The sequence below is a fragment of the Sturnus vulgaris genome, chromosome 1, assembly GCF_052056855.1.
Source record: "Sturnus vulgaris isolate bStuVul1 chromosome 1, bStuVul1.hap1, whole genome shotgun sequence".
Classification (NCBI taxonomy): domain Eukaryota; kingdom Metazoa; phylum Chordata; class Aves; order Passeriformes; family Sturnidae; genus Sturnus; species Sturnus vulgaris.
Window position 1 is genome coordinate 40706802 of NC_142243.1, and position 288358 is coordinate 40995159.

At 38.3% G+C, this 288358-nt stretch overlaps 2 protein-coding genes and 1 long non-coding RNA gene across 10 annotated transcripts; 1 reads left to right on the plus strand and 2 right to left on the minus strand.

Moving 5' to 3' along the window:
- Positions 1 to 747: 747 nt before the first annotated feature.
- On the minus strand, positions 748 to 160908 carry LOC148225168 (uncharacterized). 5 transcript variants are annotated; one of them, XR_015803534.1, is made up of 9 exons: positions 160827 to 160908; positions 158886 to 159059; positions 116493 to 116538; positions 115433 to 115598; positions 104459 to 104556; positions 102636 to 102727; positions 10720 to 10985; positions 9700 to 9778; positions 748 to 1515 (listed from the first exon to the last, which is right to left on the minus strand). It is a non-coding gene; the product is annotated as an uncharacterized LOC148225168 (long non-coding RNA). The 5 variants fall into 5 exon arrangements; XR_015803539.1 differs by lacking the exon at positions 10720 to 10985; XR_015803541.1 differs by lacking the exons at positions 10720 to 10985; positions 102636 to 102727.
- On the plus strand, positions 160882 to 215992 carry CMC1 (C-X9-C motif containing 1). Of its 3 annotated transcripts, XR_015803530.1 has the most exons (5): positions 161035 to 161164; positions 173986 to 174078; positions 202010 to 202100; positions 203355 to 204222; positions 215663 to 215992. XR_015803530.1 is itself a non-coding variant. In XM_014888566.2 (4 exons), the coding sequence occupies exons 1-4, from the start codon at positions 161140 to 161142 to the stop codon at positions 203467 to 203469; spliced, it is 324 nt and encodes a 107-aa protein (XP_014744052.1). In that variant the 5' UTR covers positions 160882 to 161139; the 3' UTR covers positions 203470 to 206466. The 3 variants fall into 3 exon arrangements, 2 of the variants coding, with proteins under 2 accessions (XP_014744052.1, XP_088020532.1); XM_014888566.2 differs by lacking the exon at positions 215663 to 215992 and having other exon boundaries at positions 160882 to 161164; positions 203355 to 206466; XM_088164406.1 differs by lacking the exon at positions 215663 to 215992 and having other exon boundaries at positions 202295 to 203431.
- AZI2 (5-azacytidine induced 2) lies at positions 208764 to 231857 on the minus strand. 2 transcript variants are annotated; one of them, XM_014888565.2, is made up of 8 exons: positions 231605 to 231857; positions 223071 to 223300; positions 220681 to 220806; positions 220258 to 220357; positions 218454 to 218602; positions 215986 to 216047; positions 213227 to 213342; positions 208764 to 210453 (listed from the first exon to the last, which is right to left on the minus strand). In XM_014888565.2, the coding sequence occupies exons 2-8, from the start codon at positions 223293 to 223295 to the stop codon at positions 210065 to 210067; spliced, it is 1167 nt and encodes a 388-aa protein (XP_014744051.1). In that variant the 5' UTR covers positions 223296 to 223300; positions 231605 to 231857; the 3' UTR covers positions 208764 to 210064. The 2 variants fall into 2 exon arrangements, with proteins under 2 accessions (XP_014744051.1, XP_088020525.1); XM_088164399.1 differs by lacking the exon at positions 231605 to 231857 and adding an exon at positions 231131 to 231544.
- Positions 231858 to 288358: the final 56501 nt, after the last annotated feature.

Consider the following 288358-nt stretch of genomic DNA (forward strand, 5'->3'; position numbering starts at 1 on the left):
TGCAGTGTGTCCTTCATTCAGCCCCACTGTACCTGCATTTCCCAGCACACAAACACTCCGTAAAAACTCCTGCTGGTGACCCAGCTGCAGTGGAGCTGTGTATGGACGGGGTGTCTGTCCATTTGCCACTGCTGCTTTGTCCCCCACATTTACTGTAAAGGGTCTGAAGAGTTTTCCATGCTGAATGCAAAGTGGAGAGAAATGAAATTAGGGCAAATATTAAGACACTAGTGTGATTGCATGAATATTTAAGAGAGTGTGTGTGAATTTCATGGCCAAGTGGCCTCCAAAGGAAGAGAGAAAATAAACCCTGACTACACTGCATCACAGGCTGTAATACCTACAGATGAGAGACTGCTTTGTATTCCATGTTTTCAGAGGGTAATGAGGAGTCACCTGTTTGAAAAGAGATAAACAGGCTGGATCTTCAACCCTCCCATTTGGGAACATTGATGTTTAAAGTGAAATGTTTATTGGCTCTAATGAGGTTGATGCAAAAGGGGGTTGGGTATTTGCATACCAATTTCTAAACCTCCAAAGGAAAGGTGGTGATGTCTGAAAGCATAGAATGACACCCACAAGCAGGTCTCTGGTTTCAAAGTAGCACTGTTTAGAAAAAATGACATCTCAGATTTTTTTTTTTTTAAATGCAAGAGCAAAGAAATTTGCAAAGTAATTAAGAAGCAAATAGCCTAAAACCATCAAGGAGATTAGATTTTTAAGAGTTAAAATGTTGCTGTAGGATTCTCTGGTACAACCTACCATTAGCATTAAAAAGAAGAATTGGACACTTACATGGTGGCAGGCAGAACAGTTCGTTCTTTCCTAGACAGTGAGACATACCAGGATAGAAACACTTTGACATTAGAACATTAACAAATCTGCAAATGATTAGCCAAGAAAAGAAATCTGGCTGTTTGTCAGTTCATTTACCATCCACTGCAAAGTATTGTCTCCTGAAGTCAGAATAGGATGATACAATAAAAGTAATAAAGATAACAGCCAGAAGAGCTATTTCACTATGTGGATTGTGCACTTGGTCTTGTAAATCAATTTTTGTGTACCTTGTCTCGTTTGCAAGTGATATGTGCAAGGTGAAGAGACAAAGTAACACACATCTAAAATAAATAGAATTAATCTGGAAAATAGGCTCACTACCGTTTTTTGATCCAGTGCTTATGTAAGAAAAATACTAGCTTTGTGTCTCAATACAAATCTCAGTGGTTTACCTTTTCTGTGCAAAAGTGAAATGAATTTGATTCAGCTAAAGACCTGTGCCTAAGTCCCGTTTTTAACAACTAAACACTTTACAGTACTTTGCTGAGTCAGGGGCTGGATTCAGTTGTCCCATGGACAGGCAGCCATATGCCAGGCACATTGTGGTATACAGTGCTTAATTTCCCAGGGGAAAACAAACCTTACAGAATTTTTTCTTCATCAGGCCTTTTATTAGACTCTGCTACATCTGAGTCCCAGGAGAACAGGTTTTCCTTGGCTCCAATGGCATGTACCCTCCTAGAAAATATAGAAATTGGTTTGGCACACTAGCACCAGAACTGGTCTCAATGCCAACAGCCAACTAGACCCTTGCTTGCATGTTTATTAGCAAATTATCAAGAAAATATGTGATCATCACCTATTCCCACTTAAGGAAAAATCAAAGCCACTCCTGAAAGGACACTGCCTATGATCTTCTTGCCTTGCAATGCCTCACTCTCCCAGGGGCACTCTCCCCTTCCCACTGGTGAACAGGCAATTGTTGCTGGTATAGGATGATATACTTGATGGAAACTTGCTAACTGGTGAGACATAGGTGACTGCCCTCTCTCAAGATCACCCTTCTCTTTTCTTTGATCTTCCATCATACATGTGTGGTAAGATGTTTTTAAGCCAGAATTTTTCTTGCCATCTTCATGAGTAGCACCTACTACCTACTACCCATGGTGACAGATGGGCACCAGAGACAAAATCCATACCAGTTTAGTTCCTGATGATTTATTTCTTACTCTAATGTTGAGAAAATTATTTGTCTTCCTGCTTTTCCACCTTCCCTTATCTTGAGAAGAACTTATATCCTGAGATACACTTGCATTCAACAGGCCAAGGGAAGAGATCTCCATCATAGACCACTTTTAACACAAATTCACTTTGATACCCCATAATTGTAACTGTAATTTTAAAGTCAGTCAACTGCCTGGCTTTTTAATCTACAGATCATCTCGCTATGCCTTTCCTGCCTGTCAGAAAGTGATACAGATGGCCAGAGTTTTCAAGTTTCTTACTGATTTTCCAGTAAAAAGGTATTTACACAACAGCAGAGTTTGCTTATCACCTATACATAATCTATACGTAATTAGCTTTCTTATGGTTAGTAGATACAAGGTAGAAGAAATCTGCCAGCTGAAGACAAATGGAATGCAGCAATAACCCCATGATCAACTCAATGCCTCAAAAAATGGCTTTGGAAAGAAGGATCTGCTTGTGGATGGAGAAACAATTCAGCTTAAATATAGCAAAGTAAAAGCAAGGTAAAGATTACCCTTAGGGGCAATGGACTCCTGGGTGATAAAAGCCCTGCTCAGTCATAACTAGGAGCTGTTGCAGGGCAGGACCAGGCAGCCAGAGGGGAAGAAAGTGCTGCTTCAGTTCATTTTGCTATTAGGAGAAAAAAAACCACCCATGGAATCACTCATCCCCAACTGCTTCAGTACCTTTTCAGTCTGAGACAATTCTTCCATTGCCGTCTAAGTTACCTTTTAAAATACAGAATAAATCCTGTCCTCTAGAGTTCCTTAGGGAGAAAGTCAGTCTTGCTAGCACAAAAGCTTTCAGTGTCTTTTAGGTGACCTCCATCCATCTGAGAAGAGAGGACATCCACACAGGATCGATCATAGACCAAACAGACTCTATGTCTGTGCAGAATCCTGTTTTAATACACACCCAGGCATGAAGGAACTAAGGCCTGATCTGGAACACAAAGTTAATCACCTATTAAGTCATCTTCAAAGTGTGGAATTTTTCTTGTGTGCTCCAGGGTTAGCATAGTCCAAATCAAATAATTGATAAAATTTAGTACTAGTCCTGAAAACACGGAGCATATCCTGTTGTTTCCGTACTCCACGGGGCTGTGATTTCATGATACAAAATATCTGGCCACAAAACAGGCTTGTGGTATTGCTGGAGTCCCATCCATGGCTCTGCCCTCCTCTTCCCTCCAGCTGTGGCTGCTGATTTCTGCCCTTACACGGGGAAGAAATAATCAGGCTGGCATGCCAGAGTATACATCAAGCCATGTTAATATGACTAGTATCTTCATGCCTAGATGTTGCTTACTGAACCAAATTATTTATGAGGAAGAAAGAAGCAAGATGCATAAGCAAATAATATCAACACACAAAAACAATGGCACGCAGGGTGCAAAGAAGGTCAATGTATCAGAACAAATGGAGTTCTTGTCTCCATATCTCAAATATTTCTAAACTAAGACCCTATAAAAGATAAGCCTGCTTCATCTCTACCAAAAAAGCTTCGACATCTTTGTCTAACATGCTATGGTGAGAGAATTGTCATTGTCTTTGGATTCTTTTATAAATAAAATAAATATAAAAAGACAAGTAATTTTCTCACCTAATTTTCCTGTAGAACTGATAATTAAGTGTTGTTGGCTGCATCACCAGCACACATTTGTGATAGTTGATTTAGTGTCTCTGCACATTTAGAAGCTAAAAATTTTCTCTTTTGCTGAGTAAAAATACCTGTTTCATGGCCTTTTCTCTCCTTCAAGTAATAAGTCAGCTTTAATTTTTCTTAAAACTTGCCACCAGTGAAAAGTGTTGCTTTTTCAAAAATCTTTCATGCATCTATCACCTCGCTGAAAAGTAACTCCTGTGTATGTTGTAGAATGACTCTACATTTATCAATATATTAATAAATATGCAAGATGCTAGTCCATATAGTTTTAAAATATATATTACAAAGACACTGGCTTAGAACACAAGGTCAAAGTTTAGAGGGACAAACCTCTGACTGGGTGGAAGCCTTTAACTCACTGTGTGATATTTTGCACAATCTTTAATTTATCGTTTTAAGTGGGAAGTGCTGAAACTACAGCTAACTGGACATGGGACTAAATCATCACCTACATGGGAAGCACTTGAGGCTTTCCTCACAAGTGTGTCCATCCTTTCAGTGTGGTTCATTCTTCCCACAGCAGCAGCAGCAGCCTGGCAATATTGTATTGCCAAGTCAAAGTTTCATGGCTGAGAGCTATGCAAAAGGAACACAAATGGTTTGGACACAAAAAGGAGAAGGCTTAATTTAAGGTGCCTGAGTTGGAAATAGACAGTCAGAGTCTTTGACTAAGAGCTTTTGCACATCCTCAAATTTAGGTGCAGCTAAGAGAATTCCTCTGTTCTTGGCTCTTTCTTTCTCAGTGGCCTCAGCTCTGGCTCCCAAAGACAAATCCTTCACACTGTGATGTTAGAATGTGTCTGGATGTGTCTGGCACTCCTCTCTGACCACACTGACTGACAGGCTTTCAAGAAAAACAATGTCTCCATGCAAATCGAGGTCCCCAACACCTGTGCCAGGGCATCCAGTGCTTTGCTTGTAGGCACACACCTTTCATTTCATTCCACTTATTTTGGTACAAAAAGAAGAAAAACCTTCCCCCAAGAGATGACATTAAAATCAATTGTGTTTAAACTGAAACCAAGTACTTGTACAGTTTTCCCCAGTGTGAAACTTGTTTTAAGTTAAACCATTGAAACTTTCCTGAGTACACGAGGCTTTGAAGAATGCCTACATACTACCCATGACACCGCAAATTTCAGCAATAACCCACAGTAACTCCCACGTCATGTACACGGTAGCACAGTGCTTGCAAAATTGCTGTCATTTACCAGTCTCTGTATCTAATCAAAACCTGCACACACACACACCAAGCTATGACCAGAGTTAATGACATGCCACGGAGTCATTTTTGCCACCCTGAGTTAGCAAGAGAAATTAAAGCAGACATTAGAAGAGCCTCCCTCAAAATGGCCATGCGAGAATAGCCACAAAGGTAGAAAAATTACAAAATGTGTGCAAGTTTTCTTATGAAAGTAAACAAAGAGATAGGACCAAAGTCCTAATTTAACTCTCCTAGCAGGATCAATGTTGTTTCTGCAAACTCTATTGCCTGAATATTGCACTGTAAATCCTTGAGGACTTGTTAGCTCCTGCAAGTCGCCCTCTGGGGCGATTTAGGAGGTTTATTGCTGTATGTCTGTACGTGGAGGCATTAGGAGAGATGGGAATTGTATGCAAGCCTTTGCCGCCACAATTTGCAACCTGGAAAATTAAACTGCTATCAATCCCACCTTATGTTAGTATTTCGGCCTCTTGGCAATGGTATTCTGGGCAATCCAGTATTTACATACATACATGGTTTTCACTTTGGCAATTAAACGTCAGGGACTCTGAACTGAAGCCCACAGCTGCCTGCAAGGACAGAAAGCCATTCTGACAGCAACAACTGGCATGGGCTGAATATGGGAACACTTGCTCATCTGCCCTGCTTTTACCTGTTCTTTTGCTTGTCTGCCACTGAGCCTGAGTGTCAGTGTGTGCAAAGCCCTGGCAGCAACATAATATTCACCAGTGATGCTTCAAAACTCAGTCTTTTCAAGACTAACCTTAATCTTATAAATTCCAGATCACATTTTGAAAGGCATTTCTAATGAAGGGCTTGTTATTTCCCAAGTAGAGACAGGCAGCCTCACCTTTCTCCTTTTTGTGTTTTGCCTTTTTCCTTATCACCGTTGTGTAACAGCCCAAAAGATACATGACATTTATCACAACAGTTCTCATCCATTCACCTGACAATTAGAAATGCCCAGTGGATGGGCTGGAGGCCTGGTATTTATGTTTGTATTTTTGAGTTTCAGTATTTCTGTAACCCTTTGTTACCACTAGTATAGCCAAAAGTCAGCACTCACCTCGTACAGCAGGCATATCCACATCACTAAAACACAGGATTGAGAAGGAGCTTGGGCATGAACTCTGGTTTGTGTAAAGAAGCACTTTCACCTGTACTTTCTGCCAGCTGTCACATCACAACCAGTTGCACTTAAGACCAGGAAAGGTTTGTCACAACCTCTACTCCCTCTTGGAAGACACATGAGTTTGGGGCAACAATGGAACCTGCTGTTTCTTTGCCCATGGACAGCTAAAGCCAGATTCTGGTCTCAGCAAAACTAGCTGCTGTTTAAGAAAACATATCCTGGCTACACTTCTAATCAAATGATAATACTCTACATTTTTTTTCATACCTTAAAAATTTTATTGGTCACCACATTTCCGCACTGGTGACACAACTCCATTGCAACCCATGGCTCATGACCATCCTATATTTTCAGGTGCATCACACAGGCATACCGTGTTCAAGTAAATCAGGATGACTAGATTTTAAATAAGCAGAGTGATTTAGGGCAGAATTTAAATGAAATGATGCTAATTATGATGTGTTTAGAGCTAGATCTAGGGCCAACCGAGCTAGTAAGATCATTACTCCTGAATTTATTTGCAGAATAGGTAATTTTAAGAAAGGCAGGTTCTTGCTTAGACATGTCTGCAAATAATGGAACAACATTAACACACAAGACACTTGTTACATTTTGGTGGATTCGATTTTCGAATACCAGGCTCAGTTTCTTGCTTCCCAATCTCTTCAGCCCTGCCATCACCACTAGTTGCAGGAGAGGTGGTTTCACAGGCAGTGGCATTCCCCTGCAGAGGCTGTAACACCACACTGCCCACAGGCACAGCGTGTTGATTGAAGCATGGTCTCTATGTGTCATGTGTCAAGGATGATATGTCACCAAATCAGCCTTGCATCTCTACACAAGGTGTTGAGATAACACTATCAAATCATGGCCTCGTGACTGTTTTTTAGTGTCTAATATAACAAATGACTATAAGCTCACTCTGGATTAATGTCGGTGTCATGAATGTTTACTAATGCATATCAAAGCCGGGATCAATGCCAGGAAAGGATTTTAAGTGCAAGTTTACAATGAAACACAGACAGAGAGCTGACTTCCCCCCTCCAGCACAAATTACAAGCAAGTTTACACTGCATTGTGCAAGGGCAGAGGGCAATATTCCTGACACATTATTGAGAAAACAAAGCTTCCCTTCCTTCTTTCTGTGAAGGAACAACTTAATTTTGGTTATGTTGGTTTACTGCTTGAAACTGTAAGATAAATCACATTGTGGGCAAGAAGTAAGCTCTGGCTTGTCAGTAGACTGATTATACATGTGCTTGTAACTCTCACTGAATGACCAACACCATCCAATTGGACACTGTCATGCTTTTTCACTTCTCTTTTTATCATGTTCCTCAGCTGGACATGTCTCCCCAGACCCTTTAAAATTGTCCATGACTATGTCCAGTGCTAGTGTAGTAGATGCAGCAGTGTGCCACCATTGGTGCTCACAGAAATTCCCACCCTGTCCCACCAGGTTCCCCCTAAGCAGCTGGTGTTTCACAGCGTCCCATAGCTCAGAAGTCAATGCCAAATGATGCAATTTGAGGACAATATGCTGTTGCTTTCAGTTTTGATTTTTACCATTGCTGCTTTGAAGGGCTTTGCAAGCTTGTCTTAATGGATTGCTTTTCTTTGTCAAATGTACAGGCAATTCCTGACCTGTTGGACATCACAGTATGCTACACAGGGCCTTCAGCCCACTCCTCAGCAGGCAGCAGCTCTGTGGGGTGTTTCATGTGGCCAAGGCATATGAGAGACAAAGGATAGACTCAGTGCTTTCCTCTTTCATACAGCCTCTCTGCAGCCAGATAATACATGCTTTTGCATGTGCCGAAGCTGGCCCAAAGCAACTGAGACCCCTTGCCCAGAAGCATTTGGTGGGCAGTGCTGCCATCCACCATTCCAGGCTGCACACAGGTAAGGCAGTGTCTGAGCCTCACACACATCTCTAGGAACTTGAGCACTGATATCTCACTTCAGCCTCATCCCAGATATGTGTTTGTGCACATATGTATTTTCACAGCCTTACCAATGAACAAAAAGTATGATTCTTTCAAGCAGCGATAGTGTCACAAGGAAGTGGCAGACTTGGGACATCAACACTGCAGCTCTAGTCTATCAGCCTGGGGAGCCCCTGCCTTGTGCATCACTACTTGCAGCTGATCTCAACAGGCACATCCCGCTCTCCTCTTGGGTCGTCACTATTGCAGCAAGTCCAAGAAAACATATGTAAGCTGGACCTCTGGGAATTACAGACATCTGAGGCACACTGGGTGTTGTAAGTGTTACTGCCCCTGCCTTTCTGCTCTCACCCCAAAAGCAGGCAGCAGCTGCTGACTCACACCTCACCAGCTCCCATGTTACAGCCACTGAGGAAGGAGAAAATCAGCTTGCAGATAGGGGATGGCGTGTGAAGTGTGGCTGCAGACACAAGTCAAAACCTAGTGCTGCTGCAGCCAAGGAGTCAAGCAGAGCAGTGGAGCAGGACAGCAGCAGCCTGTGCAACCCCACACACTGCTGTGGGCAGTTCTCAGGCTGTGTCAGAGCTTGGGCTGAAGCAAGTTTCAGGTGGGTTTAAGGCAAGATGGTGTAGTGATGACTGAAGGTCCTGGCTGCAGTGTAGCTGCATACTGCTCTGAGCCATCATCCAGCCTGACCAAGCTTTGTTGCCTGTTGCTGAATAATGATGCAGCCTGCCACAGCCCCATGCCTTGGTGCTCCCATCTGCAGCCCAGGGTCCATAAAGCTTCCCTTCCTTCATGGAACATTGCAAAATGTTTGGACCCAAACCTCTAGCTAAGAGCCAGCATTACTGGTCTTCAGCTGATGATGCTGAAGGTAAAATTGCAACAACCTTGAACCTGGGGGAAGAAGGGAAGGAAAGAAAACCTCTTCATTTGGACTCATGCCAGCATCACAGCTGAATGCATAAATGAAAAAGATCTTCATTTTGGAAAGGGTGGGCACACTGAGACCATTGTAGCACAAAGCAAAATAGCTGAGCTGTGACCAGCTAGCAGCCGCAACTGGCAGCCACAACTTCCCCACTCACAGCAAAGCATCGTTCCCTGAGAAGCAGCGGTGGTTAAATGGCCCTGAAAGAATCCAAGAAACAAATTTTGAGCTGATAGCCAATCTCCTTTGCTGTCAGCGAGGCAGTGGCACAGGAGAGGCCAGCATCTGATGGGATGGGCACATGGGCTGGGTGCCTCCACACAGCGGCAAGGGGAGGGCGGCAGAACCCTGCTCTGGGAATTGCCACTATTAGAAATGCCCCTGAGTAAACCAAGCGCAGGGAGTAACAGAGGCTGCATGATGTTTTTATCTATTAATCTGTCTCTGCAGCACCCCTGGGTTTAGAGCAACTAAACTTTTGATTTCTAACAAAACCAGCAGCTTATAATCCAAACTGCCTGAATCAGAAGAGTACAAAACTTGAGCTTCAACCCCCCCGCTTTAATTTCCTTCAGCAATTTATCACCTCTTTGCAGCTCACACATACAGAACAACCAGAAAAATTTCTTAACACCCCTTTGGCAAGCCACACGGAAGCAACTGCCACAGTATTTTTTGTTATTGTTTTCAGGGCCTATGGCAAAGAAGACCTAAAAAAAATCCAAAAAACACCCAACCTAAACTAAGAAAGAAAAAACAATTAAGTACTTACCTTCCACAGGAAAGACACATGCAAAGAATTTGAGAATCCACATGAAAGGGCAAAATACTTCTTTTCAAATAGAATTTCCCTGGAAAACATATTGAGAATAGTGTCATCTCCAAATACGTATTTGCACTACCTACATATATGTGTTTGTCCTTGGATCTACTATTTATACAAATTATTTTAAATGCAGTAGAGAAAGTGTTGCTTGAAGTTTCACATAAAAGCAGGAAAATGGGAAGTAAAATTCAGACCCTGCTCCAAATCCACTAGCACTGCATATTAATTTCATATTTTTTCTATTCTATTGCTCTGGTCTTTCATTAAAATCTCAGACCAAACTTAGGCAGCCTGGTAATTTCAGGACAGATGGAATTGCCCTTGTTATTTCCCATTCACACAGCAAAGGATTCTCTAATGAGGTGCATACTTGGGGCTCAGGTTTTTGCTGCTTCATAGCCTAGATTCTCATTTTACAGGGCTGTGAAGTGCTGGTAAAATGATGCCTTACTAAATGGTAGTATTTTACACCCACTAACCCAACTCTTCAAAGTGGTGTTAATGACTTTGCAGAGTGCAGAGCCTGAAAAATCAGATCTTAGGTGTTCAGGGCCAGGAAAAGTGAGAGCAAGCGCAGCTCGCTGTACTTGCAGCGCGGCAGCATGCAGAGGCTTGTGCAGCTTGTTCAGTTCTCTGCATGACCTGCTTGTAGCCATGCAGCCTTCTCTGGACTAGGGTGGTAGCTACACCTTCTCTAATTTGCTGTTTCATTGACAGATTTTGTGGCCAGGACTTGATGGCAAAGGCGATGGCACTAATCCAAGAGCCATTTTCCCCTCACCAAGCTCAGCTTAAGGATACATTTAAGCCACATTAAATGCTAGAAACAAATTCAGCCCAGCTTTGAGACTGCCACGCAACAGACATGTCATCACCTGCCCTGGGGCTTGTAACTCTTTAATCACTGAGACTCGTCCCTTGCATCTCACACAAGTGTGACCAGGTTAATTAATTCCCTTCACTCACCCTTATCATTCTTAATTCTGTGCTTCGGTGAGATGCATTTCCACAAAACTACATCAAAAAGCAAAAATGTTATTCCCAAGCCATTCTTCTTCATTAGGTCTGCTGCTAGAGCACCAAGCAGAAAAGCTCCACTGTTTCTGACTGTTTGACAGACTTATGTCTTTGTTCAGAGCTTCTTGTCTGGCTTTCAGATCACAGATTTCAAGTTCTCCAAGGTATCTTTCTGTTGGGAATCTGCCAGTCTGCTGGTATAGTGGCATCCTGGCCTGAGAGCAAACACAGAACAATCGTTCATCTCTTATACAGAGAGTGTGTAGAAAAAAAGAATTCTGCCTAAATAATTTCAACTAGTCTTCTCTGAAAAGCTTTGTTACACTACAGGGCAAACATTTTACATGGGACAGGTAATGGTTCCTATTACCCTTTGTTCTTGAGACTCTTTCCAAACACCATGTCTATTGCAGAGGAAAAAAGAAGTCATGTAGCTGCATTTTGCTCCCACAGCCTCTCAGTAAGTGACAAATCCCCTCTCTTCTATCTGTGCCCTTGATGGACTTGCAGAGCCCACTGAGAGAAGCCTGACATGCAATCCACTAAGTGCCAGCATTACAGTTCCCTGCTGTGCCCTATCTCCTGCACATGCAGAGACATTTGCCAGCTTGGGACAGTGGTGTGTTGGCACTGGGATATCAGTTCCTCCTTCCAAAACCAGGAAATATAATGCACGTGTTATTTTCCTTCCTGGGACCATCCACTTACTGATGGCCCTACAGCACTGTTAATGTGCAATCCAAACACTGCCCAATTTGCTTATAGACAAGTTTTCCTCTTAAGACCTGTGTGCTTTGTAGTAGAAATACGTGTGTGCATGTGAATTTCTACTGCAAATAGCAGAGGCACAAGGGAGCGTACATATGTGCAGGTGGATGACGCTTGTACAGTAAACGCTATGCAATCCATAATAGAATATGGTACCAGTCAGTCATTGTGTCACATCAGATCTGCCTTTTTCTTTTCTTATACTACATATAGTGCATTTCCAGAAATTCTTCCACAGCACACAGGATTTCCTTGGAGAAGGAGAGGGATTCGTATACTTGATGTTAGGCATCTTATTCAGACTTCTAAGCCACCTGAGTGAAATTGTCTTTATGAAGTGGTCTAAACTTGATTTACTTCTATCTTCACTCCAGGCTGATTTCAGAATAATTATTATTCCTGAGTTTAGAATGAAAAATTGAGCAATGTAATTTTGCTGCAATGCAAACTCAGAGTAACTGACCCCCTGGGGCAGGCTTAGTGAGGGATTTGATCCTGCCCACCAGGGAAGAGTGATAGCACCATGTGGCCAAGTGGCAACGGTCATGAGATAAGGTATGAAGAGGCAGGAGGCAGTCCTCAGCACCTCTATGTGCTCAGACCATACCCATCACTGCTGTTGGCAGGAAGGGTCACTGTCCAGCTTGGGAACGGACAACTCTTTACAACTACCCATGGGAATTGATGCAAAAATGCCTTATAACTAAAAATTCATTAGTGCTGCAAAGAGTGGATAAATTTGCACTAGAAGAAGAAGACCAGGTAACACTGGCTGTGCCCTCTATCTGAGGAACTGCTTCTGCCTACAGCACCAGGCTTCTGACAGTACAGCTCACAGGGACACCTCAAACTAAAGAAGCTGTACTGGTCATTGCTTTTACTTTTTCATCAGTGTAACTGAATCCACAAAAGGCTTTTAGTAGTATAGAACTGCTGTTTAAAAAAATCACACTTCAAATCAAGAGTATTTTTCTGGTAAGAGTTGCTGGAGTGTGATCTTTAAAGCACTTTACACTTGTGACTCTCCTCTGTCGTGCTCATCCTGCACCACAGCACTGCAGGAATCAGGAGCACTCACACAACATCAGTAGGCAATCTTCCCCGGTCACAGCATGTGCCCAAAGTGTATATTAAACACCCATCAATATTTGGCACGAGGACACTATTTGCCATCCCACTGTCACCCAAAGACATTTCAGCTTTACAGCCGTACCTGTACAGATTTAAATAAAACTTGCACCTATACAGCTTTAAATTCAAGCTGCCAGGGACTGCTTTTGGCCACCGAGGCCAGCCAGCACAGTATGGCCTGTGTCTATGCTACCGGCTGCTCTCCTTTTCCAAAACCTGCCTCCGGTCTGGTCACTGGGAATGGCCCATGCTGGCTCCCAAGCACTGCCTGCAACCTGCTGGGAGGGCTGCTGCCTGCTTGGACCAGGTAGCAGCACAGATGACCGAGTTCCCGTCCCAGGGATTTTCCCTGCCGCTGTTTTTTGACTCAGATGGACGCAGACAAGGCGTCTGCACAGACTGCGACTCGTGCTGAAGATCTTCGCTTACGTTATTGCACAGAAGGACTAGGACGCCATAGGTTTGGGTCAGCAAACTGTCTTCACAAAGGGCAGTTCAGCAAAGCATTTACACATATGCTTGACTATGAGTCACGTAAAATCGGGGATAAAGAATCCTCCTTCTGTGCTTTTCCAAAACGAAGTGGAAAACCAGTAGAAAATGCAGGTCCTCTGGATGCCTCTCGCAGATTTGCAGCGTATGTGTGGAAGTCATCATGATGTCCACACAGTATTTAAGCAGAACCTGCCCACTTTGAGCATGAAGATGGTGGCCCTGTAGGTCTGTCATATCCCCCAGGGACTTGACATATCTCTCAGTGACTTGTCAGCTCTTCAGAGATGAGGAAATGGAGAAACCATAGAAGAATACAGCAGCAAGGAAAGATCTACAGGGGTAAATAATGATTTTTTTACTTGAGCAATTAAGACAGCTGGAAAGAATAGACATTAAACAAAATAATTTTTAAAAACTGATGTTTCTGAAAGGTTATCCCTTTTTCCAGCTATCACTTGAGCTAGAAACACAAATTGCTTCCCTTTGCTATTGTCCTTAGACCAGCCTAGCTGTTATTGTTAAAATTATTCTCACTCTCTGCAGAGGAGCAGATCACGTAAAAGAACCATACCTGCTGCTTCTAGATGTGATATAAACACTTCATACCAATGCCAGAGCAATCTGCCTCCCTTTCCATGGCATAATCCCATGAAAGCAGAACTTGAGGACCAATCAGTCCAGCTATTAAAATATCCATGTCTAAAGCAGGGAGTAACTTCCTGATCCATTGTGCGAACATCATGTCTGCAGATAACAAAGTCCTACTGGTTGGACAGACATGAGATTAGATTAGATCAGGTCAAATTAGATTTGATTAGATCAGAATTAATTCAGATGGGTGCTTTATTATCTCTGGACAAGGTTTTTGCTCTGGTGCTGGGTTCTTAAGGAGCCATGAAACGTCTTGAATGTTTAGAAAATATAGATACATTTGTATTCTGCCCAGAATTTGTGATTTTGTTATTGTTAAAGATCTAAGAGGAGACTGAGGTGTAAAATCAAATTTTAATCCCGTTCAAGACAGATGTACTATATTACCAACACCGTTGGAAGTGCTAAATGAAAATGTCACATGGAAAATTTTTAGCAAGGAAGGAGAGATGCACTTGCAGTTTAAGAGATAAATAAACAATGCATGTTTAAAGATTCTCACCGTAAAAAACAAATACCTTCTGAATACAATGCTTCTTCTATCAGAACACGGTTATTTATTTGCACCATACAAAACCTACAGCAGCATAATATTCTCGACCTGAAATAGCTGCTATACTTCTGTTCTGAAGATTATTGGACCAAGTTTTTGCATATCCTCAAAGTCTGAATGCATCAGTGAACTACAGGAAACTTCTCTTATGTTTACTTTTGTGCAGACTAAGCGTTGAGTTCTTATCTACTCAGTGACAGGATTCCTCAGCCTCCCCTTAATCTCCTATTTTTCTGCTGAAGTAAGGGCTCAAGTTCAGACACCTCAGGTTCTCTCAGCAGGCTTGGAGACTCTCACTGCTCTCCATGCACATGAGGGGAAATGCCATGCTTCTGGTTTTTGCTTGGGAGTTTTCAATGAAGAGTCAAAAGAAAAGGCAAAGTGGACATTTCTCCTTAGGGGAAAAAGAAACACTGAACTTTCTGAAGGAAGTTTGCTTCATGTACTTTATATACTTTTTATATACTTTATATACAGTACAGCTAGATTTTTTTAATTGTCACATATACACATGTAATAGCTTCACTCTTGTGTTCTCCATATCTCTTTATCCCACAAAAGATTTTCCAGAATTAAATAGGAACTAGCTTCAAGGTTCATCCACAAACTATCTGTTCTACCATGGGACAAGGCCAGTAGATGCATGTGAAGAAAAGCAGAATGAAGGACAGGGCTGGAAGGTTTTCCAAAGATTCTCAGGCTCCTCACTGTCTACAGAGGGCATCAGAGAAACAACTTAGCTTAAACCACTTAAGTGACTTAAAAGGCTAAAGCAAAATAAATTCTCCAAACACTACTGATGTACAGTGATGGGGCTATTCAATCAAGTCATCAGTGGCCTCAGGTTTATCCTGAAGGCGTATCAGATCCAATCAGCTTCCTAACTAACCCTGGCTTTTACAGATTTCTTACAGGAAACAAAGGAACTAGGCCATATTTGTGCTGAGGCTTCTCATACATTGTTTGAAAAGTTAACTGCATGGGACAAGTTGCTTTTCTGTGTTTTTGGAAACCCATGGTCACAACCACAGATAAATGTAAGTGAATTCTAAATGCAAGGGCACATACACATTTGTGTGCTAAGAAAGGTTCAACTTAATAAGAGGGGGAAAAATTAAGTCAATTTAAAGTATTCTTTAGTTTCCTTCTCTGCTTTATTTTTTTCGCTGGTAGCAGTACTCCTTCACCATTCATTAATTTTGGAGTGGATGAGGCAGACTGCATCATCACTCAGTCACATTTCAGGGAACTCAGGGATGGCACACCTGAAAATATCCCTCCTTGGGCTGTCTCTTCAAACCCACCACAGGACCAGTGGTTTTTGTGCCGTCCAAAACAGTTGATCGTCTCATGAAAAAGTGATGGAAGAGGAATGTGAAGGCAGACACCATTCAGGACACATACCAGGTTTGTGAGAAACATAGAGAGGCTTCCTTTGATTCTCTCCCATGTCCTCCTCCTGCCCTGCACCTGTGGTTCACATCCATCAGACACGACCTGCACACAGCTCTGTCATCCACACCACATTTTGACTGAAGCTAGTAATATTTTTAGGAACTGGGTATTAATCTGCATTTCTATGGATTTACTTTTGTCTGCAATTCTAGCATCCTCTTGGATAAAAGGAGAAATATTTTTTGAGATGTATTTAACTGTTTTCATGTGTCCTTGTGAAATACTGCAGTCAGGTGCTGCCCTTCATATCTTCTTTGCACAGGCACTGACAAACAGCAGCAAAGACAGTAGTGCAGATACAGAGATAATATATGGTCACCTCGAAATTTGGCATCACTATTGTCTATTGAAGTCACTGAGATTGCTTCCAGTGACTGGACAGAGGATTTCAGATATGACATTTAAAAGGCACAAGCGATAAGCTTTAAACTATAATGTGTTACTAACAGAGCTAAAGCAGTCTGACAGCCCCTAGCAGACATTAGGCAGCCTGGGAGCTCTGTCTCAGCTGCTTTCCTCGGTCTCCACATGACAGCAGCAGCTCCTGAGCCTCAATAGGTACAGACATAACTCCTGGCAGACATTACTGGAAATGTGTTTTGCTTTTATTCTTGCTTTAAGTTAAACTCTTTGCCTTAAGCACCCATGGTGGCAGGTGACAGGTTTCCCTTTATTTTGCCTCAGGTGAGGGTACCAACCTCTAGGTTTCAGAGGCAGCATATTTGTAATGTGAATCACCACAACAGAACTGGTTTAAGCTATTTTGTCATAAGTGTAGCTTTTGAACTCTGGTGGCATAACTTAAAGCACAAGAGAGGCAACAGCCTGGCCCTGAGTAGATTAAGTGGCTACAAATGGCAAATACATTGTCTATCAGCAATGGCAAGCTACAATAAGGTCACAGCACTCCCTAAGTCTGGACTAATGGTACTAGTTTGGGTGGTTTGCTTTTACAAAAAGAAAACATCCTGAAACTGACACTGTGCTATGCTGTCACATAGTTTTAATAGAAGTTATTTCACTGTCTTTTGAGGCCATTTTGTTATAAGGATGTGCAATGTAGGGAAAAAGAAAACAAAACCCAATAGCAAAATCACCTAGAGACAGATGGTGACATAGAATTGTAGAATCATCGAATGGCCTGAGTTGGAAGGAACCTTAAAGATCATCCAGTTCCAACCCCCTGCTGTGGACAGGGACACCTTTCATTAGACCAGGTTGCTCAGTGCTCCATCCAACCTGGCCTTGGACACTCCCAGGGATGGAGCATCCACAATCCCTCTGAGCAACCTGTTCCAGTGCCTCACCACCCTCACACTAAATAATTTTTTCTAAGATCTGGTCTGAATCTACCCTCTGTCACTTTAAAGCCAGCACTCCTTGTCCTGTCACTACATATCCTTGTAAAAAGTCCTTCTCCATCTTTCTTGTAGGCTCCCTTCAGGTACTGGAGGGCTGCAGTTTGGTTACCCTGAAGTTTTCTCTTCTCCAGGCTGAACAAACCCAATTCTCTCAGCCTTTCATTAGAGGGATTCTCCATCCCTCTAATCAACTTGGTGTTTCTCCTCTGGACTCAGTCTAACAGGTCAATGTCCTTCAATGTGATGTGTAGAACACACATGCAGACAAGTCTCATCTCCATTCCTGTAAAGCCTGTTTTAAACCTGGAAGTGGCAACTACGCCAGAGAGGAGCCTTGTTTGTCACAGACAGGTGTATCAGGAAGATATCACATGCAAGTGCAGGTATATCAATATAAATGCACCTTATGACATACATGCATTATTTCCCTTCCTCAACCAGAGTTGCTACAAAATCATGACAGCCTTTAATCTGACCTGAGCCTTTGCAGGGAGGACTGTTACTTTAGCTAGACAAATCGACCTTATTATCCTCTTACACTTCGGCAGCTTAAGCACTTTGTCAAGAACATTTTTAGCAGTAGAGGGCTCTTTAATTTAGCTAGTAAAGGCACAATACTATGCTATGGCTAGCAGCTGAGGGAAGGTGCTTTTGGATAAACAGTAACAGGGCTGGATTACCAATGCTCATTTTCATAGTATTCTTCATTTGCTAATTTATCATAGTTTTAGGATTCCTCTGGTCATGTGCTCCCCTCTGTTCCCCATTTAGAGTCAGGGGTAGAGTGTGGTGTCTACCTCAGATTGTTGCCCATTGAAGTTTTGTAGTCCAGCCCCAGATCCTACTGCTGCAGCAGAAGTTTCTGCTCCCTCGGGTGTGCCAAATCTTACTTCAACTGACTGCATGGTAACATGCTATCTGAGGAGGTATAAGCCACTAGGGAAAGACAGGGCGAAGAGGCAACACTTTAGTTAGGTGCTGTGTTGGCCCTTTCTTTTTTCCTCCAGGCAATAGACAAAATGATTCAGGATAGACCTGAATTTAATGATTGCATCTCACAATGGGAAAAGTGATGAACTGAAAATGTGCTTGGTTTTTCTCCTTAAAGCTTTAAATCGAATACACCTGAAAAATATGATCTAATTTAAACAGATATTAAAAAGCTTTAAATCAAATACACCTGAAAAATATGATCTAATTCAAACAGATATTAAAAATCTCCTCAAATTAATGTCCTTATGTTGTCTATCTAATGTCCATCAATTAATCTAAAGGAAACTGGCAGGTATGGGGAAACCTTACTGTTCTTGTGCTAGACCAGTTGCTGCAACAAAGAAAATGTGTTTGTTGAAGTCCATCCTGCTTCCTTGGCAGTGAATGTGCAATGAGCATAATGCTGCTCTAACTTGCCCCTTCAGAGGAAACCGGACAGTTGACATGCAACTTTGCCCATTTTGCATCCCTCTCAACTCTTTCCAGACTAATTTCTGAACTTGACTTCTAACCAAGATCTCAGCAAAAAGCTGAAGTGTTTTTGAAGACTGGACTAAATTACCTGCAGAGAATTCAGAAGTTGGACTACCCCAGCAATGTGTGTGGGGTGGCATGGAGGCACTTGCACACAGCAGGATTTTTCAGAAGTTATGTTATTAGTCGAAAGGTTACGAGTGGGTGTAGAACTTAGATTTAAGTAAACTTAAGAACTTAGATTTAAGTAAAGTTTGTCTTTTTCATTCTTCTTTGTTATTCAGCCTAGCAATAAACAGTTGGAATGCATTGCTTTATAGAAGATTCTGGAACTTGTAATAATTTTAGAGCAGTAAAAGGAGAGTAATGGAAAAAGACCAGCAATGGAGTGGAGGTGAAGCAAAAGAACAGATTTGAGCACTTTCTCTTTAAGATAATTTGCATTGGGCAATGCTCACTTCTCTGGGTAAGTCCCAGCCATTCTCCTTTGCTCATCCCTACCTTCCCCTTGCAAACTCTGAGCTCCATTACAAAATAAAGCTCTTTCTGATATCATGAAGCACAATGATGGGTCTGTACAATAGCAAGCATTTAATAATTTCAAAAGCCATCTTTCCAGGTCCCATGACTTTTCATTGAGCTGCTTAGTAGTAGTTTCCCCAATTATGTCTGAACAGGTTGCTTTTGCACCAAAGTGAAGTTTTTATCAAAAGAAAACAAAGCTTTAATGGCATTACAAAAGCTCTTCAGAGCTCTGTATGTCTTCAATCATCAGCCCCTCCTCAAAGATACAAGGATGTTCAGAAAGCACACCCAGGCAAAATGAAACATGATGACAGACTGCAAGGACACAAGGACTGGCATTAAATTAGAATCTGTATACAAAAAAAATCAGTTATCACAGAATATTCTGATTTGAAAGGGACCCATAAGGATCATTGAGTCCAGCTCTTAAATTAATTCCATACAGGGATTGAACTGCAACCTTGGGGCTAGGAATCAGCTGTTCCCACAAGCTTTCAGACTCAAAAAGCAGTGAAACCAGAAAAGTAGTTGCAGAAATGCAACATCAAAACAATTTCAGTCAAGACAAAGCCAATTTCAGCCAAGATGAAGTCTGTATCTCGAGGAAAATCTGCAAAATTTTTGGTTTGGGGTTTGTTTGATTTTTTTTTTTCTTTTTTTCGTTTTTTTAAATCTACATTTAAACAGAATCAAAACCACAAGGAAAAAAAAAAAGTTGTTTTACAGCATTTTCAGCTCCTGGAAACTTCAAAACATGATCCAGACAGATGTGGAAATAGAATTAAACCAGAAAAAACTCCATTGTCAGTACTGCCAGTCTATCTACAGGACTCTAAACCAAAGTAGATTCTTAATACACCTCATTTTAACATTTTCAAAGTTTCAAAACCAGTTTGCCCCTTTCTTGTAGAGGCAATGCTTCAAAAGCTCAAGAAGTTCAGAGCACTGGTTCTCAGTTTGTCTCTGTCCAGTTTAAATACAGACCATGCCAGAAAGGTGACTTTTTCCACAACAAAATTAGGAACATAAAAATCTCCATAGATATTTAAAGTAATTTTAAAGTAATTAGATTATGTTGTATCAGCTAAAATATAAGATTATAAGTAATATTATCTTTTTTTCCCCAAATGCATTCTGCTTTATCACCACTTATGCATCTTGGAATATGCATAAAATAGTTAAAATCTCACATACACTCTAATTCTTTTAAAACCATGTAATTTAATGTATCACAGCAGTGTTACTATTATTCTTCTTTTACTTTTTTTTTTTACCTAGTCCACTTAAAATAAAGAGTTAAATTACAAACCTAGAGTTAGTTGTGATCAGGTACTTTCTTAATATACTCTATGAAAGATGTGGCTTCTCTATCCATAGAGGGTGCCTGAGGGGTTTTTAAAGTTGAAAAACATACACATAAAGAAAGGCAGTAAGGTTTCTGATTGTTGTTTGCATACAAATTACATTTTTCTAGTTCCTGAGGCTAGAAAATGGCTAAAATTCATACAGAAGACATAGAAGAAAGGAGAGACCTGACTTCTGTGGATAGGACCTCAAATATAAAGTCTGCAATCTAGCATATCTTTATTTTTATACTTATGCAGCTTTAATTCTAGATTAGAACTTCAGAGAAGGGACATTCACAGAAGTGCCCCAGTTTGAATACTTTAAGGTGAGAGAGACACAGTAAAATCTGTTTTTAAGTAAAACCAGAGCATCCTTAGTCTTTCTGTGGAGAGAAAAGGCAATGGGAAAATAAGGAAAACTTCAAGTCATCTCAATGTGTCACACAGCAATGACACAGAAAGACCACAAAGCTCAGATCTTCACATCTGATTTTTATGGGATGGAGATAAGCAGACCAGAAAAAAAAGAAAATAAAACAAAGAAGGAAGAAGAAAAAAAAAAGATAAAAAAGTAGTGAGCCCTATGGCAGGAAAATTAAGTTCAAAACGGAATTCCAAGTGCTGCAGATGATGGGTATGTTACTCCCTGATCTCTCTGAATTAGCTTTGGTTTTTGTGACCAGGTGATGTGAACAGGACCAGACCTGCACAGTCCTTGCATTAACCAAGCAGTGCCCAAGAACTGCCTCAACTGGCAAGTCAGCAATGCTCCTCATGCCTTCCATGAAGAGCAAAAGCCACAAGGGCCATGTGCGTGGCACAAACCTGCACTGTCCTGTGCCAAACAGGCAAGGCAAAATCAAGGTGGGGGAAAGAAAAAAAAGCATTAAATCAAAATGCAAATAATTTATACATCAACATGTTGAAAATCCTATTATTAAAAACAGAAGGCAGCAGACGGAAACCACTTCTCTTTAAAACTGGCAGTATATCAAAATGCTTTTTAAAAATAATCAGAGAGGTGCAAACCACCAACCCTGCTGCTTGCAAGCTGGAAAGTGGCTCGTATTTCTGAGGGCATGACTGATTTCGACCCTGCTGTGGGTCAGCACACTTCCCACATGAGCCTGAGATACAGATCGCTGCCAACTGATACAGGCAGCCCCAGCCCCATGGCCACCCGACTCCAGTGGGCTCTGTCTGCAGGGACACGCAGCAATCCAGCACGAGCTTTCCACTGCACAGTGCCTGACAGGCTGGCAGCTCTCCTCCTTGGCAGCAACCAAGAGACGTTCAGGAGATGGATGTTTTTGGCCGTGGATGGTGACCTTGGGACTCCTCACATTCCAGGGCTGTAGCACTCCAGGGGCATGCAGCAGGATGGTGTGGTCCTGCAGCAGGCTCAGGGTGCCAGTGCACGCTGTTTGGGCTAATAAAAGTGTTGGCTTTTTCCATGGTGCTTTCTTCCCTAAAACTTATTCGCAGCAGGAATGTGTCCTCTGTCTGCTTATAAAGTGAGGCATGGGCAGAGTCACTTCAAAGGCTCAGCCCTGAAAGGTGACCAGAGCTGGGCCTTAGCTTCACCTCCTGCAGCTATGATTTCATGGTATGACATGTTTGGTGGTGACACTGGGGTGGTGACCCGCATCTTCCCTGGGCTGCTGATCCTCTGGTGCTCTGGCAGCTCCCGCAGCCGCTCTGGTTCTTCTGCACCCAGCTGACAGGATCCCCCCCGCCATTCCCAGTGATCACCCAGCAAGGTGGTTTCAGGGGAAGGAGCCAGCTCTGATTGCAGAGCGGTGCTTTGGCAGACATTGGCACAGCCAGGATCAGACATTGCCCAGCTCACCTTGGTCCGGGCCCTCTGCCAGGCTGTGGATGCACTGGACAAAGGGATCCATGCTATCTTGTCCTCCCTCCGCAGGTTCCCACCCGCACAGCTAGTAAGGCCTGACAAACAACAGAGGATGTTCTCCTAGGGCTGTCAGAAACAAACAGCGCAATTACCCTCTGCCGATTGCTTCAAGTTGCAAACAAAAGATGACAAACAAAACACACAACAGATCCCCCTCCAGGCCCGCAGAGCAATCAAGAGGAGGCTGACAATGGCAGGGCCCCTCCAGCTCTGTGCCAAGGACACTCACCCCCGACAACAAGCACACGCTGCTGCCTCGCAGAGCCCCTGGCCACCAGCCATCCCTTTTGTCTAGCACGTATGGAGCCCATCCTTGCTTGCAGACCGCCCTGGCTATGCCAAAGCTGCATCTACCACCGGCTTCCTTGCCAAGAGTTCAGTACCTCTCCCTGCTGCAATCTCAACTCTCCACTGTCAGCTCCTGCCCTTGCAGCACCACCACCATCTCCTCCTTCCCGGGGAGCTGGATGTGACACATGGGTTAACATGAGTAACCCAGAAATGAGTCAGCAAGTTCCCTGCCCCGAAGTCACTGCCTGGTTTCCAGAAATGCTGACTATTTCCAGATCAGCCCAGCATCTGAAGAATAAATGAAAACGTGACTCCGAGCCTCAGAAGTTGATGAACAAATAGCTGATTGCTGTGCTCCCCATGGTGGTATAGAAGAACCTAACATCACTTTTTATTCAGCAGCAATTTGACAACCAAAGCTCTTCAGTTGGGTGCAGTTAGGTCTATGCAATTAACGTAATTCATTTACCACTGCAATACTGAAAAGTGCAATGCAAACTCCTCTGGTTGCACTTGTTTCTGAGGCTTGCAGTCTCCATGCTACCTCTCTTCCCTGCCAGCATTTCCTTTAATAAAAAAAAAGAAGCACAAGGACACAATGTTTTTGACTAAGTAGAAAAACATTTGTTCTCCTCTCACCTAACTATGAAGATATGATGATCAGGGCTGATAGGATTAGGAGTTAAGGCTGGTCTGGCTGAGTACTGGGGCACTAATATGGGCTACCCCAGTCTCTCACAGCTTCTAAGCAACACATGAAGCCCAACGAAGAGAACATGATCTCTGTGAGCTGTAGCTGCAAGAGAGGCAGGAAACACAGTGAGAACACTTTTTCTCAACATGCATCAATGTTTCCACTTCCAGACCAGGAGGAAGTCCTCCACAGAAAGACTTTAAATTGAAATGTTTAGTCAGGACACAAGAGAAGCAATATTTTTAGGACTTCAAAGAACACAACACATTACCCCTCTGGTAATGACTTCAGACAAGGGACACTTTTTTGCTTCATTATGAAGTACTAGGAGCAAATGTTCACATTTCTATGATTTCTCATTTATCTAAGCACTGTTTTAGAGACAAATGCAACGTATTTCAATAATGAGCCTAAATTTGGAAATGAGCAGCTTAGATCATAAGGGTCTATAGATCACAGTCAGTGTCTGCTGACTTTAGCCGTTGTCAGCCTGTACAGATTATTACAAATCTTATGAATGTGTCACCTCCACTTAAGATATGTATCCTAAAATCATGTCATTTGATGACAAGCACAGGTTCTTGGCTGCTTTTTTTAAAATATTTTTGGTTTTTTCCTTTTTTTTTTTTTTTGAGGACAAAAAGCAAAACAAGCAGATCCACATTCACTCATGCTAATTAATTAACCCATACAGATGTTTATAACATGGTCAATGTAGGGATTGAAACTTCTTTTCTGTGATTTATTTTGCCAAATTTATCAATAGCAAAAAGTCAATACGAACTGGGAAAAAAATTGAGATTCAGTGGGGAAGGAGGGGAAGTCAAACAAAAAATCTGAAGCTGTTCAACAATTTCTCTCCATTACATATATATTTTTATACTTTTTTCCCAAGGAATATTGATTATTATTTACATGACAAAAAAAAAGATGACAACATGTAAAAGAAAAAGCATGATGCTTTTACACAAACATAAATGAATAATTCACCTAAAAGCACTGTATATTTCTGTCCATGATTTCATTGATTTTTTAAAACGAGTTCTTTTTGTGGAATTACTTTTTCCCCCAATTTGTCCATTTCTCCCTGCCCACTCTCATTCCAAGAACTAGTCTCCCACATTATATCTGAGTTCTCATTTAACATAACCTACCTTACAGCCATTCAGACTTAAATTCTGCTTATTAAAACTGATTTCAAGTGATCATTTTCATTTTGGCTCACCCATTCACATAAATTTAATTTCTCCAATATTAGGTTCCAACAGTGCCCATTTGAAGATTGTGAGTAATTTTTAATGTACTTTTACCACAAATAAAAAAAGATAAAACCCCACTAGTCTATTCAACCAAGTCTCCATTAGTCATCATGAACTGTATAACTAACAAACACGGTTTTTATTTCATATACCCATTGGGTGTTCAGGGTGAGGGTGGAGGTAGGAGTGGGAGAAAAGAGGTTACTGAGGTTAAAAAGGGGAACGTATGACTGTGTACTTCTGTGAACGCCCCTGGTACTTCTGCTGCTCATTCCCCCTTCGCTTTGTGTTGTATGCTGGTAGGCACAGAGCCAGCACTCTTGATCAGAGATCAGTTGCTTCCGTAGCAATTTCTTCTGCACATTTTAGCTAATGAATGTGGTTGTATATGTGGTTTTATTTCAGCATGTACAAGTCCAAATACACCATTCATTTTGGCATATGTCTCTGTATTTCCCCATAATATTTATCTAGCATGCTTAGTTATAAAATGAAATGTATGTTAATAGAGATTCCCCATAATTTATGTTGATTTATTTATGCCTAATATTTACTCACAAAGGCAACAATACCCAAATATATGCATATACCTGTCTTTAAGGGATGGATTTTCTCCATGTTCTCCTCAAAGTTTTATGAGTAGCTTTGCACAACTGAGAAATCACAGACTCCAGAGACTTAATGCCCTGGCCTGAATGAGCTCTGCACAGTCTGAGAACCAGCAAACAAAAGCAAGACAATTCAGGGCACGCTCAGTCATCCCAGCAGTGCAGTCATCTTCATACAATAAAGTGCTCACTGTTCCCAATCTGCTGCGTGCCTCTGCCACTGTCCAAAGCCCTGGTGTCACTTTTGCCGAAAATCTCTGGCTAAGATATTCTTTGACCTTCTATGACCTCCATGTCACCCGCTGAAGATATTCCACTGAGGAAACTATGATCTGAATGGAGTACTTTCTTCAGTCCCTGCATGCAGGGGACCCATGTGGTGCTGAGTTGCTATTATCTGGAGGCAGATCAGGTGAGGGCTGCAGCTGCACAAGCCAAGGGAGATGCAGGTCAAGGCTCTCCCTTGCAGCCAGGTCAGCCAGCTTGTGTAGGTTTTATTCCAAGATCATCTCACATTCACCCACCACGATCTCTAACCGGCACTGGCAGGTGTCTCCAGGCACTGTTCCACCCCAAGACACAAACCCAGCAGTGTGTACGCAGGATCAGTCTTGGGACAGCTCAGCTCTCCCAGTGAAACCTGTGGGAGGCACTGAGCTGGAAGGGTCACCCTCATGGAAATCTCCACCTCTGCTGGAAAGAGAGGGCCTCTTTTCCTCTTCTCTCCTGCTTCATACTTTTTCTGCTCATCTCTAGTGAATTTTGTTCATTATTTATAATTAGAAAGTGGAAAGCAATTACTGTCTTCCCTGTTGTTCATACTCTAAAGCAACACTTAAAGAATAGAGAAACAGTTGAAATCTAGGCCATTTCTAAAACTAAATTGCATTCCTAGTCACTACACCTGTCCCTGAATCCCCCCAACGTTTGTGGTTTTGCATCACATTTTCCTATGTTAAAAAAAAATATATTAAAATTATCTTTTTTGTTGCCAGTTGAAGAACCCACAAACAAATGGGGAAATCTGACTAAGTACTTAAGCAGAGAAAACAATGGAAATGTGTATGCACCAGAGGCTGTCAACAGTTCCACAGAAAGAATTGGAAAGACAGAAAAAATTCTTTAAGCTCTTGTAACAACAAAATGTCAAAACCAAACAAATAACAGACAGAAGTGGGAGCTAAGTGTTGACTGCGCCTTGTTAAGAGTTTAGTGAGCAAAGCCGTCCCAGCCTTCCCCTGGGGTGCCCCAATCCAGCTCTGAGACTATCTTGCAGCTTCCAGGGATAGCAATTGGGAATGCTTCCTCCTCTCCTCCACCCTTCTTAATTATTGTTAATACAATTTGCCTAAAATTCTGGCCTGACATTGAGATACTGGTATTTGTAGTGCCTGTTTACTTTTCTTACTATTTTTAAAAATATTTTGTTACAATCCCCTTTTTATGCTTAACCTAGAATAGGTTATGAATTTCCTGGCTTCTGTGGGTTAGATAGGAAACTCAATGTTACTATTTTAGTGTAGAATGCAGACATTTTTGTGGTCATACTTATCATAGCTGAGCTAAGCTCAACAGGAAACAGCATTTCTGTTTGCCTGTTGGCTCAGGGTGCGTATCCCACATCTCCATAAACTGATGGGAAAGTGATGAAGGACAATTTAGACAGAAGGAATTGGGAAGTGATATGCCAGTGGTCTAGGTATAAGCCATACCAAGAAAATACAGTGCTCCTTTGCATTCGGGGTTTGTATGAATTCAGGACCAGCTACAAAGCTTTGGTTACCAACTGCCCTTGTTTTTATGCTCGAGTAGGGAAGAAGGCTTCCAAAGGGAGACCTCCAGGAGCAAGCCTAGAGTTTGTCCTCACTTTAAGTATTTTCTTCTCAAGTAATTGTCACAGCTAATATCTCTTTTTTTTGGCATAGTAATTCTAAGACATTGTTGCCAGAAATACATGGGGAGAAGAATCCAACCTAGGGGATCAGAAAATATGTATTTATATATTTGTTCTCAATATGTCCACACTGAGCAAAGTTTGGTACACAGTACCTGTGGGAATGCTGCAGCTTGGAAGACTTCCAATAGCATTACAGGTCCCTTCTGTCCCCAAGATCAGAAACCTGCAGCAAGAATACTGAAAAATATCTGTGGTTTGGGTGGGTATGGAATTAGGTCTCAAACTACATTTTGAGGGGAATCTGTAGCAAATGGTACTGCCCTCCTTGCACTGACCTCAGCAAGGCATTGGCCTTTCCTTGACTTTTAAAAGCAAATGTTTCTTCAAATTAGTCCTCTACAGGTTATAGCATTATGATTAAACTCAAAGACAAACATAATTTCTAGAACAGCCTTGAAGGTTTATCTCATTCTTACTCTATCCAACCACAATTCACTCACTCTTCCTCTGATATACAACAGCTCTGGGACCTCAAGAACTGGCTGTGTCTCCTTGCTTGGGTACGTATGGGGGTGGAAAGGGCTGTGGTGGAGTAATGCTCCTCATTCATCCCTTTTTGAGCTGAAAGTCCCTTCTCTAAATTCGAAAGTCTTGTTCTGTATGAGAATCTTGGGGAAGCTTGGTACAGCCCTTTTTAGGTTTTATCTTGGCTGATACCTTGTGGTATCAAGGTTGAAGGGGGTCACATACTTCCTCTGTGATCTCCACCCAAGCCACTTGAAAAAAAAAAAGCGCTGTGAAAACCCAAAGCTCACTTTCTATCAGGCAAGTCTGTATTCATGGCAATAAAAGGCAGTACTGAATATGAGCCTCAGCAGGGGGGACTGCTAGAAGCAAGGTTTCCATTTGTGCCTGCATCTGGCAGTGCTTTGTGTACTGACAAATTCATGTTCCCCCGCCTCGGCTGCTCCATCGGCTTTGCCCACCATTCGTGTGGCTTCACATAGGGGAGAGAAAAACGTATTAAAAATAGGAAAATGTGACTGTCAAACTCCCAACCTTGACAGGTGAAACTCAGAGTAAAAGCGATCTCCAATATCACATACAATTAAATTTTGCAATGACTGTCTTCTGAATCTTTTTCCATATTCAATTCCCCTGTTAAAGGAAATCTAGGGTATCCCAGGAGTGTTTCATGTCCTAACCAATTAGTGCAATTTAATAGCCAAACCATGACCACAGTTAAAAGGACCTTTGGGGAAAAGATCCCTCTCTGAGAATAATGACAGATACTGGGCAGCTTAGGTAGCCAGGGCTGGTTTTGTTTGCAATAGTCCATTACACATCACTGTTTGCTGAGCCATCTGATCCACGTATAAGCCAGACCCTAAAGCACCACTTTGGCCTATTAAATTAGCTACACATCAGCTTTGGTTGGCCTGAATAGCACTACTGCTAGATTAAAAAAGTCAGATATTCCTGGTTAGATGCAGAAAAATAGAACAGTTCAGGTTGGAAGGGACCTTTACAGGCCACCTATTCCCACAATCTGGCAATGAGATGGAATATCTTCAACTAGATAAGGTTACTAAGAGGCCCATGATACCTGGCCTTGAACACCTCCAGGGATGTGGCACCAACAGGCACCTGTTCCAATGTTTCACTGCCCTGACCATAAAAAACTTCTTCCTAAAATCTAGTCTAAACTGACACTCTTTTAAGTTTAAAACCATTGTGTCTTCTCCTATTACAACAGGCCCAGGTAAAGAGTTCCTCTCCCCATCTTTCTTAAAGGTCCCATTTAAGTACTGGAAGTCTGGAATGAGGTCTCTCTCGAGTCTTCCCTTCTTCAGGCTGAACAGCCCTGACTCTGTCAGCTTGCCTTCACAGCCAAGGTCTTCCAGCCCTCGGATCATCTTTGTGGACTCATTTCAGCAGGTCGATCCCCAGATCTGGATGCAGTTTTCCAGTTGGGAATCTCACTCAAGTGGAGAGGCAGAATCCCCTCCCTTGCCCTGCTGGCCATGCTGCTTTGGAAGCAGCACAGGACATGGTTGGCCTTCTCAGCTGCAAGCACACACTGCTGGATCATGTCCAGCTCTTCATCCACCAGTCCCCCAAGTTCTTCTCAGCAAGGCTACCCTCAATATGTTCATTCTCCAGCCTGTGTTAACACCAGAGCCTGCCTTGACCAATGTGCAGGATCCTGCATTCAGCCCTGAACCTTGTAAGATTCACATAGGCCTTCTCATGCTTTTTCAGGCCCCTCTGGACGGCAGTCTGTCCCTCAGGCATGTCAAAAGCACGACTCACCTTGATGCTGTGGGCTAACTTGTTGAGGGAGCAGTGTCATTGATGAAGATATTAAAGCACACTGGTTCCAATATAAACCCCTGAGGGATACCATGTGGGCCCACCTATCTCCATCTGGACACTGAGATGTTGACTGTTACCCTCTGGATGAGAACATCCAACCAATTCCTTGTGCACAAACCAGTCCACTCACCAGATCCATCTCCCTCCAATTGAGAGAGAAGGATGTTTTAGGGGACCACATCAAAGGCCTTATAACAAATATCCACTAGAAATACAAGGAGGTTGGGAGAAGCAATTGCTTCAGTAAAGACTAGAAACTCAGAAATACTACTCCATAACTTTCCTCTACCACCTGAGCCAACACGCTGTTTGTAAGGCAAGGTCATGGAACAGAGTGGGAAACTGATCCTACAGAAAAAAATATTGTACCGGTTGCACTGGGACCTTATGTAGGCAGCTGCACTTCTGCACACAAAGCCATGCTAATTCCAAGCACAGGGATTTGATGTCTCTGCTGCTGAAGGTGCAGGCTGCCCTTACCAACACCACTAGATGCTGCAGCAACTTCACTGTGACCTGAAGCAATGCAAAGTGATCAGAAAATACAATGGTATTTTAAAATCTAGAAAACAGAGCCAAGCAGGAAGTTTTTAGAAAATGCCTCATCTCAGGACACCAAACTCTTCATGGAGATCCTCTGCTGAGTTAGTGAAACTTTCTACTCTCTCATCGCTCAGAAGTCTTTGTTAATAGCTATTACATACAGGTATGTATCCATTAACTGCATATTAATTAAAGTTAAGAAGATTCTGCTTGCCTTGTTGCGAGGATCAATCTTATTATTAATCTGACTTATCTTTTCCATTTCACTCTAGTGGTGGTGGCCACTGTGGAAAAGTCATTAACTTGTGTGTTAGCAATTTTAAGAGTTTGATGCCATTTTGTGTCTGAAGAATGAAATCCATCTGCTCTTTTTGATCCTGAGCTTACCTTTGTTTCTCACATTTCCTGTCTTTGTAAATCTGCTTATTAACACTTTCACTATATTGCCCTATATTCAACACTGTCTCAGTCACACTTCTGCTGAAAGTCTTATTCACACTTCTGTCTTCTCCAGGCATGATTATTGTAATTTTCCATCTCCATGGCCTTTTCCAGGAGTTTGCTTTGTCAAGGCACAAGAAATATCATAAAATAAGAATAATACTCACTTTGTCTTGTACAGAACAGAAATAATAAGATGATTGAGAAGCAATGAGCACAAGTCTTCAGCTTGCATTAAGGACCTTTACCCTTCAGCTGCTCAAGGCACAGCAGTGGGCAGTGACTCAGCCAAGATAAGCAGCATAGTCCCACTTCTATTTTCAGTTACTCCCTGGAAACAAAATTTGCCCCCTTTTCACTGCTAAGCTCAAACACTTGACTCTTGTTCCTCATTACAACATTTTGTGTTGAACAATACACCAACATCAGTGAATAACACCTTGGTGCTGATGAAGTCAAAATATTTCTGTCTCAGAGAGAAACTATAGGTCCTAATCTGCCTATATGGCTCAGGCCAGAGGTGAGGCACAGTCAGTATCCTGGCCAATACAGTGCCTATGGGGATGCAGCTCCACATAGGCTGTGTACACTAGGAAGACCCGGGTTATAAGGGCATGTTCCTGTCAAAGCAGAAGGCAATTCCAAGGCATCACTGCGAGCAAAATGACCAGGAATAAGCCTGTACACTGTCACAGCAAATTGTGATGCATCTGTCAATCAAACATATTAGACGTTGATTCCCACTTTTACCCTACTATTCACAGGACCTTCAAACAGTCACAGCTACACAAACAGGACCATACTTAATTTCTGTCTTGCCAGCCAGAGTTGATCCAGCAGTTTAAGTTTCCATGCTATAGATAAGAATTTGGATTCAATTGTGGCAGAACTGCAGAGGGGCATGGGTCAAATCCCTTGCTGAAGTAAATGTCATGAGGTCTTTTCACAGCTATGCAACCAAACTGGCTAAAATCCTGTCTGTACACAGCCCCGCACTATGCAAAAGCTAGTATGAGATTATTCATCCAGCTGACAAACTGCTATATAATATTTTTATATATTACTCAGAGTCTCACAGAATTGCACCTTAATTGACCCCAGTAACACTGATGTGATTAAACAAATCTTCTAAAGAAACATCTTGCCATGGTATTAAAACACTAAGAAGTTGAAATTCTATAACTGCTGCCAGTGGTTTCCACCAATCTTTTATTCTCCTTATAATTTAACCAACTAAGCAGCACATCTTATTTCTAGCATGAATTTACTTAGCTTTCTTTTTCAGACACTGAATATTTTTATTTGTTTGCTTGTTAGGTTACATACTTATACGTATACACATGAAAACAAAGTAGCTCTTGATTTTACTAATGTTAAAAAATTGATTTAAAAGTGCTTTCACTGGAAGATGCTTTCTCCAGCCTCCTTTGCATTGTCCTCATGCAGCCAGAACAATGTTGTACAATATTCTAGCGGGGGGTATGCTTGTGACGTATATGGAGACAAATTTGCTTCTCATAAATTTCTACCAACCTAAAATATCCCTTCCTTAAGGTAGGATCTATATAATTCATGTGTTTTTAACTACATCTGTTAAAATTCATATCTTGACTTAAACCAGAGTAGTTCCCACTGAATACAAACCTTTGACATATGGACACATAAATAATACATGGACATGGACAAATGAAATAGTAAATCCATTATATAGTGTGGTCTTAAAAATCACCAGCTAGTCCCTACCAGTTTTACATATCCATATCCTTACTCCATTCCAATTCAAAAGATGCCAGGATAAGTGGTGCATTGCTGTAAGTGCTGGCTGTGATTCCTCAGGACGTGACAGATAGTAACTGATCTAGTGCAGAGCCTGCCAGGATGAAGTTACATTCACCACTTCTTTGATAAAATTGAACCTTGCAGAGTGAGCACAACACTTATACTAGAAACCCTATGACTGGATTTACTATCCTCTGGAATTAGGGTCTAACAAAAACAGATTCATTAATAGCCTTTGATTAACAGTTCTCAAAGAAAAACCCAAAATCAGGTTCATGCTTGTTAGAGAAACTCTATCAGAAACATACTTAAACATAAACTAAAATAAGTCAACTTCAGCAACAGAGGACCCAAAGTATTTGATTACATGATCCAGAGTCCAAAGGTTTTTGTCTCGTCTTTTGTCTCTTAAATTAAGCAAAGCACTGACAAGATACAGTGCTTTCTCTAGAACAATTACGTGGCAGTGCTTGTGGAGTAATTTTTTTCCCCTTTTATCTTTCTCATGTCTTTAGTATAACCATGTGGATTTACTGGTTTTGTTGTGGTAGTGTTCTGGGGGGGCAGAAAATACTTTAAGATCACAGCTCAGGAATTTTGTTGGCCATTATTTACGTGTTTTGGTTGCAGAACTAAACAAGTCTAGTGCTCCACAGTTGTCCCCCATGCAGCCCCATTAACACACAAACGTGATCAGATCTTACCTATGTTTTTGGTGTTTTCAGCTAACAATACCACTGAAGAGCTTAAAGTTTGCATTCATTTTTCTCACTCAAGTTAACAACCTGCTCACTTTGCAGTAAAACTGCCTACCAATCCACTGGAATGCCAACAGTTCTCCAGCACCTGTCCATGACTTTCCCCGTGGGTCAACACCAGGCATGTTTTACACCAGTTTGTTAGCACAGTCTCCCAGAGCAGACCATGTTCTTGCAGGGCCAGGAAACATGGGATAAACCCCACAGGAGCAAACAATACCAAGGAGGAGCAACTTTTTTGTCTTTTTAGTGTGACTATTCCTACATGAGCAGCACTGAGTTCAGTGTCCAGAGCAAGGTCACAGCTGCACATGGCTAGCTGCACTATGAAGCTGCATTTGGGACAACTGGGAGATTGGTTATTGAAAAAAGAAAGGCATGTTGTTTTTTAAACATTATATAGAATGGAGAGAAGGGTTTTCAGTTAGAAGTAGTGGTAAATGCATTGTGTTAGAGATGCACTATCAGAAATGCATTCAAAAAGCTATTTCTTTACAGCCTGTGCTGAAACACAAACATACTGCAGAAAGTGCTGTTGCCTAAAGGGATTAAGAGTAGCAAAAAAGTCATTGAAGCTAAGCTGTTTTAGGCTGCCTCTTGTTTTATGGTATAAATATAGAGAGGAATGTGCTGTTTTACTGGCTACCGCTTTAATCATCAGCATTTATTAGAAAAATCTCTGTTTAATAAAGCATAAAATCCTCTGTATTAAACATAAAATGGAGTTGTGCTATTTTATTAACTCTTATCTTAACTAACACCTAAAGTTACAGTCACTGGAAATATACACATAAGTATATAGAGTGCTGCCCAACTTTCACTGTTCTTCCTCCCCCCAGTTTTTGCTTTGTGCTTTTCCTAACTTTTTTTTTAATATAATCAGTTTGCTGTTCCAAGAAACAAAATATTTCAGGTGCCCCTTATCAGGAATTTTCTCCATTTACAAGAAGCTTTTCTATTTAATACCACTATTTTCACAGTGAGCTTATTTCTTCTTATATTTTGCATAGGGATATCAACAACAGTAAAATCAGTCTGGTGGAAGATGAAAAACTACATCTAGGGATACACCAAGATACAAAATTATAGCACCTTTTTTTTTTCCCTCCTTTTAATGGAGCAGCTACACACTACTGAAAGCAATCCACATGTACCTGCAGTGATTCAGACACTTTAAATGCTTAGCTCAAAATGCCATGAAGTGAAAATGAAAGTAAATGCTTCTGATAGCAGGGACACTGCAGCTTAGATAAAAGAATTGTAAGAAAAACAAATAAATAAACAAACAGAAAATGGGAATTATCAACACTAGACTACCTTAAAACCAAGAGAGCTCTATAGAACACAGTGGATGTGTGAGAAAGTGCACAGCACACAGCTAAATTTCTGGATTTTTTTCCCCTGATGTCGGCAACATCAGGTCAAATCTTCTCTCTCTCACTCTTACGTTTTTTCTGCCACCCTATTTTTGTTAATGATTAATGAATTTTAGAGCAGTTTCACACAATCAGCAATGTGTTTAAAATTTCCAAGTTACATAAGAGAGTATTTTAGGATCCATAGGGGGAAAAAAATCAAGTATGTCAAGGTCTTTTCCTTCACTTTTCTAGCTTCCTGAGTTCAGAATATCTTTTGGCTAGGATTTGACAAATTACCTGATTTTAACATCTATTTCAACTCTCAAAATAGAAGTAATACTATCAATGTCTAAGTAAAAATTGTGGCATTTAACAGCCCTGCTCAGTAGCAAAGATTGTTTCTGAGGAAGAAAGAATTATACAATAAAAAAAAATTAATGGTATAGCAAATTACTTACCTAATTTTAAATATCTCATTGAGGTTCTTTGTATTTTCAGTGGAAAAATAGGTGTTTCTCCAGTGATGGTGATTTAGATGTTAGGGTAAATTACTCCTTCCACCATTCACTGGGATTTTCTACTGCATCTGGTTTTTTTTTCATCTAAAGTTAGGTGAGCTGAAGTAAACGTTTAGGGAGTAAAGTAATGCACAGTCTGAGGAGAGTTAAGCTTATTCTTGGGTTTTTTGCTAAGTTCCTAGGCAATTTGAGTTTGAATTCAGCCTGTGCTTCAGTTCCACCTGTCCACTAATGGAAGGTGTTGCTTTCCTTTTCTACACCTTGACAGGTGTTGTAAGGTTAAGCTGCAGCTCTTGTAATGATAAGACTTGATTGGTATGTCAAAAAACTACTCCAAGTGGTACAGGAGAAGAATAAATGATCCCTACCTTGCAAAAACTAGATATATTTGCTGATGTGTTTGTAATTGCACTTCCTACTATATTTCCTTATCTGCTTCTGTGGAAATTCTCCACTTTCATGAGAGACTTTGTACTGAGGGCTTGTGAAAAATGACACCATCAGGTTGTTACTGGATTACCAAAAGCCAGTTTATAACAAGAATTGTACAAAAGTACATACAAATTCATCAAAACTCTTTAAGGATATTAGGATGTATTATTTGTAATAATAGCCCAGAAGATATTTCAGCCCAACTAAAGTGTTCCACTAATTCACAGAGAGAGAACTGAAGTACAAAGATGTGAATTGCTCAAAGACGAGAAACCTCTGGGAGACCAAGAAAGTGAACCCAGATTTACTGAGCTGGTCCTTTTTGAGTGTTATAACCACAAAGGTCTCCTTCCTCCCCATCTTGTTGCTCACTCCAGTTTCTCTTTTGTTTCTTTGTAAATTTAGTCCTTTCCTCTCTTTTACAAGAAACCATTATTTTAAAAATGTGATATGTAAAGATCTTTCTCTTCCCCTGATTTACTCCTTCCCTTAACAAACCACATCTATACAAGTAACTACTTCTTAAATACATTCTGTACTATAAAAGATGTACCTTAAATCCCTTTTCTATGCTTCATACTGCTCTGTACTTCCTGCTTTGTTTTTAGGTTATAAACTAATGTGGTAGTCTGAATCTTCCTGAAGCAGCTTTTCTTCTCAGATTAGTCTAAGAAAACCATATGTTAGTGCATGGGAAAATGGCAATTCCCCATGAGAGAAGCAATTCTTAAAAATCACCTACACGGTGGAAACTCTTCTTGTTGCAGGACTAGCAATTGGTCATCTTTAATTCAATAATGGTGGTGCGCACAACTGACATGTTAAGAATACTACAGATTCTTTCCTCAGTGTTTGGGGACCTGACTCTAACTCTTAGTCATACTGCTGAATACTGAGTCACCCCAGAACCACTTCTAGTCAAACACGGTATTACTCACACAGATGGTCCCCAACATGAGTGGGGACTAGAAATTTGTACCTAATGTGTTAATGACTAGGAACTAGCCTAAGCATCATTTTACCAGACTTTAGGTCTGTCCTAAAAAAACTCATGATGAAACTTTTACTTCAAAAGGCTCATTCCTTTTTAATTCTCTTTCAAAATCTGTGGCAGCTAAGTGAAAATGTATACAGTCTTAAGAAAAATCCTCCTGTTTGAACTCCAAACCTGTATGACAACAGATGACCAAACAAACCAAATTTCTTGGTTTGTCTGGGCCTTTTTTGAATTTGCTCTATGCTTGCGGTAAGCTGCTCCCACTGAACTCTTTTACTTCTCAAGTCCAGTAGGTAAAAATATATCCCACAGTGCAGAGAAAACTAGAATGTAGATAAGGGGGAGCTCGAAGGAACATTTTCGAGGAGGAAAATAAGATTTCAGCAGAGCTCATTTCATCACTGCAGCTACCACATTACTCATTTCAAAGGACAGTCATGTCAGTGGCACATGCTACAAGCTTTCACAGCCATGTGAAATCAATCATGTGTGCTTCATTGCTTAAACTCCAGCCCAGAGTCTGTCATTGTGAGCCAGAAAAATGGAAAAGATCACTGTTAAGACCATGACAACAGCTAGCTAATTTCTTTTGGGGTTGGTTGACACGGTCCCTGTGGGAAGAGAAGGATGAGATAATCTACTCATGAAGAAGTCTTCTGCTGTAAGAAAGCAGCTACATACAAGATAATTTGTATTTTAAGCTCTGGTTATGCACAGTGTCGGGGGATTACTGGTCCCTGTATAGAACCTCATAAATCTGCTTCGTTCCTCCCCCTTCCACCTCTCTCCCCCAAAAATATTCTTGGTAACTGACACTATTTTGTTTGTTAGCAGAGCCAACAGACAAGCTGACAATTAGATTGAATAGAATTACTTTCTGTTTACGCTAGATAAACCGGCCAGTGCTAACAACAGGTGGCCGCAGAACCTGTAGATGAGGAAAACCTCTTGCTGGAGCACAACCCCAAGAAGATGTGCTAAACCATTGTTTCAAAGCTGCATAGGCAGGAGCTGGCACGGTCAAACTGGGATTAGGCAAACGTGAGTGGACTCAGTCGCAGCAGGAAATGACTGCTCACTGTGACACAGAGTGTAAGAATGGTCTTGCTCAAACATAAGTCCACGGAGCCCACTGTCCCCCTCCAACAGTGGCAGCGAAGCATCTCAAAACATCCATCCTTTCTCCAGCAATAAGTACAGGGACTCTCTGAGCCAGAGGAGCTTTGTTTGAATTTCAGTTAAGTGCCATTTGCAGGTAGAGGTAACATGCTACATATATTTAAATGCAAACGAAACAATTTGGGAATGCGAGGAGCCAAAAGGGCAAGCTATTGTGGTAAAAATATGGAATTATCACATATAGATTCTCTCAGACAGCATCCAGATGCTACCTTAGATGTGCTGTTTTGTAAAAACGCAGATGGTCCGGGTATCCAGAAAGAAAGTGCTTACAGGACAGGCAAATTGTGTGTGGTAAAGATCTTATCTGTCCATCTGCTTATTTAAAGACAACTAATGAATTTCAGTCTCCTAAACTGCCTTAGCCAGGTATTTGTAGCACACTGACACCCATGGCATTTGACTGCAATTTAGGGAATTCACAAACTACAGTGCAGGTGTTTCAGGTCTGGCATTTTCCTTGCTCAGACACATCCCTTCCCCAGCCACCTCACATCCCAGCAGTGCTAGGCACAGTTCAGCACTCACGAAGAGCTGCTTCAGGTTGGTTCGCAGCAAATCCACAGAGCTGGGACCAACTAGGGCTCAGCTGCTGGACCTTTCCTTTGTCACCTCTCCTTTTTCTGATTGATAGCTGTATTTTGATAAGTTTGTATTATTTTGATGATTGTATTACGAAGCACTTGCCATTGCTTCATGCTCAAAGCAGTATGATTCTTTTCTCCCTAACACTTTGATGACGCTTGTGTAGCTTGTCGTGCCAATAAAGCCTCATTTTAACTAAGCTCGAATCGCACTAACAAGATGTGGAGGAGGAAGTTAGCAACGCCTATTACAATGAGTCTTTGGAAGGAAAGATAGAGGAAGAAATTCACTCTTCAAAATTATACATCACACCGAATGAAAACATTAACTACTACCTCTTGCAGTGATACAGCTGTGATCTTAATGATAAGTGTTATGTGGGTACGAATTCAACATGGGCTAAAACAACATTATGTCTATGGAAAAAGAATGACAAAAGTAAAGTAGAAAAAAGAGCAAAACTACAAGCATTGACAAAGCCAGATGTGGACCACCAGCCCTAAGGAGCACTTGACTTGCGATTCCAGTCTTTAGGTAGCTTAAACTTGAAACTTACTCCTCCATGAAGACATGCCAGGGCTTGCAGCTGTACTAATTAAGTGCGTTAGGTCAAGGTTTCTGATATGATAATCAACAAGAAAACGGCAGCTTTAGCATTTAAACCATCTTAATGAGGTGTTAGAACTGAAGCTCTTTGAGGTGAATGGGGAAAGTTTATACACGCTGCTATTGTTCCAGCCCGTCTGGCTTGCCTCTCGAAACAACAGCGCAGTGATTACTTTAACAGCCAGGTGGAAAAGAAGTTGAATTCCTCAGCTGTTTCTTTCTCTACACCCTTGAAGTTTTCAGATGCTAGGAAATGTAAGAACAATGAGAAAAATTAACTAAGATTGAAGGCACCGGGAGAGGGAACAAAACTCCTTGAATCACCAATGTATGTAGATTTGGGTGTGCCTAGAAGTTATTTGAAACTCCAGTCTATTTAGACACTGGGGGAAGTAAATGGATATTGTGTTTTTAATGGCTCATTACCTTGTTTTTTTCTTTTCCCCCCAGAGAACAAAATGCTTTTTTTCCCAACACGATGGCCTATCGGGCGCTCATCAACGTGATTAATCAGCCTGTATTTGCACAGGACTTTGAAGACAGAGAAGGCTGGTAGAAGTCCTGCGGGTTATTACCGGCCAAGTAAAACAACCCGAATTCCACTTCCTTACTAAGCGAGTCTTCCAAATAACTGCCAGCAAACAAACAACTGAAAACCTAAGTATATAACTTCATTCTCCTCAAAGAAATATTATTTTCAAAGCCAAGTTAGGATCGTTTAAATGCAAGTGACTCTCCAAGGAGGCTGCGTAAGGACCAATAGTACAGTCACACACGAAGGCACTGCTGTACACAAGCATCAGCCAAGTCACCCTGCATAACTTATTTTTCCACCAACAGCACTGGAAGCAGGCTTATTTTCTCAAGCAAATCCTAGTGCCAAACACGGGGAAAGGTTTCGAGGAATAAATACTCCCTCTTATTTTTCTATGAGACACCTCATTCTTTTCTGAAAGGCCAATCCCCAACCTGATGTAAGGTAACACACTGGTCTCCAGGTGTTCTATACCACTTTTGCTTGTAGTCAAATGTCAAACTCTCAACCCAAAGATTTTTAACTCTCTAGCAAATTCGAGGCCCCACCTGAAGTCCACAGAAGATTCTGATTAACTTCATTTGCAGACTATAGAGTCTACAGAGTCTATAGAGTTTATTTTAGTTGTGCAATCAATTTTAGGTCTTAAGCTATTTTCTGTAGAATTTGTCATCAATCAAAACACAAAGTACAATTCTGGTATATGGCTAGCCCTTGCAAAGAAATAAATGCTTTGATGTTAGACATCAATTTTTTTCAGCATTAGGAAAAATATTTGCTTGTGTATTTTGTCCAGACAGTGTGTAGATGTCGGACCGTAAAAAATGTTAAAGGTGTCTCTGAGAATAATTGTTCCCTTTAGATATTCTGTTGCTTGTGTAGGTTTGTTTATAATGTGCTTTTTTAATTAATTAATTGATGGACCTAAAGCAAGCAGTTGAGTACCAAAAAAAAAAAAAAAAAAAAACAAACCCGACCAAAAAAACCTCTAAACCAAAAATTAAGTGCTATCCCTAGAAAGGAAGAAAAGGATTTATTTAGACCACTGAAGACCTCAGTGCAAGCAAGAAACATGTCAATTAACAGGCTTCCCTGTGTCCTTCAGAAATTGCTCTTGGAGAAAGTTTTATTGAACCCTTTGGTCCTTATGATTAGTATTGCAAAACCAGACATCTGTACCCATACATGGTGTAACTGAAGTCATCAAAACTACACATAACTCTTTGTCAGATACAGATAATTCCGTGAACCATTTTCATAGTGAACTCTCTTATCCGACCCTAATTTTAGATTGATCTCTTTAGTCATTCATTCTGCAAAACCCAAACCAAAATAGTACTGGGGTTAAATCCTTCAGCAGGGCTTCCAAGAGAGTTGAAGTACTGGCTCATTCCTGAAAGCAGCACAATTAATTTTCAGACTCTGGTGAAAATACTATTACTAATAACCAGAACTGCACAATTATTTGTGTAGATTTGGTACTAATAGAATTGCACTATGCCTGACTTGCTGGACAAAAAGTGGGAGAGATTAGGTTTGTTCTCTATTTGTAAGCAGATATATTTAATAGAAGTGTGAAAAAAATTGAAGAAATAACTGATGTAACATAGACAGTGACTAGTTCTGAAATTGCTAATCACAAATACAAATCTTCAGTTGACATGAGAAAGTATTTCAAAAGCATTTTCCTCCCTAATTTTCATACTTGATAGGAATGTTAATTTGCCAGGCTGCAACCAGAGCCCTGCCAAGAAACAGAGCCCAAATACAAGAGTGCCAGTCAGAGAGTGAACATTTCAAATCCACCTTTCCAAAGGAAAACTTCCAGCGAGAGCTAGTGAAGGCATCTGGGTGAGTAAGCCCTTGAGGGACTTGGAGGGAATGGGAAAATGTGGTGCTGTTGTCTGCTCTTGGTAATGTCTCCTGGGCCCAAAGTGCCATGGCTGCCAAGCAGGTTGTGGGCCACAGTTCCCTCTGCTGTCAGGCACTACCCTCAGGGCTTCAGTCCCAGCTGCTGCTAACAGCAGTGGTTCCAGAAAAATTATTTTCTGGAGAAAGTGTGTGCAGTTAAGGATGTGCTGCATCCCAATTGTGAGGTTTAACAGGCCATTATGAGGACAATATCCATCTTCTTGCACCTAGACTTCCTCCATGTGGTTTGTTTCCTACACCTCTAATACAAAGAAAAACGCATCACAAAGCCAACCCAGGTAATCCAAGAAGACTCCAGAAGCTGAGACTTGAGAAACGAAAAGGAAAGCCATTTCCTTCAACTTCACTGATGACTTTTTCCTCCTAAATTGCAGAGCATGGAAGAAAGATGTTTTTATTGTTTCTTTCAATGTGACAAAATATCCCCTCATTTTCTTCCCTATTACTGGGAGAAAATTAGTAGTTAGCTCATTGCAGTGACACCAGAGACAATATTTTTGGCCTACTGATTTAGAGCTTCCATCTTTTCTTATTTACAACAGACATCTTCTTCTAAAAATGCCCAGCTATGGCTGTAGCTACAGCCCTTTGCATCACACATCTAGCTGGGGGAGTGTGAGACACAACGTGTTCACAGCTATCAGACCTAAGACCTGAAGCAAAACTGCACCTGTTCCTATTCCCACTCACCTGTACATCCACTGGTTGAGGATGTTCTGTCAAGAGGGATTTGCCTATCTGAGGAAGACATGTATTTTAATGCCTTTATGGAAGTCAGTGTGGATGCTGTCAGAAGAGGCAGGGGTAGTGAGTAATTTTTACTCTGACAAAAAGCCCAAAATTGAGTTGTCAACCACTCAGTCACCACCAAAGGGAGTTGCTGGGGGTTGCTGGTGAGGCAAAGAGGGAGAACGTGGGAGTTTGTTCAGTTTTGACAAAGGTGGGCTAGAATTACCCCGGAAATCGTGACTCAGATGTTTTCATGGCCCCAGCTTGCATTACTCCCAGGAAACTCTCTGATGCCAAAGTCACAGTTTAGTTACATCAATGACTCACAAGTGTGAAGATTCATATTTTAGCACTTGACAATCATAGGCAGCATTAAACAATTTAAAAATGAGTGCTGATGAAAATTAAGGACTTGGGCTTTTTTGACCATGGGTGTGCATTAGGATCCTAAATTGAGATTAATGGTTTAATTGCTCTCTGACACTTATTTTGGTTAACAGTTCAGGGATAAAATGAGCTTATTGCTATAAGAAAGATAATGGTTTAAACCTGTCAGGAGAACCTACATTAATTTTCACTTTGCCTTATGTGCAAGGTATAAAATGAGTATAAAATCTAAAAAGAGAAATCTTATCTGTGAACACTTCTATACAGTGGACTGTCTTTCTTGAGCTAATAGAGAGCTCCTTAAATGATGCAAAAAATAACATCTTCTACCTCTTTTAGGGGAATCTTTCAAATTGTCAACAGCCTTCTTTTATATTTTTATAGCATCCAACACAAATGAGGTCTGCCCTGATTGCCTTTCAGAATGAAAACGTAAAAATTATATGTATTATCACTTTTGCCAAACCTTGCAATTTTTATCTCTTGTATTAATCAAAGAGTTTAGAAGTTATCTGTTAGGACTGATTTTTCAAGTCTTGTGATTAAGAGGTGATTTTGGTCCTCTTTTGTTCTTCTCAGTGAAATAATTTTTCTACCTTGTACAAGTATAGCTAGAAAAGGTGAATGTAAAAGGCTTTAAAAATCCAAAGGAAGCGCTCCTCTGAGGTTTTTAAATATGCATGAAACATATCTGTTTATGCATTTGTTTGCATATCTGTTTTGCATTTGCAAAATGTTGTGATTTTTAACTTACTATCCTCCTTTCTTACGCGTTTTGAGGCAGCGGCTGAAGGTATTAAACAGCCATGAAAAATATTGTAACTGTTTCTTCTTTCATGTGAACTAACTTAAAGGAATCGTCATTAATGCAGAACTATCAGTTTACCTGGTGTCTTGAAATAGATAAAGCATGACCCATTAGACTCATCCTTTTGCCCCTAAGCATTAAGATCTAACGCATTTTATTAACAGAGTGTAGCACAAAGTGGCATATGGCCTTTTGGCTGGGATGATTTATGGTGACACACTCTAAAGGAGCTAAGAGAGCTCCAGATTTCTCTGTGACTCTTGTAGCTTTTCTGAATCAGGCACAGGAAGCTGAATGGAATAAACCTGCCTCTAATTTACAGTGACAGAAGTGAGATGAATACTCAATAAAGATGGTGACATCGAATGAGAGCAGCAGTCCCAGTTGTCCCACTGGTGCATACTGCTGCAGTGAGTGATGAAAAAGAACCAAAAATGCCTTTAAACTGGGAGCCATTCACATTAGCCCTTCCTAATGCTGCACATCCCATTAGAGATTAAAATCAGTGTTGAGAGAGATTAAACTCAGCACTGTGTTTTGCTTTAGTTTTGGCAAGATGCACTAAGATCAATGGGGAAGCAAGTTCAACATGCAAGATCCTGCTTTACTACCTTTACTTACTGCACTCAGCTTGCTTTCTAATTTTTACTGTGCTATATGTTGAGTGGTGAGACAAACCACCAATGTTAAAATAAGCTGCAGCCACACTGTCAAGGATGTATAGTGTCTTTTCCTTCTGGAGTTGCCTGCCTGATGCACAGGGAGGTCTGGATGGCCCTTTCTTGGGACACAGGCCAGAGAGAACATGCCTGCTGCCAGGTACTTGACAACCAGGGCAGTAAAGTCACCAAGTGAGCACCCAAGGGTTTGGTGGGTGAGCAAATAAAAGTCCCTTCATCAAAGGGGTTGTAGGGGGGAGCAAGGGCTGAGGCTGTATCATGTGTGTTTGCTCAGTGGCACTGGTGGAGTAGCCTGATCCTGATGTCTCCCTGGCCCCCTGCACTGGCTAGGGCATGTGGGATAAGTGACTGGGACTTGGACAAGCACTTTGCCCAAGAATTGTCACTCCCTCTGGCGTTGCATCACACCAGAGAGATACCCCTCTGCCTCCTGTCCAAACCTCCCTGGAGCACAGGAAGATGATGGGTCATATGCCTCACTGAATGGGGCAGAGATTCTTGTTCTGGTCCCTTGCTTTCCACTGGTCACTACAAGAGACATGAGCCCTGGCCACAAGCCGGTCCACTCCTACATTGCCTGAGTGTATGCCTCAAATCCCACACAGGCCCTCTGTTTCTTTACAGTGTGAGGCTCTGCATGGTAAGTTGGTGCAGGCAATGCCCAAAGCTGGGCCACAACCCTACAAGGCAGTGATGACTGTGCAGTGCCACAGCAGGAGTGCCATTGCTTCCATTGGAGGTGATGCTATGAGCCTGACAGAAGGAGGAACTATATTGGGAAGGGCATGGCAGCCCATAGGTCCTTGAATTCACAGAAAGAGCATAAAAAAATCAATGGATCCAATTTTCTCAGATTGGATAGAATGGGGCTGAGGATGGCCAAGCAGGGCACTCCTATGCAGTGGTTTCCAGGGCTGGGGTTGCAAGCCCTAAAGCCAAGGAGATTATGGTGGGACTTGCAATGACAGACTTTGCCCAGTACTGCACAGTCTCACAAGAGCCTGCTTCCATCACAAAGCTGGTGGAAGGTGATCCCATCCACATTCAATCCCACTCCTCATACATGTTTTAAGGACTTATTGCCCCCTTCATGTCACAGTTTGTCACATATCACTGTGTAGGGGGCTGAGCTGCAAAGTAAATCAGTAAATCAAAGTAAATCAGTAAATCAAAATAATCCAAATAAAAAATAAAAGTGTTTGGTTTGTTTTTCTCCTGGATCCTAAAGCAGTATAGCAACACAAGAGATACCTGTAGCACAAAGACAGGAACAAGTTCTGGGAACGAGAAGGAACCAGAATTTTTAAGATAGTTGTGCCCCCAAAAGTAGTATATCGTGAAACTACAGCCAGGATCTGCACAAAGGGTCTGTATTTGCATCTTTACAAATTTTTCATAAAGCTTTGATGTCAGCTGTTATAGGCAATAATGAGTGCTCTGTGCCAGACCTGCACGTGCCACTTCAGAAATGTATGCCTAAGAAGGGAAGTTCTTAATTTGATTATCCAAGCAGGCTTGAGACTGGTTTGCAGTCTCTTGCATCAAGATTCCAAACATCTCCTGTCAGATTATATATCTTCACTTATGCCCTGTAGCTACTGCCAACAGGATCAGAAATTCTGTTTTTAATTAAAAATGTTATTTCTAAATACAGTTTGCAGTGTATATTTTTGGTGAGAAGTGCTCCTCACCTTGTGAATTTTCAGATTGCTATACTGCAATCAAAATATTGCAAGCCTTACTCTGATGTCTTATCTACACAGGCTAAGAAAATGTGTCTGTTCTCCTCTGAAAGGCTTTCCTTGTGTAGCTGTGCTGGCTCAGAGTTGAAAAACCTATGCTGGTAAAAAGCTAGAAAATAAAGGGCAGAACTTCCAACCTTTTGCTATCATAGCTTATTTAATTTAATGTAGGCATCTACAATCCCACAATCTACAATCCAAAAGAACTCTCTTGAAAACATTATCTACACTTCACCTATCTTCTGTACCAGAAAACTGCCAGTCATACTCTGCACTCCCAACCCCTGAAAAGCTTATAGGAGAAACCTAGTAGCAGATTGATTCATGGCCTCAAATGATTTTACTTGATCGGGATGGGCCATCTCTTCAGGTGCCCAAACCAAACTTATTCTTACTTTTTTACATATAAAACTGAACTCCTGAAAAGAGTGTTTTGTAATGGTATTCTTTTGTTTATATTAGCTGAGTTTCCACTGAGACTTTATTGTACACTTCTAGCCTTTAATGTTTTCAAGGGGAGACAAACTCAGAGCCTTGACATGGGTTGTAGCTTTGAGTTAATAACAACAAGCCTGGTTTTCTCTGGTCCTGCATCTTGTACAGTCACTTTTACCTGTCACACCTGTGACACATGAGAGCAGTCCTGTCTTACACCCTCTTTTATTTACTTGTCAAAGGAGTAAAAAACTGTTTTTGTTTCAGGACAATGGAAGTCCTGAACATGCTCTGGACCAAAACATGTACAGCCAGGTTCAAAGTACTCAAGTCCAACCAACCAAGGTATTTCCCTATGAATTTCTCACCATTCTGCTACTAATACAGTAATTCCCCACCAGAGAAGCCACATAAATAAAGTGTAAAATATGGTCACCACCACTTTTTCACAGGTGCACATATTAGCTGCAGAATTAACTCACACTCTCTAACTTTGCATGTTCCCTTGCCAAGAAAGCCACTACCAGATTTCACCTGGGGTAATTCGGGGTAATTCAGGGTAATTAACTCTCTGGCCTGCCTTAGGGGGTGAACTCCCAACTAAAATCTTCAGTAAGGGGTCTCTTAACTCTCTCGCTTTGCAATGAACACAAAACTGTTCCTTGTAGTCAGCACTCCTTCAACATCTTCTGTAGCATTCTGTGATGAGATGGGAAGGAAAGAGAAACCCTTTCACAACGGACTAGGCAAGGACCACAGAGCACTTCAGCTTACCACACCCATAAATTTCAGGGGACAAATCCTCATACGCCCTCACAGTGCCTGTAACTGGTTTTGCACTGTGACTGCAACAGCTTAAGCTCAGATGTTCATCCACATTAATGCTGCAGTGAATCTATTCCCATATTGACAGGCAGTAAGGCAAGAGAGGCAAGACTAGCTAACGATGCCTGAGAAGTCTAGCTGTTCTCTTTGGGTCACAGAAAAGCTGGTACGATGGGGAAGGCAGGGTTTATACACACAAGGCCTTAGAGAGCAAGCAAAACAGAAGTGCAAAAATGTTCCTATCCATAAGAAGCCAAATCATCATAATAAAAGTTGTTTCACTGTTTGCGACTTTACTGCAACACTTGTCACATTTGATCGTGTTCTGAAAGGCCACACTCTCAATTTTCTTCTTGAAGAAGCTGAAGGAACAGCACTCATCTAAAGAATACAAAAAGTATCCCTGTGGTTGCAGGGCAAACCGTGAGAATACAACCCACAGCAGTTAAAAAACCAGAAAGCATATCAAAACAGCACATAATTGCCTGAAAAAGCCATGCAGTATTATAATACTCTCATGACCCTGTGAGGCAGAATTTAATGTCTTTTTGAGTGTTTGGCACTGGCATTACATCAGTTCCACTGCAATTTTGCTTAATGCTGAGAGTTTGCCCATGAGCCTTAGCCCTGAGTACCGTCCACCAGCAACACAGAATTCCTGACATTGTCAAACACCTTTTCACTTTTCCTTTTTTTTCACAATGCTGCTTTTCTTGGCTTATCCAGTCAGCTGGTAACTTCAAGCAGACAATAGGATGCTCACAACCACTGTAGACCTTTCCCAAGAGCATGCTATCAATTTGCATGAAAGCAAAAAAAGCAGAAGAACTCATCAAATTGTCACTGCATCTGTACAGAGCTTTAAAAAAAAAACCTGGTTTTTTTTTTTTTCTTTTTCTTTCCTTCCCTTTCCTTTTATTTTTCATGGAGGTTTTCCCTGAAGCCTCAGCTCTCAGGCACTGTTCAGCTGTTGCTGTGTTTCTGAGGAGGACCCTGTGGATTCCAGGGCTCCCTTTCTTGCTGAGCCTCTCTGATACTGCTAAAAAGAGAGAAAGGTTCCAAATGTTACTGCATACTGCATTATTTCTCTTTTTCTCATCTCTCATGTGTTTTTAGTTATATGTGCATGTTGTTGATTTTTTTTTTGAGACTGTTCTAAAAGCTTTTAACTTCTCAAGCTTTCAGTCAAGCGCAGAGCTGAACATTGCACAGATGTTCATTCTGACAGATCCTGAAGAAAAGGGACAGAGCCATTTGTAGCAAATGGGAACCCACGTGCATGGGCATAGACATAGACAGACATACACACAGGGCTATGGGAAGCTTTGCAGGAAGAAAGACTGCAGGATGGACCCAAACAGGCCTATTTTTTTTTTTTTTTCAAACACACAATGCCTTTCCTGCAACTTCGGTTTCACAGTTTGCGGCTTCTAATATTAGCAAGTGGCTAGAAGCAAACAGAATGGCAACCAACATTTTTGAGAAGAGAATATTTGGATTTCTATGCACATTTCATGAGGAACTAATCCACATGAATCCCAGCCCTTTTCTATGGGAATCGGCACTGCTGTCCATCAAATGGAATGTGGTGTATGCTTATTGTAGTAGTATTGTACTTTCCTGCCAGTGGTCTGTCATTTCTTTTTCTTCCTGCTTTGCAAACAGCTAGTACAGAAATCTGCAATTCAGAAACTGTCCTAGATTCTTCCACTGCTGCACTGTTAAATCACACATTTGATGGAAAAAGACAGTCTAAACATGCAGTTCAGTTATGAAGACTCAAACATGAGATCCAGCTGTTTTCATGAAGCACGTTTTGATGGATGATATAGATTTCAGACCAAAAACCACTCCAGCTCCCAATGCCACAGTGCATTTGATTAGAAACAATTTTAAAAACATTACTTTTTAATTAATGAAGTGATCCAGAATTTTAAAATATGAAACTTGACTTGTAAGATCTAGAAACTGTTTGCCCCTCTTCTGCAGTCCAAGGATGAACCATGTGTATATGCATCTTCTTTTGCTGCTAGTAGTAGTATATGGTCTCACCCAAACACCAGCTTTAATGGAGCACTCACACTCCCCACCATCTCAGGGAGATTTGGGTCACACTGCCTATCTCTTGGAAAATAAAGAAACTCCATGAAAATTAGCAGTTCTGTAATCTTTCATAGAACTTTTTTCCCCCAAGTCACTAATGCCTGTTTATGCTTTTCTCCTATTGTAATCAGCCACTATTCCTCCTAAGTTACAGAAATATCCCAGTTGTAGGAGAAAAAAAGGCTATGCCACTGCAACTCTTCTTTCACTGGAACAAAAGGCAGCACAACAAATTTCCAAATTAGAGCCTTAGTTGACCAGATACATGTTTGATGTGAATGATGAATATGAGTGATTCAGAGGGGGCATCCAATTAGCAGTTTAGAAATAGCAAAAAATCTTTAATACTAAATATCTTTTTCCCCCCTCTGAGCCAGTTTGGTAAGCCTCTGGATGGAAAAAGTTGCTGAAACTTTTTTACAAGCCCAAACTGGCAAGAAAGGTCCAAATGGATGACACTGATTTGATCAACTCAGTCATTAAGTGTGTTACTGCCAGCAGGGATATTGCAACCTTGCCTGCCCTGAAAGAACTGATAGCCAAAACAGCTCTGAGGGAGACACCAATTAATCTACTTATCTTCCTGCAGAGTCAGAAATCCCAGGTCCTTACTTCTTCTTTGATTCCCAGTTTCCTCTGAGTTTCTCTACTGAGTAGCTTTTAAGTTCCCATTTGCAGCACCAGCTGCAAGACTAGTGTGTTCAATAAACTGGCTGGTGCATCAGTCTTCCAACACTGCAGCAACAGAGGTGAGCCCAAAGGAGTCTGACCCTGCCTGACAGTGAACCCCAGGAGCACTCAGTGCCTTAATAAATAATGCAGGGCAAGTATAGAGAAGGCATGAGACGTGGGAAATGTGATATCTCAGTTCTGAAACCCAGGTGGACCAAGTCGGCAGCCTTGGATAGAAACAGAATAAGTGTGAGAAATCACTCATCCTTAATAAATACTAGTTCCATAGGCCTTACTGGTTGTGAGAAGCATTCAGCTTCAGCAAGTCATTGAAAACAAAATGTGCATTTTTTCACTTCAGAGGATTTAGGATTTGATTAAGTACAAAAAGAGGGAGCTCAGTGAGTAAAAGGACGAGACTCTCACTTCAGGGAATTCAGGTCGAGCCCTCTGTGAAATGAGTTCACATCTCAGCTCAGCATCTCCAGCAGATACCAACTCACATCACAAAATCATTGTAAAGGATTTGGCACAGTATGGCACATCTGAGAATTTCTGCTCAGAAAGGGTGGAGGAAGGGATGAGGCTTAGCCTGCACTAGTGCAGGATTATCATTCCTTAGCTGCAGAAAGCAAGCCTGGAGAGGACTGGACAGGAAGGTTTGGATTATCTTTAACCTGGAATCAGATCTGTCAAGTGGAGACTATTGGAGTTTTATTTTAGAGCTGAAATAAAATTATTTTCCCTTCTCTCTGGAGATGGTGGTATTGAAGAGAAGGACTGAGGTACCTTGTGCTGAGACATCTTTGAGAGAGGAGGACAAAAAGTCTACACACAAAGGAAAACAACTGACCATGAGTGAATCAATAGCCACACGGATGTGTTGTGGGCTGTGTCTGACCAACCCCCAGCCAGCTGTGTGCAGGTCTTCCTGCTGCAGAGTGGCTCAGAGACTGCTTTGCAGCTACCACATGAGTTCCCCAGGGTTCATAAAACCTAGTGCACCATGGTGAAGTCACAGCCATATGCAGTATTTTGAAAAGCAAAGCAATCAACCAAACCCATGAAGCGAGCACACCTATATTAAAATTTATAAATAAATGTAATTCTTTAGTTCTCAGGAAGAATTAAAGCATAGCAAAAAAGGCCGTTGTATTAGATAGTGAGAACATTCTCCTGACTTCCTTCAGCATCCCTACGAGAATTAATTCCAATTAATCCAGTGTATTCATAGGGGCACTAGTCAAACTGAGTTTCTTCCTCTTTCTCTCAAAGCCTCTTTGCTCTCTCTGAACCTGCAGAAAAATAAGCAAATTTCCATTTCTGTTCATTCAGGATGGTCATTGTCAAAATTTGGTTACCTGCAGACCTTGATATACCATCTTAAACTTTGCTTATTAAGGCATTTCAGTGTATTCTTCTTTTGAGGACACAAAGTACAAGGATGTGTTCATTAAAGAAAAAAAAATTATATGCGGGAGGCTCTGAGCTCCAGGACCTTATACCTTTAGCTGTAAATACTGCGCTGACATTCTGCAGTTGTGAACAGGATCCCATTCCAGCTGCGAGAACGAGCAGATGCCCTCTAGTGGTGCATTTATTTTAAATTTCTGCTGCTGTGCCCCGAAGGACGTGGAACTCCATGTGCCTTCCTCCACAGTGCTCTGCAGAAGGGAGCCAAAGCACAGAGCAGCCAGAAAGAGAGAAGATAGCATGCATAACCTCAATTCTGTGTAAAGCCAGGTTGTGCCACGACATTGAATAAGACAGCCTTGTTCCAGATTTGCTGACCTTTCCAATCAGCAGATCTCCTGTTAAAAAAAAGCTCCTCCAACTTGACCAAATGTGATATCACCTCCAGGTTTCAGAAAATAATGCATTTTCCTGTCAATCTCTGTCTTCCTTGACAAGCATTCGCCTTCTTTGTCTACCCATTCCCTTCCAACATTGACCTCCATGCCCAGAGAGGGGAGTTCCATAAGAAGCATTTTTCAACAATTAACTGGCAACATGTGCTGACTTCGCCAAGAATTGTGAACAAGCCTTTCTGCTCTGTGAAAAAGGCAGGTTTTGAAAGATCTTCAGACAATACCAACCAGCCAAAACACCTTTAAGAAAAAGTTGGGAACTTGATGGAAAATTTGCAACAGGTCCTTGTTACAGGTCAGCCCTGGGGGGGGGGGGGATTGTCTGTCCCTCTTTTTCTGTAGATCAGCTGGAAAATGGTACAGCCAAAGCAATGCATTTATCCACTCCAAGCAGTATACAGAGCAGACTGCAGTTTAAAGTATTTACAGTTCTAGCTGAAGAGGTGGATATAGTGCAGTCTGACACATTCATCTGGTGTTTAAGTTGCTACCACCTCATGATAGTGGACAAAATGTCAAAAATTCCACCTTTGATCACCTACTGTAGGCAGGTGCCATTCACCAGGACATGTCCAGCAAGCAGCTCTTCCCTCCCTTACAGGGAAACTGCTTTAGATTCTTGGAACATCTTAATTACTAGTTTTAGAAACCAATATCCTATTTACTAGGTTTTGAGAGCCATGGTCAAAAGCCAAGAAAAAACTACCAGTCATTTTGTGGCTGTTTCTGATCCTGTCCTGTCTAGCCTAGCCATAGCGAGATGTTGTCTTGCAAACATAGCTGTAGGAATTCAAGAAGTTACTGAGGACAGAGGCTCTTCAAATGAACCTGGTTCTGCTGGCACTGTAAAACAGGAGTGCTGGTGCAGATGCTTGTTCAAATTCAGTGTTTCAATGAAGAGATGGGGTGGTGATGCTTAAACTACTTTAAGTAGTCTTGTAAGAGGACCTTTCACTTAGAACTATAAACCTTATCAGGCTTTGGAAGAGACAGCCAGGTTGGCTGTTTAGATTACATTTTTAGCTGAGACTGTTGTTCCCAATATATTTGAAAGAGGTAGACACTGCACTTTTTTTTTTCCCTAGAGCACAAACATTTCTGGAGCATTTACAGTAAATGTAAAGAGAGACAATAACATTTGAGTCCTGGAATGAGGATTAATGGTCTGTCCAGCCTAGTATATTGTTACACTATCAGTCAATCAGCCAAGCCATTTAAACTAGGAATGTAAAATATTTTCTAGATAAACCTTAAGGATTTGTGCAGCACCTTGCACAATGATTAGGGCCACTAGAGTTACCAAACTATGAATAAGAATTATGGCAGAAGGGAGCAGTCACTAGACTGTGAGTGAGGTAATATCAATGCCTAGAGTGCACCTCTGAGGAGCTTTTTGGCAGGATGGGAAAAAACATTGCAAATACATTGCTAATGATGTTTCCATTGAAAACAGCATCTGAGTTGTAGGGAGATCTGAAGAAATGTTGTGCTCCTGATACTCTCAAGTCTTAAATTCCATGTCCTTAGCAGTTTGCTTGGAGCATGCCAAAAGAAGATGGACAACATGGGGAGGGAGGGAAACATACATGGATTTAAGAGTTGCTACATGCTTTTCAAGGAATGAATCATTATTGGTGACCAACACATGGAGGGGGGTGGCCAAGGGTCCCTGAGGTCGTCTGACACTCAAGGAACAGCGTTATGAAAGCAGACATCTTATAAATAATTATAAAAAAAATCTGTTCCATTCTTTTGCACTGACCCCAGATGGGCAATCCTTAAAGATGGTCTTTCTCTGCTCAGTCAAAAATTGTATGAAAATTAAGCATTTGACAAAGAAGCTGTGAGTTTTTGCAAAATACATTTTTTAAGCCTACCCCAGAGTAGCTGTCTGAAAAAGTCTTTGTGTAGCTAAGCTTCAAGCCACTTGTCAGCAATTATTATCATACAGAAAGACCATTAGCTCTTCTTTTATATTTTGACCTTTATGACTATTTCTGAAATAACTGATTTTTTGGAAAGGAACAAAAGGGAAAATCGCACAGTGCTAATTAGAGCAGGCCAAGAAGCTTTGCTATTAACAGACTTTTAATGTTAGTTGTGACTTCTACCAAACAGGCTGTGCTGATCTACACCTAATTGGAAGATCCAGCTTTTAGTGTTTTGAGTATAATTTCTAAAAAATGTTCAGTACATCTCTGTTGCACTACCAAAAAGAGACATCAAGGCTAAACATTTTGAAAAGATAGGTATTCTGTCAAGGAAAATGGGTGCCCTCTTAGTTTATGTACTTCTTCTTTAAAGTTCTTACTATGCTGTTTTATTTTGGTACTTTGCTTATTTTTATGAAGGTGCTTTTGCCTTTAAACCCTTTTTCTCTTCTGCATCCCTAGCCTTTCTCCAGCTGCCTCTTGCACACCTTTTGTACCCTCTGCAAGTACCAGTCTCACTGCATAGAATTGAATCCAGGCCAAGAAATTCTTGCCTCTTCCTGAGTCCCATGCTACTACTCACGGGGCAGTGCTGCATGGCCTCTAGCAATTAAAAACACAAGATTTGCAACCACAGCATGCCCGTCTCAAAGCACAAATGCAGCACCCTTTGGCTCTAGCTCCAGGGAATTAGCCTGCAGAAAAGTGGCCTTGGGGACACAAGGCAGGGCTGGTTAATTACACACAGGATTTTCACCTGCTTCAGAATGCTCTCTTGAGATTTGACATGAGAGAAGACGCTAAACTTGCAGAAAGGCAGACCTTAAAAAGGTATTTTAAGCAATTCCTATTCTTTGGTCCCCACTGGATTTAGCTACAAGCAAAATGCAGCAATATGTAGAGATAGCTGTGCTGCATTTAGACATGTTAACTCACTAGCTGTGTAAGCACAGCAGCATGCAGCTCAGTGCAGGGCTAATTTGCCCTGCTGCTTGTTTAATGCCAGCTTGTATAATTCCACAGTGATTTGCAGTATCCATACTCAATTTCCACATCAGCTGCAGCTGGGTATAGTCTTCTCTCCTGTAATTGAGTTACAGACCCTCCTTGTGCACTTGCCGCTTTAATGGCTCTGTTCTAGGAAAATGGCTCAGGCTGGATTTGGATGTGGATTAAAATTTCTGCTCTTAGACCTGTTCTTGTGTCTAGGACTTGTCTATAAGTGAAAGACAGGTCATGACATGAATCTAATTAGCATGTAAAACAGTTGTACATCAGTTACTAAAGGGAAGGATTGTGTTTAATTCTGTGCCAGTGTGGATGTATGTGCAGAGACCAGAGGGGCTCAGTTCTGCACAGTCCTGTGTACCACTCCCATACCAGATCAGCAGAAGTCATGGCACACAGGGCACACCAAGAGTTTTCTTCCTCTGGCCTTGCAAGCAATTAAAGCCTCTTCAGGAATCAAATCCTTAAATCCTCCTTGCATTATTTGTACAAAAACCCCCCATCGTCATGCCTTCGACATCCATGTCCTTACTCCTGTGTGTAGTTTCTCAAAATTCCTCAGACAAGAAGGAGCCATAAGTATTGTGCTTTAAGTTGCAAAGAGAAGGCAAAACAAAGTAATTCTATCAGATGTAGCACTGGGAAAGGCTGTGCCCCTCAGCAGGCTGAGGATGCTGTTTACAGCATTGCTTGCTGCACCCAGCTGTAGGAATAGAAAAGGCTGGGAGGGAAGGGCAATACCTCCTAAAGGGAATGGTCACTACAAAAATAATTAAGAAGTGCAAACTGACTCAGATGAGAAAGTCAAAACAAGGCAGCATTCAGCAGGGCAGAGCCACCACTGAGCCCCATCAAGCGACTCACACAACCACATGTCAGAGCCAGAGGCAAGTCCATGGCCCCCAACACAACCGACTGCCTCAGGACTCATACAAGGAGCCAGATGCTCTGTCTGGGAATCACTCTTCCACAGGTCGACATCAAGATCCCAGAACTGTCATTTTGAGAAGAGGAAGAGCAAGTACAACATAGTGACATAAAACAAAGCTTGAACTGGACTATATTTGGGGTTGGTTGGTTGGTTTTTAGTACACTGACTTATAAATAAAATACTTATTTCTGACTTTTGTTTTGCTGCATGACTGGTTTTGGTTATAAAAAAAAAAAAAGTTCTGTGTCCTCTTTATAAATATTAAGGATGGGCCCCAATTACATTTTTCCCAGCACTACTGCCTCAGGCCTGGGAACCCAAGGACACCAGCCCCACATGCTCCTTTGCAAAACAAACCCTCAGATCACAGCCTGATTAGGCAAACAAACCCCTCCCTGTCCCACCATGGAGATAGGCCAAGGGAAGAAACATTTACCTAGCTCTCCACCCTGCTCTTCTTAGATAAGAGTCTGAGCCATTCTTAATTTCAGTAATCAAGGATGTGGCCAATGACAATTGCGAAATGTAATTCAAAGGCAATGTCCATCCTTGGAGGCACATCCAGCTGGGAAAAACAAACTTTGAACAGTTAAGTCACACATACCAACTTGTTTACCACCAAACAAAACGGTAACAGAATGATCAAATCCAATTCCCTTGCCCTGATATTTTAACAGGATCACAATTTAAAGGAGAATGCCTAAAGTTTAACCTTACAAATTACTAATTTTTGAAGTGGCATGTTCCCACATTTTTTTCTGCTGTTGTAAAATGCACAACAACTAATGTAGTCCCAGGGATGAAGTCTGCATCAAAAATCAGGAAACTTAGACAACTGTCAATTTAATCCATAGATACCTACGTTTTGATATTGGGCAGCAGCTGCGGCATGTTAGCTTCACCTTTGTTGGGTCATTTTTGCCTTGCTAGCTTCATGCTGCTGCTGTTGCTCCACATTCCAGTACAGTGGGAAAAAATGCAGGATATCTTGCAAGAATGTAGGAAGCATAATGCGTCTGGCATTTGGGCAAAATTTATTCATGTGTTCCACCTGAGTTAAAAAGACTGCTTCCTCAGTAATGGAATGACCTGGCCAACCTTCTTTGCATGAAGTAAAGTGCTGCTTTTTTGTAACTAGGTCTAGTATTTTGTTGTTCTGTGAGAATACATCTGGTGTGTATATATATATATTATACTAGACTGTAGAACTGCACAAAAGGGGATTTGTGCAGCAGCTCCATCCAGCAGGTGGTACAACTGCCAGTGGTCTTTGCTCCAAATCCCACAAGAGGAAAAGAGTGATCCTTGTGTCCAAAATAGAAATATTCATCCTAGAAGCAAAAAATGTTTTTGCTTTGGTATCCCCACAAGGATCCCCTCAAGTGACTCCATAGCAGCAGGCTGAATCAGACTAGATCAGAGCTGATGTGGCAGCAGTGACAGCACTGCCTGCTCAGGGCCAGCTGCAGCGGGATGTGTGCTGCCAAGCTGGACTGTGTGGCTGCCCACTGAAATGGGGGCTGGCATCATTCAGTGTTTTGCACCATAGCAGACAGAGGGGAAACATCCCTGACCAGCGCTAAATTAAACTGGATCTGTGTGTGTGTGTGATGGGAGTGGGGACTGGAGGCTTTTATGCATCATTGCAATGACTGGACCTACAGACTGATCTATATGGGAGAAAACTCAAAGCAGCTACAGCAATAAAGCTGGAAAATGGTGAAATAGAAGCAATTAATGGCAAATATTATGTGTCAATCCATCCTAACATGGAATAAATGTTATGACTACAATCACAATAAGAATGACCAGTGTAATGATTATGTCTTCTGTTTATACCCCTTGTAATGCCCTTTAAACTAATAGATCATCCATAATTCTTGGTATTGCAAAACCACACAATTTACATTTCAATACAAAGGAAAAGCAGGATAGTTGTGAAGCTGATCTTAATGTGAACGTCCAATGAACCACCTACACAAACTTCTTCTAACATTCTGTGTCCTTGTTCTTAAAAATGAAACTCCAGCACCAATTCTGGTTTAAATGTCAAATACAGCTTCAGAAACTCCAGACAGCTGCTGTGACATTTTAGGGTTTTTTCATCATTTCACTCAACACTTTGCTACACTAAACCTCCATGAAAACTGCATCTTTCATTGCAATCACATCCCACTCATTTATGTGAGTGATGCCTTCAGAATATTCATATATGCTGTCAAATGCACAGGAAACACCACAGGACCTAAATAGATCTTCTAGACGTACTTTTAACTTAAAGATATTTTAAGAAGGTACTTCTCTCTCATCCTGAATTTACCTATCAGGCATACATAAGAATAAATGTTTGTGTGTTTCAAACCCATGATAATTTCCATACTGTTATATGCAGCACAAATCAGGTTTAAAAGGGTCATTTCAGAACACCAAGACTGAGAAGAAATCACAGTAATAAAACATCGATCCTGGAGTGTGGGAAGTGTCAACACACAGACAGGGGAGGGTTGATACTAGAAAATAACTGCTTTATCTGTTCTATGTTCACTGTGTTAAATAGTCATATCTGTTGACTCAAATCAGCTTGAACTTGTCTGTGTGTGTGTCACACACAGGACTATTTGAATACACCAATCCATAGATGCAAAGAGCTTGCCTGCAACAACAGCATCTTGCCTTGTTATAGACGTGTTGGATGATCTGTGTTTGCTGAGTATATGGGGAGAGAGTGTGCTCCAACTGAAAGGCAAAGGCCCAAAGGGTTTCGTCTCCATCTCTGTGCAATCAGCTACAGCAGTTACTGCACCCTATTGCCCACACGCCCCTACTGCCAGAGGTGACAGCCCCTTTTCCATGGGTGTCAGTGATTTGAACCTTAAGAATAGTAATTTGTAATCACTTGTCAGTGATTACAGCACCTTAGGAACAGATGCTGCAGTATTTATGTAATGCAGCCTTAGTTTTGCTTTAGGTTAACTACCAGGCTCTGAATTTGGCTGAGAAACAAGCCCTGTTGTGCTATTCCTGCTCTAGGCCATCTCTCCAGCAGATAGGAAGGGAAAGGTAACAACACTTTCACCCAGGACAACTGACTCAGGGCCTTTAGCACTATATAAAGGACCATTTATACTACAAGAGTTTTACTGAAAATGACAGTATAATCGGGTAAGTATTTTGCCTGTAGTAGCAGGAGTTCACAAACTGCTTCTTCTGGCCTTGGTTATTTCCTGTGTACAAAGATCAACTTACTGCTAGTGATCCCCTTGCCTCTACACAGTCCAAGTGAGGGGCCAAAAAGCAATACATGGGATTTTTGAGCACCCAGTATTAAGTCCTGCATGTCCATGAAGAGCTTGAAGTCCATATCTTGCACTCCAGTTAATTCAGCCCAAGAGTAAGAATGCCTGGTTCAGCACTGTAAGATGATTGCTCAGTGTTGATGAACACAGAACTAAACCCCTTGTACCAATTCTGGTATTTTGCAAAATTTAATTCCACTGTTTCAACAATGTTAATTTTTGCTACCTGTAATGGTTTTAATAAAAATCTCACTGTACCTGGTGTTCTGTCTAAGTACTGAATTACTAGTGTCAAATGATCATCCTGGAACCTCAATATTCCTTAATCTAGGGGAAAAAATAAAAGGAAGAGAAAATTTCCATCCTTTGACACTGTGATGAAAAACTTGGGAAATGAAACCAAATTTTATCATTGCCCTAAAAAGTAGGCAAGATTTACTGTTTAAGTCTAGTTATTTGGGGACCTTCAGTCATTCTTTTTTGAATGATAGGAACCATAAAAATATACTTTACTGTTTTCAACTTTTTAGATAGCCTGGAATAACTGATCCATCTCAAGCAGTGATGTGGATTTTCTTCTGCCTCTAGCATCACTCATGTAAGATTCACAACTCCCTTCTTGTGTTTTCTATACAGTTATTATGTCCCTATTCTTGTTTCCAAGGTCAAGAAGATTACTAGGGCTCCCAGTTAGCCTAATGAAGTTGGTGAAGCTAGCCTTTGGAGGAAGAAGTCTTTAGAGAGTTCCTTTTTTTATACAGATGGTTAATTTTAAGAAAAAATATTTGTTAAAGTCTTTTAGATATATTGAAAGCTAAATTAGATTCAAAGCCGATAGAACTGTATAAATGAAGTGTTCTAAGGTAGGCTACATGCTTTTCTTCTCCTCTAAAAATTTATTCGAACAATGATGTGGTTTGTACCTAGACTTGCACAGGGTATGAAACCAGCCTGATTAAAATCAGTAGGAGCCTATAGACTTCAACGGAGCCAGAATTAAATCCAGAAAGTTTTACTTCTCCAACTTTACATTAGAGCATTCAATTAGAACACATCCTGTATGCAGAAGGATGCAAGTATCATAAAACCAGAGGAGGCCATCCTAAAGGACTGCACTAGGCCATGTTTAATATCCACTGAATTTGCTCTAGCCCCCAATGACTGATACGTTTTCATTGACTTCTTCTGATCAGAATCACACTGAAAGAAGTCTAATTAATTCCTTTAAAGGCTCACCACTGAATGAGTATGGTACACATTCATTATCTGAGCTATTGCTCCTAATTGTCTCCCATTCCCATCTTTTTAAAAGGATGCTGAAGCCACATCACTTCAGTGTTCAAACACTGAAAACATACTTGAATATTCTTAACTTTTAACAATGAAAATTGGAAAATTTACCTGTAATCACTGGGCTTAATTATGTCATTGATGGGCTGCATCTCTGACTTGTGCCAGAATGCAGCATTGCTCTCAAATCCAGGCAAAGAGAATTCAATTACATGTTGGTGGTGAGCAAACTGGAGTTTAGAAAACAGGTTGTGGTAATAAACAGCATCATAAAGGACAAAGAGGAGACAAGTATTTTGTGCAGGAGATGAATTGCCTGCAGACCACAGATTGGTGTTAAATCTTGAACTTTAGTGAGTGGGTGATGAGCTGGGTTCATCTAACACCAACAAACATGATATAGCTACAGGGTATTTCACCCTGGTTAAATACCAGATGAATTAAAGGCTGTTGCCAGCAGCTGTGATGAATGTCACTGGGATGCTGTCTGATTGCTCTCTGGGTCTTATGAGTGAAGTATGTCGGCTCTTTCTTTGTTAAGGTCAGCATGTATTTCTAATGGTTCATCTGCAGGGCTTTGCTGAAGGCATCAGTGAGAACACAGGTGCTGGAAAATGTCTCTTTCATGCAGCACAGACTGAAACAAGTGGGACTGAATAGTGTCAGGAGGAACTTTTGCATCAACATGTTTGCAGTGTAGAAACAAGACTCATAGATCAGGACATAAAGTGACAGGCATTTGCGGACAGGATGAAGTTACTGCCAAAGAAGAGGGTATTTTATTTAACTTATTTAAATAATTTGCTTTGAGTTACCTGCTCAGAGAGACTTGCACAATTTTTATATAAAGGTGTCATCTCTATGACATCCTTATCAAAGGACCAGAAGGAAAACTGAAGGAGCCCAAGGCAAAGATGCCTGAGTTACATATCACAGCTCCAAAGGTCTCCATGCACGCATTGATCTGAATCTAAGTGGCATCAAAGGTGCCAAAGGGTGATATGAATGTTTCTGTTCCCACCATATAAACTGATTTGAAGGGTTTTGAACTGAACCTCAAAGGTTTTTTATTTCTCTTTATAAAAATCCTACTATTTTAAGAAAAATCCTACTATTTTAAGGAAAAAAAAATTGCCACACCTCAAATTCTGTGTTCAGTTTTGGGCCCCTCACTAAAAAAAAGGACATTAAGGGTTTGGAGTGGGTCCAGAGAAGGGCAACAAAACTGGTAAAGGGTCTGGACAACAAATCTGAGGAACAGTTGAGGGAGCTGGGGGTGTTTAGGCCAGAGGAAAGGGGGCTCAGGGCCTTATCACTCTCTAGAGCTGCCTGAAAGGAGGGTGTAGCCAGGTGAAGGTCAGACTCTTCTCACGTAGCAAGTGATAGGACAAGACGAAATGCCCTTAAATTGTGGCAGGGGAAGTTTAGATTGGATATTAGGAAAAATTTCTCCACTGAAAGGTTTGCCAAGCATTGGAACAGGCTGCCCAGGAAATGGTGGAGTTGCCATCCCTGGGGGTATTTAAAAGATGTGGTACTTGGGGACATGGTTTAGTGGTGGACTTGGCAGTGCTGAGTTGGCAGTTGAACTTCATAATCTTTTCCAACCTAAATAATTCTAAGCCTTTATGAGTCTCATTCTTTCCAAAAAACTGCCTACGTCTAAGAAAGAAAACATTAACAGAAAAAAGTAGTGTTAGCCCTGTAACCCACTTAAGTTTGAACAAGTTAAAGAGAAGAAGTTGGACTTGATCTTAGATGCCTTTTCTAACCTTATAATTCTTTGATTCTATGCTTTAAAAAAATATCAAAATGAGAAAGGACCAATGTTTGCCTGTTTTCAAGGCTTGCAAGGTCTCAAGTACTGGGTTTTGAGACAGATTCAGAGAACAGGTTATGAGCTTTTTAACACTCCTCATCCTCTCTGGATGATTACCTAAATTAACTTAAGTGCTCCTATTCCTCTGGTCTCCTTTTGCACAGAATAAAGTGAAGGCTGACTTTCACAGTAATGTGAAATTTCAGGTCACTCACTTTCCCACCCATTCTCAGCTCTTCCTCCTTCAGTCTGTCTCTACATAATACTGTCAGGAAAAATTCCTGAATTTTTGTCATGATCAACAGTTGCATAACAAAATAGGCACTCTACTGCATCTTATTGTTTCTCAATGAACAAATAGCTAGATGTGCTCCTGCCCTGGGAACCTCCATGCATTTCTTTAAAAAAAAAAATTAAAAGAATATTTGGTCATTGCTACCAACAAGCCAAATTATCCAGCTGTTCTAATGGCAGGAAAATATGTACTAGTTAATTCCCACCTTGCTCGCTAGCAATTTCTTGAAGTAAGGGAATAACTAAGGCTTTGTCTACACCCCAGAGTAACCCTAATCCTGAATGTTGATAACGGGTACAGATAAATATAGTCAAGCTGGAGTTCAGTCAGTCATTGACTGAATGAACTCACCCAACATCTCTCATAAACAGAGTGATGAGAATCTGACCACATCCAGCAGAGGCGTACTAGGCAAGCTCTGTTCACTAGCTCAGTAGGACTAAGACACTTCTGGATTTACTTGTCTTTCCATTAATCTGCTTTGCTGCATGCATGCAAAGACTCACTCTCAGACATGCTCTCCATGCTTGATCCCACTGTTCCACATGTGCCATGAACCCCCAGTGTCTGAGACATATTGAAAAGCCACAGATGCTTCTCTGCATGTATGCAGTGATCACTTGTCTGGCCAACTGGCAATTGATTACTGCCAAAAGTGGGCACCAGACTCTCTACAAGATGGTTAATGTTGCCATTTGGGCAACAGTATAAGTCCCTTTGCCTTCCTTTTTTCTTAGCCCAAAGTCTCTCTAATGTCAGGAGATCTCAGGAGGACAGAATGAGTGTTTATTTGGAGCCTCTTGAGATGTGTGTAGCAAGGCTGACATGATATAATTAGGGATAACCCTAAGATACTTGGAAAAAAACACCCCATTTAAAATAATGCACAAATTTTCATTAATATCTGTAGGAGGCACACTCTTAGAAGCTTGATTTGCAACAACAGGTATGGCTTTGTACCAGCTATTCCACACATCAGATCCAGTCTGATATGTGCCAGTCTAATGCATTAAAAAAGGGGAAAAAAATAGGAAAACCCATGACAGTTTTCTATTGTTACAGTGAATTAAATTGGCTCATGGGAGAGCCCAATGACTGCTATACCTGAAATAAGGGAAGAGGCATGGAAGTAGTGAGGGAAGAGCAGAGGAGGATAGTTACTCTATCATGGCAGTTATCTGTCACTTCAGTATCATACTGAAAGTTAAACTAAAAGCATATGTAGCCAGTTCACAAACAATCCACATATTTTGAGGTAACAACACAGAAGGTTGTGGCAAAACCTGTATTTTAATCCTTCTATCAAAGATTTACTGGTAAAAAAAAAAGCAAATACATAACTTAGTACAAGTACTTTCTCCAACACAATGTCCCTTGCCAAAGGTGCCCTCTTTGTCCCCTTCTCTGTTAATCCCTCCCACCATGAAATCAAGATGAAAGCTTCAACAGCCCTGCCACTTCATCATGGCTTGCATTGCAGTAAAAACAGAACTCCAAGTAAAGATAGACAAGTCTTAGTTTAAAAAAATTACTGTCATTAATTCTGCAAGTTTCCCATGTGACAGATATCATCAGGGTCAATTAAAGCATACTGGTATTTTTCTGATGGTGTGAAGTTCCCCAAACCACAAGAAGCCATTTTCCACCATCCAGCTCCAGTAAAACTTTCACCAAAACTCAGTGAACATAGAGTGAACCATATGCCTTAGGAAGAAATAAAGCTCATGACACTTGACTTGGTTTTGGGTGCTGCTCGTGCAAAACGTTTCTTGAGAGAATTTACAGTCCTGATGAGATTCCTGCTGGGCTTCTACAGCCATACGGGCCAGAACTGGGGCTGGCAGTCACTGCAGCAACTGCCCTGACTCCCAATCACACCAGTTTCTCCTTGCTGTAAGGCTGGCAGTGACTGAATGCAACAGAAACCACCAAGCTGGTTCCTTACCAGTAAAGGTTGGTACGAGTCCAGTAGATCTGTGTCAAACGGACTCAGCTACATTTAAAACCAGGTTGTAGAGAAGTGAAAGAATAATGCTGTTTTATAGGACTTGGCCTTTCATTTAATTCTCTCCATTAAATTGCTCATTTACACTTTGAAGCATATTGACCATGAATGCTGAAAGAAAATTACCAAGTGCACATTTTTCTTCATCTTCACAGCACATAATTGTTCTATTTCTTATAGACAGATGTAGAGCAGTACTGACTTCAATTATTTTCCTTCATACCTCTCACCTATTTCTCAATTATCCCCTATTATTTCCCGTTTACTCTCTTACCAGAAGCAATAGGTTCACACTCATAAGCTGAAATGAGATCCACAGAAGCTGAGGTACAAGGAAGGACTTCTGTCACTTACAAACAAAGATATAAATTCCAGCCAAAGAGTAGAATAGTGGTTTGGCTCAATAGTATCTTAAAACACTGTAAAGAAATCCATTAGAACCTACCTCTCAAAAGGTCTCAAACTTTTGCCATATCTTCTCTTTTCTTAACAGCTTCATTGCCTTCAAGTTATGCTAGTTTCAATTTTTGTTTCGTACACTAACAGAAAATGCAACCAATTTTTACTTTAAATGCTTGTCTTTAGTAGTTTCTGTGAGTTTGGAAACACCTGATTTCTTTTTCAGTATGTAAAATGTGTTTTTCTAGTGGGCTCTTATAGCACACTGTAAACCACAGCATTGACAAGGTTCATGATTTCACAAGTAAGCACTAATTTTTGATGATTAGATTTTTGCATGGAAATGGAGATTGGTTTCTCAAAGCTGTTCATGCACTGTAGCTCCATGAAGAACCATGAGCTACACAAATCCTGTAGTCTGCCATGTCCCACTTTCAGCCCAGAAATCCACCCAGAATGGACCCCTCAGCCTACTCATATATAGCAAGTATGTTATTAACACACATGATTGAAGGCCACTAGGGTCAGGGGCAGCATTCACTGCTTTGCAGAATCAAACTCGTGCTGTGCCAAGTTAAGCACATGCACACACATTTTGCACTGTAGTGTGTTCTCAAAGCAACACTGTGAAGTGTCTGCTTTTTTGGTGCCTAAGCTGATGGGACACTCTGAGTTGAACAAACCAATGAACAGCTCACGAGGCTAACTACGGGGCACTAACAAATACCTGAAATGATTTGGAAAGAGGGTATATATGGGGTTAGTGAGCTACCAGAGATTTATCATAAAATGAGAAATAGAAGATATTCCAGGCTTGTCCTCCTCCTGTTAAGGTTTATTTTGTGCAAAAGTATTCTTGCATGAAAAGCAAGCCAAGTTGCAGTGTAAAACTTGCAACTGATTTCCATCGTGATAGCTTTTCATGAAAAGGAATTATGGAAGGAAAAAGAGAAAGAGAAATGAGAGAAAAAATTAATTCCTGTACTATGTAAATATCTACAAGTATAAAAGCTTTGAATTGGATGACACCACAGAGGAATCTAAAGTTAAACTATGTCAAAAACTTCTAAGTAAGCAACAGAGACTTTCGTTTTCACACAAGATTACTCACTGGACACTTTGGAACCAAAAAGTAGAAGATTAAGCTTTTCTGAGTCAGGAGCCTACAGGAGCTATTTTGCCAAGTGTTCCATTATGCCATGCCATAGATAGAAGCTAAAGCACAAACATGAAAGAGAAATTAAAAAATACTGGCACTGCAAAGCACCATAGTGCTGACACAAAAGGCTCTAAAACCTTTGAACTGGTGAAAGCAAAGAGAGGGAAATTTCTTTCTGACTTGAACACTCATATTTTAATATGACTTAACTGTCTGATGATTGTCTCTTCCTGAAAGCAGCCTGCAAAAATGGGAATGGGATGTGAGACACATGAAAACAATAGTGAAAATGCAGAAGAGATAGGACTGGATTTTGCACTGTATCCATTGTTGGTTTGATTTTATCCCACTGAAGCTATTATAAAACCTTCAATAATTCAGCAGAGCAAAGCTGTAACAGGACTGTGCCCTTCCAAAAATTTGATTCTTAAATGAAATGTATCTTAAAGACTTCCAGGACAGCAGAAGTTCCCAATCAAAAAGCAAGGAAAACCAGCCTCTTTTCTTATTTCCAGTGAGGAATTTTAATTTTCTTACTCTAAAGAGGAACTAGCTCTCTGAAGTAAATCAGCACACTTGCCAGACAAGGCAAAAAAAAGAGGACCTTTGCCTTTGCTGTCTGACTCTCTAAATTCTTGAGACAATTACTGCAGTTTGCTGTTTGTATAGAGAAAGTGTGGCCAGGAAGGAAAAAGACTTCCTCTCCTGAGGACACCTGTTCTAAGAAGCTCTGATAAATTGAATATGCATAGCACAGAACAGGCACTTGCAAAGTGTTAAGTAAATCACCTAACAAGTAACAAGGGAGGTGGGAAGAGGAAGAACGGAAGGATACAAGACAGACAGACTATAGGATAAATTAAAGCATACACAGAATGCCACAATGAATATCTATAGCAATATTTAAGAAATTTGATTTTTTCCCATCAGAAGAATGCATTTCTTTCACAGTTTTCACAGGCAAGAAATGATTTTCATTAATTTTTCCACCTTTCCAACTCAGTAGATTGAAATGAGAAAATGCTCCATGTTAGCCTCACAATTAATTTTTTAACATGAGATAACATTTCAAATCCAAAATTTTTACATTTCCCACTTATTCAAATTTGTGGCTTTTCAGAATTTGTTCCTTAACACTATCTCTTTCTGATTATCTTAGGTCCACGCAGAAATCATTCTAGAATGGCAAGATTTTTAGCTAGATAAAAATTCAGCTTGCTGAACACCTCAAGTATCTTTCCTCTGACAGCTGCATTTGGTGACCAAGACCTATGAAAAACATAACATAGCCTAGATTTATTGCATTATCATAAAATTTTAAGCATATCTTCCAGAGCTTGTGGCTGATAAGATTTCATGCTGAAATAAGAATTGAGCAGAATTAAATACAAGATTGCTGAAAATATGGGTAAATCTCATGTCTGAGATGCTCTAATAACTTGCCATCAGCTGAAAGGAGAGACCTGCTTCCCTCTTGCTCTACTCCTACCAGTACATTCCAATGCAATATCACTTCTTCCAGCCTTACACTTCTACTCTATGGCAGCAGCTCTGAAGCAAATTCAGCACTAAACTGTTCACACTTTTGCTACATAATCATTTATTGGTTCAGCAAGTTCAACCACTACAGTATGGGATTAGGAGAGAACCAGAGGTGGTGCAGGGTGGAAAGGGTACCAATAGAACTTAAAAATTGGGTATCCTTTTCAGACTCTTACTATCCTTAATATGTGTCTTCAACATATTTTTGCTGTCTTTAATTGCTAAGAAAGAACTCAGCCCTAGAGCTATTTTTCTTTTGTCCAATTTACTCAACACCATCTCCCACTAGTTTCAGTGGGAGCAGAGGGAAGTCAGTCCTGATGAGTTCCATGTACAAAATGTCTGTCCTGATAGTTAACAAGGAAGCCACTGACAGAAGTTCACTGTTCAGTGCCTTCTAAGTCCATCTACATGCTATTTGCCCCACACTTCTGCATGTGTCACATTTGCTTGTTTAAAAAAATAATACCTGTGGTCATCTCGAGCATAGATATGATGGCTTTTTGTTGGCAACATGTTTACACTTTGCTAGAGGAATATGGCCAATGGAGGCTTATTGTTAACTTCTCTTAAGAACAGCAGGTAGGCCAAGTTTTTCACACATAACACCTATATTTAGCACCAAATTGACATGGAGGGCTACATGACAGCAGGATGGCATTAGAAACTTTTGCTGGTAAAGCAGTGTGTAGCACAGAGTTGGTTAGAGGTGTGATTTTCGTGCAGCATCGCTGAAGTAAGCAAGAGTGCTAGCACAGACACAGTTAAAAAAACTACTTCTTGCATGTAAAAGCTTACTTCATTCAGGGAACTGACACAAGATGTAGCAAAAATATGTGTTTTGCTGATAGAAGTTGGGGTGAACATCAATAATGACCTAAACTAAGTGGGTGCACAGCTGTGATCACATTGTATCACAGAAGTACCTCTTCACTGGTACTTACCACAGGGAAAAGGAGCAGAGGGACCAAGCATCCTTAGCTAGCAAAGCTGCTCCTGGTCAAAGCTGCATTTTCCACAGGGGAAGGCAACAGTAAAACTACACCAGAACCAGCTTTATGCAGGAAAGTGTGCATCAGGTTTGGTGTCTTGCCTTTACCATGACTGCACATAGCTCAGGCAGTGGAGTATTTGTGAAAATTTTTAATGCTAAAGTTGGAATATTTTATGGCAAGTTTTAGGCACCCGTTCTTAATACATATGTTCTGAATAGCTGGATTCCTAAATCAGTCCACACAAAGTCTGAGACACTTCCAGTATCTTCATGACACATTAAGAAATAGGATGAATAGGGTGAAGGCTGAACCCTACTCTGTCTGTGTGTGTGTGTGTGTGTGTGTGTGTGTGTCAGAGAGAGAGGGGGCAGGGAGGGAGAGAGAGAGAGAAGGGAGGAGAGAGAGATCCTTTTTCTCTTAAGTGTGAAGGAAAGCTACCAGCATACCACTTCACATAAACATCACGTTAAGCTCTACTGCTGTCAGGGCTAATTGAAATTTACAGGATTGGTACTTGCAGTATTAACCCAGGAACTGTCAAACTTCGTTATTTCCAGTGGAGTTTGACAGACTTGTCTTAACATTATGAAGTGTCAGTCTATTTTCTCTTGATGACAGAGAAATAACATCTGCATTTCCCTACCCATAAAGGCTAAAAGGGTATGAAAAATAGTGTTATGGTCAGTATTTCAGTGCTCTCAAGATCATGATGGTCCAGTCACATCTGTTGTCACAAACACAAAAGAAAAAAAATGTAATTCTGTTTACTTTGTATTTTTACCTTTATCATTCCCTGTTGAGTCAAATAAATATTACAATCTCCCCTCAGCAGAAAGAGTGCTATAGTTAATTAAATTACTATCTGGAAAAGTTCCTTCTTCCTTTATTTACAACTGACTGAAAGGATTGAGTATAGGAAAAAGCAGACAGAGAAAAGCAGCTTTTTGTCTTCAAAGATCTGTGTTCAGCTAAAACCTTGGGCATGATGTGGAAGCTGTATCCAGTACAAGCCTTTTTTATTGTATCAGGTTCTAAAGTGCAGTCCACAGGGATGATTTTAATGTCTTTTAAAAAAGGATAAACCCCCTACATTAACATGAGCTGAAGCCTATTACAATGTTTCACACACAGATCTTTAACCAGGCTGTATTAAAGCCACTACTGATCTTTTCACCAGAATCATTGAGACCCCTGCCTTGCTGAGATATTTATAAAGACAGATGTTCCTTGGTAAAAAAGAGTGAATATTTATAAAAGCAAAAACCAAAATAAAACAAATATACACACAGAACAAAACAAAATAACTCCCCCTACCAAAAAACCACAAACAGTCCCTCTGAAAAAAAAACAAACCATCACCCCTTACCACCCCCCTGCCTTCAACTACTCAAATTCAAGGACTTGCAAACTAACTTTCTGACAGTCATTTAAAATTACACTGGCAGTGAGCAGCTCCAGGAGGACTGAGTATCTGGGGCCAGCATGGATAGACAAATCCATATACCCTAGAAATAAATAACTGGAGAAAGCATTATATATACAACTACCTATGTAATAATTACCCCAACATCTTGCTACAGGAGTGAAGAAAATTTATCTACAATGAAAGAAGAAGTAGCAACTGTACTTTTTCAGTTCAAATCCAAGTGCTAAGCTATTGCTTCTAAAAGCCTGTGCACAGATCTAATCTACAGGACAGACCTTTGAAAAAATAAGATTCCACTTCTCACCAGCAGTGCAGGCAACACAGAAAGCCAGAGACTGCAGCAATATACATAGCAACAGTGCAGTCCAGTTAAGCCAAAACAAAGCAAAACATACTAAATCTGAACAAATTTCCCTCCACAAACAGTCTGAGATGAGCAGTTCCATCACAGATGTTTCCTTCTCTCACTTTCCCTCCTGTAGTTACTTATAACCTCTTTTCCCTAATGTCAAGTTGCAGTGTGTGAACCCAAAAACAGTGGAGGATTTAGCTTAGCCCAGTGAAGCCAGAGCCTGTTCCAGCAAGTAATGCTCATCTGTAACTGGGCCATGACATGGCACCCACAAAAGAAGAGGGAACCAAAAGACTTGGGGCTATTGTTTTGCACAAAACTTACAGAATGAACATTACCTCCCACAGGTTTAAGAAACACAGATATTTCCAATGTATTTGTCTATACATGTGTAGAAAACATTAAAAATCAGTGGATCAATTTACCACCACTCCATCGGATTACCTGAGATAATTGCTGGCTGTATTCATTTTTATTGTTAGTATGTTCAGTGCTCCCAAGTTCATTAAGGTATTATTAACTTCATTGTACATAGGCTAGCAACTATTCTTACATTCAATTGGCTAAAAGAATTAAAATAATTTTTGTAATCATAAGTACAACAGATCTCACGTCTCAAACATTCAGAACTGGCATGTTTTCAAATACTCAAAAAATTTTCTGAACAAGAAATGGATAGAGGTTCAATGAGGACAAAAGATCATAAGTAGTTTGATAAGGCTGAGAGGAAGAACATATTTCTTGCTCCTCTTCCATCTCAGCTCTTTCAGCTCCAATAAAAGTACAAAAGCAAAGGTCAGTGATCATCATTTTAGCTCCTGTTGACATCAACTCTCTATAAGACACTATGAGAATAATTGACAAAATCCTAACTAAATTCAGTGATTAGAATCACAGAAATAGCTACGACACACTCACCTAATTAATTTATCCTGCTTACCTGCAGGGAGGCAATATTCAGAAGTACAGGAAACTACCTGTTTGGCATTCAGGTCCTTGTTTCCTTGTTCAGGAAAAGAGAGAACTAAAATGAAAGTCTATTTTAAAAAACGCACAGGACAGAAGAGTTCCACTCTACAAAGATAAGTTGAACATTCATTTACATTGGAAGATATTAAAAAAATTTGAGGATTTTTTTTTCCATACAAGTTCTAGCTGGACTCTAGAACTGTCATGGGAAGCCAAGAAACCAAAAACACAAGATGAAATAATGGATTGGACTTCATTATACAGATATCAAGAGAATCCATATATATCATAACCAACCATACAATTCCTGAAGGGATGCTAAATCTGGTTCACTAGAACTTAATTATTAGATAATACACACCTTAGTTTCATTCACTGTCAGGCACTGGATGTTGTGCTCTAACTGTAGGTCTGATCTAGTAAAGCAATTTCCATATTTCTGATTTGGCTGAAAAACTCAAGCTCATTCACACATTTTCTCATATGTGTATCCTTTTGATAATCATAAAATAATTTACAGCATTTGAAAACCATCCATAAGTGAGGCTTTACTGGCATGTAGCTAGTGCCACATTTGGCATCTGTTACAAATATTTTTCAGGACATGAACAATAATGGTATAATTACAGCTTTCATACTGGCTAATAGCTTTAATTCTGGGCAGCCATTTATATTATAGATGTAGCAGCATTTAGCAGTACTTAGCCTTGAAACAGAATCCAGCATTATAAATATTCACTAATAATTAATAGCTGTTTTGTTTGTTGCAAACTAGAGTTTAATAAACAAAAACAACAACAAAAAAATAAAAAGCATGATCAAACTGCATTTCCTGAATATCTTCCCAGAGCTCTGTAACGCTTACCTAACATCATCTTCTCCTGCTTATATAAATTATATCAAAGCATATACCATTGTAAACGTTGATATGTCAGGAAATTATGGGGGGAAAAAGAATCAAAAACCCACATGTTTAGGCTGGTAAATTCATTTTGTGAAAAACAAGAAGTCCAGGCAGAGGATGAAGACTATTCTCACTTGAAACAACGGAACAATTGGTTTGGAAAACAGAGCTTAATGTGTGAGCTGGCAGCTATCCAAGTATCCCAGAAAGATGTTCATTTTCTTTGCTTAGATGCTTCTCAATCTCTTCCTTAACTCCTGGTTTATTGTGACAGTCAAAAGCTGCACAATCTAACCTCTCACCAGTTTTGGTGATCTTTTGAAGGAAACAATTTTCACCTGTGGACCTAGAAACAAGAGAATGTGGGTTTGATTCCACAAACCATAATTCTTAATTGCAAGGATAAATTGTCTGTGAGATATATCTTGATGCACTGGGGACTTTTGTATACTTTATTTCAACTACCTTTTATAATTTTGCTTTTATCCTCTTTCTGTTTTTTTGCCTCATTCAAATGCCCACACTGCAATGCGCTCCTGTTCTCTGACACTCGGTAAGAATTTAAGACAAACACTGTTGATATCTTTCCTTAGCAGAGAACATGATGGATTTCCTAATGGCTATTCCTATGATTTATATTTTGTATAATTTGCGTATTATTTACATTCTGAAGTATTGCTATTTGTCATACACAAACTTGTTCATTTCCTGTTCACACTTCAGTCTCTAATACTACACTGATTTTTGTCCTCTCCTGAAATCCATTCATTAAGTTGAAAAATTAACAGACGTCTTCATTCTTTCACAGGGACTCAGTTGCCAGTAAAAGTAGAAAAATAACTGCTTAGAAGTGTCAAAGATGCTAATTGAATTCCAGTTAACTTGCCCTGGCTGAAAGCCAGCATATCTGGTAAGGCACTGACAGGGAGCAAAGATCTATCTGCTGCTTTTATATGGTGTATGTTTTTCCTAATGACAAAAAATTGTTTGGAAAAGGAGCAATTTTTTCTCCTCTTATATCACTTTGCCTAATGTATTATTGTCTTACAGTTAAATAATTATTATCATTCAAAGACCATGATTTAAAAGGAAAGAATGAGTAGAGAATGACGCACATGATAAGCAAAAACTTCTTTTAGTACTATTTGCCTAAAAAAATGGCAGAGCAAAGCTAAGCAAGTATGGAGAACAGCAAATAAAATAATTAAGGAGAGAGAGCTCCTCCTTTGTGAGAGACTAAACTGGATGGAATTCCAAGTTTGACAGCAGATGACTGAGAGGACAGGTTTAGAAACTTAAGATGTCAATGGACAAGGTGAGTGGTTATGCAGCAAGTTCCAAACTATTTGAACAAAGGGTTACACAACAAATAGGTGACCCACCTAGAAATCATTTTTTAAGTAGTTAGTTTGGTTTTAACCAATGGGAATGAACCTCTGGAATATACTGCTACAGGCAATCATAGATGCAGAAGGTATCATCAGGTTAAAAGAGGTCTGAATAAATACATGGACAACAGATCCATAAGTAGACACTTGTGGAGGCCCATGGCAGACACTACCATCAATAGGCATGATGGATTCTCTAACATCCCTTATCCAGCAGCTGTGGATGGTGGGAAAATACAGGAGGAAAGGACTGCAGAGAGTAGCTAGGGTTGCATGCTGTTCCCAAATAGCATCTGCTGTTGTCATTGTTGGGGAAAACTAAAGTTGTCACTGGATAGGGAAAGGAAATCAAAAATCACCCTGTTGGATTAGACCACTGCTAACACCAGCATCACATCCTCTATGCTCGTCCTGTATCCTGATTTCCACATGCTTGTTCCATTTCCAGCACAACTGGGACCTCTCTGTGCCAAAGGCTCAAGGAATCAAAATAAACTTTAAGAAGGTACACCCAAGTCTACAGAAACTAGCTAACATGCTTGCTGAAGGTCTGATGCAGTTCCTAATTTGACAACATAATTTGCTCCAATTTTCCCTCCTCTTTTAAAAAACAACAACATTGCCTCTAGAACTTTCAATAAAGCATGTATTCTACCAATGAGGCATGTCTAGTTAGACGTGATTAGAGGCAATAATGCCCTATTAACCTCAGGTTAGATTTAAAAAGGTAAAGCAAATACATCCCAGCAGAAAACCAGTGTTCATTTAATAACTTCTCTTTATTTTTCCCTGTTGGAAATCAATACAGTGCTATGGTAATTCACCAATTTTATCTTCAAACCATAATAACATATAGATCCAAGGAAAGAAAATTACCCTCTACATAAAAGTATAAAATTAGCAGCACGTGTCCTTACTATGATAATCAAAAATACTTAAAGTTGACCTCAAAGCAAAAGTAATTTGGTTTCTGCTCTTTTGTGTATCTTAATTATCTCTGGAGCGGATACAAAAAATTGTCTTTTGTTTGTTTTCTGCATTAAAAATGCGGATGTCTTCTGCCTTGGAAGGCTTGAGATCTAAGACTTCACATAAACCTGGAAGTGACTTGCATAGAAGGGAAGGATTCTTACGGTTTTTTGGCCTTGAATATCACGCAAAAACAAATGTACAGAGCACTAGAATAAAAGGTCCAGAGAAAAAGGATTATGCATATTTACCACTGAAAACCAGGCAGATGAATTCACATGCTTGATACCTATAGAAAACAGATGCAGTTTGGATTTTTAACCTGGAAATTACTTATGTACATTTATTTTCAGGTAAGTCATGGACTTACTTATGCACTTGACAGAGCCTGTACAGTTCCTCCACATTATTTTGGTAGACCTAGCTCCTCCATCTCTTCTGGTAACAATGCATATTTATTTATTAGCCCTTTCCACCAGATTATGGTGTGTGCAATATACCAAGATTGTTGCTTGGTATACACGTTTTTCTAATGAACACATAGCATTCTTCAAGGAAAAGAGAAAATGAAAGAAAACTGTCACACTCTTTTGAGCAGAGTTGTGTTTTTAGAAAGGATTTACAATTAATCTAATTATTAATTCATATCCCCTATTTTCTCTATCTAACAAATTTTGCAGTAGACGTTATTATTCTTGCATTTTTTTAATTGGTTGCTAGCCAAAAATTTTGTTATTGTCTACTTTTTAAAATAGGAAAAAAGCTGTGTTCTAGTATTTCCAATTATCTTGCAAATAATTGCAACATGGTCTCTAGATTCTTACACCAGCACACATAAGGTACCTTATGTGGTACCACAACGGTATTCTACTTTATCAGTGACTATTTTTTTATAAAACCTGTGGTCTGTAACAATACCTATTGAGAAGCCTAAGCCTAGATTACCAAATAAAATAATAGCTAATTTCTGCAGATAGTTCTTCCCTAGGAATAGAAAAAATCCTTTCTTCTCATCCCAAAACCAAGGGAAGAATTAGAACTTTACCCAGTAAAGCATTGTCAACACAAGTTTAACCATAAATATGAGTAATATATTGTAAAACAAATGCTTGAAATTTAACCAAGAACTGAGAAATGCAGGTGTGCTGCTGTTGTAAAATTTGCATTTCTAAAAAATTTTGTTTCTCTCCCACCCTGCTTGTGTGTCATTTTCCCATTCTTATTTAAACCTCCAATGAAATAATCAGACTGCACAAAGACCAGTGACACCTCTGTGCCGAATCCCTCTGTGGCAGGAGATTGTTAAAACATTCCCTGAAAGATCTACTGACGTGATGTCCCCTGACTGTCCAAACGTAACACCATGCCGGCACTGCATCCTTGTGCTGGGGAAAGCTCCCTGGGAACAATACCTCGGTGCTCGCAGGCAGGAGGCTCTGGGTGACCGTTGAGTGCACTCGGATTTTACAAACTGTCATATGGCGAGATAGTGGTGGGTTTCAATGCCGGCACCTATTCAGTCAGCGCAGATGAACTAGAATCACCATTTCAGTTATATCATAGCTCGGGGCGAGAACATGTCACCCTCTTTATTTCCAGCTCGAAACAAGCTGCTTAGGCAGATGCTAACTGTGGTCCTCCCTGCCATGTTCTGTAGAGTGGCCTTTGTCTGGGTTAATTGAGCCCCCACTCCATTTAATAGGCTGTTGAAGTCTTATTGAAACAGAGCTAGTGCCGCAGGTTAAATACATTGCAGTGCTCTTGTTAATCCCCTCATTAACGGAGCTGTAAAGCTTGTTGAGAGCTGTGAGTTTGCATATATTATCAGAGAGTTCTTCACTCAAGTGCTATCAATAAAATGACAAAGCCAGTTTGCAAATAGTGAAATCAACAGTGACACAAAGCTAGATACCTTAAAAAAATAAACAAGTTAATAACTGATAAATCTAATTTTCACACTTGGGGGATAAAAAAACCCGGTTGAAGAATCTTCTTTTTTTATTGGATAAATTTAACACATGAATTATACAAACTCAATTACTTTCCTTGAGCAAGAGAACAAGCAAGAAAAACACCACTTCTTCAACAGGGGCTTCTGGCAGTGGTTTGGCTGTGGCTGTTTAGAAGTAATGCAATGAGCCATGCACAGACTAGCTGCACTTACAAAACTCAAAGAAAACAAATGAACTCATAATACAAAATAAGAAGTGAACTTAGATATAAAATACAATGGAACGTATTGAGAAAACCTCATATGGTCTCCAAAGGAAAAAGAAGCCAAGTAGGTCCTAGAAAAAAGGAGTATTTAGCATATCGGGGCTCTGCTCTCTCACACCTTCCAGGAGGAGGAGCAGGAGAAAGGACTCTCCCAACACATGCACAGAAGGATATGTCTGACTGATGAACAACAAAGAAATAGGACTGCGTGGATGATGTTCACTAGGAAACAGGACAGGAAAAAAACTCTGAGCTGGACAGGCAGCCGGTAAAAGCAGGTGAGAGCAGAGCCAAGCTATGGTGCTGATGTTGATCTGAAGCAACAATCTTCCTTGTTCTAAGACAGAACTACATGAAAATATATTTTCAGAAATCCATAGAAAAGCCTGTAAGTAAAAGCAATGACTAACATAATTGAAACTGAACTATAGTAGTTGCAATGTTGTTTTAGTGCTGTTCCACTTTCTCTTTCTGTCTCTGATCAATGAATGCATATATTTTAGAAAACCCCAGTACGGTAATTTCAGAAACTTGATTGCAACAGCCAAGGCCTTTACAGATACTTTCAGAAACCATTTTTCTTATACATGACATGAATGTCTCTGGTTGCCCCCGATTTTCCACTTCTTGCTCTGACTCACTGGCTTATAAGAAAACCTGATTTGCATTCTTTTCTTAACAGTCTCACCTATACAAATAGCTGTAATTCTGACGTGGATCTTCTTTAAAAAACTCTGGAATAAAGCATGGGCATGATTTGCCCATGCATGCTAAGAGTCTACCCTCTCCATGTACACCAGTGACTGGAATAGATGATGACTTTATTATAGGCAACTCTTCATGGTGTAATGAGAAAACGAGAACTGTGTTTTCTTGGAGACTTTCACAACTTAATCCTGAGTGCTTTGTTCTGGGAGTGAATATTATGCTATTTCTTTCCTAATGTGGTCTCTCTCTCTCTCTCTTTTTCTACGTGATTTTTTGTTGTTGGGGTTTTTTTTGTTTGTTTGTTTTTTGGGGTTTTTTTGCCTTTTTTTGTTGGTTTGTTTGTTTGGGGTTTTGTGGTGGTTGTGTTTGTTTGTTTGTTTGGGGGTTTTTTGGGGTTTTTTTGTGGTTTGTTTTTTTTTTTTAATCCAGAAAGTGGGAGTTTGGAGTTGTTTTCAGGGTTTTTTTTCTCTTTCTTTACCAGTATGCATTATGTCCATAAACTGTATACAATCTGATGTAAATGCAGAATATTTCTTTTCCAAATCACCAGGGTGCTATATCTGCACAACAAAAAATTCTGAGAAAAACTGGACACAAGATGATAATGTGCACCTACAGCCCAGAAAGCTAATTGCATCCTGAGCTGTATTCAAAGGTGGCCAAGAAGTCTAGGGAGCGATTCTCCCTCTCTGCTCTGCTCTCATGAGACCTCACCAGCATACAGCTCTGGGGTGCCCAGCACAGGAATGGCATCAGCCTGTTGGAGAGTCCCATAGCACGGCCATGGGAATGGCCAGAGGGCTGTGAGGAAAGGCTCAGAATTGAGTTTGTTCCACCTGGAGAAGAGGTGGCTCTGGAGAGACCTTATTGTGGTTTTTCAATATATAAAGGGGACTCGTAAAGAAAGATGGACAGGGAATTTTTACCAAGGCATGTAGAGCTAGGTCAAGGGGCAGTAGTTTAAAGAAACTAAATTCAGATTGGCCATAAGGAAGAAATATTTTACAATGAGGGTGGTAAGATACTGTAGCAGGTTGATGATAGAAACTTTGGATCCTCCATGCTTGCAAGTATTCGGTCAGGCTGAACTGGGCTTTAAAGCATTTGATCTAGTGAAAGATGTCCCTTGCCCATGGTATGGAGTTGGATTAGGTGATCTTTAAAGGTTTCTTCCAACTCAACGATTCTTTGATTCTAGAGAAATAATATAAAATTGGCAAAAGTTGGTCCTTTCATTTTATCTGAGTACTTAAAACTTTTTTTTTTGTAGTAGTAGTTATACTTAAATAGTAGTAACATAAATGGTAATTCTGTCCAGTGCACTTGGCTTTTGTTCAAGTTTAACTGCTATGATCATGGTTTTTTTTAATCACATCTTAAAATTTAATCAACCTGAAGCAATTATGACTCTCTTGAAAGCAATAATAGATAACATAAATACCTTGTTATGTCCCCTATTACCAAGGTCTCATAAGCCAGTTTTTAACATCAAATATGTAATGCTTATATATTGCACTCTTTTCACCCAAGTTAGAAGCCATGTTGAGAGAAAAGGTGGCCACAGTTAGGAAGCTGAACACAGTACTTGAGAGTTGGCAAGTCTGCAAGTCTTGCAACGAATGATGTTAGGTTTTGTGGGTCTATCCACTCTTCAACACAAAGGGTGCTATATTTAACATCCATACCACAATGATTGTTTCTTACTGGTTGAATCACTAGTCACCTAACTGGAGATAGTGCTAATAACAGCTTCAGCTGGTTTACTCCAAGAACTCACTGCTTGCCTTGCCATGCTGGAGACTTACTGTCATTTATGTGGACATGCCTTTACTAAGCTTAAGCCACATAAAATGTCTGTATGCCCATGCTCCTGCATAGACTACAGAACAAGTAGCAGGCTGTTATTGAAAACTACATTAGTCCCTTAGGCATTTCTGTGAGACTGCAGTTAAGAGGAATCTCTGCAGTGTTTTCCACAGCAAAAGGTATTCCTCTTCAGTACAAGTCAACCCAACAAATTGTTTTACACTAAACTTAGCAAAATGCATTTTAAAATTTTCTTTCTTGTATTTTTTCATTATTCATATAAATGAAAATATTAATATATTCTTCTCTCCATTCTCAAGGTCATCCGTAAAATTAAAAAACAAAAGGAAGGGATGACATAAGTGGAGAAAAGGATCCTTCATTACCTGGCATAGTGGTTGTGAGTTGCCAGCCATTTCAATTTATACAATTGCTGGCAGCAGAAGGAACTCCCTTCCTTTCTATGAAAAGTATATTGTTTAATAGTATTTCTATTAATAATTAAAGCCTTTGGGTTGCAGCAAGTGATTCCCAGAACACTCGCCAGAATTTGCATTTCTTGATCACAATGAGACTGTCGATGAATGTAAGCCAACAATTTTTAATGGAATTTCCTTTATTTCTTCCTCCTATTTACCTCTCCGGAAAATATTCCACTAGAAATATTTTTCACTGGCTCTTTCAAATATTGAGCTTATAGGCAGGCAGTGGCTAAATAAATATAATACTGCTAGCATGGGTCCAATGAATAACTGTCCATCTGTACAAAGCTTGCTTTGCTCCCCACGGATCTAAAATGGCACCTGTTAAACAACACACAGATGGGTTTTATGTTTGCCAGTTCATCTAAATAGGGATAGTCGTCTTATTGCTGGTGATCCTTGGCTGGCCATAATGCTCAAAAAACCAAGGAAAATTTTGGCATAGGAACACTATTAACATACTTTAAAAAATATCTGTTTACCTAGATTTCAGAAAAATAGGTTTTATTTAATTTTTCCTTACTACTAGGCAAAAGCTCTGTGCTTTATCTGAAGGGGGGAATACCTAGCATTAATCAATAACTCAGCTTGTGAGTATTTCAAAAAAATCTCTTCAACCAGCATCTTCCCTTGGAGGTTACAACAAGCAAAAGAACATTGTCTATTTGACTTTATCTAACCTACATTGTCTTTCCTGTCTAGAGAAGCCCAGGTGATATGATATCACTTTGGTGTTGTGTTCTACTATCATACACCAATGTTTTAGTGCTCAGAGTCTACTCACTCACCCAGCTAACATCTAGCCTTCCACTGCACACAGTTTCCATAATCTTACAACATGCAAACATTGTCCTCTCAACTCAGTGCTGTACTTCAGCTAAGCAACAGGGATTTGGAGGCTGTGGTAACATGTTCACTTTTTCTCTCAGTCAGTCAAGAGGAATATTTACTGGGAAGAACTTGATTGACAAAATAATTAATTATTAATTTATTCCACAGATTTTTAGTGTAAACCTTTAGGAGTCTTCGCTGAATTTCCCGTGTAGCTTGCTAGGAGTAAGCTTTCACAGTAATAGCATAGGACAACAGTTTCACTTAATATCCCTGCCTCTCAGTACCAACCCTTATCTCTCAGTACCAAAATGTCTCATAAACACTAATATCCTCGCTTGCTTACAGAGGGGGATGTTGCCTTCCACACTTGGGTTAAACATATGCTGAATTGTGCTAATAATCTTTGCAAAAGATAGGTATTTTTGATAAGTTTGTTGGTTGGTTTGTTTGTTTTGAAATTGCTGTAGCTTTTATTTCTATACACAGTTGAAGAAAAAGACTTGTTTAGAGCACATTCAAACATATAATCAAGAGAATTAGGACTACTTTCCTGTGTAGCCTGGAGTTTAATTTGTGGATGTTGTTCCACAAATGGAAGCTGTTCTTGCTTCACAGCTTGAGAGGTTTCTGGCCATTTTTGAGGATACCATGGTCAGAAGATCGATCCAAATTATTTTTGTATGCTCCTCAGGAACACTACCTAAGTTGAGGCCGTGTTTTAATGAGTTGCAAACAGTTGCTTTTGCACATTAGAAAGAGAAGAATTTCCAGGTTGTACAGAATTTACATACACCAGAAAGAAAAGAGAGAAAGAGAGAGAGAAAGAAAGGAAAGAAGAAAGCAAGGTAAACAGCAATACTTATGTTCAAATGAACTTGAAAACACAGATGTAAAATTAAAGTTATTTCAGCACCTTTGCCCCTACAGAGGGGAAATAACTCAGTGAACTTTTCAGAACATTAGAACACCAGCCTCTCTGCTAAGCTGTTTCCCTCAAGGAAAAAACGTTCTGATGACATTGACTGTGTGTAGACTGCAGTTTTTAAGAAAGCCTTAAGACTGATTTAAACAGTTACTTCCCCCTGCTTGGGTGTTGTATGCCCCATGGGCACTTTGAAGTTCCCATGCATGATGATGGATGAATTCAGCTAGACAGTCCTCTGGATTGTTTTCCTTCTAAAAGCTTTTGAATTATCTCAGACAACTCAACTGAGAAATCAACTATTTCCTCCTGTGTGATATGAAAATGTTTCTAAAACTACAAATTTCTTTTAATGTTTTTTCCTTAAAAAGCTCAAAGAAGGCAATCCACAAGTTAGGTTTAGTAATCCACAATTTTGATTTTCTGGTATAAACTCCTGATCATTCAGAAATTGAGAGGGGAAACTCATAGGGACAGTCTTCCACTAACACTATAACCTTGGAGAAAAGGTGAGCTGTCTGCTAGTATGCTGAGCACTCAGACCAAGAATCCCTCATTAGCTATCTCTCCATAAAATCAGCAAAGAGATTTATTTGACTAAACATTGAAAAAAGAACAGTCAGGAAAAAAAAATCATGAAGGAGAATGAATTAATGAGGTACCAGGTCTTCACTTTTGATATGCTAGTTGTTGGCTCTGTAATGAAATGTGTGTTGACCACTTGTACAGGAGGAGCTCACTGCAAATAATTTGTCTTGTCATATACTGTGGCAGCCACAAAATTATACATATTAGCGATAGTGCATGAAACAGGGATAACAAAGTTTTAACTGTTCCTAGCCAGGTACTGCTCCAGACCTGAGCACCCCAGCAGAGCTTGTTACATCAGCTCAGCACAGATGACAAGGCCTTGACTCCTCATCTCTCTGTTTCACTTGACCAAACGTGTTAATAGAGCTAATGCCATCTCATTTTCTCACTTCGGTTCTAAAGAAGGTGACCAGACAACGAGTGTGAGGTCATTTTGGAAAAAGGAGGACTGCTGAGGTAAGGGTCATTGAAGAGGCAAGGTGCAAGAGTTCAGGATCTTGCCTCCTGGGAAAGCTGAAGTTTGCACTCTGATTTCTACATTTTTACAAATTCCTTGTCATAAATTATACCTCCAACTTTTTAGCCCATTTATCTTCTTTGCTGGAGTTCATCTCTCCCTAATTCAGTGAGTAGGGAGGAATGTTCAACATTTGCAAAAGACCATGCAGTTGTGATTAGAGAATCGTAGGTAGAGCACATCACCATTATGGCCCATAATTGTCACATATAATGCAGTGTCCTCTTCAGAGCTAAGATCACTTTCTTCTGTAGAACAGAGATGCCTAAAGTTCCTGTAACTGCTAACAGCTGCAAAGCAAAGCTGCAGCTAGACAGCTGTAGGGAACAATGTCATGAGCTGTTCTTCTATGCTCCTAGACAGAAGCTGCAATTAGAGTTCTGTGGGAGCTGTCGTAGGAGCGCCTCTCCAACAGGAACTCCAGGGGGATAAATCTACTTATTCTAGAATCACTTTTCGACAGCAGATTTGTCTCTGCTCATAATTAACCATCAGACCAAATCCCTCAAAGCTCAATGATCCCCAACTGTCTGCAACAAATTTTTCCTAGTTTTACTCCTTGTTTGCTAACTGCACATTCCCAACACCTTTGCTTATTCTGAGTTCCAGTATATCTAGGTATGTGTCCTGAGAGAAAAGAAAGCTCTATGCACTTGTTTCCAGAAAAGTTTCGTGGAAAAGTCAAGTTAGATTCTTCCACTGTAATAAGAAGCATATTTGTTTTATCAAAAAGGCCAGTCTGGGTCAGGATATGCTACCTGAGCATTCAGGAGTCTCTGCTCTAAATCCAAAACAATCTAGCAGAAAAGGGAAGACTTCTGAATGCAGCCGTCATCCCCCATGTGCAAATACTCACCATCCCAGGAGCAGAAGAGTAAGATTGGCCACTTTGTGAGAGTGCCAAAAAGACAGAAGGCCATCTGGTGCTATAGACTAATCTAAAAGGAATGAAGTCAATACAGCCTGGTTGGTATACAGTTCATAAGGCTCCCAAACAGATTAGACCCTGTCCCGTTAGTCAAGACACACTGGACATTACCTTATCTGCACTAGAGAAGCAAGCACTGACAAGCTGTAAGAGACAAACTGGCAACAGGGCCTTCAGAAAGAGCAGAGTAGGAGGCAGATTGCAGATAGATTTGCTTGGGATTAAGAATTTTGGGAAAGAAAGTGTCTGAATGTATTGGACCTAGCTGCAAATTGGTGTGTGTAAATTCCTGCTTGTCATAACTTAAGATGTGTTACCATTTGTACAGGTAGTTCAGAAAAGTATAAAGTTGTTATGAAGATAATATGGGAAGAAAAGGAGTAAACTGTGAGATTCAAATCAAGAGAGTAAAAGGTGAGTGCTAACACATGCAATCACACCAGCATATCCCAAAGTCTCAGTGGTCAGTAGTGTGCATTGCATTAAATGTGATAGGACCATGTGCTTACACAAACATTCAGTACTGAAAGACAGGATATTTATACACACAATTTTTACTGTCCTGAGTGGGAGAACAGGATTGACTGCCATACTTGAGGGCTGAGGGACAGTCAGTGTTGCACAAACAGTTAGATGAAAGAGTGGGCAGTCACCCAGTGACTTTCAGACAAATAGTTTGCTTTCAATAACTGGCAAATTATTTGCATTGCTGCCTTTAAAATACTTAGAATAAAATGAGATCTATAGATTGTGACCTCTGCAAAGCAGCTAATTTGTAAAATTTCTTTAAATTAGTCAGTAGTATAGCAGGTAAGAGAGGGCTGACATAAATCATGAAGTTCTCTGGTCCTTTGTCCAAAGCTGGTAAAGAGAAACTAAGTGGGCAAAGTGGAGAAGGCAGAGGAAACAAAGTGGTCACACAGATCAAAAATGGGGAAGTAATAAGAAACAAAAAACAAACAAACAAAAAAACCACCAACACAAAACAACAACAACAAAAAAGGTTGCTATGGCACGAGGTTATCTGTGGTGTGCCACAAGGTTCCATCCCAGGACGTCTGTTGTTTATCAACTATCTGGAAAGTGTTTTGCTGACATTCCAAAACTATTCAAGTAGATGCAGACCAGAGAAACTGTGAAAAACTTTGAATGTCTTAAGCAAGTTCAGTGAATAGAAAACATGATGGCAGATGAAACCAAATGCTGGCAAGTCTCTTTGGAACACTTTAAAGGAAATCACTGGAACTGCTCACTTTACTGGGTTCTAAATTGACTGTACCTCAGAAAAAGATTCAACAAACACTCTACTAGATCAAAAAAGACCATTATTCATGAAGAAACAGTACTAGAAAAATCAAGCAGTTAGTGGGCTATGCATAAAATACAATGGTAATAGAACAGAAATAAAATTATGTATGTCAATGTATTGCAACCTAGTTAACTAAAAATCTCTTGTCATCCGGAACACTGCACAATTTTAATTACCCCTATCAAAAAGGTGACAGAAGAATTAACTGAGATAAAAAAATAGTAGAAACACACTGACAGACTCTCCTATGTTTGCCTTAGACAGAAGGCAATTAAGTGGGAGCACACAAAAAGAATCACAATAACAAATAACACGTTCTCAGTATAAGAACAAGGGAGCATCCACTGAAATGGAAATTTAGTGGCAATTTCAGCGCGGCAATAGGAAAATCTTTCACACAAAGCAAAATTATATATAATTATAATTATAATGTTAAATATTACACAACAGATAATTTCAACAGCCAGCAATTACAGCTTTTGGAAGCATATCGTTCTACACAGTCAACCAACTCCCTGGCAATATACTGCCAGACTTCCTGCAGTTTCTTTGACACATCTAGTACTAGCTACTGCTCAAGGTAGAACGATACACCTCAGAGCTGATTTAGTCTGGACACTACTATGAGTAATTACTGGAATAAAAATGATTAGTACTGTATATAGTTCATATTGACATTGAAGCTATCAGTTGAATGACTTTATTTCAAAAGTTTACTGCTTGATCTGTTTCCACTGTTGTGGCTTTAACCCCAGCTGGCAACTAAGTGCTATGCAGCTGCTCACTCACAAGCCCCACCTCAGTGGAAAAACCTATGGGTTAAAAACCGTTTAATAATGACATAAACTAAAATATAATAGCAACTGCAACAATAATGATAATGAAGAAAGAGGGAAAAAAGAGGAATAAACCACAAGAAAAACAAGTTCTGCGAACTACAATTGCTCACCATCTATTGATCAATGCCCAGCTTGTCCCCAGGCAGAAACTGGCACCTCCTGGCCATCTCCCTGCACTTTGTATACTGGGTGTGGTGTTTTGTATTATGGAATATCCCTTTGTCCACTGCAGGTCAGCTGTCCTGGCTATGCTTCTTCTCAGTTTGTTGTGCAGATCCTTCCTTATAATAGAGCATGGAAAGCTGAGAAGCCCTTGAATTATGGTAAACATTACTTAGCAACAACTAAAACATCAGTGTGATATCAACATTATTCTCATACTAAATCCAAAACACAACGTGTCAGCTACCAGGAAGAAAATTAACTCCATCCTATCTGAAACTAAGGTACCACCTATTTTAAACTGGAAATAAAAAGCAAGTAAACCAGAAGTATTGAACCCTTCTCTGTCCCATTATTTTTCTAATTTGTTGTAGAAGAAGTGTTGTAAATTCCCTTTTCTCTCTTAGGCGTTTGAGCGGGGGAGATGCAAGATATTTCTTTTATCGTTAAGTTGCTACTATTGATAGCAGATAGCTATTTATGTTACACATTCACTTCTCATGCTTTCACTCACAGTTACCAGTCAGAGCAACAGTAGGGACAACAACTCCACTGTATACTTGGAAGTTTAGGACCAATGCTGAAGCATTGATGGCTTCCAGGTGGTAATTCAGAGTCCCTCAGAGAGTCCTGCTTCATGAGGTGGGCACACAATCCTGTATTCTTTTCATCCAGCTGCCAATGTCTCCCAGGACATGGTGCAAGTTATACAACCCACTGTTAACATCAGCATGTTCAAGTAGCCTTTTAGGAATTTAGCAGACTCAAGGTGCCCTGAGTTTACTGGTTGTTGCAAATTCAACATGACTACTTGTCTCCAGATCTTATCCTGAGCAAACTTTCAGTAACTGCCTTCTCAGCACCTACTTTTCCCCTCCTTGGCTTGTAGATAGTTAGCTACCAGAGTTAACACAGACTTATGACAAAGTACTGATTCAATCAATCTTGCCTTGAGTTTTGTGCCAAGGCTTATGAGTAGAAGCAGTGCAAAGTCATTTCTGTCCACCAAAGCTAATTCTTTTACAGGGGAACTTGCTGCCTCCACATGTATTATTCAAGTGTGGATATAAGCCAGAGTAGAAAAGGAGCAGCTGAAATGGCAGGAGAGGGTGGATCTACCATAATCTTTTTTTGCAGAAGTGTCCAAGTTTTTCCTGAAAGTTATGTTCATGGCATGTCTTTAAAGTCTATGGTATTAACACTCAGCCAAAACACTGTGTTACAACACATCCTATAGCGCAGCTTCCTTTAGTCACATCTCCAGGAGACTCCTCTGTGAAACAATTTATAAATGGATATAATGGTTCATATCATATGTGCCAACGTAGTATATTCAACAGCTGTGGTTCTTGCTCCACAAATGCTATGCAAAGTAATAATAATAACAGAGATGTCAAAATATATTAATAGTACTAATCTTTGCCAGCAACTTGGGCTTTATGTTGCATCTTGCTTTAAATATCTCTGCATTCATTAAGGCCTTCCCGCAAAGAGCAGGAAGTCTTGCTTAAATTTTACACAAAATCAATCAGAATCCATCAGAATAATTTAAGTTTCTGAAGGGCCAACCTATAGGCTGCCTGAAAGATCAACACTGAGACCTGACTTTTAAGTTGGACCAAGTTGCTTAGAGCTTTGATGGATGCTGTTCTGTATGTCACTAAGGATGAAGATTCCACGATTGGTCAGAGCCCTATTCCTGCTCTTCCTTCATCCTCACTATGCTCTTTTCAACAGAGGCTTCTCTAATCGTCTTTCTGACTCTTCAATAGATTTGCTCCTGCATGTCACAGAATCACAGCACAGCTGACTTAGGAAGTGACATCTGAAGGCCACCTTGTCCACTGCTCAAGCAGAGCCACCTAGAGTTAGTTGCCCAGGGTTGTGTCCAGATAACTTTTGAATATCTTCAAGAATGGAGACACCACAACCTCTGAGAAGCAGAAGCCTATGCTTCAGTCAATGCCCAGTTCCCCTCTGAGTGAAAAAATTATTCTTTATGTTGAAAGGGACCTTCCTGTGCTTCTGTGGGTGTCCAATGCCTCTTGTGCTATCTCAGGGCACCACTGGAAAGAGCCTGGCCCCGTTCTCTCTGTACCTTCCTTTCAGGTTTTTGTATACACTGGCAAGATCTCCCATATACATGGGTAACATGCATACTATAATGAAGCATAGATCCCCTAATATGTCCATATTTTCCTTGTACCCAGTGCCTCAAAATGGAAACCAGCTTCCACAAGGAATTTTAAAGGTACCAAGTAGTGGGGGACAGTAATTTCCCTCAGCCTGCTGCCCTGCTTTACTAATGCAATATGGGGCTTGCCTTCATCAGCACACTGTTGACTCATGATTAAGGATCTGAATGCCACATCAACATTTCTATATACAACCACTTAGACACTAATAACTTAAACACCAAAATCTTCCCATTAACCCACATACATCTACTGGAAAATCCCTGGAGCTATTAAAAAAATAACTATAGCACATGGGCAAAATTTGGACACATCACATATTATGATGAATACCAAATATAAAACTTGTAGTTTTTACATTCCTTGGATTGCAGTGATGACCTGCAACAATTACAATCATGACTCACAACAAATTCAGAAAATAACCCAACTTTGAAAATAGCAGTGCTTTACTATGTACTAAGATGTATTAAAGAAAAAAATAACCAAACAAATTGTCTGTGGGTTAACAGACTAATAAGTGGTATCTTCTTTCAGTACTCTGTCATGTTATATGTGCATCCACGTGAAGTTTCCTCCTTCAGAATGACATCCAGGCAGCATCAGTCCTTGAGAGACATGCAGGGATTCAGTGTAGAATCTGCCTTGGTCTATAAAGAAGGAAGAAGACAGCTCTGCTGTTGGTGCCTTTTAGGAAATTGAGTAGGAGAATCAGGCCTGTAAATTCTCCGCATTGAGAAGGATGCTGAAGTTGCAGAAGCAGAGACTGAAGCTAAGTCTGCAAGGAAGACAGTTCCTGTGTGATCATGTAGAAGAAGGGGGTAAGAATTGTTGATGATGCAGGAGGAGAAGATATAAAGAGAGGAACATCTGTAAATATTCCCAATATATGGCTTCCAGAGCAGAGACTGGCAAAAAACAGATGTTCCTTCTCTGATTTATTTATGAATTATTTCATATGCAAATCTCCTCCACAGTAGGAGGAGGAAAATGGAGGCAAAATCAGGACTGTGGTATGAGATGAGGAGGAATGATGTGGCAAAAAGAAGACACTATTAAAACAAGCATACACTGAATAAATATATCCTATGCTATGCACACGTTCGAAGAGGTATGCAAATCAGACCAACAGAAAAAACTTTGCCATGCCATTCCAAGTTGTGCATCACCTTTAATGTAAACATGAGCCCACAGATGTATAAAAAGGAATAGGGAATTTCATCCCTGATCTTTTGCTATATTCTTTTAGCTATTAAGTCAACAGATAAGTAACATTTTCCTTCATCATGTGTTATAAACACTGGTTCCCAGTTCTTTAAATTCTTTTCAAGAAACTGAAGTGTGTACTTCATCATATTGGTGGTGACATTAATCAGTGTGTACCAGACATAAGTAGTAGGAACAGATAAAAATGAACAGCAGAAATATAGCAACTTAGTCAAAATCCTTATCCATGTTTTTGAGAGTAAAACTTTTCCTGTAACTGCTAACAAACAATGGTCAGCAAGATGATATCCCCAAGGGTTTATAAATTTGGTTGGAATTAATCTCAATGTATGTATTTTCAATTCTATTTTATATGTTTTTAAATGTATTTTCAGAAAATAAAAGTACAAGCATCTGTGTGCTTTTTCCTTCATAGATTTAAAACACTACCTATGCAGGTCACTTCGGAGATCAGCAAAATTCAAGGAGTGAAAAAATGTCACATTTAATTAGAACTATGAAGATAGCAGTGAAGTACACTCCTCCAAAGCTGTTGAGACAAAATTGTATACATTTCATACTACTTTAAAAATGGCTGTATTCTGAGGTAGAATGGTATGAATCCAGGGCTGTCCACTGAAGTTATGCTGGTGTAAACTTGGAGAAGCTAAAATTGAGGACTGCCTCAAAGCACTTTCATTCTGTAATTCTCTGGAGAGTAGGTTCCCAAATAATATACATTGGAATAAACAAGAAAATAACTCTAACTCCAGCTATAGAGTTATTTGTGATATATAACCACAGGAATGAAACCAGAATCCTGTCCTCAAAACTGCAAATATTCCTGCTGAGTCTCTTTTCTTGTGATGGAAACAGATGGTTGGATACATCAAGGCCAGATTTTAATCTCAGCTGTAATCATGTAAGTCTAAAGCTGTTTTGCTGAAATCTTTGCAGGGGCTTGTTTTCACAATAGAAAGTGGTCAGTGGCTTAAGGTATTCCCAAACCCTGGCTTGTTTTCACTGGCATACTCTCCCCTCAGGGATTTGGGTTAAAATAAAACAATTAATAAAACATGACTTTTTCAACTTGGATCAACTCCCTGATTTAATCCACAAAACTGACTCACAGCCACTTGCACCAGGACAACTTGGAGGGTGATGTCCTATGACAAACACCAGAGCAATTGGGACAGGAATACTATTTAGCCAACAAACATGAAGCTGCAGCCTCAGGAGGTTAACAATGACCAGAGGGCTAGCACAGTGATGTAAAGCAAGAACTCAGGCTAGGAAAGGAAGAGAACAAGTCAGAGGTTAACTTTGATAAGTTAGAGGTTACTAAATTACATATACCCGGTGAAATTCACTATGGCCTAGAGCTCATCGGGAACTGAATAAAGTAATTTAAACTCATTAGCAATTATTTTTTACAACCTTGAGAATACAAGGGGTGCTAAAATAAGCAACCAGCATGCTGGCTTGCACAGGCAGAAAGAGCTGAAAATTATTTTAGCCCAATATAAGTGTATGCTGTCAATGGACAGGGCAGGCATACTTTGTCTCACATATCTGTACACCTCTCTAGTGTTAGCACTGTTATTTTTACTATTTTCAGCTGTGTGGTAAGCCAAGTCAAGGGACCAGTTATCTGAAAATTCTTCCCACTCCCTATTTACGCCACTCCTCAAAGCTGCATTAGTTCTGATGGAACAAATCCTTAATTTTACTTAGTGTGCTGCCGTGTGGACACCAACGGCATGCAAGAAAAAAAGAACAAACAAATGATATGCAAGGAGGAAAACAGGACAACCCAAGTTTATTTTGGTAACACAACCACGCGATCATACCTAGCAGCTGGCCAGCCTAACTCAGCACAATTAATAATCACATACAAGTCTAGGATCTAATAAAGAGAAAAGTAACAGCTATGATACATTTGTTAAGATTAAATAATGTCAGGCAAATATAATTTCCATCTATGACAAGCACCAGACAAAGATAGAAGCAGTACCCGTGTTGTAATTAAATGTCTATGTTCCGCCACTATTTTCTGCAACATTCTTGTAAATCAGGTAAGGCAGCATGGCCTGGACAACTAACAGCTAGATGGGCATACTTTGTGATTAAAGTTAGAACACAGAATTATGAATCTGCATGTGAAATATGAACACAATTAAATGAAAATACCACCAACATAGAGGCATTTCAACATTTTCGTACGGGAGCAATATTTTAGCATAGTTAGGAGCTAGAAGCAACAGACTTTATTTATACTACTTTCAGTTGTAACAGAGACATAAAGACTAAAAACCTGACAGAATTATATGTTCTGTATTAGCCAGCTGGCATTGTTTTTTTTCTTGGCTTATAATTCATTTGTCTTAGAACTGTGCCATTGCTGGTATTGCTTCCCACTGACTGAGATTATATCAATCACATCCCAATGGAATGCAGTAGGAATTAACCAAAAAGAGTCAACATAGAAGTAGGACTTCTGTTTCTTCCACAATAACTTACTTAAACTTCATGTTTTAAGCAATAACTGAACTGACACTGGAGTCTACTTCTATAGCTATATATTTGATTATATAGAAAATTACTTACACTTTATGGTTTAAATAAGACTTTTGAACTGTTCTAGTATTTTAAATTATTTTAACACATTTTGCCTTTCATACAAATAGCCAGTTTTTTCTACTAGCATTTAAAAAAGCCATTGTCATTGCTGTATTGATCTGGCTGATATATTTATCCACTTAGAAAATTAGTTCTTCCACTTAAACCTAGAGTGAACCCACAGAATTCTCCAATCACTACATTAGAAACCCTTGTATCTGAAAATGCAGAATATCTTCTGGAATTGATATGTATGTTCCAAATCTGTGATATGAGTCTGATTATCTCTGCTTTTTATACTTCTCAAAGGAATTTCAAATAATGTCTGTTTCTGTACTTCTTAATTTTCTCTCCCTCAAATAATTCTCCATAGCCTTTCTGTATCAGGACAATTAAAGCTCAGTTTATTTTTGTTTGTTTCCTTGTTAAGTCATCACTTAAATTCTAATTCCTTTAACATGGAATGTGTCAATCAGTCATTTTTGTTTCATGTCTGCTGATCTGTCTTGGCTAGCAAGGAGTATATAGGCCATATTTGACTTCAGCACTATTTTAAGGTCTATATAACGGTCTAAAGCTATTTCATCCGATTTATCTGTGAATCCACCTACATTTAAGCATTTTGCATATAAAAGCTGAATTTGAGGGAGTTCTTTTAAACCATAAGTATCTCTACAGTAGCAGTTAAATATTCTAAGTCCCACAGTACATTAGAAAAAGAGAGGAAAAATATCAAAAACTCCCCTGAATATCCCACTTCACTAAACCTATCAGCAATGCAGTGCTCTAGCTACCTTCCCCATTGGTTCCTTTGATAAATTCAGTAATCTGCAAAGCCATGACACAAACCAGTTGAGAGTAGCTAGAATTACTGTGCCTAAGAGAAAGATGCCCATGAAGCATCCACAAAAGGTATAAGATTGACTAGATCTAATATAAAATTATATATTAGCAACTGAACACAGCATTGTGTTGTATTTGCGTTAATCTTTGAAGAGGGACAAGCTACAAGATAACAAAAACAACTAGATGAAGAGATTTCCACCAGATTTGTAAGTATGTTGCTCAATATCTCTCAGATATATAAAGGCTTTGCAAAATAACGTTTTTATATATGAGCATGCTAGACTCAGCAGAGAGACAGTGAATGAAATCATGACTCACATGAGATGTATTCAAACTGCTTTGAATCAATATGTCTCTGGCAGGTTGTCATGTACCAAGCAGCTTTCTCACTAGGGTTGCTGTATTAAGTCTGAGTCATTTGTTGTGGGTGAAGTTTTGCATATGAAACTACCTCCAGTATAAAAAAAATAATGTCTTCAATATGAAATCACAAATAAGTAATATGTACCATTCCTTTCAAAATATGAAGTTGTTTATTTTGTACTGGTGCACAGTGTTCTGTGTGATATAAACCAAATTAATATAAGGCCTGACAATTCCATAGGGATTTTACAGTGTGAAATGATACCCTCTCTCAATTATAACAGCTATATGAAAATAGCTTTTCTTCACTATTTGATTTTGCACTGGTGTGTGTAGATGAGGAACCAAATCTTTTCTGGGTATTATTTAATATAATCTCTTTCTACCCTGCAGATACTCATGGGCTGAAAGTTAAAAACCCCTTTGGAGACCAGAGTAACTATGGTAGCAAAACTCCGGGTCTATCCACATCCACAGCAAACAGAACCTGCAATAATTTCCTGTGGTACAGTGCTGAGTATGGTCTGCAAACCCCTTCCATTCCATGGATCAGAATCTGCACAGAAGACTCACGGGAGTGCAAGCTCTGACTTTCTCAGAGCAGGTGAGCTCTCTTACAGCTGCATAGCAGGGAAACTGAGAGACAGCACATGGAGCTGACACAAGATGGGTATCGATGCCAGGTCAAAAGCACAACTCCATGTTGATCAGATGTTACCCAGCCACAACTAAGTGTGATTCTCACAAAGATGCCTAAGCACACTTATGGTGTCTCCTTTACTAAGGGCAAAAAAATGGATGAAACCCAGCCCCTATTGAAGTCAGCTGGAGCTTTGGCACTGATTTAACTGAATCAGCATTTCACCCTAGAACATCTCTGTCACAGGTTAGCAAGGAGATTCAGGAGCTTTAAGCCTCTGTCATCTCTCTAGTCTTCATTTGGCAAGAAGTTAGACTCAGTCTCACAAAGAACTGCACCTGCAGCATATGGCTGGCACCACAGTTTCCCACCCCGTTCCACTGACAGCTCTAAAGAGACCAATTCAGCAAAATATTATTCACCAATTACACCAGCTTCTAAGGGATTTACTTGGAAAATTAATGACATACACCACCTCGTAGTCAAGGCGTTGATGCTTCTGCTCTCTCTTTCCTTTTACCAATGTTGCATCATTCTGTGTTGCATTATGAAAAGAAAAACAATCTTCTGAATGGTTTTCTACTTATCAACTTGCCTTGCATTCTTTCACTTCAACTAATGCCAGCAGAACTGCTATTGCCGATTTGCAAGGCAATATGAAGTTTACTGATGAGCATTTTACCTTAAAGTACCACACAAATCTCCCATAAAACACTGCTTTAGCAGAGTCATGTTTCAGAATCCCAGGATTTCTCCCCCACACCTTTTTTTTTCTTGTTAACTGGCCTATACAATACAGCATTTTTTTAATCTTGTGATTTCTGGTGTCTCCTACAAATGAAGACTGTGAGCACACTGCTATTTTTATGTTGCCTGAAGCCAAATAATTGACAATTATGTTGCACTCAGCAATTATACTGCACTGTGTTACCTTCCAAGGGCTGTACAAACATTAGTTGGGCTTCATAAGTGTCAGTTTTTACAATTTAAATCAGGTCATGCCTGGTTAGTACTTTGAATAGAACCCTTCCCTCCTGCCTCCCCAAATCCCAGAAATTCAGAAAGGAAATATTTGAGACATCCAGAGTACTATCCAGAAAAGATGAAACAATTTCAGAATGCAAACTTTCAGAATAATAAAAATACTTTCATTTTGCTGGAGTTATACAGAGCCTGGTTTTGCCAATGCCATTTTTAAAAGCTTTTTGGAACAGTAAAAAGACTATGTTTTTGTATGGGAAACCAACATCAACAAGCAAAATGCAAACAATAGATTAAAAATGGGTTAAACCCCACCCCTATCCCCCCAAAAATACCAACATCGAGAAGAGAAGGCAATTCACTTCACTGATTGTTTTTCAATCAACAGTTGTTCTTGTAACAATTCACAATGGCATCACTTTCTGAGCACCAACAACAAGTTGGAAGTATGCTAATGCCAGCACAACCAGGTAGCCTCTTTGATGTGAAGAACAAAACCAGCATCTGACCAAATAACAAGTTTCCCCAACATTTTGGATAATGGTATCAGTGCAATATTAATTAACAGTAAGGTTTTCGGGCTTTTTTGCACTTGAGTTCTTTACAATTGAAAATGATACAAACACAAGGATAGGAAAAATGCAGTAGTGTTCCTAGAAGCCCATCCGCAAACCCAGCTATTTTAAAATAAGCACATTTTTAGAGTTATCACAGGAAATTCTAGATTTTGCCTTAAAAAGCAATTCAGACTGATGGCAATTTATCTCTCCAGTTATTCATGTTTAGTGCATGAAACTTGTGCCATTCTCTATACACCTAATGCCATACACTTCAATAAACAATGAAATGGTTAATGAAGTTGACAGTCAAGTTAATGGCATTAGATCTCCAGGCTGATGCTGTGATGAGATTAATGGGGCATTTCTGATTTCTCAGAGATACCACTGCAAGCTTGCAGAAGAGTAAAAGCTTCATTACAGTGCTTGGTATTTGGTTTCTGGTTTTGCCTTCTGAAGTCTCCATAGAATTCTAGCACTGCCAGATTTTAAATTGATAAGGGTCACATATAAACTGGAAAAGAAGGGGATGGAATTACAGAGTTTTTCTTTGTAGCAATACGATCAAGTTCTCAGTTGTTCCAAGGGGTTTTAATGTGAATGAGACTGAAATCCTTACAGCTGATTTTTGCTTTAATGAAAATCTAAATTCTGGAGCACAGATGGCAGTCAAAAAAAAAAAAAAAAAAGAAAAAGAAACAGCATGACAACCTACTGTAAGGCAAGTCATTCCAGTCCTTGGATAAGGATCATTTAAAAGTGTTTTCCAATACTGCTATATATTACTATCAGTTCCATTGCACCAGGAAGTGTGATGAGACTAACAAATAGCCTTTACGTGAACTGAACCATTTTCAAATGAAAATTTCTATGCAGCTGCAGTTTTTTATGGTTTCTGGGGTGTGTAATAAGCTCATTTAATTCCACCATGTAGTTATTCTGTTTTATGATTTTATTTTATTTTATTTTATTTTATTTTATTTTATGTTATTTTATACAAAGCTGAGTTAAAATACCAGGAACATTATTTTGCCTCTTTGAAAATCTGAACTAAGAGGTGTGAAATTCTGCCATTCTTACTCAGTTGTTACACTTTCAAACTTAGAGAATTCAGTTTTTACTTTGCTTCAAAAACCAGACTTGTCCAAACCACTTGCAATCACAAAGTTTTCCAGACACACAGGTTGGAAAACTAAAGTGCTTTTAACAGCTGTGTCCCAAGTTCAACATACAGCTCTCTGCGTGCCTTGTTAGCCCTGAGGAGGGAAGCAGGGACTTCAACATTTTGGCTGCGCCTTCCACTGTTTGCCTTTTGCTGTCACAGCGGCTGCTGCTACTGTTGCTGTGGATGACATCTGATGTTGACATCAGACTTTTGGGAGATAGAACAGACTTTCAATATCTGTGCTCAGTCAGTGGGAGAAAAAGCCTTCACAAGAGGCATCACAAAAGGAGAACATTTGCTCCTCCTCCTCAACCTTCTATCACCCTCTCCTGCAAACACTGAAAAGCTTCAGATGAAAGCAGGCTAATGAGTCACCCCTGAGCCTCACTTCTAATTAATTTATGCTCTATCTTAAAGGAGTGTCTCTGCAAGCACAACTAATAATGTCAACAAATAATTTGTATTTTGCACAAAAGTCGTATTTATTGAAGTAATTCTAAATATTGTAAGCAACCAACTACATACTGACATTTCTTATGTTGTGAGCAGAGAAGGACTTGTAGATGACATGATGGTTGGAGGCTGATGAGCACAGATATCACAAAATGATGATTTTCAGTTCTCTGAGAAATAGGAAGGGGGTCAACAAAACTGCTGACTTGGACTTCCAGAGAGCAGATGGTGGCCTGTTTAGGAGCCTGATTTACAGAGCCCCTTAGGAAGCAGTCCTGAAGGACAAAGGAGTCCAGGAAAGCTGGACATTCTTCATGAAGGAAATCCCAAAGGTGCAGGAAGAGGTTATTCCCCGGTGCCAAAAGATGAGCCAGCAGTGGAGAAGACTGGCCTGGCTGAACAAGGACCTGGTAATTAAGAGAAAAAAGGAGAGCATATGACCTTTGAAAGGAGGGGCAGACAACTCAGGAGGATTACAGGTATATTGTGAGGTTATACAGGGGAAAAATCAGAAGGGCCAAAGCTTAACTACTGGCTTTGCCACAAATCTGTCTACTGCCACAAAAGACATAAAAAATGTTTCCAAAAATATATCAGCAAGAAAATGAGGGCTAAGGAGAATCTCCATTCTTTACTGGATGTGGGGGGAAACACTGACAAAGGATGAGGAAAAGTTTGACATATTTAACGTCTTCTTTGTCCCAGTTATTAATAGCAAGACCAGCTATTCACTTGGTACCTAGTCCCCTGAGCTGGAAGATGGGGATGGGGAGCAGAATGTAGTCACCATAATCCAAAGGGTAACATTTAGTGACCTGCTACTCTACTTAGATATATGCAAGTTCTGGGGCTAGACTGGATCTGCCCAAGGATACAAGGGGAGCTTGTGGAAATGCTTATCAAGCCACTCGTTTCCCAGCAGTCCTGGCTAAGCAGGGTGGTTCTGGTTGACTGGAAGTTAGCAAATGCAAGGCCCATCTACAAGGTGTTCTGGATGAGGGATATGGGGATCTACAGGTCTGTCAGCCTGACCTCAGTGATGGGGAATGTCATTGGTTCATGACACAGTTGTCATACGTACAGGAAACCAGGAGATCGGGCTCAGTCAGGATGAATTTATGAAAGGCAGGTACTGCTTGACCAACCTGACCTCTTTCTGAGACACAGTGACCCATCTAATGGCTGACTGAAAAGGTGTTGTCCAGGATGTTGTCCACCTGGACTATAGTAATGCCTTTGACACCGTTTACCACAGCATTCTCCTGGAGATACTGGCTGCTCATGGCTGGGACCAGTGCATGCTTTGCTGGGGAAAAAATCTGTCTGGATGGCCACACCCAGAGAAAGGTAGCAGATGGAGTTGCATCCAGTTGGCAGCTGGTAACATGTGGTGTTCCCCAGGGATCAGTACTGGGGACAGGACAATTTAATTTCTTTATCAATGATCTGGATGAGAGGATTGAGTGCGTCCTCAGTCAGTTTGCAGATGACACTAAGTTGGGCAGGAGTGTTCATCTGCTGGAGGGTGGGGAGGCTCTAGGAGGGATCTGGACAGGCTGGAATGATGGAGAAAGGCCAGTTGTGTGAGGTTCAACAATGTGTCATAACAACCCCATTGAACACTGCAGGCTTGGGAAAGAGCAGCTGGAGATCTGCCTGGTGGAAAAGGACCTGGGGGTGCTGCTTGACATCCAGTTAAACATGAGCCAGCATGTGCCCAGGTCACCCATGGCATCCTGGCTTGTATCAGCAACAGTGTGGCAACCAGGACCAGGGCAGTGAGTACCCCTCTGTACTCGGCACTGGTGAGGCCACACCTCAAATCCTGTATTCAATTTTGGGCCTCTCACTAAAAAAAGGACATTGAGGGTCTGGAGTGGGTCCAGAGAAGGGCAACAGAGCTGGTTCTGAAGCACAAGTCCTATGAGGAGCAGCTGAGGGAGCTGGGGATGTTTAGGCCAGAGGAAAGGGGGCTCAGGGCCTTATCACTCTCTAGAGCTGCCTGAAAGGAGGGTGTAGCCAGGTGAAGGTCAGACTCTTCTCAGGTAGCAAGTGATAGGACAAGACGAAATGCCTTTAAATTGTGGCAGGGGAAGTTTAGATTGGATATTAGGAAAAATTTCTCCACTGAAAGGTTTGCCAAGCATTGGAACAGGCTGCCCAGGAAATGGTGGAGTTGCCATCCCTGGAGGTATTTAAAAGATGTGGTACTTGGGGACATGGTTTAGCGGTGGATTTGGCAGTGCTGAGTTGGCAGTTGAACTTCATGATCTTTTCCAACCCAAATAATTCTATGACTTTATGATTCTCATTCTTTCCAACCAAAAAGCTGCCTACATCAAAGGAAGAAAACATTAACAGAAAAAAGTAGTGTTAGCCCTGTAATCCACTTAAGTTTGAACAAGTTAAAGGGAGAACTATCAGAAGATTATCTTTACTGTCCTACAGTTACTATGTGAAAATGGGTTGAATTCAGGATTTCCAGAGGAGCAGAAGTTTTCAGAGAGCTTGATGTCGCAATCCTTATTTCTGTTATAGAGAATCTACATACAAGATGCAATGAATGAAGTAACTTGTATTTATGAATGTTGTTCAACATATAAGCTGATAAAGCTTTGATTTCTCAATTACTAAACTTAATTAAAAACTAAAAAAGTAACTACTGTAAAACAATTGAATTTGCTAATTTTAACTCTTCTTTAGTCACATTCAGTGCTAATACGATACCAAGCCTATCTGAGTTGGAGGGCTTCCTAATATTTCTGTTAAACTTAAAATATACAACATAAATTCAGCAACATAAAAATGCTTGTTCTAATAAGAATGAACTGAATTAGGCACAAAAAGGAGTAAGAAAAAGGAGTTTTTGCAGGAATATGGTAAGCATATGTTCCATCCTTTCCAAAATGCCATTGTGCAAGCTATTTTGTGGGGTAGGCTGCTGGTTTGGTGTTGATGGCTGCAACAGATTTATTGTCTTTCAAACTTATGTCAGCTGCAGCAAAACAAAGATCTATGTCAGTATGTTAAATGACAAATCTTTTCCCATTTTCAAAAAATGTTTCAGCACTAGCCAAAGTTTCAAGTCCTCAGATATTTTATATTTGTCAATTCATCTATTCCTCTTCAGTACTCACACACATATTTCCAGCTAGGACAGGTGCACAGTTCTGCTACATATCACTCAGTCAAAATATTCAACATTTGGTGATAAGCCAATGAGACTTTTTATTTTTTTTCCCCCCCAAGGGAAGTCCATAGTTTCCTTTTGAGAGAGAATAGGAATGAAAGGGGAATCCCAGAAATTCTCCTCCTATTAGCTCTGTGCTTGAAATATTGTTAACACTTTCATTTTCTCACTCCTACTCTCACCATTTGAATCTGGGTCATAACAGCATGCCTACCCTTCAGTACCCTGAGTGGGTGGTTGTTTTGGCTGGAACTAAGGCATATTTGCTTTGTGACACAGAGTGCCCTTATGGTGACACATACCTGTCCTTTTCAGTAAGTTTTTATGCATTGCCTTTTTTTTTAATCATCTTGTTTATTATAAAAATAGACTGAGAGTAGAATTCATGTTATTCAGTATTCATATTGTTTTAACAATGAGTGTAATGAAAACCTATGAAATACTTTAATACGTTCTTTTCACAAAACAGGATTATTCCCTACAGCATCTTTTCTTTTCCCTTACCAAATACCTTTTCCTTAGTAAAATACTTTGATACACACTCTAACCTCAAATACTAGAGCTCATGACTGATGTCTCAGGCTCAGTGCCTAGTACTTCATTCTTAAGATCCAAAATTAAGAATTTGCAGAGCTAGAATTAAATTACAATAGATATTAAATTCACTTAGTGGCAGGCTGATTATGTAAAGTAAGTGTCAGACCTACAAGTACTCTTGCATGAAAAGACAAGAGGGACCAAAAGACATATGTGAAAGAAGCCCAATCTTCAAATTTCCCTGCTAGCTGAAAAACAAAATCAAGAGGTGGTACATAAAAGGCTTAAATGATGTGCAGCAGAATGGGAGTGACACCTGTAGATTTATGCCTTTCCAAGAAAGTGAGGTCTCCTCTTGACTCTGCATGTGTCTCCTTGCAATGCTTCTTTCTATCCTGTCTGAGGTGGAAAGACTGTGAGCAAATAATTCTGGACTTCTAGAAAAGGTGCAGAGGTGAGATACTACTTTTCTGAACTAAAACATCTACCATTCTGAGAGTGATTCCAGTGAAGATAAGGAAGAGAGATTGTTATGCATGGCTTTGTTTTTCCCAGTTATTAAATGATGATTAAATAATTTGTAAATATGCTAAACAGCTGCTATTTTAAAAGTTCTAAAAAATCAGTACCAACAACCTGTTCAAAGGAGTTCACACCTATTTATTTTTAGCTAAGATACTGAGTAGAGGTAAATTACTTGGGTAGTTATACACAGTATTAAAACAATCTTAAAATTACATAAATATACATATACTGTTTGCTTTTACTATTATTGCCACAAAACAAATGCAGGATTTGCAGCCTGGGTAATTTGCAAGAATTTGCAAGCTGTAGAGAGAAATAATGCAGTGTTAGTTTTGTAATTTAGTGTACAGGACACATTTGTGCTAAAGCTCTGTAAACTGGGCCCGTGGTCAAAGGGAGCAATTAGCACTTTGTTAGTATGCAATGATGTACTAATCTACACAGTCCCCAAAAGCAATCGTCTATTCCTTTTGCCCTCATGTACAAATTTTCTACGGTATGTATTACTCTGCCCCTAAAATAGCCCATTACAGCACAGTTGTAAAAAAAAAAGGTTTTTCTGTGATTACAATCTATGTATCAATTAGAATTTGTTTATTGGAAAAAAACCCCATGTTGTTCCATTAACCCCTTTTTCTGTGCTGAGATAGCTGCATAGTTCTCTGAAAGTGTTAAACAGCTGTAACTGTTGTATTAAAGAGCAAAAGGGAGTCAAATTTAGGTGACGGAATTTTTCCATCTGAACCCCCCAAAAGGTTTCTCTTGACTAAAATAAACTGTTGCAAGCCATGACCTCCAGAAAAATAAGCCTGGTGCTAAAAGTGGATGGTAAAAATCAGAGAAAGTATCGATAACACTTGCAACTGTGAGAGGACTAAACCCTAATATTCTGTGAGGGTTCCACATCCCCCTCTTGTGGCTGCCATGTAAAAGATGTGAATCTATCACGAGTACCACTTAAATTAACATTCAATATAGATGGTCTTTGTGATAGTCACCAGAGATGGTCCACAGTGAGGGCTACAAAAACCAAGGAGGAAAACAAGGAAGCACACTGCCAGAAATCTGAGAGTGTTAGAGCCTTCCTGTTAAAGGCCTAGTTTCAAAGGCTATTTTCCAAAAATCAGGCTCAGTATAAGTTATCTCAGCTGTGGCACCTACCTGCCAAAGCACCTTCAGCCACTAACCATTTTGGAAAATCTTGGCACTGCAATATATGCCTACCGACTAAGGGGGTACAGGCACCCTCTCCTCCCTATTTCAGTTGCCTAGAAGCAAGCTAATACTGTCGTTTCATATTTACCCAGAAAAATTCACAAGGTATCTACCACACGGTTTACAGTTTCCAAAAAGGGTGGGAACACTGAGTTAGCTCCTCAGACCATATTGAAATTTAATCCTGAAATTAAAGGAGAAAATAAAAAAGAAAGTTCTGTGAACAGACAGCGCAATCAGTAGCTTTACAGAATGAACATTCATGGGGACCTCTAAATAAAAATATTTAAGTGACTTTCAGAGTGACTGCTCATATAGCTGTCTTGGATTAAGCTATGCATGAAAAGCTCTTTGGCTCTTCAGACCTTGAGAACAATGGGCACACTCTGGGATTTGAAAAGAGGAAGCGAAGAACAGTAAAAAGGTTTATGTATAAATAATTATCATTACCTAAACTACTTGCAATTCTGCATAAACTAACATATTCCTTCTAACATTCCGAAAGAAATAAATTAGAGATTATGTTTGGAGGAGACCACTTATATCAATTTTAACATATAGAACACCCTAACATTACAAAATTTATTAATGGATCTGATACACAGCAAAATAGTTCTACTAAGGTCATATCAACTACTTGTCCACCTCATTGAATTCCTTTTGCAAGCAGCAGTACCTGATTCATTTGATTTCCTCCATCTGTCTTTCTGTTTCCCCAGTTCAGCACTCCAGGACACCACCTTTTGCAAAGAATGTTTTAAATTTGCTCTGGAAAGAAAATATAGTAGCTTGGATATTATCCAACAGGGCTAGGCATAGAGAAGATTGCTTGTTTGCTCCTAAGCTGCAGAAAGCTATCTGAAATATTTGTAACAGTACTGAATTAGTTTTCATTTACTTCATTTAGCTTTCATTGTCAATGAGTTTTGTAACAGAGCACTGGTAGGTGAGGAGTAGATAATATGTTAACAAGAAGGCTGTTCCTGTCTCTACTTAGTGTCAGCACCTGCCATTTGGGATTCTCTCCAAAATTTGTTCCATTTGTGAGAATACTGAAAAACAATGAAGAGACTTACTGAGAATTCTAGTTCTGCTTGTCTTCACTTACTTGGCAAATTAATAAAGAAAAAGAAATGAACATACGGAACTGTAAGTTTTCAGATATGTTATCCACAGTAGATGGTAATAAGATCCTGCCAAACATATTGTTTAATATTCATGCAGCAAAATTTAAACTGATTATGTTCCAACAATTTTTTTAGATTTGACTTTGCCGAAAATAGTGAATTGGTCATCTGCTTAATAAGTTTTTATTTAAATAAAAATAACATATTTTAATATATATTGCTATCATGCTGTTATAAATATTGGAAATTATTAACACTGGGAGAGTATTAAAAATTTAAACTGTTTCACCATCTGTGCTGTTTGTTTATTTTTCACATTTCAACTTGGAAAGTGAAAATAGATTAATTTTTTTCTCTTTCACTCTTGTGCATTACCATGATAATTCACCATCTCTGCTACAAACATCGCAAATCAAAAAATCAAAATCCAAATCCAACTCAAAAAATGCTGTTCTCATACAATTATAAATAAATAAATAAATAAACCCCCAAACACAAATAACTTAATTAAAACAATTACATGATTGGCTCATTGTTTCAGATTTTTATGTTCGTAACTTTTCCCAATATACTACAGGCAAGGCTGTGTTTACACAGCTGGTGTATATCTGATGTACTTGACAAAAGCCTTCTGCAAAAAGTTTGTCAGCTAACCAGGAGAAAGGATGCCTGAAGAGTGGTCTTGTCTTCGGTAAAGCACTCTATGCTACCTTTTTGTGATGAATGGAAGACCTGTGTGAATATTTTTTACAGGCCCACCTTAATACCCTGCCCACTTGATTGTTGTAATTTGAAAGCACTGAACTCTTTAGCTGCAAAATCACTGTAGATGGAAACAAGTTTAAAGGTCCAGATTTACTGCAGAGAAGAGTGATTCCAGCTCTGCTATCCTGTTACAGTTTTGCTTTTCAGTTGGAATATCTCAGAGGAATTCTTCTTCTTCCATATTAAAATGAAGAAAAACCTGAAAAACTGAATCCTAAATTGATGTTCTTCCTCACAAAGAGAGGCCATGTCCCAAGGCCATTTAATCCCTCAGAGTCTGAACAACTCCCCACTGAATCACTTAAATTATAGCATGAAAACCAAAAATAAATGTTTGATTAACAGAAACAAACACTTTCTTTGTTCCATGTTCTCAGGCACAATGGCTAGAGATCAATGTCATCTCTAAGTTGGAGTAGATTCCATGCATTCCTCATAAAATATTTCTAGAATCATGTCACAATCATCCCACATTTACTGATTCTGAGCTTGAATTCAGTTGCAAAGACCTAGGCCTGAGATCTTTGTTTTTATTCCTCAAAGCAAAGCAAAATAAAACCAATTTCACATAATGCAAAACTTCAGATTATTAGCATTCTCTACTTACCTCTTAGTTACATTTCTCCTCGACAATTTCCAGCAGCCATTCCACTGTAATTCACTCATTAGCTGCAGTGTTCTGAATTTCAACTGAACTTTTTAAGGCTATAGTAAAAGAGATGGAAAAAAGAGGAAAGTCAAAGTTCAAACCCCTTCTAAATTAATATCTTTTTTCTTGGAAATTTACTTTGTGTGGATCACACAGTAACCAGAGCAAGAAAAACACCACTCCATTCATGCTACCTCCAGTTACAGCAGAGTGAATCAGGATAACAAGAAAGACCAGGGAACTAAAAAAAAAAATTAAAAAATTGTGATTTAGAAGGAATATTTGAAAACCTTTAAAAATGGCAGCTTTGAATGGGATATAGAAATGAAGAACAGGTATAAACAAATTAGACATATCTTACATATGACTGTGACCACATAGATTTGTTTTATCCTTTCATTTGCCCTCGAATTTTGATAACAATTCTCTTGCATGCTAATTGCCTGGGATTTGAATGGTCTGACACACAACATTCATGGTAGTCAGTTCCACTAATAGTTCTCCTCTCTTCTTTTTCAAGTAAAAAAATCACACTTTTCAGAGACATAATTTTCTTACTCATTTTCTCAGGGGGGATTAAAATGTTAAGTCCTTTATTCCTTAGCTTTGATGAGTCTGGAATGGATTGTGAACGTGATATTGCAAACTGGCAGAAAGATGTTATTTTGTCTGAATTTCTGAATCAGCCTCTCTCAAAGAGTCTAATCAAACCTGTCACTCTTATGAAGACTGACATAGCCAACAAGTGTGCTGCTGAAATACAACCTGCCAGACGTAGCAACTCCTGCCACAAATGCAGTTGATAACCTGGATTTTCTATTGATTCCAACTTGGTTTTGCTATCAGGTGACTTCTGTAGCTAGACCTCATCGATATTTCTGTCAGAAAGGTTACTGCATGTGTTGTTCATGTGTTGTTCGTGTTCAATTTACAAAATGTTGAAGTGAAAATGATGGGGTTATTTGAACATTTATTGTTGAACAGTGAGAAACAATGTATTTGCTGATGTCAAGGAAGAGTCTATATGTGCTCAGACATCAGCAAGTGCAAAAGTAATTTATCTATCTTTCCACAAGCCCTTGGAAAATGCTTTTTCATTTGTAGCTCAAAAGAGCCTTAGGTTCAAAAATAAATAGTGAAATAATCTGATTCAAAACTTAAGTGTGCTTTACAGCAATTCATACTACAAAATGAGTGATTTTCATTTTCTTCCTCTCCATGGGTATGGCTTGCAAATACATATTCCCTTGTTCCCTCTCTCCTCTCTATGAATGTTGCACTTTTCCTGCTGCATTTAGCAGCATAGCTCACACTCAGATCACAGCTGATCATTTCAGGGCACTGGGAAGATTCTGAATCCTTCAAACAAAACTAATGGTTAGATTTTTAAAAGAAATATGAGAATTAGGCAAGCAGGGGTTACTGAGTTTAGCAGGGATGACCAGCTAACCCACTTCATCTCCAGTAGTAATCCAACACCGGTATTTGGGAAATTTTTCTCAGGCACTGCCCAGTAGAGAGTTTTGTCTGAATAGGGACATCAGGACTGTATCTCTACAATATCATCCTTTACTAAGTCTGAAATTTATCAGACATGTTTCAAGGGCTTTGCTACATTACATTTTTTGAAGGTAAGTAAGAAAGAACAAAGGAATCCATATAAAGTGGACAGAATAAGTTCAAAAAGAACAGTATCTCTGCAAGTGTGGGTATGAAGGCTATAATAATAATATTAAATAGCTAAATGTTTCCTAATCAGTCGAGTCAAGTACCTATTAAAAGAAGAAAAAAAAGGAAAAAGAAAAAAGGAAAAATCTCTTTTTTTTTTTTTTCCTCAGCTATGGTGGTGCAGCACCTGCCATTAGCTGTGGTGGTTCCTATTTTCATATTGTCTGACAGTAGCAGTTGGACTGAGCCAGAGCCAGTGAGGCCGAGAGGCAGACTCCCTGCTTCCACAAAGCTGAATTTAATAAGATGAGAACAGTATGCCAAGATGGTGAACTCCCTCCCTAGCACTTATCATGACACTAGTCACTCAGCAGGGCCCTTATTGCAGCAGTAATCTGGGTGAGCCTGGCAGAGCATCCTGCTTACAAGTTCAATATAATAGAACAGCAGGGCACTGGAGGCCTGGCAGAAAAGCTTAGCAAAGTTAAAGCCTATTACACTATGCTTGAAAAAAATGGCTCTCAAAATATTATATGCCGAGCAAAAATCTGGACATTCCAAATGCAGTGACATACTATGCCTCCCCTATAATGGTGCACTCATTAGTCTATAGACACAAGCAACATGGATTTAAAAGTCCATAACCTGAATGGAAATGGATATGCAAATTCATCCTTTCCTTCTGCTTGGCTTGAATTTAATAGGCAGGACTAGAGCATAATATATAGATAATGAAAACGGAACTTGAATCTGCTCTGAACTGCCTAAAGTTGTTGAAGTTAGAAAATCTCTGCTCTGCATTTTATCTCTTTTATTTTTTCACAAATAACAAAAATCTTTTGGAAGTAATTATCCATCTCATTTCTATATACTGGGATGCGAACATGAAATCTCAACCCGGACAAGACCTGTGGCAAGGAAGCTGTATCAAACACATCTTCAATCTAGCAACATATGACCACATGCAATTAAATTAAAGAAGAATAAACATTTGAGTAGAAGCTGCTCACAGCAGTATCATAAATCAGACTATATTTCCATTGGATAGTTACTTATATGATTGAACACTTGAAGTCCATTTTACTCCTCTCTCCGTTTTTAGCCCCAGTGGTGTCTATTATTGTATAGACTTCAAACTAATCAGGAATGTGCCAATATTACCTTGAAATATGTTCCTTAATTTGAATGGCACTTTGAAAAGAGAATTTTACTTGTTAGGAACTGACAGAAAAGTCCTTCCATCTGATCAAAAGCCCATAATGAGAAACTCCCCTGAAATTAATTCTAAAATGATAAAGCAGATAAAAAGAGATGGAAAAAGAAAGGCATATGCTCCTCTGCTTAAACTTCGTTTCTTGTAGGAAGATAAGGGTGTAATCTGACTATTTTTCAAAGTCAATCAGGCCTTCTTTTGCCTGAACATAACTCTTAAAGCCATACAACATGCCTTTGGGTTTCCCCTATACTGTATATTCACCAGAAGAGCACCAGAAGAGTTAGTGTCTCCTGTGGTTTCTGCACCATATACATGTACATATATCCTATATACAATAACTGCATATCTTCCCAGCTGGAAGGAGCCTCAAGAAGTTTTTGGTCCAACACCCTGCTCAAAAAAGGACCAACATGGCAATCAGAGGATGTTGCTCTGGGCTTTGTCCAGCTGGAGTCTTAAAAAAAACCTCCAAGGATAGAGATTCCATAATTTCTTTGTGCCTCTATCTTGATGCTCAGTTATTCTCACAGTGGATCAATCTTTCCTTATTTCCTATAAGCTTTCCTACTTCAATTTATAGCTCTCATTCACCCACTATACTCCTTAGCAAAGAAATTGTGTTTGCCTTCTTGAAAACCACCTCTTAGGTATCAGAAAGCTGCTTCTAGATACACCACAACTTCCCTAAACAGCCTTGCTCTCTAAAGAAGCACAGTCCCTTCAGCTTCTCATGACAAGACGTGCTGCAGCCTCCTAACCATTTTGGTAGCTCTCTGCTAGACTTGCTGATGTTTACCAGCATCTTCTTTGTGTTGGAGAGCCCAAAACTGAAGACAGCCTCAAAAAGTGGCAGAGGGGAATAATCACGCTTTGATCTAGTGGCTACATTCCTGTTGAAATCTCCCAATGCATGTAGACTAGTGCCCACCAGAACCTCCAGGTCTTTTCCAGAATCTTTCAGTGGAAGAAGGGAATCTTTCTCTAGGAAGAAGGGTTGGTGATCTGGTGACTTCCTTGAGCTGCTTAAAGAAAACTTTATGTATTTCCGAGTATTGGCTACATTATTTGTAACAGATTCTCACTACAGTGTTGCTTTTACCAGCCTCTTCTCTGAGCACGACTCACAAGTCCTCAATCACCCGACCTACTGTTCCAGAAAAGAGCTCAATACACCCAGGCTGCTTCCTCACATACATAGCACTGCTCTTCCTTGCCCTTTCTGCCTGTGGTTCCTAAAGAACTTATGTGTTCCTTACAGTGCAGAGATCCTGCCACATCTCAGTTATTCTTATGCCGCCTTAGTTCTGCACCTGCACACAGAGATCCACCTCTTCCTGTTTGCTTCCCAGACTGTGTGCATTTGTGCACAAACACTTGAGGCAAACCTTCTTTTAACCTGTCTTATCCTTCCTGAGGGCTCTCTTGCTCCTGTCACCCTGTCCCATGTATTTATTGACCCATATATTACTCTTCCCTCACTTAACTGCAAGCTGTCATCACCATCCCCTGAAATACCTGGTTTAAAGCCTGTTGGCAAAGATCATATGTGTGGATATTTTGGATACTCTAGGGCACCTCAAATGGAAAGTACTTGCATTTAGACAGTTAAATCCTGCCTTTAGTGTCTGAGTCCAAGACATACAATTGCTTCTGTCTGGTCATGTCTATTTCTCATCTTGTCCTTCCAGTCTATACCATTTCACTGACCATTTCAACAGAGGAACAGACCTAGGCGTCCTTTATAAACGCAGAGAAAGAGAATTTTAGATGTATATTTTAGGACTGTTTTTGAGAAAAGGCCTTCCTGTGTGAAAAAAAATGACTTCTTTTAATCACCCAACAGAATTTAGCTAAGAAGTATTCAAACTTCAGTGCAAACATAGCAAAACCAACTAAAATATTCCTACCTTAGCACAAGGATCAACAATATCTGTCAGATGTAATAAACACAGGAGGCAGCAGAATTTTAGATAACAGCCTGTAGTCAAGGTGCCTGAGTGCACCTAATAGCCAAAAAGCCCTCAGCCTGCCTCAGTTGGCATCTCCACATATACCCACAAGTCCAGAATATCTACTTAAGGTCAGCCCTGAGTGTTTGCTTCTTTCCTAAGCTTATCTGGAGGAGTGTTGGTTTCCAGCTCAGCTGCTTCTGTGTCCCTGCCTGTCAATGCATCCAGTTGACCCTATGAACTGCCTTCCCAACTGGAACCTGGGGTCTGCCTGGTAATTGCTGGACGCAGCTCTGACCTGTAGATTGACTTCCTGGCTTGGCCTCAGACCTGCTTCATCATCATGAACTCACCTGGTGATTTCAACTTTTGTTTGGGGCTGACTGCTTCCTCTGGGCCTGCCCTGCTCAGGGTGGTCCCTGGCTGACAAAACCCCTGCCCTAATGCCCCCTGGCTCCATTCTACTTAGGAGCTCTCTGGCCCCTGCTGGCCCTTGATGAAAACTGTAAAAATGGTTAATGCATGGTACTGGGAGTTAAGCATGTAGTCAAAGCATTACTGTAAAAACAGCAGAGTCAGCACTTGGAATTTTACTGCAAATGAGAAGCTTTCAAAAACATCACTTGTTTCCTTTTTAAGTTTTCCCCTACAGTTCTAGGCTGCTGGCTAACTTGAATATGTATTGATCTCTCTATTACCTTCAAAAGCCTTTACTTAAGTACTACTTTTCAGGGCCTCAGACCCTGTCTGCAGTACCTTGTTATATTCTGCCATGTTGTTATGATAAGTGACCATCTTCAAATTGAAGCACTTTAATTTAGTATTGGCAGACTTGACCGTTTTCCACTTGGAAAGGGATACTTTGTGGATTTCGTGGAAAATATTAATAGTTCACTTAACCCAGGGAGGACATTGTGTATAGTAAATTACAGCCCATCATCATTCTTTAGATTTGTGACACTTCTATGTAGACAATAGAACTGAGAGTAGTTTGATTTTTTCTGTATCCTGTCCCCACAGCAAACACACAGGGAAGCTGAAGATATGCATGGTGTCTTATGACCCCTGCACACTGTAAAGATCAATCAAACCTGTAGTTCATCTGAAAAGATTCCAAGTTTAGCATAAGGTTAAAAAAAATACAAGCATTTTATAAAATAAACTGCTTGTATTTTATTAGAAAGTTTAACTCTCCTCTGCAGTATGTTTTGAGATAACCATTAAATTAAGTTCTTTTGGATATCTCTAGCTGTAAATTACATGGAATTTATTTGTAAACATACTGGTACTGGGAATTTGGATTGCTTTTTTTCCATTGTCATTTTGAAGTATACAAACTTTTTTTCCCCCAGTAGTACGTGAGTTTTTATTAACTGATAATCATCAGCAAAAAAACTCCTGGCTAAGATTAGACAACTCCATGAAAATAAGCCTAAGAGTCTTAGAGAACAGCAATATCCCAGAACACTTTTCAGGGCCTGTGGGCATGACTTGCATGGACTGAAGCAGCTAAGCCTTTAATTTCAACAGAACCTCAGTGAAAAGGCACTGTAAGAAGGCCTTGCTTTGTTTTGTGGGAAAGCCTCCGGTGTTAGAAAGCCAGGATACCACTGATGTCCTCCTGCGCATATCCAACATCCTGAGCAAGAAGAATAGATACAGAGCACTGCCAGATCTTACCAAAGAAGAATTGTTTTTTCTTTTAAGTCTCATTTTGGGCAACTGGTTTTAGTTTTGTAACTTATCATGTAACAATGAAACATTCCCAGGCAAATGACATGTTCTGGACAGTGTTAAATGCTCTTGGTAGATTTTAGATTATCTTGTTAATATTACGTTGGCATTCAACCATTTCAGTGTCATATGAAGGATAAATAATATTTTCAAATTATTTTGTAGCTGAAGGCAAAATTAGTGACTAAACTTTTCAAATACACTTTTAATATCACTGGACATCAGGAGTACTGCAGAAACCATTAGCAATGCAGTTTCATGAAAGAAGAAATTCCTTTGGATATTCTAACTGATGGGACCAGTGTATTTGTATCAAGGAAGGGAACAAATGAAAGTAATCCTGAAACAGAAAGCACCATGTAGGTAGTGTTATATAAAGCTGAGTCTGCCTCTTGGCTTGTGCTATAGCAGCTGTTACTCAAAACCATATGGGAATTTCTGAAGACAACTTTTATTTTGAAGTTCCTCATATGACTTAGCAGAGATGAATACATAGTAATGAGCATGTACACTCTTGATGAAATTTCAAGAAAAAAAGGAGTTCCAGCATTCTGAAATCATTCTTAAGGCCTTTGCATATTGGATTCTCTTAACTTACATGCTTAAGACAAATCAAATAAATGTTTTATTTCATGGGACCAGATGGCTAACACCTCACAGACTAAAACACCAGCTGCCAATTTGTTTGTTGGTGTTTGGCTTTAAGTTACTGCATGCACTGGGAGGAAAAGAATAAACTTTTAATTTATGTCAAATTCATTATTTCACAATTTGAATTTTAGTCAAGTTCACATTGAGTGGAACAACAACCTGAGGCAAATCCTTGCGCTGTTCTCTCAGGAAATATTTTCCTACATGTACTTATGCCACCATTTTGATGTGAAAGATGGACAGCCAGCCTCTAAAAAAATCCAGTACTCCTTGAGTCCCAAAAATCAGTGCTAGAGGAGTAGCTGATCATGATTTGCTTTTTATTATGACTTAAGGATTTTTTCCAGTTGATATCTGTTTCCAGCAACTATTCCAGTTGTGTGTGCAGCTCATTGTAACTATTCTTACACATTCCTCAACTGTGCCTAATGACATAAAAGGCCAAGATTCATTATTATTGATTTGCCACGCCATAGTCCAAAGACACTATGGCATATAACAACATCACATCTGAAGAAATCTCAATTCAATTTTTGTGTTCAAGACAGAGCAAATACATTCTACTTGAACACAATTTTTAAGTATTACGGATAATGGATAGACTGGATATGGTGCATACTGAGACAATAATTGCAACTGACTCTAAACCCCTTTTTTACCAGACCTTGGCACTGAAAGTTCAAGCTATTGTTGTTATTTGTACTCAGAGGTACAAATACGGGATAGATATGGGAGAATAATTCATTCTCATTTAAAAAATAATTGAAATGCCTTTTGCATGCCTTATGTAAAAATTAACTTCTTGGTATATCATACCATTTTAAAAAATGTTATAGTGTCTGATAATAGCAACTACAGAACCACTTGCACAAATGCTGTTTATAATACGATTCTAGTAGGCCACTGATAGTGAAAACAGGATATCCACAAAAGGGATTCTGTTAATCAGGAATAAACCAGTTTGCTGAACTGCACTGTTGGGAAAACCATGTAAGAAAGGAAAAGAGTTGTTTGACTTGAGTGTCAAATTTATAAAACAAACAAAAGGGCTGGTATACTCAAAAAGGAATTATTTTTTTAAATCGCTATTCTGTGTACAAAGTATATTTAAATTCCTTTTAAAACATAACAATTAATTCAGGAAATTAATTAATAATTGGAACATTAACAGCCCCAGTTCTAAATAAAAATAATAAAATATATTAACGGGATTTATTTCAGGACAAAGAGATCTTAATCTCTTCTTGCCCAAGAATAATTATGAATCTGTTGCTGAGGTCTTTGTAGGACAAAACCAACTTGTAAAGTAGCTACACATGGGAAGTTGGTGGTTTGTTGTTTTTTGGTTTTGGTTTTAGTTTTGTTTGTTTTTTTTTTTTTTTAGGTTCAGTCACTGTTTTTAGTTCATTAAGGAATGAAAGCTAAGTCACCAGTATTATTTACTTTTTCTCCCTATCTAGGAGACGTACAAAACTCAGTCCTTTCGCTTATGAACATTAAGATGGTCGATAGAAGTTCTACACTGTTAGATTCCTGTAAACGAAAATCCATAAAATCCAGTGTTGTCTGCTGAAATGGGATCTGGTAATATGATTTGAGGGAGCTCACTCAGCACATTTTAGGTTTTATTTATCCCATATTATAATATTCAGACCAACACTGAGTACAATTTCTCATTGTAGACTAGACACGATGCCTATTTTTCAGATTTTAGAAAGTACAGAATATGCAATTTTATATTTTCCCTCTAGCACCATTTTCAACAAGATACTAGACCACTTCTAGCTCCATCTCCTGATTTTCCTCCTGTTAGCAAGCTGATTTAAACCTCAATTCTGTCTTAGGCGTTAAACTCGTCCCTCCAAATATGAAAAGGCTTTTTATTAGAAGAGCTTCTTAATGCTTGTTTATCCCGGAAACAAAAGAATAGCACTAAAAGAAAGTGTGCTTGTATATTTGATTCCAACGTTGCACACAGCAGATGAGAAGTGAGACAAGTGAGCAATGTTCAAACTTACAAACTCTGCTATCTGAGTGTAGTGGGATGGATCTGTGTGGACTTACACAGTTAGTGTAAATTACAGCTGATCTGACCTGCAGTCACTTTCATGCCTGTCTGTGCTTTGTGGTACTGATAAGGAGCTGCTCAACTGTTGTAAGCCCTTGACCTTTCACTTGTCTAAAGTGGCAAGTGTGAAATTTGTGACCAGCTATACTTTGGTGCAATTTCAGAGCACATCAAGATAATGGCAGGAGATGGATGAATTGAACTGGATAGCGTAAGAGCCAACATTACAGATAAAAATTTTGATATAAGATCCTTAGAGAGAGATTCACCTTTATTTTATGCAGCATCAATATTGTTCAATGTTTGCTATTGTAATAAAATTATACCTATAATGAGGATTCCAATTTCAGATGTTTACATATTACTCTAAAAGGAGACTTAAAAAAAAAGAATCTCACCAAATAAAACTAACTTATCCTTTCTACAACTTCCTCTGTGGTCAGCAAATTAAAATGGGTAGGAACTTGTGAATGAGAGCTCGGCTTTATGTATTTACAAAGGTGTAAATGTCTCTGACTTAAAGTCTCTTTACATTGAAATGACTTTACATTATGAAAACAAATTATCATCATCTCAAAGTAAGCCAATACTAGGAAAGACTCAAATCTCCATATCAATTTTCTAGTGGGATCACACTTGACTATTTTCCACTTCTTGCTATAGATGGATAGAAGGCCACAGGTCAAGAATATTTGAGGATGGTACACCAGAGACTTTTCTTCTTTGGTGAGATGGTGGGACCCAGCCATCACCTCTGTGCCTGCCCTGCTCTGCTGCCATGGGCAGTGGGACTGACCTTGCCTGACAAGATCCTTGCTCTCCTGGCCTGCAGTACCCTGGTCACTGCTGCATTCTGGCAGCTGGATTGTCATTAAAAATTTAAGTCCATGATAAAATTAATGAATAATCAGTTAATAAGAAAATTTAATTTCTGATTCAGTGGACCAGCATCAGTATTTCTTGATAAATTATAAGGGGAAAAAGAGCTAGTTCTGGGCTCTTCAGTACAAGAAGGACTTGGAGCTCCTGGAGTGGGTCTAGGGGAGGGTGATAAATTTGATTATGGGACTGGAACACCTCTCTTAGGAGGTAAGGCTGAGGGAGCTGGACCCATTCAGTCTCAAGAAGAGATGACTGAGAGGTGACCTCATCAGTGTCTGCCAGTATCCAAAGGGGGAGTACCAAGAGGATGGAGCCAGGCTTTTCTTGGTGGTGCTAAGCAATAGCACAAGAAGCAATGAGTAGAAACTGATGCACAAGAAGCTCCTTCTGAACATGAGGAAGAACATTTTTACTGTGCAGGTGACTGACACTGGAACAGATTACCCTGAGAGGGTGTGGAGTGTCCCTCACTGGAGATATTCAAGAACCCTCTGGATACAATCCTGTGCCATGTGCTCTAGGGTGGCCCTGCTCAGGAAGGGAGGTTGGACCAGATGACCCACTATGGTCCCTTCCAACATGACCCATTCTGTGATTCTGTGAAAAAAGTAGCCACACGAAAAAAAAGCTTTATTGAAGATGGCTTCTGTTCAAATGAACAGAAATGAAATTTGTCAATGAGTCAATTTATGAGGCAAAGGTATTTTATGCTGTAATATTAAACTATTTCTCTATACATTCTGCATTCAAAATTCACTACTTACATCCTTGCAAAAGATTGTAGGGTTGCTCATTCCAACTGGAGAGTGTACACAAGTTCTGCTGTCACTGGTGGAATTGTACCCAAGTCGTACCCTTGTTTAGCATTCTTTTCTTTCAAAGGTGATAATTAGGACACTTCTTATTCCTGCTATAATCCCACTACGGTACCTGAAAGATCATTAGGAGAAATCAGACAGCAAATTTTCAAATCAGTGTATTATATATGTACTGAAATTAGCCACGTAAATAAAGGTCAAGTATGACTCAAACTTATGAACAAACTTAGTAACAGATATTACGTTGCCACTGTATTGAATTGATTTTATAATTGATGTTTTTTATGGTTCTAAATGTGTATTTTTGATTCCAATATGAATACTGGAGTGACTGTCAGTCAAGAGAATATATGAAATGAATAGAGAAGACTGACCTAAACAAACAGTCAATGGCTTAGAATCATGAATGTTCATGAGTATCTTGGGCCAATGCTATTGCTTGGACTAATTTACCCATTTATTCACTCTTCCAAATTATGTAAAAAGAACACTTGGATGTAAGCTCAGATATAAGATGCTACTTAAAGATTCCCTTCCATATCAATTGGGTTTTTTATATACGAGAAAGACTGATGAAGATGAAAAGCTTAGTTTTGACAATGTGGAAAAAAACAAGGTTAAATGCAACCCCAAATATGGCTTAGCATGGAACTTTATGACAATTGTAAAAAATATGCTTTTAAAATAAAAAATACTGAATATTTAATACTGCAAATACATAGTATGTAGAATTATGCCTGAGGGCTCTTTTGCTATGTTGAGTGGATTTAATTTAATTTTAGAAGGGCTGAAAAAATAGTATACAGTACACACTTTTCCAATCTGCTAAGTTTTTCTTATTGTTGTAGAAAAACAGAGAGGAGGTTGCACAGCTAATGAGAAAAACCTCAAAAATAATTTAAATAGGAGCACAGTAATATGATGTCCACTTCGCAGGAAGCATAGTGGAGAGCACTGCTACACTGACAGTAGAAGGCATTTCACTCACACAAGTATTTTTACTTACACAAGAGAGAAAATCATTATCATGAAGCCTGCTCTTACTGAGGTACCTGTGAAACAAATAATAAATTAACTTTTAATTTAACACTATAAATAAATTTTAAATACTTTGCTATATTGGAAATGAAAAAAAAACAACCCCCACACCAAACATACAAAGAAATCAACCAAAATAAAAACGCAACATCCTTCAATGAAGAAGCTTTGCTGAAGTCACATTTTTTGGTTAAAGTCTGTAATTTTTAATTCAACTTGCACAAATATTGTAATGTTATCTCCATATGATTTAAGTATGTAAAAAAACTTAATGGGCTATAGAAAGCTGGAAACAATTTAGTGAATACTTTCTGTAAGAATCAACACTAAAAAAAAGTACCTTGTTTATACTCTAGATTATTGCTTATACAATAATATCTTCTATAAGTATAAAATGTTATTCTTGTACAAACACAGGAGGTAGATCAAGTCACTTGTTTGGAATATTGAAAAAGTGTAACTTCTCAGAGTTTGCATTCTGTCATGCAAGTCTGCAGCACAGAAATGCATCTTAGTAGCTGAACTGCATTACCACTAATGCCTAATTTCACTGAGACTTACTCTATGTAATTTATATGCTGCTAAATACATTCAATAAATATTGGCTGGTCACCCAGCTAATCTGCATTTGCTTTACTCGTGCAACAGAACTGGAATGACTAGACATACCCAAAAGGATATTGTGCAGTACAAGATCTACAGTAGTTTGGAAATACACAAAACTTTGTATGTCCTCATAACAAACTTTGCGGAACTTCATAGAACACAAAGATTTACCAGTGTATTCAGTCAACCCTTTGGAATCTATGTAAATATTTACATATCATACTTGTTTCAATATGAAACTAGATAAAGAACGATATTGACTATCCTCTCTTTTTATCCTAGCATTCTTAACAAGGTAATAGCACCATTTCTCTTCAGCATCCTTCAAGAGTCAAATATTTGACACTCAGAATTTTTAAATTACCAGTTATGAAGGTATTCATTATTTCATTGCTGCTTCATCAAATATAACTAGCTATTTGTACAAGCCTAGATAAACATCGAATTCTGTATTAATAAATAAAAGAATTATATATATGTCAGTGAAGTGCTGTATGTAACCTGCTATGGTGTCATGTAACCCTTGGGGCATTTTCCTTTACTTTCACAGTCAGATTTTGATGTAGAAGTGAACTGCATATATGATTCAAATGGGCTCCAGGCAGATGCTGAGATTTTTTCTGAAAACAGATAAAGGCTTCAGGGAAACATCTTCCTTTGGTGATCATAAAAGCACTACTTGTATATTTCTATATGGAATAGCCTTAGAATCTTGTTCACAAACATAGGGAGAACTGAGAAGCAAACCTGAGTGGTTCTGGCACCCTAAAGATTTTGGAGATAATAACTGTAAGGAGAAGGTTCTTGTGTACGTAGCAATGTGCTACAAATAATGGAAGATATCTTACTATTCTTAAATGTTTGGCAGTGCTCTGCTCTGGTCTGTTATAAAGCTAGATATTAATTTTGGACTTGATAAATCTTTCCATAATTGACAATCATCTGTAATGACAAGTTATAAATGCTTTGGTCTAAAGCATTTATTTAGAAATAAAATACTCCACACATATTTATAAAATAATAGTATTAGTAGTAGTAAGGTAATGGTGATAGCACTTATTAATTTGAAAATGTTGGTGGTTTCATAGCTGCTTTATGAGAAAATTGCTGCCCTGCACAAAATTTTATTTGGAAGTTAATCTTATCATCACATCATAATAACCACTACTAAATAAAAGCTGCTTATGTTCATCTAAATTTTCATTTAAGTAGTAGCGATGGTGGGCTCAAGGTGGGAGAAAATCCTTTATAAGCCAGCATCCAAAACCACTGGTAAATGGAGCTGCATTCATATATCTTTTTCCATGTAGATCCAGGGTCAGTAAAAATGGAAGTGTCACATTTCTTTGTTTGTATTGCTGAATGTTTTTTTCCAGTTTTGCAAGGTCTCTGTCCTATATAATTTGGTTATACACAGTAGTCTTTTTCTGTGTATCTCCTGGCTTGTTACTTCCAGGGTGGTTGGCATTTCAGATTTTGTGTTTGGATGTTGCTTTGTTTTCCTTCTGTTTTCTTTTTCTTCCTCCCTGCTATTCTCTTCAGAGACGGAATCCATCATACATTCACATACTTCAGGTAAGGCACTTTACTTGTCAGTAAACTTTAGTTTAGAGGCCTAATTGAAGTCTTCATTGGGCATTTTACTTGTCAGTAAACTCTAGTTTAGAGGCCTAATTGAAGTCTTCATTGGGCTTTCTATCATGTACCCTATGTAGCAAAGCAATTTCAATGCCTGTAAATACATTCTATTACCTGCATCACCACATGATGCTCAGGATAACCCTTCCCTTGGAACATTACTACTTTTAAAAACCCACTTTCTTTGTCAGACCTTTTATGTGTGTTGTTGAATTATGACTTTTGTATGCCTCCTAACTGTATTGCAACACCAATTCTGTCTTCTGATCTTCTCTCTTAACCTTTTCTCTAGGTGTGCTACGCATTTCAATCCTTAACATTATTTCCCCTTGTCTACCCATCTGCTTATTTTAGCTGCTTCTTCCTCTCTGCTGGATTCTGTACAGACTTCCCATCCCCCTTGTCCACTCCTTTAAACTCTCCCCCATAGCTCTGTCTATCCTCTCAGTTGGTGCATTTGTGACCCTTCTGTTCAGATGGAACCCGTCCCACCTATATAGGCTCCATCTGTTCGAAAATGTCCCACAAACCTAAAAGGGGACAGAGGAAGTTCTCCTCTACAGAATTGACGTCACTAGGTGGAATTCTCCTGGGGTTCTGGCCCCTGAGCATCGGTAGCATCTACGAAAAATAAAAAGGCTTCTTGCTGAAAGGAATTCCTGGGAACAATGTTACATTACCTACCTATTGCACATATACTTCTCAGGACCTGATCCAAAATCTAAGTCACTGGGGATTTTCCACTGATCTCAGTGGATTTTGGATCAAGCCTTCGTTCCAGAAATATATGTGCCCAAAGGACGGGTTTAAAAAATAGCAACTTCTGCCAAGACAAGGGTGTTTACCAACTCCAAAGCAATTCTCTTTACTCAAAAAACTGTGGCAACTAAGAAAATAAAATATTACAGAGGTAGTTCTTTTGGAAACTATTCTTGCCACTATTTCTATGTATATTGAGGCTTAGTGAAATTAAATCTAATAGACATGATGCAACCTTTTGTTGGAGAAGTGATTCTTTTGGTCATTCTCCAAATGTTGCTCAATATCTGCAGTATGTAAAGTATTATAATCTCCTTGTGATCTGCTTCAAGGGACAAGAAAAGCTGGAAACAGATAAAAGCATAAAACTCCCTAAAACAGAACCTGCTTTCAGCACTGATAAAATCTGTGATGATTTTTTTTTCTTTATAGCCTAAGGAGAAAAGTTGTATAAGTCTATTGTGTGAAGCATATATTTTGCTCTTCAAAATAAATAAAGACTGAAATCTGAAAATTTAAACATGCCAATGAACAAAAGTAAAAACATGGAGGGAAGACTAAAATTAATTCTTGGCAATTATTACTTTACTCAATTGCTGCGATGCATATAAAAATGGTTAAAAGACAAGAACCAGAACTGCTTTATACTTTATTTTCGAATAAGGTTCCTTGCAATGATAGTCTCTCCCAGCTTTTCGCAAGGTACAGTAGCTGCAGCTTTGTTTATCTGGCCCCTACACAATATTGTCAGGATGCATTTCCATTTTCCAAGTGACTGCTGCCACTGTGCCACAATCTGTGCTCATTTCTCGAGCAGCTAAACCCTTTGACACTGTGGTTTTTAATTAAAATTACATTAAACTTAATCAGCCAGAAAGAGGCTGCTGTAGAAGGCAGGTTTGATTGCAACCTGCAAAGGGCGCTGGGGCTGCCAACTTGCTAAAGATGTGCCGGCAGATGCCAAGCTGCTCGTGTGAGCCCCATGGTCACAAAAATGCTATGAGAGGTCAGTTTTGTCTTCACTTCTTTCTAGCACTGTCACCAAACTAAAATGCGTGACAAGTCTTGATAAAGCTCAAGGAAGAGAAAGAAATACATTGCTAATACAGACAATGTACTCTATTCTTTTCTCAAAGAATTGAGGATCACAGAAAAGACATATTGGAAAAATGTTATTTGGTAAATCCTGCAAATGACAGCCCTGTAGGTTTACCTGCACTTTTAAGAATCACAATATATGCCAGGGGTTATGAGATTGGGCCTTGTGATATAAATAGTCCCTTATTCCCTCAAGATTTTTCCTAGAGTTTCTTCATTTTTTTTATTCCTGTTTGGCTTTGAAGGGATAATAAATGAAGGCCTAAGAGTCCTAGAAGACACTCAATTTCTTTGTAGAGCTAAGACTGATATCACTGCACAAATTAATAGTTTTTATCTGAAAATAAATTAAAGGTTAAAGTAGAGTTTTGGAATACCGTTCATAACATTTTTGAATGTTGTTCAACAGCAGCCCAGAGCAACTATAGAGTTTCTTGTGTTGATCACTGAATAATATAAGGATATTATTATTTATATTATTTTAATACATACAAAACTTAAACCAGCTGTCAATGTTATCCCCTTCTCCCCTCTGCTTCTCCTTCCTCGTTGTTTAGATCTGAACAAATGCACAATGGACAGGAAAGGTCCCAGTGATAGGATCAAGAAGTCTCTGAAACCTATTCCAATCTTCTTGAGCTCTGGATTTTATGCTCATAATCATAAAGAGGGTCATGGTGGTTACAACAACCATGTTTCATGTTTGAAATTGTCCAGTCTTCAAAAATTGTATTGCTTTGAAATTTTGTGCAGGAAGAGTTTAAAAACGTCCAGGAGCCTTTTGTCTTATATTATATGGTATTAGACCCACTAACAAGGCTTCTGAAAGCTTTTAGACAATATTTTAGTGTTTAACTCTATTTTGTATTTCCTTATGAAAACTATTTTATCCTTCTACCTACAACTAGTCATTCAGGAATTACTTCATTTTTGCTGAGAGAATTTGATTCATTTTATGTGTTCAAGGGAACACATAACTACTGCGATCTCTATACAAACTAATGTGATGTTTCACACAGTTTTCAATTGTGTATGCCTAGAAATGTGTTTACAGAAACCTGGAAAATCAGGAATAAACTGCTCAAATTAATGAGAGAAACAGGGAACAGCCAGATGAGAGATGTGATTAAACCTCAGTCTAGCAGATTTAAAATTAGCGAGGGGAGACATCTGAAAAGAGAGAGAGAGAACAGGAAGAAAGGTTTCCCAGTGATTTAAGTGGTAGCATAGCAAAATTATTTTCTTACTTCATAACCAAACATATTAAATACAGTGAATGGCAGTAACTGTTTTAAGATCCATAATAAACTACCAGAAAGTAAATACATTAACACTCTTATAAATTAGGAATAACACTAAGGCAATGAAATCAGACTGTTTTAGGAGAAACAGGAATGCCTTTTTCCCAACTGTTCACTCAATGAGAAATAAAAAGAGCAAAGCGCTTCATACTTGCTAATTATATTTGGTAGAGGTAGCAATAAAATATTATCAGAAAAATTAAACAAACTCATCTTGTGTGACACAAAAGCATAAAACAGAAACGATGGAATTAAGAAACAATTTTTTAAAGTCTGGATGTCTTTTTTTTTTTTTTTTTGTGGATATATATATTTGTGGACAAGCAAAAAATAAAGTGAGATAGTTCCATCATATTATGTCTCAAGTGACTGGGAAACATGTTCTTCCCTGTTATCCCCCTTATTTTTGCAATCTCCACTGTAATTTCCTCGGGTTTTTTGCCACGTTATGTATACAGCTTTTATAATTTTGAGTGTTTGTTTTGTGCCTTGGAACTATTCCTGTAACTGCAGCTTTTCTAATCATTTCCCATGACTAAGCTTTAGTCCTGAAATTAAGAGATGAAACACGGAAAGAACTATAACAGCAAACATCCCTCCTAATTGTTTGGGTTAAATAGGCATTAGCAGCAAACATGAACCAGTTTTACACCTTACTAAGTGGTGTTTATTTCATTGTATCAACTAGATTTGGTAATGCACCAAGTGTGCCCAGTTTAGAGCAAGATGCATGGCAAGAAAAACTGCTACCCTGCACGTGGAGCTTGGCCAGTTACTTAAAAGGATTACACAGTGGGATCTCCACTGTTAGCAGGGACTGGACCCAGTAGTCAAACATTTCCTTCTAGTACAATGTTCTTAACAAGCAAGGATTAAAAAGCAGACAAAATACTCTTTCCCATTTTAAGTCGTCTTTTAAGCTACTTTCTATGTAATGAAATCTTGCAGTAAAGCTGAGGATAATACTCTTTACTGATCACCCACACAGCTTTATTTGGAATAGTAAGATATAATATTTATAAAAAAAGAAAAAAGGATAATTCCAGGAAAAGTAGAACTGATGTCTCCTGGTTTGTCTTTGTGTATTATCAGTAATTAAAGCTTCTTTTGTGATAGGTCTTATTATAGAACAATTTTTGTGGATTCTCTGGGATCTAATCTTAGTTGAATTTACACTGCAGTCTTTGTCTTGCAGATCATGGTCTATCACACCATAAAGATATCTTGTTTCAGGCAACTTGCTGAATTTATAGGTTGTCTACCCACTTCTTGTGAGTTTCTGTTAATGAATTGCAAAGTAGTGATGGACAAAGAGCTCTACAGTTAGGACAAGGCATAGTACATGCATAGAAATTCTGCAGGCCCATGGAATGGCACAAGCCACACTACCCCCAGGTGAAACAAGGGAGTCCAGAATGATATGTACTACGTGATAGGATAAAGATGGCATACATGGCAAAGGGCAATTTGATATGGGGAATTTCTACCTCTTGTATAATTGGGGAAACCTTAGAGGTGTGATTGAATGAAGGCAAGGGTGATGGACACAAAAAATGATGGCTTCTTAAACTAATGTGTAGAGAACCCTGCCAGGAATGGTTCATGTCTAGACCTAGTTAACCAGTTATCAGGCAGTATGAGCAAATTAGAATTGATCCCCTGGGGGTCAAGTGACTAGAATCTAATTAAATTTATTATAATTCAGAAACCAAATCCAATTAATACAAATATAAAAAGTATGACTTCCGACTGGCCTGCTCTGATGCCTCACGAAGAGGATTTTGGTAGTACTTGTACACTGGAGAAGGTAGCTCTTGTGCAGCCCTGGAGCTCAGGTTACGGAAGACAAATCTAGAATTGGTTCCGTCTAAAGCTGGACATTCCAAAAAGAGAATAGTAACTCCTTCCTCCTAGAAAATGCCCACCTACCAGTTGCACTAGTTACATTTGAAGTGATGATTCCTCCCTAATCAGTAAAAGTACATTAAAGACAGGATTAACATGAATATTATTAGCACTCCAGAGGCAAGACACACCTTTTAAGAGGTTGCACTTTAAAGGGACATCAAACGTGGATATTAATATTATGCAATCATTCATTTTGCATTATGAGCATGTCTCCAATCCAACCACTGCAAACAGCTGAACAGTAGGGAACCACATATCTTATGGACCTACACTTGTTAAGCAGGCTCTTGTAAGCAAAGCAGACAGTGAAACACATGCACAATTATTTCCTTGAGGCAGGATACCCACTTTTTATTTGATACCAGGTCAGCATTTTGTAAGGGATGGGCACACATCTATACAACGTGACAACTGACCGGCAGCTGATGAGAACTCAAGTGGGGCTTCCCAGCTACCTCAGCTGTTACAGGCAGGATTAAACTTCTTATGAGCATGTATATAAAGTTGTAACAGAAAAGATCAGTGACTAGAAAAGATCACAGGCAGAAAAATGGGCAGTATAGCTCCCCCAAACACTCATGTCCAAACTTTTCCACTGTCCGCACAGAAGAAAAGTTCAGGTTCATGCTGCCTTTTAGTTTGAGTCCAAGCACATATAAGCCTGACATATATGTAGGTAGTACATGACAGAGGAACCTCTCCTAGAACATCACCTGCCAGATTGGCAACAGGTGTTTGTAGGAAGCCTCAGCTCAGATCGTAGTCAAAGTGTAGATGCTGGAAGCAATGTGGGTGCACAGAGTCAGCGTGATGAACAGCTTTCTCCAAGCTCATTTAATGTAGTGCCACGTGATCAATAAAGGAATGACTGGTGCTTTGAAAGAGGGATTTTTAAAATGAAAGGTTAAAAAGCCTCCCATGCTATAGAACTACTGTTGTGCACTGCTGTGCAATGCACAGCGTATCTCTCTCTCCTCCCTACAATTTGCAGTGTCCCTCTTTAAAAGGCAATGCCATATCCATTAATGTACCAACTCATGATCAAAAGCAACACTCAAAGCCTACAATGTCTCATAGTCATATCTCAAGAGGACTTTTGCCTTCTAGCTCTGTTCTCTGGCCTGAAAAATCAGCACTTGGCTCTTTTAATACTTCCAATGGGAAGTGTTACTTTTGATTAAGCCTGTGTAACACATTTAACATCCAAGAGTCAACAATATAACTTATGAGTTACTGATTTCTAAGTTTATCAGACTTGATGCTAAACCGTGAAAAAAAAAGGACACAAATTATGAAATGGCAAATGTAATTTTTCATCCATTAATGCAACAATGTGAGGTGCCTCAAGGCAATGGAGATGGTTTCTGGTGGCCAAATATGCACAATTTGTAAGATATCCACAATAAACAAAAGAATTAGTCATCACATTGAAAAATATAGATAAATACCTCTGTGCCAGTAAAGACAAAACCTTTGTTAAATAACTACAATTTCCACATGGCTGAGTCTGCCATTGATATATCTTCTGACTGGTACCATATTACAAGAGTAACCCCACTAATTTCAGTGAAATCAAGCAAGAGGTGAAGTCCTGCATAATGTAAGCACAAAGAAGATCCCAGTATTTAGTATTTACTAAACTCCCATAATGGACAATTTCTTTGAAGGCAACAGAAATGAAGTCCCGACTATCATTTTCTGTACACATAAATTGATACAGAAATTATAATCTTTTTACTATAGAAAAACACTGACTTAGAAGACACCATCTTAACAACAGAAATATTCTCTTGGAAATTAAATGAAAGATGCCACAAGAAAAAAAAAAGTAAAGAAAACACATCCTCCAGAACTGGATACAGAACATATCTTATAGAACTGCCTTCTTTTATGAAGTGCAACTTACTATTCATAAATTCATTTGACATAATAGCTTTGATAATTCTCAGTGAAATTTAGTAATCTTCATGACTTGAGAATAAGTTCAGGAAGGAACTCAGCTGAAGATAACTCAGCACATTCACTCTTCAGAAACTATCTAGAGAAAATAGTAAAAATCCAATAAAATAATTTTTAAAACCAAACTCAATTCCAAAGCAAAATTACTTAGATTATGTTTTTCACTTTATATTGTTCTATTTTCATTTCTGACCGCTCTTTTGTTTTACAATTTTCATGTGCTTTTAAGCCACAGTAGATGTGCACTTTAAATTTTGTATTTAACTTTTTGCAAGTCTAGAGACATCTTTTCATCCAACAAAGGAACACACATAGCACTCATCTGTATTTATGTCTCTACTTGATACATCACCACTGATTAGGACACATAAGGGTCTATCACACCAGGAGCGTCCCTGGCAGCACTGGGTCATTGCACTCAAGGGGTTAACTGATGGCATTTAATATACTTATCTGGGGGCAGAGGTTCAAGGCTGGAAAATACTTCCCCTCGTATTACCATTTGGTCAATTAGCAACCTTTAGGCCAGAACTATGTGTTCATATTCTCTCGTAATCCTGTCAGGACTCCTTACGCATTCACCAGTAATGGAGTCCTGTGACTGAAACCTTCCCTGGCCAGGGTAGCTGAAAGACCAGCTTCTGATTCCTCACACAAACTCTCCTATAGGCAATAAAACAGCAGTTATATCACAACTGCTCAAATGGCAAATGTGAAGTGACTGCTCCAGTATAAGATGCTGCCTGAAAAAAAGGAGATGGGGGTAGCTCATTTGACAGAGCTGTTCACACTTTTTCTGCACAGCTGAGAGACATTAGCTTGATTTCTCAAGATCGGTGTGTTTTCCAGAGCGGCGAGTTAGAAAACCCAGCAGCCTCACAGATAAGCTAGGTCTGATCATACATGTTTCAAAGCTCAGGCACCAAAACCCATCTCAACAACAAACAAACAAAAAAACCAAACAAAAACAAAGCAAAAAAACCCGCACGGAAAGCTGAATATTTTCACTAGGTCAATAGTTCAAACGAAGGAAAAATAAAAAGTAAAAGAAAAAGAAAAAAGGATTTAATGACCTGTCTCTAGACCATCTTTCCCACGATGATATCCCATCTAGCTCACGATTCCAATGATGGGTTTTTGTAGATCTTTGCGCAAAATTCACTTATTTTAGTAAAAAAGAACAAATTACCTATTTTCACATAGACTGGAGATGACTGGTGACAACAATCCAGTTCAATGGATTTGAGAATTAAGCAAAGCAGGATACAGTTGGTGCTAAACAAGGAAACGAGTTTGTTGTTGTTGTTTTTTTTTTTTTTTAGTTTTGATTGCTGTCTGAAGCTAAAAAAATCTATTTTATACTGAAAGACTCAGTCAGGAAGATTCATACTCAGCACTGCTGGTTACTCATTTACCTTGCCCAGAGTAATTATTACTTCTAAAATATCAACTTTTTGAATACCTAAGTATGGATTGAGATTTTTATTTTGGGTAGCCATTTTTTTTAAACTTGCAGAAAAAAAATATTTTACCAACCTCATTTTATCACAGTCACTGATAATCAACATTCCTGTAGAAAAAGATATATAAAACATTATATCATTTGGTAGTATCAGACCTATTTTAAAATGTGTGCTGTATTACAATACAGTTACTCAGCGTATTATATAGAATTATAATAGCTCCATCTCTGTCAAAGAGAGTAAAAGCAGCAGAGACTATTTGTCTAGAAAATATGGAAATCTGTTGAAATCAACAGATTTGGAATGTGAAAATTTGCAAACCCACTCTTTTGACTTATTCAGTGAAGGGCAATGTAAGCTGGGTGTCTGTTGCCACTAAAATAAATGACAGTGGGACACTACCATCATTACAGCTTAATTATTATACGGGTAAAAATAGAGCAAAAATATAATTAGTAATTTTACCTTCCCTAGGTAGCTTTGATATCACTATATCCCAGTTACTGGAATATTTTTCAAAATAATATAAATAATTTCAATTCTATTGATTACAGGGGATCTTGTAATCTCATCTCACAGCAGAAAAAGAATTGATAAAACAGAAATGAAAGGAAACAGAACAAATTGGCAGTAACTCCTAATCGCAAATACCCCTCTTTATCTCCATCAATGCTTCTAGTTTTATGTTGCTTTAACTACAGTAAGTACCATCTAATTTTCTAATATCTAAACTTTACAATAATATAAAGATGTATTTGTTTTAAACTACTAGGCATACTTCTCATTTAGTTATAATGACAAAACAGAAATTTTACAAGAAAAAAATCATGTTAATACATGAGAGAGGTAGATCACAGCCATATAGGTTTAGGCTTTAGCATTCTCAATAAAATGAAAAAGACTGTGCAGTTATAATGTTCCTCTTTACTAATAAAAAAAGACAAAGCAACCAGCAGAAAAGCTTTTTCCTATCTTGTAAAGTTGCAGATAACATATTTTTCTGTAAAGCATTTCCCTTTTTTCTGTTGAGACACACTTGATTCCAAACCTTCATTATATTTATAAAGTGATGTGTTTCCTCCATCAAAATGCCAAGATCGGTCCTTTTTAATTCAGGATGTCTCACTGCTTTATTCATATTTGTTTCAATCGCCATTAAATACAATTGATAATAATTGATCTCTGATTATTTCAATTCAGACTTTGAAAACCTGACTTTTTACTTCAATTAAAATACATTACCCATTATTTTCTATATTAGTTTACAAGCAAGATATATTTTTGAGTCCATCCTTCCTCAGAAGTCCTCACCAACAAGTGTTTCAAACTTTTTCGAAGGAAATTAGATGCAAAAATGGGATATCTTACTGGAATGTTCTAAAAGATGGGTATGCAAGATGTGCAACAAACCTCCATAAAGAGTCAATATGAGACTCATACTTTGATACATTTCAGGTGCCTGTTTAAAATTTGTGTTTGTCACAGTGAGAAATTCTGTGGTGAATGTTGAGACAAAAATCAGAATAACAGTGGTGATCACAGCTGGGAGTAAGTTTGAAAAAGAAGCAAAAATGAACAATCTACTCTCTAAATCGATACCACTGATAATGCAGACCTATACTTTTTTCATATTGACTGAAAGCTGGGAGTATGTTGACCTAGGTCTGAACTCACTGCCATGCCATCTATATGTATCATGTGCTCTAAAAACTAATTGGTTGATGGACTTGCGCATGGAGGCGTGAAAAACTTTATAATGCTCAGTCACAGCAGGATAAGACCAGAAGAAGACATTAACAGGGACTGAAGAGGATGACATGGTAACAAGAGTGAAGAAACGCATGTCCTTGTAGACAAAAAAGACTAGGGAGTTTAAGTAAGCAAGAACCATTTTTCCTTTTTCACTGTTAAGAAACAATCCTCACAGATATTTTGCTAACTTTTGTCAAAACCAGGCTCTATTGTTTTAATTTACTACATGTAATAGGGAACATGGCAATAGTTCCATATGATAGAGATGAATGCAGTATAAATGCCTAAAGTGTAGTCACTTTTCCTCTCATATTGCATTCAAATTTTCTTTTAGAACAGCAAAAGACTGAAGAGAGATTTTTGCTGGTTTTTTCAAGAACCAAGAGCATTTTTTTAACATGACTTTCACTTTTAACAGCAATAACTACTAAATTCCATTTGCTATCATTTAATTTCAGCATGTGCCCGAAGTCTCTCAAAAACCTCTTTTTGTTAAGATTTTATAGCTATTGCACAGTTTGCAGCTCTTATTGCTACTTCTTCCATTACTAGAATTCCTCTCATTCAATTAAAGACAAAGTGGAACACTTTAACTTAACTACTTATACTTAACTACTTCTGTAGTTAATCCATTAAAGAATGAGAAGCATTTTATAAACATTTCTATTGTAAAGAAACCACTCTCTGTACAACCACATAGTTCATGACTTGCATTCCACAGTTGACAGGCTTGATACATAGCTTAGCAAGCTAATACTAACTTTTTGCCTACCGGTCCTTTGAACATTATCTTCGGCTGGGTAGGTGACTTCTCCATCCCACTAAACCACCATGATCTGCTCCCCAAAGTTGCATTAACCATGTGGTTGTTAGACTGTTCTAGCAATATTATAACCCATGTATGACATCAACAACGCAAAATACTGCAGCATCTCTTCCCAGCTACCATATACCAGGTGCATAAAACCTGTTCTCCACTTCTTGCTCTGCTTTGCCACTAAATATCAAAAATGAAATAATCCTCATGTCATTTGCTCATACAAGGATTATTGGAATGAAAGATGACTAATGCCCATGCATGAAGATGACAATTGACAACAATTTTTCGCTTGTCTCAGCAGAGCTTTCAACTATCAGGATTATTTTATCTGCACGGATGATGCAGATTATGAAGTGCTTCTTCATTTCACCACTTCTTAGGGAACTACAGACTATTACGAACCTCATGTCTGCCTATTCAAGCTAGAGTAGATACTTCTGTGCTTCCTAATATAACCTTCTCAAAATAAAGGCCCTTTACTGAACATATGCTGACTCTCTGGAGTCCAAGAGCAAACACAACAGACATTAAGTCAGCTTAACATACTGATGGAAGGCATAGGGATAAAATGGTAAAACCTAAGAAGAAGAGAAGAGAATACTTCAGTACAGATATAATTGACTGGAAGAACATTAGCATAGCAAAACGTAAGAAGAGAAAAACCTATGTTAAGTGTGAAGTACTACCTGTCATTGAAATTAAAAGCAAGCATATCTTGCGTATAGCCTGTAGTCTGAGTATTGAATCATTACTAATACCCCAGTACAATTCACTCTCCTTCTGCAAAACAAAAGTGAAGTACTTTGGAAACAGTTAAAACGCTTAAAATTATTTAAAATTCATTTATATTAAAAAACAAATGAGAACCATGAGCTAGAAGATGCTACAAAATCTAAAAAATAGGTCACTAAGAATGACATTATCTAGTGTTTTCTGATGAATTCTGAAGTCTTCTGTAAGAATAGTGGATATGAAGCTATTGCAGTACTGAATATGGGCAGCACATGACCAGAGAACTCCAAACAGGAGCAGCAGTGAAAAGAAAACATTAAGGCACACAGATGTTCAAGCCAATGCTTGCACATACTGTAGGAACTGCTATTCCCACCTTAAATTTTTGCTTGCTAAGATAATGCCATTGTTTTCACATTTTGATAAATTGGAATGTTGAGTCTATAATATAATCATATGTACCTAACTGATTTAACCTTGAGATGAGCTGCAGGACTGGAAATCCTTAACTACAACGTGTACCAGCATAGATGAGAATGCTTACCCAGGCTTAGGATGGATCATCTTGCACTGTGCAGCAGTGGGTCCTGAGACTTTAAGAAATTCCCATCTAGATTCCCCTACAATGGACAATGGCAATTGCAACAATATAATAAAGCATGTGTCCTTTTTACATCCTTAAAAAATCAGAGCTGTTAGGAGAAAATTTGCCACAGATACTATTGGTAAATTTGCTGGTTAATACTCGTGAACCTCACACTTGAGGAGACAGGCACCCAGGTGGGTAGGGCAGGAGGAATGTCAAAAGATTTGTGACTGGTTCAACCATTGCCAGTTTGTAAGATAGTTTTTTGGTTGGTTTTTGGTTGGTTTTCTTGGTTTTCTTTTAACGCCAGAATTCTGCTGGCAGCCATTTCAACAGCTTGTCTTCGGCTGTGAGACAATTTCTCTTTCCATGGGATCAAAAGATATAAAAATAACAAACCAAACATACTGCAAAAATACAGATAATACATTGTGTAACATCCAACATACTGTAAAATAGAGCATTATTAAATTTAAAAAAAACCAAACCAAACTGATCCCCAGAATGCCGGGGATCCTTCTCCTCTGTGAAGGAGGAGTTCCTTCTAAATTTTTGAAGCTAAAATCAATACTAGAGAAAGATATCCTCCCAAAGAAGTGGAAAAATAATTAAAGTATTTATACACATCATACATTCCTCAATAAGTTTTTCCCTTATTTTGTTGAATGAGAATGAGGTTGCTAAGCTTTTTTTTGGAGGGGGTGGGGGCGAAATGCATTTCAGTATTTCTAACCATGTTTATTAGCTCCATAAGTTATAAGAAGATATTTTATTTATTGTTTCTCTTTGCAGTGTTGCCACAATATAGGAATTACATATATTTTCACTCAATTACTTCAGTATTTTCATTTTAAAAGAACTGTGGCACTGCCATCCAAACCCAGTGCACAGTACCTTAATTTCACAACATCAAACATAGCTTTCCAAACTAGCAAATACACCTAGGCTACCAATATCTGTGTAATTTGATATGCTGACACATTTTTTTCTGTCTCTTTTCAGTAACTCATTGCCATAGGCTACAAACAACTGTCACTCCCTGAAATGTCATACATAATTAATACACTGTAAATTTTAAAAGAGGAAGTTCTTCAGAATCCTTGTACAGGGCATTTCTTTCACTTTCTGTCTTACCATACTGTCTAATGTTGATGTAAATTCTATTTTCAAGGTAGCCATATTTGGATAGTCAGTGAAAAATCTCTTACATCACAATATTCTCAAACCTTTGGATGAATTCACATAAGCATAGAAGCTCAGCTAAATATGCTAGCCTCCCTAAGATGTGATTCACTGATTGCAAGTGCAGCTTACACAGTATATAAATGTACTTATGCTTTTGGCCCTACAGTGCTTGTAAGCTTGTGCATAAACAAAAAACCTACCCCATATTTTATGTACATATTTTTACTATCTGTAGACAAACACAGTACTACATACTTTGAAGATATAATTTGAAGATTACTTATGAAGTGCTGTACCTAAGAACTGTGACTCCTGGAGTCTTCAAGCCAAATGCTATCCAGGAAACAGTTTCTTTCCCCTGGTTCCTGGTTTCAGTTACTACTGTGTAGTTATCCATATGATACCTCTGGTAGAGCAGCATGTGTACACAGACACAGTTTGCTTCCATAAATGATGTTTGCTCACAAAACTATTTGCAGATTTAGCTGCATAGTCAATTAAAAAGAGTAAAGCAGCCCTAGGTCTGAATACCTCATTACAATCAACTTCTTTGAGATGCAGAGACTCAACTGCAACAATGACAGAAGTCTTGCAGTACAGCTGAAAAGCCTTCCTCTTTGTTTCATTTTGCCACTCAGTCTTAGCCTTGCTCCCTCATTTTTGCTTTCCTATTGCTATTTTAGCCATCAATCTTAATGCAGGCAAAGCAGTATTTATTGCAGTCCTTTACCAGCAACTAAAATGTGAAACATAGACTTAAAAATTCTGCTTACATTAGATTGTTCAATAAACCTGCAAGTGTTTTACCAGATAGGTGCTAATAATATTATATAGGCCATACAATTTAGATCCTTTTAGTAAGAGAAAACTAGAATGCAGCAGACTCACCTTTAAATGCAACTTTATGATTATGACATACAGTATACTTAGATTTTCTTTACGCCTGGACACAGTGAATCTGTTCAAGTGTACCATTGTAAATCTGTTGCACCACCAAGAAAGAGGTGCCTAATAATCTTACATCTTTTTGGAGTATTTTATGGGTGTGTCTATGTGTTCTTGGCTGCCAGGTTTAAGGTCCCAAAGACAGATGGCTAAAGCCATTTGTGTCCCCACTGTCATCCCACATTCACTCACAACTGATGCCCATTGCATTCAACTCACTTCAAGAGGCTTGTTGGGCTCATTTGCTTTTGCACTCAGCAATGAGAGGCCTTTTCAGGATTAAACATGAAGTGATTCTTGTGCATTTCACACATCTTTTCATCTCCCAGCACACTCTGTGAGAATCTCACTGGCTCAGTCAGGACTGAAGTCCCTGCACAAGCAATCTGCATAAGCATTTTTGAGCTGATAAAGTCTGAGATGTAAGTGGCTCCCCTGCCTTAAAGCCAACACCCCTGAAGTTACAAGACACAGAATTTCTTTGCTCTTTACTCTCATCTTAATAGGCCTAAATACAGTCCCAGTCAGAAGACTTCTTTATTTGTCTAGATCTAGGCAGACTCCTGAGACTTGCATGATAAGTCTTCAAAGTGCCTGTGACAGATTAACTGACCTGCTCTTTCAAGTCTTAAGAGAACCACAAAAGTCTGGGCAACTTTTCCATATTTTCTGCATTTCCAGCTGAAGCTTTCTTGTAGGGAACCAGTTCTTTTGTGCCAAAGAAGAGACTGAATGTGAGCCAACAACGGGTACTTAGGGACTCTGAAATCAAATATGTGAGCTTGCTATCTGAGTTACCATAAAGGCATAAAGTGCAGTACTAACCACAGTCTAGGCTCTTATTCTCAGAGAACTTCTGTTTGTTTCCACCTCTGTGTTCCATTAACCAAGCAGGCTACAGCTAAGAATCAAACCAAGCTACCAGCAAGACCAATTTTGTCACTCATTCATTCAACCTCATCACAGAAGCACAGAAAAGCCTGAGTTGGAAGTGACCCAAAAGGATCATAGTGTCCAACTCTTAAGTGAATGGCCCATACCATTATTTTCCCTTGTGAATAAATTGAAGAAATTGGAATTTTGATTTAAACAACAGCTTCAGTGGACATTTTAATATCATATATCCTGCACATTTTCCACATATTTTTACAGAAATTAAATATTTTGGAAAGTTACTCATTTCCTGTGATAAGTTTTTTCCCTGCAGATACATATCTGGCATGTTCTATTATGTTGTTAGAAGCTCATTTCCAGTTACAAAACCCCTTTATTGGCATTTTCATACAACAGAAATGCTATTTTTCTGCATTGAACGAGCTAAACTTGCTCTGGCTTTGACCTGGGTAAGGATGACAATTTATTGTCCAGCTTGCTTATATGAAAGATTAATAAAAAGAGAATCTTTCCCTTCCTATAATAAAATGTTTACTCTCTAATAATTTGTCTTCTGTCTGGACTGTCTAAAAACAGCTGGCATTTAGATACAGGGGAGAAGGGAGAGCTCTATCACAAGTTTGAAATTCTCAATATGAGAAGCATACAAATACACTATTCACTGACACCAATTCTATCAATGTATTTATTATTACATCTAGCCAGATACTTGTTTCAAAATACTCAATGCATCAAAGACACTATTTTATATAGTCTATGAAGTCTGCAGTTTGTGGAAATTGTGGTTATTTAGCTAATTGAACTCAAGACATGTGAGAAAACTGTGTAAAATGTCAATAAGAAAGCATTTATATAAATTTTCTCTGCTACAATCAGTAATTATTTTTCTTAAAATGTGATAAAGAAAATTCAAGTGTCCTCTGAAGAGTTACAGCATTATTCAGAGACTGAACTCAGTCTTTAATGTGTGAAACAGAAGGATTATAATTTTGCTTTTAAAGGAAGTATAAATAGAATTTAATTATGGAATTATGTCTGATGCTTCACTGATACTGACTGCGCCTTGTAAAGCAAAATAAAAGACTGTCTCACAAGAAAATAACATTATTATCTCCCTAGCACAAAAAAAACCTCTTACCATCTCATCTGCAGCTGTACCTGGTTTATTAATCTTTATGAAGAAGATATTATCATAATATCTAGACTATAAAAAACTTGTAAAACACCAGTTTTATGAGTGATGGTTCAGGAAAATCCCTGACCAAAAGAGAAAATCACTGATATAAAGAAAACCACACAACATATTAGTTCAGCTTCACTACTCAGGAAGTCAAATTGTGAGCCATAATAAATAGAACTGGATAATTGCAGGACATCTACCAAACCATTTAGAAGTACCCTGCTATATCTGTTCATCATTCACACAGAATCTAGGAAAGGTTGTAGCAAGTGACATAAAATGGCCAATGGCTACCGGCCACACAGGTATCCTGCTGTGAAAAGTTAGTGCCAAAAAATTACTCTCCTGTGCTTAGGACACCTGAGGGTGAATCCTCTATCACACCAAAAGCTGCTAGCTGGCAATCAAGTTCAAACACCTGATCACTAGATACATGTGTATTTACTTGGTCCATCTGTGGCACAGAACATGTGCCAGAAGCGTGACTAAAAGTGAGTAAGAAAGAGCAGTATAGTGTGCCACATATTTAAGAAACAGTTAATAAATCTGCACTAAATATTTTATTACTTTTAAAATTCACAATCAAAATGCTCCAAAGAAAGTGTAAACATCAGATTTTTTGCCACGGGATTTACAAGTTGTTTTTGTTCTTGTTGTATTTGTTATATTTTGGAGACACTGCTGTTGTACTGAAACCTTTTTTTCAAATCGCTCAAATTTTCATATTAAGAGAAACTTCTGAAAAAACCCAAAGTTAAATCAAATAATTTCCCAACTGATTTCATTAGTTTGTCGGAACATGTTCAAAATCAGATCACTGGTACTAAATGCAAACTTTCTGGTACACATGGGTGAAAGGAGATCTAATGCATGATGGGATAAAGAACTGCCAGTCTTGTTAAAAACCGAGACTAATCTAAACCTCACTGAAGCTAATGGGACTTTCCATTAACTTCTACAGTCTTTGGATGAGGTCCTATAGTTTATTTTTCTCTGTCCTTTTATCTTCTCTCCCTTTCAGATTTGTTTTTCTCCTTTATGTGTTACAAGAGCAGCACTGAGAGCTGAAATGGACAATGCTTAGCTAGTAGTCATTCTCTGGTAATTAGACCGAGCCTCAAACACCTGACCTGCACATCTACGGATATCAAGCACGTCTGAGTGCCCAATTACCCAGGAGTATTAAGAAATAGGTATGGAGGATGGGCAAATGATTTGATTCTTAAACTCTTCTGTAGTTGATGCTGTGCATGCTTCTTCTTCAGCACAGACTAGAAGACCCAAAGAGAGACTGGAGGTCAAACCCTGTCTGAACCATGATATGCTGTGAACAATTTCTTCATATCGTTTAGGATCTTTGACCTTTAGAAAATCTACAGCATTCATAATTATATCTAAAGCAGCTTTGATGGTGTCTTCCCCTATAATGGATTCACAGACATGAATAATACTCCTTAATTTTCAAGTATATCTTTTTCAAATTAATATTTCAAAGAGAAAAACCCTTATCTTGTTAAGAAGAAGAGTTTTAGGGTAGTAGCTCTTGCATAGGATGATACAGTTTGGTGGCCTCTCTTGTTAAAAATGTTCTAGTACCCATCTAATGCCCACTTATTTATGGATTTTAGACTAAAAGCCCTTTTTTGCCAGTTTTCTTCACAAGCACTTATCTCAGCATCCTCATTAGATGGTTTTTCTCTTTTCTTTTTTTTCAAGGCCTATCCATGCCCTTGGTACTTTCTTTTGTTCCATTCTGCAAAAGGAATGGCTTTAAAGGATCTCTCTCTACCAGTTTCAACTTTTTTTCCTTTGTAATTAGCCTTATTTGAGGAGCAGAAAAGTAGAAGACCAGAGAGAAATAATAATAATAAAACCCCCTGGTGAACAAAGCAGATGATGTTCTTTACTTCAATCATATGCTGTATAGCCTGAGTCAAAGAACTTGCACATCTTTTTTTTTTTTTTTTAAATCTGACTCACACAGTACATGCAAGCCAGCTGAGAGACAGTTTTGAAGCAAAAGAACAGGAATGCTTTATTTAGCTGGTTATTGTTACTACCAAGAGCTTATTTGAATGTTATAATTAAAGAAACCTTTTGCAGATAGCAATTTGAAAAGGAATGATATGTTTGCCATCATCTGTTGAGAAGGAATATACTGATAATGCTAATACACAAGAATGTGAATAAGAATATATTTATTATATTAATTGGCATGTGTATGAATCTTTGAAAAATAAGCAGTGAAATAATATATTGGAACTAAAATGGAACCTGAATATGAACTAATGTAGAATTAAGTCTAGAACTATCCATATCATAGCTAAATCTGGTGTCACCCTTAATTCAAATACTCAGGGAGGTAAATTTCTTTGCTAATTCTCTTTCAAACTGAAAAAAATATCCAACACATATTGGCAGTCCTGACAAACCTTTAAACTCTAGAAGGTATTTCATAATACACAACACTGGTGGAAATACAGAAATCTGAATTTGTAGTGATTTTGAAACTCACTTGTGATTGGATCAGAAGAACCAAGAAAAACAAAAAAAGAGTCCCTTTACTAAGAAAGTGAACGGATTTTATTCTAACCTTTTACAAACTTAAAGAAAAAACAAATATTTGTACCTATAATATCAGTTTCTGACTTCCTACATTTTGTTTGCATTTTTCTGTCTTTTTTCCTTCTTGGTATGCAGTTCTTGCTAGAATTAACATTTACCAACAAAAGCATATTTGAATTTTTAAAAAGCATAACTCTCCTCTAAAAGTACTTCCAAACATTTCCATTAACCAGAGGTACAGAAGATATTTTACCACTGGAAATCCACAGCTGTGAAATCATTAGCCTTTCTAAAAAAAATCTATGAATTACGTAAGTATTTTTATTATTCAGATCACTTTGAATAAGTACATAAAATTTATTTTGACCGTTATTTATTACTGTTAATTTCCACAGATGTTATAAGATTATCTAATATTTACTATAAAAGAAGCAACATACATGCAAAGCCTTGATCTTTTAATTTTCATTTATATGTCTAACTTGTAATAATTTTGGAATTATTCAAGTTAAACTAATTTTGATGAGTACTCAGTTCAGTTAAATATTTCTACTTCTGTGAATTTTACTCACACTATGAGATCTTTTTGAGTCTGAAAAACTGAATTGAGTCACTACAGTAAGATGGTTGCCATTTGTTCTGCTGCTTGTGTCAGAACAACGACCATTTTTGCCACTTATTCTTTTTAGCTCTAGACAGAATTACATTGAAAATAAAGCAGTATGTATCATTTCAGAATGATCACTGTAATGTGATTGAACGTTAATAAATAAGGTCTGAATTTTAGACAGAAAGTTCAGACATTTGTTATCTAAATAGGCTCACTCTTCCTCATTTTGCATATCATGAACCCAATCAATCTACCAACATTCTGTGTACTAAGACGGGTAGGTTCACACTTGCAAAATGGGGGACAATTCACCAGTTTGCTGATGCTAAAACCTGCAAATCTGAGGTGGTCAAGTCTCTCAGTATTTTATCTCTGTACCCACTCAGATATTTTCCTGTGGTCCCTGCTCATTTACAAGATTGCCTCAGATAATGCAAATGCATTGTGCAATCCATGTTCACAACAGAACTATCAAATGTTGTTTGGGGCCTGCATTGTTTAAAGAATTACATCTGTTTCTGTTAGTATGCTTAAGATACTCAGCTATACTATATTTTATCAGATAAAGGACTTTCTTTTTTTGGAAAGGGAAGTTTACTTCCTCTTTTGATTTCATATTTTGTATACTTTCTTTTATATTTTAAATTACAAGCTGACATTTTTAATTGATCCTCTAGCTGAACCCAGCTATGGCCTCAATATGCACAGGAAAGGCAGATGAGCATCATAGACTTGGTAAAAATCTATAAATGTGCAAACACCGGTGGTGCTTCACCTGCATGAAGTTTGGCACACAAAACATCTGTGGGAAAATTAGAAGCTGACTCTTGCTCAGGGTAAGGGAAGGTGAAGAGATTTATAGAAGGGGTTTATATTTCCTTCTCTCCTTAATAATCCCAACCTAACATACTAAGAAGAATATAGAATGAATGAAGTCATTTTTACTTCATCATGCTAGAATAAGCATAATTGGATGCAACACATCTTTTCAAAATCTTTCCAGTTACATTGTACAATTAAATTTCATTTAGTAGGATGTTGCATAGATTATCTTGATTATGAAGTATTTTTTTCCCTTTTAATTTGTAGGAAACTTACCTACCTTTTAGCAGTAATTTACTTTGTCTGGCAGTAGGCATTTTAAACGAATATTTCATACATTAAATTACTCCTTCCTATGTTTTAAAGACATTAAACTGAAATGAAAAGGCTGAGAGTCAGTTTTCTCAATTTAAACTTGTACCTATGCTCTCAATCTATTCTTTGGCCAGCATGTATTTGTGCTCAGGATTGCCCTGACCCAGGTGCAGGCCCTTGTACCTGGCCTTGTTGAACTTCATGAGGTTAGCACATACCCATTTCTCAAGCCTGTCAAAGTCCCTCTGGATGGCATTTCTTCCCTCCAGTGTGTTGACTGCACCAAACAACTTGATGTTGTCAGCAAACTTGCTGAGAGTGCACTCAATGCCATGGACAACGTTGCCAAAAAATATGTTAGACAGTGCTGGTCCCAGTACAGACCCCTGAGGAACACCACTCATCGCTGGGCTCCACTTCAAGCCAGAACACTTCAAATATGACCATCTCACTAATTCCTTAACCACTGCATGGTCCATCCATCAAATCCATGTCTCTCTAGTTTAGTGACAAGGATTTCATGCAGGAAAGTGTCAAAGACTAGTTAAATGCATCCCACTTTGGTCAAGAGGCTGGAGTAAGTGACCTCCATAGGTTCCTTCAAAACAATTTTTCTATCATCCTGTGACTAAACTGAATGAATCAATACGTTAATTAGACACAATCAACTTTTGACTTTGTTACTCATTCACAAAAGAGAGATGTTACTTAAACCCCCTCTTTTTCACAGAATCTTTCTTCAAATACCGAAAGCAGAAGCATTAGATGGTTCTGAATGCCTTTTATACAGAATGACTATCTTTGGTTTCATGGCCAAATACTCTTACAGACCAGCCTACCCCCTTGATTATGGGTTTCATATTCAGCAGAGACAGAAATCTGCTCTGTGCTGACAGACATGAGGACCATGGAATTGGTTCAATCCTGCTGTGATTGAACCAATTACTAGTTCCTTCGTGAAAATGCATTTATACACAAATAATATCACAAATGTTGTGCATCTAGAATGTTGTCAGCTCAGTTAAAATGGTATTCCAAAGCAGAAGATTTGGAATAAAACAGATGAGGAAGAATCAGAACTATAATGACTGGTAACACACAGACCTCAAAAGTGTCTTTCTATGTTACTCATGACTGATGTCAGACTCCTGCTGCTAAAGGCAGTTGGGCCCTCTAATCCTTTTCAGGAACCGAAGAAATGTCCTCTTTAAATCAACCCCATTTGCTTTCTCCATTGCTACTTTAAAGAAGTTATTCTAGGGCTCATTCCTCTTAAACTTAAAAATGTTTTAATTTGCAATGAAAGGCATATCCAGATTAAATCTTGTTTCTTGTGCCAACTCAGATAATTTGCCATAAAGAGATCTACCTGCTACCAAGGATTGAGCACTGGTAAGAAAATTTGTTTCTTGATTGAAAATGAAAGCAAATTTACTTTTGTTTGCAAATAAGAAGAGCTTTGCCACAAGTTCCAAAAGTTTAAACCAAATTCTTTGTGCTTTGTCCAGCACATCTTTTTCTTTATATTTAGTAAGTAAAACAAGACCCTGGGGAACCACAGAGCATCAGGAAAGAAAGATAGAAACCTACTTCTGAGTTTTGAGTGGATCAGCCTCTACAGGACTTGGCCTCAGCCATGCATATGAGCTCCCATATCCTCAACACTAATGCTGCAATGGCACTCTTAACGCCCCAAGTATTGCTAGCAGCCTGAAAACATACACAGCAAACCTTTCTCAGTACAGTCTGAGCTGAAAGCATCCATGGCCAATCTGTTCTCACCAGACTTTACAAATCTTGCAGGCACCTAAAAGGGTTATCTCAAGTCCTCCTCACAGTAAATAAAATATTCTTTAAAAGGCTTTTGGGGATCCTCAGGGCATTCCAGTATTGCCAGGAAGATGCTTTACCCTACCTAGTAGAGAAATACATAACAATGTGCTTTAAAAATTAAAAATTTAAAAGAATCTGAATAATTGCTTCCTGTCAATTTTCTAGGCTGGCATCATGTAATTCAAGAGTGAACCATCTCAACAAATTCGTTTGGAAATGTCTGTCTAGCCTGTGGAAAAGCTGTGTAAAACTGTGTACAGAGCACAATACATAATGAAGTTTACACTTGCTTTGGGTTTGTCCTGAGGAATGTACAGCATTTCTGACACAGTTTCTGTCAGTGTTATCAGCTACAATATGCAGCTCAGTAGCACAGGATTCTATTTCCTGTTCAAAGGGGAAAAAAACGACGTAGATATTTACAGGTTAATTGTCTCAAAATATTATCAGTTGGTTCTCCTTAAAAATAACTAAGCATCTGCTTAATGAAAAAGAATATTATTAAGTAGATGTTAAGAATACTGGGCAGGACAGAAAAGTCATAATGAAACCAGTATTTTTCTACTTGCTTCTTTAGGTTTGCACAAGCTACAGTCTCAGACCACTCCCTTTTGACCTGACCATAAGAATGAATCAAAATTAAATTGATTAGGGTCTTGTACTCCGATTTGCCCAAATAATTGCATTTTTTTTCCCAACATGCACCAAAGGGAGCTGTGTGCACAATCGGGAGTTGAGGGGGATAAATCCTACCAGCAGAAAGGCTATGATTTACTTCAGTATTTTTCTGAATCATGAAAATAGAAAAAGTGAAATGGTAAGACATATTTGATTATAGTACACATACACCAACTAAAAGGCCATCAAACTTGAATAGATTTGTACACAGAAAAATCTCTGAAAATTGTGCTGCTTGAAAATGTTAAAGCAACAGAATGTCTCAGGAAATCAGTAGTCAAGCAAACAAATACACAATGAAAAAACCAAGTTTTTTCAGAAGGATTCTGGGGGAGGTTTTTTTCTGTTTGTTTGGGTTGGTTGCGGTTTGTTGTTGTTATTAGTTTTCTAGTTATTTTTATTTTGGTTTTGTTTGTTTGTGTATTGGTGTTTCAGTTTGCTTGTTTGCTTTTGTTTTCTTTCCCCAGAAAACAGATTCATTTGCTTGTTTTGATTTGATTGATTTGATTGTTTTGCTGCTTTAAAAAAAAAATAAGTTAGATTCAAAGCAGATTCAAACCACAAATAATTTCAAACTGTATGGCTTCCTTTACCTCAAAGCTAAAGGCATATTCACACTGTGACCAGATCAATGCACACAGCACAATGAAACTTCTGCTATGACTGTAATATAGATAACTTTCACATTAAATTGGATGTATGTTAAAGCCTAAAAAAAGAATATTGTTCTTAAAGATAAGGTAGAAAATTGAAAAATTACAGATTTGAGATAGGAGTAAAATCAGACATTCTCAAGAGTTAAGCTTCCTTGCTTCCACCAGTGTTGCCAAGGTGTCTTGATCGCCCTGGGCAATGAATCTATTACAGACTATACACCTATTCCACTACTTGCATGTATTTGTATAAATACTTTGAAGGAATCATACTGACTACTGTGGCTGACTTCCTGAGCAAAGACTACTACAGTTAAAAAAGAAGACTAAAGTTACCAATTGAGCTACAGAGCTACACAGAAAAAAAAAAGCAAAACACACCCCCCCCCAAAAATAAACAAATAAACAAAACAAACAAACAAAAAAACCCAAATAAACCCCCCCCAAAAAACAAAACAAAAACAAAAATCCCCACAATAAAACCAACAAACCAAAAACATTTTGGTTGGAAAACTGATAGTGATCTGATAGTGAATCTGTTCTCTCGTTTGTTAAAAATTGGACCATGCTGCTCGTTTTCATTTGTCTTGCTTTCATTTCTAGCCTCAGAATTTCCCCACAGATATCCAAACACAATCTGGCTGTATAAATGTATGCCTCATGCCAAAATACAACTTTTTAGACTACAGTCTGTTTCTTAACATGCTTTGGACTGAGAATTCAGAAACAATAGCTGCAAATCAGTGTGAGTATTATGGAGAGTTTAAAATATATTATAAAAATTCTCAAAATTGTAAGGGTAAAAAGTTTTGAATAAGTTGCATTTTTAAAGCAATATCCAATTCTCAACTTTGGTATCTTGGATACCATTATTTGCCTAATACGGATCAATTTCAGAAAAGAAAAATTCAGATGAAAAAAAGAAAACAAAGAGGAGGAGAGAACTACTCCTCACCGACCAAACTGACTGGCAGTAGCCCTCTTAGTTATCTCGAAAGCTGTGTGATGCCCTGGTGAACTTAGAAGTCATTTCTTGGTCTTCTTCATTCCTTGAAGAACCAGCTTTCTCTGTTCCTCTCTTGTCCTCTAAACACACACTGACCAAACAATTTTCTCTTACTCTGCAGGAAAAGGGTAGTGAAGGTTTGCCTTTAGTGGACCACGGAGGCAAAACATTGTTTTCACCTCTCCCCATTGCTCTCTCAGGGCATAGCACTCCTGACTTCAAGGCAACATCAGCAGTATTCATTCACAAGCCTAGCAAGAACACCCATTAGTTATACTCAAGACAGTATTACTGAGCCTTTTCTCTACGTTCTATGTACTAACTCAATATAAAGTCACAGTTCTGATTATTGATCAAATAAAAAATTTCCACTTGAGCAGTCCTGACAGAAAGCTAGGAGATTTTCTGCACAGCAGCACAGTCCTTCCATACATGCAGCCCATATACTGAGGTTTCCTCTGAAGTTTTATATCCTGACAGCTCTGTCCCTGGAGTGCCTTGGGATATGCCTGAAATACTTCTTTCCCCTCTCTTTGATCTTTATTGGCTCTCCACCCCAACAGGAGACACCAGCCTCACACTGATCCTGTTCAGCTTGCCAAAGAGCATTCCCCAGCTGCAAGGTGCCATAAACATGGCTTGAGATAATGGTCCACATTTGCAGAAAATGCTTCAGAGAAATCATGGGCTCTAAATATATGATTTCCCCCGATCTACCTGAGCCCCAGCTTTAGCTAAATTTAATGAAAAAAATTTATCCCCTCCAGAATTATTAAGCAAGTATTAAATTTAGACTTAGTTCAGTAATGGAAACCCTGAACTCCCACTTATACCCCAAGCCTGGTTTCTCAGTCAGTAAGACTCTAATCTCTGTATCTGTAATCTCTATTTTTTTGTTGTATTTTGCTGTTAGTTTGAGGAAAAGGCAATATCTGAAGTGCTCCAGCACACTAAGGATAACGGTAAAAGTGGGAGTTACAAGCATACTTCTTTAGTGAAGCCCATCTCATACAAGGAGTGCTTTTTAAACTATAGACTACATCCACCACCAGCAGTGTCAAAACCCGATAAACTGAAATAAAGAAAGAGGTTAATTTACACAAAATTTTTTGTATTTGGAAATACAAAATGAAACAATGGCTTAACCATCCTCTTTAAATCACCTGAGACCCCCTTCTTTAATTTATTCAACATTTAGAATTGCACACAGAAAAGGAATGAGGTGATTCTTCTTCCTGAGTTAACATAACATAAAGTTGTTAATGTCTAATTTTGAACTCTACCTTTGTGCTTTAGCAGACCAGAAGACAGAGCTTGACAAACTGGAGTATTTATCCAGACAAAAATAGCCACTCAGCTGTGCTTTAGTGCCATTTTCTGTCACACCAGCATGACAGCACTAAGTGTTTAGTTCAAATAAGTGGTTCCACGTCCTCTGATAATACAACATGGTTCCAGCATTCTGTTCACTACAATTTCAGCTCCATCAGGGGTGGCACAAGACAGCTCAGTATTCCCAGAGATTTTCAAACTGTGGTGCATGTGTTCTATTATGCACTCAACCTGTCTGGTCCATTTGGACTGGATTCACCAGGGAATACAATTAGCTGGCCATTTTATTTACACAACCCAGCCTGCCAATTTGTCTGGAGCTTCAGTTATTTTTTATTTTTCTCCTTCTTGCAGTTTTGAATTATTTCTGGTGTGGCAACTATCTGAAGCACAGATTCTTCTTCCACCAGGCATTAGTGTGTAAGGCAACCAGCTGTTGGGGGACTCATCTTGGGGCAGTCAGGATCTTCAAATTTGAAGCAATAGTTATTTCCTCAACAAACTCAAGTATATTGTTCTTTTAAATGAGCCACTAAATATGTCTTCTTCTTAATGTGCTGCCAAACAAATCATGGAGAATATGAAGGAGCAGCAACAGCAAGAGCACACAAACACAGGGCAATGAATTAATTCTGTTTCCTATTGCACAACTAATCAGTGCTTCTGAAGCAGGGCACTATTGCTGCCCTGAAGACCAGAATTTGACGCAGGCTATTTAGTGTTTTAGGAAAACAGGCAAATATTCAAAAAAATGAGCCATGAAATTATCATATCCAAAGGACAGAGAACTTAAATAATCTCATCAAGCCTCACAGAACCACCATTGTCACTGTATTTGAGATATACTTTCCAAAGTTCAGTTAGCACATACAATACAAATATTTCATATCAAAAAATAAGACCAGGCATAAAAAGAAACATAAAAAAATCACACCCATTCAAATGTAGACATTTGAAATGGTAAATATATGAAAATATTTTGTGCTTTTTCAAACAAGAAGGTTCATATATTACTGATTTTATGATGCCAAATATTTTCTGCCAAAGTCTTCACTATTCCTTGCTTATTCTATCTCTGCCTCTCTCCTCCTGCATCAAAGAAAATCTCTCAGTCCCCATTTTTATCTCGAGGCAACACAGTCTCAAAATGTTTCACACAATTAAAAGGAAAACTTAGTAAAATTGAACCACCTTTCATTAGATATGGATTTTTTTTCTCTGCTGCTACTCAAAAAAAATTGCCTGTGTTTCAATTTGCTGAATGACTTTATCTTTTTTCCAAAAACTGCTACTCCTGGACAAGCCAATAAAATATGTCCTAGGGTATCCTCTTGCCGAAAGCTTTTCCATAAGCTTTTCCAGCCAGCTTCAAGAAACTTACTGGGTTTTTGTAATGATTTATAATTAAAATTTGATATGAAACTTTTGGCAATGTATCTATAAAGAATTCAAATTATTAAAAAATAAAGTTGTAGTATACATTGCAAACACAAAATTACTGATGAGATTACATAACATCTCTCATAACGGTAAAGGTTTCCATTACTGTAAGTCTTTTTGTGAGCAATAATGAATCAAACTGAAACTATCACCAAAAAAGGGTTAAATGAGAAAACATCCATGCATTTATGGCGACAGCCACAAACTCGCTAGAGTGCATGAAATGTTCACTCTGCTTACCAACACCACCAAGCACATTTGTATTTACATTAAGAGGCTTGAAAGCAAAAAACAGAACCTTTATGGGAGTACTTAGCTTGAGAGTCCCTTATTTCTCAGGCCAGTCCACTGTCTCCTGGAATGTTTTCCCAAAGCATCGTGTGCTACTAGCTCCCCTCTCATGGAAGTAGAAAGTCTTAAAATCCCATCTCTCTGTTCTGTAACTTCATATTGCATATTTGTTTGGTGGACTGACACAGCAGTTAGAACAAATGCTCCTGCTGGGTTGAGAGGATCTATGAAACTACAGGAGGAGAGGTGGACATATTGTCAGGAAAAATGAAGTGGTTGCCTGGTCACTGTGGGAGAGCACACTGAGGTGCTGACCTGTGAAGGAAAGGTCTTAAAAGAACTGGCAACATACGATAGTCAAGCAATGCATCACTTAATACCTAATTTTTGCACTTTCATCAATACCATGGCAAAGATATGTTCTAGAGTTTTGATTAACTGCTGGTAAATTTTACGGATTTAGGGAGACCAGATTTTGGAGTTCATAGGGTTTTTTTACAAAGCACACTAAACATATCATTGCTTTCATAAATTAGGACACCTCAGCAATAAACATGAACACTTCCAGAACACAATTAACAGTGTATGAAAACATCTGATTGCTAATTCATGGATCAGGACGGTAATTGTCTTTGTTCTCCCCTCCAGCTGAGTAGAAGTCCTAATACATAGCCTTGCTGGAGTAGGATTGGTGGAAGAATTTGTGCTCCCACACCAAAAACCAGAGCTGTTTGGCCACTGTAATTACTGCTGGGATATAGGGTTCATGTAATTTCTTCAACAAGACTGGTAGTAGTTATCTTAAGAGCCGTGTGATATCCTGGTAAACTTGCAAGTCATTTAATGCTCTTTGTTCCTTGCTCAACCTGCCTCCTCTGTTTCTATCTTGTCTTCTATATACACAGTATTAAGATTAGAGAACCCATATTCATAGAGCCATTTTTATTTCCTGCTGAAGAACGACAATCCTTTGGCAAATATGGAACAGTTACATCAGAAAGATGACATTAAAAAAGCCAGCTATTGTTAAAAGGTAATATAGTAAAGAAGCCAACAATGTCTTTATGCTCTTTCATTCCCTCTTAAGCCGACTTTATTTGACTCCTGACTGTGACCAACAGTACCCAGTGGTTTGCTCTTCACAATCACAGGCTTTGAAAAGTGTCCTTACACACTCACTGTGTGCAGCTGTGGCTGCACAGGCAAATGGCTTAAGGGCAGATATAATTATTTCAGAGTTTTCTGAAAATCTGAATTTGAGCATTCTGGGCACTTATATATTTCCCATGGACATTTTTGTCATCATTCATCATCAATGACTCAATTACATCATAACTCACTCTCTCTCAATCTCGGTTTTTTTTTCTGTAAAACCCAAATTAACATTCCAGGACTGAGCCTAGATCTTATGAAATAGTAAGAGAATGAAAAAAGTAATTTGTTAAGTTTTTGCTGGAAATACAAAAGAAAAAACCATAAACAAAAACCCAGCACACAAAGAAATTGTACAAATCACCTTTCTAAATGTATTTGAACAACCTGGAGATTTGTTAGTTGAAAATAAGAGAGTATTTTTGGTCCTCTGATAATTTTAATGGTAAAATGACCTAGGTGTGCCCTGTAAAACCCAAATACTGAATTCTTCATCACCATTGCCAACACAAGAGGAGACCTAAAACTTGACATTGACACATACAATATCTGGTAGTCCAGAAATCAATAAGAGCAGTGACCTGCTTTCAAATGAAAAGCAGGAAAAATCTCTCCCAAAGGCCCTAATGTCTATATGTCCTTCCAGCTAACCACCAATATACAAGAAAAATGTAGAAGCCTCAAAGATGATGACAAAATGGACAGAAGTGAAAAACTGCTTGTTTTAAACAAGTGTGATTCAGACTTACTTACACTACTAGTTGGGTTTTTTCATACTGCAGAAGTCAGAAATGGTCTGGAGTAAATGACAGAGGAGATAGAAACTGAATGAAAAGGTGTTAAGAAGAGGTTATGGCAAAACCACCTAGCCAGAACAGCACGGTACTTACAGAATTACAGTAGTCTTCTGACTAGAAGTGTGTGAAAAGCTAGGAGGGTATTTCTGACGTACATCAAACACAGTAAAAGCTGAAGTGAGACCTCAAAGCTCTCTTCATTTTCTGAAACAGGTTATGAATTTAATTATGCAGAAACAGAACTGGTATGTGCACATCTTTTTCTGAAAGTCTTGTAGAGCCTTTCTAAAAAAATGGTTCCTCTACAGTAGCAAAGCTTCTAACTCCAAAGAGCTTTAAGTATGCTAGTGCTTGCTGCTCTCCCTTCACTGCAGACTCCAGCTCCTCCCTGAGCCAGAGTGAATGCACTTCTTTAAAAAAACAACCATTCTGACAATATGCTCATTCTTTCCCAAAGTTTATTGCCAATTTCAAAAGCCTAATTGCTCTTGTGAACTGTGAGGATATCCAAACTGAGTGGAATGAAAAATTACCTTTTTCCCTCCTCTATTCTCTCCCAAATTCAGCTGCAGATTTTCTCCCTTGCTAATGCAAGTATCTGTTGCAGAGGATTTTTCCCCTTACAATAAAAGCAAAAGTATCCCTTAATTTCCAACATGATTGCTACAGATCAACACCAATTCTGACTTTGTATTTGACATTAGAATTGCTTTTTAAAACAAGTTTGGTAGTTTCTCAGCAGTAACATCACATTTCTTTAATGCTTATTGACAGGCAGGTCAGTAGCCAGTGACTTTTTTTTTAATGACTGTATTCTTTTGTTCTCTCTGCAGTACCCACAAGGACTTGAATGACAGGAAGTTCATTTTTCTCCGAATGAACATCTGATTAGAGTAGCCCATGCTTTACCCCCCTTTGGGAGACATGCTGTCAGCCAGCAAAGCCATGGTGGTCGTGGTAGCTGTCACTGCATATCCAGCAGCTGCTCCGTTACACATTCCCTAACCTGGCAAGAACCACACCGTGGAGATTCTGCCACTTTTCCCCACCCTGGCTCTGTGCTGGCCTGGCCCTGTCCCTCCAGCAGGCAAGCTGGCCAGCAGCTCTGCCTGCAGCTGCTTCCCACCCTCCTAGTGCTGCTTTACCCCAGCAGGAGCTCTCCCGAAGGTGCTTTCTATGGGCCTCGGCCCTGGAGAGTGAGTGTCACCCCACCAAGGAACCAGAAGTCCTCGGCTGTAAGCTTGCAGCTCCCTAACCTGCTTGGTACTCACAATGTGCAGATAGTGGCACACTGTGGAGTCTTTGCTGCACCAATGGAAGGAAATTATGGGCGAAAAATTATGCTGAAGTGGACATTTTGAATTATTTACGTTCAAGTCAGAACATGGCTAGATAAATAGAAAGTCAATCAAATGGACTCTGTATGTTGCCCCAATATCAAAAGAATTACGTCGGTGCAGTAGCCATGGTCTAGCCGAGAGTTAGCTCAGAACACGGGCTAGGTAAGATAGAATTCAATGCAAACTGCATTCGATAGATGGATGTCATAATCTTCACCTGCAGAGTCATATCGGTTTAATGCTAAAGAGTTCAAAATGTTATTTTAATGACACAAAACTAGGTACCATAATATTTTATTTGGAACCATCCTTTACATTCTGATCTTTGTAGAAGATGTGATTAGAACATGAATAGAGTTTAAACTGCCACCACAGCTTGTTACACCTTCCTAGAGGGACCTTGCACTAATGACGGGTGTCCTGGTTAGGATTATATTCTACATTTCTCACAATGAGTAGCTCTGTTTTCCACAAAGAAATCCAGAACTGGAATCAATATGCGACATTCTTGAGCATCATACTGTTCTAGAAGCCTGAAGGTATAGCAAACTGCTTTAACTTTTTAAAAATTAATGTATATTCCTGCTTGTTTAAACCACACAGAGCTTAAAAAAATTATATTCAAAATTTTCCCTAATTTTTTGGCAAACAAAATTTTCAGTCAATTCAAACAATATGAGAACTGAATTACAATGGTGCTTACGTACCATTAATATCTGTCATCTTTTTTGTTAAAGTACAAATATATTTAAATATTTCTAAAAGGTAGCATCAATGCATGTACAGTATTTTTAATGACATTCCAGGTTCTGGATTCCTTTTTATGGCAAATTAACGTGTGAATGGCTAATCAGTGACTATGAAGTGACTGTAAAAGCTGCATCTGCAGAAACTGCAGTTCAGCCACACATCTGATTAATACTGCACATCTGTCAAAGCTGCTATAAGATCAGATGTCATTCACCAATCAAACCTTTTTATATCAAAAAGTAAATCAAAACTTTCATGAGCAACAAAGGAGGGCAAGAAGGCAATTAATACAACAAATTTGGAGATGAATTGTGATGAAAACTAAATTATATTAATGAACTAAAAGACAGTGGATGACAGTATAACCATGACATACCATCGGGTTTGAAATTGGAACCCTAGCAAGAATAGCATTTTCCAGAGATGACAGATAAAGTTTTCTACATACTGCTTCTTCTCCTGCTAAAATTGACCAAAAGTGATCCTTATGGATTGTAAAAGGCCAAGATGTCATATTGTAATAGAGAGCTAAAGAAAAAATGTTTTTCTATGCATGATATATCGACAGAAGAAAAGATATAACATTAAGATGCTGTACTTACAGTACATATTTCTCAAATGAAAAATCAAGAAGTATAACAAAAAGGTGGAAGAACATGTTAAGAACCCAATAAAAACACACTAAAAAAAAATTGCCATTCTCTAAAGGTGCTATGATTTCTCCAACTTGGCTGTCTCCATTTCATTAGGATTTCCTCCCTGAGGAAATCAATACCAAGTTATGCAAATTTCCACATCTTAAAAGTTTCTTTTATAAACAGCAAGAAAGGACCCTCAGAACAAATAGAACTTTTATTTCTATAGATGCCAACTCAGTATACAGACAGTCAAGTGAAAAAGAGTTATTCTGACATTCCAAATGTCATTCTTTAGATCTCAGGGGTTAAAATCCTGCTGTTACTCCTAATCTGCTGCTCTGCATCAGAAAATCATGAAATTCAAACTTCAACTTCCCTTTCTACAGCTTATCCCAGCATGGGAATTGATTCATCACACATTGCAATCAACTTTTTGGTACTTAACTGAATACAAATTACGATACTGAGGGAGATTTACATGTTTGTGTCATAGAACACAGTGCACATGAAAAAAAGTTGGTTTATCCACTGCATGGATTCAGTTACATTTCCAAATACCCATTCAAAATACAGCACAGAAAGATTGAGGGGATGGGTGTTTCAACTGTTTTCTCTACCTTTATATTACTCTATGTTTACTTATGTAACTGGTCATTTTTAAAAGGATTGTTTTTCGCTTATCTCAATCCTTTGACTTACCAGAAATACCTAATATGCTCTCCCCTAATTTTGTTGTAGAAGTTCTGGGAAATCTCAGAGATGTTATGATCCTTACTGAAAGTTTAGAACACTGAATATCAATGTGAATTAGTCACTGAAATCAAATAAAAGTTGTAATAATAAGTGGGGGGAGGGGGCGGACCAAAACTCCAACAAAGAATGAATTTGAAAATACCTGACCAAAAACCCCTGTTTTTCTGAGTTGATTAACACTTAGTCCTAGTTATGTAAAAAGATGACAGAAAGCTAAATATTAAAGTTACACTTTCTTTTGACACATCCTCATTCAGTCATATCTGAGGCTATGCTCCTTTCTAATTCTGTACAATAAGTCAGAAAGAGAAATAAATAAAAGTATATTAAACTTTTACTACATTTCACATATATTACCAATGTATAATGGTAACAGATATACAGTAGATGTCTTCATGCTAAATATGACATTTGTAATGTCTTCTTGCTCTCTGCCTTTATACAATTCTGCTTGTTGGGCCATTTCAATTGTTTATACTGCAAGATTTTTGGAATAGATATGCTAACAATACCTGAAAAAACAGACTCAAATCCCTCATACTGATGTTAATAATGCACAATGATCAGACTAAAGCTGAATAAATAGTAAATAATAAAAATAGTAAATCCATAATCCAACATTGCATCTTATTAGGAAACGCTGAGAAATACAGGCTACACCTTAACTACCTGTTTAATTGGAGAGCAAAGAGAGAACTAGGAAATTCTAAATCATAGTATCTGTATTCAACTCCCAGTTTCAGTTTGCCCTAAGTTAATATTGTTACCATTGTCCCTGAAGTTTCAGAACTGTCTAGCACTTCCTAGATCTTAAAAGATTTGTTTTACTAATTTTGCCAAGGGTTTCTATTGAGTATGCATTCCTGTATCAAGCTTACATTACATTACATGAGGACATACATGTCCTCATATAATTTTCAGTTGTGAGTAAAGGTTGAACATTGGTGGTAAAGCAAAGGACATGGTTAATCAAATGCTCTGCAGCAAAGAACTTGAATGTAGAAATTGTCAGGCTCTTATGGCCTCCTAAATGCAACTGGAATCAATGGGATAAATCCCTCAAGTTTTCATCTGGATTCTGTGTATTACGTCACATTAATCAGTCCAAAACATACCTCAAGATTCTTTAGACAACACTGTAGTTTGACACATCAGCAGTGACCAATCCTTGCTGCACCCCCACAACCAGTCATCAGAACTGGAGTCACCCAAAGCCTGTACTACTTATGGATGTAAATATCCCAGGCAGGGAATTAGGTACACACCAGAATCATATTGCAGGGATATACAGGTTGAGAGTTGAGTTTTCAAATCAGATCTCCCCTGCATACAGCACTCACGTAACACTGAAATGAATGTCAGTAGACAAAAGTACAGCAGCTATAAAACCACACTCAGCAACACAAAGAAAGAGATGAGAAAGGGAGATGAGGGCAGAAATAACATTTGCTTGCAGGTACAATGAGAATTTATCTCTCAGCTCGAAAATATGGGACATTATAATTTCACTGCCTTCACCAATAAATCTCCTGCACTCACAAACAGGCAAACGCTTAACTGCACAATATAGATAAGATACTAGGAACAAAGAAGTTGATTTTCAAAGCAATGATGAACACAAAGAAGCATGTAAGGCATTTTTCCCCTTACTGAATTTCAGGTTATGGAGTTTTATGACTGCCCATTCTTCCTCTTGATAACATCCATATCTCAGTAACTAAAACCTCAGAATCAGTGCTGGTCAGTTGAGGTTCCTTAGCAGAGTAGTGTTAAACTTAAAGTCACATTGAATTTTCCAGACTGGTGAATATAGAGAAGCTAAGTGTTCAGTGTTATTATTGTTGCATCACTCTTACGCACCTAAAAACAAAAGCAGAGGGAAAAGATTTTACAAAAACACAAATTCTGACCATATCTGTCATGGTAGAAAAGCATCTTCCTCTACACACATTCTGTTTATCAGACTTTAAGTGACAAGTTTGAATTAGAAACAAATGCAGTATAGATATTTAATTGTAAATGTTAAGGAAAAAAATCCCCATATCTCAGATTTTATCTTTTATTTCACGGAGAAAAAGTCAAGCCACTAAAGACTTCTCATAAACTAAGTAAGTATGCAAATATAACATCATGGATAATTATGTAACACTATCCTACTGTAAATCTGGTTGGATAAGTGTGAGGATTTACTGTAAGTTAAGTACTGAGAGCTTGGTGCATGCAAAAAGCAGCCATCTGCAGACAGAAAGATTTTTTGAGATGGCATCAGGATCACATTCAGCAATGACATTCTTTCTCATTTCAGCATCCTTCTCTACATACATTAATAGGTAGCTTTTGTTTCATCACCTTTTTCTTCTGTCCCGATGACTCATATCTTATAATTTCCAATTATGACAATCCAAATGTAGAAGTATGGATAGTACATAGGCTTAATTTCCTGAATTATGAGTAGAGTTATGATCTCAAGTAATCTGAATGGACTATAAATTGAGGGGCTTGATCTTCAGATCTCTACCACTAGCACTCCTCCACAGTGCCATGCAAACTGCTTAAGCTCTTTGTGATGGTTTTTTCCTATCTCTAAGGTTCCTTGTGGTTCGGAGATGAAAGAAGCAACTACTGCCGTTGAACTTCAAGGCAGAATGGTGATCCTACATTACAGGGTGGTGTGCCCTATGAGAAGCAAACATTTCCAGATCTAAAGAAACAGACAATGATTCTTAAGAGGCTCAACCAGCAGTTAAGAGGATTTGTATCTCTAAGCAGGAATTTACTAAACGAAATGAGTATGTACAAACAAGACTAACACTCAAACAGGACTGACTATGTAGTGCATTTCAGTTATTAAAGGCTTAGTCTTTCTTTTTCTCTTTGTAATACAACTCCTGACACCAAGGGTGGAGCTGTAACCTCTGTCTGCACTAAAGAATGAATTGGAAAGTACCTTAGAATTTCAGAGCTTTCCTCCATAGAGATGTTCTCTGGTGTGGCACAAAAATCCTCCAACAAATTAAAACCATATCAAGCAGTGATTAGGAAATATCCAGGCTATTACTGACGGAAAGACAGCAAGAGGGCTCTTGCGCCAGCTCACATACTTAGAGGACTGCACCACACAGTGGCTACTGTGGCCTAGAAGCCACATTGAACACTGAACTTTTTCTTTTTTAACTTTTATCATCCAGGACCAGGCCTTCTCTGTGTGGTACATAAAAAAACGGGAAAGGATAAAGCAAGAGAATGGCTAAGTAGCTTTTCAAAGAATATCACAAACAGAAATAAAACTTGTGACTGGATGCAGAACTGCAAGGAGGGAAAATGAAAATCCAAAGCTCCAGTAATGACTCAAATAGGTTTCCAAGCAAAACTTGCAATACAAGTGAGAGTCACCATAGAGTTGTTGTGAATGTATTCAGACAGAAAAGCATTCTGACCATAGCCTTAAAAGTAACTGTTCTTGTAAGCAAGGTAAATCAAATGATGAAATCTTACAGTTTGATTTGTTTTGGTGGTGGACCTTTCCTTCCTTTTATACTACTGAACTAATAATACTTAAAAATCTTAATGATAGTCAAGTGATCTACATCTGCTATAGAGTTTGTAACTCTGTGATACATCTGAATCTGTTGATATAAAAGAGGAATACTTAGGAAACAAAAGCCAGTGAAAGAGTGTGCTCCTGTGGGCAGACTTCAGAAAAGGAATGGAACTGTTTTGCACTTAGCCAATCAGATCTAGTAGTGACTGGCAAAAGAATTATTATTTAATGCAATTGTTCTGCTTGAGCAGATGGCCAGCTCCCTATAGTGACATCTTGCTAGAGGCAACAAGTTTTGGTAGTCACCCTGATTAGATGGTCCCAACTGCCCTGAAACTTGAGTGGAAAGGTCAGGGCCACGAACGGAAAGGTTTCATTCTTGGTGAAGTGGTAATAAACAGTCCACAGGACTTGAGACAGGCACTGCCACCACAGAGCTTGCCACCTAGCAACATGCCAGGTGTCCTTTGAGAGCAAGAGAGAGGCCAAGGCAATGCAGTGCCAGTGCCTGCACTGTGAAAATACTGAAGAAGTTTCATGTCACTTACATGAGGCTTGACAGGCCGCAGGTTCAGAGGTCTGCAACATAGTAGCATTCACTAATATCCAGAACAGGCAGAATTACAGGCTCATAGGACAGGGCAGAAATAGTTCAATATGCCTAATGCTTCTTCCTATAGCTGTAAAGACCTCCTATCCTTAAACAGACATATGGATGGGTTTAATTCTGTGGGGGAATAAATACAAAATGTTGCAACTTGTATAACAGAAAGACACTAAAACTTCTCCTTCATGTTTTTGACTCTTCTGGAAGATGTCCTGGTGAAAATCACAGATGACAATTGCAAATAAGGCCCTCAAGAATTTTGCAGTGACTTAAGTAAGAGTACGTTCCCTCCAGAAAAGAAGGAAACAAGGAAACATTTCTTTGATTCTAAATATTCTCATTTAAAACTCCTCCACATCTCACACCTATGAATGAATGTATTTCACATGGGTAAGCTTAGCAAAGAATCACAACTCTTTACTGGAAGCTATATTTCATGAAACAAGATCAAAAATGTCAACAGCGTACAAGCATGTCAAAGAGGTGTCATTTGAAAATAAGCCTTTGAACTCATTTGACCAAGGCTATTGTTAAAAAAAAAAAAATCACACCTGTGTGCAGACAGATAGGCTCTCTTTATCTGGTAACAACAAGGTGTGGAGACTCACGGGATAGATAATTAATCTCTATTGCTATCTATAGTTTCTTTGTTAACACTGTCTTGGTTGAAGTGTGAAAATATGTTCACACTTTGGAAAATGGGCGATTAGCTAATCAAATGACAATATGATTCTTAGAAACACAGAAATTACTGTAACCCAACACTACTTCTGACTACATAGGGTTCTTAAAATTTTATAAGAAAAACATTCTCTCAAGCATCCTTCAAGACTATAAGGGAAATTATCATATCTTCTCCACTGTAACAATCAGTGCAGAAATTGACCACCATCACCAGTCCTGCACCCAGTATTTTACCCTCAGGGAATAAATTGCAGGGAGTATTTTCTTTGTATAGACAAATTACAAGAAACTGTGACAGAGAGATGACTGAAGCAGCACCGAATAACCAGGGGCACTAAGCAGCAGCCACTCTTCTGTTAGGGCCCTGTTAAGTAGCAGTTGTGTGCACTAAGTAGTACTGGTCTTACACCAGTGTCCCAGGAGATGTCTCAATTAAGTAAGTTTACCGAATAAGTGTCTCAGTTAAACGAAGCATACGGTACGAACTCGTATCAAAGTGTTACATGGCAAAAGCCCCACACATTTCAGCACAACTTCACAGGGCTGCCCAAGTTGTGCAAGATTCATATTAAAAAAGATCTGACTAAAAACAAATTGCGTACTCCAGATGTCATTTCAGAATTCTCTCCTGGGATAAGATACAAGTTAGCCTCATGTTTAAGGAAGACCCACTTTGCACTTTTTTTTTTTAACGAAACCGTCCCTTTATACCCTTGGATGTTCCTTCAGGATGGAGTTCATTTTCACAGGCACTTCCACATTAATGAAGGAAGTACATTTATCTTTTCTCCATATAAGTTGACGATCTTATTAGCATCAAGACTGCATATAAAGGCATTTAGAACATGTATTTACAAAGTGTTTTGCTTTTTAATCTGTGCTACTAAAATTCTTGATATGGTACTTAACACTTCACATCTCTCACATAGTAACTTCCTCTTTTCTGGTGGTGAAAACTGTTCTGTTTCTATTCATTCAAGCTGTTGTAAGAAAACAATTTTTCTGTGTCATTGAGTCAGCCATTATGACACCTCCACTGGCTCCCAAGTCAGACACAAGCTATTTATCCTAATTTAAAGCCCTTTGTGGACAGTTTCTACCTTACTGTCTTATGCAATTCCTGCTCTGCACAAGGTCAGCCTCATTTGCTTATTTATGAAGATAACACTTTCTCTGATACTTTCTCATTTTTGATAATTACTACTAGCCCCAAAGAGCATGAAACGGTTATCAGACTCACAGCTGCATATGCCCTCCCTCAAAAACTATTTCTGACCCTCAAATCTCCAGAACAAAGTTGCTCTATCAACTTTTCCCCTTTGTATTTATTCTTATTTCCCAAAGCTGTGTCTTACTCCCTTTTGCAGTTCTCAGCATTCATCATTCTTGTCTGCCAGACTTGGAAATAAAGCTCCCAGAAAGTCCTGTTTCTGATTTCCAGACCTGCTACTGGAAGAAGCAGCAGCAGAAGACAACTTCTCCAAACTACAAAGCTATTGGACATTTATTTTTGCACATACTGTTTCAATGAAAGAAGCAGCAGAGTCCTGACCTGAAACCGACCAAATTAACAAAACAAATGGAGCTGACATGTAAGTTCAAAGATCTTCATCAGTAAATCTTCAGAGTTCTAATTTTGCAGGGAGTATATAAACATCAGTAGCCAAGAGTTTAAGAACAGCAATACTAACTTAAATAATGCCTTAAAAAAAAAAACCCTCAACTTACTTTGAAGGTACACATTCCCCTTTCTTTGGCTCTCATGATGAAAGCTCCTCTTTGTATCATGTGTTTTCTTGTATTTTCTCTTTGCAGATTATATAAGAACTCTTTGCAGATTGGCTGGTATTTTTTTTTAACGCTCTCCTAAATTCATTGCAGAAGTGGCATAGCCAAAATCCCCTAATAAAACAAATACAAATAAATTGATATGTTGCATTTGCATGGTTTTGTTCAATTAAAATTCTCAAAACAGTGTATAAAAATTTTTTGAAGTGGTATATGTCACAGAAAACAATTGTAATATTCAAATTTTACTCTAAGGAATGAGATCAAACTTGTGGTTAAAAAAAGAAAAGCATAAAGGCACTTAATGGTATAAAGCAGAAATGCTCTAGATCAGTAAGGCCAAAAGCATTCGTGTGGAAGATTTTGCCTACATCACGCTCTACTAATTTCTGTGAATGTATCAACACGAAGAACTTGGCTCTTAGTGTGTCCTCAAGTTGAAACAATGTATTTCTGAACACAGAGACTAAATTTTCATATGGGGAAAAAATGTTTATCTGGGGAAAAACTGCACTTGAAACTTTGACAAAAAATAATTTCAATGATAAATAACATGGCATTATCTACATTCCTCCTACTGAATTTTCTAGATTGCTTATTATCTTTCAGAGGCATACAAAGTCTATCTGGTATTTGGGGAAGACTGGTGGGCTTCTGACTGAGAATTGTAATGTTTAAAACTCACCTTTCCACTGAACAGAAAGTAACAATGCCAGGTAATAAAGGAAATGCTAGATTTGGAAGAATTTCTGCAGCCTCCTGTAAGAGGCCACTGCATAAAATGACTGATTTCTCATATCACTTGTCAGTCTGAAATGTTAAAGATAGGAAAAGAGGGTAGGCTTTCTGAAAATTCTGGCTTTTATTTGTTAAAACAAGTCCTGAGTTTCAGATATGTATCCTTGCTTCTCATTTCTCTTAATTTCTAGGGAATCATGTGCCTGGGTTTTTAAATGTATGACAATTTACCACTTTTTAAATTAATTTGCTTACTCCATGTTTTGTTTCTCGAAGTGGTTATTCTTGCCTTATGCAAGTAATAACTAAGGATTGGTCAATTAAATATAGTGCAGAACCCTAAATTAGAGTTGCAGGTGGGACATTAAATTCCTGATTCTTCAGGAATCGGTCAACCGCACCACTGCCACAGGAACATGGTCCCAGCGACACTGAGGTATGAGAGAGGACCTCCTGCCTGCTGACTGGGAAGCCCTTTTTATGGTCAGAAACCAACTCATGGATAAAACCAGCACCAATGAAATTCCCATTTGCCACTTCAAGTCCTTGCTGTGGAAGCCTCAGGCACGCCAAGGGCTGGAGGATGTGACACCAGTCCCTGTCAGAGGCTGCACACACACAGACCCACACACAAGCAGCCCTGAGGCTCCCCGGGAGCCTGGTGCTCAGCACCCAGGCCTGTCAGGAGCTCAATTCTGGCCTCCTCAGCACAAGAGAGACGTGGAGCTCCTGGCGTGGATCCAGCGGAGGGCAACGAGGATGAGTGGGGGACTGGAGCATCTCTCTTCCGAGGAAAGGCTGAAGGAGCTGGGCCTGTTCAGTCTCGAGAAGAAACATCTGACAGCAGGCCTTATCAATGCATATACATATCTAAAGTGAGGGTGCCAAGAGGATGGAGCCAGGCTCTGCTCGGTGATGCCAAAGAGTTGGACAAGAGGCAACAAGCAGAATCTGATGCACAGGAAGTTCCACTTCTTTACTGTGCAGGTGACTACGCACTGGAACGGGCCGCCCAGAGAGGGTATGGAGTGTCCCTCACTAGAGATACTTCAGACTGATCTGGACACAAACCCCTAGGATGACCCTGTTTTTGTGCAGATAGGTTGGATCAGATGACCCACTGTGGTCCCTTTTCAATCTGACCTATTCTGTGATCCCTCGGCGACTCACAGAGTACGAGCACACCCACGGTCCCTCGGCGCCGCTCTCCGCGGCGGCGGCCCCGCCACAGCGCCTGAGGGCCGCCCCCGAGGCCACATGCCCACATATCCACACGCCCACAGGCCTACACGCCTACATCCACAGCACCCTTCGCCCTCAGCGCTCCCGCCCCCGGTCTCCGCCCGGCGCGGGGAGGAGCGGAAGGAGCGGCCGGGCTGTGCCGCGCCTGCGCCGCAGGCCCGGGGCCGTGACCGCGCAGCGTGTGCGCAGCTGCCGCCGCTGCGTGGGGCCGCAGATGGAGCCTCCCCCCGGCGCCGCAGGTAGGGGCTGCCGGCGGGCGGGAGGGAAGGAAAGAAAGGGGGAGGGAAGAAGGGAGGACGGCGGGGCGGCGGAGCGTCCCCCACATATACTCACTTCACCCCCGCCTTCCTCTTCCCCACCGCCGTTCGCCTCGCCGAAGCTTCCTGTGGGAAACCCCCGTCGCTTTCCGCGGGCCCCTCACACCCGCCGGAGAGGGCGGTGGCCTGGGCTGCGGCGCACCGCCGGTGGGTGCTGGCGAGGGTCACCCTGGGGGCTCCGGCCCGGCCTCCGCGAGGTTCCCGGCGGACTGGGACGTCCCCGCCGCCCTCAGCGGGCTCCCACCGCCGTCCCCCTCCTTGTCTCCTTGCTGCCCTGCTGCCGCCGCCGTGGGCTCCAGCGGCAGGACGCGGGGCGAAGGCAGCTCCGGGGCGTCCAGGCACCCCCGGGTGCCTGCTGTAGCCTCTGGTTGTGTAACAAACGCAAAGCACCAAGGTTATGTGGTCCTCGGCTTGGTGCTACCGGGATCTTGTCCTAATGGTTATAGACACATAAGCTGTGGGTACAGGAGTGAATGTAAGCCCCATGTCTTTATACCCATGTAGTGTTTGCTCATTGTGCCTAGAGTTCCCGAGTCAGGTGCCTTTGGCTCGGTGTCTTAAAAGGCCAGTCCCTTCAGCTAATGCAAGGTGTTGAGTCTCTCGTAGGTGGTGGTGACCTGTAGTGTTCGTCGCTGTGCACCTCGGTCCCTGCCGCCTGTGGCTGCTTCTCCAAAAGCCGAAGGATGCTAGCCAAGACCAGGCTCTCGGTTCTTGATGGAAACCTATCCTGGTCTGGGTCTCTAGGCCCTGCGAACAAGGTGTTTGTGGAGTAGTCAGGTTCTAGATTTATTGATTGTATCCTCTAAGCATTGATCTGTAACTCATTTAAGAAAATGTTATAAAACTTACCACAGAATTTCAAGTGGTGGATGTTCATCTACAGCGTAATTTCACTTCCCACTTGTCCTTTGGAAAAGGCCCAGTTATTACATTAGTTAATTCAAAAATTCACAGAATATTCTGTGTTGTAAGGGACCCACAAGGATCATCGAGTTTGACTCTTAAATAAATGGTCCATAATGGGATCAAACCCACAACCTTGATCTTATTAGCAGCATACTCTAACCAGGCTAATCCCAGTGATTCAACGTGTTGTGATTTCAATGCAGAACAAAAAGCATGGCACCAAACACTGAAGTCATCAGCGTTCTGCTTCACTGTTTATGTATATAATGGTATTATTTGTCCCTCCCAAACCATATTGTGGTTTTATGTTAGCTGTGGTAGGACTGCTAAAGCTGTACTTGGGTACCTGCTATGTGACACCAATACTGAGATTCGTCTCCTGAGCAGTGGCATTGCTTACTGACACTTCTCTAAATCTGTTACCTTGTTATCCACTATCTTTTGCTTTCCTTCCCCGCTCTCCATCAGTTTCTGGCTTATACAGCTTTGTTGAAAACCAGAATGAACTAAAAGTGGAGATGGCTACGTGAGGTAGTAGAGAAACTGGAACAAGAGCTGCAAGAGGTGTGAGCTGCCCTGTTTGTATCACTAAGGTGTTAACCCAAATATCCTGGTGTGGTAGGTTTTAATGTCATCACTGTTAACTGCTTCTTGCCTCATATAAGAGAAAAAAGAGGGAGGATCACAGTTCTGTAAATTGTTACCGTGACTGATACTTCATTTTATGGTCACAAAAGACACAAGTATTCTCACGGATTTGAAAGGCAATAGGGAGTGAATATCAAGAAGTCCTCTGAAGCTCAGATTGTAGAACCTGTGCACTGTGTTGTGATTTGTATGGGAGGAGCTTGATAGCCATAGTTTGTGTCATTAGGTGATTATATCCAATAAACAAATTGATAGTAAACATGTTCACAAGATTTAATGTTCATAAAATCACAGAATATCCTGAGTTGGAATAGACCCTCAGGGATCCTCAAGTCCAATTCCTGGCCCTGCACACGACTTCCCCAAGAATAACACCGTGTGCCTGAGTGTGTTGTCCAAACGCTTTTTGAACTCTGTCAGGCTTGGTGTCATGAGAACTTCCCTGGACAGCCTGTTCCAGTGCCCAGCCACCATCTGGGTGAAAAGCCTTTTCCTAATATCCAACTTAAAAAAACCTCCCCTAGCTCAGCTTAAAGCTTCTGCTTTTCCCTGTGTGAGACAGCTGTAGACTGCAATGAGGTCTCCTTTCAGTCTCCAGGCTGAACAAACAAGTAACCTCAGCTGCTCCTTGAGTGGCTCTAGGCCCTTCCTCTCCTCTAGGCCCCTCACCAACTTTGTAGCTCTCATTTTGATGCTTTTCTAAAGTTTTATGTCCTTCTTGTATTGTAGTGCCCAAAACACACAGGACTCAAGGTGAGGCCATCTCAGTGCAGAGCAGGACAATCCCCTCCCTTGCCCAGCTGGTGATGCTGTCCCTGATGCCCCCCAGGACAGGATTGACCCTCCTGGCTGCCAGGGCACTGCTGGCTCACATTCAACTTGCCATCAACCAGGACGCCCAGGTCCCTTTCCACAGCACTGCTCTCCAGACGCTTTTTCCCCAGTCTGTCTGTACATCTAGAATTGCTCCATCCCAGGTGCTAAACTGTCTTAAACTTCACATAGTTGATGATTGTCCAGCCCTTAATTTGTTTAGGTCTTCCTGGAGGGTCTCTGCCTTTGAGGGAGTCAACAGCTCCTCCCAGTTTAGGAAAATGTTGCACTATTTCGTTTTATCCTTCTCCAAAATAAATGTGCTGCAGCCCAGCATTAAATTTGACTTTTATATGCAGCACTTTCAAAGCTATGTAGGGTGCTGTTTTTAGTAGTAGAGGCCATGGGTTATGAGAAAGCTCATTTTATTTTTAATGTGCACTTGGTTATAGCTGTCATTTTCAGGTGGTGATGTTTGGATCCCTAGTTGAAGGTTCACAGATGTGTTAAGTGGAATCATGGACAATAGCTGAGATAGACAATACAGGTTTTGGTACCTATCCTTGACGTAGAGCTTAAAAGCAGAGGATTTGGAGACTGATTTCATATTTTTCCTAAGCTACTTAACATGTCTATCTCTTCATGTCAGGTGGAAGTCTAGGTTGTTAAATACAACAGCAGTTTTGTCAGTGGATGGAGAATATTGGGCTTGCAGAATGGATGTGACTTGTTTCAAAGTGGCAAGGGCAGTAAGATTAGAGCTAGAAGAATACACTGACAAGAATGAAATTATAGCTTTAAAAGATAGAAAGGATAAAATAATGGGGGATAAAGCAATGTTGAATTTAAAGGGAAAAAATGTCGAAGTAAAAGGAAAAGTTGCTTTTCAGCTGTTTTTTCAACTTGTAATTAACTTCTTTTAGATAAGTTTTGTGATTAATAACATAAGTTGCCAGAATAACATCTACAATCCTTGTGTTAATGTAACTGAAAGACTTTTAGCCTTGTCACCTCATGCTCTGAAACTAAAGAGAACACTGGTGTGTTTTGATCATATCTCTGATGTTAGTTTCCAAGGTGTTCATTCATTTATATTGTATGTATTGTATGATTGTTCATTTACTACACAGGCACAGAAGTCAAAGGTAGACCTTGTTTTTTATTTGTCTCTTAATCCTTACTTCCAGTTAAAGAATTAAAAAAAAATGTGGAAAGAATGGTATTCAGTCCTGTTATTCATTAGCCTTGCTTTTCATTTGTGTGATGTTATTTATTTGGAATGAAAGGTGTAAATTTTATCTTGAAAGGAGTGGCTAAAGAGCTAAATATTCAAGCTCTCAAGGAGTTTGGGCAGATTTGTTTCTATTATGAAATAAATCTGTGATTTACATTGTTTTTCATTACCTTGTCACATACTTCTGAAAATTAGTAAGGAGGCGTATGTAGTGCTGGAGCAGCTGATTAAGAGTATTGGGCATGGTGGCATGTTGCTGGGGGTTTTTGGGGTCCCTTTGGGATCCCCAAGACTGCTTCTGCAGCCCTCAGTGACGGAGCACGTTCCCGAGCCTTGCCCAGATAGAATTTGGCTCGTGGTGAGCTCTCAGACCAGCAGGATGAAGAGATTGAAATGTGTAGAAAGGCACAAATCCATAGTTTAGCCTATGAAGGCATCCAATCTAGCATATTCAACCGTTAGGGTTTTACAGGGTTTTTTATATTTTTTGAGGGTTTTACATTTTGCACCAATTACCAAGGGAATTCTACATTCTAACCAATCCCCGAGGGATTTTACATTCAAAACTAGCCTATGGATACTAAAAGAAAATTAACTACTAATATTGGAGATAGATAAGAGGGTCTACCAAGGGGGGAACTGGATTCCTTTTTGTATTTGTCATTTAACAAGCCATTTCTTATCTTTAAGCTATGGTTTTCCAAGGAACCTGTTCTGGGGATACAGGGGGACTTTCTTCTTTATGAATGTTTTCTGCTTCCTCCACAGTGGCAAATCTTAGGTGGTTAACATCTCTTGTAATAACTGGGAGATTTGTTGGTTGTTAGATTTTCCTGCATCCCTTCCTCATCCACGTTGGGTACTTTGCTCTTTCTATGTCAGATTTGCCTCTTACTCATCTCTTGTTTCTGCTGCAAATTATTGCACAGTTTCTTATGTCACTGCTTTATTTTATGTGGGGCTTGACTTTTTCAAAAGCATGCAACCCTATCCTATATGTTAAGAATTGAATTGTGTCTGTGCTGTTACTATATTTTGGCATCTCAGAAAAAGCCCTGGACTATATATTTGGTTGCTGAAATCCTGCTGCATGGTGTTTAGTTTAAGTGACAGAAAGTTGTGTTGAGGATTTTGCATCAGTTACCAAGTGAAGAGCACTCAGAAGCTTTACAGTGGTGGAATTATGGCTGGCTTTGCTAGTTTAATCCTTGGTCAGTCTACAGCCCTAGTTGTTACTCACTCTGTGTTTTCTGCGTTTTGCTGGAATTCTCATTTGTTATCAAATGGGATTTGAGGTGGACTGAGGTGTTCCCTTTATAGGTAGCTCACAACTTTAAGTTTTCCCAACTGGCAGGTCTGTCATGCTTGAACAATGGTACAGGCTACGTGCTTATGAAGCTGCATTATTTCCAGTAATAAATATTAAGTCCTAATCTGTAATTAATTTTCAGGCCCTGTAACTGGATTTGCTGTGTGATCAGCAGTGTAAAAATATCTCCTTGTGTTGGCTTGGCTTTAGTTATTACTCACTAGATGTATGAGTATTTGCAATCTGCATGTAATTAACAAGAAAGTGTGCTTTGTCAGGTCTGCTTTTCCTTTTCTTTCTAAGTATTACAGACTTGCTGTAATACAGCCATTGTTCACTTTTAGCAAACAGCATTCTCGTAATCCAGTACTGCCGTATTGCAAGAACATGAGCCCGAAAGCAAAATGTAAGATAACAAATTCAGCCAGTGAAAAAGGTGAAAATTGACTTTGAGGTGATGATAGAATGGTGAGAAGTTAAAGCTTTGGAAATTTTCCCTGGTGTTGTCATCCCTGTACTCCATCTTAATTTAAAATGATGTCAGTATTAGAAAGATTTCAAAATCTGGAACTTTTAAAATGCAAATAAATTTATTCGTATACATTAAAAAAAAAGAAAAAAGGATACTACATAGAAAAGCTGCATTGATAAGTTTCTTTTGCTTTCAGATCAGGGTTTCAGGATATCACAGATCTAGTTTCACTTGGATTATAACACTTCTGTCATTTCATATTGTCCTTCTAGACTTTAAAACCTCAGTAGAAACTCACTACTTAAGGCTCTATTTTGTATGCAAACACCAATGTGCAAATGAAATTACCAAAACTCAGTACCATTGCACATATGTATAAAGGTGTTTGGTCCTGGTCCATCATCTGTCAATTCACACTGGATGTCTTTCACTGGATGTGATAAAGTTTTTTATCTTTAGTGGGATTCTGCAGGGGTTTTTGGAGCTGAAGTTTGCAAAGCAAGAAGCTGAAATTATTCTGTAGCTTTGACCCCGTGTCGGTAAAGGCACAAAAGCCCTCCCAATGGCTACAGGATTGGATACTTAAAGGATTGACACATCAAATTACTATTGTAGGAAAAGACCCTAATATTTTAGAAAGATAACTTGTTTTTTTTCTCCTATGACTTGAATGGGTCTATCTCTAAATGAATTTGTTCCGATGTGTGACTTAGTGTTTTCAAATAGAAGTTTTGAGTATTTGATAATATATTCAATGTTACAGACTTTTTGGGTAAGTTTTTATGAGGCACGTATGCATAAATGATTCACATTAATAAACGTAAGAGTGGTAATTTTATTTAATACAAGGGGAATAAGCTAGGCAGAATAATGGAGATGAAAATTTCGAGTTGAATGCATTATTTTCCTCAGGAATACTAAGCTCTAATTATATTTGCTTATTCAAAACACTGTTATAGGTACACTAAAATAGATCTGATTCCTTTGTAAAAAGAAAATTAATGTCTAGAGCCAAAAGTCTGATTGATGAAAGGAATATTTGCCAATAAGCAGGCAGTGGATACTGTGCTGCTCCTTCTGTTATTAAGAAAAGTTTACTTTTCCAGTGCATTTTTATAATTAGCTCATAGGCAAGTGTTTTAAAGCAAAACTTTGTAATGAAATGGAGTATTTACCTCACAGAAACAATTTTTACTAAGTGACATGAAGAATAACTGAATCCTCTAAATTAATGCAATTTTGCAACTTAGTTATGAACTTGTTATTCATTCTCCAAACCATCTCAAGTACTGTGTATTCTACAGGTCTGTATATGGAAAAAATGACAGAAGGGCTGTTAAATTCCAAGTTTTTGTAGTCTTGTCATAGATGAAAACGTGACCTTCCCTTCCAGGAAAACAGCTTCTTTGCAATGGAGATTTTCTTTAAATGTGGTGTAGGTTAAAGAGTGGTAATTCTGCATGCATCTGCTTGGCTTTCTTCCCTTTTCACTTTAGTAACTACTATTTGAAGTATTGAAGTTCTCACTGTTACTTTTTCAAGTTTTATTTCTTAGCTTACAAAAGAAAGGTATCTTTGAAATCTGTCTACTCACAACTACTTACCTTTGATGGCAAGTGGTAGGAAAAAAGTATTAAGGTGTAATAAAAAAGAAGTCCCCTTTCCACATTTCTCAACCAATCTCACAAAATAATGAAAGTGATTGCGTTTAAAATTTATGCATTTGTGGAGTGTTGTATTGTAACTCGGATTCATGAACCTTGACTGATCTTTGTACACCATTTTTGCTAGTAAGGAACGTAGCTGATGTTTAAAATTTTGCAGAACTGGGATTTCAAGAAAAACATGAGGTAGTACAGTTGCTAATTAAAATGATAGAAAGTTACTAAAACTTTATCTCTTCTTCATATATACAGTGATTCTTCATGAAAAAGCAATAATATTTAATGTACAGTTTTGAGCATTTTTTGAACATGGATAAATAAAAAATCAAGAAAATCCAAATTATAGGTTGTATAACTAGAAATGCACATTTCAAATACAGTTACTGGAATTGCTTGACTCAGTTCCCCTTGGATGGAGAAAGTGTGAGGCTTCTTAAAGTATCCAGGTAGAGCAGATTTCAATTTTTCTGAATAATCTGTGTCCCTGCTACCTGAAGTCATGAAAGAAGTGAGAGCAGAGCTGTTAACTAGCAGCAGGACGAGTAAAGGGTGAGCAAGTCAATTACCAGCTGTGTTGAATGAAGTGGGGAGATGATATGACTTCTCTCAGGACTCTCTTCTAGGAAAGCTTTTGTCTTGGTATCCTCTTGTAATAGTGTCCTAATTGATATGAGAAGCTGCTACAGTCCCTTTTGTTGTTGACTATAAAGAAGCTTTGTATTTCATCCTCCTCTTCCCCTTAAAGGTTTGCTGCCTGCAGCACAGCTCTGCACTGTGCTCCTGTTGTTCTCAAGGGCATCCTGGGTCCTTTGCTGGCTAGAAAGTCAGCAGAGTATTTGTCATCTGTTTTCCCAGCTTCCATGCAGAGTGAATTTGATGTGTTCTAGTGGTTGGGATGGTCTTGTTCCTATTAATGTATATTAGTTTTTTGGAGTTTGGTAATTTAACGAAAATTTAACGAAAATTGTTAAACTGACCAGCTGTGGTCCTTGGCCTTCCATGGCAATAAATAGCTTTTTCAGCTGGGTTTTGATCAGCTAGAGGAGGCTCTTATTACAACTGTAGTCTTGTGCCCTACATATTGTGTGCAACAAGAGAACCACAAGCACTGAGATTTGCCAAACCCCACAGATTTTATTTGTTAAAAAAACAAGTAATAAATTTTTCTTAGTGATTTGGTGAATAGGGATATCCCCTAGTTTAGTCATCTCTGGTTTTAATTCTTTACACTGGGCTGAGGTTTTATGGGAAACAATTTTTCTTTCACAAAGGTATTCCCTTTTCTGTAGCTTTCCCCCTTTTGTCTTTTTTTATCCCCTGCAAGCTTGTAACTTTAACTGTTCTTTATCTTCTCATCTGTTCCGTGTCCCCAAGAGGAACATTCTGGAATCTGCTGATCAGTCTTTAGGAAACATTCAGTAGTTATATCACACAGATTCCTTGCCTATAGACTTACATTTTCAAGGAGCTAGTGATTTAGTTGTAGCTCCTGGAAGCCTACATTTGGTTTAAATTCTGGCTAACTTCTGTGTATGTTTTTACAAAATAGTTAGTTTTTAGTGTTAATAGTATTTAGTCTCTGTTTTGTAACCTTTACTTGATTAGGTGTGTTCGTCCTCATAATGTTTGATGATACTTGGAAATTTCGTCAGATAGTAAGGTAGGGGTAAATTCTCAGAATATTAAATTGATCTCACAAAAATGTCCAAGTTTGGACTGGCAGAAGGAGAAGAAAAAGCTGATGCTAGCATCTCTCTGGTCCTCTGGAAGCTGAGGGGTAATGTGGTAGTTCACTTTGTGGTGAAATGCCATGATCTCTTCAAACAGCCTACCCAGAAAACCAGGAAAAGTGTGTGGAGGATGTGGGTGGGAGCCAGAGGTATCAGCTTCCTAATGCAGAAGGCAAACTGTAGGAAAATATATTTCTTACTTGTCTGGGAATAATGTTTTCATGATGAAATAAATGCAAATTCTTCTGTAGAGACTAGTCCGCAGCAAATCTGATATTAGAATAAGAAGTACCTTTCTTAGTCCTGAATAGTGAACTTTCAAAAGGGGGGAAAAAGTTCTTATTCTGGAAACTGTAACATAGTTAAGAAAAGGCAAAAGGAACTGATGGATTTACATCATGGTGGTGCCATGTTTTTTGGTGAAGTCTTGCTTCTGAGGTGGTGTTCTTTGAAAGTTCTTGCCATATATGTTACTGCAGACATTAATAGCTTGGATTGATGGTGATCTTGCAAGTGCTTGTACTTCAGTATCAGAAATGCAGGTACTTTCCATGTGGACACATTTGCTTTAGCTGGTATCTGCTATTTTTAATATTTGCACCTTATTTTCCTTAAATATTTTGTATAAATGCTAGGGATACTGACTTCAGTAAAGTGTTTTAAGATTGTTGAAGGAAAATCACTGTAATTGTAATGCAATGGATAGTTTAGAATCAAGGAAGAATATTCAAATACTTAAAATGTTCCAGTTGAAACTCACAAGTAAATACAGTACTACCCAAACTGAACATCTGCATTTGAGCTATTTGGAGAAGTAGTTGCACCCAGAGTCTGAAACTTAGACAGTATAAGATAATTAAAATTGCTTGGACTTTTCATAGTCTCACTTAGGCTAGGTTTAACACCATTGGGTCCAACCATTATTAAGCACTAATTATTTTCTAATTAAAAGTACAAAAGCAAAATCCCGTAAATACAAACATTTGTAAAATTAGAAAAAGTACTAAAACTGATACTTCACAACAGAAATTCTTCTAAAACTGTAGATGAGTTTATAAATAGGCTTTACTGTCGTTTCCTTTATAATGTTGTATAATTACCTTTGAATTGCTGTTGTAACACCCTCCTCATTCTTCCTGCTGGATGCTGCCCAGTGTCCTGATGTGCACTCTCCTTCCTGCATTTTCAGCATTTGTAGACTTGACAACATGGGACTAAAAAGAAGGAATTTGCCTGGAGCACAGTTCTGTCATGGTTCTGGTTGTGCTGGTGTTAACACCAGTAGAGCTACTCTTTGCTACCAGTCTTACGCCTCTTTTCTTTTGAATAATCAAACAGAAGATTGGGTGTTTAACCTAAGAGAAAAGCCGACAGTCTTTTTTGACGATTCTGGGCTATCAGGGAGGTCTTCTCTTTTTGGGTTTCTTTTTCTTCGCTTGTTTGCTTGCTGGCTTGTTTTTGTTTTTTTTTTCCAAATGTCCCTGTGTCCTATTTCCTTTCTAGCCTTTAATTGCATTCTTACCCACTTCTCCTGTTTGTCAGTAGCAGGATAGCTGATCCTTGCATTGGAGCCCTGTGCTTTGTCATTGTGAAAATCCTGGATGCTTCTGGCTGGCTTTGCCAGCAGGGCAAGCCCAGCTGTTCTTCCCAGGCCCTAAAGACTTCTCTCCTACATTTCCATGTATGCTATAGTATAAAAGTTGAACCTGTGCAGGGCCAAGGGTCAGACTTGATGATCCTTGTGGATCCTTTCCAACTCAGGATATTCTATGATGCTAATTATGGGAAGTAGATAAGTAAATCTAATTACTCCAAAGTGTAAGTCAGCTGACAAGCACTTTTTTACATGTATTTGAGTTAGTTTTCTGTTTTGACCTGCTCATTCACTGCATGGTTAGGTGCATAATAATGATGATGTGATGGGAGTGAGTGAGGGCAATGCTTTTGGTGACAAGTATCGACCCACTTGCTTAATTGTATCTGCAACTGTACTCCCTGTACTCCAAGCACCAGTATAGCCGAGCTGAGTTCAGGAAAAGAAAGTCTGGGGAGCAGAAATTTTGTCTGTAATTTGAAGGCAGTGATACTCATAATACTTAGTCTTTCTGCTTGCCCTAGTTTCACTGAATTCCCTCATATGGGCAGCTTTGGAGTTATACAGTGAACTGGATCAGGGAATTTACCTAGCTGAAGACTTTCCTAACAGGAAATTTATTTACCTTTAAAGGGAATTAACTTCCCCTTTCGTTCACCACAGGGCTGCTGAGCCTGTCTGTGTGGGCAGAGGGAAAGAGCACCATAGGATGTGGAGGGGGCAGGAAGGCTGCAGTGCCAGCTTGCTTTGACTGGAGTGAGTGGAGCTGAGGCATGTAGCATGGTGGTGCCAGTTCCTGCCCTGTCATTCAGCTGAACTGATGTGTCCTATTTACAAAACATGCTTGGAAATTTTCTGACAGCTTTGTCTTGTCTATAGCCTATGTACCGTACCAGGTGTGTGGTACAGTAATTGCACTGATACTCTGCAGAAAGTTAAAATGAAGGATATTTGTAATATTTTATCTGTAAAATAATATATTTGTAGAAATCTGGTAGTCGTAATATTTTAATATGAAAATCAGAGCATGGAAGCAAATCTAAGTCATGAGCTATTTGTTTTTACTGTTTTTGTTGTATGTACAAAATAGAGTTTTTTTCCCTGCTGTAGAAATGCTAAGAAGGATATTTTTGAGGAGAAATGTCTTTAGTTCAGATTCTGTATATTGCTCATTGTAATCTTCTGTTGTTGCCAGATGCCACTAGTAATATCATATATGCAATACTGTGTAATCTCATAATGTAATCAAGAGTGACAAATGTTGTTTTCAGTTGTTTTTTATGGAGAAGTAACCAAAGATGCTCTGAGAAATAGTGTTTGGCTGTAGGTAACTTGAAACATGTTTCTTTCCTTAGCTTCAATACATTGCACTTTTACTTTTTCTTCATTTAATCTCCTTTTCTTTATAATAAGCGATTTTAAATTGAAATGATTGCCACCTAAAACAACTCTATCTAATAGTAGAATATTCATAGTGTGAGCATCCCAACTCATGGTATTCTGAAATGTGATATCGACTCCAAAGGATGAATAAATAATGTGTTTGAAGATGGAAACGAGGTATTTGGTATAACTGCTTTGGACTATACAGTGTTCTGAGCAAATGCCCTTTAAAGGGTTTAAACTCAGAAACTGAGAAGGAAAAAACTGTTCTTGATAAATTCTCATCCCTTCATTTTGAAGAAAGTGGATTTGGAAAAGCAGTATTTTTTTCCATAATGGTCTGTATTGTTTATTCTAAATCACTAGCTCAAATTCTGGAGACAACTGCACACAAACTAAAGCTTTGCTTTTAAGTATAGAAATCAGGCAGCAACATTTCTTCTTTTAAAGTTGAATTTCTCAATGAAAAAGCTCCTAGATCCTCCATTGAAGAGACTTTGTTTTCTTCTGAAGAACTGAAGTCGTCCACGTAGCCATACAAATTCTGGGTTGTGCTCTAGTATGTGCTGTTTTTCTCTTCGTGTTAGTGAATGAAAGTGTACATATAGATCATGTGCATACAAAAATACTAGTCTCCAGAAATAAAAGTATTTAACTGCTGTAGTGTCTTTATGCAGATTTTTAATTCATTAAGGCAGAAATTCAAATGTACTGCCAGAATTTGCTCCTTTATTTTTGTTTCATAGTGCACATTAAACAGAGTATAAGTATTCAGGATAATGCTCATATTTGTATCTGAGCAAATTTTGGACTTTCCATCTTTTTGATCTATGTGGTCCTTTCATGGTACTTTCTGCTGCTGTTTCCTTGAGTTTTATTGTACTCCTGTATGTTATATAAACAATGTTGTGTTATTTCGTTAAATTTACTTTTTCTGATTATATAGATAACAATTTTTTTTTCAAAATTATCTTTTTTTCACTCTTGCAGAAAATTCTAAGCTGAGACATGTAGAAAAAGATGTTTTGATTCCACAAATAATGAGGGATCGAGCCAAGGAGCTGTGTTCAGATAAGGTGCAAGGTAAGAGTCAACTATTTGTTAGGACATCAGATGTACTCACTTTTGTGCTATGAATATAATCCTTGTTTTTGAAACCATGTAGTCAGAGAGTTAATATTTGTGATCTCCATCTTATCAGTTCACTGTGGAACCAATATTGAAGCATATAAATCTACTGTGTTGGCTTTGGGTTCTTGGTGATGTGGATTATTTTCCAAAATGACTTGTTCTCAAGGGCTGTAGAATTTAGTATGATTATTACAAAACTTTTCACATCTCAGTCTGGTGGTGACAGAACAGCACAAGAGTTACTGTGTTTCTGTATTAAGTATTTAATACTTATATAAATTCATTTGCCTCATGCAAAACTTCAGTTAAGGCATCTCTCATTATAATAAATTTGTTTAAATATTCCCAAATTACTGAATCCGTTCCTTGCCCCAGCATTGAAATGGTCCATGCACATAAACACACATGTGTTACTAGACAGATGTTGAAATAGGGTGATGCAGTACACTTCTGTTTTCATTCTCCTTGGAAGAGTACTGGACAATAACTCTTTAAAGTGGAGTCACCACCTCTGGTGAGAGGTACTTAGACATAGGTGAGCCAAGAATGCTGCTAATAAGAGGGATGTAAGAATGGATGAAAAGCCATGGAATTATTCTGTACAAGCATTCAGTAAGGGGTATTTGCATCCAGTCATCCAGATCCATATTCTTTAAACTTCTTTTGTTCATGCACCCCATCAGTAAAAACTTTCTGATTGCACAATCCCAATATAGATATATTTATTTATATGCTATAAATTATGTGAATGTATCACTCTACTTGTATGTTATGTACATTATAAAACATAAAAATAGAAGTTAAAAAAGAATAAGATAAAGATGAAATAAACAGTTTAAAAATATTTTAAGCTATTTATCAAGCTCAAAAGATTACTGTTCATTAACAGTACTTTTTATTGAGATCTGTACGACTGAACATGCATCATAGTTTTTAAAATCTGTACCACTGTGATAAAGGAATTTGAGTGCCTGCTTCTAAGTTTAGTTTATTTCAACACTTGATCTTAATGGGTGTCATGCCTGGAAAAGATACCTTACAGAGATGCATAGATCCCCATGGAGAAGTGCATAGTTGCTTGCACTTACCAAATTTTACTTAATTATATTCCTTTTTCAGTCCTATCCATAAGTTTTACAAATGTTTTGCTTGAAATTGGGTAATAAATGATCTTGTCCCCGGATGTCAATGAGTTTTTCTTCCAAACTAATGAGAAGGTGTTGCATGTCAGTGTTTTCAACCCCCTAAAACTCTCCTTGGGAAGATTTTTAACAGGTTAGAAAGTTCTGTTTATATCCTTTTAAAGTGTACAGATATAGAAGGTTTTCGTAGGTCACACACATTTTGTTCACCAACAAAACCAAAGCAAAAATTCCATAATTAGGTGAGCATATCCAAATACCTATTACAAAATGCCTTCTCCAAAACACAAGTTTCTTTTGCAAAGGAGTTGCTGTCTTACTCATTTTTAAAATGACACTTTCACCTTGAAGGGACACTTGAGTGTTTAGTTTTTGGAAATTCCTGCTAGGTAGCAAACTACTCACAGCCACCTGTCATCACTGAAAAGGTCAGTGGATTTGGAGCACTTGTCAAACTTGACCCGTTTTTTTTAAGAAAAGAGAACTCTTTTAAGCACTTTGCCACAGGTTATCCAGAGAACCATTCTGTGGTGCCAGGGATTTTCCCGGCCCCTCCCCATCTCATTAGGAAGTCTGGTAAAGGTGCTGCTGTTTGAAGAGCTCGTTTTTGTCAAGTTATAACATTGATGTCATCCTGTAGCACACTGTGCACTCCTGACTCCAACTACTCTGCTGCAACAGCTCACCCCTGAGTGAGGCAGTGAAGAAGTTTCATGTGCAGTGCTCTCTCTCTCTAGCCTTAGTCTGGAGTCTCCTTTTTTATTCCAGTCAAAGCAGCCACTCCATTAGTGGCTACATTTGCACATTTTTTCCACAATACATTGTTTTTTATACATGGAGCTGCTTCCTGTTGAGAATAGATCTTCTCCAGTAAATCTTTACTTCAGTGGCTCACAAAAAAAACAAAAAAAAACCAACTGTGCATTTCATTATTGAGATGCAAATACCAAAAGGTGTGAGAAGTTCTTCTTCTGTACTTTCACTCAACTGTATAGGAAACGTCCCACACTGTGTAACTTGTTTTAACACTTCTTTCTTCAAATCTTTATGAGCGTCTTCTGTGCATTTTCCAACAGTATTTACTGACAAAGGAATGTATTTTAGTTTGTTGCCATATTGTTTTCCCTGAATTACTTCAGTGACTTTTACCACAGCAGGAAGAACAATTGTTTCCCCAATGGCATGTGGCTTTTTGTGTTTTGCTATTATTTAAGAAGCTTCAAAGGAAGTTTCTGGAGTTTTATCACTAGGGCACTCTATGACTAGAGTCAAGTCTAGTCTAGGCAAAGTGGACCAGTATATTTTTAAGCAGCTGCTTCTAGAGGTTCTCCAAAAAAATTTTAAAAGTAGTGTTCCAGTAATAGCTGCCAAAGGAAGGTGGCATCATGTAACTTCCATGTGCCTTCCAGTCCTGCCAGAAGCACTTAACAGAGCTTTTTTTTCATTTGAACAGTAGTTGAATCATTTTTACTTTGAAACTTTATACCTGTTGGGGGAAAAAATTAAGATAAAGAGCAATTGCAGTAGTGTGGGTCATTTTAGAGATGTCGGTTAAAAATATTTTGAGGATTTGGTATTTGTGTAATATTGTTTAAGGTTAACCAAAGGGGCAGTATGTATGTGTTTTTCTCTTCTGAACTTTGTGTAACATGAGGATTTTGGCTTCAGCATCTTCATTTTCTATGGCAGCAACCAGTATTGGAGGTTCTTGAGCTCTGAGCTGTGGACCATTACCTTGCAGCTTCTCCATCTTTTTCCCTCCATAAATTTTAAAGCCAAATATTATGTTTTGTCTCTTTCTGTGATGTTAGGCAAAATTATAATTTCTTCCTTCTTTCTCCTGTACAGAGTTTAGTTTTGTATCTTTAGGAAAATAAGGTTTGTGGATACATCTCTCCCTCATTCCTCTGTCACCTGTAAGCCAGCTTTGATCAAATTGTGTGAAAGTTAGAAGTGAAAACTGAGTATTTCTGAAACAATTTCTTTTATCAAATAGGCGAGCAAAACCCCACATTCATACCTCTATTAAAATAAAAAGGTGGTAGCAGAGCTTCAGTTATTTTGTTGTACACCTTTTCATCTGGGTGGAGGGAGGCCTTTTCCCCAAACCATGGGAAATGAAGCTTAAGCAGTTTTGTGATCAGTAGATTTACCATCTCATAAATTCATTGTGAGATTATTCCTGGAATAAATTTGTCTTGTTAGTACACAGGGATAGGTGTTAATCAGAGTAAATAGGCTATGCTTTTTATGCTGTAAACAATTATAAGCTATGAACATAAGCTGTGTAATTAAGTAATCAAAGCTCTTGTGACTTGGTTTGTGCTGTGGAGTGCACATACATGCATGAAATGGAGTTGTTTACACTGAGGGCAGAGATACTCATTTAACTTGCTCTCAATGTAGGATTTTTCTGTTTTATATTAAGTTCATGTTTCAGAAACTCCTTTTAGTAGACCTGTGTTTCTTTTTGTCTTTAGGAAATTGTGATAAATGCATCAGTAGTGCAGGAAATAAAGCTATTCCACGAGTATGGGCCCTTACAATTGGTTTGTTCAGGCTGGGTTCACATGTGTCCCTATGGGGAGCCCCTATACATTCAATAGTGCTCTGCATGAGCACAGGGGTCCATCTGTACCCAGCCCAGTACCTTAGCCTGCAGCTATACCACCTAGAGCTGTGTGCTTATCAGAGCTAATAATGCAAGTAATAACAGCCTGTCCAGCACGTGTTCCAGAGCCGTCCAGGGAAAAGAAACCCCAAGGGTTACAAAAATAAATAAATAAGAAAAGGTTTTGTTAACTTAAGAAGTGATCCTGCTACCCCAGTGCACAGTTAAATGGATGGCTCATTGCTGTGCTTGGTTGTTAGCCTACCAAAATAGCTTAGGGAAGAAATAACCATGGAAAATATGTCCACCTGATAATTTTTAAGAACAGTTAAGTATTGTGTCTGGTCATATTTCATTTTACTTAGATTATTTGAATTTGCTTACAACTTTTTTTTCAGATTGTTCCAGTGTAACTTCTTGTGGGTGCTGCATGTTTCTTATGAATTTTGTAGCTCTCAGTTTCAGAATTATTTTTGTGTAATTTAGGATTTTCAAGCACTTTTCTCAGTGAAAATGGATATATTAGTAATTTTTTTAGCTTAAGTAGTAATTCTGTTAACATGGCTTCTGGGAAACACTAGTCAATTTTCTGTGGTCATTATGTAAATATGCTTTATTGTGTTCATATCCATGCACTGTATGTGTGTATGTGAAATTGTGGGCAAAAGTGTCAGAAAACAAGCAAACAAAAAACCCCAAAAACATTGTCATACAGGAATGCTTCACTGTGTTTTTACAAACTAGCATGAGTTTGCCTGAAATAATATTAAATTACATATTTCTGTATCAGCATGTCCTTGCATGTCAAACTAAAGTAACTAAAAGGATCATTTATTAGCCATTGACTCGCTTATTGCTTTCATGAAGTAATTTCTTAAGCAAGCTGTTTTCCTGTTTTGCTTTTGTTTCCAGTTATAAAATTTAAATATGAATAAGCTTCTTCAAAGCAAAATCATAGCAAGTTTCAGGAACCTGGAGTTAGCATTTTTCATCAGGATGGTGAACTTTAGTACATCAAAAGTTACATAGTTTCATCCAGCTGCACTTTGCTTTCCATGACTCCATGCTCTAAAACTAGGGACAGTTATGGAAAAAACTGCAAGAGCTGTGGTTGATTCTTGATAATTTCTACAGGAAAGTTTGTCTAATTTCTTGAGAGCACTTACTCTGCTGTCCAAAGTTACAGATTCTGAAACTGAACTTGATGGGGGTTTTTTTTGGTAACAGAAATACACAAACTTGGACTGTCAGCTTAATTTGGTTTAATTTTAGATTACTTTCTATTTTCAGTTTGGAAAATAGAAACGACTGACTGACTTTGAGATATTGTGGGTTTAGACTCTGAAGAAGTCTTGAATTGAGATCGCAAAAAGAAATTACTGGTCACAAAGTCAGTCATGAATTTAATTCTGTATTATATTTTTTGTAGATGTTTTGTGTATTTGTTGTATTGTAAAGCATTCTGCCTACCTTCTAGAACCTCACAACCTTTTTTTTTTTTTTTTTCTGTGAGAAGAACAACTTGCTCCAGAGACAAGTGGTTTAAGTTCTGAACTTCTTTCCTTTGAATTTTGTTGTCTGAATTTGTTACCGTCACATCATCTGGATTTGGGTCTTTAAGGTCATGAAGAGAGACTTGCAGACATTTTCCATAACAGAGACTCCTTTGTAAGGTTAAAGGATTCAAGTAGGAAATAGACCTAATGCTTTTCAGGGTGACTGCAGGGACAGGTAGTTCAACTCAGTCTGGTTCTGCCGTTAGAAAGATGGTGAAGTAAATGGAGCCATCTCTTATTTTTAGTATATTGTGGGAGACATCCCTTTGATCAAGATGACAGGTTGTTCTGTCCTTTAAAAAAAAATTATGAATCTATTTTAAATTTTTTATGGGGGGGACACAAAGAAGATATTTCTAGTTGTGCCAAGTTGAGGACCTTCACTGGAGAGCACTGTTGTTGCGTTGGTTCTGTTGTCTGTAGGAGCTGTGTAATTAAAGCAACTGGAGTTACATTGCTGAAAAAATCTTATGATACTTGGCAGGGCTTTAAAACTGGTTTGGAAAGTGAGGCTGGAAAAGGACATTTCCAAGCAACCACCCTCCTCCCGTTCTCCAGATTTCCCATTAGCCCTCTCCTCCTCAGGGCTTATGTTGATACTTAGTGAAGATGATGGGATGCAACACTACTGCAGGCTTCTCCACAGTTGAGCATGACCAGTGTCATCTGGAGTTTTGATAATGTGCAGTTACTCAACAGTCCTGTCACTGACATTATCTCTGTCCCCGTAGGGGCCACCTGCTCTAGACCATGACCCTTACACCTGACATAGCAAGGTCCGTAAATCCAAAGAAATTTCTGATTGAACTACGTGTGGTGCTGTACGTTTAAATGCCCAAGCACACCTTTAGATATTCCTTCTTAAAAAAACAATTCTTTGTATATATACTTTCCTGTCAGAAACGCAGATAATGAAATGTGAAATCCTTAGCAAATTTTGCTTGATATTGCTCACTTTCCTTGGTATTGCAGACTGAGTTCTGTTAATTGTTGCCAACCTTTGTTGAATGATGAGGAAGCATTAACCTGTTGGTACCTATAGTTCTGACATCAGAAGATGCTAAGACTGATAGTAGAGGGAAATTACATGACAGCTCTACTTAAAAATTTTGATGACTATTCTTGCATTATAGCAAATTAAAACTAAAATCACTATTTACAGCTGAACTTGACTCATCCACTTTGCATCATTATGAAAATATAGTCCTTACAATTTTTTTTTCAAGTTCACATCTCCTAGGAGTATCTGGGAACACAGTGTTCTTCTAATTGACTAAAGCAAAAAGATCAAGTGAATGGTAAAAATCAATGAGTTAACATCACAGCTGCTGATACCTTTTTTTAAATTGAGCTGCTGTGATCAGAAATTGCTTACATGTGCTTATGTCCATATTATTCAGAGTTGGGTGGAAAGCCTGAGAGGTTACAGTGGAAGAATCACAGATTTTTTATGACCACAATAGCCTTCTCTTAGGAGGATGGAAAAAAAAAAAGCTGCATTATTGTCTGCAACTCCATTTTTATGAGAGGAAGGTTAGTATAAGTTGAGAACACAGTTTCAATTCAGCAACAAAACTGCAAGTGGAGAATGGAGGAAAACTGTTGTCCTCTGTTGCTGTATTTATTGTCTGAATGTTGAAGTATATTATAGTCACATTGTGTGTGACCACATGACCCTATATGAAAATGTTGATGTTACATTATGTTATATGCATTGTCAGTTATTTAAATTATTTTAGATGTTTTGATAGTATCCAGTTATATTTAGTTATTATTTACTGAACGTAAATTGCTGTGAGCTTTTTTCCTGACCGCCATTCTTCGAGATTAAGATGCTGAATTTTTATATGATGTTCTTGTTTGTGCACAGTAGCTTTTATTTTGGGAAAAAATATTCAGTGCTATATATTTCCAATGAGCATTTACTCTCATCACATTTAACTATGTGAATTAATACAATCTCTAGAGGGATTATGGTATATTGAGCTTTGCTCCAACAAACTGGGCAGAGAGAACAGCTATATGTAAATTAGAATTTGAATAAATGAGATTCTAGATTTGTGTGGGTTTGTTTGTTTGTTTGAGTGATAAGAGCATGAAGTACCCTAAGCTAATTTATAGAAAATAAATATGAGGGCATATTTTCTTGCTTGGTGATATAAATTTCAGTGTTCTAACTAGTTTTTAGGACTTCGAAGAAAATGTTCGGGGAGGGAACTTGCCTGGTTTGATTATTTTTGTTCTTCCTCCTGTCCATGTCATTTCAACCCAGCTGATGACAAGAAATGGGTCAGACTGCTAGCTTTACCACTGCAACTTAGTTGTGTGGGGTTTTTTTTTTTTTATTTATTAGGGAATGGAACAGCTTTTACAGGGACAAAGAGAAATGAAATCACTTTCAGTGAAAGAAAGAGGCCTCATTATAGTCACCAACAGCAGTTATTGACAGCTACACTTCCTATTAACAAGGAGCATTTAAGAGTTTGGCTGTTGGATCTTTGGACTTGATCTAATTTGCTAGCATTAATTAGTTTCTTTTGAGCACAGACACTTGGTGCTCACAGCTATAGATTTAGAGGACTAATTAGGACAGAAAATTGAACAGAATGGGGTAAGGCATTAACCTTCAACCATTACCAGCTGGGGCTCTGATAAAGACCACAGAGTCCAAATGCTCCTATTCATGCAAAGAGTACTCTAATGAATATCAATTTCAGCCAGGTTGCCATATCTTATAAGCCCTGTCTTGATTTTGTTTCTCTTACCTGGTAGAGATTTTATGTATAGATATTAAAGTGATATTGGTAGTTCAGAGCTCATAGATGAGAACCTCAGGAGGTTACCTGTGTTTTGTCCAGTCTTTCAATCTGCTTTTCTCAAGTTACAGATTTTATTGGTTTCCAGCTAAGATCCTGAATTTCAAATTGATTTCCCTGTCCAGCATAAATATATTAACATAGCCCAGATTAATTACATGTTCTTAACAAATGCTGGTTTAAATAGAGGATGCCTGTGGTTTCTTGGATTATTGTAGTACATGGTTGTAATAGCCATAACAAGAGCACTCACCAAGCTAACTGCTGAAAGTTGAACAGTAGGATTTCTTCTTTTGCAGCTCTTACAGTGAGATACACTTATTGTATTATGGTGTTCAGTTGGTAATCCAGTTTTAGGAGGAAAACTGTTTTTCCAGACTGGATTAATGTGTTTCAACATCTGCAGAATGGGAATAATTTAAGTATATATAAGGAAAGACAAAAACTAATTGCCTTTGTCCTTTTGTATAATTTCTTGGGTTGTTGAGGAGTTGAACTTGAAATTAAGCATTAGAATCATCAGCTGTTTCTACCCTTTAGTCATATTACTATTCCCTGACAAACTCCCTATTAAAGCTGAATCATTCGACTTCTGTATCTGGAAATTCTTTGCCCACTGATGAGAAAAATTTAAAAGGCTTTTCTCTATCAATTTCTCCAAACTTGTTTTTTCAGGAATGGCGCTAACATTGCTGTATATGGCTTTTATGTGCTCTAATTATTTCCAGTTCTCCAGTAGTACACTCTGCAGTGTTATGTTGAATAGCAGGTTTCATGTCTTAGGGTCCTGGTAAGGTAAGACTGGCACAAACTGTAAAAATAGAGAAATTCGACCTTGCCTGTGTGATGGTGTTTAGATCAGTCTTTAGAGAACCATGTGAGGTGAGTGTCCATAGCAGAGGAGACATGGTCAAGTTCTTCTCCCAACAAAAGGGCGAGGGTACTGTTCCAGCCACTGACTTACTCCTTTTCCCAGATGTTATGTACAGTGTTTGCTGATCTCAGTTTTCTTTCTCAGTTGAAACATTTTGATTCTTCTGTATCAGTCATTCTTATTACCAGCAAGTGAGTGCAAACTTGGGATTCTTTGAGCGTTTTTTTGCATCCATTGGTCTGATGGTGGGGGTAAGCTCTGGGTGCAGTGTTAAGAGTGTTACAGTGAGGTGTTACTGTGGCGTAGGTGGACAGAGCAATGGCAATTCATGTGACTCACAGTAGCTGTTATTTTAGCTGCCTGTCCTTAACAATGTATTGTTAAGTAATTGCTCTGCAATTTTGCATTATAAACCCCTCTTAGATACTTCATTCAACAGTTACACAGTTAGTACTTAATGTAAATAAATCTTAATACTTTTAAGAGGTCATGCTATATTCGCATTACCTGTATATAAATATTTATGTTGTGCATGAATCATTAAAATTACCCTGGGGTTAGTTTCACACAGAAAATAGGTTAATTTTCGACTATTGAAGTCAGAATGTGTTGTAGAGGTACCATTAGATTCAACAGTGGAAAATAAAACTTAGTTTGGTCAAAAAGTTGCTACTGTGTATTCAGAAATACAATAAATAGTGGGCATTCTGGCAGCCTAAAAGCTGACTGACCTTGTATTCACCATAAGGTGGTAGGGAAAAGCTTCTGTCCATTCTTTAGAAAACACATGAAGTTGACAAGTGTATTTGCCAAAGAAAATTGCTTTTCTAAATCTCAGAAATTGAAATGAAGCTCAACAGGAATTAATACTAAATGGAAATCAGAATAGGAGTTGTGGTTTTACTTAATATGCTTTGATTTAATGGGACAGTAGGTTATGAGAGTTGTAGTTTTGGTTTTCTGTATGTTGGATACCTATACCTGTTGTGCATATCTTTGTGTACAATGATATGACTGCGCAGAACCAGTCAAAAAAAGGGGCAGGAATCACAGGTCTTATCATGCAATAAGGGAAGACAAAGTTGAAATATAGTTTGGCAAATACACACACTTTCAACAAGATGTGGTGTTCCATGTGTTCTTTATTGTTTTCTGAAACCGATAAAATCTCAAATTTTCATCCTGTTATGGGATGAAAACATTTTAAGCTTCTTATTCCATGTAGAGCAGTAATTCTGAAGGTTGCTTAGCTCAAACCAAGTGAGTTGTTCCTCTAGCACTTATTCTTTGATGTAGTAGGTAATGGGTCCTAAAGTAACAATACTGACTATTGCAATACTGCAATTTTTTATGGTAGAGACAATGTTGTCTGTTGCTGAATAAAACTGTGTTCTTGTACATTATTTTTCAAGTCCTTTTAATAACAACAACAAAAAAATAATCCCCCTCTTTCCCACCCCCAAATTTAGTTTTGTTGCTGTTGTAGTTGCTTTCCAGTAGTTGTCTTAGTGGTGCTGCATAGAGAAGGAGTAGGGAGATTTGTGCTCGGAAGGGTATTTTACTTACAGGTCTAGTGCCTGAGAAGGGAGTAAAGGCTACCATATTGCAAGGTCATAAAACACCTGTGCTCTGTTGTCATTCCTCTGAATTTTATTTTTTGACAGTCCTGCAAAAAAGAGTGCCTGGAACAATTGCAACCTCAAATTAGGATGGATTCCTCTACAGGAAATGTAATCATGTAACAGAAGGCGAGAAGTATATTGGATGAGGAATCAGGAGCTGCAGAGCTGGTCTGAGGATAGGAAAGGGGATGATCAAGGAATGCTAGAGCTTTAGAGGTATGGATGAGGCTCTAAATTTATGATCAGGGAACAAGAAAAGCAGTTTAGCTACTGTATCCTAGATTTGAAAGGGATACTAGTAAAGGATTTGAAAGGAATCATGGAAAGGAGGGCAGGTAATAATTCTGATGGGATAATGAGTAGGAAAGGAACTTACAATGAGGAATTTTGAAGAAGATAATGTAGAAGACCTGTGCATGAAAATTTCCCTTGGATGGAGTGAACAGATTCTTCTCTTAGTATGTATCCATTGTATTGGGAAGGAGTTGAAATGGTTGTAGGGAATTTGAGACTATAATTATGGTATTAAGAGGTCTGCCTTCTTACCTTTTTCCTGAAATGAGTTTAAAGAAAAGGTCTTTTTTAGTCAGTAATGCTTTCTTTGGGCTTCTGGTATTCAAGTTCAGGATTTCCTTCTTTTACTTTTATCACCTATAATGTTGTACACTTTATAGTTTTCTTTCTTTCTGGCTGTGATCCAGAATCTCTCAAAGAGGTTCTAGTTATTCTTCTTTTCCCTCCTCTTCAATATACACTAAATATGTGCTTCAAGCTTCCAACAGCATATTTCAGGGATGTTTAAATAGTCCTTTTTGAAGCACAAAATCAGAAATCTATTGTTACATTTGTATGCCAGGCTTGATACAGCTCCTACTTTGTTTCCTGGAGACAGAAATGTCCCATAATCTTTGCTGTAATGGGATGCTCATGAAGTTGTTGAAAATAAAGCACTGAAAAGTTGTAGCTTGAGATATAATCTCACCTATGGCTGTAGGCTGTCAGACTTTTAAAAAGTTATTTTAGGGAGACACAGCTAATGTTTGCAAAAAGAACTTCTGAATGCTATGGTTTAATATGTGGGAAATGTACAGAAAGTGTATAATGTGGAAAGACATAGAGAGCTGAAGGTAGGACTTCTTGATGCAATCTAGACTGGTCTAACTATGCTTCAAAAGCATGAACTTCAGTTCTGTGAAAGGCTTATAAAACCTGAGTGTTCTTGGAGGGTACATTTATCAGGCATGAAAGGGATGCAGGTCTGCAAAGGACTTTGGGAAGACATTTTGGGCCATCATCTTCTCTTGGGGCCATATCTAATATTCCTGTTTGTCCTGTAATCTGGGTAATGTTTCAGCTATTTTAGACAGCCAGTTTTAGTGCTTAGTTTTATTTTACCATTCAAAGAATGCTTTTTGCTTTCTAAATTTTTTTGGGATTTAATGCCTACACTAACTTCTCTTTGTATATCAAGCAATTTATGTTCTCAGACATTGGGCAGATTCCTGGCAGTAATCTGAATAAAAGCAGGACTTTAAACGGAAGAAATAGAATGATGTGATTTATGTTAAACAGGCAAAAAGGAAAAACAAAAAAGAAAAGTATCTGTCCTGGAAAACCATTTCTGTCAGAGTTCCTGGAATGGCTTAGGGAAGGTGTTGAATCCTGAGATTCCAGAATTGTTTTCAGGAGTATGAAGAATTTTAAACACAAACCCCCAAAATCTTTAATGCTGTAATGTTAAAAATGACATTTAAATTCATAGGAAGAATTTGTGCTTTTAAGTTGAAGAAAATTATATCCAGTAAACAAGAGTGACCACAGTCTGCAACTTCAAACTTTGTTGCTCATGACTTTTTTTCCTGCCTTTAGGGTGATAATTTTCTACAGTGACTCTGACAGCCCAGTCAAAATGTTTCATAAGGTGAAAAAAAAGTTTCATAATGGTGAAAATAATTCTTTATTTTTCTCTGGTGTAAATAATCTTTGTCATTTCTGATCTGTCCTGATTTCCTCCTTGTGCTTCTTTGCATGTATTTTCTGAGTGGTTTGGGGTTTTTTACTTTATATGTAAGCTTCAGCATATATCTAGTTAGAGAACAGGAGCTTACCATTGCTTTCCATAGAATATGGAAAAGAGGAATGTAAAATAGTGTGTAGCATTTGGGGTTATATAACTTGAGATTTAATTAGCAATTAACTAATCTTTAATGGGGTGCTAGAAGAGCTCACAGCTTCTCTGGTGTCTTCAATGACTTACATCAGAAGTCCTATGTTTAAAATATTTTACTTTAGCTATGTGTAACAATGCTTCATGAGAGTTGAGTAATAGTATTAATGCTTTTTCAGCTTTTTCTTTGTAGTAGACATGTCCCCACACTTTTGAAAGCTATACCAAATTTAAGGAAATTAAAAAGCATATTCATGTATGTATGTGTGATAATTTTTTTTGTATTTAATTTTATATATTCCAAATAGCTTGAGGAAGTTTTGAGTCCTTTGTGGGGAGTGAGGATGGTGTGGAAAAGATGCTTTTGCTTCGGTGAGACTGTTGTGTAACTTCATTTTGATATGCTCCATCCAGTTATTCCTGTTGAGTAACTATAAAACTTCAGCAATTTTAAACAAAAATACTGTTGGGGGAATCTGTCCTCTTCACTCTGCTGTCAAATTCTTATAAATACTACTTACTGGCTGTGCACAAACCATTGAGAAATATTCATTGTTGGGTAGAGAGTACTTAGTAAATTACTACCCCAAAAATAATTTTTGTACTTCTATAGAAGGAAGATATTTAACAGAGTTGCAAACTTTTGCTTTGGCTGCCCTCTCCCACCAGTAATTCACATTAACAGTTCTGGTCTCATGATTTTCTTTTCTGTAGTAGTTCAATGCAGTGCTGTTTGTTCCAGACCTCGGTGTTACAGATCTCTGTGGCCCTACTGTTTGAGTTGCAGTGACTTGACTTGCCTGAAAGCTAATTCAGCCACTCTAGTGAAGAGGAGACATAATCGCCTCTGTGAAACTGTTAAAAGTACTTAAAGGTAACAATGTTTGGGTTGTGGTATCAGGTTCAGCCAGATACATTTCACATAAGCAGTAACTTGTAACAGTGACTGTAATTCTTTTGAGTGAAGCAGGTGGAATCCCCTTGTTTCTAATATAATATAGTTAGTCACTGTCTTAAATTTGATTCTAAGGTTGATACACTGATGTCTGGGTTCTGCTGTGTTATAAAGAGATCCGGTGCTTACAACCTTTTGTGTGTCCAGACCTGAACTGATTGTACAATAACATTTCACTTGGGCATTTTTGTACTAACAGTTATCAAGTCCTCAGGTCTCTAAGCCTTGGCTGAACTTGTTACAAAAAAGTCAGAATGAAGACCTAAAGCTGGTTGTGTTTCAAGCAATCAGAGGGGATGAATCTGAGTAAGAAACAGAGTCTAGCCTTCCTCTTCTCCCTTCTGCAGTCTTTCAAAGCTCAAGGGGGATAGAAGTTACTTCATCCTGTTCTGCAGTGTTCAGAGAGGAGACCCTTATAAGTAGAACACCTTTGGAGACTTACATCAGCTCCTCAAACTCCTCCTTTGATTTTTAGTTAAGTCATGTAGGATGGGAGACATCTCATCCCAGTTGTAGTCCTCTCTCTCTCTTTTCCCCATCCCCTTACCCCTTCCTTGTCAAGGCTCAAGGTAACAAGGACAGGAAGGTACTTTCAGAATCAGCTTTGGGTGGGACAAGGAAATTTTGGGTGACTAAAGTGTATTCTACTCATAGTCATTCTTAGTCTCTGTTCAGACATGTAAATGGAGATGAGACCATAAATGAAGGAGAACTGTCATGATCAAGGCATATGGGACAAAGCATTGATATGCATAAAGCAAGGATGGCAGTGCTATTAATTTTTGTTTAGGTATTTGATCTCCTGCAAAAGCCGTATAGAAACCCTTGGACATAGCTCAAAGGAATCCTTAGGAAATGCTTGCAGGTTTTTTTCCTGTCTATTTCTCTTTGCTTCCATATCTTGGGAATCCCATTTGTTTGTTAGTGCCTTAAGCATCAATTTTTCTGCAGGTTCTGTGCAGGTTAGTAAGTGTCTTAGCTCACAACAAGACCTGGTGGGAGCAGGGAAAAGGCAGTTGATGCCTTCTGGTTCATGGCAAACAAGGGTCAGCTGAACACTGGTTACCAATTTCAAAATTTGAGAAGAGCACTTGCAATTGAATGTAGGCTTTTTACTTTTATGGCTCAAATTACTTTCCTTTTTTTTTACTTTCACCACTGGCAGCAGTCCTAGACTCTAGCTAAAGACCAAAATCTAAATGAAGCTATTTTTCATAACTAATTTGACATCTTGTTTCCTATTTCATCACTTTTTAAAATTTTTTTTTTTGGTCACAAAATACATAAGGGTGAAATCTTGGTATATAGGGGAAAACAGGCAAATAATCTCAACAGTGTAAACTTTGGTTCATAAATTTAAGACTTGCAACCAGACTGCTGTACAAGAAAACAGATGCTATGCAATAAATTAATACTAAGCTGAATAATAAACAAGATGTATTGTTAAAGGTCTTCAATGCAAAGAAAGTGATTTCAGACTTTCATATGCTTGTTTTCCGTCTTTGTTTAAATGAAGCCTTTGCATGTGTTTTCTTTATTGTTCTCTTTTGCGCATATTTAAGCTTTGTTGGGTTGAGGATTCAGTCTCTGGTTGGGCAGTGGTGATTAACTTACAGTAAATAGGCAGCAATAATGTGATTTGAGAATGAAAAGGATTCATTTCTTTTAAACGAGGGGAAAAAAAAACCAAGGTTGAAGGAAATAGTTTACATAATCTGTAAACTAGTTAAGGAGCTGAATATTTATGCAGGTTGAAATTGAAGCTTAGTTGCCCTCTAGGGGTTTTACATTAATACAGCATATGCTAGCTTTTGGGTGTTTTTTTCTTCTTTCAGAATAAAGGTGAGACAAGTCTTTGGAAAAAAACTTACATGCTGACAAATCTGTGGTGATAGAGGCATGTGTACATCTGCATTCAGTGAGTAAAACTCATTTAGTTCAAAACCTAGAAAATGGAGAAGAGATTTTTAGCCACATCAGGTTATTTTTAATTTCATTGTACCAGTGGACTCACAACCAGCCAGTCATAGCATTGAAGTCCCAACCCAGAAAAGATCTTTACTTTCAGTTCTAAGTAAACAGAAGACAGAAAGTCACGGGGGTTTGTAATGGGAGCACCAGGACCCTCAGTCAGTTTCTGCTCATGTCCCAGCTGCTGAATGCTGCTTCAAAGTCTTGTGTCCTCAGTGGCCACTGCGCAATGCACAGGGGTCTTCTGTCACTTCTGGTCTTAGAGCAGGTTGACCCCTGGATATAGGTCTGTGATTGAATGTGTTAGAAATAAACTTTGTCTCCTCCTTTAAAAAGCAATTGACAAAACCAGTAGTTCTTGATTGCTTTGATAGGCATGTGATTTTTCATTGGAAATATCCTCATGCCATAGGAGGAAGTGTGACAAATGGCTTCTAAACTGGAGCTACATATACATATCCCCTTGTCTTAACTTTTAGTATCTCTTTTGCCAATGATTTTGTAGCAGATGCACTGTTAACATACTTATTTGAACAATTGCTAAATAAATTCATAAGAGTTTGGTTGTTTTTCTAAAAATGGAAACCACATTTATGTGATTATTTTAGCTGTTTCTTTCATAACGCTGTTGATGCAGTATTACTCTAAAACGTTTTTGCATCAGAAACAAGATAATTGGGGCAGGCAGAATAGATGCACTTAAACAAGCCCCTCCTGCCAAACTTGAGTCCCTCTGCATACAGCTTAAGGAGCACAGTGTAATCAACTTTCAGAAGGTAGAGCAGTGTCCCCAAGGCTTCAGTGTACCAAACTACACCTGGATTTGTGCTAGTAAAGTCAATGGTCTTATATAGATTTTTATGCCATTTGCCTATTAAGCTTTGCACTGCAAAACAGTTACTCTTTTTTGAGGGATGTTCATACCTAGTTTCTGGTGCATTTTCTTTTGGTTTGTAGATTTATCAAAGACTTGTTTGTAAATCCCCTGTCTACCAGTATTTTATTTTATTTTATTTTCTTCAAAATAGCAACTTTTGCTCTGAAGAAATGTACCTGGTTTTTGCAGTCCTTTATTTAAAACATTTTACAGAAGATGAAAGATAAATCTTACAGAGTTACTACCAGATTTCCAGATATTGCTGAGTTTTGGTAATGTGCTTTCCTGCCACATAGTTTAAAGTCATCTCTTCAAAATCATGAAATGAATAGGGTAGTCAAATTCGAAATGCCTCTACAGTCAATGATACAATTTTATTTGAAAAATTAAGTTTACAACTTTATCACACTGTGGCCACAATTGCAAAGGGTCAAGTTACTCTTCACTGTTCACTGCAGAATGTGGACACAGCAGATTTTTATTTTTCCTGGAAAATTTGCACTTTGGTTTTGTCATCCTTACTAGCACTGAGTTGTATCTCATTCAGCAGGAATTCTTCAGCAGGAATTCTTCTGTGGTGAAGAATTCCTGCATCTACACCAGCTTGTGGCTAGTCACTTTTGGAATAAAGAGACTAACCATATACTGCAAAGTAGGGTAAGTACACGATAACTGTTTTGGAGATGTTGGAACAGTGGTTGGGGATGAATTGTGAGGTGTGAGGGAAAGTGACTTCCTCTTCTAATAACTGTATAAATCTTTTATATTCTGTACATTGGGAATATTCTATATTCTCAGAAGACCTGAAATTTTGACCCTATTCTGTATTCATCTCACCCTTCAGCTGGAACCCTGGAACCAGTTTCACTTTTGCTTGGAAGATAGATTCATTCAGAGGAGTGAGAACTACTATTACTGCTACCGCAGCAGACCTTCGCTATTGGAGCTCTGAGTTAACTAGGTGGTTTCGGAAGTCCATTAAATTGAGCTGGGGCAGAGGGAAAGGAGGAATCCCTGACACAGCCCGGTGTAACTGAGAGCTGGTGTGATGGTGGAATAGCTGGGCAAATGCCTCCTCAGGAGTTACATAAATGCCCTGCTCTACCCCCACCGTGTGGTAGAAGGACATTACTGTTACTTCTTCGACTCCATGAAGCTCTGTTTTTGAGAAATAGATATATTTTGCCTTTGGAGTTCAGCTAAAGAGTCAGTCGCTCTGGGACAGGGAGGGGACGTTGTTTCTTTAAATCGTCTGTTATCCGAATTTCTCAGCTGTCCCCGAGTGGCTCGGCAGCTCCTGAAGGAGGCGGGAGGATAAGCAGTGGCAAGGTTGCACGCAGCTCAAGTTGCTTGCACTTGTTTATATAAAAGCAGGCAGTGACAGACAGTAGCCATGGGGGAACTTGCATTTGTTCCAGTTCTGCCTCTTCCAGCGCCTGGTATGGTAACGCTTGATGTCAGGGATACTTACTGCAGGGTGGGAGGAAAATTAGATCAAGTCAGTCTTAAAGGAAGCCGTTGTTTAAAAGCAGTGCAGTTTAACCAGGTGGCTGTGTTTGCTGGATGTGCTTTACCTGAAGCCTTATAGAGAAGGTAATGCTTGTACTTGACAAGAGCATTCCTCAAGCAGGTTTCTTTAGTGAACAAATCATTATGTACCCAAATAAACTGCTTCACAGCAATGTGCTTACTTAGCTTAAAAGGGTAGATTTTTGTAATTTCACTAGGAAAAAGGAGGATTGCTCCTCTGGAAAGAACTGCCTGCATAGCCCAGCAGGTTGTCATCTTTGAGCACTTAAATCTGCCTTGACTGACAAAGTAGTTGCTGTAAAGCCTTATACATAATAGTTATGTTCTTGCTATTTCTCCTGTGGCTTCTGAGGACAAAACTTTGTTGTGTACTGCTGTGCTCTGCCTGTCTTGCTTAGTCAGAAGCAGGAGGACTTGGCTTGTAGCTCTTATAGAGCTGGGTTGCTGGAATTTACTTTAAAAATATGACAGTGTACTAGATTTCTGTGTGTTAGGGGCAAAATGCACACACACATACATAGGTAGGTGTGTATACTCATGCATACAGAAAATGCTGACAACTCTGTATATCCAGGATGGAAGATCAGGTCTGTGGCTAGAAACTAACAAATAGACTAAATTTCTCTGTATTATCTTTGCCAAAGCTCCTTTTGCTGTTGAAGTCCAAGTTCTGTTAAAATTCTGGTGACTAAACATATATTGCTAATAAATTCTGTCTTCCACAGTATTTCATCATTTAGCAATAGTCAGGAAAGCACTGCCTGACATTTTAAGGTATATGTTCTTTTCTGACTCTGTGGCTCCTAGGTAAACACTTTTCCTAGTCAAGTTTCATGTGTGCATTCATATCAAACTGAAAACTAACTTTAGTCTTTCCAATCCTTGTCCCCAGAAAGACATTTTGGTCAGATCTCATGTGTGCAGGACATAGAATGAGCAGAGCAGACCTGTCCTTGTCCTAATGGCAGAACTAAATGCTCCTGAAAGTATCTTGAGATTGCATGTGTATATTATTTTCAGAACGCTTTTTTTAAACTCTTAATTACTTTAATCTGGCATATTTTTCTTAACACTTTAAAGTATTTGTCTGGGTTTTGTTAGTTGAACTGATTGGGTTCGCTTGAATTACTGTGTTTGGCTGTGTTCCTCTGCTTGTTTTATGTTTTTCTTAAACAAAACAATTATTTTCTTTCTTAAACTTTGCTTTTCAGTTCCATTCTCTTGTTTCTTGGTGCTTGTTATAAAATTGGAAAGAAAAGATCCAGCGATCTGCTGTGGATAGGTGTGGATTATTTGGGACAGACAGCAGTGCTTCTCTGCTGTTGCTTGAGGTTTCTGGTTATGCCTCTTAGAAACATCCACAATTCTCAGTCTGGATGGTAGCAAATTTTGGATTGCAGAACATGTGTAGTGAGTCTGGTGAGAGAGGTTACCCCAGTACAAGCTTCAGCATTGCATGCGAATGGAACTGTATCTTCATTGTTCGTGGCTTTCATGAACGTGCTCATCATTCCTTCATGGTCGTTTCTTAAGATCCTCTTTTTTTTCCCCCACAATTTGTCTTTAATGATTGTTGGGTTTGAAAACAAGAGAAACCCTCCTAATATTTCTGTAATTTAAAGATCAGCAGCTGAGCAATGACTTCTGATTCGAATTAACTGATGTTGGAGGATCCCTATGTGCCTTACATGAGTTTTCAGAACTGCTGTGGTATTGTGGTTTTAAAAAAAACTGTAATTTTCTTTATAATTTGGAAACAGAATGTTTAAGTAAGCCATTGCTTTCCTATGTTGATTTTAAAAGCCCACTGTAATCAGTTGACCAAACCTAGATCCTTGTAATATCAATATATGTAGAACATGAAAACTTTGGAGACTCTTGTTCCTAGTAGGTAGGTGGCATTTACAGAGTGAGTAACTGGATATTCTGAAAAAAACCCCAACCAACTCTCAGACATTTTTGATCTGTGTAGAGTGTCGTTGCTCCCTACTTCTCTGGCCTGTTTTTATATCCAGCTGAGAGATACTTTAAGGCCAATTAATTTTTGCAGCAGGATTTTGAAAACCTGTTAATGAAAAAAGCACGCATGGTATGAAACAAATAACTACAATTGCAATAGTTGGTAGTTTATCAGGACTTGAGTGGGCCAGGGCAGAAAAATGTTGAGGGGATCCGGGTTAGGATATACCTTTCTGGCTTCAGGCAGTTTTTCCCCTCTTCCTTCCTCTTCCTTTGGATTCTTGCCCATTTAGACCCACTATGTAAGGCATCCTAAGAGTTTTGAAGAGCATGTGAGAAATTTATGCTTCAAGGTATAAGCCAAGCTTACAGGTGATAGGGATTAGGAAGATACTTCATTTGAGAAGATGTTTTCAATAATGTTTTTCCACATTTTTTTAAAGCAGCTATTACTGGCTTCTGAGAAAGATGGTATACAGGACAAATAGGCCCTTTGATTCAGTATGTTCTCATCTCTTAATGTCCCCTAAAGCAAAGTCTTCAGATTTGTTTCTAGGGTATTGATAAGATGCGTTCTTTATCCCAAGACATTGTGTTTGGACAAACAGATTCTAGGTTTTTTTGGGAAGCATTCTTCCTCTGCAGATCACAGTTGTACTCTTGGCCTTCCTGACGATTCTCTCCTGCTGTATGTTCACCTTAGTCATGAGATGAGGGTGGTTTCTGCATTTCATTCTGAAGTGCCAGAGATGCTGTGGTCTTCTGGGGGGCATGCTCTGTTTGCACTCTGTACTTTAAGATAAAGCTGCTTTTCTATGCTGAGAATGCCTTGGAAATGATTGGCCAGGAGGATGAATACCTCTTCCTTAAAATTCCGGAATTCTTGGGATTCTCTGCTCTGAGGTCCTGTATTGTGTGCTAGTATGTATTGATCATCTCCCGTAGGACAGATGCCACTGGCTACAAAAGCTGAAATGGAGCAGAATTTGGGGGGGCTGGTGAGAAGCAGGAAAATGGAAAGTATATGATTTTTATGTTATAGCAAATGAATATTTGTGGAGACAAAGTATTTGATCTGATAACAGAGGTTCACTTGAAAGAATCAAGGTTATTTTATATCAATTTTCTCTTTGCCCTATATAAGATGCATTTAATTATTTCATGCTATCTCCTTCTGTTCAAATTAATCTGTCTTATATATATTGTTGCTCAAATTAGAATAATTCTTTAATCAGCTGTGTTATGCATCCCATACTAGGCCAGAATAGGAAAGATACTCCTAGCATACACGATGCATGTATTTTATTTGTTGTTGTAATTTAAAAGTAAAATCAGAAATATTGATTTCTACTTGACTGGAGAGATGATTTAGTTTGAATATCAGACTGATCTTAATCAGGTGAGAATTAATTGAGTTGGAGGTATTAGATATTCAGTGATGTTAACTGAACCATAAGCAATCTACAGAGAAGCTTTCTTTTGTACTGTGTTGGAAATATCAAATAGCTCGTACTCTACAATGTAAAACAATCTCTTCATGTTCATGCTACTACTTCCTCTGGCTCATTAAATGCACCAGTAATCTGTTCTGTGCATACTGAGTAATCTTCAAAGTAACAAGCTAATGAATCATAATTTAATACATAATTAAAAGCATAATAATTACCCTTAAAAATGTTGCTGGTAATGTTTTGGATAATGATATGTTTTTGTACACATTTTACAAATGTAGGTTTTAAAATTTTGCCGTTGTTTACATTTTAAAGGGAACTGTTTCTTCCTCCTCCTTCTATCATCCCCAAATCCCCATTGTCATTTGGGCATCTTCTCTCCACTCAGGGGTACAGCCCAAGGAATGACCCAAACACCAGATAAAGCTTTTTTTTTTTTTTTTTTTTTTCATTTTGTGTAGAGGGGAAAAAACCAACCCCAGAATAAGCCTGGTCTGGATCATGATGCAAGCTGGTTTTTTTTTTTTTTTTTATTTTAAGAGTGTGATAGCAGTATCATAAGTGTTGAGAAAATATAAATGGTGAGATAACACCTCTGTAGGACTTTCTCTTAAGTAGTAAAATTGTAAAGTCTTTAAATGAGAGTCAGACCTGAGAGGATCAATTTATCTTGATAATGGGGAATATTTCATTTATTTTGTGTACAAGCACATCTGCAAAATAGATGCACACTTATAATTGATAAAACTCCGGTTCCAGTATTGTATGAAATGTACAACACTTCACAATATGAGGCAATATGAAAGTGCCAAGTACTTTTATAATCTGAACTTTCAGAAATAGCCTTCACGCTACAAACAGTTCATATATTGAAAATAATGAGCATGATTCCTTGGTGTTATATCAACACAGTTTCCATGCAGCTGCTTGTCTGGAGATAAGTCCCACTTTTTATTCTTCTTTTATTTGGACATGGGAAGACTTTGATGTTTGCAGGAAGAAATAATTAACTATCTAATATTTTAAAATATTTAAAGTAAAGAGAAAAAATCATTTATAAATCTGCTAGAAATATAATCTGATACTGGTTGTTTCTCTTTGTTAAATTACAAAAGAATGCCCGCAACTTTCAGTTTGTTTTTAAGCTTGAGGCAGGACATAACAGGTTTTCTTCATGAAGTCTTTCCTTTACATATACATAACTGAAACTTCAGCAGTCCAACAGACCATTTCATTTTGAATGCAGCACAGTGAAAAACCAGCCTAATTCTGTTTGAGTGTGGGATGGTATTGTAGGGTACATAAAGAACACTTGCATCATAAATATGATGCCTTGTTTTTGTTGTCCACTGTTTGTAGTCCTGCAGACACTGAGATTAACTGTTAAATTTAATCTAGTCTGGTTTAATGGTATGGAAGAAAATAATTGTCTTTAACTCAAAATCCTACAAGTTTTTTATTTTTGTCATACAGAGCAAATATTTCTTGAACCTATGAATATGTCCTAAAGTTAAAACGGGCAGGACCCCGGCTTTTTATCTCCTTTTTTAAATTAGGACTTGTATGTCCCAGCACATCTGTTGGTAGACCCCTACCAAATTTGTTGTAGCTTTCTGGTAACGTATCTGATCTTTTAAAATTAATATTTTAGTGTGTATTACATATGCCTGTCTGACTGCTTGAATAGACAGGGAAATAATTTATCCAGTCTTTAATCTGTGCTAAGTGAACTGTTAGCCAGTTTCACTTCAGTTTCCATCTGCTTCTCATATTATCTTGTTGTAAAGTCATAAAGCAGAGTTGGGGAAAAACATTCTTCTTAGATACTGTTTTTTTCAGCAAAGATTAGTGTGGACTGCAAAGATCTTTGTAAACAAAGTGGTCTTTACTGTGCCAACGTTTTAGCTAATTATCAAAGAAACTTTGAAAAGAGCGCTCTGTAACTTAAAAAAGTTTTAAATCAACCATCAAATATCCTAAGTCAGGCACTCAAAACTAATTCTTCATACCTCAAACATAATTTGTATAATTCTGTATCTGAAAGGAATTACAGAAAGACTTGTAATAGGATTTTTATTTTAAAAAATGCATGTCTGTACAGGTTTATAGATAAATTAAGAAGGTTTTTAAAAAACTTTTGTTTTCTCCTGTTCTGTGACTTTACAAACGTCGGGATCTAATCTCTCTTAGTTCTTTGGGTTGTGCTTTCTCGGGTGGGCAAGTTGGGGTAGGAGGACCCAGTGAAATCAACTCTTGGATCCAGAGCAGATGTGGAGGTGCCAGAGACCAAACTCAGCAGCTTCCCTGAGCTGCTCAGGGCCGGAGATGCTCCCTGCTGAAGAGTCAGTCTTTGGAAGGACTCATTCTTCTCTGGCCTCAGCCAAAAAGCCCTCTTGTCTGTCCCTAAAAATGTGGTCTTTCCATCATAGGCAGATCCTCTGCACATGCCAAATGCCGTAGTGAGCAGGTGAGAACTGGCAAAACTGAAGTGCTCTGTATTCAGACATGGCTGTTCAGCTTTTGTTCAGTTGACAGCCGACCTCTCTCTTGGCAAAGATACATTTTGGCCTTACATACTTGGTTGATTTAGAAAAGGTTCTAACATGCAGGCTTGCTTTAGCAGTTAAAATTGCTCTATGTGGCTGTAATGGCCAAAATGTAATGAGACTTAAAATTCTCCAAACTGTGACCAAAACCCATTTTAGATTTGCCTTGCAACAAAAATGTGAAGTTTTCTTCATGAGAGGTAAAGAAGATATCCAGCCTCAAATCAGTGATGAGCTGTTCAGTGAAGTCTCCCTGAGCTGTAGCCTTGATCTTTGCTCCGTGTGCATCCCCTTAGACAGAGCCTGTGGCACAGAGAGGAGCCTGTGGGGTAGCCTATGTCAGATCTGATGTCACGAACCATGACTGCTGCAGGTGAAAGAGGGTCTGTAGCCAGTTTCCGTGGTAACTGGTAGGCACCTGCAGCTTGTTGACGCAGTAGTGGATCTGTCCTTGTCTGTGCACAGAGCATTCAGTGATGGACATATGTAGCTGTCCTAGAAAAGCCTTGGCAAAGGGTTGATTTGATGGAGGCCAAGCCTCTTTCCCCTTTACAAAGCATTTTCACGTCTGTTGTGTTGAGCTCTGTTCCTCAGTTTATTTGACTTGTATTTGGAAATATTTGGGATAACTTTTATTGTTTGAAACATGACTTTCTTTTGTGTTACAGTTCGCAATGAATTTGCAGAGTGGCCCAAAGTTACCTCTTGTATTGCTGCTGCTTGAGGTTTTGTTTTGATAGCTTGCTGCTTGCAGGAAGAAAGAAGACATATCAGCCCATGAACTTCAAAAGTCATGGAAAGCTGTTTCCTGAAGTTGTAAAGATAGTATCATACACAAGATTATGAAAAGATCAATTCTGTTTTTTCTGTAATGTGCAGTGTATCAGGAAGGTTTGTTTGGATTCTTTAGTGTTGTGATTACCCCTCATAGCTGCTGAAGTATTGAATTACAATAGGTTTGTAATCAGATCCTGTGTGTCTGCTCCTTCTGTGGTGTCTTGCGATGCATCCTGAAACTCTGGTCAACAATGCAGATATTGCCTGAGTGAAGAATGAGTAAGGCTTGTCAGACATGGAAATTAATTCTTGGTTTAAGATATCTGGGACTATTGAGCACTATTTCTGACATTATTCTTCAAGCCAGTAGTTTAAACACTGTTTGTGCTGCTCAACATTGAGACATTTCATTTCATGGAAGTGTCACAGAATCACAGAATAAGCTGAGTTGGAGGGGACCCATCAGGATTATCAAGTCCAACTCCTGGCCCTATGCAGAACACCCCAGTCATACCATGTGCCAGAGACCATTGTTGAAATGCATCCTGAACTCAGGCAGATTTGGTGCTGTGGCCACTTCCCTGGGGAGCCTGTTCCAATGCCCAGCCACCCTCTGGGTGGATATCCTTTCCTGATCTGATAGCCAATCTAAACCCTGACCCAGCTTCATGCCGTTTCCTTGAGTCCTGTCACTGGTTAGGAGAGTGAAGAGATTGGTACTTGCCCCTCTGTGAGCAAGACAAAGCACAATTAAAAATAAAAAAACGTTCTCCAGACTCCTAGAAGGTTTCTGGCAAGTGTCTATAACTAAACCTGTCTTGCAGTCCTTCCATCGCTGCCAAACAGAAGAGATGGCAAATCAAGTTTTGTGTGTTCATATAAGGATGCCTAATAAGCTTTAACCTTCTTTCTTCCTCTTTGTTGTTAAGCATCAGTAGTGTTAAAGCTGAACAGCTGGAAGCAGTTTTATCACTTTGCAACAGTGCCTGAGCAACCATGTACCACAGGCAGGACCTTCTGAAGCCAGGGAATGCTGGCAATTGCAATTCAGGCTTTTTTTGTTCACTGGGACATCACGCCTTTAACCAATCAAGACTGGTGAGCTAACAAGTGAGAGGGACCTCCTGTTGTCTTCAGTGGTATTTTACTTCACAGCTTCCAGAAGAAATGATTACTACTACAAAAAAAACACCTCAACCCAAAACCTCAACACAGCACTTAAAGAAGGGCCTGTAGAGACCATAAATCAAACTGGTCACTAGACAGACCATAAGCTTTCAAAAGCTTTGGATGTTTTTCCCAGAAAAAAAAACAAAGGTCATTTTTAGAAATGTACTAATAGGCATGATTTTTCTGATATGCTGATGTAGGAACAATCAGTATAAACAGTCCAGGAAAGAACAGAAGAAATGTCAGATTCACCTTTGAAAACCAAAGAAATATTCTGATAACCTAATAACACATTTGCCTTGTTCTGAGCTTAAACTGCTTAGTAAACTTGAGCTGTCCAGGCGTTTCCTCAAAGTTGTGCTTGTGCATTTGGATGACTTTAAGTCTAAAGCACATAGATCTTAGAAACTGGGGGTGGTTGTTAATAGATACCTTTGAGCACAGGTTACAGTGTCTTCCCAGCTGGTAATTAATTGGTTAATTTAATCCCATTTTCTGCACGCTTCCATCTGTTTTTCATGTAGGATGTGGTGGAGTTGCCAGTGTGTAACGCTGGGTGCTGTGTTGGAGAAGGTTTTTAAGTGTTCATCAATAAACAATATGTTTGAAGTAGGTAAGAAGTCAGTTCTTCACAAAGTTTGGCAGTATAAGGACACTTAAATCTGTCATCAACACTTTCAGCAAACACTACCTTGTCTTGTAAATTATTTTAGTGAAAGCCTAATTAATAATAGCTGTGGACAAGCAGATTAATCTCACCTAGGGATTGCTTGCAGCTGTTGGATCACTTTCTCAAAATCTTGCCAGTAGTGTCCAGGATCCTAGAAGATGGATTTTGTTCCACTGAGGTCCACAATGCCCATTTCAGCAGGCATCTGCTATGAGCAAAGGACAGGAGTAGTGCCTCTATAGGCACAAATCACTGCTTTCTCGTTTATTTCAGTCTTGATGTAACTATAAACTGAGCATAGGTGATTTACCTGTTGTATGATGTAGTACCATTAAATTTGGATGTTACTAGATTAGCTGTAAATTTTGCTAAGTATGTGTGAGAAAATAACAAGTTCTGTATGCCCTACATTTGCTGGATATTAAATCACTATTAGGAAGACCATGGAGGAGGAGAAATGGATGGAATTTTGGAAGAAGATGCAGTAAATGAACTTTGATGTAGTAGAAGAACTTTGTTCTTGTTCTGGCTTCTGGTTGATCTTGGACACATAGCTTTCTTTTTCTGTCTCTTTCTCTCTCTATTTTCCATCTGCTAAATGTAGCTGATTACCTCTTAGAACAGAATAGTTTGAAATCTCCTGATAGAAATAACAGCCAATTCTTATCTAGGGTTATTATTCAGTGAAACATCTGTACAGGGTGCTGGTAACAATGAGGCATAATTTTAGTTACTCCCAGATAAATCCCATGTCCTTAGCCATGACTTTGCTGTTCTGTTTTAGTATCTCACCGGCTTGTTTTTAAGTCTTAAGATCCTTAAAACAGACCAGGTACTTTCACTTCGTTTAGCAACTTTATTGTTAACTGCCAGAGCTGTAGGTGATAGCCCTGAGTAGAGCATGTGAAAAGCAGGCACATGAATCATGGATTTGCTGCAAGAATAACTTCAGAAATGGTATTAGCAACAGCAGTATGTGTATAAATGTGCTACATGATGAGGGGAGAATCCCAGCTAAAGTGTTGCAGAACAAGTGACAAAGACCTTGCAAACAATATGAGAATCTAGGCCAACTATGGTTATATTAATAATAAATCAGATCTGGTCTGCTACCTCCTCCACACAGGGCTTTTTCACCTATTGTCATTCCTCTAACTTCAATTTAGTTTGTGTTGTTTTTTTTCCCCAGCATTTACCAAGTGCTGTCAAGAAACTGGTATTCTGATGGTGGTGAAGTGTCGGCAGGAGAACACAGCACTGAAGGATTGTCTGGTTGGCTAGTAAGTCCCTCATGAGTTTTTGCTGGGCTTTTGTGCATGGCCTGAACTAATCGAGAAATGTTAAGTATTCTGAAAAGAGCTGTGCAGGGTTAGGGACTTGGATGTATTTTCTGAAAATGGTATTTTTGCTTTATTAAGACCATGCTGGTCAGGGCCCTAACTGACAAGATTTTATTTACCATATGAATATAAAGCTACAGAGACTCTCTTCTTGATTCACCTGGGGACAGATTTCAGCCCAGAGGCTCTGTAGCCCTTTATTTGCTCTGGTACATCACAGATGTGGGGATCAGGGCTCACCATGAAGCTTCTATTAGTGAGACAGAGTAAGTTGGTTTTCATTTTGCTTCTGTTTTTTAAGATTTAGTCTGTCTTGCAAGTATCCTGCTGCTGTGCAGTAGCAGGAGCAATGGGAAATTGTTACATATGAGAGGTCAACTCAATGCCATGGTGGGTTGGAACATCTTTTTTGGAAGTCCTAATTTAACCCCAGAGCCATTAGGCTGAAGTGTTAGATTCTTGAATTTCCCAGGCTGAGAATTTTTTGAGTTGGAGGGAGAAAAAAGAGATGGTTTGATTTTTAGTGTGTGTCCTGCTCTCTTAAACCAGCAATTTAGATTAAAAATAAATGCCTTTGAACTAGTGACAGTTATTCTCAAGTATTTAGGAACTGATGAAAAAAATGTGCAGCCAGGCAAGAATTTAGGCGTAACTGCAGTCAGAACCCTCTGGAGTTATTCAGTTTTATTTCTCTATTCCTTCACCTTTAAAAAAAAAATTAAACAAATTGCTTCTGACAAAAAAAAAAGGTTTATAGTGTTGAATAGTTATACATCAAAAAATTGTAAGATAATTTAATGTAATGATCCAGGGCCTCCATATCTACTGTTAAAGACATACACTTGAACCTCTTCCCAGTAGTTACTTGGGTGCAGTAAAAAAATAAGTAAACTCCAGCAGCTTCCCATGCTGAGGAGGGTAACTGCAAATGAATTCTTCAGCTGAATTTAAATACCAAATGTCTTTTCCCTTTTTCTGCCTTTCTTCTTGGTGGCTTCACTGCAGAGGCTTGAAAAGGACTGTGCTTCAAAAGAAAACAGTATCATGACAGATATCTTTTTATAAAGTACCTAAATGTTATTTTACTATTAAAGGCAGACAAGTTTTCTTTGGGAAGATCAGTTATGAGTGGTACTTGTGCAATATCTGTTCAATATTCTAAGATGAAAAACTATGTATTTTTCTGTCTTGTAGCTATTCTGATCCATCATTCTACGAAGAATGCAAAGCAGAATATTTGAAGCAAAGAGAAGAATACAGAGCAACTGGAATTAAGAAAAAAAGACAGAAGTTTACTCCAAATGTGTGATTAAAACTTAAAATGAACTTTTTTTATATGCAATTTAGATTTCACTTGATTTAAACAGACTTAAATTGTCTGTACCACTCTGTGTGGAGTTTAACTGAAATATACAAAATGAGATGAATGGAGAATAAAATAATGTTTGAAATTAAGAGTCAATTTAAAAAATGTTCATAATTAAAGATCTAGAGCATGCTGTGAGAGGTTGCAAGAGAGGTTGCAAAGGTGTGTTCCTCTATCTGGGCTTGAGATTTTGATACCAGTATACGATTTTTACGATTCCAGAATGTCCATTTGGAATTTAAAGCCTATACCTAGCTATGTGAGCCAGTCTACATAAAAACTTAAGGGTGAATAATCTAAGATGTATTAACTGATCACAGATTGGGTATAAACTGAAGTTGGCTTGTTAGTCATCACCTGAAGCTGACTGTATGGAGATGCACTGACTAGAATAGAAGAGTGGCAAATGCAGAAGAGCTACACAGACCAATGTGAATTACCCTTTTCATCAAAATGTTGTCAGATGAGAGCCTGGTAGTACTTGGGCCTGCACTATAACTCATTTTTGTGTACACTGTGACTTGCTTTTAAGCCTACACTGGGATGGAAGCCTTGCGCTTGTGCATGGCCCAGACCGACCATTTCAGCTCTAGAGGAGAAAGTAATTCATCCACACCTTCCTTGAGAACAGGGAAGAAGTTGCCATGCTTCAGGAGTGAGTGAGTGACCACACTTGCAAAATTATTCCAGGTAGAGGTGAGTAAACAACTAAAGGAATGGAAGATGCAGCACATCCCTAACTTTAAAAGAGCATACAAATGATCTTTCATGTACTGATACTTGAAGCCGCTTAATTGTAGAATTCTCAAATGCTTAAATTGCTTCACTAGAGATAGTTTCTAAAACTCTATATTACTGTCTCGGAGTATCATCCAAGCATTCTGAAATAAAATTAAATTCTTTAAAAGCAAGGGAAGGCTGCACTTAAACTTGGTAACTTTAATGCTCTGACTAAAAAAGAAAAAGAAGTAATTTTCTGAGTAAGGAGTAGGATTTAATACTGGTCCATTAAAAGGCAACATTTTACTTGTTTATTTTAATACTGTTTCACCACAAACAGTATTCAGCTATTCAAGGAGGAAACTGACTTACACGTGTATAAGGACTTAACGCTGCAGGTTAGTAAGTGCCTTTAATTCTGTGCCTTTTACTGGAATCATCATTAATAATGTTGCTTCAGCAGATTGGGTGGAGGACTGGACTTGTGAGTCACAAACTGAAAAGATGTGTAGCATTCTGCCTTGTTAGGCAAACTTAAGTGGCACTCGGCTCTAAAGCTAACCACCTTGAAATAGCTTATGTGGAACAGTGTCCTACACATGGTCTTGGCTTCTTAGCATTTTGGAAAACAAAAATATTTGTAATTAGCTGTTTTGCTGTATGTATTTTAAAAAGGAGGAAATTTAAGGTAGATGGTGACATGTGTTTTTAATGACAGTGACTGTTCTTTTGTCCCACTATGAAAATCTACTGTATTTTCAACCTCTGGAAAGCCAGCCTGGGTGTTTGAAAGTGTTGGCAAAAGCCCTTTGCTAGAAGATTGGGGTGGGAGTGAGCGTTCTCTTAGGGGCAGTGCTGGGTGCTGCCGGTGGTGTGTGCCTGCACCGAGAGCTCACGTGGGTCATACTCAGCTATGACTCAGGTCTGAGTCAGACAACAGCACCAGCAATGGAGCTCTCCTTTTCTGGCTCAGCAGAAATTGTGTGCAGCAGGTGTGGGGAACCCCCAGTGCAGTGACAAGGACTGCAGGAAAGGAATGGATGTGTGGAATGGAACAAAGCTCAGGTGAACCTGCAGGTATTGCTCCCCATCCTTCGATACAGGCTGTATGTGAACAGCAGCACTGATGTCACACCTGAAATTCCATGTATTGAATGGTGCTGTCAGTTATTTGTTTCTGTTTTCCTACATCTGGATTATTTGAGCTCCTCTGTTTACTCTGGTATGCACTTAGAGCAGGAATTGACCCTTGGATCATGCAGCAGCTTCCTCTATAATACACCTCTGTGTATTAATGTGATGTTCCCTAGCTTTGAGTTCTTGGTTTCACACTTTTCATTTTCTTAGAATCTTGTGCAGATCCTATACTTGAATTGCATTTACATCATTTATTTAAAGTTTAAATGAAAGAATGAGTACTGTGACATGACAAACTCATACCACTCCATTACTTTCGGTTTTGGTTTTGTGTCAGCTGTAAATTCTCCTTCCTACTCAGTTAACTGGAGACAGCCCTGGATTCTAAACAGTGTAAGGAAACACAGCAGGCATCCAAGACAGCCTCATTTTTTGCTGCACTCTCTGCCTGTATTAAAGGTCTCTTCAAACTCCTGAGGGGAGCCCCGTAGAAATGTAAGATCTGAGAGGAAAGAGGGAGAAGGTGTCATATACTTATTTAAAAGTTTGCATTTAGAGAGCAAAACCCAAACTCGGAGGGAAGATGAGGGGCAATTTGTAATGCACAGGGTTGTCAGAGTAGAACAGCCATTGCCGTCTGAAACATCACCCAGAAATTAACCTGCAAGCCAGAAACCCATTCTGCTCTCCACATTTAGTACAGCCATACTCCTCCTCAAGTAATTTCTGCAAGTAATTCCTCCATCCTGTTACTCTGCTGATCAAAAAATGGTCAAATAAACTTGCAAATGAAGGTATTCCACCTAGTTAAAAATTGGTTCATTAACAGTAATCACCTGGGTGTTTCTTGCATGCTTCTCCCTAGGTCAAACAGCCATACTGAAATATGATTATCTTACCACTTTAATTACTGTACCTTAATGTTTGACTTGCTCTCTTCCATCTTAAAATACAATTAAATTAATTTTGCTGGACAGTTACGGTACAGGGTGGGGTTTTTTAATGGTTCAACTGCAACTCAGTTAAAATTAGTGGTTTTGCTTTACTGCTGGTCATCAAAAATAAAATGCTTTCATCAACTGCCCTATGTTCATATAATTGCAAGTAGTAATACCACTCTCCCTAAAGAAAGGGTCAAAAAGCCTGACTCCTCAAAGCCTTAAAAAATAATTAAAAATAATCAAGCCCCCACGTGGCCTTTTTTATATTCGAACAAGGGAAATACCTTACACCTCTACAACCAGTGTCTTTCACAGGGCCCGTCTGGAGATCAGAAGATAATACAGGTGTCAGTCAGATACCAGAGTTCTTCACTCTTCCTTTACAGCATCGTTAAAGCTACAGGTGTCTCAGAACAGACGTGCCAAAGTCTGCTGCAAGTTAATTTTGGAAGAAAATTCAATCTGCTTTATCCCACCAGTATAGTTCATGTGATACTTACATGTGCCTGTGTTTCATTACTTGGAATGGGTATTGTTTTACTGCAACTCCACCATATGTCTCGTGCTGCTCTTGTCTTTTTCCAGCTGTAAAAATTGGACAGTGCATCACAGCTAATTTGGGAGTTTTCTTTCTTCAATATGGCTAGTTCACATGTGAAGAAAACTGATCAGCTGTATACAACAAAACTGGCAGGAAAACTTATAACTATCAGATTTTAAAAATACTTAAAATTAACCAAACAGTGCAAGTTTACATGTAAGTTATTAGAAGGTTCATCCAACTCACCAAATACCCAAATACATATTCATCAGGTTGCCATTTGCTCATTTAAATGTGCAAAGCAACAACCTCCTGCTGCCCCAAAAGCTGGCTTTCATTTCTGTTAAATTAATGCCTTCTTAAATTAAAAATTGTCAAATTGGTGGGTTGGGGGAGGTTTTAAAATGTTCAAAGTTTGCATTCAAATTAAAATTTTCTTGGGGTCATTTAACAAAATTATTTTTGAACTTCAGTCCTTAATACACGTAATTTTAGTTTTATGTAACACATGCACACTAACACCAGGACCCTGTTACTACAGCTACTTCTCCATGCAATTTGCTGTCACTGATGAAAAGATTTCACTTCCGAAAATGGAAAAAGCACTGTAAGCCACTAGTGGCGTGGATTTAAATGACTTTTCCATCTCCAGTCAAAATCTGATTGTAACCTTTGGACCAACAGATGCTTCACAAGCCAGCAAGCTCCCAAGTGACTCCAAATCTGGGGACTTCCTTTCAAATGTTACAGCTTGGACATGGCAATGAGTGATTGGATTGGAAATGCTGCCTGCAGCAAGCTCTCTGGCATCAGTCTCTCTTCTCCCTAGTTAGCAGCAGTGCTCCTGAAGTCCCTCTTAGCAAACATTGCTGCTCCCTTCTCCAGCATGGGAAGGAGCGCAGAATATAAGCCAAGGGTCAAATGCCAAACCTGGAAATTCTCAGGCTCTGCACAGAAAATATTAATTTTAATTTCACACAGGACAAGGCAGGCAGATTGGGAACCTGTAGTCAAAGCACCATAGCTTTAGGTAACTAAATCCTTCAGGTTTCAACATCCAGGAGGATACTTCTCCCAGAATATGCTACAGCAGATGGCTGGTTTTTTTCCTTGAGTTAAAGTGATGAACCTCAAGTCTAATTGTTTTTATTTGGAGTAACATTTATACACAATAAAGGAATTAAAACTTCAGTAAAAAATTTTGTGCCAAATACGGAAAGGAGATTTGTTAGTAAAACCAATTTCAAACAAAAATAAATTTATTTAATATCTTACACAGTAGAATTCCTTCATTGCACAAATCATGTTAATTCCTGTTGAATGTTACATTCCTTAATAAAAAAACCTCTGAAATGTTGAGGTGAGGAACCCCAAAAGTAAGCTACATTAGAACTAGGTACCATATAGCTTATGCAGCCACATGAGAAATACTTTCTTTGTTATTACATAGGTAGTTGGTTCTATCAGCTAAAGCCTAGTGACTTGGATTTGTTTTATGCATATTGGATTTTGTTCTATTACTTTCCAAGAGATTGTACTCCCCTGAGTCAGCTGTGTTCATTGGTCAGAATAAATTCCAGCATCTGACACCATTTCCATTAATCACAGACAAGCCAGTATACGTGAGCAAGATAATAGAAAGATAAAAACAATATCTGGTGAATAGGAAACATTGTTTATGTATGCTCTTTGTACTACAAGAAAAGGTATCTGGAAGGCATTTTTTTGCCTTTGATAGACAAAGTGAAAGATGGGCTCTGTCTGAAGTACTTACTGTGCAGGAGAGTGTCTGGAACCACACAGGTCACACTTCTACAGCACATCATTACTATGGCTGTGCTACAGCCAGAGCTTCCCCATGCATTTACAAGCAATCTAAAGATAATTTGCTACTAAACAGCTGTGAAATTAATTTTTATTAATTTGATGGATCTGTGAAGTTGAATACTTCACCCACCCACACATCTGTAAATAGCATATTCAGTATTAAATACCTTCCTGCCCATTACAAGTTATGTATCACGACTCTAAAATACAATGCATTTTTCTTCAACTTTTTGAGCAGTCAAGACATTTCACTTAACCCTGTTGCATTAAGCCAGATATGAAGCAGAGAAGTTTACAAACAAACAAAAAAGGCATAAATTATATTTGTCTAGAAACAGTTCATAGCCTTAAGAGGAAAAAAAGAAGAAAAATAGTGCCTAGACACCCATAATCTATAAAGCAGGTAGTTGGAATTCCAGTAGGTCTGGTTCTCAGTGGCATACTAAAGATACCACAGAAATACTTACTTGTGTATATCAACAGTGCAACAACACCAAGTCTGATTAAATTAAGGCTTTGTTTCTTTAACAAAAGAAAAGTTAGTAGCCTTATTCACAGGAATAAAGAGTCAGAGTTGTGGTGCTGTGCAAAGGAGGCACGATATGGGAAACTGTGAACACGCTGGGTCTGTGGCAGCACTGCTGTGCAGTTACAGGAGCTTCCTTCAGCAGGAACCGAGGGAAACAAGCTGAACCTCCAGGATTCACAGTGTTCAGCAGCATTACTTACAGTCCTTCACAATTCACAATCAAACCCTAAATGGGGCAATCAAAACAGGATAGCCTAGGGGTGGTTTTTCTCTTGCCACTCTCTCATATAAATCAAGGCTAAAAAAAAAAAAAAATCTCACCTTTCTTGGTTAAAAATTACAGAAAAATACATTTACAAACCAGAGGAATCAAAGCTAATTGAAAGGAGGAAGAGAGAATCCAATTCTTCATATGAGGTCTTATTCTGAAAAAGGACAATGTCAAATATAAGCTCAGAGCTGGTACAAGTTCTAACACTGGATACCAAGTATTTTCTTGATAACATACAAATAGCAAACAAATACAGAACTGCATTATTTTGTTTTATTCCACAAACTCACTTTTCAGTGTAACCTTTAGCAAATGTATGTCATTTGCAGTACAAGACTATCTAGGCCCCATGCTAGATTTCTTTGTATTTACATTATACCAGCACAGCTTTAACATCAAGGAACTTGCTCCTGATTTACAGCAGAGGAAGACTAGGCTTTCTGATTTGGAACTAGAATTAAAACTAAAGAAAGAACATTTCAAGCAATTTGTTTTCTCTCCTTAGAAGTTCAAGCATTAAGGTGCCTATTCAGAATCACTCCAAAAATGCCTCAGTCCATTCTAAAAATTGTTTAACTCTTGTGCAAACAGTTTTGATTACACTGATCCAGGTAATCTGCTGGACAGTTTAACAAAGTTGGATTATTTTTCATTTCCCAAAACATATTCTCATTGGGCTTTGGAGGACTTGGAAATACCCAGGAGTTATCTTCTAGAGAGCTCTTTCCATAAGAATTGTGTTCCTGAAATGTTTTGCCATCAGCTGGAATTGGTCCCTCCTCTGTCCAAGCTTGTAGGGTCACCCTTTGTGATGGGACATGGGCATCTCTCAGCAGAGGGGGAGACACAGCGTTGCCGAGGGCTTTATCGTTTTGTGAGAGGTTTTTATAGACTACCCCAGATGTCAAATTCAGCTTTGAAATGTTCAAGTCAACACATTGCACTGGTGCAGTACAGGCAGCTGAAGGAAGAAGATGAAAAAGATTTTTAAATTACATTATTTAATGCATTTTTCATGTACTCCAAATGTACTACAATCTAGCAGGGATGTAAAATACAGTTTCTTCAAGCCACAAGTTTTCTGACCATATTCAGTGAAAAGCTACCATATTCACTTAAAAGTTACAAACAAACTACTCTCACCAGTCTCAAGATGAACCCAAAATCCTGAAATCACAGTGTCTAAAACACAGCCAGCTCCAAGGATATCTCCCAACTCCCATTTCAACACAGATAAACTGATGGACCTTTCTGACCAGACTGAAATGAATGCTGAAAATAGAGACCATTTTCACATGCTTGGAGAAATCAGCCAGATGCAGAACACTGAATGCTGCTTCCTATTGTACTGATTCTTTAAACAAGTTGTATTCTCTTGCAACCCGGAACCCAAATTCTCACTGCCCATGAAGCAGTAAGAGGGAAACACGTGGTGTTCACAGGTTCTCTTGTCTGACTTCCAAAAGTAAAGTGACAGACTGCAACGTTCAGCCATGTGAAATTCCAGAGGAGTTTTAAACTGTTAGGAAGGGGAGGATTTTGAAACAGAACAGCATCTACCTGAAATGGAAGAGCTGTATCTTTAACACACATCTGAACATATGGCCAAATACAAGCAGGTCATTTTCTTTTGAAATGATAATGTACATAAACGTGTAATCAGAGTACATTAATGCTTCCTGCAGTTAAACTGACAACTTATAAACAGTTTTCTAGAGCAGCTGTTAATCTTAAGCATGAATTGCAATTTTTAATTTTAGCTCTTAAGGGAAAGAAAAAGAAGCTGGTATCTTAGTCAAAGAATACAACTTCTGTTTGTCACAATAAATTAAAAGTTGTATAGGTCAGCCCAAACCACTTTCCAATAGCATGGGCATCATGTCTGAAAGACATGCTAAGGCACTGGATTTGGCATCTTTGTGCTGGCAGGTGTAAAACGCAATTTGAGGCCTACAGATCTTTAGAAGTTCAAGAAAAACCTGAATCCACTGAAAATAGATTGAAAATATATATAAAAAAAAACAAACAACCCCCCCCAAAAAACCAAACTAAAAAACCAACCAAAAAAATCAACAAGAAAAAAAATAAACAAATATAAAACCCCACAAACACACACATTTGTTGAAAATATCTCCATAGAGAACAGCTAAATAGAATCCACATGTTAACTGATATTGGTTATGTCCCACAAAAAGTAATGAACCCGTGTTCTGCAGAATTAATGCACTTCTGACAATGGCAGCTGGTTTGTAGATGCTAAAAGTCAGTACTGGAGGCATAGGAAGTGGAAGGCTTCAGTCAGTTGTACCCATATTTTGCATAAGCCAAGATTTGTCTATAAATATAAGCAAAGATATATCTGTATTGCATTCATAAGTGTGGCTGATGACCAAGATTAGACCTGTTCACTCTCACATACTTCTGAAAAATTACTGAAAAAAGTCTACAGATGAAAAGGCAAAAGTCCACTGTTTCCTGATCAATCAAGAATGCCTTCTATGGCTGTGGATGAACAACTGCATAAGAACTGCAGAAAATGAGACTCCTCACCTAGGAGAAGAAAAAAATCAGTAGTTGTGTAGTGGCAAGACACGTAACTCCAAATTAAAAATAAAGGCAAAGACAGTATCTGATCACATCAAATCCCGACTGATGTAAGATTATTTAGACTCATTGAGTTCCAGTTTCTCTGTTGGAAGTTACTTGGAAATCGTGTTTTAGAACTGCAGGAACACAGACTCACCTGGTAACAGTATGGCCAAGTGTACAAAATGGGCTGACAGCTTGTATCAGCCAAGTACCAGAGACACAGTGATCATTAGTCACTGCTGACCATAAAGGCAGGGACTGCTTGGGAAGTGAATCCTGTCATTAACTCACTGAGCTGTTTAGAAACAAAATGTCTTGATCTGGTAATGGACCAGGACATCAGAGTGTCACCAATACATTGTAACCAAGTTCACTGTCTCCCACCAGTATTCTGAGCACAGTAGAGACCACAAGTGAAGTGAGCAGAAAACAAAGGAAATTAACTCTTGACCACAGTTTGTTTAATAGTCTAGCATTTGGCTTGAGAGAAACATATGTATGGAACAGAAGAACTGATGAAGTGCTCACAGAAATTTTAAGGACTTTATGTGAAAATATTTAACCCTTAAAATTATTTAAAGCAGTTTTGCTTTCCCAGTACTCTGACATTCACAAAGTGCCAGCCTGTTTAGCCTTTTGTCAGAAAAGACAACTTTTCTGAATACAACGTAAAGAAATATGGAATGGAACCAGAAGGGAATTTAATTCTTTTGAAGTCTGATTTTTAGAATGTTGCCAATTTAATACTTCATATATTCTGTACTGGGAAAATAAGGCTGCATTTGCAAAAAGATATTTTTCCCTCCTAATATGAAGTAGTTGTGGTAAAAGGTCAAATACGAGTAAACTTAACACCTCAGCCTTGTGCACATAAGCAACACTTGACTGAGAAAAAAGCCACAAGGGGAACAGAATACAGTACTGAAGAAAAAACACATCAGCAACACCTTTATGTGTGAAGTTGACCAGTATGAGACAGAAGCAAAAGCAGAAAATGGGTAAGCTGGAACCATAATACAGTCTAGCTTATCAACTTCAATTGATGAGATTCTGATAAGATATGATAGCGAGTTTATTTTTTAAATGCTACAGCTTGAATCAATGGTTTGTAATTGTAAGGTCTGTTACTGCAAACACTGACTTGCCTTTCTTGGCTCCTGGTGGGCTCCTTTTCAGTTTTCGTAGGATCTCAGCTTGCTTGTCAGTCACTACACGCAAATTAGACATTTCTCTCTTCAGGTCCCAATATATTTGTTGCACACTTTCAAAACAAAAATTTATTGCAAGTTAAATATTGCTCCCTCTAAAGCAGCCTATTAACATGCCTGTCAAGTGTTAACTGTTAATAAATTGTTCTTGCCTGACACACACTGCAAATTTTGTTAGAATACCATAACTGCATAAATGGACTGAACAGTACTGAGAATTACCTTAAATGGATGGACCTTTGTATATTTTATTTGATTCTTACCTATTACAATATACAATGCATTATATATTGACATACTACGTAATAATAACTTCAACTCCCCAACGGAAAGAAATATGAACCATACTCTTCATTTCAATATCTGAAACTAACCATCTTCCAATAAAATTAGTCATCTCGAAGGAATACTTTATTTAAAGTGTCACCAGGTTATAAAAAAGGCAGAGTGTTAACTCTGAATGCCTTTCAAAATGACCACATACATACCCCAGCACATATGATGAGCCTAGTAATATTGATTGATTGTAATTTCAAAATCAAAAAACAGTACTTGGGTCTTACACCATGTACGTTGCTACACTGAATTCAGACTAAATACCCAAGACCCAAACTGAGCATACACACAGAGTCCAAACTAAAACATAAACCATACTCCTTCATATTCAAGGCCTCCAGTTTATCTGTCTTATCAGACAGTGAAAAAATAGCGTTCCTATTCATTCTCTAAGACAGCATAATACAAGAAACATATTTAGCAACAGCAGCACTGTTCCAACACTGATGTTTCAGGTTAATAACTGGTAAGAAAATTAAAAACAGGGGAAAAAAAAGAAAAGTTAGCATTACCATATGGTTCTTGGTAAAGTTTCTAGCAAAGGCTCCTCACTGAATATCACGTTTGTGTTGATTAATAATTAACTCAGTGTTCAAAGACATAAGGATGCAGTTACTTCAACTTAAACATGAAATCAATGAGTTCATGCTTTTTTAATGCTTAACATTCTACCAAAACACATTTATTGAAGATAAATATAATGGATGAGAGTTTCCAGCATTTTTTCTTCCTCACTACATTCACCTAAAAGGCATTTATTTGAAAACAGGTCAATATTTCAAGCTATTGAGATGAGTAAGAATTAATAAGCTTCATAACTGCATGTAACACTATCCTTCAAAAACAGCAATATAGGATCACTCCTGCATAAAATATCAAGCAGGTTTGTGTTCAAAATCACTCTGAGAAGTAGCTACTATGCAAGTCAATGCTATGAGAGCTCCCTTAAAAAAAAAAATATAACTTCTATCCACAGAAATACTTTCCCAGAATACAAATCCACAATCCAGATCCATGAAGCTCTGTTAAAGAAGAGAGGAAGCTGATATTCTAATAAATAATGCATTAAGTGTCAGCAATTCTGACAGATAGAAAGTTAAAATTTTCAGAATTAGATATTTCAAGAAGTTCAGCTAAACATGTGACCTTTCTACTGCAGACTCCTTTTGGCTCTTTCAACTCTTAAGAGATGATAATTTTAAAGCTGAGTGGCAACCATACTTCCTTAATTCTCGTGTTTTGGTCGAAAAAATAAGATCAAAAACTTCAGTTATGTCAAACCAGAACTGTCCAATAATTAACACAGAAGGACAGCTCAGCATCTACCACCAGCCAGAAGGAAAAGTGCTTGGAAGAATTTTTTCAAGTGCATTTAACACTTTAACAAGCATCTTGCAAAGGGCTGCAGGTACCAGACTTCTACTTACCAGACTTCCACTTAAATCACATGCAAGAGATTTTAATTGCTTTTCTAGATACTGACCTAGAATCCCATTGCAAAGCCGAATTTTCAAGGAATTTGTAATTGAAAATCAAGGATTCCCTATCTATACTGCCTTCTAATATGTGATACAAACCTTCATTATGACAGCCTGTTTAAATCTACAGCTAATTAGGTTTGCACACTGTGGATTTAAAGTCAGATTTGCAGGCTACTCACAAATATGAAATAACTACTTTCTAAAAAGTTAACTAAGTGCACATGCCTCCATTTCCTATGAAAAGCAGGATTGCTTACTACAACGAATGTTTCTCATAGGAGGTTTTTCAAGTGTTTTCTCCACAGATTTTTGGATGGGCTTGCATAATTATTACACATTCAGTATTTATATTACAATAAACATGATACTGTTGTGTCTTGTGAGAACATCTTTTATCAGGCATGTGAGCCTTACTGCGAAGTTCCAGGAGGAACCACAGAAATAAGTATCCAGTCAAGGTGAAAGGACAAAGTGTGATTTGTGTGTAGTGTGTTCATCATTATCATCACTGCACCAGAGAATATACGATGGGAAGTGTCTGTATGTTCTCTTTCAGTGGCTGATCTCCCCATCTCTTCAATACCCAAGGAAGCACCAAGGATTGCACTAAAGCCTGGCATTGTAAAGGGCTGCTCTTCCCTCTGGTGGAAAATGATGTAAGTGCACCAAGAGGCATAACTATATAAATGTTCATCATCATCATCCCAACTACAAACGTAATAAAGAACAAAAAAATGTACAATGACCTTGCTAACTAACTATACCTAGACTTTCAATGAAATTATGTAACTTGAAATAACATACCTACAGAGTCTGCAAGAATAATTTACTTGTTCAACTAATTGTCCCTCAGTAAACTGAAAATAAAATATTTCATACCTCTGGATGCCTTGCCTTTGAAGGTGGTCTCCATGTAACTGATTTTTGTCTTGAGTCTGGTCCTGCATAACAGAGTGAAGGGAAGACAGAGAATGAATGAACATAATTTCAGATCTTCTCTCTCAAAAAACAGTAGTGAAACTCCAAGTTCCCTAATACTGAAATTCACAAGTAAAGTAGTCTTTATTTGTGTTAGCTGCAGTGGGTTTCAAAAGGGAAATTCTTCTACTAAGAATTTCCATTAAAAATGCTTAAACTACCTACTTATACAAAGGCATTGCTCAGCCATCTCCATACTTTTTTTTAAAAACAGCTGAACTCTGAGAATTAGAGATCGATTACTTTTTAAAATGAATATCAAAAGTCTTTCTCAATTTTTCCTTTTTAAACAGTCTTTTTTTTATTCTTTCCCCATCACAGTACATAAAGGTCTTTAAATTAAAGCAAACTCTTTCAGTATAGATTTACCTCCACAGGTTACTTTTATGACAGAACATAATTAATTCCTTTAGTCAGAAAGACTACTTTAAAATTGCATTATATAGGCAGTCTCACTGAATTTACCAGGACTGTTTAATAAATTTAACATTTGGCTCACTTTGTTAGCTATGTTTCTATTAGACCCTCATTTGTGATGAACTCCTTCCTTTTCATATCCCTTCTTTCAGTGTTCCCTTCCTAACATTCCCTCTAGCCAAAGCTGTTATGGATTTGATACCTTTATAGTGACTTTAAGGCAGCCTGTACACATTTCAAGCAATTTGTCAGTACAATGTAGACACTGCATCAACTACAATGTAAAACTTGAGTAAGAATATCTAAAAGTACAGAAGAATATGAGTTTCAGAAAAACAGAAAGTACACTTGCCTATGGCAGAAAACATTTGAAAATGTTTTCCTGTTTTCATTTTCATTATTACTTATTTTCATTACATGTTAACTAAACTAACTAATGCAATGAAAATACCAGCTGAGTTGAAATAATACTGATTTGTCATTGCGTATTGATCACACTTGACAGATTTTCCCCGCCTGAACTTTCCCATCTCCCAAAGATTCAAATTCATAGCTTAAAAGAAGTTGCACTGTATTGCCCCACATTTTAAAACGTGCACTTTTTTATTTCCTATATTAAGCAGTTACCAGGATCAAGAAGAAATGATAAACAAAAAAAAAAGAACAAAAAACAAACCATAACAAAACCCCACCAAAACAGAACAAAAATCTGTTCCCTGTATTTGTCCTGTGCAACAAAAGCAGCTGGCATAAATATTTAAACAGTGTCACGTGTAGTGTTCCTTACAACTGCTATTTTAGTCTGTTCTCTCTGACATCATTCACTCTCACAATACAATCTGCAATTATTTATGCAGCTGTTGCTCTGTTCTAGAGTTACCTAAAGACACCAGAACTGCATAAGAGTTCTGCAAGCCTTCAGATTTTACAAGTTATTGAAAGCACCTGAAAGAGCTCCAGGCACAAGTGAAACAGCCAACAGTAAGGGAAGTTAACAGAACACCTCACGTGCTTTATCCCCACCTAGTGGAAAAATGCAGACTCACTCAAATGCTGTGTGATTCACGATTACATAATCATCGTTATTAATGGCCATGAGCAATCTAAACCAGTCTGCCTTCTCAAACAATCACATTTAAATGTCTTGCATTCACTGTGTAACTTCAATGTGACTGCAGAGTCCTAGAGACTAGCACTGTACCCCTCATCAAAGGAAAGATGGAAAGCAGAAAGAATGCACTAGACAGTAACTTACTGCTTTTTGCTACTGTTATCTTAATTTTCTTTTTGAGATCCTAACAATGTCTAGGTTACAAAATGTGTCCCTCAAAACAGGTATTTGCCCCAGAAACGGGGCAGGGTGCCAAAAGAGGTACTTTCCTGGCAGGCGTCGTGCAACTACCCTCAAGAAAAGTGCCAGAACTCCTTAAACAAAGTTCATGACATCTTTTAACATTAGCATCCCGTTTTTGTTTAAAAAGAAATAAAAATAATAGAGACCAGCTTTTGCCCAAACTTTTTTAGTAGCCCAGCTTACACAGAACTTAGTGGCTTCTTATAAAAATCATATAGCTTTATTTTCTGTTGTTATATGGGCAACGACTGGGAAATCTCACTTGTATAGAATCATAGAATATCTCGAGCTAGAAGTGACCCCTAAGGATTAAGTTCAACTCCTTACTCATTGCAGGACTACCTAAAACTTTATAATTAAGAGCATTATCCAGACACTTCTTAAATTTGAACAGGCTTGATGCCATGAACACTTCTCTGAGGAGCCTGTCTCTATTTCCAAGAAAAATGACAGTCTATGAAAATACGTAAGGTAAATTTTACCAAGATATTAATCTCTCTCAATTGTACACTTAATTTTTTTGTTAATCCTTGATTTTGATTTACCATGGGATTTAAAATTAACCATTAATACAAAAAATCCTTCAAAATTAAGGTACCTTCTGCTTGGAATTTTGCAACTCCTTCCTGAGACTGTTGCACTCTTCCTTGAGTTTTTCCAGATCCTGTTCCAGGCTATGCACTTTTAGGTCACTGTTCAGCTTCTCTAATTCCCAGTTAGCCTGAGTACAATTCAGACTTTTTATCACTGTTAAGAAGACAAGCAAGACAATCATTTTCCAATCTCAGTCCAAGGAATGTAACTCAATATGCAAGATGCTCCTCAACCAGCCCATGCCCTACAAAAACATCATATTCTGAAAGAATTGGAGTCTATGGCAACAGGGATATATAACACTGGTAATGTCGTTGGCAGAGGTGGTCTATTTTCTGGGTTAAAGCATGGAGCCCTACTTTCTGGGAATGCACTGAAGATTTGACAAAGAGAAAAAGCAAGTATCAGCATAAAAAGGCAATGAAAATAGAAAAATTAATTAAATCAATTTATGGCAAACACATATCATATATGCCAACTTGCATACTTCTTACATGCTTTGAAACTGAGCCTTTTCAGCCTCAGATTTGTATTGTTGCATCATTTACTATTAAGTTTTCCCCAAGTTTAATATCAAGAAGTTCCAAACAGAACAACAAAAGATACAACCAAAACAAAAGGGGAAAGCATAAAAGTTACACAAATCTTGTTAGACTGAGGCAATTCACATGGTAAGAAGCAACCTAAGCTGATGCTACCATCTGATCAGTATCAGGGCATTAGACAGCAAGAAAAGGAGGAACATGATAGGAAGAAAACCCACAAGTCTTCAACTCCATGGTACATTTATTTCCAGATTTAATAGTTTAAACAACCTTAAGTTACACTGATTCTTTTTGTTTAAACAAGGTACTCAGAGTCCACTTATGAGTAAAACTGAGTTACAAATAAGGATTAAAATCATCACATTTTCAGAGCTCTCCTCACAAACTCCGCAAACTCAGCAATTCTTACCTCCTGAAACTATGAGGTCCTCAACAGTGATACTAGCACTACCTGCAGTTTGCTTGTGCATTACATGCTTAAGGACCTCTTGGAGAGTAATCCAATTCAAGCACAGCCAAACTCTAAAGTGGTGTACTCACCTTTCAAACGGCTGCATTTGTACAGACTCTGAAGTCAGTCCATATCTCTATACAGATGGCATTTTCTTGTAACTAAATTAATCAAAGGTTTTTTTTCTTCTATAGTGTTTTGTTTTACGCATCTATCACATACAGATCACTCTCTACAACTGCAGTAAGAGAAGCTGGATTTGGACTTTTGGAATTGCCAGGATATGCTGTTAGTTTCTCCTTCCTCTTTTCACCAGGCTCTGTACAACCAACATCCTTCTATCTTTTCTCATTTCCCAGCCATTTAAGTAACAGTTGGTGACTGCAGCTATTGCTATACAACACCCTCTTGTATTTGTCATATCCCAACAGTGAGATAAAGCAATATACTGGACCCTCTGCAGGTGCCAGAGGAAGTGGGATTGACTAAATGATCCTTCTACTTGAACAGGCCTCTGCCCCGCTCTGAGGAAAAGGTGGTGGTGCCAAGGGTTGTATGTGACACAGCCTATAAACTGTCAGGTGGTGCCCATTTCTCAAATTTGTAAATCATCTATGGCAGAACAACACAACAGCCTCAGAATATACATGTGACCATTCACAAGAATGAAGACAAGTTCAAAGTACCTCACTGCTGTTCATGCTTCTCTTACCTTGCCCCTATATAAGGTTAAACCTCTTCATGGCCCAACATCACAATATAACCATTACAGCTCCTCAACCTACCTTAAGATGAAGTAACCAAATGCATACCTTGCTGAGTTTCCACTTCAGTTCTTAGTTGTAACAGCTCTACTTCTTTAGATTGCAACTGTTCATTCAAGTTTTTCAAGGATTCCGCGCTTTCTTTTGCCTGTTTTCAGAGAGGGAAAAAACCCCAACCCAAAATAATTTGTGAAGCATTTTTCTATCATGTCTGACAATTCAGTATTTTAGAACAAATACAACAACAAAAAATACTGCTTTGATTTTTTTTAGCATTATTCTAGCCCAGTAATAAAACTGAGGTACTTTAAATCGTTATTCCTACAGAAAGTATTGTCATGTACTTTAAAAGCGTGAGAAAACCAACACCAAAGATCTTAAGTATATAAAGCTCATTCTACAGCAAATATGTACTAACTATGCAGTATTGAGATAAAGCATGCACTGAAGTCATTACTTAAAAAGACACACCATTTTTTCCAGCTTGCTTTTCAAATGATCTCGGTCGATGCAGGCCTCCCGATAGGCTTGGTAGGCCTTATTGACTTGTTCCCGCCCAACTGAGCTGCATTCCTCTTCCAGCCGGGAGCCAAGCACCTGAACATTTAACACACAGGACAAGTGAGAAGTTTTCCATGTTATCCTGAGAACTGCAAATTTTCAAGAAGGCAATAATAGTACAGCTTGCAATATTAATCTAACAGCTTTTCCCTTTTTTTCAGTTTAGATAATAAATTAATCAAATACACCGGTATGGGCCTAAGTTTTTTACAGAAGTGCAACAAGGGCTGTCATAATTACTCACACTGACAATCCCTTAATCATATTTTTTCCAGGCTCTGCTGCTTTTTGGGAAAGGAGTTTTAAGCATATAAATACACAACATATATAAAGTTCAAAGCAAACCAAACATAATTTCTTAAAATACCTCATAATGTAAATAAAGATTTTTTTCAGTGTATTTAAGTAAAAAAAGCCAAAGCAGAATTATTTTACAAATAACTATCAACTTTCAAATTAGCACCATCTCACTGATGCTATAGCAAAAGACAAGGAAGGCAGAATAAGCACTATCTGGATTGCTAGAAAAAGGGGAACAGATCTTTGTTTTTAATAAGACAGAAAGAAAAGAAGTCTTAGATCAAATTACAACCATTCATACAAAAAGTTCTTGCTTTAATTAAGTAATGCATTTTCCTTTTAATTCTTTTTGTCCTGAGTGCTTACTTTAAACAAAATGTACCTCTTATAGATATTCACAACAGATTTGCACATATTTTCTTAAAAATTAGGAGTCACACAAAAATAAATTACTAAAATAAAGCATTGGCACTCATGTATCTACCTTAAATATCTCCTCTTTTAAGTGTTTGCTTGAAACCAAGAATTTGCTTTTCTTTCGGTTGTGTATGAATACTTTAAAGTTTTGTCCTTTATATTTTTCCCTCCCTAATAATGCCACTCAAATAGAACACAAACCTTAAAAAGCTTTCTGGAAGTTTCCATGCACATTGAAATTGAAAACTTCAAAGGAGTAACACCCCATATATTTTTTTAAGCATACAAGTATATTAGCTATTGACAAAGACTGAAAGTCACTAATAGTCTTGGCCTTCTCAATACCCCTCCCTCATAAAAATATTTTTATGGCATTCACATACTAAAAACTTTTCTCTACAGAAAACAAAGTATAATCTTCAAGACAATTAAGCTGAACAAGGCCAAACGGAAAGACACAAAGCAAAAGAAACTGTCAAGATCAAATCTTATTTATTGTGATTTTGAGTAATCACATAATAGATGTTACACTCAGCATGGTTCAGAGGATATTAGGTTTGAAGCGCTATTACTCTTCCCAACATCCCCCCAGATCTTATAAAGGAAGCCCTGGGATAGTTTTGCTTTTTGAGAAAAAGTCAATCCTGTCTTCACCAAGAATTTCTGAGTGTTTCAACACTCTGCCAAGTGTGACTCAAGTTCGTCATTCCAATGCCACAAAATAATACACAATTAGAAAGCTTTTAAGAGTCAGTAGCATACAGTTAGGAGTAATTCCTAAAAAATATCTCTGCTCTAACACTAGGATCTATCTTTGCATCTTATATAAGAAGGCACTCTATCAAAGTCACGAAGTTCTGCAGTTCAAAGACATTCGTACTGAACAATGGATATATGTTTAATGACAGCATTCATTACACGGAGAGAAAATCCTGTGTCCTGGTCAATTTTTAGCTTTAATGAACTTCCCTAGTTTATGCCATGAGAAACTGCCTATGAAAGCAATTCCAAGATTCATTTACATTTTAGAATTACTGCATCAAAACCCAGCCAGCCAACACGTATGTTACGCAATGCAACTTTGTATTTCACACTTGAGGCTGTGATTAGCTAGACCTAGCTGGATATTCTTAGCAACCAATTTTTCATTATAATTTTGGTATCCTGAGCCCAAGAGAGTCTTTCCATAGACAGTTCCTGGACTCTCATAATTTACAAGCTTTGCACCTCACTGTTCAACAATACTCTATCACATGTGCCCAAGCTAGTAAATGTCATAAAGAGGCACACAAACTACAGTCACAAATTTTACACAACTTCACATCTGTCTGAATCAAAGCCATTGCCTTTGCATTGCATCATATATGTGCCCAGTGAGAATCAAAAATGTCAGTATGAGACAACTACACTACCAGAGCAACGAACTACATTTTTCTTAAACAAATAAAACAATTTATAAAAGCTTTTTAACGTGGAAATTCTTTCAAGTGTATATTTCAAATCCTTAGGCTTCTTCTCTGCCATCCAGCCAGGAGTAAAAAAGAAACTGCTATCAGAAACTGGTACATCAGCTGTTTTCTTACCTTCTCTTCTAAAATTCTCACTTTTTTTTTTAAGAAGGAGTTCTCCTTCTCTGTCTCCTTCAGTCGTTTCTTGATATCTTCATAAGCAGTGACAAGTGCAAAGTGTGAGGCAACAGACTCATCTCCAGTATATGATGGAACAGGAATATCGCTGTCTCTCTTGTGAGCATTGTCTGCTTTTTCATGGTTCAAAATACAGATGTCATCCTCTACCAACTCCTCCATGACAGCTGTTAAAAAGACAGATATAAGTGCTAAGTTTTCACACAGACAAATTCATCAAGAGTCTGAAAACCTTCCAAAATAATACTTCAGGGTGTTTCTAAGTATGACAAGACTGAATAATCAGGAGGTATCTTAATACTGCAGAAAAATCTTGAAATCCATTTTACATCGAATATCTGCTATATAGAAAAGACGCATTTCACTGTTATTTGATAAAAATATTTTGAGTACTTATCAGAAGTATGAACCCTCAAAATCACTTTAAGTCTTAATAACAGTGTAAAATTTGGCTGGTACTAACTATCTGAACTCCAAAGGAATATTATATCAGAGCTTTTGCAAGCCAGCACTGAGCAGTAAAAGAGAGTATAGTTCCAGCAAATCAACTAACTCCTGTGGTTCCTGAGCACAAATGCCAAGGTTTCTTTATTTTTGAATGCAAATACTTATATTTTTCCCAAACTTTAAAAAGGAATCTTGACGTATAGTTGTATTTGCCCTTAAAGAGACTGCATGAGTAGCTATTCTTTCCTTAGTCACAGTAGAAAACCTCCTTCTGAACAACAATTACAGTAATTTTTGACTGAAAACACGATGAGAATGAAAACATGCACAGTTACCTGACCTGCCTCAAGATGCGTGGAGAAAACTGACAATAATCTGAACGTTAGTAAAGTGTCACTCTAAAATACCACCTGAATGATAAATGCAAAGTAGATGTTATACTGAGTTTTTGTTATAACCCACGTCATTTAGGCACAGCAAAACATTCAATAAGAAAATACCATCACAAAGAAATTCTATATATTTTCTTGAGCGACAGGTCTCAAGGGAAAACACCCAAAAGCATTTTACTTAAGAGCTATGAGTTATCTGAAACAAGTTTTAGGGTTTTATTTAAAAACAAGCCAACCTCCAAAATGCAAAACCAACCAAACAAAAAAAGACACATCTCATTTAGTTATGAACATCAAGATTACTTGTATTCCTATGTAATATTAAGAAATGCTACAAAGTGCCTGATAATATCACCCCCCTTTAAACAAACTAACTAGTGAGGTGACTTCTACGAAAAATAGACTTTTATTTTTTCCCCTTCAACAAATCTTTCGGTTCCTGATGATTAGCTAATGAACCAACAAAAATGCTGGAATTAAAGAACTGAGCATAATGAAGACATCTTTTTGTACTGCAGGAAAAACTTACTTCAACAGAAAACTGACTTGATCAACAGAACTTTGCAGAAAAGGCAGGCATTAGTGCAAAAAAACCTTAGAGCCACAATTGCTGCTTCTACTGTGCATTTGCTATTTGAATTCAAACTAGACTCCCATTTGTTTACAGATGGCAAGAAATAAAGGCTAGAGCTTGTCTATATGGTCAAATTTCTCTCACCATGCTGGAATGCTTTCAGAGTGCAGCATTATGAAGAGCTGTAGTACAGCTACTGCTGAACAATGGTGCTGTTATCACATTTGTCTCAATTTGCTCCAAGCCAGTTAGACAACATGATAAAAAACTGTGACAGCTAATTTCTACTAAATAAGACAGCAGTGGAGCTTTTCAACAGTGAGAAAAAAGAGGAGAACACTACAAAACAAAGCTGAACTCCTTTCAATTGTTATGTTCAGGAAGTAAATAGATGCCTTGACATTGTTTGATGCATTCGGACAAAAAAAAAGTAGCCTAAGCATCCCTTGCTTGTTCTGCCTTGAATATTCAGTGATTTCTGTGATATTTAAGCAAAAAGAACACTGCAAAAAAGGTTTGCTTTCTTTTCACTGTAAGAACAGTATCACTACATGCACAAGGTGACCTTGACCAAAAGCACCACATCATTCAAACTGCATTAACTGACTGAAGGAATTGCTCATTTTGTCTTCCAAGATGAACATAACATACCAGTTTATCCTCCCCCATTTCACCAAAGGCCCTGCAAGTGCTGTCACCCATCTCATCAAATTCCCAAGAGCTTGCCCTCTCAAAGCAACACATCTCCTTTTCTCTGAACACTTGACTCAAATCTCGTTAAAGAAGTGTCACAGCTTATCATTATCTCTCGAAGAAAGCAGCAGATTTGTGACCTTGTACATAAAATAGATCTTTGTCCCCATATTTTCCTATAGCTCCTAAACTTGAGCATCATATATTCCCTTTCTTGCACACATCAGTTGTACCAGGAGATGGCAATATGGGAAAACAGGACCATATTTATTCTGCGTTTTGTTAACTAAAAGTGCCTTTATGAGCTTCCAAGAGAGAAACACCTTCCAAATAAGACTCAAAATACACAAATACTATTTTATAAATTCAAGTGCACACCTAACCTGCCCCTGCTAGGAAGACCAGTTACTCTAACATTATTTTACTTGAAAGATCTCATTTAGTTTATAGGATTATTCAACTCGGGTTTTCTGCTGCTGCTCCCTAAGCCAGAACTGGAGATTATTTATCATATAATTCCACATAATTCAAAGGGACTTTGTTTGCATGCTTTTCTGAATTTCTACACCCAAGATAACAGTTGCAAAAAATCCTATACACACATTTTTGACTAAGAGTATTGCATACTAAGTGATTACAAGCTGCCATTAAACAGTTCAGTATCAGCAGTACTATAAAATGACACGGTGAAATGCACAGCTTACCCAGCTTTTTTTGCTGTCAGGATAGACAGAAACCCTCAGTATAGAAAAATGAGCTATGTCTGTAAAAAATCCCCGACTACAGCTGTAGTCTTTAATTTCACTCAAGGACAGGAATAAAAATTTAGATTCCCCAGTACTATATTACCTCATTTTAAAAATATGAACTGACAATCAAAGAAGTGTTTTGATTATTGCACAGGTTACAACTCCTCAAATCTGGAAGAAAGAAGCCAGAAGGGCTTTCAGGATGGTTCACCAAGTCCAGCCACAGACTTCTGCCCTGTTTTAATCTCACTGACTTCTCCTAATTCAAAGTCACACTTGTGTGCAGTGCTGAAAATGCCCCAGAGCTGACACTCTGAAACACCTGAGAGAATTTTGACCTCTCTGGAGCTGCAATTCATGAGATCATCTGTCCTACAGTAACCAGTTCAAGTGAAAGACTTCTCACGAAAATATCTGAAGTAATTATACTGACAACTTAATGTCTATGAATACAATTGATGTCCATCTCAGCCTCCTTAAGGCAAACTTCACAATCCCATTTACCATACATGCCATCCCAAGAAAAGTCTCCCTAATACTTTACTCCCTTTACTTCAGCACAGTAGCTAAATATTTTGCCTGCATACAGAACAGCCTACGTAAAAGGACTTTAATCTTAATCTTTAATCCAAAAATAAATACATTAAATCAGTACCAGTACTACTGTTTGTATTAAATAACTAATGTTTAAAAGCCAACAAACAAAAAACCCAACCTGAATACACTGTTGACAGGAAACAGTATTAAGTTCTAGGAGGACTAACTGTGTTCCCTGTTTATAAGCAAATTAGTTTGAAGAGGTGGCACCATTTAAGTTTTCTTTCACATAATGTGAAGAAAAGAAGAATTAACAGGAACCACTTCTGTTGCTCAACATAGGTTATAGAACAGCTTTGATTCAATACAATAAATATCTCAAGCAAAGGAATGTTTTCCCATATCTTACTAATGCTTGGCAGAAACACAGCTTTTCTCTTTAAAGAGCTTTACAAATACTAGTCATTAACACCATGGGAGGTAGTTAAATAAAAAACACATTCCACATACAAGGAACATGGGATGCAGAGGCTCTAATAGCAAACAGACCACTGCACAAACAGAGCTCTGTAGTTTGAAATGCTAATCTTATTCTCGGATCAGAAGGAGAGATAGTAAAAGCAGAATTACATGAAATTTTTCCCAGTATGAAGCAGATTCTAATTTTGGCCTAATGGTTGATTTGAAAGAGAATAAAACAGTTTTCAAAATATTTCCAAATATCAAATGCAAATAATTTCAAGATGGTTGTTTTCCTGTTTGCCTTCCAGACTAGAAGGGTTTGACTTCATAATGGTAGCGTGAACACTTTCCAGCTGTTGATAACAACAGCATAATTTTTGTACTGATTTATCTTGCCTTACAGAGAAGGGTATACATATATGCATGTAAACATAAAAAACCCCTTTAAATTCAAGAAATGCCTTTGAACCAAAGGAATCCTGAGTAAGCATGTTACAACCCTCACTTTAATTTCAGAAAAGCTCTACTGATTTTTTTTTCTTTTTTTTTAAAGACGCTTGAGCACAGCAAGGAATAATACAGAATTCCTGCAGTCAGCGTCAAGAACTCCACACAGTACTTGGAGCATATGACATAAGATTTTAAAACAAGCAAGACTTCCAGTCTCTTTAAGCATCCATCACTTTGCATCTCTGTTTCAGAAATCTTAGGTTCTCTTTGATTCCAGTTGTGAACAGACTGTTCTACAGAGAAAGGCATCACTTTTTACACATACTTGCTCCATTCCTAGAGTAAACAAAATTCTCTCTCTCACACGCATACATATCTCAGTAGCTGCTACTGTGGCTGCTGTTCATCCTTCCATATGGCCAAAGTCCACAGGCCCAACGCCCTCCCAGAGAGTCCCTGAGCACAGGGGCACAGCCCAGCCATCTCAGTGTACTCGGTGCTCCTTCAGAAACACATCAGCAGGTGAGCTACGTCAGACCTCCAGAGCACTTTCGTTTTATTGCCTTCAGGAAATGGAAGCTCACTGTCTCTAAGTTCACACAGCAGATCACTGTAGCTCATCTGTCCTGAACATCTGGGTAAGCTACAAAAGCCAAGCAAAGTCTCCTTAGTTACAACAGCAATTTTTTTCAACCTCAAGGTTTTTACAATAAATAATCTACTCTCACAAGAACCAGAAAAGCAATAAAAAGCCCATTTTATGACAATAGTGCTTGATAAATTTTAGTTTCTCTGAACAGTGTCAGACTCCAGTACCTCCACTGCTAATTTGCAAACCTTATGCATCCTCAGTGTAAGGTATTCAACCTGCCTTTCTGTGGATGCTGTCACAATAATCACTTTCCCTGACAACTACCTGAAAAGGGGGAAAATAAAATCCCAGAAGTAGGAGTCAATAAAATATTATCCTTTCAGCATCATATAATCCTGTTTATTAAACTATTACATTTAATGTTGAAACTAATTAGAAGTCAAAGAAACATAAGTGGGAGCAAGATGGCTTTTGGCTGTTAAACATTTCTAGCACCAAATATTAAGTATCTTAAGAGGTTACTGAAAACCTTCTTTTTCTGTTCATTCATTCCCATTTCAAAAGGTTTGTAAGGAATAACTATTTCCAAAAGTTCAGAGGATTTATGTTGGATTTCTTTTTTTCATATCTTCTTTTGTAAACCAAACAGTAGGTCCTACCTCCCAATCATAAGTTTCCTTCTATTCAATTAAACTGCCAGATTAATTACCATTCAATAAGTTCACAAGTTCAGTGATAAGCCTTATGTAATTGCATTAACTTTTAATTCAACTGGAAATGTGCCTCACCTATTACAGCTACTGGAAGGAAAGTGAGTTTCACCATGGCCCTTGGTCATCCTGCAACTCACTAACACAACATCTGTAGGTTTCCAAGACACAACTGGGCAGGACAGCAGCAAATCTGATCGGGCTCCCTTTTACAGGAGGACCAGATGATCTTCCCAGGTCTTTTTCAACTTGGGCTGTATTCTAAAATTCTGTATTTAGATTTATATGGCAATATTTCACACAAACCTGGTAGTTTGAACCTAAGTTCCACTTAGCAGCTTCTAAGTGGATGACTTCAAATATCCAAGCTATTTATGCTTCACTTACCCTCTCAAACTTAATTTCTTCCCCCCAAAGGTCCTGTCAAATTTCAGTTGCATCTACAATTCCATACACTAAGAACACCACATAAAAACATAGTATAATCATGTAAATTAGTTAATTAATGCAATTACAGTATAAACATTTAGCAAAAACATAAGACTGATTCCAAAGTGAACCATGGATAATGCACACACGTATGGAGTCTCCTTCAGCAGAATTCCCCACCAATGACCCCTACCAAGCTGGTTCCTATCCTGACCCCTTTGTTAATCCTATCATTGCCATCTTAGCAAACTGGATCTCATCATCACTGTTTTATTCAATATGGACTATCAGACTTCCTCGGTTTAGAAAATCTCTGTGAAAGAATGAAAACATATATCAAAAGCTAAGCCCACACTGCATTTTATCCTGTTTCCTTCTACATGTTCTGTTTTTTAGTTCAAATTCTCTTCTAAAGAAGCCAGCTATGGATAACATGTGCAGGGACAGGGGAGTTTCCACTTTCCTAAGTAGGCAACCCACATTTAACATTTTATAGTGAACAATTTCCATTTCAATGCATCTATTGAAATAATATAAACAAATGTTACTGCATTTGCAACTCTATGCAAACTCCATGATTTTCCAATGCTGTGAGATTAAACTGTTCTATTTCTCTGCCCTGAGTACTATAAGTACGTTATATACATTCTATACAGTACAGTTATATATGTATAAATATATATCTTTGACCAATCATTTTCACACTTCTCCCACCTTTTGAGTGTCACATAGTTTTAAGATTGCCTAAATTTCAGTAAGTATTCTACTTTAGTTTTCAGTATATCTTTATTTTCTGTCTCTAATTTATTACCCATTTTTGCCACACAAAGATGTCACTTTACCCTCTTTGCTCTTCTGAAAAACTTTTTACTATTTAATTTTCATTATAAAACATAATCTAGGTATTACTCGGGCAATGATCACCTCACACTTTTCTAAACTGCAAATGCAGCAAGCAAGGTTATGAAAAATTATCAATTTTGGCAAAAAAATACAGGGAATGAGAAGATGGCTAAACCCTTCATATAGTCCAATCTAGAGTTCAGTCAACCAGTATTTTCTGACTTCACTGAGAGTTTAGGTGAAAAAATTCTGCGTAAAATTTGAGGCAATAGTCATCTATTTAAGTTATCTGATAAATATTTCTAACAAAAGTCCAGTTATTAAACGGCAATTATTCAAAGAACAAAAAATAGTCATAAGCTTAGATTTCTTTTGATTTCTACAGTAATTTTAGTAGAATTACTAGAAATAAATTACTAAAATAGATGTGGGAACAGATAACTTGGATTATTAGCAGCAGTAGCACGTGATCATACATCACTATCCAGGAAATGACATGTTCCCCATAGCCCATAACAACACTTCCCAGAAAACTGTCTCAGAAGAGAAACTGACCTTTGGAGTCCAGAGCAGACTTAACTGTCCTGGCAATAATTCTCTCCTAACTCCACTTTTTCCAGAGTCTGCTTCCAGCATACTGATTTTACTGCACACATACAGTGAAAAGCAGTAGGAAAATGAAAGGACTCCCTAAGAAACAAAAAGCTCCTAAAAGCACTCGCTGGAACAGTTGACACTTGCTTATAAGCTGCTACGGGACCAATTTATTTAAGGAGATAAAGGTATTTTCCCTACGAGGTGAAACATCAGGACTTAAAGAGGCAATTTCTTAAAAGCTGAAAGCACCACTAGCATACACAACTATCTCAATGCTTATCTGCACTCCCTTCTTCCAAACTAGCAGGGCCTGCAGCACCTGTATTCCTGTCACTTCCAATAATCCATCATATTTCTGTTTTCACACCCCTTGTCGTACTTTGCCCATTTCCTTTGCCAGACTCCCCCTGTACCAAGGCACAAACTGCAGCTCCAAGCACCCACGCAGTTTTTCAGGTTGATCAAGCTTTGTAACCAGCCCGCCTGCCTGCCCGAGGCCCAACTCCAGCTGGGTAGCGGTACCTGTAAGCCTTGCTCACCGTTCCCCCACGGGATGACCCCTTATTCCGGCCAAGTGCGACTGGGCAGGGACGCGGCACAAGACCGACAGCTCCTTCTGAAACTCAGGAAGTTCCACTTCAACACGAGGAAGAACTTTATGTGAGGGAGGCAGAGCACAGGAACAGGCTGAACAGGGAAGGCGTGGAGCCTCCCTCTCTCGAGTCATTCAAAGCCCACCTGCACGCGTTCCTGTATCACCCGTAACCTGCTCGGGGTCACCCTGCCTTGGCAGGCAGATTGGACTACTTGATCTCCCTTTCAACCCTAACAATTCTGGGCTTCTAAGAGGAAAACTCTATTTTAAGGGGAGAAACGAAAGAACAGCCTCTTTTCCCAGGGAGAGTCGCTCCTCTTCCACGGGGCACGAAGCTCCCGAGCATGCCGGGTAGGTCCCGGCCGGGGCCGCCCCGCGTTCCCCCCCGCGCCGGGACCAACCTGTCCGGGCCCCGCTGGGCCGGGCGGGTCAGCGGCGGGCGCTCAGCTCGGCCGGGAGGCAGCGCCGCCCCTCGCGGTCTCCGCTCGGGCCCCCTCGGGCGCCCATCGCCCCCACCCCGCCGGCCCGGCCGCGGCTTCGGCCTCCGCCACCGCGGGGAGTTCCCGGGGCTGGGCACCGCCCCCGCCGCCTTCGAGGAAGTCAACAAACGCCGCTCCCGATCCCCGCCAACGGGCGCACGCCGCTCCCGGAAGGAGAGAGGCGGTCCCGCCGCCTGATCAGGAAGGGAGGAGGAAGGAGGGAAGACGGACTACAAATCCCGGCATGCAAGCGGGCGGTCACCAGCCCAGCCCAGCCCAGCGCCTCAGGGGGCGCGGCGAGGCCTGGCTCCGCCCGGCCGTCGGTGAGGCTGCCACCGCTCCCCCGAGCTGCCTGGGAGCTGCTCCTGGTCGGAGTTCCCACCTGGAACCAGCTCACGGAATTGTTAGAGGGGACCTCTAGAGATCATCCAAACCGAGCCCCTTGCCCAGGCAGGGTCACCACGAGCAGGTGCTGCATTAACGCGTCCAGGTGGGTTCCTTCAGAGGGGGATTCCGTGACCTCCCTGGTCAGCCTGTTCCAGTGCTCTGCCCCTTCAGAGTAAAGAAGTTGGTCCCCATGTTGAGGTGAAACTTCTTGTGGTTTAGTTTATGGCCCTGTCCTGTCTCTGGCACCACCGGAAAGACTCTGGCACCATCCTCTCGGCACCCACACTTGAGATATTTATATGCGCTAACGAGATGCCCTCTCAGTTGTCTCTTCTCTGGACTAAACAGACCCAGCTCCCACAGTCTCTCCTTAAGAGAGACTCCATATCACCTTTGTGGCCTCCACTGACCCTCTCCAGAAGCTCTTTGTCTTTCTTGTACTAAGGAACCCAGAACTGGGCACAGCACTCCCCTCTTACCTGGCAAAGGTACAGATGTGCTCCCTACCAGTGCCCACTCTTCCAGCACCACTGGGCATCGCCATGAGCAGACAGCCGCTAAAACCCACTTTTCTCCCGTTTCTGAGGTTCCCTGCACTCCCTGCCATCATTCAAAATAAGGCTGTAGCAGAGCAATAAAGATCTGTGACTTTTAGTGGGAGCTGCCAGCATCTTGCTCCAAGTACTCAGCAAGGGAGCCCATCCAATTCACATTCTTCAAACCCTTTCCAGTTTCTTGAGAAGTTACACCTGCACACAGCTGAAGAGCTAGTGAGACATGGTGTAGCATTTTACGTTCATTCTCTTTTTAACTTTTTTTTCTCCCAACAAACTAGAGGCAGAGATGAAAGGCAGTGGATACTCTGTTGCTACAGTAGGGTGAAAGATCATCTCATGTAACCTCATCTGCCAAAGCCACAGCTTTTGTTCCTCCACCAAGGTCGAAACGAAGCAAGAATAAATCTAAATTGCAGATCAGGACCTCTGTTACAGGGAATAAAAACAAGCTGATTCAACAAGTCTAATGTAGATCTACAGGGGAGAGCAGCTGTGCTGTTCAAGACTAATTTAAAACTAACAGGCGTTTCCTTTGCGGCTAAAAATCAAGCGGTTTGCTTTTAAGTTTGCTTTTATGTTGTGAGAGTTCTTCAGCCAGGTCCCAAAGGACCTTTGGCAACTGTGCCACAAAGTCAGCTGGAGCACGGGAAGTGTACTAACATGCCAAATTTATCTATATATGGAAAGATATTGCAATAGTGTGTACTCCCTAAATACTTAAAGACCAAATGGAAACAGGATCCCTGCTGTGGGCAGGGAATTGTTATTTAGACAAGAATCTAATTTAAAAACCAAAACCACAAGTTCTCCATTAATCATGCTCACAGATCTCAAAACAAGTTTTTAAAAACTTTGTAGCATACTACCACTACTAAGATTTTCACTAGAAGTTTAAGTTACATGTAAACTGTTTTTTATTTTATGAGTCGAAGTAGTACAATGCTATTCCCCACAGTATTTCTTACCAAGAGCAGCGGTCTTCAGTTCAAAGGCAGAAAATACTATTTCCAAGTTAACACCTCTCTGTAACAATTTATATGACATGGATACAGACATGTTTGCACGTCATTAAGTTATAGAACAGAGATCTTACTACATAAATTAAGGTTGATTTGAAATAGCACCATTATGAAATCCAGAAGGAAAGCACATAAGGTTTTGGGCTATCAAATATGCCCACTATTTTTGTAGATAGCATTCACAGACTAATTATCACATTTATTTTTAATAATATAATTTGCAATCTTTTTTCCATTAAAATACAGAGTTGGCATCCTATCTACAGAACGATTAAACAAAAAATAGCACAAAACAATGGCTGGTATTGTAAAACCTGGTGTTATACATTTAAAACCAGCTTAAAGATAGTCATACTAAAATTAACATCAGAATTTTCCAATAGCAGAGGGTCTGGTTTTGTTTTGTTTTGGTTTTTTTTTTAAATGTTGAATGTTTAGGTGGACAATGGTTCATCATTCATTTATCTTTTCTGAAAGAAATACACTTTGATTTCTGAAGAGATAAAAATGAATTTATTATCACCCCATTTGCACAGAAAGTACTAGAACAGGGTATTTATAAAAAAGCTAATTAGAAAGTGTAAAAACATACATGATTCAGCTGCATATCGGCATGCATTGTTCTGTTGAACAACTATGGAATGAAAAAAAAAAGAAAATTAAACATACTGGTAGATTGATTTTTCCTGTAACACCATCATGTTCCTACACAGCTGTTTGTAAGCTGTCCAGCCTAGAGCTTGGAAGCTACCAAGAATTATTTTCTAATTAGCAAGACATTTCCCTTTACTTCAGTCTGATATCCTAATCCCAGCACATGTTAAGCACATACAAAGGAAATACATTGTCAGGCACGAGCATACGGCCTGCAGAATCAGAATTCTGGACTTTTAAAACACAGCAAGAAAACCCCACCAAAAGCAAATCCCAGCTCTCTTCAGACTTCAGCAAATAATTCACCATAACAGATGGCCACAAGGATGTGTACCAGAACATCCAGTGTCAAAAGGTGTGTCTTTAACTGAGACTAGTAACTTTCCAGTACTAAATACATTCCAGTTTCATGACCCATCAGAAAGGGACGTTAACTAATTCAATTGTTTGTTTCTCGGATTTATGGGAACACTATGTTTTGGTACAAAAGAGAAAAAATTAAAATTCTATCTTAAAAAGGTCCACTGATCAGCAATCAAATATAGTTATTTGGTATAAGTAATATTAAATGACACCACATCAGATTTTCACCTAGAAAACTGTAAATAGAAGATAAAATATTCAGAAATGTTGAGGGCCCAGATGACAATGTGAAACTTAGTAGTGTCAAAGACAGGCTGGATAAACCCGGTCTAGTGGGAGCTGTCCCTGCACATGGCATGGTGGGGTTGGGACTAGAGGATCTTTAAAGTCCATTCCAATCCCTTAACATCCATGGTGATTCTATGGCAGTTAAATAACTCTGATGCATTAGAAGTGCGTGTCTAGAACAGCTTACTCCCTGTATTCTGTTGAATTTTCTTGACTACTTTTATTATGTGTGATTTAAATAAGTGCAATTAGAATGATACAAAATTCTTATTGCATATAATTAGAACAGAATGAACTTGATATAAAAATCAGCACTCTATGAACCACATTACATTAGATTTCACTTTGGCAGATGCAAAGGCTGCATTAAACATATCTATTTATGCAGTGCAAGTCCTTGCAAATACAAAAATAAGTCATAGTTGCTTTCTTCTGATTCCTTTCTGTGCCTGGCATTGTACAGAAGCAACAGAAAGATCACAAAACCTGTCCTGCTCAAACATAATGGCTTAGCAGTCTTTATACTCTTTGCAATCCTGCACCAGTCAAAGTAGGACACAAAGCTGCATTCCAGTAAAAATTTGGAAGAACGAAATAATAATACATGCAAATAAAATCTTTGTTGTATATTTCTCTAGACTGTTAATAAATCATAAGTAATATTTAAAATAAATCTGCCCCAGCACAAACCAGCACAGTCTGTCCAAGTCAGTAGTTAGCAGTAGAGGTAGAAAAAAAGTGAAAAGAACTCACAAAAAAAACCAAGCCCAAAACACAACACAGTGTGATTTCTCAAGTGCATTATTTATGGATTTATAACCAATCAAGCCCTTTATTAGACATGAAAACAAAACAAAAAGTCCATTCAGTAACAGGTGGTATGCAAGATCATGGGAACAATGCTAACCTTGCCAAAATTACTAAACTTTGTAAGATGACTAGACTGGTATTTTTTAATCTATCTATCTTGACAGATGCAAGCCATACTGGAAGGTAAATCTTCATGTTTCAGGTGACTCTGGCAGGCAGCTGGAATTTGTTCTGTCCTGGCTATTGTTACAGGGCCTCTTTAGGAAGGCTATGAAAGGAAGGATTTTGTCAGGAAAATCCACAAACGCCAGAGGTTGTGTCCAAAAAGGAGATAGAGGAGTCCTTCAACTTTATTCGTTCCCACTGGGACACACACCCCCTGGGTTTTGTGTCTCGAGGTTCCTGAGGGTGTAGCCTCCTTTTATCCCGAACTCCCGGCCGCATGTTGCCCTCTTCCTTTCCTCATTGCTGAAGTACCAGGAAGGTACAGCCTTCCCGAGCCGCCTACCACATATTCCCCCCTTGAACCTGCTACTTTACCCTAAAGTTCAGAAGTTCAAGCTTGTGCAGACCCACTTGTTTATTCGAAGAGCCAAGCTATGCGTGAACTGCAACAAACCCGCTGCCCTAAGTTAGCAGAGACATTAAGACCCATTTCAAAGGCGTTAACAACCATACCTTCACCCAGCAAATTGCTTGTAAAGGCATTAGCTTTTCTCTCAATTTGATAACACAAAAAGAAGAAGAAGAAAAAAAAAGATAGGTCTCTCTGGGGGAAATTATTTAGGATATGTTCCTACTTTGTTACTACATACAGGTTTTTGTTGATAATTAAAATGCAGAAGCATAATTTTATGACTGGCAAAGAGCAAGTGAAAACTAAGGACAAAAGAAGAGCAAAGCCCACCTTTAACTTCTTAACAAAAGTGGTGCATTTTCCTTAATTAATTCTGAGGTATTTACGGTCCCCTAAGAAAACTGTGACTAAAACCCCCCCCACAGCTCAGTCCTGTATGAGGGACAGGTGTGGGTGACACTTCCAGTGATCCAAATTCTTTATGGACACTACCGTAGAAGAACACCTTTCTTGTGAACCTTACAGCGTAGAAATGACCCCTATTGCAACAGCAAATGGTCTTGCAGAATAATTTCTAAAGGTTGAGTTAAAAAGGATTTGAGAGAGCTGTAAAGCTGGTTTTCACCAGGCAGGGATTGCTGACTTGAGTCCTGTGCTGGAAAAGTTATGAAGACAAGTTTCTAAGAACTGTCTTACCCAGCTGCCAGCAAAGAAGATGAAGCTCCAAATTAAAAAGCTGACCAGTTCCGAGACTGCTGCCCGTGTCCGGTGCCCTCACACCCGGCGCTCCCGCACGGTTTTCCCTCACATCGCTCTGTGCTCCGGCCGCCGGACGGGCGCTGCCGGACGGGCTCAGCGAGCCCGTGAACAGCTACGGAGATGCCCGCAGGGTGCGGGGCAGCGGCTGAGGCTCTGGGTCGCGGCGGGCACAGCGGCGCTGCCCAGCCCCGTTGTCCCGGCCGCGGCTCCTGGAGGGAAGCGCCGCCGGGCGGGCGGGGGGCGCCGCTGCTGGGCCCCTTTTCCTCAGCGCGGGTTGCGCCCCTTGCCCTCAGCGCGGGCTGTGCCCAGCGGCGGCGGGCCCGGCCCGGCCCGGCCCCAGGCTCGCTGTCCGACTGCGCGGGGAGCAGGATCGGTGCTGCCGCTCAGTGATGCCCGGTTCGCCCCTCAGCAGGGCGGCCCGAGGGCTCTGGCCGCGAACAGGGTGGTTCCGCCGCCTCCCCTCGCTTCAGATGCGAGGCTTTCAGACGCTTTCCGTGAGGCAATGGGCGCTGCAGGAGCACCGCAGGTACCGCGCCCGCTCCGGTTCGCTCGGAAAGCAGCAGCAGAAGCAGCTCTGGAAGCACAGCAGCCCCGGCCGGGTAGGCAGAAAGGGCCGTCCCGGGAGCCTTCCCCGCCCCGAGGGCTCGTCGCAAAAATCTCCCTTCATTCCCGTCGTCCAGAACTGCAACAGGTTGAAGGAAAACGTGGTTGGTCATAGGAGCTTAGTGGCTGAGGGTTTTGGGTTTTTTTTCTCTTTTTTCGGCTAACCGAAGTTCTATTTTTGACTTTTGTATGATGCTGCCAGAAGTTATATTTATGTGTGAATGAAAAGAAAAAGGAAACAGAAGGAGGTCTGTCCAGAATGAATTTGTTGGTAAACATCATACTTTGGAGTGGTCACTCATTTTTTTTAAAGGAAACTCTGTTGTGAAAGAAAATCTTGTCAACAAAATGCATGAACTCTGAGGCACTGACATTGTCATTCCAAATATGGCAATTTATTGCCATAAACTTTTTTCACAGTTTTGACAGAAAAAGATTTTGGATTGGAAAGGAATTAGAGATGAAGGGAGGATGCTTGGAATATGACCAGAGTTTTGCTGCTGGCTTAGTATGGTATAAAGCTTATTAAGCATTTTTTTTTTAAATTGACATTTAGTTATTTGTACTTTTTTCTTATCTATTTCATGTGTGCATTTACTTTTATTCTGCAGTGCAACTAGGATATGGCACAAATGAGCCAGGATGAAGCACACTCAGGTAATTTCAGTGCGATAAAGAAAACATAAAGCTATCAGTAGTATGCAATCCATAAGCTGAATAAATAATACTTTTATTATCAATCTAGTTGGTAGCTCTGGGTTAATTTGTCTGTCAAATGTCTCCTAAATTAAAGCTATGTCTGTCTATTCTTTCTTTCATGGATTATGGCAGAAGAAAGTGGTAAGAGCTAACAACACCCTCAGAACATTCTAGCGCACTGAGACAGCTTCCTGTAGCAAATTGGTTTTTGTCTGATTCCACAAACAGAATTCTAATGGATGTTTTCTTTCCTTGTGAAAGGCTTTTACTCTTTTGTGTAACACTTGGTTTTAATTACCTTTATCTTCTGTCATCTTATTCATAAGCCTTCTTATAGTAAGTTTTCACATTGTATGAGTGCTGTTGTCATTTCCAGTAACAGACTGTTAAAATATCAAAATACAAGGTAGAGAAATGGTCAGGACTTGCAGCTCTCTGTGAAGACATTAAATTGTCTGAATTCAGAAACTACTGTATCCTGCCCCATAAGCTCTGCCTTCCCTTGTGGAAGGCACTGCAGTAGCTGGTACTTAATGTTTTGCTATTGTCTAGCAGTTGTAATCAGGGTACCTGAGCCAGAGACATCTGTTCACTGTCAGGGCAGTTTGTTCTGGAAGCATTTCAGCTGGGCAAAGGGAGCTGGTCTTGAGCACACTGAACTTGTTAATTATAATGAATTTGAATTTCCATGTGCCCATATGATAAAACCAGTAAAAATTCTATTACCCTTTCCTGACTAAGCTTTTTTATTTTATTTCAGTGTTAATCCCAAACTGGTCATCTCTCAGTTATGAGTATTTGGAATGGGAAATTTAGGTACTTTTTATAGCTAAATGTCTTCAGAACTTGCTCAAATTCATGCTTCCCCACTGTATGGCCATTTCTTTATGGATTTCTTGTACAAATCTTAGTGAAACACATTAAGTAAGCAAAGGGAAAGGACAAGAATTTGTAGGGTTTCTTTTGTATTTTTTTATTATTTTCTTTTTGTTTTCTTTTTTCTTTTTTTTTTCCTTTGGAGGGGAGGAAGAGGTGTTCCGTGGGGAAGTAGGCTGTAGGAAGGAAATGTTTGTATTCCTTATTCATGGAAATTATTAAGGGGTACTGTGATAAATAGATGATTTGGTACTATAAAAAGAACGAGTAATTTTCTGCTGAGATAGTTACATTAATTAGAGGCTGGCTTAATAAGCCTCCAGTTCAGTGATACAAAGTGTAAATGCTTTGTTTTCTCTAGTCTTCTCTAACCAGCTGTCTTTTTCAACAGCTTTAATATTTTAAATATCTTAGTTGAGTTCAAGAAAATTGTCACTTTCCAGCTCAGGAAAACTGAAACTTGTGAGGCCTTCAGATGATAACAAAAACATTGTCCTACTATAGAGGTGTAGATCACTTTCATGAACAGGAAGGTCTTTTGGCATAATTGTCCAACTCTGTTTTCTACCAATTAAACAGTGATGAGCCAGTCGAGTTCCAAGGCTGCAGTTTCAAAGCCATTAGCTGGTAAGCCTGAGGTGAAAAGAAATGCAGAGGGATGTTCCAGTCCAGTCTGCTCCTTGATGGGTCTGCAGCATATTCTAGAAGGCCAAGAAAGATAATTCATTTCGTTAATTCTGGGGGAATAATCACAATTTAGGATAGACTAATGTAATTCCCAGAAAAACATTTTCCTGGGAGCTTTTCCATCTTTTTTGAACCATGAGGAGAAGGAGAGTTGTAGATAGGCACACTGTACTGAAGGTAGGCTCCATGTTCTTGGGCCTATGTTCTTCCTCTTTTATTTCTACTGGCCTCTTGTTTGAGAGTGCATTTACAGATGTCTTTCCTGATCATCTGGAATGTATATTACAGAAAAAGAAAAAAGCATGGACCAGGCATGTAATCCAGATATCAAAATATATTGTTGATTTTAAAATTATTTTTAAATTTCTTTTTCTTACATACGTGTATCAACGATTTCATATTCTGCAGTTAAATCACTTAAACCAGTCTTGGGTTCAAGTTGTGCCTACCGTGCTCCCTGATCACTGCACTGACCTTGTAATGTAGGCAAGGGTTATTGCTGTCATACTTGATTTCATTAACAAAGCAATTAATTTTTAAGAAGACACTCTTCCTCCCTTTGTGCAATATTCTGATTTGACAAAATTAAAAAATCTTTTAAGGTATAGTCATACTTCTGTGATAAAAGAAAACAGACCTGGTTTTGTAAACTGAAAAATGAGGGAGAATGGGAGGCCGTGTAATGATTTTGTTGTTGAAACGTCATTAGTATTCATATAATTAATTATGCATTTTAAATATGTGATACTCATTTGGATGTAAGAACTATGAAGAAATGGAGATCTCAAGGAACTGTATTGACATATATATTTTACATAATCCTAATTTTTCTCCACAATACTTTCTTACCTTTTTTCCTTCTATGTTCTTCACAAGGTAATAGAGAAGTTAGTAGCTGGAGTAGTCTGTTGCATATGCACTGTTTCCTGATATCTTTGTGGTATGTAAAGATAAAATGCTTTTGTTACAAGATGTTACTTTTAGATCATAAAAAGAACTAAAAATAACTTTACTGGTAAGTGAATCTTCCTTGAAAAAAAACTGTTGCATTAGTTGTTATAAATAGGAATTTTTAAAGAATTTAGAATAAATACAGCTTGATACTTTGTAATGAAGGATTTGAAATGCCTTTGCTTTCCTATGGCTGAAAAAAAATGAAAACATTATCTGTGTAAAGTGTGGGTTCATAATGAAAATGAAAAGTTTTTAAAGCAGGGACTGATGATGCAAGTTTATACAGCTCAGCCATGATATTGCAATATCATACTCATCCATGTTTTAAGTGTGGATTTCTGACAAGTATTTTCCTGAAGAGACTGAGCCACTTAAGAGTGGAAGTAATTATATCTGTCTGGAGCTTTCTCCAGGAAGCAGTTCTGGGAAAAATATGCAGATAGCCAAGGTAATATTACAGGGGCTACCATCCTAATTTTTTGGTCATCTTTTTTGTCAAGACATGCATATACTTACTTTGTATTATAGGCAGAAATATTTCAGATATGCTCTTTTTCTCAAGAGTATTAAAAATAAAAATTAATTGTAGAAAAACATTTGATATTATTTCAACCACTGCTGAATCTCCATTACTCCAGGCAGGATTATTTATATAAGATTTTCAGCACCAGTGTATTTTTTAATTAGATTGTTCTTCATGTTTTCTCCATTGATACCTATTTACTTTTACTGACTAAGGTTTTTAGGAAGTCTTTGTTGTGATTTGCAGCTTCTAATACCAGTTGCCTTTGAGCAAATCTGACTTTTTTGATGATCTAAGGCTTGGGTTAAGGTGTACAGAAACAAGAAGAACATGCAAACCGATTTCATCTTTTCAACAGAGCAAAATTTTTCCTGACCTCCCCACCCCACCCCTGCATTTTCCAAAGCTTTTTATTCCTCAAGGCTTTCTATTAGTTTTACTCTCTTGTTAACCCTACCATAATCTTGTCCACAAATGAATATGCTGAACCCTTGCAAACCTCTGTTTGATGCTCTCTAGCAGACAGCTGTTCTCTGCCTATTTCTCTGCAGAACCTCACCCCCAGCACTCACCTCTCTCACACAGTGCTCACAGCACAGCTTTTTATAGAGCTCACAGACACTCTGCCCTGGCCTGTGGTTCCCAAGCCTGTTGGCATTGATTCCAAACAGCTGCAGCACTTCTGGAGCAAAGGTTACCTCTTGCTTGCCAGCTGCAGCATTGACAGAATGCCTGGCCCTTTGCTGTGGGACAGGAAAGCTTTCTAAGTCCTGTGAATTTTTCTTTTATAACAAAGTTAAGAACATAGAAAATACAAAACATGCATCTTGCATGCTACTCCAGTAGAAGTTCTTTCAATTGAAAGAACAATCATTTATTTTGGGGCAGGATGATCCCCAGTTGAGAAAAAATGCACAAGTGTGGTGTTTGTATCATAGTACTTTTGGATTTTAGCATCTACAGGTACTTTAAATTCGTTAAAAAGATTTCTGAATGTCTATAAAGACAATCACAATTGGAAAATTGATCAGCAAAGGATCTTTGAAGCTTTATATCTGTATTTCCTGAGCTTTTAAATTATAATAAGCAAATCCACAAAGTAAAAAATGAACAGCTAGTGTGTCCTGCTACTGCAGGAATAGCAATGAAATGGAAAAAGTAAATTTGTTAAATGTATCAGATTGGACTTGCTCTCTGTTGGTACAGAGGTTTATCACAAAATTCAGATGAAGTCTGAAGTGGATTATAATTGTTCACCTGTGAGAGCTTTCAAAGTTAGATAAGGATTTTATTTCTTCCTCCTAATTCATTCCATGCAGTAATTGATGGCAGCAGAGATACGGATACATCTCCCAAATAGACTTCCTGTGAGGGCATTTTTCTTTCAGTTACTTTTTAGGGTGCTCTGACAAACTTTGTTCCAATCCAGTTAACAGACAGTGCATGGTGTACAATTTAGATTTCTTTGTTAAAGCTATCATGCTGAATTCCTGGTCACTCTTTGTTCCAGAATTTGGGGTTGCACCAAAGCACATTAACAGTTATTCCAAACTTCTTTAAGGTTGGGAAAATATCACATTATGCACACATGACTGATAGACTATTTTCAGATATGAATTTTATATAGCTATGCTTAAAGGTAGTTGGAAGCAGATTTTTCATATCATATGAGAATACATTTTCATGTGATATAAGAATGATAAGAATTATTCGGGGAATTTTGAGGTTTTTCGACTGCCAAAAGTTACAAAGTAAAACTGTGTTTTAGAAGTGGCTTAAAAATTCCATTCAAAAGTAAAATTTAAGTACAAAGGACATTGAAAAATGAAAATTACAGTCTAACTGAAAGTGCACATGCATACAGTAGTGTAATGAAAGCTTTGGCAAAAAAGAAGGTACAGAAATATGACTGAAGTTCCTATGATCATGAAGGAATGGATAAAAGAAACGTGGAATTGTTGCTTGTCAAATCTCACAGTACTAAAACTAGATGATATTCAATTAAGGTAGGTGGAGGTGAATTTAAAACAGATTAGTGAAGTGCTGCTTTATGCAGTAGGCATTGAACTCTTGGAATTTACTGGAGATTGTGTAGTCAGGTAGTACAGGTGGGTTCATAAAGGAGTTGTTGTCATAACCAAAATAATTACTTAGTAAGAACAAAAGTAGGCAAGTGTGTGTTTCTAACATTCCCAACCCAACACTTGTAGGTGCTGTGGGAGTGCTGGGAGAAGCTGGCTGGATGTGTGTTCTCCCTACACAGCATTTCCTTTTGCTACTCGAAATGCTGTGCTATGTGGATCTTTTTTCTGACTTAGCAGTACTTACATATAAAGCCTTCCATTTTTCTCACCAAAATATTTTTTTCCTCGTACTTGCTGGAAATCTCATAGGAGCTTAAAACTGATATGAAATATACAGCAATTTCTAAATTACTTGCTATTTTTTGGGGGTGTGTATTAATTTTTGCTTTTTATAGGCATTTGGAGCATCAATATGCATTTCTTGCCAGTGTATACTAATGAAAATGTCAGATATTTACCATAAAATAAAACTATCTCATAACTATTGCTTTGACTGCTTTTGAGTGCTTGCCAGAGATTAGACTGTGGATATAATTTTGTTTTAATAACTTCATGTTGGATAGCCCTGCACTCTAGTTTACCCAGATTTGTGCCAGAACAAATCAAATATGAAATCTCTGTCTTATTTATTTTGGAATTCTGAATGTAATATAGCTTATGGATATTTTAAGAGAGTATGTTCTGTATGCTGTCATCAACTATAATCTATTCTTCCTTCTGTTCAGTGTATCAGCACTTGCTCCTCTGTGACAAGCATGTTTTTTCTGGAAGATGTTATTCCTTGCATCCCACCAAGAAGAATACAAATTAGGGAGCTCAAAAGTGCAATCTTTTTTTGTTTAATATTATTTGAACCATTTTTCAGATGACCTTAATTTTAAATAAATCAGTAATGCCTTGCAAGATAGTTGCTATGTTACCCACAGCCAATGCTTGCTTGGTTTATACTGATAGAAACAGCAGAACACCAATATATTCATACAGGAGTCTGTAAGACTCAATATTCACTTATTTGGGCCAGAAACTGTTGAAGTGCTGTCATTTTTGAATGTTCAGGCACAGCACAGCTTTCAATATGTGGATATATACCTGTGCATACATGCATACTAATAAATTGGGATTCTGAATGTTGAAACTAAAAGAAATTGGTTTTAAATAAATAAAAATAGTCCAGAGAGATGTAATTTTTCGTGCAGAAGGGAGTCCTGGTTCATTTTTTAAAACATTCTGTAATATTATCATGAACTTTTCCTATATATAAATAAGTTTACTACCCCAATTATGAATGTCCTTTTTTGCTGTTTTTATTTAGTTTTCAGACTACCATTATAAGAGGAAAAATCTAAAAAGGTACATTGAGTTTGTGTACTAGGGTCTTGGTAATGGGGAGGCTACAGGGCTGGCTTCTGTGAGAAGCTGCTGGAAGCTTCCCTCAATTCCAGCAGCACCGGTGCTGGCCTGGCTCCAGGATGGACCTGCCACTGCCCAAGGCTGAGCCCATCAGTGCTGGTGGTAGTGCCTCTAGGATGACAGATTTAAAAAGGAAAAAAAACAGGATAACAGATTTAAGAAGGGGGAAAACTGCTGTGGAGAGAGTAATGAGAATATGTGAGAGAAGCAACCATACATAGCAGGGTCACTGGAGAAAGAGGGGGAAGAGGTGTTCCAGGCACCATCACAAATGTCCCTGCAGCCTATGGTGCAGCCCATGGGGAGGCAGCTGTGCCCCTGCAGCCTTGGGAGGTTAATGTTGGAGCAGAGATCCATCTGCAGCCTCTGGAGGACCCCATGCCAGAGCAGGTGGATACCCTAAGGAGGCTATGACCTGTATTGGAGCAGGCTCCTGGTAGAACCTATGGACCCATGGGGTGAGAAGTCCATGATGGAGCAGGTTTGTTGGCAGGACTTGTTACCCAAGGGGGGACCCGTGCTAGAGCAGACTGTACCTGAAGGATTGCACCTCATGGAAGGGACACATGGTGTGGCAGCTTGTGAAGAACTGCAACCTGTAGGAAAGACTCATGTTGGAAAAGTTTGTGGAGGACTGTCTCTTATGGGATGGACTCTGTGCTGGAGCAGAGAAAGAGTGTGAAGAGTCCTCTCCATGAGGAAAAAGCAGTGATAGAAATAGTGTGTAATTAATTGACTGTAACTCCCACTCTGTGTCCCCCTACTCTGCTGGGAGGAGATAAGGAAAAGCAGTATTTTGGACTGGAAAGAAAAGAGGAGTAGGGGGAAGGTGTTTTAAGGTTTGTTTCTCATTACTTTGATCTGATTTATAATTAATTAAACCAAGTTCCCTGAGTGAACTCTATTTTGCCTGTGACAGTAATTGCTGGGTGACCTCCCTTGTCCTTATCTTGACCACAAGCCTTTTGTCATGTTTTTCTCAGCTTGTCCAGCTGAGGAGGGGCATGACAGAGCAGCTTGATGGGCACCTGGAAGCCAGGCAGGGTCAACCCACCAAAAAAGGCAATATGTCTTTTTATGTCTCTGATAAGTATTGGAGTGGCTTCTTTAGGAAAGATAGCATGTTGTCACTGATCTTTAGAGCCTCCAACAGATTATTAAATGTACAGGTGTAGAGTGTGGACAGTTAGGCTCCCAAGCAGAGCTGACAATTTAAGTAGTTTCCAGTTTGTCTTAGATTGGCTGAAATTATTTTTTATGTTCTTGGAGACAAACTGAACCGTTGGCATTTATGATGGACCAGAAGTATTTGTCAGGTGCCTGATATGACTTGTGCTTAATTCACCCAGCTCATCATGTATTTCTTAATATACTAATTTCTGGGTTTTTTCAGACATTTCAATTCTTTTTCTCAATAAAGATGTGTCTATTCTTGTAGAAAGGGAAAAAAATCTTAAAGGAATTACTGTGTTCTTGCATTTGGCTGAAGCATATGTCACAGTTAAGATTGTGAGGGAGCTTGCCATGCCACTCTTGCTAGACAAGCAAGATTACACCTGAGATTAGTAGTCCTCTTGACTTCTTTCACAGAATTTTTTGCTAATATCTGTCTGAAAAGGTGATTACCTACAGCACTAATTGGCAGTAAAATTAACTCCAAATGGGTACTATACATGAGGTCTGTGGAGCATTCCTCCAAAAGACCTCAGAACCATCTGCTTGTGAGAACTCCAAGATAACATGCTTCAGGACTTTATTTCAATTTTCACATCCATCTGTTCTGATCATTAGACACATCTGATCTCCCTGTTGGAGAGGCTGTCTCTGACCAAGAGGGGCGGGGTACAAGAAGCAGCTTTATGTAAGTGTTCCAGAACTCTGACCCCTCTCCTTCTGTCCTACCCTCAAATCTGAGCAAGAGGTGCACCTTTCAGTAGCAGGCACAAGTACAAGTTCTGTGTTTTCATGAACATAAAGGAGTATACATATTTTCATTCTGGTAGCACTTTGGGACTGATGTTTACTTTCTCAAGTACACCTGATGCTAGCTTTGCCAAAGGTATGTAAAACCCTACCAGCAGGTCTCAACTGCAAGTTTTTCAAGATTTCACAAGTCCTGCTTAGACTATGGTATTACACTGAGCTTGCTGCTCAGGAGGGGCCCTGATCTTTCTGACGACAAAATATGAGCTAATTGATAGGAAGTATTCGCAGTTTCTGCTGTCAAATATAAGTGGATGGAAATCGATCATTAATAGTTCTGTGCTGGATTTACTTTTGAGAGTTTCTGTCAATAACAGTGTTAATGAGATAGATGCAGTGTGAACCACAATGTATCAAAACAGCTTCTTCTATACAAATCTGACAGTGGCAGCATTGACATTTTCCCACCTCTCAGCAGTATCTCCTTTCCACATGGAGAAAAGGCTCTCTGATCCTTGTATTTACATCATGGCTTAGTTCATGCAAGACCGAGTATCAATGACTTTGTAAATCAATATAGTCTCTGGAAATGTGTGTGTTGTACAACTTTATGTGTGGGACAAAACACTTGTAGCACAGCAACGTAGTCCCCCTCCTTCTGTATGTATACAGTCACATTATTTATTGTGTAGATATCTTTTGTTTCTCTGGCCTCTTGTTTGGGTACTTCTATCTTCCCTCTGAACTTACTTGTGCCTTGACTAAGAATTTTATGAAAGGTCATAGAACTGCAATCATTTTCACAGAAGTAACTGTTGCATGACTTCATCCTGTTGCTGAAAATTAGACTTCTCCTGAAATGTTCAGAATGTGCTTTATGTTGCTGAAGAATTCATTTTTGTTACTTTAAAAAGTAGATAGAAACGGGAGACTTTTTCCTCACTTTGTTGTATTCCACATGGATGTATTTCATTCTCATCTAGGAAAAGCATACTTGCAACTTAATAACAAGGGAGCATTACTTGAGCTCTTGTCACATATAAACTTCTTTTAGGCTGTTAAACCAAATACTAATTGAGATTTCTGGAGAAGAAAAAGCCCTCATAAAAGGTTGTGTGGGACTTTCTAAAGAGGTGAATGCTTTTGTGGTTGTTGTAAGCAGATAAAATAGGAGAAATTAAAAAAATCTAAATTACTCTTTTTCTGATTTGAAATTTCTGATGAGAAGAGGAATTTAATTTTTTTTATATTAGAAGTTTCACTACAATAGTATCTCAGTGACCATGTTATCCAATACATTTACACATTGAAGTTCAACACTAATAAGGTTGGACACTGGATCAGGCTCCCCAGGGAAGTGGTCACAGCGCCAGACTGACAGAGTTCGAGAAGCGTTTGGATGCTGCTCTCAGACACATGGTGTGACTCTTGGGGATTGTCCTGTGCAGGGCCAGAAGCTGTACTCAATGATCCTTTTGGGTTCCTTCCAACTCAGCATACTCTGTGATTCTGTGATTATGATTGGCCTTTAAAATTAAATATTCGATCCCTTTGCAAACCTAAAAGTAGGTAAGTGAAAGTATCTCTAAGACCTGAAATCTTGTACTATAGTTGTGAGAAATTCAACATATCTCACTCTTGTAAGGATCTCAAAATAAAATTTCAGTATTGCTTTAGCCATAAGCTGAATTGCTTTTATAAGCTGTACAGAGCCAAAACAAAGGTTATGAGGAAATCGCATTCCAGTAGGGTTTTCAAATAAAGAGTTATATTTTGTTTCTGAGGTATGAGTCTTTAAGATTCCATGTCCTTGTGTTTTCTAGAACCATACAGTTTGTGTATCATGAAACCCCAATCCAATTCCATTCACAGCTGAAGGACCATTATTCAGGTGGTCTGTGATGTTTTGGATTCAGTTTAGTCTTAAAATTTAGTGTGTTTTCCTCAATAATCGAAATCACATTTAATAGTGTTAATGAAAGCATGTCTGTTTTAAGGGTAGAACAGGATCTGAGTCAACTTTTTCTTTCATATATCACTAATAATCTCACTTCTTAAATTTTAGACAAATATGCATTTTTATGTAGAAAGCCTACAAGTAGTTTACACTTCCGATTTTATTCCGCCTGCTCCCCATCACTGATCACATCATCAGGGTTTCTGTTTTTAATACCGAAAGCAAGACAAATGGTGCTCTGCAGCGCAGTGTTCTGGGCTGCACTTAAACCGTGTGACCACGAGATGTCACAGCCCAGCTGCGGGTGCGGAGCTCGGCTTCACCCCCACCGACTGCCTTCCCTGTCCCTGTTCGCGAGGAGCCTCACACACCACCCCCTCCCAGTATTGTCTTCGGAAAAGTATTCATTTCCTAATGGCAAGTATTTCTGTCTTCAGCTGCCTTTATCATTTGCTCTCCATTTGGTTACTGTAGTCAAAATACTTTGTCTGTTCTGTGACAAACATTCATTGGACTTCCTTCACAGCTGTACTGTTCTGCTTTTCTCCTTTAAGCAACTGCTTCCCCTATTGTTTTAAGTCTGTATTTTTGTGAGAACATAGCAAAATAGGAAATAGTAAAAACCCTCTACACTTTCTCTATGCCAGCCAAGACTTAGTATATGTCCATTTTATGATCTTGTCAGCTACCCCTTTTCTAAGGTAAAGGATTCTACCTCATGTCGTGGTATTTGAAAAGTATTCTCTACCTTTATTCCTTGTTACTTCTCTCTTTTTTGTTCTGTCTTGTTCTTGTGGAACAAAAACACATGCAGCCTGTAAGATTTGGGAGCTCTGTTAAATCATGTGGTGGCATGGTGATGTGTTCCTCTGTTCCATCTTAGTAATTCCAAATACTTGATTTCCGTTTTTGATTGCTCCTGAACATTGAACCACTGTGTTCATAGAATTGTCATAACTTCAAGGTCATGTTTAAGTGTCAATTTTTCAGCTTGTCATGTTTCTAAAGGTAATTTTTTCCCCTATATTCATCACTTTTAAGTTTTAATTTACCCTTCATTTCATTTGCCATTTTGTTGCCCAGACAGAACTAGAAAGTTGTGTAAGATTTTTTGCTATTTTTTGGTTGGTTTGTTGATGTTGTTTTTCAGTTCCTTATCCCCATACCTTTCCTCTTTCTGGAACAAGTTAGTATCAATATTGGAGCATACTTAGAGATTCCCCTCAGTGTTTACTCACTTTTCCAGATTATTTGCGCACGTGTTGCACAAAAAAGGGCAAGCAGAGATAATTTTTGGATTCCATTAGTAAAAGGTCATTACTGAGAAAACAGACCAAATATGCTTTTACCGATTTTTCTTTCTTTTATTTTGTCATTTGGCTTAGTTATCTGAGAATCCATAAACCATGACATTCTTACTTGTCTTAAGAGTCTATAGTGAGGAACTAAGTGCCTTTCAGAAATTCAAGGTTGCATTAACCTGATTTCTTTGTCAAGATACTTGTGGACTTCTTCAGGGAGTTTGAGTGGAAGTAATAATCTTTACATCTATATTCATTCTCTCTGATAAGATGTGATTCAGTATGCCCATCATCTGAAGTATCTTTGAAAAGTAGTGTTTTCTTCAAAGCACTGCTTTGATTCAGCAGCATTGCATAGATCCATTTTCTCCAAACTAGCGCCATCATCCCAGCACTGTATCCTAAAACTCGTCTGGTACAGCCTTTACATTCTCATTGTGGATGTTTCCTCAGCCATGGCATTTCTTTCCCAGTTACATAACTTCAATGTTCAGAAAAAGCAATGAAATAGGAAGATTATTTTTTGGTGCAAGTTATTTTGGAAAGAAAAATGGCAGTACTTTTCCGGGCATTTTTTTGTCTGGTTGGTTGGTTTGGTTTTTCTTTGGAATTGTGTTTGATCCCTATGCTCTGAAAGAGAGATTTTTTTGGGGGTTCAAAATAGTTCAACTTCTAAAATCCTGAAGACTCATTTAGCATCAAGCTGTGTGTATAATTTCATTTTCCTAATGCTTTAAAAATATCAAATGTAAAAAAAAAATCACTACTACTGACATAATTCTATCTGGATGGGGTGCTCATGGAATTGAAGCACCAGTTTTACTTTCCTTAAGGGGTCATGCTGGGTTCTCATAGAGCATCATTCTATCCTATTTTTCTGAAAAACTTGGTGAGTTATCCAAATACCTAGCTGATGCATCTTCTCTGGTAAGTCTGATTGAAGTTCCTGTCCTGGATTTGAATTATTCTACATACTATAGCCTTAACTGCAGAAGCACAAATCAAAATATGTAGAGTAGCCTCATGATTAGAGATTTAATGTTTCTTCTTCAGCAGCCAGCACCTTAATCAGAAATTCTGCTTAAATACTATGTTTTGTCTTTTGTTGAATTAATTTTTCTTGTGTTTAACTGGAGAACAGCTTACACCTCCTTTTGTTCTGTGCAGGGTTTCTGACTCTTACCATAACATATGCTGAGGTCTTTGAAGGATCCTTGTTAATAATGGTGGTTCCCTAAGAATTATCACCACAAATTTTCTACCACTTCATCTTCTGCATCAAATTTATTTTGCTCAAGGTAACATCACAGTCAGAGATTTAACTCAGTGTGTGGTCACTTCACTCTCAGACATTTCCAAGTTATTGTTTATGAATGCTTTCAATAACAATGGCACTGGAGGAGGAATTCCCGTCCTTCCTTTTGAGTTCTTGCTCTAAAATAAAAGGGAGATTGAAATTAAGCTGGCAAAAAGTGAATTTCCAGTTGATTATGCCAATTTACAATATACTCATAATTGGAAATAGGATTTAAGACAAGCATTTAACTTTCAAATGTTCATTTCAGTGACTCTGCAATTTGTTAAGGATTTTATAAGCGTATAATCTGAGGATGCTAATTCCACAAACAGTATACAGAAGTTACCCTTAATGGTAAATTTTTTTCAATAAGATATGCTCAAGAATTTAATTCTCCCATTGACTGAGTCTCTCAAGTTTCAAAACTCTCTTAAGGTGCTGATTTATTTCTCATAATTTGCTGGCAAGCTGCAGTTCATGGGGAGCTCCACCCTAAAGAGTGGTATAGAGCAGAAGACAGATTTTGTTTAGGATTCTGAGGGGAAAGATCTTGAACAACGGCAAGCCATCATGATAATGTTACTCTCAGAAGGCTTTAATGGAACTTGCATTAGTGTCCAGCAGCTGTGTGTCTGGTCTAGTGTGATTGAACTCTGTCCCAGTCAAGGTGAATGTCGAGTTGAATAGGAATTGTCAAGTTATAATGCCATCCAAAAAATAGAAATTACAAGGGTCCATATTTTTGTAGTGGTCTTTCCACTTCGTTTGAGCAGTGGTGGGTATCTTCAGATGCAAATCCTGGTACCTGGGTATGGCAAAATCCAAGAGTACTATGAATATGTTGAAGATTATCTCTATTTTCAGATATGAACATTTGCTTAAGTTTAAAAGTCAAAAACTTACAGGCATTCACTTTCTTTTCTTGTTAAAAAGTGAAAAGCATGATCCCAGAAATATCTGATCCTTCATGGTAGATTTTTCAATCAAGTTGCTAAGTTTCAGTTCAGTGCTCTTTTACCAATACGGAGAATCTCAGTTAGGCTTCTTTAAAGCTATGAAACTAGAAATCTCAAAAGGCCGTGAGATTTGAACAGAAGCCATAAAGTAGATAATGAATCTAGAAGTCTTTTATTTTTGTATACCAGTTACAAGTATAAGTTTTATTATTGTTTTATTAAAGTAATGTCTAATATTGAAGAATTTAATCCTAATATGTGTTAGTATTGGGACGTGTATCAAATTTAGAAATAGTTACTAAAAAGATTAATTTTAAATTATATTCTTTTTTTATGCCTAATTTTTTTCAGAATCAGAATGACTCGTTTTCATAAGTAACACCTTATTATTTTAGAAACTGTAGGAAAATAATCCACATTTTAGCTTAGGTAATGCCATAGCACACAAGTTATTCTACCTGATGAAGCTTTATCATTAGTCAGAGGCCTGATGCTCCCTGAATGATACATTCTGAGAATTGAACAGTGCTCATAGTGGGAGAGTGAGATCTACACTAGATTTCCTACAGATGCCCAGAAAGTTTTCATGTTTCAGTAAATATATAGAAAATTACTGCAGTGTTCAATTTGTTTTGATGCTGCTTTCAGGTAACAGCTCTAAACATGCTCAATAGTTGTGAAAGTTCCATTTCTTGATTCATAATGTCAGCTTCCACACAATATCAAACAACTGTAGGTAGGTACTATAAATAGGCAGCTGGGCCCACTGATTGCTGATAGACTAGACTCAAGGCAGGAAAAATGTTAAGGTGAGCCAAAGAAGCAGAAATTAGGAGTAGCACAGAGCATCTTAAAAAAAGAAAAAAAAAAGAAAATAGGCAGAAAAACAAAAGCATACTCAGGAATCAGACTTGGAATGAAAAAGCCACAGAATCAAAATATGTACTAAATAGAAGGGCAAGGTGAGAGTTTATTTCAAGAAGCAGGCAGGCAGACTAGTCAGGGTTGAGAAGCAGAATGGAGCAGGTATTGAGTGAGTCTGAGAAGGAAGCCACAAGAATATAGTTGCGACTGGTCACAAAAAACTGAGAGCTTGCCTGGATGGCATCTCAGAGTTTGATGGAGCCAACAGTCAGACACACAACCAGTAGCACACAACCACACAACTGTTCAAATTGTTCAGATTTATTAGGTCTCACTGGGAGAATTCCTCTCAGTAGAAATCCAGATTAACAGGCACCATCAGCAACCTGATATCTTTGTTGCTGTTGTTTATTCTCCATCTGGTTGTATTGCTCATACTTGCTTCAGTGATAGCTCCTCCAATGAGTCTGTCTTTAAGGAAGGCAAAAGCCCCAAAACAAAACTGCTGCCCTCATTTGGTCAGATGGTCACCTCAGTTATGGCACACGAGGTATCCTGGGGAACACTGCGTGCTCCACAATGCAGAGGGCTTGACAGTGGTGCCATCACTTACTTGTTTTGAGTGTATTGTCTAAATTCCCATTTCCATGTGCCTGTTTAACTGGATTTACAGACTGTATTACCTAGATTTGATTACATTAAGCCTCACAAAATGGGCAAGTGTCTTAAAAAGATTCCTGCAAAGAAACTGTCATTGAAGATAATACTGGACACAAGCATATAACAAGAAAATGGTAGAGCTGACACTTCTGTTACAAGTGTGAATTCTTTTTCAGCCACACAACATCAAAACCAGTGGTGATCTGATTGGATCTGACAATAAATTGATCAAATGCAGTAAAATTTATCAAGACTGAAATATCTTGTGAGGAAAGGCTGAGAGAATTTGGTTTCTTCAGCCTGGAAAAGGTAAGGTTTTGGGACAACCTAATGGTGGCCTTCCAATACCTGAAGGGAACCTACAAGAAAAATGGAGAAGGGCTTTTTTTACATTTTGCAAGAAGAATGGAAAGGGGATAAAGGGAAGCTACTTAAAACTGAAAGAGGGTAAGTTTAGAAGTTGCCCAGAGAAGTTGTGGATATGTCAGCCCTGGGAGGAGTTCAAGGCTAGGATGGATGGAGCTTGAAGCAACCTCATCTAGTAAAGTTGTCCTTGCCTATGGCAGGTGAGCTGGAACTATCATTTTATGATTCTGTGACTCTATGATTGTGTGAATTGACATCTACTGTTGATAATGATGTTCACCAAAAGTGTGTATTTTGTCTTGAGATATCAGCTGAAAATGGTATGAAGCCACTATGGTTAGCAAGATGTTTAGAAAAGCACGCAATCAGAACAGGAAGACAGACCTTCACACATATTTTTCAGTGATGTTTTCAGTCATACTGCTCAATCTAGCACTTTGTAAAATGTAATGATAAAAGTCTAGAAGTTTAATAGATAATAGCAAAAGACCACATGCCATTGAGGAAACAATTGTTATCCCCATGACAATAAAAATCACGGAAATAACAGAGGTAAAACAATATAGCAGCAATCTAAGATGCACTCTTTTGTCAGTAAATACTGTTGAAAGATGTACAGAAGATGCTGTTGAAGATTTGAAGAAACAAGCATTAGGACAATTACTGCTCTAAATGTACTGGAGAAGATCTATTCTCAACAGGAAATGGTTTCTTTAATGAAACCTATGTCTGATGGAAAAACTGCAAATGTAGCTACTTATGGAGTGGCTGCTTTGACTGGAATAAAAAAGGAGACTCCAGACTAAGGCTAGAGAGAGAGAGCACTGCACATGAAACTTCTTCACTGCCTCACTCAGGGGTGAGCTGTTGCAGCAGAGTAGTTGGAGTCAGGAGTGCACAGTGTGCTACAGGATGACATCAATGTTATAACTTGACAAAAACGAGCCCTTCAAACAGCAGCACCTTTACCAGACTTCCTAATGAGATGGGGAGGGGCTGGGAAAATCCCTGGCACCACAGAGTGGTTCTCTGGATAACTTGTGGCAAGCTGCTTAAAAGCATTGTCAGACTTGATGCAGTTTTCTTTTACAAAAAGAGAAGTGCTCCAAATCCACTGACCTTTTCGGTGGTGACAAGTGGCTGTGGGTAGTTTGCTACATAGCAGGAATTTCCAAAAAATAAACAGACTTAATGTGTCCCCTTTGAGGGGAAGGTGATGTTTTAACAATGAATGAGACATAAAAACATTTTTATTATATGTTATTTATTGATGGTATGATATTTGCTGTTCATTAAAAATAATAACAGAGACCACGGATGTACATCTAAAATGGAAGTAATTTGAAAAGTGTGTTGAAATGTTATTATACTAGTTTGTAGTGTGACATTATAAATCAATTACAATAGCTCTATTATTATTTCAAAGGTAAGGAGTACATATATCTTACGAATAACCAATATAATATAATTTATTTTGCTTGTCAGATGTATTTGTCTTGTACCTGTATTGGCTTTGAAACGTTTTTTGGCAGTACCACAGGATCAAACAAGTGGTAATAATGCCCAAGTGAAGAGTGAGATCTCTTATAAAATTTCCTGTAAAATATAAATTTCTAACGTTCTGATTAAAAGAGATTATAAGCAAGGTATTAGGTTCCTAGTTTTTGCATCTCTCACCCGAATTTTATTTTACTGTCGACCAATTTTAGACTTGTAGCTCTTAAAGTACTTTGAAAAAACAACTGGAACCCCTCCATCACAACAATTCTGATGTTCTTTAGGACAGAAAAGAATTTAAAGTTTTTTTAAAGCATACATAGAAGATTTTAATAATGTATTTTAAGGTATCATAAAAGTAATTGTACGATTTGATTTTTGAATTTCTTTTTTATTACTGTTTTTTCTATATTCTTCATTTTTTTTTCCACATGACTTTTTGTGTGTATTTTTCTGTATTGTAAAAGTAGATGTTTGAAATGTACCAGAACTGTGAGGCATAAAGGAGGCATGTTTTGAGGGGCAAGAAAGCAGGATCAAGTGTAAAATCTGGAAACTTTTTAAGGGGTTTTAATGTGTTTAGACATAGTTCAGACTTATGTGGTCACATACGAATGGCATTTAACAAATACTATGTAAAATATTTGTCTTGTATGATTATGTTGAACAGTGTAATTCAGCTAACCCTTGAAATATGTCTCAATTTAATTATATGTGATAGAATTTCTTTAAAATTGTATCAAGACATGTTTCTAGTATCTAATAGTCAGTCTCTATCAAATTGTTGGAAAACTAAATCCCAGTCACTCTTTCAATGCAAAGAATGTGAAAACAAACAAGCAAAGAAGACCACGTTCATTGCTCCCAGCAGAGACTCCTAAAGGAGCTGCCACAGTACAACTCATTGGTAGAAGAGTAAGACTTATCTCATGTGTGTTTAAATATAATCCAATTCCTGAGGTTTTTGTGTTTCAGGACTCCATTGTTTTTCAAGTTTCTCATACAAAATCATGAGCTCTAACCATGTTCAAAACTGGCATCAAAGATTTTGGAAGGTGCTTCCTTTTTTTCCCCCTCTAAGATTAAACTCTCGCTTAACATCCATGAAGACAGGTTACCTACATTTTGGAAGTTTTTTTGATGATTAAAAAAATATTTTAACCACATATATTTTTTTTTTGCATACTTCACCTTTTTGTGGCCAAATACTAAGTACCAAACTCTTTTAAAAATCAGGTCGCAATATTGAAATGGGTCTCAGGGTGTAAAAGCCACATCTGAAAGTCTCATACCACATATGGGAGGCAATTCTTTGAAAAAAGCTGTTGGAGTAATTTTTGAACTTTAGAGAAATTACATCCTTCCTGAAGTTTCTTTTACCTTGCTACTATTAGTAGCATTTCCCAATGTTACAGTTCACCCAGATGTAGAAGTGGTACTACTTTTTTATTTATTAATTTACTAGTCTCTGACTTCCTGGAAATTAATTTTTAAAAATACTACACTTCAATACAATTAAAAGCATACTTGTCATCAAAAATATGGAACAGTTGTTAAATATGGGATCGAAAAAGAAATTCTAAAGTGCTAGCAGATAGCAGCCGTACTGTAAGAACAGGATATGCCTTTGTCCCTGTAACTGGAACTACATCTGTACTTTTGTGACAGATAAAATTTCTGATTTCCACTCTGAAATGTTTGTAATAGATGTATAACAATTTTCTCCAAGCTTGTGTTGTCCTTATGTTTAAACATCTATGTTCCTTCTTGGTGTTTCCTTTCAACACATGTTTATTAGCAAACAATGATCTGCACTTGCATCATAAGTTGGCATTGTTACTCTTAGCTTCGGGCCTTATTTTCTATGTGCCAACATAGACTTACATACTCAAAAAAGAAATCCCATCAGGAAACTGATGATTGAAAGGTTTTTATTGACTATGAGTTCCTTGACCCAGTTCACTGCATTGATACAGGAGCATTTGGGCTGGTAGAATGGTGCAGTTGAGGCAGAAGCCAAAACAAACTGTGGTGGAATGGGAAGTAAGGAAAAAAGGTAGTGTGCTATCACTTTCTTTAACTTAGATCTTACAAAACACAAAAATTTCCAATCTCTGATCACCCTAGTAACTGTTCTATACGTATGTCCCAGTTTGAATCCATTTTTCTTTAATATAAGTTGCCAGAATTATGTGTAGCAGTATACACAGGGGCTCATTAGTGCAATGTAAAATACCATAAAGGCTTCTCTTACTCTTCTCTACTGAAATGATCATTTCTGATTTAAGGTCATGTTTGCCTTGTAGGGTTGCATCACATTGGTGGTTCAGTTGTCCTGAGATTGACGAATATGTTATGATCTTCATTTCCCTAATAGGTTTTCAGTGAGGAACTATCACAGAACTAGATTTAGTCATAAATAGTTTGTATGATGACAGACTGATGTGTCTGCAGAATCATCATGGTACAGAATTGCTCCCATATTTCACCCTCTCTTAGCAGCTCAGGGTGCCAAGATCACATGAGCATTAATTTCATGTGACTGCTGCTATGCTGGGTCCCCTCCTGCTCACACCTCTTCCCCATCACTGTCAACTGGGTGGTGAGTACAGACCAAACTGGGATCTTGGCTATCTGATGGTGAAACTGGAAATTCTTTTCACCCGATATGTGCATGTTTCACTTCTCTGCCTCTGCCGGTAGCTTGTCTCCTTGGACAAGGTGCACAGCCCCAGCCCTGAGACAGAGAGAGGGTTGTGCAGAAGGCAGTGGGACCATGGCAGTTTGTTATTGGTGGTAGGGATGTTGCTTAGCTTAACAACACAAACTTCTCAGGGAAGATGCTCCTGTCCCGGTTCCTCTGTCATCACCACAAAATATAGTTTTGAAACCTGTTCATGTTGAGAAAATAAGTAATTTTATCCTCTCCTTGAGGGCATCAAAATCCAATTTAGTATACACTGGTAAGAAGCCTTGAGCATTGAGCCTGTGCCTCAACCTCATACTTCGTATTATTAAATGTCATGACACTTCTATTACTCCAGTCCGCGAGTCACCTGGTATTTCCTTTATCCTAGTTCAGTTCTCTGCATTGACACATGGTTAGGAGGCATTGACATCACTCCTACTTTTTATGCCAGGCAGTTTTAAAAATATTTAATAAGATTGTTCTCAAAGATGATCTTTGAGGAATTCCACTACTAACTTCACTCTAGGACAGAGGTCTAGCTCATAGGAGTTGGCATCTACACAGCCAGTTCCTTACTTCTTACAGTTGCAGCAATAACCCCAATTTTATGTAAAACTCTTAATGTAGAGTGTTACAGAGATCTAGACAAATACTATTCTGCTCTTTATTTGTTCATAAAATTTGCTCCTTTTTTAAAGATATCCAGTCATTCTGGCAGGATTGCTTTGCTAGTTCATGTTATTTTATTTCATTTTCCAGTTACCCTCATATATTTAATGGTTTATTTTCTTCGGAAGTTTGGATATTTTGTACTCTGACACCAGAGTAAAGTATTCAGCTGTGTAGATCAGTTTTTTTCTGTACTGTTTGCTGACATAAAATAGGTATAGGAATAGAGAAGCAGGACAATACTAGCAAATGGCATAAGTTAGACTATTGCTGTAATTATTTTCAGTTATGGTTGCTATATTTCAAAAAAAGGAAAATTGAAAAAATATTCAGAAATAGCTGTAAGAATGTTTGTGTGCTACTTGTAACGTGGGTTATAATGAGAGGCTTAGAAATCTCAATCTGTTCAATATGTTTGAGTGAGGATTCAGATGTAATTTGATCAGAGTCCACAAATAGGTGCATGAAAATAAGATTTCTAGTATTTAATGGCCTCAAACAGTATAGAATGTAATAAGGTCCAGAAGCTTGAAACCAAATGTAGACAAATCCAGACTAATAAAAAAGGTGCATATCTTAACAATGAGGGTAACTAACCTTTGGAATACATGATTTAGATTGTCATTACTTGGAATCTTTACAAAGATATTTAGTTTTGATGGAATAGCAGGAGATTCTTTGGCCTGCAGAGGAAGTGTGTTTGTGCTAATTTAGTTAATAGTCCCTTTTGTCCTTGATATCTTTCTGCTTCTTTTTAAAAATTCTGATACATAAAACAAGTCCCTCAAACATGCAAAAGAATGGAAATAACATTAGCCTCTCCTCTCAGCTTGCCATGTACAATGCACTGATCTTAATTTTCTATACTTAGGAGGAAAAGACCTTACAAAATTAAATCTGCTTACCCTCCTGCCTTGATAATCTGTAAATGATGGCATTTTATAGCCATCAAGTGTTGGGAATGCTATCTTATTTTTATAATACAGCAGAGTTTGTTATTTATTCAAGATTATTTCAGCTTGAATTCCTAGTCAGTCTGTTTTCCAACGAGTATTGCTTTCTTTGCACTTTGAGAACTAAGAATAAAAATGCCCTATATGCTGAATATTGGTAGCCACTTAAAAAGGCAAAATGCTGCACTTCTATTGTATGTAGGAAGCCCATTGTAGACAGGGAAGTATTGGGATTTTTTTTGAGCCAAGTTTTATGGGAAGAGACAAAAATTCATTAGGGAAGATGGGCAGACATAGAGAATAGCAATGGTGCAGTTATACAAAGCATAGGAGTAGATGGGCCAGTGCTTGAAGTGACTCTGGTGTGAGGACCTCTGGGGGTTTTTTAACAAAAAATGTTTAAGTTCTAAGCTCTACATTTACCATTCAGTGTAAAAAAAAAAAAGGAAAATTATTTAGCCTTCTATATCTCCAGACTTCATTAACTAGTAAATAATTAAGGAAGAGGTTTCTATTAAACAGAGGAAATAGGAAATTGAGTCAGCTTAAAAATATTGCATCTTAAAATATTTCACTATATAAATTTCTTCTTTTTCCCATATCATTTCACTTGTTTGTGTGTTATTTGAACAATTTAAAACTTAGAATGACTTGAGAAAAAAAACAAGAATGGAGATATAAACATAGACAGGTTTTTTGTTTGTTTTTAGTTTAGGAACATTTTCACTTTACAAGCACAGCACTACTGATTACTGCGGTAACATTACTTCACATTGTACACAAAGTAAAATTCAGAAGACTGAATTAACTGTGACCTTTAAGAGAAACCTTAACCTAGATGATCAAAGTAAAAATGAATAAGCAGTCTTTGAGACATAGATTTATAGATTGTCATTTTGTACAGTTTCGGTATAAAATTTGTTTAATTACTGCACTATTTTGTGAAAAATATATTGGTAGTTTCCAGAAGAAAGTTGAAACTGATGAATTGTCATGAATCTTGAGGACCTAAGGACAGGAAATCAATGGGGTTTTACAGAATCGTATGAAGAGAATGCAGTATTCTTAGGTGTTCAATAACAACTACACAAATTTTTCGCTTAGCACCTGATTCAAGAACATTAAAATATGGTCTAGAATCTTACTGCAAAACGCTGCCTTTGACTTCTAAGTAATGAAAGTGTAAATGGACACTATGGTACTTAATCCATGCCTGGAATTCTGTAATTTTTTTATCTGGAGCATTTCAGTCCAGAATAATTATGATCATTTATTTAAACATACAAAGAGTTTAGGAAGCATTTACTTGATGTTTGAAAGATGATGAGATGAAACATGATAATATATCATTACATAATTTCTTTCTGTAAGGGCAAATTTGAAGCAAAACTACAAAGTTCATCTGGATTTGTCTGCTAGAGCAGATGTACAGGATAAATACTGAATTACTTTAGTCTTTAAACAGAGGATTTAGAAAGCTTCATGTTCGACTATTAAAAAAAAATAATTTCAATGCCGGATATATTCGACTTTTTCTGTATAGTGTACATTATATAACTTTAAAATTGTAGTACTGGTGTTGTTCCATTCTCAGCAGCTTTTATGTGTCATGTTAAATCATGCCAGATTGGTGGGTTTTACAGTGATCTAGTAGAGGCTACAGGAATACTACCTACTCCATTTTTAGATGTTGAACTTGCTAAATAGTAGCATATTGCTTCAGCAGATTTTCAGTGCACCATTTTGCCCTATAGAAAACGTTTAGGGGAAATCTACAGCAGCCAGCACTAAAGCATATTAGTTTATCTGAAGTATAGTCTCAGTATAGACATTTTTTAAAAATTGACAAATTGGTACCATCTTTCTTAGAAAACTTCTTGTCAAAAAATGCGCAGCTTATTAGAACAAGGCACAATCCAAACCTGGAATTTATTGTAGCAGTTTCTGCTGCTCTTAAACATGCTTTTTCTTCACCCAGAATCATTTGATAAAAATTGCTTATTAAATGAGTGCAGGACTTTACATATTATTGTATAGAACTCCTTGTTCACTTGGACTTGCAGAGAGTTCAAATATATTGTGAAAACAATGTTAAAAAGGCATAAAATTAGTCTCACTTTAAAATAAGTTAAATTTAAATGTTGAAAATATTTAAATTTCTATTTCTTAAATTACATATGAACACAAGAGCTGTGGTTTTTTAATAGAGCATTACTGATAAGTAAAAGGTTTGCAGATTGCCTGCACTCACAATAGAACTTAATAGAACAATATTGTAAGACTGGGAGAATCAGATAAGTTATAATGACATAAAAAGCAGACTCTTCTAAGCATATAATTGTTAGTACTCTAAGAAGGGAAAGTAATAATTATTGTTATAACCAGTAATATTGGAGTAACTGAAGGTTTGCAATAAACAGGCCTGGAGAACAGTAATGCATTTTCATTTGATAGAATTTCTAAGTATAAACTTCAGGACTTCTTGTCCTTCTAGGCATTTGAAAAACAAGTATGGGTGACTACTGAATTTCTCTCGTGAGTGTCTGCAAATGCTCAAAGATGTTTCTGACAGGGTGGATAATATTGGAAATTCATGAGATTTAGGGAATGAGAGAGAAAAGCTTGAGAAAATAAAAGAAACCTGGCTGCTTTATGTAGAAGACAAGTTATAAGGCACAATTAAATTTTATTAAAATAGAGCCTTTCTGAGAACTGCGTATCTTTATGTAGGTACAGGTAAAAGTGAGAGAACATAGGTTTTTCTTTGTTTGCAGGGCTTATATCAAGGTTCTTGGGACCAGTTACAAGAAGAAATCTTAGCTGTGCAGAGAGGTGCGATATTTGATGTGGGCAGTAACTCCTCAAGCTGACTTCAATGCACAGGCTGAAAAATCAAGAAGTTGCTTTAGTTTTTAAGTGTAAGCACATTTATTGTTTCATTAATTTGTACTTCTGAACTGAATGTGACCTGTTAGTATTTTTTTAATGATTATTTATCTACCATTGAATGGAAATATCACAATAAATTTACCTGGTTTTCCTTAGTGTGAACTAATTTAGAGACTCTTAATAGATAATAGTAAACTTTTATTAATGTATTATGTGCATCAAAAACCCTGCTGCATGAAATGCTATAGAAATGCACTGAAACCTAACTCCTTACATATAATCCAAATATTTCACAACGCTGTTGAGAGGAAGAAGCTCATTGTGGTTGCAAGATCTCTATAATAAAGAATTTTGAAGAAGACACAGATAAGGTAATAGTTAAAAATTGCAAGGATCTTCAGAGTAATATAAGATTATTTTGTTCAGAAGTTAGAAAGACTCTTAAGTAAGAATTCTTTCTTTTTTTTCCCCAAAATCACATCTGCTCCTCATTAAATGACTTATTGCTATTTATAATTAGATTTTCATTGTGATTTTTACCAGGTTTTAATTTTTGATCCAAGCTATGTTAATGAAAACAACAAGAGATGCAATTCTTATTGGGTAATAGGACAAGCCATTTATTCCTTCAGTGTCTCATTTATAAGTGAAAGTAATTACTTAAGGGTCGACATAACTTAGAGTAGTTTGTGAGCTATTTAGGCAACAGAGTTCCCTAAAATAGAAAAGCTGTTTTTCAGAGTGTGGAACTGTGGAATTATTTCCCTGTTAAGAAACATAAGCAGAACAAGCTAAGTACTATAATTATTGCTAAATTGTGAAATTATTCTTTCCCACAGTCAATTTCCAGCCACCAACTCTTTCATGAAATGATATGTCTGGAAATAATATTTCATTTTTTGAAATGGTGAGTTTTATGGGTATTTAATGACATTTCACAAAACTGTAAAATCTTTTTAAAGGAAAAATGTGCTCTGTTGAAAAAGTTCATGTGGGGAGGTAAGACACATAGAAGTCCTCACTTATGAGGGCTGTCTCATCAGAAATTACTTATATACAAGTCATATAATACATGTGAAATGTTTAATGATTTCTCTGTGAAAAGAGTTTGTTTCTGATATAGCAATGTTTTGGCAGTCAGGTCAGTTGTATACTTCAGGCCCAGCTTTTCTGGTAGTGCTTTTTTCCTCCCAGCTGTATTATTTTGCCTAAAAAAGATTTTCTTCTTACAGTATTAGATTTGTTTGGTTTTATTATTTTTAATATGTTCAAATGATTACAATTGTAATGATACTACTATAGTTACAATAAGTATATGTAAATGGTGTAAAAAAAAAACATTTTCCAAGACATTTGTTATTGCCATACCACATTTTACTTCTAATAGTTTCAAGATAATATAAAAGCAAGTAAACGCCTAATTTTCAGCAGCCACATCCTTAGTGTTTCAGTATAAGTAACAGTTTTCATTTTTGCACTGGAACAAAGGATGATTTGCAGTCCTACTGCCATACCTTACTGTTTTATTAAGTATTGTGTAAGGAAAGATTACAATATTTATTTTGCCTCATATATTTTAGTTGAGGTAGTTCTGTTGGACTAGATTTAGTTTAAAACCAGGTGAACCAACATATAAATAAATGGTGTCATTTGGATGTTTCAAAAGATCCAAATGGTGTCATTAGTATCCAAAAGAAAGGTTCTACTAGGTTTTGTGGTATTCTCATGCCATGCATTGTTCTGTGCAGCATCTCAGATGATGCAGATGAATTTAGTTAAATATTTTATAAACTTTTTGGTGTGATAAAACTCCACCCAGAAAGAGCTCTGAAATAGAAGAATTTTTAATCTAGATCTGTTGGAAAAAATTAGGCTAAAGAAGCCATATTACAGTTCCCAGCCAAATTAATCTCCATATAAACTACAGAGCATTTGGAAAGTATAGGATGGAAAAGGAGGAGCAGGGCTGAGAGAAGAGGTGCTGGACTTGCTTTGCTCTTACTTTGTCTTGATATATAATTCTCTATGATCTTTATCTAGGAGGCCAAAGAAGTGAAACTTAGGAAACCTGAACCTCATCTATACTGTTAATTATAAAAACAGTTTTGAAATAACCAAGAATCACAGAAGTAATTTCAGTATCAGTTCAAGGCTTTCTTTTCCCCAATTTTACAAGAGTAAGTATTCACAAGTTGTTTCATTGTACTGATTCCAAGTGGAGTTCTGGCTGTTTCTGTCTGTACCTTCTCCAATCACTTGTATAATTTTCTTTAGCCAGCCTGGTTTTGCTGGATATTCCTGTGCTTTCCAGTTTTCATTCCAGGGAAATGGTTAACAGGAAAAACCTAGGAAAATAAAGCAGATATTTGATAAAATGCCATTCTCAACTGTGCTAAAAATTCCTTAAAACCACTAGATTTCACAACCAGTTTTAAAGTATGTGGTTTTGATAGATAAACCTATGAAGCAACTGTGAGGTGCAGTACCTAAAAGTGTAAGAAAACAAGACTAAGTGAAATAACCCCTGAATGTAATATTAAAACTATACTAGAGGCTAAATGGCAACTATTTGTTTTATTTCCCTGTTTTCTTGTTTGGTATTCCCAACAAGCTAGCTGTGGGTTGATGAAAAAGTCCTTGAACACACTGTATGGAATTTTGTGTAAGCACTTCTATAGATGGTCTTTATGAAGATAGGTACTATCAATCAGACAAAAAGAAAATGAAGTCAGGTCCCCCAAAAGAAAAAACCAAACATCCTGAAGTAATTAAAACAGAGTTAAAAAAACCTTCCTCTTTTGCTTTTCAGACGTCTTGCTGTGCATTCTTAGCAGTGACACTGAAAATGATTAATAGTATTAACTTTTAGGATATAGTTGAGTACAACTGTGTTTCCTTAGCTACAGCTTTGAGGGACAGATATTCTTAATACTCTAAAATAGTCTGACTACAATAGACTACAATATGTAAAAAAAGCATTGAACTTTTGACATTTCATATATTTTAAAAATATTTCTCCCTGTTTCTTGGTATGTGTGTTTTCTTCTAAAAGAGGAATTTTCATCAATAAGGAAGAAATAAATCATACAGAAAATAACCATTTGGTATTCTGGTAGCTGATTTTCACATAAACAGCAAGAAGCTGCTGTAAATTAAATGTTTCCTGCTGATCCACTTCCTTTTAAAACACAGTAGGAGGGGCATTAGTTAACATTAAGGCAAACACAATTATCTGCTGACTACATTGTATTAAAAATTGCTATCAGCAATAATTCTTTGGCTTCTTCCATCTTTGTAGGTATGTTATGAAATTAGTCCATGTAAACATGCTGGAAAGTAGTAAAATACTTCTTAATGATTTCCTGTATGGTATTCTGAGCCTTGGCTAGAGAAGTAAATTTTAGTTGTGAGGAAACATATTAACCATGTAAAGTGTTCTAATTATTTCAAATTATTTTGTTTTCAGTAGAAACAATGGAGAAGTATTTGTGGTAAACATGAAATAAGCCAATTTTTTAAACATATATACCAATATATACATAATTTATTTCCCTCTTACATTTGCCTTATACCCATGTATGGAAATACAGAAGATGGCTCTATACAGTCCTTTGCCCCACAATTTTCTTTTCTCCAAGGAGAACTCTCAAGCTGTCCTAATTCTGTATCTGAGAGATAGATGAGCAAAAACCAACCAAACAAAAAAATCCATAGCCATTTCCAGAGAGTTCAGCCTCAGGAACTTTATTTTCTCTTGTGGTGTTCTGTAACAATTTTTCCAGAGTCTTCTGCCCAAAAAGGTGAAGATATCTATTTTGATTGTTTTGTATAAAAAATATGTTTTTCTTAAGTATTCATTTTTAATAATGCTTCTGCTATTGTCAGTTATAATAACCTAAGAATGACCCAATGACCCAATAATTTCACATTCAAATGTAATTATTTGAATATTATTCACTTATGTCAAATAAGTAAAAACTCTGGGATAAGTTATGTCCTAACCTAAAACAGAGTTAACCTCGCTCGCTTTAGTATCAATGAGAGCTGATCTTTTTTGTCTGCTGGTTTTAGTTCTATATGCTTTGCTAATGTGAAACCCTTTTTAAATGGTTAAAATAATATTTTTTCTTATAAATAATGTGCTTCTGAGATACTATTTCAAATGATCAAATAATAGAAATAATGCTGCATAAAATATCTGGAACTAATTCTCAGGAATGTTGCAAGTGTTTAAAACAGCTTCAGAGTCACTAGAAATAAAAAGGAGAGATACAAGGAAAAAGGTATAAATCATACTTTTTTTGCTGGTAACTCATCACTAGAGTAATTCTTACATTTTGCAAGTACATTCATGATTATAAAAGGAAATTTTAAAGTTCCTTTTCAATTAATAAAACTATTTATGAAAGCAAATAATGTTGTTGAGATCTTCAAGCATTTCATATGTGGTGAACAATTCCTCCTATGAGGAACTCCATAATTTGAACACTAAAATTTGAATCCCTCCTTGTTGGCCTACAGAAATCCTTAATGTTAAGGGGTGCAGTATTACTTATTCGGAAGAAACTTTCTTGACCCATCTGTAAAAACTAAGACCACTCTTAGCCCAGTTTAGTCCTTTAATATGTACTATATCAGTCAGACCTGCTACCCTATCCACACATCTAGTTAAATTTTTATATTTAATTGTGATTCTTGCTTAATGAGAATTGATCAATTTGATCACTGACATGGATCAAGTCCAGAGTGTTGCAATTCAAAGGGCTGCATCCTATCATCCTGTCTGCATTCTCTAAGGCAGATTTTTACTTTCTCATTTTGCATCCAGTTTATCACAAAGAGTCAAATATGGAATGTCATTTTCACATTGTACTGGCATTTCTGCTGCCTTTCTCAGGCAAGGTAGGATGCATAGGTTGGAATGCTAGTGGTTTGTTTTCTGTAAGCTTTCAAATGGGCCATCATAGTCTTCATAAAGGTCTTGAGTGTACTTCTAAGGTCAGACCTTTATGGAAAAAATCAGAGCTATTCCCTTCTGCCTCATTCCCTTATGTACTAAAACATTATACATGAGATCTGCCTTTCTAAGTTTCAACTGGATTCAATGCAAGTTCTGTCTTGTGAATAGGAAATTAATTTCTAGAACTGCAGAGAATAATGATAACTTGCAGAGTCTTACTATGTCCGGTGTTTTATGGAAATGATAAAGTGTAAGAATCAAGTGAGAACGACAGTCTCACAGCAATTTTTTTGATTGCACAGAGCTGGTGTTTTAATGGTAGTTACAAACACAACAATAAGTAACACACCCTGGAATTTGAACACAAATACATCATTTGAGGTGGAAAAGATAATACCAGAATAGGTCCCCACTTTAACTCTTTCATTGCCATCAAAATTTGTTATTCAATGTTGGGAATTTGTAGGGATGTATAATCATCTGCCCTTTTTGATGCAATTTCTTTTTAATTGATTTTGAAGATAGAAATTTCCATACCTCATAAAGATGTCTCAGCCTATTTTAAATTTTAATTTAATTTAATGCCTATTTAAATTGCAGCCTATTTTAAAAGACAGTGTTATCACTCAGCATTTATTATTATTTGTTGTTCCATGCGCTTTTTTATATTTGAAAAAGAAATATTTTGGATAATTTTCAAATTACTTTTTTTTTTATTTTCAGAGAAATGAAGCTTGTCACTTGGGACAGCTTTTTAGGCTCTGTTACATTCTGTTCCTTTCACAGCCCTTGAAAACATTAGTGGTCTGCATTGTCTTTGGACATGAGAATACACTTCTTTTGCTGTTCCCTCCTGGGAGCATTATCCCAGGAAAGCCCAGGGTTTGTTCTATCTTATGCCAGGCTGTTTGGTTCCCATTACACAGTTTATTGCAGGAAAGCCCTTTAGGAGTAATACTTTTGACATACTTGAGCTCTCTCAGGTCTCATCTGTTTCTTGTCTTTATTTTCTCGTTGTGACCCTTTAGGTCAGACACAGCAAGGCTGTGTTTATATAATCTACATATTATTAGGATTGAAATGCACCCTCATGCACATTGCTTCTAGAGCCTCTTAGGCATGGTTTGGAAGTTCTTTGTTTCACCTGTGTTGTAGGGCCTCATTTTGAGTCAAATTTGTGAAAAGGATAGAAACTTACCTCCCTGTTGCCCCGTCCCCCAGAATGGGGTCATGAATTCATGTGGTTTTTTTTTTTTTGCTACAACAAGACAGAATCTTCGTCTACTTTAAAAAGTGGCTGGGAAGGGCTATACAGCATTTAAGTATTCCGCATGAAAGTTTTCTTGATTCTTTTCACAGGGTGGTTTTGTGTGTACATGCAGAGGGGGGCCAGATTGAAATTAGTATTACTTTTAAGGCAATGCGTCATAACTTTGCTTTAAGAGAAACTTTAGACTTGTGCATTGTCTGCTAGTGCAGTGTGCTTTGAGGATAGCCATACTGGCCTAAGGCATTTCTTCAACTGCAATTTATTATAAATCTTTTCCAAAATTTTGCAAAACCAAAAGTTCTCTTTTGAAATATCAAATAGCATGTTTGAGTAAGTTGAATGCATGAATCATGTTTCCATATAGTTGAAGTCAATTGTTCTGAAGGCATTTGATCCAAGATGTCATCCAAAGGGATGGAACTCAGAAATTAAAGTCTAGAAGCGAACTTCTTTTAGGCTTTACCCACTCAGATGTTGGGTCAGAGTTTATCTTAAAATTCTGAGTTTTTGACAGAGGAAACTTGTAACAGTAATTGACTTCTAATAAACTAAATTGATGGTAACAACATACCCTGTGTTGGTAAGGAAGAAATCTTTTTCCTTCATTATTTCTGAGTATAAGTAAACCATTTCCAAATGTTAAAACCAAAATTGGATAAAATACAAACTCTGTTATTTACTACTTACATTTATCTCCTGTAAAAAAGTTGGTTTCTTCCAGCATTTCCAAAAGCCTTCTAGCAATTAGAAAGTTTTCATCAAATTACTTTTGTCTTTTGAATGACTTTGCTGTGGTGTTACTTTGTTTAGAACATTATCTCTTGATTATTTACTCTATTAAAAAAATTATTCTGGCAAGATTATTTGTACTGTAATTTCTTATTGAAAGATTCACATATTAGACTTTGATCACATTTCTTAAAAGTGATCATGTATGTGCAAAAATTTAAGGATACATTATTTAGAATTTGTTTAGAAAATCGGCCTCTTCCCACAAATGCTTTTAAAGAAAATAGGAGGAGCAGCAGTACCAGAAGGGACTGTACTCCTGGTACCCACTTGAAAATGAAAACTGTAATTATTCAGTGTAGTGTAGTGAATGCATTCACAGGGTCTTACCTTTCATATTTCTATGCAGTAGAAATAGTATTTTTCAATCTCCCAAGTATTAATATTTTATTTCAACATGTTCTTGCTGCACTTCTGCAGTGTCAGATCTACAAATGGTTTGAAATGCGAGAAAATCTGGACAAAAACATTGTGATTTTTTTTTACTATTGCATTGTTTTACCTTGCCAGGTACAAAATTACTTCATCATTAAAGGATTATCACAGAAACACAAAATGCTGGGGGTTGTAATAACCTCCCAAGGTTGTCTGGTCCAGCCACCCTGTTTTAGCTGGGACATCCAGAGTTGTTTCCACGCTCTGGTGGCATTTAAATATTTCCAAGGACAGACTCCACAGCATTCCTGGGCAGCCTGTGCCAGGTCTCAGTCATCATCATGGTGAAAAGGTGTTTTCTGACTTTCAGGGGGAGAGTCCAGTGTTTCAATTTGTGCCCGTTGGCTGTGGTCCTGTTGCTGGTCACCACTGGGAAGAACTTTTATCCTCTTTGCACTGTCTCTTCAGTTATTTGTATACATTGGTTAGAACACCCTGAGCCTTCTCTTCTTCAAGATGAACTGAATGCTGTTTCCTACCACAGTTCTCTTCAGAAGTACACGCTATCTAAGCAGCCACTTTTTTTACTCTGTTTTGTTGGAGCCGTCTTCAGAACCATGATACCTCACCTTTGAAGACTTTTTCGGAGTCTGGTACCAGGAGGAATACTGTAGAGCCACCCAGTCATATGAGATAGAGCCAGGCTTAAAAATACAGTAATATTTCACAGTCCAGAATAATGTTGTAGCTCTTCATGAGATACTTTTCACAGCATTCTTGGGAAATTCTGGGGGTTTTTTTGCATATAATTTTTTGTAAGCTTAGATGGCACAGAAATAAGGACAGCATCTAAGAAATGTTGCTTTATTAAGTTTATTTTTTCAGAGAACCACAGAATGCTTTGGGTTGAAACTAACCTCTAAATATCACTGAATACAAGTCCCCAGTCATGGGCAGAGACATCTTTCCCTAGATCACAGTGCTCTAAGTCAAACCTTTTGCATTTACTTTATAACTTACTTTGGGATTCAGCCATGGAGAATCACTTAGTGACTTGTGTCACCACAGTGTCACTACTGCCCTGCTGAACTGTACTCACATATTGCTAACTTTCTCACAAATTCACTGGTTCTTCATGAACCAGAATAGTTTGAAATATTAAAAGGAATGATAATTTTAAGTGATCATTGCAAGACAGGGTACAATTTCTAAAAAGCTTGCTGTATTTTCTAGTTTAAGTTTGAAAACTGAAGTCGTAATTTTTTACCACAGAAATATTTTTATTTAGATTTTACAAAACTGCAGATAACTGAAGTATGACTGTTTAGGTAGCTGCTAAAATAAAACCAGTCAAATTTCTCTGATTCTAAATCAATTTTCAATGCATTATAGGAAAATGCAGGATATTTATATGTTTGGAACTGTTATGCACATATCTTTCAGTGGTGAGAAACTACATTTCAACTGTATAATCCTGACACTCCTTTTTTCCAATATTAAACAACAATGGGGTTTAATTGTTCTTTGATCCTCATATATAATCCCTTTTGGTTAACATTAAGTTCAGTACCAGAAAATTTAACTCTAAGTAGTCTCTAAGAGTCTTTTCACTTCAAAAATAGTATGTTTGTCCAGAGGATTATTAGCTGCTACACAGCTTTTAGTTATGGTAGGGAACATCCAAGGCATGCTCATTTCACTGTCCTACAACTAAAATTATACTTTAAAAAGAAAAACCTACAAAATATAATAAAGATCAAAGCAAACCTCTTTCCTCCCACCCTAAGGAGTAGGGAAGGAAAAGAGAAACAGAACAAAGTGGATAAAAATGGAATTAGGAAAGAGGCAGAAAGAGAAAGATAAAATATTAATTTTAAATATAAAGACCTTCCCTTTGCTATTTTATGGGATAAATGGCCACCACCTCACATTAATTTTTCAGTGGAAAGCCCTTTAAAATTATTTTGCACAATTTTTGCAATAATTTAATTCCTTTTGAGGCTTTTTATAAGGAAAATATTACTGAAATTATTCTCAAAACAATTTTATTTCTGACAGCTCTTGTTATTGAGGTTTCTTAAAGTGTCACATAATTACATATTAATGTTAAGAAATATTTTAAGTAATAAATAACCTCATTTAGGCCAGTCATCTTTTAGTATTTTTATGGCCTCAAGCAAACATAACTTACCTTTGAAAATACTTCTTCTTTGCTACATGTTGCTTGTGACTAAAAGACAAAAGAACTCAGAACAAAAGAGAAACATAAAATATGGAAGTGAAGCTCTAAAATCTGTACATCACTTAAAGCAAAAAAATGTGATATTTGAAAAATGTCTAGCATTGTTCCCATCTTTAAAAGGATTCAAGAATGACTCCAGGTGTCACAGGCTTGCAAACTTCTCTTCAGTATTATAAGAACTGATGTAGTATAATTAAAGAGAAAATAATCAAACACTTGGATAAATTTATGCTGATATAATCAAACCGGCCTAGCTGCTACAAGGGTAAATCACATATTCTTGACAAGCTCAATTCTTTGAGTCAACAGTACAGTGTATAAAGGGCATGGATTTTTTCAAAAGAATTTCTGACAAAATCTCTCAGAAGAAATTGGGAAGAAAAATAAAGCAGCCAAGAGGTAAGGCCAAAATTCTGAGAAGGTTTAAAAGTAAGTAAGCAAGCAAGCCAAAATAAGTGAAGCTTTAATAAATAGTTTATTCACAAACTAGGGAGGAATTCTTATCAGGCAATATGAAACATTAAAGGAAAAAGAAAGTTTTATACTTTTACCATCTAGCATATAAATGACCTTGTTTCAATAATTATGCTACCTAGATTGGTGTTTTCCAGGAAGTCTCTCATGACTGCCTTTTCATCACAGTTCACTAGGGCCACTGATGTATTTTAAGTACCATTTGATTTTAATCACACTTTTCTTGTATCACAGCTTCAAAACATCAAATTGACATTGCTGCAGTCCAGTCCTTCTGACTTTGGTGTTTTGTTTTTTTCAGTGTCCCTTGATGCAGTGAAATATTTGTCTGAGTATTCAGTAAATTAGATCAGAAAACCAATCTGGATCAAAATAATCCTATATCCCCTCCAGCAAGGAATTCGAGATTGTCCAGCTTACTTTGTTTATCCAGTTCACCGTGTAGTCACATAAGTACATCGGGTGATGTAAGAGAGGGAATAGAGCAAGGGCAGGAATAGTGGCTGCAGAAGATCCCCTCTTTCGATCACAATACCTGTTTATTCTTCCTTCACATTATTTTGAAGCTGTGTCTAACAGCTTCAGGTAGTGAAACAGGTAGCTTCAGGCAGTAGTAGAGGTGGTGAAGTCAATTATACTCAGTTCACACTTGAACTCTAGCAGTTGCTAGCTCAGACAGAAATGCAAATGGTAGACATTTCTAATAAATGCAACGATGAGAGCTACCCTAAAAGGTCTGTAATAAGGTATGATACATCTTTAAGCTATATATTGATTTTCACCAGACAGCTATGCTGGGATCCATTTCACTTTACTGAACCAATCAGTCAAACTGGTAATCACTAAGAAAAAATATTAAAATTCTTTTGAGTTGGAAGAGTCCTGTCTGCATTGTTATGAGAAATGCTTAAAAATGTAACTGAAGTTCACAGGATGCTTGGAGATTTACAAAACAAAATATAAGCATGCATGATATACTCTATTAAATATGCTTACTAATATAGCATTTCATATATATTAAACAAATGGATCTTTCATATTTTTTTCAGATGTTTAGTAGGAATAGAGTCAGAAAAAGCTGGTTAATTAGGTTAAATTCTGGTCTGAGAGTTTCCTGCCAGACAGAAGTCTTAAAAGAGCAGTAAAATTTCACCATTAAAAAATAACTGAATAAATACGTTTATGTTTTACCAAAATTAATGAAGAGGTGAAAAAGATTTAACAGAAAATTCCCTTGTTCTTTGGTATCTTGATTACACCTGAACATTTTGACCAAAGATTGTTGGTAATGGATATTGGAGAGGAGTTATCTCTGAGTTTTCACTGTTCAGGTACTTGTAGCAGATGATTGACAGCCAAAATATTATGAGCAGTATGGGCACAGTACCATTTCTGACTACCTTGCAGGAAGATAAACAGCACATCATCTTGTTTCAGCTGGCTGTGCTTGGACAAGAATGGCATGCAGAGCAGGATTTTAGCATGCATGGAAGGAGCTGAAGTTAGAGTTAATAGATTGATGTGGCTGGATAGGACAGTTCCTTCAGAGCAGTGGATTTATAAAAAATCTCTTGCTACATCTACAATCTATGAATCTTCTACCTAAATTTAGTAAATCTTGAGCTTGTGAACTCTTTGACTGTAAGGTAGGAGTGGTTTTTGTTGAAAGATCAGAGAGGTGCCAGTTTGTCAGAACACAGTATGCTCCTTACCCAATCTGTCCTACCATTTATTCACATCGATCTTTGGGGGAAAAAGATTTCTTCAGGTTGCACACTGCAAAGAGTCATTGAGAATGCAAGAAAAGAAGCAGCACAATCTCTAAAACATGTTTTATTTAGCAGTATTATTAATAATCTGAGAGAAGTGTTTAAAAATAAGTTTCATAGATTATGCTAAATTAGAGGGTGTTGCAAATATTAGTGAAAACAGAGATAAAAAAGAGCAAAAGGAGGTTGCAAATACAGGAAGGAAATAAGTAAACCAAGGAAAGTTTGCTTACAACATTCAAAGTTAATTATATGAAGAAAAATAGTATTAAAAAAGTTCAGCATTAGAAATATGGAAAGTAGTAAAAATAAAGAAGCTACAAGGACAATAATTGAACACCGAATAGTATATGATTGTGAATTGGAACATGGAATAAAACCAAGAAATTATATTTTGGAAGCAAACTCCCTTCTCAAGCTCTCTGATCCGCAGAGCATGTAAATAAACTGTATCATCTTTCAGAACAGTGCATCTTGTTCTCTCAAGTTTATCTTGCCAATTTTGTGAGCTGGTTGCAAGAGAGGGTGTATCACCACAATGAAGCATTTTTATCATGCACAAAGTTAATGGATGATGTGAGCTACATTGCTATAAGCAGAAGAACTATAATCCCTCACTATCTTTGAAGCCAGAGGTAGGTGCAGTACAGCTGTTCATGGTAGAGGGAAAGGCTGTGTCCCATTTCCATTGTTTCAGGTCATTCTCTGCAGGCTGGGTCATACAGTGGGGCATTCTGCCAACTGAAGATCTGCAAAGCATATTTTTTGCACTCACATTTCCAGGTCCTGCACAGCACTGCAGTTTCTCTCCATCACTGGAGGAGCTGGAAAGAAACTGCAGTGCTTCACTCAAGTCAAGACTGAATAACAGTGAGTTGCTGGTGCAATGGTGGAGAACGAGTGAGGAGGTGGAACACTGTAATAATAATGCAGTCAAGTAATTATTATAATTATTTGCTCTAAGTATCTCAGAGCTTTCTTTTCTCTGTAAGGAATAGTCAAAATCAAAACACATTTTGATATTGGAAGGGTTGGCTTTTTGAAGAGAGTAAAATAACTAGACATATGTTCATGAATACGATTATGTCTGCATGGCACCTTAGGGGCTGGACCATGGAGCTCACTAAGGCTGCTGTGCCCCTTGGTGCATCTTAGTGCTTTTCAAGGGCAATACAGGACACTCATAGCATTCCCTACAGGCTTAGAAAGGCTTCTGGAGCTCACACAGCCTACAAATCCATCTTCCTTTGTATTTTACAACATTGGGACCCTCCTATGAAGAGTCACATGGCTGACTTGTCATTGGCCATGTTAGGGCACTGCAAGGCAGCTGGTGCTTGGCCATGTGCAATTCAGACAGAAGCATGCTCCAACTTGCTCAGACGTGATCTACGTTTGTAATCTGCAGCACACTCCAAATCTATTTCACTTTCAGTTTTCCGGTATGTGATAAATGCACCATTCATACCCAAACAGTGTGGGTCTGGGACAACCATGGACCTTAACACACACTCCACAAAAACAGACAAAGCTTATATAACATGCCTAACAGCTAACTGAAGAGAACTTAATGAGTTCCCTAACAGAACAGATCCTGTACAATAAAATGGAAACTGGCATGTGTACAGTACTGTGCAGTTTAACATCAGCAATGGTAAATGAGAAGATAATGTTAGGATGTTACTGAGTGCTAACTCTTAAGAGACCTTGGATATCTATCCTGCATTCTAAAGCATGCTGAATGTACTGGAATTCTCCATCGCTATTGTCACTAGACTATTCTGCAGTTGCTTGTCACTTTGCTGAGCCAAACATGAAAAGTTGGCACAGCTATTGTCTTCCAAGGGTGCTACCAGGTTTGAATAGCTTTATTTTATGCCGTGGCCACATTCATCCTATCTGGTTGCAGGTATCTCAGGAAATGGTGGTTCAGTCTGTCTCCTTAGGCACTGGGTGTCCTTCATACCTTTTTCAGAATTTCACTTGACATTTCAATATCCCAAACTTAGTATATGTGATATGTCATGTTGATTTCTGCACTTGAGTTAGACATCAGGAAGAGTTCAATGTTCACGCACCAAAGAGAGAAAATATTTCAAAGGATTGAGGCTTAAAAAAATGTTGAAAACAGGAGACGTGAGACAAAAGAAATAATTAAAAAAACAGTGCAATATGAATATTTTGTAAGAGATACACATTTGCAGTGCATTATTAATAAGCTTGGCAGAAAGACTGCAGTCCTATGATTAAAAAAAAAAGAGTTCTAAAAGAGCAGGAAAGTGTCAACAGCTGGGCAGCTGTTGGGAAAAACCTTATCCTAGTTAAACAATAAGCTGCAAAGAAGCAAAGATTCTAATGTATCTTCATTTGGGATACTGAGTATGGAATCAGTGGCAGTGAAATGTTTTCTCAGGACAGAGTCCCATTTTGTCTCTGAGACTTAACCTGAACCAGTGTTAGTACAAATATGGCAAGTGGACGTATCTATTTTTGTCAGTCTTTCTATAGACAGGCTAAGTTAAACCTAAGACTAGTTCAGTTACTTTGGGGTTAAGTCTGGCAGCAGTGGAAAGTACAGTCTTACTGATCTCAAACTATTTCCATTGTCACTTGGTTTGGTATTTCTTACCTAGTTTAAAAGACTTAAATTATATAGCATGGTATCTAATGTCAGAATTCATCTCCCTATACAGCATTAATGCCTACTAATATTTATACTAATACCTAAGTGCTTAGCCTATTAAAATCTACCAGAATGATTGCATCTCCCCTTAGTCTTCCTTTTTATTTTTGTTCTTTGCAATAGGAGTCATCTTTGTTCTATTTTTTTTTTTTTTTGTATAGCTCTTAGCACAATGGGACCCTGATCTGAGACTGATTTTCTTAAAGTTCTAGAAGAGATGTATTGGAAGTAAAAGTTTCAAAATAGATCTGTGCCATCTGAACTTCTGTGCTGCACTGCATGACGCCCATTTTAAAGACAGGGTCAGATTCAGGAGCAAAATAGTTGGAAAGATAAAGTGGGGGCTCTGTGAGACTTAAGCCAAAAATAAGATCCTCCATCCATAGTCCTGCAGCCTCTGAGACTGACCTGTAATGTTGTGAAATTATAAACCTCTTGCCAGCCTTCATTTGTGTATTGAGCAAACACAACGACAGAAGGTTACAACTGCTTCCAAAAGAAAATAAAAAATGTAATACTAAAAACATGGAAGTGTCATGTGAGGTTTTGGTAGTTGTTTTATTACTTATTTGATTGACTGAGATTCTGTATCTTGTACTCCATAACATTTTGATAAAAAAGAATAAATTCCAAAATATGTGAATCTTGTATTATTCAGTCAGATAACATAAACTGAAAGAGTGACTATGTGCGACTGAGAAATAATTAATAAGAAATAGAGTTTACCATTACTAGCATAGTTCTTAAATTTCATTCTTCTTGATTGTAGAGGGGAATTTTAAAGAAATCTCTACTACAGAACAGGGAAGTATTATGGAGTCACATAAAGAGTACTTGCTGATAAGCAATCCTTTGAATCTTTGAAAATCTCTTCTCTTTAATAATTATACCAACTGCCATTTCCAACTATAAAGCAAATCTTAACTGGCACAGTGACTTGAGAAATTCAGCAGTTGTCTAGGGAGACTTAACAACATAATATTCTGCACTTGTTTTAATAAAAATATACATCCATATACAATTTGAAAATGCTTGTACTTTTGTAAATAGAAGCAATAAGAACACAAAGACCTCAGCAAACAATACTGTTGATGATTTATGATTCCATAATCCCCTTTATAGCCCCCTAATAGGCATTACATGTAGCAAAAACAAAAAAGGAAATTTCTGTTTAAAGCAGGTCTCTTAATCCTGAGAAGTATTTAATCTTTTGGAAATGTCTCAGTGGCACATTGCTGATGGCATGCAATAAAGGTAGTTGACCTGTTCCCTGTGGAGCAAACCCAAGGCAATCTGCCTAATCTCATCCTGGGAAACACTCCCAGTATCTCTGCATCTGATGAAATCACATGGGTATTTTTTCGGATGCCTTGCAAATGCATATACAGAAATTATTAAAACAAGCTTTGTTCAGTTCACAATTCAGCCTTTTTGAAGCATCACCCATGCCCTTGAAGAACAGAGCAGACAGCTGTAGTTAAATTTTGTTTATAAGATTATCTGCAAAGTGACTCCCATCCCCTTGAGAGGAAATAACTCAATCCCCACGATGCTGGGTACAGTTAAAATCTAAAATAAACACATAAGAAATTCCCTTATTTAAGACACTGTATTTTCCCATTATTTAGTGTCTTCAGATAAAATATAATTTTGCTAAATTTTAAATACTCCACTTGAAGTTTTCTGTGGCAGGTGTCTGCCTCAGGCTGAAATGAATGTAGTACTTTACTTGTTTTGGAAAGCTTAAGCAAGTAGGTCCATGCCTCACAATAGATTTCATAGCAAAATATTTTTGCTCCTATGGGAAATGTTTACAATTACCAAGGAAACTGTATTATCTTTATGTTCTGGAGCGGTGGCCTAAAGCTTGGCATGAGCTACAATGTGAAAATCTGCCTACATTTGGCTTGCATTTATAACCTCCTAGGAAAAAAAAAAGGAGAAAAAGAAAAGAAAAAGCCTCCATGTTTTTAGCCACTAGGGTTTGGCAGTTACTTTCTCCAAAGCTTCATCTTCACTGGATCTGCTCCTTGCCTGGACTGAAGGGGCCAAGTGGGGCTTTGTGCAATTCCTCCTCTCTTTGACAAGCATTGTGGTTTGGAGAACAGAGCTTGTAGCAGGAGATTATCTCTCTTTTAGTGTCAAAGAACCCCTGCTGATGCCACAGCAATAAAAGGAAAACTGCCTAAGTGGAGCATTAGGAGCTGGGCCTGAGTGTTATAAGGACAGGAAAACGATGGAGCACAGGGCAAGGGAGAGTAACTGAAATTATTAGGGAAAACAAATGAAGGCAGAGATAAATGGAGTTAAAATGCAAAGTTAATACAAAGGAGTGGGATCAGTCTACATGTCAGAAAGAAGTTACTTGACTGGAAAGGCCACCGAGGAATCTATGACTGTGATACGGATGTACAGGAAATAGCACTTGTGGAGGATTTCTGTTTAGAAAATGATAGATAGATATTACCTTTGTTTGCCCCTAGAACCAGTGTTTTGCTCCTGCCAGGTAATAATTCTGTAGGCCAGATGACAAGCATGTCTCACCTGCCTCTTGTGGCTGATTCACAGAAGAGAGGCAGCTTTTCACAACTCAAGTACTTTTCTAGGTTACGTCAGAGGTCTGTGCTGCCCCACCAACACAAACCTGTTGAGAGTGTGTATATATGATGTAACGTCTGTTTAGAATTTTTGCTCTTAAAAGCTAGGCAGTTGCACTGAGTTTCCAAACATAGTCCTGTTTTCTTTGGGCTTTTATGAATAGCATATACCTATTTCCTCAAAAATTTATAGTGGCAAGTGTTTTACTGAAACCTGACATGAATCAGATATTCTTAGAATATCTTTAAGAGTCTAGATTGTACTTTGTGTTCCTGTCACCATGTACCTCTCAGGAGGAAAAGTCTAGATCAGAATATCCAAGTAATGAAAGTATCTGAGACATAAAGTTCACAAAGTTAAAGGACAGGTGTATATGTATAAGCTCAAAATGCAGCTGCCTGGAAAAGTTCAGTGATGAGAAATTTGCAAGGTCAGAGGACAAAAACCCAATAAATTGCTTTCTGGTCATTTCAGCTATGTTGCCCAATTTACTAGAGCTAGGGAGACAGGAGCTGACCCATTTCCCCACACTGTGTGGTGCTCTGTATTTAAAAATGGATTGTGTTAATAAGCATTTTGGAGTTTCCTTTGCCTTTGCACAGTAGAACTAACTGGGTTATTATGCAACCTTTATACTTTTTTCTTACTATTTACCATTTCTTCCCTGCTGTCATTTTTAATAGCACTGATATTTGCTTCTACATCAAATTACAAATGAAGTTTTGTTATGAAACAGAAAAGAGTATTTTGACTGTAGTTCTGCTAAGTATGCACTGCTTTGTCATGGTAAATGCTGCCCACAGATATCATATCTTATGATCACTCTTGCTTAGAGTTGAGAAAAAACCCAAAATACCCAAATGATAAAGTGTATTATAAGGTTGGTGAAAAATACTGAAACTCCATTCTAGCTAGGAACATTGAGTCATTGCCATGACTAAGAGAAATGGGATGAGTAGTTACTTATAAATCCCTAGCAATCATAATCTCTCAAATCCCACAGCTAATAAATAACCATTTGTTTACAAATAGGCTGTATCATCCTCTGGTGGCTGAGGCCCATGAAGCTAGATCATATTTACCTTTTTCTGAAGCCTTCCATTATAGTTTCTAAAAGGTTTCCCTTTGATGATCTTATGTCTATAAAAACTGAATCCCCCTTAATCTCTTTGGATATTGTTCTAAGTACAGCTTTTTTCAGCCCATGCAGAAATCTCGAAATATCACTGTGAGAATTTTTTAAAGATAGTTTAATTGGAAGTCATTTTAAGTGATAGACTGTAGCTGCATTTCCTTTAGCCTTGAATTGTACTTAATGGGTTAATTATCTTTTGCATTTACAATTATTTTTTTCCAAAAAATTAGGTCTATCAGGCACCTGAAAAGTTTTCAAGATAATAAACAACGTTGAGTGCATCCTGGTTATTGCAAATGTTAAACAATGAGAAAGAAAACCAAAATTTGATAACCAATGAGCACCTAAATAGTATAACAAAGCTATTTTCCCCAAATTAAGTATTTCATGAGAATTATAAAAAGCTTCTCTCACCTTTGAACTGTTTGTTTTGAAGTCCCTATTTTTCAGTGCAGAGAAAAAGTTTATTAATGTAAAATTCCTTCTGAAGAAGAGCAGGGATTTTGTGCATCAAGCCATCACTCATAAAGGCTGTTCATACATCAGATTCCTTTCAGTTGCCTCCTGAAAACAAAACATATTTAGCCAAGTATTAGCGACATAACAAGGAGCTGTATTTTTACCAGTAGAGATAACTTGGTTGCTATGCCAAAAAGCCAAGTTTTCGTCTTTGAAAAAGAAATTACTCCAGAGAATTTTTTCCCTACAACTTTCAAAATATACACCAGTACTAAATAAGCAATCATGGATTCACTTGAAGACTTGAGCTGTGAAATTGCATCTCAAGCAATTAAGAATTCTTTGTACTATGACAAATAATACATACTAAACTTGTTACCCAGAATGGGCCAAATGAGATTTTCGAATATAATAGTAACTTTTTTATCTCTTTAGTGAAATCAATACCCATAATTTTAACTTTCCAGGTTTTCTGAATTTCCACTTGAGAGCATATACAGCCAATATAGTCCTACATCCTTTCAATTTATATCTCTTCTTTCTGCCACTCTTGAATCATAAACTTGTTCTCAGCCAGTCTTCTGCATCCATTTCATTTAAACATAGTCTTAGCTTTCTGAATCAGGCTGCTACTTGTCCATAATCAGCTACACCAATTAGATAATTTCTGTTCAGATTAATTACTTTTTCCAACATTTTAGAATTTTTTTTCATCAATCAAGATTATATTCTGGGTTGTTTTGGATTTTGTTTTCCTCCCCTGGAGACTGCTTTCAATTGGTCTTTTTGTTTGAAGGGAACTTTTCAATTTCTATTGCTAAATACCCTTGTTTGATTTGGTTTGTTTTTTGTTTGTTTTGTTTGTTTTGTTTGTTTGGGGTTTTTTAATATGATTTTTCCCAATACCTTAGCACTTCTTGCTTGTAAATGCTTTTCTAGCTCATTCTGAAACATGGAAAATGACAAGCAGGGATGTATTAGTTTACCATCTATCCACTATTCCATGTCACATATGTGGGGGTAAGTGTATCTGTATGATATGGATACATGCTTTATATATGTTTGTGCTTTATATAAAGATACATATCCATATGTTTAAATGCACAAATACACAATATGTTTTGATTGGATGTTTTAATGAAACGTAGAGATTATTTGTAATATTTCCTTGTTCTCTTTGTTTTTGTACATTGCAATTATACTTGAACCATATTGTTTCCTAAACAGAGAATAAGAAAGTTCTTATTCTAAATAGCATTTGTGAAGTTAGTTTCTTCAGAAAGAATGGCCCAAAGGCAACATTATCTACTTGTACCTATTTAATCCTCCCATCCCTCTGAATCATGTCCCAGAACACAGGTTTTTTAGTAGGAGGCAAATCTTAAATAAGAGCTCTTTAAATAGATTGTTATGTTGTTGTGACAGGTAGAAAAAGTAAATGAGCTATTAGATGTCACAGAACTGTAGAATCACCAGATTGTTTAGAGCTTCAATCTGACTGATAGCACTGCACTGCAAGATGCAGCTGTAGAAATCAAAATGCACATCTGAACAACGCTGACTCATTACTCATGTTTGAGAATGTAATATCTGCTGATTTGCATTTGCTTTGCTGTACCTTATTTTTGAACTTTAAAATGGCTTTTAAATTCTTAGAGTATTAGACCTTTATATGGGTAAAGAGAAAAACAGTTACAGGAGTTACAGCAAAAAATATTTTTACACTGTAGATATAATTTGTTATTTTTGGTATAAATTAATGATGATGTGGTAGTAATTAAGGGGAAATTCTAGTACCAACTAGTTATTGCATATTTATTTGACACTTTTGTCTACTTATTTTCCTTTGAAGTGTATTTGACACTGGGCACTGTCAGGGTACTGGAGTAGGAGGCCTGTTGGTCTTAGATAAGATATCAACTCCTCATTTTCATCTAATTTTCTTTAGAAAAGACAGAAGTGCCTAATGTAGTAAACAAAATTATTCCAAAGCACTAAATGGAGGGCTAACAAAATAGATAACTTGACAAGCTTATAAAAGCTTTATAAATATAGCAAAGTATGTAAACTGCAATGTTTTTCATTAGAAAGTAATAGAATGCAAATTTATTTCATAGAAGGCACTCGAAAGAGAGTTTTTTTTCTGCAAAATTGTTTTCTTATTGTGAGAGATCAGTGTGGTAATGTCCCAAGAAACAACAGGCATCTTGCCTTTGGCTTAGTTCTAAGAAAATAAGGATTTTCCCAGGACCAAACTAGCACAGGTTATTATACAGCTCTATTGTTTCTTGTAAAAGCTGTTTAGTACTTTGACTATCTTCCAGAAATATTTCCAGTATTAAACCAGAAAGCATTTGCTAGATCTATTTCATATAGATCTTCCCTTCACAGACACACCCTCTAGCTCTCAAACTTGAATTACATTTTGAAGTATACTGCATTCTGCTACAGTGGGATACCATTTATCTTATCTGGAAGACGAGTTTCAATTGAGGTAGATACAGGTAGATCCAAGGAAAGTATCTTTTGGAAGTCAAGAATATATTAAGTGGCTGATGAAGAAGTAAAACCATAGTCTCTTGGATTGCTGTTGGATTCTGACTTCAAATATTTTCTGCAGCTGTGAGTTCTTCTGGTGCTCCCATGCAATGAGATGAATAGCTGTATACATATACTCTCAGGTTATGAGTGAATGTGGTTCATTGTTTGAGGGCTAACATTGTCTCTTAGAGGCAAACACAAGACCTAAACTGGACAGTGAACTGCTTAATAGTCCTGCTATTCACTTTGGCAGTTGGGCCTTGTGTTTCAGAATCTACTAATCTTACTCTAAATAAATTTTATCTAAATTTTCCTATAATACCCTGTCAAACACGAATAAATATAAAAATAATATATATTAGTGGCAAATACACAAAGGCCAATGGATCCCTCTGTACTGGGGATAGCTTGGACTGTGCTGGTACAGAATTTGGTGAAGGGCCCAGCTCAATGCTGAAGATGACATAGAGAGAGGTTAGCTGACTAATTCAGCCTTACACCTCTCCTGATCCAGGAATTTTGGTTCTGTTTACATGACTGACACCATTGTAAAGAACAAACATGCCATGAGTCTTCATGGCAGAAGCAAAAAATGGTATTGAGAATTATGAATTGTGTCTACTCGTAGCAAAGCATTAAAACTTTCTCTGAGGTAAAGTGATCCCTAATGTCTGTCAAAATTATGAACTACCTCATTATCAATTAAAGGGCATGAGAAAGGAAACAGACAAAGCCACTCTAACATCTGCATGACGTCTGGCATCTTGTTTGTTTGATTGTAAACTGTACAATCTTGTTTTGGTGTCATTGCTGGAAATAGATTAGATTCTATCTGAAGCATTGTACTGGGACTTTTTGCTTTATCTGAGCACTATTCAGAACCAGATTTTCGAAATAGGACATCTATTTTTCAGGTACAATTTGAGCACTGCTTTTTCCGCAAGCCAATGATAAAATATACAGATATGCATACAAAACTCAGCTGTATGTGCTAACTGAATACAAACTAAGCCCAAACGGGCTTTTACAGATGTAAATTCTATCATTTGCTTGTACAAGTGACAGTGATAAACAACCACACACACCAGTGATTTGCATGCACATAGCTGAAGTTTAGCTTTGAGTGCTTTTTGAGACCTTAAGTGTCATACCCTGTTGACAGCATATTTGACCTGAGAACTTCAGCTTTTAAATCAAAACATTTCCTTGCAACTTCAGTTTATTTTCTGTAGATCCATTACCATGTCTATTTATTTTTAATCTGTCATCAAAACATCTATCTTTGAATAGTTAAGCTGGTGTCTTTTACTGAGCTATTGCTAATATGCTGGGAGGCATTGCTGTTTAAGTACATTTGCTTAATTTTGGATCTAATTCTATTCATTTTGCAATGACTGAACGTTTTTCCATTGGCTTTTTTGATTGTACATTCCTTGGGGTAGGGATGTGTGTTCCATTGTTTTTTTGTGAGTGAACTACCAGTGATGGTGTCCAAGAAATACAAGTAGACAATAACCTATTCTTTCAAGGAACAAAAAGATGTTCTTTTTGATGCATTCATCTTTCATCTCTCTTGAGTTTGCCATTCACAGTCAGAAAACTGTTTGCAGGGTTTTTAATTTTCATCAGTTTCCAAGGTTTTTGCTTCTTCTAGTTTTCTAATTTCCTCATTAATTTGCTTCACTATTGTATTCATTAATACTCACTCCTTCAAATGTCTATTTTAAACTCTACAATTCTTAGTGGAAGAATTAAAAATTTTTTTTCGGATTGCTTTTTGAAGATATATGATATCCCACTCAGTAAATTTTCTCTATAGCATCCAACAAAAGTAGGAATAATGAAAACATGGCTTTTACAACTGAGGAGACATTTCTAGCTCCAAAGTATAGATATATTAAAACCATTTATGGAATTTAAAATTATTTTGGAAAGCTAAAGTTCAGGACTTTGTGTTTCTCCTTCAGTAATATGTCCTTTATTTCACCTTGTACTTGTAAAACTGGCATCAAAACAGGTTTATCATAAGCAGAGACAGCAAAGTCAGACTCTTTCTAAATATCAATTAAAGTGCTGAAGACTATTCTGTTCAAATACATACTCTCTGTCTCACTGGATTCAACCAGTTGCAGGTTAAGACCTGAAAATGGTGAACAAAACTGGAAAATCCTGTACTCAAGTCCCAGCAGTTGAATAGAAGAGTAATTGATAATGTATATGCTTGTTATCAATTCTTAGCCTTAAGGAGATGTGATGAATAGTGTTCAGTCTTATTTATGCTTAATACATTGGGGTTTTTTTATTCTCAGAAGTTTGAAGAGTTTAAATGTATTTCCAATCTGCAGAAGGAATAAAGAGAGAATGGGGCATATCTCAGCAGGACCAGAGACCCAGAAGAAGTTGAAAGAAGTAGTCAAATTGAGCAGTATGCATTAATTTAAGAATTAAAAGTAGAAATGTTTTAAGAAACTGGGTTTGTGCATATCGTTTACACAGATACTACCAAAAGGGTTACTCATCTATTTTCATCATCAAGAAAATTCTCCAGACTTAATTTTGACAGTTTTAAACAAAACCCCTCATCCCAGCTCAAAACTGTATTTGCATATGTATATACGCAGTCTGCTATGAAAAAAAATAAGATGCTATTAACACATTGAGTCCTTATGTTTCTCCCTACTACAAGAGATGGAAGCTATGAAAAGAGATTGGGAAAGGGAAAAAAATGAACCAAGAAAAAAAGGGATTGCTGAAGCTAAACACGTAATTGTTTTGGGCTTCCTCCTTATCCCATGCCATGCTCCTGTTCTGATGATTTCCCTATGATTCCACTGGGAATATCAGATATAAAAGCAGATAGGAACATTCCATAGCATGGAAGAGAGGAGTTGGTGTTCCTAACACCTGCAACTAGTTCCTCCACAAATCTCCTCTGCACTTTACATAGCAGGGCTGTGTGTGGCTTTCGTATCAGCTGGTGAAGTAGAAATGCTGAAGGACTTAGCCCACACATCATCTTGTCTCCATCTCTCCCTGTTAGTGTAACTCCAAATTTCAGTTCTTGCACACCTACCCTTGGCTGCCACTGGAGATGTTGTATCCCTTGTAGAACATTCTCATGCCTTTGTCTAGTTCTGTAAGTTTCTTCTCTAGCAATGAAGATTTAGCATCCATTAAGAAATTATCTAGACAAAATCTGTTTCTGTTGTTTAAAGCATCTCCCTTTTGTTTGTTCCTAAAAATTATTATAGTGACAAATTATTTTTTTCTCCCAATTTCTGACTTAAGTGAACTCAGTGGAGATAGTCCTTTCCTAAGTACTGAAAACTAACTCAAACTTTTCAATTCGACACAGATCCAGGCTTACCAAAGGAACCGAGAAAACGGCAGCACCACCCAGTGAAATACAGATGTTTTCAGTGTGTGAAACAAATGTGGCTTTGCTGCCCACCCATTTCCCTCAGAGTTTCATTTCTTCCCTTTGAGTCTCCCAGGTTAGTCCTTTTGTCCCACCCAGTGATATCCTGACTAGCTATGAGTCCAGGCCAACTCTCAGAAAATCAGCAGAAATAGCTGCTTCTTTTTCAACTTCACATAACAATTTTGAGGTGAATAAAACCTTCCACACAAAAATAACAGATACTTGTGTGCTCAAGTCATGATGTAGCTATGAAAAGTGAGTGCATGGCCATTGCTCTCATTGTAGTGTCTTGGGCAAGGAAGGATGAAGCTCTGGCTATGGCCAGAGAATAATTTTGTTTGTCAGCCATGTAGAATTTAAACTGCAAGAAGCTATGTTCATGTTTAAAAGTCATTAAGCATATCAGTTCTATTTTGATGGTTTTCTAGAAAAGGAGATGTAGGAGTTCAGTAGATCTCCCAAAAGTTACAAGAGTCTTTATTCCAAAAAATGAACAGAGATGTCTTTAAAGGTGTCAAAAAATATCTCTCAAGGCTTGAGCTGTGCAGCCATTCTATGTGGTTTTGGGATCTGTGAGCAAAAATGTTAAAATGCAGGAGAGAACTGAATCAAAATTGTGGGTGGAAAGCTAGAAGATGAGATGCTTTTGAAAATGTAGCTTGCAATGTATCAATTTTCATGTGGACTTT

What these genes read in the sequence shown, in the direction of transcription:
- CMC1 (XM_088164406.1), top strand. Translation starts at nt 161,140, where the DNA reads ATGGAGCCTCCCCCCGGCGCCGCAG. An exon ending in GCCTCCCCCCGGCGCCGCAG is followed by an intron (nt 161,165 to 173,985) that starts GTAGGGGCTGCC and finishes TCACTCTTGCAG; the next exon opens with AAAATTCTAAGCTGAGACAT. An exon ending in GTGTTCAGATAAGGTGCAAG is followed by an intron (nt 174,079 to 202,009) that starts GTAAGAGTCAAC and finishes TTTTTTCCCCAG; the next exon opens with CATTTACCAAGTGCTGTCAA.
- AZI2 (XM_014888565.2), bottom strand. Translation starts at nt 223,295, where the DNA reads ATGGAGGAGTTGGTAGAGGATGACATCTGTATTTTGAACCATGAAAAA. An exon ending in TGAGAATTTTAGAAGAGAAG is followed by an intron (nt 220,807 to 223,070) that starts GTAAGAAAACAG and finishes TTAAATGTTCAG; the next exon opens with GTGCTTGGCTCCCGGCTGGA. An exon ending in CAAAGGCAAGGCATCCAGAG is followed by an intron (nt 213,343 to 215,985) that starts GTATGAAATATT and finishes TTGTTTTGAAAG; the next exon opens with TGTGCAACAAATATATTGGG.